The 281,829-nt window shown below is 45.7% G+C and overlaps 12 protein-coding genes, 3 long non-coding RNA genes and 1 pseudogene across 49 annotated transcripts; 8 read left to right on the top strand and 8 right to left on the bottom strand.

Moving 5' to 3' along the window:
- Positions 1-3,679: 3,679 nt before the first annotated feature.
- LOC307207776 (telomeric repeat-binding factor 2-like) lies at positions 3,680-9,041 on the bottom strand (the record flags this gene model as incomplete). Its single annotated transcript, XM_079961837.1, has 4 exons — positions 3,680-6,064; positions 6,901-6,953; positions 8,319-8,437; positions 9,037-9,041. The coding sequence occupies 4 exons, from the start codon at positions 9,039-9,041 to the stop codon at positions 5,882-5,884; spliced, it is 360 nt and encodes a 119-aa protein (XP_079817963.1). The 3' UTR covers positions 3,680-5,881.
- A 9-nt stretch (positions 9,042-9,050) lies between these two features.
- Positions 9,051-13,355, bottom strand: LOC307208130. Its single transcript, XR_013835004.1, has 4 exons — positions 11,734-13,355; positions 11,045-11,131; positions 10,528-10,674; positions 9,051-9,307 (listed from the first exon to the last, which is right to left on the bottom strand). It is a non-coding gene; the product is annotated as an uncharacterized lncRNA (long non-coding RNA).
- Positions 13,356-40,055: 26,700 nt separating this feature from the next.
- On the top strand, positions 40,056-79,776 carry ADAMTS13 (ADAM metallopeptidase with thrombospondin type 1 motif 13). Of its 9 annotated transcripts, none has more exons than XM_079962529.1 (32): positions 40,061-40,249; positions 44,348-44,414; positions 44,856-45,148; positions 45,891-46,032; positions 46,548-46,687; positions 47,837-47,920; positions 49,308-49,432; positions 50,176-50,322; positions 52,108-52,242; positions 54,304-54,454; positions 54,993-55,097; positions 55,388-55,539; positions 56,054-56,117; positions 59,694-59,823; positions 59,938-60,086; positions 62,368-62,488; positions 63,409-63,489; positions 64,913-65,094; positions 65,246-65,381; positions 66,135-66,264; positions 67,663-67,812; positions 68,397-68,586; positions 70,248-70,365; positions 71,832-71,961; positions 72,230-72,409; positions 72,600-72,782; positions 73,481-73,685; positions 74,617-74,953; positions 75,620-75,766; positions 76,696-76,872; positions 77,625-77,809; positions 79,242-79,776. In XM_079962529.1, the coding sequence occupies exons 1-32, from the start codon at positions 40,175-40,177 to the stop codon at positions 79,392-79,394; spliced, it is 4,764 nt and encodes a 1,587-aa protein (XP_079818655.1). In that variant the 5' UTR covers positions 40,061-40,174; the 3' UTR covers positions 79,395-79,776. The 9 variants fall into 9 exon arrangements, 7 of the variants coding, with proteins under 7 accessions (XP_079818657.1, XP_079818655.1, XP_079818653.1 ...); XM_079962527.1 differs by having other exon boundaries at positions 67,633-67,812; positions 70,251-70,365; XM_079962528.1 differs by having other exon boundaries at positions 40,062-40,249; positions 44,865-45,148; positions 67,633-67,812.
- A 2,411-nt stretch (positions 79,777-82,187) lies between these two features.
- CACFD1 (calcium channel flower domain containing 1) lies at positions 82,188-96,358 on the top strand. Its single transcript, XM_079962593.1, has 5 exons — positions 82,188-82,483; positions 86,951-87,023; positions 90,098-90,223; positions 92,517-92,624; positions 92,750-96,358. The coding sequence occupies exons 1-5, from the start codon at positions 82,348-82,350 to the stop codon at positions 92,844-92,846; spliced, it is 540 nt and encodes a 179-aa protein (XP_079818719.1). The 5' UTR covers positions 82,188-82,347; the 3' UTR covers positions 92,847-96,358.
- LOC307208163 lies at positions 85,663-86,937 on the bottom strand. The gene is made up of 3 exons (XR_013835027.1): positions 86,762-86,937; positions 86,066-86,414; positions 85,663-85,838 (listed from the first exon to the last, which is right to left on the bottom strand). It is a non-coding gene; the product is annotated as an uncharacterized lncRNA (long non-coding RNA).
- A 1,788-nt stretch (positions 96,359-98,146) lies between the features above and the next one.
- SLC2A6 (solute carrier family 2 member 6) lies at positions 98,147-114,621 on the bottom strand. The gene is made up of 10 exons (XM_079962499.1): positions 114,326-114,621; positions 112,636-112,798; positions 109,047-109,253; positions 107,438-107,537; positions 105,095-105,306; positions 102,918-103,070; positions 101,752-101,860; positions 100,897-101,070; positions 100,013-100,158; positions 98,147-98,597 (listed from the first exon to the last, which is right to left on the bottom strand). The coding sequence occupies exons 3-10, from the start codon at positions 109,209-109,211 to the stop codon at positions 98,457-98,459; spliced, it is 1,200 nt and encodes a 399-aa protein (XP_079818625.1). The 5' UTR covers positions 109,212-109,253; positions 112,636-112,798; positions 114,326-114,621; the 3' UTR covers positions 98,147-98,456.
- A 3,429-nt stretch (positions 114,622-118,050) lies between these two features.
- LOC307208375 (uncharacterized protein) lies at positions 118,051-123,072 on the top strand. 3 transcript variants are annotated; one of them, XM_079963025.1, is made up of 3 exons: positions 118,051-118,123; positions 120,855-120,957; positions 121,684-123,072. In XM_079963025.1, the coding sequence occupies exons 2-3, from the start codon at positions 120,888-120,890 to the stop codon at positions 122,589-122,591; spliced, it is 978 nt and encodes a 325-aa protein (XP_079819151.1). In that variant the 5' UTR covers positions 118,051-118,123; positions 120,855-120,887; the 3' UTR covers positions 122,592-123,072. The 3 variants fall into 3 exon arrangements, with proteins under 3 accessions (XP_079819151.1, XP_079819149.1, XP_079819150.1); XM_079963023.1 differs by having other exon boundaries at positions 121,681-123,072; XM_079963024.1 differs by lacking the exon at positions 118,051-118,123 and adding an exon at positions 120,507-120,564 and having other exon boundaries at positions 121,681-123,072.
- Positions 123,073-124,188: 1,116 nt separating this feature from the next.
- Positions 124,189-127,715, top strand: RNF183 (ring finger protein 183). Its single transcript, XM_079962591.1, has 2 exons — positions 124,189-125,505; positions 126,105-127,715. Exon 2 carries the CDS (start codon positions 126,149-126,151, stop codon positions 126,737-126,739), a length of 591 nt encoding a protein of 196 aa, XP_079818717.1. The 5' UTR covers positions 124,189-125,505; positions 126,105-126,148; the 3' UTR covers positions 126,740-127,715.
- Positions 127,716-128,423: 708 nt separating this feature from the next.
- Positions 128,424-140,989, bottom strand: PRPF4 (pre-mRNA splicing tri-snRNP complex factor PRPF4). 2 transcript variants are annotated; one of them, XM_079962572.1, is made up of 14 exons: positions 140,856-140,989; positions 139,512-139,689; positions 137,810-137,996; positions 137,620-137,707; positions 137,329-137,408; positions 137,014-137,107; positions 136,469-136,563; positions 135,931-135,989; positions 134,908-135,031; positions 132,742-132,831; positions 131,480-131,602; positions 129,945-130,052; positions 129,421-129,539; positions 128,424-129,020 (listed from the first exon to the last, which is right to left on the bottom strand). In XM_079962572.1, the coding sequence occupies exons 1-14, from the start codon at positions 140,886-140,888 to the stop codon at positions 128,827-128,829; spliced, it is 1,572 nt and encodes a 523-aa protein (XP_079818698.1). In that variant the 5' UTR covers positions 140,889-140,989; the 3' UTR covers positions 128,424-128,826. The 2 variants fall into 2 exon arrangements, with proteins under 2 accessions (XP_079818698.1, XP_079818699.1); XM_079962573.1 differs by having other exon boundaries at positions 140,865-140,964.
- An 87-nt stretch (positions 140,990-141,076) lies between these two features.
- On the top strand, positions 141,077-143,308 carry CDC26 (cell division cycle 26). Its single transcript, XM_079962596.1, has 2 exons — positions 141,077-141,317; positions 142,878-143,308. Exons 1-2 carry the CDS (start codon positions 141,237-141,239, stop codon positions 143,049-143,051), a joined length of 255 nt encoding a protein of 84 aa, XP_079818722.1. The 5' UTR covers positions 141,077-141,236; the 3' UTR covers positions 143,052-143,308.
- Positions 143,309-143,864: 556 nt separating this feature from the next.
- Positions 143,865-145,347, bottom strand: LOC307208152 (barrier-to-autointegration factor pseudogene; annotated as a pseudogene). Its single transcript has one exon. The product of its transcript is annotated as a barrier-to-autointegration factor pseudogene (transcript).
- Positions 145,348-149,878: 4,531 nt separating this feature from the next.
- On the bottom strand, positions 149,879-222,520 carry SLC31A1 (solute carrier family 31 member 1). Of its 8 annotated transcripts, none has more exons than XM_079962584.1 (6): positions 222,460-222,520; positions 172,615-172,785; positions 154,448-154,625; positions 153,544-153,616; positions 152,897-153,065; positions 149,879-151,086 (listed from the first exon to the last, which is right to left on the bottom strand). In XM_079962584.1, exons 3-6 carry the CDS (start codon positions 154,580-154,582, stop codon positions 150,885-150,887), a joined length of 579 nt encoding a protein of 192 aa, XP_079818710.1. In that variant the 5' UTR covers positions 154,583-154,625; positions 172,615-172,785; positions 222,460-222,520; the 3' UTR covers positions 149,879-150,884. The 8 variants fall into 8 exon arrangements, with proteins under 8 accessions (XP_079818710.1, XP_079818711.1, XP_079818712.1 ...); XM_079962585.1 differs by lacking the exon at positions 222,460-222,520 and adding an exon at positions 176,364-176,483; XM_079962586.1 differs by lacking the exon at positions 222,460-222,520 and adding an exon at positions 176,180-176,325.
- LOC307208138 (FK506-binding protein 15-like) lies at positions 176,606-214,342 on the top strand. Of its 10 annotated transcripts, none has more exons than XM_079962542.1 (27): positions 176,609-176,862; positions 186,244-186,353; positions 186,719-186,857; positions 187,611-187,680; positions 188,982-189,056; positions 190,083-190,181; positions 190,474-190,623; positions 191,452-191,520; positions 192,266-192,409; positions 192,559-192,701; positions 193,276-193,324; positions 198,108-198,227; positions 198,792-198,873; positions 199,492-199,577; positions 200,380-200,470; positions 201,540-201,667; positions 202,649-202,756; positions 204,310-204,404; positions 204,793-204,895; positions 206,099-206,131; positions 206,978-207,149; positions 208,501-208,637; positions 209,232-209,315; positions 210,091-210,198; positions 211,324-211,919; positions 212,915-213,081; positions 213,430-213,801. In XM_079962542.1, exons 1-27 carry the CDS (start codon positions 176,720-176,722, stop codon positions 213,456-213,458), a joined length of 3,330 nt encoding a protein of 1,109 aa, XP_079818668.1. In that variant the 5' UTR covers positions 176,609-176,719; the 3' UTR covers positions 213,459-213,801. The 10 variants fall into 10 exon arrangements, with proteins under 10 accessions (XP_079818676.1, XP_079818668.1, XP_079818673.1 ...); XM_079962547.1 differs by having other exon boundaries at positions 176,610-176,862; positions 201,561-201,667; XM_079962546.1 differs by having other exon boundaries at positions 176,610-176,862; positions 201,558-201,667; positions 213,430-213,800.
- Positions 222,521-222,675: 155 nt separating the features above from the next.
- On the top strand, positions 222,676-276,834 carry LOC307208139 (FK506-binding protein 15-like). Of its 7 annotated transcripts, none has more exons than XM_079962553.1 (24): positions 222,676-222,952; positions 227,290-227,399; positions 227,746-227,866; positions 228,946-229,015; positions 230,309-230,383; positions 233,242-233,340; positions 233,620-233,769; positions 234,536-234,604; positions 235,467-235,610; positions 235,760-235,893; positions 236,473-236,521; positions 237,036-237,155; positions 237,719-237,800; positions 238,873-238,958; positions 240,426-240,516; positions 241,604-241,710; positions 242,708-242,815; positions 244,369-244,463; positions 270,353-270,455; positions 271,417-271,449; positions 272,313-272,484; positions 273,377-273,510; positions 274,219-274,320; positions 275,800-276,834. In XM_079962553.1, exons 1-24 carry the CDS (start codon positions 222,810-222,812, stop codon positions 276,469-276,471), a joined length of 3,069 nt encoding a protein of 1,022 aa, XP_079818679.1. In that variant the 5' UTR covers positions 222,676-222,809; the 3' UTR covers positions 276,472-276,834. The 7 variants fall into 7 exon arrangements, with proteins under 7 accessions (XP_079818679.1, XP_079818678.1, XP_079818681.1 ...); XM_079962552.1 differs by having other exon boundaries at positions 241,601-241,710; XM_079962555.1 differs by lacking the exon at positions 237,036-237,155 and having other exon boundaries at positions 241,601-241,710.
- LOC307208162 lies at positions 229,151-253,150 on the bottom strand. The gene is made up of 3 exons (XR_013835026.1): positions 252,968-253,150; positions 230,199-230,403; positions 229,151-230,107 (listed from the first exon to the last, which is right to left on the bottom strand). It is a non-coding gene; the product is annotated as an uncharacterized lncRNA (long non-coding RNA).
- LOC307208148 (FK506-binding protein 15-like) lies at positions 253,164-266,599 on the top strand. Its single transcript, XM_079962592.1, has 5 exons — positions 253,164-253,460; positions 262,010-262,119; positions 263,717-263,837; positions 264,787-264,856; positions 266,157-266,599. Exons 1-5 carry the CDS (start codon positions 253,318-253,320, stop codon positions 266,274-266,276), a joined length of 564 nt encoding a protein of 187 aa, XP_079818718.1. The 5' UTR covers positions 253,164-253,317; the 3' UTR covers positions 266,277-266,599.
- Positions 276,835-281,829: the final 4,995 nt, after the last annotated feature.

Below are 281,829 nucleotides of genomic sequence, written 5' to 3'. Positions count from 1 at the left end.
CGGTTGGTAATAGTGTCATGTCCATCTTAATCGCATTGTGGTCGGAGCAGGTCTTTGGGCAGATTTCCACCTTTCTGGCCTTCGGTGCCAGACCTCTAGATATCCATATTTGGTCGATTCTTGTCCAAGTCAGTTGGGCTTCAGAGAAAAATGTTCCTTCTCTTCCCAAGGGGTTCTTTGTCCTCCAGATATCAATCAAATCCATATTGTCTGTCATTTCAAAAAAAGTCTGGTTGGTCTCTGTTATTTTCTCCTACCGATAGAGAACCTACAAAAGGACTCTATATGGGCTCTTGGGTACCCCATAAGGGGGAAAGGAGCAGTTTTATTACTTATAACAGCTATGATAGCAATTTAAACAGTCATGGCTTTTCCTAAAGAATTTTGAGAGCTGTAGTTTCCTACAGGTGCTGAGAGTCATTAGGAGGCCGCTATTCCTCTCACAGAGCTACAGTTCTCAGAGTTCCCTGGGAAGAAGGATTGATTGTTTATACCACTCTGAGACTGTAACTCTCGGAGGGCAATTAAGGCTCTCCTAACAACTCACAGCACATGTAAAAAAAACTAGAGCTCCCATAATTATTTGGGGGAAGACATGACTGTTTAATGTAATAATAATAAACATAATAAAAACAAGGAAAAAACCAAAGCAAACCTCTAAGCCTCACTCCCACAAGCATATTTAAAGGGACATGGAATGTTAATCCACCAAGGCCCCTTGAGATTAATCTACTGTAACAGCGGGGTCAAGATCCTGGTGAATGCAAGCAATTTTATCCTCAAAATGCCTTGCAAACAAGTCACAGCAAGCTGCCATTGGTTCTCCCACCTCCTTCGGGCCAGACTGTAGCAGGCTCCATACTACCTGGAAAAGCTCTGCTGGACAGCACAATGAGGATGCAAAAGAGGCAGCAGAGTAAAGCTTCTTTGCTGTCTTCACTGCCACTAGGTAGGCTCAATGATGAGCCCTCACCAGTATTCAATTGCATACAACCAGAGTTTTCCCCCACTTGCGTTCAAGCCGTCTTCCAGCCTGTTTTCTCATTCTAAGCTCTAGAGTATAGCAGGGAGCCAGCATGGATGTTGAAGTCCCTCAAAACCAGCATTCTGGGATTCCTCAACACAGCCCCTGAGACCATCTCTGTCAGCTCAGGCAGGAGAGTGCTGGGCAGCAGGTAGGTGGGTGATTAACTGGTGAGTGCCTATTTTGTCAGGGAGATAAAAGAGCCAGGTATTGCTGAAGAATGTTAAATTGGGAGGTTTCTCTACCCTTCCTCAAAGTGAACATCTCTGTAGAACACCCATTGGTGTGTGGGCCTGTTATAGAAAAAAATAGGGTTGGGTTTTGCTGCCCAACTCCCCAAGGAACTGAGTCCCCCAAGTCCGTGATCCGTTACATGAATGGATGGAGGAGACAAGATCCATAGAAAGCAAGGCAGATCTTTATTTTCTGTTGCAACAGTTTCCTACCCTCCTTCCATGGAGGTAGGAAAGACTCAGAACAATGCTGCGCAAGCCCCTATAAAGACTTTTGAAATTGCCCACCCTGTAGCCCAATACCACCCCCAAAACATCATACAAAAGTACAAAGAACATGCATTACCTTATATTACACAACATCTTTTGTTTTTGCAGAGTCCTCATTAACTTTACACTTCTTTGCTGGCTGTGATGATGAAAAATAGTAATTTTCCTACTCATATTGAAATACTGCCCCTTAGTTTTAAAATTTTAAGTTTTTTCTCCCGTTAGATTCATGCATACTCCTTTGTCCCCCCAGAAAGAAGCACTGGGTACATTTAAACAAGGCTTATCAACTCCCCAGATGTTCAGTGTCCAGAGCTTCAGTGTCTGGCACCCACAAACTCATAACATTTCACTTCCTTGCAGCCTAAGGAGGCCTAAAGGTGAAGTCATAATACTGAACAGATTACTACAGGGTGTTGAGAGGGGTTATTTTTAACTATTAAGTGAGAAACAGCAGGCGTAATCTAGGCCAGAAGTATTTTCCCTTGGTGACCCCACCATGTTGAAAAGTGTGTATGTGTGGTGTTTCCTGTCCTTTCCAGAAATGCACCGTGCTGGATGGAGCCAGCTCTAGATCTTTTCTCAATAAATGAAATAAGACTGCTTAACCTACTGAAAGATATATCTGAAAAATAAATATTATGGGGAACAATGCCCATTGTTAAGCAAGGTAGCTAAAGTAACGGTGTCATGTCCTCTATTGTGACACGTCCCTCTGCTGAGTGACTTTGGGATGAGGACTTCGGGAAGAGCAACTATTTGAGGATAGTTCAGGCGAGAAGAGGTAGTTTGTGAGTAAGCAAAAATGTTTTCTAACGCAAAGAAGAGACACTCTTCATCTAAAGTGTAAGTAGGATTCCTAATTCTTTCTGCATTCTGCTTCTTTTGCTATCCCTCAAGATTTAGAAACATAGGGAACCTTGTCATGGTTAGATTAATTTTTAAAGATTGTCCTCAGGGCCACCTTAGATGCTTTGAGGGAAATGGCTTACCTTCTCCTTTGTGGGCATCATCACAAGAAGGGCATCTCCCAGTTTTGGAGGGTTTTTGACATTGCCACCCCACCCCCGTGGGACGCTCGCCCCACCCCCAGGTGCACAGCAGCTAGCTCCGCCTTTGGCCAGTCCCACTAGCTAAAAAAGGAACAGGAAAAACAGTGGTGATAGGAACAGTCTGTCCTAAAGGGAGAACAACTAGCAAAAGAAAGCAATTTACATAAACAATTACCTTAAATATGCACCTTAAATATGGCACTTTCACTCATGACTAAAATCAGATTAGCAATATGTTTATGGAGTTTTATAAATATGTTTATAGAGTTTTATATAACCAAAATAACCCTTTACCTAAAATAATAATAATAATAATAATAATAATAATAATAATAGTGAAAAGATGTGGTATCAAACCTTTAACAAAGAAAGCACAACAAAAGATAACATTCTGCAGAAGAATTGATCAAGCTCTTAACAAACTGAAGTACTGTATAATAAGAGCCATTGACCCGATGGGCTTGGCAACTCATTTTACGCCTAGGGGTGCCCAAAGAGGGCCAGATTTCATGGTGTAAACATGTGTGAGGGCCGACCAGTTGCAGTTTTGCAGTTGTTGAGCTTTTTTATTTTACCCCCAAGTTGTTGAGCATTTTTAGAATTGAGGTTGTTGAGCTTTTAGGATTTTACCCCAGGAGATAGACTGCCACAGGGGCAGGATTAAACCAGAAGACCGTTTGTTGAATGTGATTCACAGTGCCTCACCAAACCATTCTTCTTGGCTTTCTGTTCCTTAGGCGCTCCTGTATACCCCTGTATATCCCCATCATTCTGTCCAGACACTGAGGTCCAGCTCTGAGGGCCTTCTGGCAGTTCCCTCACTGCGAGAAGCAAAGTTACAGGGAACAGACAGAGGGCTTTCTCGGTAGTGGCACCCGCCCTGTAGAACGCCCTCCCACCAAATGTCAAAGAGAACAACAACTACCAGACTTTTAGAAGACATTTGAAGGCAGCCCTGTTTAGGGAAGTTTTTAATATCTGATGAATTATTGTATTTTAATGTTTTGTTGGAAGCCGCCCAGAGTGGGCGCCCAGCTAGTTGGGCGGGGTATAAATAATATATTATAAATTATTATTATTATTATTATTATTACTACTACAAAGCCTTTGATGGTCTGGAATTCTGTTATCTCTTAACATTTTGCAGACATGCCAACTAGGCAATCACCTTATTACAGCAATAGCTAAACTCTATTCAAATAATTCAGCTGCCCTAACAATAACAGACTCCTCAGCAATTGCAATCTGGAGGGGGACAAAACAAGGTTGTCCCTTGTCCCCACTGCTCCTCACCTTCTCTCTTGAACCATTCACTAATATCTGTCTTAATCCAAATGTAAAAGGATATTCGAGAGAGGGCAAAGATCATCTGTTGACAATGTATGCAGATATTGTTGTGATGATGAAAGGCCCTAAGGGGTCAGCCAGTGCATTAAAGGAAGAATTAACATCTTTTTCTGAAGTGGCAGGTTTAAAAGTAAACATTGGAAAATCAATGCTGATATTTTTCAGTCTTCCACCACTGATTCAAATACACACTTGTCATATTCTTAATACACCTATATGCTGCTCTGCATTTAGAGACTTGGGTGTGCCAATTCTAAAAATCATGAACCATGAATCTAAACTGAGTTATCCCATTATTTTAAAAATGAACATGGACTTTTAAAAGTGGAACAAATTTAACGTTTCCATTTTAGGCTCTATTGCAGCAGTACATATCATGTTAATTCCTTGTTTTCTGTTCCTCTTTCGGGTCCTCCCTACTTTTTTCCAACTTCCAAATGGCAAACTAAAATTGTTTCATATTTCAAGTTAAGTCTTCAAGGTTGCCCATGAAATCTTTATTATTATTATTATTATTTATTTTTAATGAAGGTGGTTGAGGTTTACCAAACCCCTCGGTATACCATGATGCATTCCAATAGACACAGCTAGGTTTTATGATTATGAAGGATGGTAAGAAATGGATCAGTTTGAAGAAAAAGAAAGAGGCCTAGGTCTGCTATGTGCTTTATCTTTCAAAAACCTTAATCCTTAAAATTACTGCCCAAATGAATAACCCATATTTACAAACTAAATTGAGGATATGGAAAAATGAAAGTGGAATCTCCCCAGGTTGTTCACTGCTCACTGCTCTGCAGGCATTTGCCAGTCTGAAAGATTATACTTTAAAAGCTAAAATAAGGAACAGGGTAAAATTGGGTTATTTCAGACTGTGATTTTTTTACAGGAGTAAGACCAGTAACTTTAAGTGTACTAAAAATGGGAATTAACTTTAAACATGCTTCAAATTCTACAAATTAAACATTTACTAAACGATCTGATAAGCTAAACTACATGCAACTTCTTTTGAATGATCCAAGGTGCCACTAGGTAATGGGGATACCCAGGAAATAGTATCAAAAATTTATGGTCACTTAATACAGAACCAATTTGGGGATTCGTCTAGCCTAAAATCAATATGGGAATATGATCTAAAAGTAACAACGGAAGACTCAATTTGTAAAGGCATATGGACGAACAAACCCTTCAAGTCAGTGTCTGCAAAAATTAAAGAACTTTCACTCAGAATCTTCCACAGATGGTATAGGACTCCATCCCAACATCACATCAATTATAAGCCCCTAATATTGGTGTGGATATGACGCTAAGGGGACAAATATACATTTATGGTGGACTTGTTCCTTTATACAGGTTGTTTGGTCCCTGGTTCACATACAGCTAACAGCAATAATAAAGAACACAACTGACTTCACTCCAGATCTTTTTATTTTAACAGTATTCCAAGATACAAAAAAACCCAAAAAACATAGACTCTAAAGAACTCATTACTTTCTTACCAATCGTAGCAAGGCGGTCCATTGTCCAACACTGGAAATATTTTGATAACTATACAATTCTATAGTTTGTGTGCAACACAAACACAATTGCAACACAAAATATGAAATACTGCAGTTTCAGTAAAAATAATATTTAGTTTTAAATTAACTCAAGGCAATGCATCATCTTTGGATTTTGGTGCAGTGTGGTATGTTGTTAATAGTAATTGAAGTAAGTTGATTCCAAAAGTAAATAAGAATGTTTGCCTATCCTGAGAATATAAGATGATGTTGTCCTGTTTGTGGATAGAATATATCTTATTCAAGTTCTGTTGGCTGAATCTGTATTTTCAGGGAGGGGCAGATCCTATGTGACAAAGCAGAGGGATGCTAAGAGATTGCAGTGACCAGCATGCTGGCCCAATGCAATACACTGCAAACGTATTTCTGGCCCACCCTATGTCCACATAGCGTTGAAGCTCAGCCACTTGCTTCCAGGTCATTCCCCAAGAGCCCCTGATTCTTCATCGACCGCCATCGGTCCTTGATCGCCACAGGCGTCCGGTTCTTAAAGGGGAATGCCTGGCAGATGGCTTTCCACCTCCCTTCCCCAAACTTCTTCACACCTTCCTTAATCCACTGAGGCTCCTCTGGGGTCCAGATCTAGAAAGAAGAGGGCACAGGCTCTCATGAGCAACCAACAAGTGCTGCAAGACTTGCCCCCTGCCCCCATGACAGAACGACAGATACCCCACCCTCTGGAGATGGCTCCATGGCTGTTGCTAACAGAGGATTACCGCTGACATGGGCTGTAGCCCAGTGACTCACAGCAGGCAAATATCTGGCCCATATTTTGAGAGATTAAACCCAACTTGATGGCACGCTCTCCACACTTAGTTCTCCTTCTGCAAAATGTGGGTAATAAAATTCAGCCACCTTACAGTGTGGTTCAAGAGGCTATCAAAGATAGTAGATATGGCGTGCTGAGATTGCCCAGGCTTCTTGGAAACATCTGGGTATCCAAGACTCTTGATCGGTGATGGCCAAACTTGGCCCTCCGACTGTTTTGGGACTACAACTCCCATTATCCCTAGCTAACAGGACCAGTGGTCAGGGATGGTGGGAATTGTATCCCAAAACAGCTGGAGGGCCAAGTTTGGCCATCACTGCCCTTGATTAATTAACTAGGAGATGTCCCTTAGTCCAGTGGTTGAACACGCAGAAGATCCCAGCTTCAAACCTGTGACATATCCAGGTAGAGCTGTGAAAGAGACACCTTGCCTGAAAGCCTGTAGCACAGACAATACTGAGCTAGACGGACCAGGATTCAGCATATGGCAGCTTCCTATGTTCCCATTAATAGGGATTTCATCAGTTACTTCATTTGGGAGAGGGGGTCCTCATCAACTGGCCTCCATTTAGAGGGGTCTTATCAAGGCAGACCTATCTGTCCTCCTCGCTGGTATGCTCAGCTCCAGACTGGGTGTAGGCCTGGTTACCTTCTTTTTAGAACCCAAGAGGGAAGTGCTGCTGCTGCTTTTTCCCTTTGATTCTGAAACACAAATTCATTTACAAACTTTACAGGATGCATGGAACCACTCAGTAAGCTGGTTATTGCTACTGGCTCAGTAATTGGGAGGTTTTACCACTACTGTCCCCTCATCAGAAATCCAGGGTAGTGGTCAATTTCTACCCAGCCTTGGCAGCATGATGCATAGGCAGCCAACTACTGATGAAACTATGTTGGGGTTGCCATACGTCTGGGACATGTCCTCTTTTATTACCATATATACTCGAGTATATGCCGACCCAAATATAAGCCGAGGCACCTAAAAAACTGGGAAAACTTATTGACTCGAGTATAAGCCAGTTCACCACACAACAAACCTGGTGGTGGCGGCAGTGGTGGAAGAAGAACAAGCAGCCTGAAAGGGCTGCTTTCGGGCTGCTTGTTCCTCCGCCGCCAACAGCAGCGGCAAAGGCAGAGGAGGAGGAAAGAGCAGCCTGAAAGGGCTCTTTTCGGGCCGCTCATCCCTCCACCGCCACCGCACTCGAGTATAAGCTGAGGGGGGCTTTTTCAGCATAAACCATGTGCTGAAAAAGTCGGATTATACTCGAGTATATACGGTAAATGAAAGCTTGGCCGACTCTATACACCGCTGCTGCTGCCAGCCCAAGCTGGGAAAAGAGGCACGTGGGTGCACTTCTTTCCCTGACTCAGGCTGTCCTCTTTTTTGCTCTTCAAGATATGGCAACTCTAAACTATGTGGCAAACGGCCATCCATGTTCACTCACAGGTGCCACCCCATTCTAGCATGGTTCACAAAATTGATCACTTTGCTTTGTAAGATGTTTACCAGGTTTTGAGAGTTTTGCCTTAGCCAGCCTGTGCATAGCCTAAGCAAGCCTCCTGAAGGATCGCACTTAACAGTTGTCTTTGCCTGCCATGCTGGCGATGTTTCCCCCCATGTCATTGTGATGTCACTGGGTAATGCAATGTGGGAAGCCATCAAAACTGCACAGGTGCTTTAATGCATGGAGCCATGGTTGAGCATCCTGCAGAACAAGAAGCCAGTCTGAGGCAAAAGGCAATGATTTTGTCGGTGCTGCTGCTGTGCACTTGGAGCAGGCAGTCCAAGTATTTTACTTTTTTGAGCCAAGAGCTGTACCTCAAAACCCCTCTGCTTACTGTGTACAGGATACTAGCTGCTTCACCAGGTTCCAAATCTATGGAGCAGACAATGGGAACTCAAAGCTTCTGGCCTGACATTCTGAGGAGAGCCTCAGCTGCTTGGCCGCTTTGCTATTTGGAGAGTAGCTTTGCTATATTTCTGCAATAGCAGCCTTGGGGCAAAGAAACCTTGATCATGCTGAGCACCCAAAACCAGGCAAGCAGATTCAAACAGCTGCTGCTTACCCAGGTGTCGGGGGTCTCTGGGGGTCTCAGGCCAGTCCCGGTCCCTATGAACCTCTTCACCACCTGGGAGATCCTCTTCTTCATTCTCATCTGAACAAATTTGTCTCCTCTTAGCTAATCTGAATGGAACAGAGAAACACAAGTGAGGAAAACTTACCCCACAAGGAGATGGGACAGGACTGAGCTGCATCAGTTAATGTCACACATAACCAAAATTATGGAGACGCTGAGTTTAAGTATCAGACAAGGAATGAGGTTAATTTGTCACAGCAAACACACTACTGCAGAGACCTATAACAGTTTAAATATGAGCAAATAGCTGGTGGCAGAAACCTAAACTCTTGTCCTTGAAACTGACGGAAGGAGGGGGCCGGGAGAGAAATAACAATTTCTACCTTTTGTCTGGCAACTGAAGCTAAAATTCCAGGCATCTGACAAAGCAGAGTCTGGCACAGGTGCTTCTGCCACAATAAATTTGTTGAGCAGTCTTTAATGGGGCCAGAGACCGTATTGTCAATTCTGCTATCTTTGCAATCTGAGTAATAAAGATTAAGACAAGTTATGTGAACCTGATTCTCTCGCCACCTGATTCTACTAGCTGGGGGAGAAGATGCACAGCAATGCAACCCTACCACTGCAAACCACCTTTAGAGCTTCTGGGCTGAGGCCTAAGGCCTTCTAATGGATTCCTTGCAAAGGGGAAAGTGGCACCAAATGCTTCATGCTATTGGGAGGTATCATCAGGCTGGGTGGGTATTTGAGGCTGCGCAGGCTGGACATCCAAAGTTGCTGCAGGCCTCTTGGATGAAACTTGGCAGGAAGTTGGGGGGTTCCCGCTCTCTGACCCCATAACCAGTGTGCTTATGGACACTGAGCATTTACTAGGGTGTGGCCTGGAGGCAGCATGATTCTCCTCCTCCCTTTGGCACTTGGCTGCGTGGAAATCAGAAGCCAAACATGGATGGGAGCCCATCCTCTTAGGCGAGCATCTGCAAAATAAAGAAACATCAGCAGGTTGCTCCACAAGTTTTGCCAGTTTATGTTGTTGACCTCACCCCAAAGACCTTGCTCCCCTGGCAGCAGGTGCAATTTGAGTTTGAGTGCTGAGAGCCAGAAGTTGTATGGCAAAACAGCTGCCCAGCATGGCAAAGGAGTCAAAACTGGAAGAGGCCATAGGCTGCTAACCTGTCAGTGTCACTGGAAGCTGCTGAGACAGTGGCATCAGCAACTATAGCAGGCTCTGCAGCTCCACTGGTTTCTTCTTCTGGCTTTGAACCTGCCTGGCATTCATCAACCACTTTAGCAACTTCCAAAACAGCTCCCTTTGCCTCCATCAAAAGCCTTGCAACTGTCTCACGGCCTCCCTCCAGAGACTTTGGCTATTCTTCCGCTGTATTGCTAAGCCCTCCCTCAGGCCTGGGCTCTTCCAAAGTCTCATCAGATCTTCCCACAGATTCAGGATTATCTGCTGCTGCCAACTCTGAGGTTTCTTTCACCATTTCCTCCTTGCTGGCCATTTCCAAAGGATTGAGCCCGGACTCTATCTGATCAAATCCTTTTTTGCCATCTTAAACAGAGAGTGTGAACACAGTTACTAGACAACACTTCTCTACTTTCTTTTTCTTTTTCTACTTCTATACAGCAGCCATGCCCAAGCTGGTGCCCTGAAGATGCTTTACCTACAACTCCCCTAAGTCCCAGGCAGCACAGCCTCATGATGCTGGAGCTGTTGGGTATTGCTAGTCCAAAACATTGTCAGGTTACAAGCTTGATATATGTCAAATGTGACATTGCAGCCCTGTTCTGTTCTGCAGTGGGGCACTTTGCTCTTCACAAAAATATTTCCCAAACACATAATAGTTTGTTCAGTGAGAAGGCTTCTGTCTTAAGCCTCAGGTGTTCAATGTGCTTTTTTGATCACAGTGCTTAGACGGCAAGAGCTCTGCTGTGGCAATGTGGGTGATATTCAAGTGCTCCAGCAACACACAGGAACATAGGAAGAAAAAAAGCTGGCTCACATAGTTTTCTATCACCACACATTGAGTGACAGTGGCTCTCCAGGGTTTCAAACAGGGGACATTCCCAGTCCTAGCTAGAGATGTCAGGGATTGAACTTGGGATCCTCTGCATGCAAAGCAGATGCTCAGCTACGGAGCTATAGTCCTCCCACTACTACAACAATCAAACAACACCCCATACCCTTGCTTACCTCTAAGAGAAAGGGCTCAGGGACACTCCAGCAGCTTTCTAAAGACAGAAGTATTCTCTGCTGGAAAACTTTATAGGAGAAGTTCAAGATGGCTGGATGAGTTAAGATTTTTCTTCGGATGATTCTCTGCAACATTGACTTCATTTTCTAAGAAAAGGGAAATGTTTTTCAGAACTTGCAAGCAAATTGCAGCACAGGGCAGAGATAAAAGCAATTTTTCCAGTCATTAAACGTTTAAACAAAACAAGCCAAACCACAAGAGCAGTCTAGGTAATGTCACTAATGCATGAACGTAATGATGACAAGAGCACAATCTGTAGCAACATGTGCTGCTTGCGGATATAATTTTTCTCATTGCGTAAGGAGGAAAATAAACTCCTAAGTATTTAAGACACTCACTGAATTGGAGAAGTGGGAAGGACAAACCATGACTCTGCTTTGTAGTGAAATGACCCTACAAGAGGCACATTTCAACAACAACAATTGCAACATGAACTCATACCTGCTGAAAGCTCACCTTCGAACTTGGGTCCTTTGTCATGTGTTTATTCAAGATCATTCTGGCTTGTGCATATTTTTTGTTTTTAATGCAGGTTATGACAGCCTGAAGAAGAAAGACAAAATAATGGTTTGCAAGGAAGACTTTGGGGGAATGTTCCTAATCTAAGAAGATACTGTTTGGGAGCAACCCCCCGGCAGTTTTCTAGATCTGCTTTACATTTTCAACTCAGTGGGTCTTCATTGTGTAATATTAGATCACTTATTAAAGAAAATTATTTTTAAATTCAAGTAAAGCAAGCTACTTAAATATCTGTAGGCTAACAACATTGGAATAATGGATGCCTTAGGAGAGTCAGTCAAGAAGCCAATTTTTCCTGGATTACCCTGGATTTCCCGAAGAAGGAAAACATGCTGAGTTCCAATAAACTCAGGCACCTTTGAGCATACATTTCTCTCTCATTTCATCCCACCATATAGGAATCTTGCCTCCTTGCTTCTACTAACTTTTGTGAACTTATTGAAAAACTTAATTTAAGCAAGAAGAAAAATAGGCAAGAGTTAATCTTGGCATTGAATTAGAACCTTCATTAAACCCTTTCTGAAATATACTGCATTTTGAAACTTAAAGACAGCTGTCCTCATACTTTCTAACTAGGCTGAGAAACAGTCATCAGTGCCTACAGAAGAGGAAATGCTAACACTTACCGCTTCCTTTATTTTTTTTCTTATTTCTTCTGCTACCTCAATGTTTAAGTCCAATTCATCCTTCATCTTATCCAAAATAACAAGGGCATCTTCAAGAGGCATTAACTTGGTCTTGGGATCAATGGTCCAATCTTCATCAGTCTTAGACAGAAACTGCACAATCTGCAGCTGAATGCCAATACATTTCTCTTGCGCTAGGGGCCGTGCAAGCACAGCTGGAGAAGAACAAGACAGTCAAAACAGTCACTGAGCAAAATCAGATAGTTAAGCAAATCAGGTGTAATGAGGCTTGGGCCAGGGCACCAAAGCCCTGCCCCATACCTTATACCCCTGACCATATACAGACAGCCAACTTCATCCCAACATGCCCTTTGGCCCAGGAGTCACTGCGCATTTGCTTGCTTTTTGTGTGTAATCTACAATATCCTTAGTATCCCTATATACACAAACACATCGCTTTTTAGTGTCTTCATCTTTGTGGTCAGATATTTTGTTGGGGCTCCTGTTTTGTAGGGCAGAAATGCAGTATGTGCAGATTTTATTTACAGACATACAGAAATAATGACTGTAAGAAAATGGGTGGTAAAGTAGTTGAGCTTCTTAAAACTCTACTCCAAAGGTGCTAGGCCATTCCTAGCGGTTGGCTTCTGGAAACCATCAGACTCAACTACGGGCTATACCCAAAACTCATTAAACTCATTCTCTTAATATACGCATCAACATTCTCCAATTTGAAATAGATTTCAAGAGGGCGCTGAAGTTTTCAGGTACAGTGGTACCTGGGTTTAAGAACAGTCCTGTTTGAGAACGATTTGGTTTACGAACTCCACAAAACTGGAAATAGTGTCCCAGTTTGAGAACTTTACCTCAGTCTAAGAACGAAATACGAACGGTGGAAGGGCACCGGAGGTGGGAGGTCTCATTAGGGAAGGTGCACCTCGGTTTAAGAACCATTTCGGTTTAAGAACAGACTTCCAGAATGGATTAAGTTCATAAATCAAGGTACCACTGTACTTAGGAGGCTAAGTGTAGGTGGGGTGATCCTAACCCTTCTCGTGACTATCTGTGATGGGCTTTAGGAGGCATTCATTTAAGGGGGCATGTATCCTAACCATCTTGCTGAGAATCACAACTGGCTGTTTTCAGACCTTCCTTTTGGGTTCTGTGCTGTTGGTTAGTTTTACGTTGTGCCTTTTCTTTTAAAATAGGTTCCCTTAATTTCTAAAGGCAAATGACAATCATTCCAGGGACATAGATTGTATTATATTTTAAGTTGCTTTAGGTTCACTTTTTCTTAAATGAAAACACCTAATGACTATTAAATGTGATATATAAATGTAAATACGTAATGGTGACATAAGTGGAACTGGGGCTATTAGGCAATATATTTTAATGTTTGATGTTTTAGTATGTTCTGATATACTGTATGCTGTGAGCCCTCCAGAGCGGCTGAGGAAACCCAGCCAGATGGGCGGGGTATAAATGATAAAATTATTATTATTATTATTATTATTATTATTATTTATTTACATTCACGTTCCTCAGCAGGAAGTACAGTGGTACCTCGGGTTAAATACGCTTCAGGTTACAGACTCAGCTAACCCAGAAATAGTGCTTCAGGTTAAGAACTTTGCTTCAGGATGAGAACAGAAATGGTGTTCCGGCGCCGCGGCAGCAGCAGGAGGCCCCATTAGCTCAAGTGGTGCTTCAGGTTAAGAACAGTTTCAGGTCAAGTACGGACCTCCGGAACGAATTAAGTACCCGAGGTACCACTGTACCTTGAGAAATATTGAACCCAGCGCCAATGTTCCCCAAATGCCCCTTTCGTCAAACTAACTGGGCCGGCCCGGAAAGCCTGAAGGGCCTGGTGGACGTAGAAGGGGCCGGTCCAGCGGCTCACCGCCTCCTCTAGGGCCTTTTCGCGAGCCTCCGTGGCTCCTTCGGACGCTCCGCAGCCACCCTCCTCCATCTTCCCTCCTACCGTGCGCCAACACGCCGGGAAGGGGGCGTAGCGCAAGTTGCGCCCTTTAAGGATTCCTGCCCCTGACGTGGTCGGTGGGCGAGGCAGGAGGGCGACGGGGGGACCGCCGAGAGCATCGCTGGCTCAGAGCCCGGGACCCTGTAGTCTCAGCGGCGTCCCGGTCCCAGCGGGGCTCTTTGCTCGCTCCTCTGCCTGGAGGCCCACAAAGCGCAGAGGGTAGAAGGGAAGGCGATGGGCAGCGCGCTGTTTGCCCTGGGAAATCCTACACGTGGTGATTTGAGCCCTTAAAGGAAATGAATTCCTTCCTCCATGTCCAGGTCTTCCAACAGTGTTCCCCATCTTAAATTTGGGCATCCAGTTAGTCCTGTACTGAGAATCATCTTCCCTGTCTCTTCCACTTTGTCTACAGAAACGTCACACCCTGGAGATTTGGTTTGTGTGGTTTGCTATTCTGCCCTTTCTCTTCCTGAGAGTCTGGAGTGGAGTTTCAAGACAGCCCTGTGAAGTACGTTAGGGCAAGGCTTGCCTGAGGCTACCCAATAAAGGTTGCCCGCCCCTCCACATTGATTTTCCAAATACTCTTTCCTCCACTGGAGGAGCAAATCCTGCATTTCAAAGGGTTGGACCTGATGATCCTTGAGGAGCCCTTGCAACTCTACAAGTCTATTAAATCAAGGGGGCAGCCGGGCAGGTTCCCACAGACATCGGGCAGAGAAATCAGACTTGGGGAGGATAGAGGACGGTGCATAGCTGTCCACTTTCAGATTTGAAAATAAGGGATGAGCAGCCTCGAAAATAAGGGATCAGCAGCATAGCTGTCAACTTTCGGATTTGAAAATAAGGGATCAGCAGCCTCACCTGTCCCGGGAACAGTCTACGGGATATCGAACAATCCGAGATAGCAGCGGGAAGCAGCGGGAAACGGCGCTGAAATAAGGGAATTTCCCGCAAAAAAGGGAAGGTTGACAGCTATGCGGACGGAGCACGAGGGCACTGGCTAAGGAAGGGGATGCGGCGCGCCCCCGGTGTCATCCCTGAGGTGGGGGTGACATCGCCGCCGCGCCCCCCCGACACTCGCCGTGGGTGGCACCGCCCCCGTGGGACTGTCGCGGCAGGCGGTTCCGCCCCCATGCTCGGCACTCCGCCCCTATGGGACGATCGCCCCATCCCCGGGTGCACAGCATGTGCACTGCTCTGGGTACCAGAGCAGCTAGCCCCGCCTCTGCACTCATATATCCCCAGTGGAACCACACCTCCATGCCCCTGATATTTAGCTGAAGGTAGGTAACGCTGTTGGTCTGCCATAGTCGAAAGAAAATAAAAATATTCCTTCCAGTAGCACCTTAGAGACCAACTAACTTTTTTATTGGTACGAGCTTTAGTGTGCATGCACACTTCTTCAGGTTCATTCAATACAGTGGTACCTCGGGTTACAGACGCTTCAGGTTACAGACGCTTCACGTTACAGACTCCACTAACCCAGAAATAGTACCTCGGGTTAAGAACTTTGCTTCAGGATGAGAACAGAAATCGTGCTCTGGCGGCGCAGCAGCAGCAGGAGGCCCCATTAGCTAAAGTGGCGCTTCAGGTTAAGAACAGTTTCAGGTTAAGAACGGACCTCTGGAACGAATTAAGTTCTTAACCCGAGGTACCACTGTATTTAGATAACATTATTTATAATATTTAGATAACATTAGGTTAGGAACAACTTTTACAAGGGATAGAAACATTACAGAGAGGTTTTCCTAGCTGACCAAGATGGAATACTGTTAATCCTTGGGATGGGGAGGAAACAGGCAATCCATTTTTATCTACCCCTTTACTGCTGATTCTTGGTCAGGCATTTTTCCTTCCATACCTTTTGATCCATATGTTTTTTTCCAGACTCCAGATTGTTTCAGATTTGATTGTAGTTTATTACTACTTTAATTAATTAATTAATTTTTTAAATACAGCCTTTCATCCAAAGATCACATGATGATTCAAGACATAAAAGTTTTTCGGGTCCCTTTGGGGTTTGGACATTTGACAGAGGACTCCTGTTACTGGACTCTTGGCACCTCCAAATCTTCCTGTTGGATATTTGTTGGCAAAGGGTTGCTCTAGCAGATTGAATTCATACATTGGTCATTGAAAGAAAGGAAGGAAAAAACAGAAGGACTATATGAGGACAACCCCAACCCCTAATCCTGCTCACCATTTCTAGTTTGCTTGGACAGAGCATAAACCAATTATATATTATGTATGATATCTCAACATTAGGTAAGAATAGGATGGCGTTCACCTTACTCAGGTCCTCGCTGTTTGCTCCAACTGAGTGCTAGAGAGCGGTTTTCGGGGGGGCGGGGCGAGGAGTAGTGGGAAAAGAGGAAATATAGATATGCATCAAGAGTAAAGCAGCCCAAGAGCGCGACTGCCATGTGCGGATTTTCACACACACACACACACACACACACACACACACACACACACACACAGACAGACACACACGAGAGATACGAAAATAGCGACTAGGGGGATGTTTTAGGAAAGGCAAAAAATGCTGTGCCCTGCCGCTACCTTTCCTCCCGAGACTCCTCCCTCCAGGCTAGATCTCCGCTGTGCCAGGAAGCCTGGCTCTCTGGGAACGCAGTGCCAGCTGGGGCTGCGTCAAAATCGTAGGATCCCTTAGGCAGCCTTGTCAAAATCAGGCAGGCTTTGGGAAGGTGGTCGGGAAGGAGTTCCTAGTCCACAGGCAAAGGTGTTTACACAGAAGGGGCAAGGCGTGGGTGGCTTAAGGTGTTTCTGGGCATTGTGCAAAAAAATCGTAAGTGTCTCTTAGTACAGTACTACTGTCGTATGTTTATTTTTGCGTTTCCGCTAATAAAATGCTCAACAACTTTCGTGTCCTGATTTTTACCTTTCGAAATATAGCAACCCTGTCCAAGAGCTACAAACCAAGAAGGCCCAACATACTGGTATCAAAATAGATTCAACAGAGTACAGATCTAGATCTGTGTTAATTATTTGTTGGGAAATCTGGAGACTTATGTTAATTCAGACTAGAGGGATATCTGTGGATTGGCCAGCATCTACTGATGTATTGGTAGAGTTCCTACTCCTGAAATAAATGAATCAAGAGGGAATGATGGTTCTACAATAAAGGAAGTCATTTCACTGCCTGGACATCTGGAATGAAGACTCGAAGAGACAGGGCTTTAGTAAAAAAGAAAAGAAAAAAAAGGTAAAGGACCCATGATAGTTAAGTCCAGTCGCAGACAACTCTGGGATTGCGGCGCTCATCTCGCTTTACAGGCCGAGGGAGCCGGTTCTATTTATTCAATTGTAATTTGACTATCTACAACAAACAGTTGCGAACTATTATTTTATTAAAAATAATAATTTTTAAATGATTTTCAAAATGTATAAACAAAACAGTAAGTTTTTCTCATTCTCCATCCTCCCACCCCTGAACAGAAGACTTACTGTACATATATAAGATTTTGCCATAAGTCCATGTGTGTGGTCGGTGGCTGCCTGTCATCAGGATGTTCATTTGAATATTTTATGATGAGATACCAAATAAAATGTCTGCATCAGCTGTACTGTTCAGTGCATGTACCCTCTTCAGTAGTTTTTAAGTTAGGGTAATTGTTCTTACATTCTCTCTCCATTGTGTGATTTGCAGATGTTTCTTCCAATTCTATGCTATAAGTAATAGTGTTGCCACCAGAAGGAAAATAATGATCCTTATATAACAAAGCAAGTTGGTCTTCCTTAAAAATTGTTAATAACCCAAACTTTGATTACACAGCACTTTCTGATTTCTAATATTGCTTCAGTGAATAGGTAAAGGTAAAGGGACCCCTGAGCATTAGGTCCCGTTGTGACCGACTCTGGGGTTGCGGCGCTCATATCACTTTACTGGCCAAGGAAGCCGGTGTACAGCTTCCGGGTCATGCAATCAGCATGACTAAGCTGCTTCTGGCGAACCAGAGCAGCACACGGAAACACTGTTTACCTTCCCGCCGGAGTGGTGCCTATTTATCTACTTGCACTTTGACGTGCTTTCAAACTGCTAGGTTGGCAGGAGGCTTCAGTGAATATTCCTCCCCATAATGTCCACCTTATAGGGAATGTTGTACCAGTTGCTCTGCATCTCTCCAGTATGCTGGCTAATACGTTTTGTCTATGTAAATGTCTTAAGGGTGTTTAGATGCCATCTGCCATCTGTGAATTAACTTGACTGAGTTTTCTCTAAGCCTTTTTCTTTACATTTCACAGTTAGATTTCTTTCTTTCTTTTAAATAATGTTTTCATTTATTTTTCATGGTACAGAAGATACGTTTTGAGAAAACAATTTCCAACAGTAAACAACAAATAACTTGTCCTGATAAAATTACAGACTTTCGTCATGCTATGTAATAAAGTTGCATTTGATTGCTCCAAAAAATCACGCCACATTTTCCCATGAGTGTTGGTTGGATTGCTGCCACAGTCAGAACAATTTATATGTTCAATAAACATTTGCCATATGTTAAGAAAGGAATAGGAATTGTGTTTGCCACTTGGCCCTGACATGTTGTTTCTCTGCCAATGTGACTGAAGGAGTGTTTCCACCCCCATCATTCATCCTGGACACTGAGGTCCACCTCCTAGGGTCTTTAGGCAGTTTCCTCACTGTGAGAAGTGAAGTTACAGGGAACCTGGCAAAGAGCCTTCTCAGCGGTAGCACCCTCCCTGTGGAATGCCCTCCCTTCAGATGTAAAGGAGATAAAGAACTACACAATTTTTAGAAGACCTCTGAAGGCAGTCCTGTATTGGGAAGTTTTTTTATTTGATGATTTTTATGCTTTTATATCCTGCTGGAAGCCTCCCAGAGTGGCTGGGGAAACCCAGCCAAATGGGCATGTCCTATTATTATTATTATTATTATTATTATTAACCATACTCTGGTACACCAAGAATCAGTGTTCATCCCAAGACCAGTTTTCCAACATCTGGCTATCTCCATATAGCCAGCTGTCAACAGAATGGCTAATTATGGTGGTACCTCGGGTTACAGACGCTTCAGGTTACAGACACTTCAGATTACAGACTCCGCTAGTCCAGAAATAGTACCTTGGTTTAAGAACTTTGCTTCAGGATGAGAACAGAAATTGCATGGCGGTGGTATGGCGGCAATGGGAGGCCCCATTAGCTAAAGTGGTACCTCAGGTTAAGAACAGTTTCAGGTTAAGAACGGACCTCCAGAACGAATTAAGTTCTTAACCTGAGGTACCACTGTATTAGGGTAGTCTTGAGTGGGTGGGATCATAAGCCCAAGTAGTGCTAGTGCAGGAGACATTTCAATTGTTTTGTTATATATAATTCCTCCCTCATTTTGGCCAGGACCTGCCATATTTACACCAGCTTTACAATTTCCCTCGCAAGATTCAACGTCTTACCACCTGCAGTTTTGCAAGGTAGATTTTAGAAAATCCCCTACTCTGAAAGATACAGTACTGCCCTTTTGGCACAAAACAGGTCAAATCCATCACACACGTTTTGTTTTATTTCCCATTCTATGCAAAAATATATGATAAGAATTTGGCCCCCTTATTGAAGGAGGGGATTTATTGCACTGATTCTTCCAGGGTGTCTTATCTGCTGAACAATTGTAGATTGTGGATAATGTGGAAATATTTTTGAGTGATACTATGAACCTCACAATGTCTGGACAGGTTTGTCCTAAACTATCTTCTACTATGTTTCGTTAACTGTAATGTGTTCTGATCCATGTATATGATGCACTTTTTCTATGCCAATAAAGGAGATTGGTTGATTTAATTGTTTTGTTATATAACAAGCTATTTCTTTGAAGACACAACTCCGAAAAGGTTTGGTGATGTCACAAAACCACCACATATGGAAATATGTAGCTTTGACTGTGCAACCCCTCCGAAAATTAGGATAAGCTTCCTTAAATATTCTGGATAGCATGACCAGTGTATAGTGCCACCTAAGCAGAAGTTTTAATGAGGATTCCCTGATTTATGCAGAAACTGATTTCAATGGTCTCCTGGACCACAAAGTCATCCCACAAAGATATGCTTTTTATACCGGATCTGATATTTCTATATCTGCCCTTTGGTCTGTGAATCAAATGGATTAGTTGAAAGGCATTGTAATAAGTTTGGAGGTGTGAGATTTAAACTCATCATTTTGAACACTTCTATAAATAATTTCGGAGCCTAGTACAGTAGTGTGTCCTCCCCCTCGTGTTTTGTTTTGTTTTGTTAGTTGAGGTGCATGCAATATTTATTCAGAATAAATACAATTATAAGGTGGGGGAGGAGGGGTGGAGAGATAGATTGGGAGGGGGAAAGAAGGAGGTAGTAAACTTTAATTCATTTACATAGTGTATGTGTGAGGGTTTCTGTGTCAGCGTCTATACAGCATCAAAGTCCCACACTGAATATAAATTATCTATAAAAAGAACTTTATGATCTGAAAACAGAAAGAGGAAAGAGGCCTTTTTGTTCTTTATATATTTTTTAACTGGGCAAGCAATTACAGTGGTACCTCGGGTTACATACACTTCAGGTTACAGACTCCACTAACCTAGAAATAGTACCTCGGGTTAAGAACTTTGCTTCAGGATGAGAACAGAAATCGTGCTCTGGCGGCGTGGCAGCAGCAGGAGGCCCCATTAGCTAAAGTGGTGCTTTGGGTTAACCAGAGGTACCACTGTACTAGACTTCCGGCTTTGGGGAGGCAGTGCCAGGGCTCTCTGCTGCCCTCCAACAGCCAGTCAAAATGGACAGGCATGAATCACACCCAGTGTGAGACCAATATTTGGTGCCCTCAAGTGGATCTTCTCAATTGTGTGATACCTCTGATTTTTGGATGACTGAAATAGCATAGCCCTATCTAAAAAGGAGAACAAGAATGATGAACTGAAAACTGTTAACTGTTAAGTACTTCCAGAGGAACATACCCTAAACAAAAGCAGGTGCTACATGGAATGCTACTACTTAGAGGTCTAAAACTTATAGAAATTTACTTATCTTTAACATATTGTTACAACTCTTAATTTACAGTACAGATAATTTTTTAATTAGCACATTTTCTCTAAAATAAAAGCTGTAGAAGTCATTAGTAACATAGGTATCAAAGGTAATGTGAGAGAATTTTTTATAACAGACAGGAGGAAGACACAGACACACCAGCACATACAGAAGGGGAGTTGGGAGGAAAGAGGCTTAAACAAAAGGACCAAAGTAAATAGAGAGCAGAGGAAATCCATTCTCCTTTTATTTATTCCCACGCACACACTTGTTCAATACTGCAGTCACATACCCTTTATTTACATGGTGTTAGGGGTTCCAACAGCATCCCAGAACCTTTGTGCCACCCCTCCAAAAGCAGACAAAATTGATCTTTTCATTTTGGTGCAACCTTGGGAATGAAACACTAGGGCTCTGGCAGGGTCCTAGAGCCATTCACTCCTCCCCAAAGATGGGCAATAACTTTCTAGACTTCCGGCTTTAGAAAGGCGGCGCAGGCTCTGTGCCACCCTCCAACAGCCACACAAAATGGACGCACTTTGTAATCTTTCCTAAAATGGCGGGCTATGTTAGACCAATATTTTTGGTGCCCCCAAGTGGATCTTCTAAATTTTGCAGCACCTCAGATCTTGAATAACTGCTATAGCATAGCACTATGTAAAAGTACCTCCAGAGGAATATACCCTACAACGAATGCAGGTCCTACGTGTAACAGGTCCTGTTTGCAATGCATTATATCATATATGAGGTTCTGCTATTTGAAAAGGCAGGAAGATTGAGAGACTAAAATGAGCATCCTGCATAAATGGAGGTCAGAAAGGAAAGGGGCTGCAATGTGGGCTGGGCGATGTCTGCTTTTCAACATCGTGATATGTCACCGGCTAAACATTGCGATATATTGATATAACAGCATGTCTGAAATAAGGATGGAAACAGTGCATTCTTTCTGGAAAAATAGGTGGGGGAACTCACCACCAAGTTTGTCTACTGCAGTGCCACCACGCAGCACCCTCAGTGGCTAAATGTAAGATGGGATTAATAAACACAAGCGGACAATGATCTGGATTGGAAATGGCCACATATTTTTTGATTACAGATACAGGTGGATTTTTGAATCAGGCATTGGGTGTATATCCATTCCAACCCCACCCTGCCCGACAAAAAAAAAATTAATTTAAAAAAGGCAGCAAAACTGAATTTCCTCAAGTTCCTACTCAAAACCCCTGGATAGAGCTATATAGAGGCAAACAGGGAAGCAGGTGCAGTTCGGCAAGGTCCGTGGTTCAAAAGCATATCAGGGCAAGTAGATAAATATATGGAGGCGAACCCCATAGTCAATAATGACAGGACATAACCATCCAGGGGTCCTTTGCCTTTACCTTTTACCTACTACCTGGGGGTGTAAAACTTACAAATTATTTACCCTTAAAATATTGTTACAACTGTTATTTTATCGTACAGATAATTTTTTTTAATAGTACCTTTTCCCTAAGGGAAAAAAAAAGCTGTGAAAGTAATTACTGGCATAGATACCAAAGGTAAGGTGAAAGAATGTTCCATAAAAGACAGGAGGGAGACACAGAAATACAAGCAAACACCCCACTGGCACTGATCTGGCTCTGGGAAGGAAACTGCAGGGCTCTGGCAGTGTCCTTGAACAGCTCCCTCCTCCGCAATGCTGCACAAACAAGTACTAGACTTCCGCTTTGGGAAGGCAGTGACAGCATGTCTGAAATAAGGATAGAACCAGAGCATTTTTTGGGGAGGGGGAAACTGGGGGAACTCGTCTTTTTGTTTATTTATTGCAGACTCAGTTGCATTGGCACCCCCTGCACCCATGTATAAATGAAGATGTGATTAATAAATTCAACCAAACGATCTGGATTGGAAATGGCCACAACATTATTGATTACAGATACAGGTGGATGTTTGGCTCAGGCGTTGGGTGTATATCCATTACAGCCCCCCCCCCGGCAATATATATATATATTTAATTTTAAAAAGGTAGGGGAGCTAAGCTGTTTCCCGAGTTCCTGCTGGAAATGATGTAGAGTTCAACAGAGTGCTGTGCTAGCAACTGCTGCTACTTAAGAATCTAAGACTTCTACATTTTTACTTACCCTTAAGATTTTCTTACAACTGTTATTTTTGAGTTTAATAGAGTTTATTAGTACAGTGGTGCCTCGCAAGACGAAAAGAATCCGTTCCGTGAGTCTCTTCATCTTGTGGTTTTTTCGTCTTGCGAAGCAACCCTATTAGCGGTTTAGCGGATTAGCGCTATTAGTGGCTTAGCGGCTATTAGTGGCTTAGCGGCAAAGCGGCTATTAGCGGCTTAGCGGCTTAGAAAAAGGGGGGGACGAAAAAAAAATCGCAAGACTCGCAAGACGTTTTCGTCTTGCGAAGCAAGCCCATAGGGAAATTCGTCTTGCGGGACTTCCGGTCGGCGCCAGCGCTGAATGGCCGCTCTCTCCCCGAGCTCCGGAGAGAGGGCTACTTCACGAGTTCGGGTCTGACCGCTACGGCGAAGTGGGGACCCCTAAAATCACAGGCGCGGAAGCCTGTGAACAAGGAGACTCGGCGGGCACCATTTGCGCCCCCCTTTACTGCAAAAGAGCCTTTTTAAAGGCTCCGGAGGAGCATCGGGGGATCGTGCGGTGCTGAGAGTCGCTACCCAGCCCGTGGAGAGAAGCCGCGTCGCCATCAGCGGAGAGCGCCGATTCCTTCCTGAAATTTGGACTGAAATTGAACACCCGTAAGTAGGATTGGAAAACTTATCGGGACTTTAAAATAATTGAAAGTTGGCTGAAAGTGGGGACGGTAAATAAAGGAAGTCTGCCTCCCCCGGACTGCATGAACTCTTAAAGCAACGGCATGAGAAGCTGCAATTGAAGGAAAAGTAACTTTGAACTATTTGAACTGTTTAACCTAGACATTGAATTTGAACTACCCCCCCAGCAAGCAGGAGCAGGGGGGGATGAAAAGGGAATTAATTTTAACCTGCATGAGAGGAAAAATTAAGTGAAAATTCCTGCTGTCTCTGACTCTGGGAACGGACTGCCTGGGTGAAGCACTTTGACAGGGAACTGTCAGACTGTCAGACAAGAACTGCTGCAAAGCGGTGACTTTATTGGATACAGTTTTCTTGGACTTTATAGAAAAAACATTGTTGCAACTTAAAGATTGAGAGACTGCTGTTAAAAACTTCTCCCCTCTGAGGGTTTTGGGTTTCTTTGTTGCGCTTGCTTATTGGATACAATGATGCTCCCTCTAGAGGGCTGAAAGGTAACAGCTGTAACATAGACTGTTAAAAAACAAGTCACTGGATTTTTCCACTTAAGTTGTTCCTGTGGGAACGACCTTGGGATATGAGTGGCCCTGTAGAAGAGATAGTAACAAGATCTAAGGTCAAAGCACAAAAGAAAAGGGCCTCAATAACAGGTTTACTGTCAATAGGCGCAGCTGGACAGGAGAAGGGAATAAACGCATTTATGGATTCAGTGACACAAGCATTGCTTAAAATAAATGAATCTTTAGAAAATTTGACAAAGCAGACCACAGAGAATAACAACTGGAAGAATTTTAAACAAAATTGGACTTGAACACTAAGAGCATTACATCTAATACAGAGACTATAAACAAATTGGCCCAAGAAAACGCTACAATTCGAAAAATAGCGGAAGATGCTAAACTAACTGCAGAAACCACACAGGAAAGTCTAATACCAGTGTGTAAGAAGCTTGACCAGCATGAGGCGGCCTTGTCTTTATGGGAGATGCAACAGAAAGAGAATAATTTAAGATTTAGGTTGGTCCCTGAAAGTGAAGGGGACAGCCTAGTGGATTTTCTCCCAAAAGAACTTTCAGATTTTTGGCAGGTAAACTTAGAGGAAGAAGAATTCAAGATAACAACTGCCTTCAGATTGGGCAGAAGGCAAGGTAGGAAGATCCCAAGGGATTGCCTGATAACTGTGAGATCTAAAGAGGAAAGAGACAAAATACTAAACTTGCATTACCAGAGAACTCTTCAGATTCAAAATGTTTCTGTGCAGATTTACAAGGACATCCCTAAATATATTTTGGAGGTAAGAACACACTTTAAGAATCTGGTTGACCTGCTGAAGAGGAACAACATACCTTTTAGGTGGGAATTTCCACAAGGCTTGTCTTTCAACTTCAAAGGAAAGAAAGTCAAAATAAGAACAGTGCAAGACAAAGAACAATTCCTGGACAGAAACGAGGAGGACCTTTTGAAAGGAGTGTTAGAATCAACGTCTGAAACAGATCTTGGAAACTTGACTTTTGGACTCAAGTCACCATTGGAAGAAGACCAGCCGCAGGGAGCGGCTGGAGGTAACTAAACAATAATGTCTCTGCAATTTCTAACCTGGAACTGTAATGGACTGAACCTTCCCAGAAAAAGGTGTGAGGTATTTCATATCCTGAAAAGAGAACAATTGGATTTGATATGCTTACAAGAAACCCACGTGACAAGGGTACACAGAAGATTGCTTATAAACAAGAGTTTAGGACAGGAATTTATTTCGTCGGATAAAGTTAAGAAAAGAGGAGTGGTGATTTATGCAAAGGAGAAATTGGCCCCAAAATTGATTTTTAAAGATGAACATGGAAGAATTTTGGCAATTGAGATACAAATCCAAGGAGAAAAATTTTTGACAGTTGGCATTTATGCTCCAAACGAAGGGAAGGCAGAATTCTACAAGAAACTGCATGAGACATTAATGGACTATTTGGATTACAAGGTGATCCTGTTAGGAGATATGAACGGCGTTGTCTCTACCAACATGGATAAAGCACAAAGACAGGTGGTTTCTAAAGATGGGAGACTACCTAAGACCTTCTTTGAAATGACTGAAAATATGGACTTGATTGATATCTGGAGAACAAGAAACCCTCTTGAGAGAGAGGGAACATTCTTTTCGGAGGCACAGATGACATGGACAAGAATAGATCAAATATGGACTACTAGTGGAATAGCTCCAAGGATAAAAAAAGTGGAAATCTGCCCAAAAACATGCTCTGACCATAACGCAGTGAAGATGGAAATGAAACTGACAACAGCTGGTTCCTTCAGATGGAGAATGAATGACACCCTATTCAGAGATGTTGAGATTTACAAAAAGGCCCAAAAAACTTTGAAGGACTATTTTGAGATAAATCTGAGGACAGAGGTTGAGAAAAGAGTGATTTGGGACGCAAGCAAGGCCGTGATGCGAGGTTTCCTAATACAACAGAATTCTTTAAAGCGGAAGAAACAAAATGAGAAGAAAGATAAGATTTTGGAAAAAATAAAAGAAGGAGAAAAGAAATTGAGGTCTAAACCAAAGTCTCATGAGATTTTGAGAGAAATTAAGTTTCATCAGATGCAGTACATGGAATTGATGAACCAGGAGATAGAATGGAAAATTAAGCAAATGAGACAGAGGACATTTGAATCAGCGGACAAATGTGGGAAACTTTTAGCATGGCAACTGAAGAAGAGACAGAAATTGAACAAACTTGGAGGTGGATGGAAAGAACATTTCTAAACCAAATGAGATCAGCAACTGTTTCCAGAGCTATTTCAGAAGATTATATGCACAGGGGCCGGAAGACGAAGGAGATATAGAAGATTTTCTTAAGAAATATGGATTACAAAAAAATTTGCAACAAAGTATGTTGGTTTTAAATGAGAAAATAACAGATCAAGAAATAGAGGGTGCCATTCAAAATATGCAACTAGGGAAATCTCCAGGACCAGATGGACTAACCTCCAGATACTACAAAGCATTGAAGGAATGGTTAATACAGCCGCTTAAGGAGGTTTGCAATGAAATATTAGAGGGGAAAAAGGCACCTGAATCGTGGAAAGAAGCTTTTATTACACTTATACCAAAGACTGAAACTGAAAAAAATCAGATCAAGAACTACCGCCCTATATCATTACTTAATGTGGATTACAAAATATTTGCTGACATTTTAGCAAAAAGACTGAAGAGGGTGTTGGTGGAGGAGATTCACAAGGACCAGGCAGGCTTTCTCCCAGGAAGACATTTATCAGATAATGTAAGGAATATAATTGACATTATGGAATTGCTGACTGTAAATATTAACACAAAGGCAGTTTTAATTTTTGTGGACGCGGAGAAAGCCTTTGATAATATTTCTTGGAACTTTATGAAGAAGAATTTCCATGGGATGGGGGTAGGCCAAAGGTTTGAAAATGGTATAGGTGCAATATATTCTGAACAAAAGGCAAAGTTAATCGTAAATAATGTGGTTACTGATGAACTTTCTATAGAAAAAGGGACACGGCAGGGGTGCCCAATATCCCCATTACTTTTTATATCAGTCCTGGAGGTTTTGTTGAATATGATCAGGGGGGAGCAGCTGGTAAAAGGAGTACAGGTCGGAGCCAAACATTACAAATTGAAGGCATTTGCAGATGACCTAGTATTGACCTTACAAGAGCCAGACACTAGTACAAAAAGAGTTTTAGAGTTAATTCAAGTTTTTGGTCAGGTGGCAGGATTTAAGTTGAACAAACAAAAAAACCAAAGTTTTGGAAAAAAAATTTAACAAATGTTGAAAGAGAGAGTTTTCAAAATGAAACTGGGTTAACGGTGGCAAAGAAAGTAAAATATTTGGGGATTAACATGACATCTAAAAATGTGAATTTATTTAAAGACAATTATGACAAATGCTGGACAGAGGTAAAGAAAGATCTAGAGATATGGTCGAATTTGAAGCTTTCCTTGTTAGGCCGAATTGCAGTGATCAAAATGAATGTATTGCCTAGAATGTTATTTTTGTTTCAGACATTACAAATTGTGGATAAACTAGATTGCTTCAAGAAGTGGCAGAAAGATATATCTAAATTTGTCTGGCAGGGCAAAAAGCCCAGAATAAAATTTAAGATACTCACTGATGCAAAAGAAAGAGGGGGGTTTGCCCTGCCGGACCTAAGATTGTATTATGAATCAGCAGCTTTTTGCTGGTTGAAAGATTGGCTACTTCTTGAGAACGCAGACATTCTAGATTTGGAAGGATTTGATAATAGGTTTGGTTGGCATGCATATTTATGGTACGACAAGGTTAAAATTCATAAGGGATTCAAAAACCATATTGTTAAGAAAGCATTACACAATGTTTGGATTCGATATAAGGATTTGTTGGAAAATAAAACCCCTAGGTGGTTATCACCTATGGAAGCCAAAGAGGTGAAGAAACTCAACATGGAATCTAAATGGCCAAAATATTTTGAAATTTTAGAAGAAGAAAGTGGTAAATTTAAACTACAGAGTTATGAGAAAATAAAGTCTAAAGTACGAGATTGGCTCCATTATTATCAAATAATGGAGACTTTTAAACAAGACAGGAAAATTGGATTCCAGGTGGAGAAATCGAAACTAGAAACAGAATTGTTAGAACCCAATACTAAGAATTTATCAAGAATGTATAACCTGTTGCTGAAGTGGAATACAGTAGATGAAACTGTTAAGCCAGCTATGATCAAATGGGCACAGGACATAGGTCATGACATTATGTTTGCTGACTGGGAACAGTTATGGACCACCGGTATTAAATTCACGGCATGTAATGCCTTAAAAGAAAATATTATGAAAATGATTTATAGGTGGTACATGACCCCAGTCAAGCTTGCGAAGATTTATCATTTGCCCAATAATAAATGTTGGAAATGTAATGAAGCTGAAGGTACCTTCTTTCTCCTTTGGTGGACCTGCCCAAGGATTAAGGCCTTCTGGGAAATGATTTATAATGAAATTAAGAAGGTACTTAAGTGTACTTTTCACAAGAAACCGGAGGCATTTCTCCTGGGCATGGTCGGCCAATTGGTGTTAAGGAGGGATAAGACTTTTTTTATGTACGCCACTACAGCAGCAAGGATCCTTTTAGCAAAGTATTGGAAGACACAAGAACTACCCACACTGGAAGAATGGCAGACGAAAGTGATTGACTTTATGGGACTGGCAGAAATGACCGGCAGAATCTGCGACCAAGAGAAAGAGACAGTGGAGGAAGATTGGAAGAAGTTTAAAGTATATCTTAAGAACTGTTGTAAAATAGAAGAGTGATAAAATGTCAAGGGGAAGGGAGATGCAGAATTGCAGCTAAAACTGTTTGATGATTTAAGGTAAAATTGAGAATGATAATGAGCTTAAATTTAATTGGCAAAAAGAGTTGTTGAAAAACTGTAAAATAAGGATGCAAAAAGGGTGAGGTATGGGGAAGTCCGAGAAAAGAGGCTTATGAAAATGAGGTTAAGAAATGATATCTTTGTATGTGTTTGTATTTGTTGATGTTTGTGTGTTGTTGTTGTTGTTGTTGTTGTTGTTGTTGTTGTTGTTTTGTGTTAAAAATTGGAAAATTAATAAAAATTATTATAAAAAAAGGAAATTCGTCTTGCGAAGCGCCTCGAAAAACGGAAAACCCTTTCGTCTAGCGGGTTTTTCGTCTTGCGAGGCATTCGTCTTGCGGGGCACCACTGTATTAGTAACACAGATATCAAATGTAAGATGAGAGAATGTTCCCTAACAGACAGGAGGAAGACACAGAGACATGCACACACAGAGGGGCAGAGGGGAGGAAAGAGCACAAAGTTTATTTTCTTTTAATAACCCCAGTTTATAACCAGGGGTTCAAATTCCACTCTCCATTCATTTATCCCCCCCCCCCACTTGCAAAGTTGCAATCTCATAAGGTTTAGTTGTGTCAGGGGCTCCGGCAGCACCCCAGAACCCTTGTGCCACCCTTCAAAAGGCAGACAATATGGATCTTCTCAATTTTGTGCCACCTTGGCTGGGCGACCTGAGCAGCGCTCTGGTTCTGGGTAGGGAAGTCCAAGGCTCTGGCAGTGTCCTAGAGCCCTTCTCTCCTGCCCAAACCTGGGCAAGCAAGTACAGTGGTACCTCAGGTTACAAACGCTTCAGGTTACAGACTCCGCTAACCCAGAAATATTACCTCAGGTTAAGAACTTTGCTTCAGGATGAGAACAGAAATGGTGCTCCGGCGGTGCGGCAGCAGCAGGAGGCCCCATTAGCTCAAGTAGTGCTTCAGGTTAAGAACAGTTTCAGGTCAAGTACGGACCTCCAGAACGAATTAAGTACCCGAGGTACCACTGTACCTTGAGAATTATTGAACCCAGCGCCAATGTTCCCCAAATGAACAGTTTCAGGTTAAGTACGGACCTCCGGAACAAATTAAGTACTTAACCCGAGGTACCACTGTACTAGATTTCACACTTGGGGAAGGTGGTGCCAGGGCTCTGTCATGCTATTCACCTCCAACAGCCACACAAAATGGATGCACTTTGTAATCTTTCCTAAAGTGGCAGCCTCTGGGAGGCCAATTTTTGGCACCCTCAAGTGGATCTTCTCACCTTTGTGTGGGCAAGCCCTTACAAGGCTTCCAGCTTCAGGAAGGCAATGCCAGGATTTTGGCAGCATCCCAGAATCTTTCCTGAAATGGCTGCCCCCAAGTGGAACTTCCTAATTTTGCAACTAGGGCTGAGCAATTTCAACATAATGATATGTCACTAGTTAAACATGGCAATATACTGATGCAACACACTGCCCATGGACTGCAAGAAGATCAAACCTATCCATTCTTAAGGAAATCAGCCCTGAGTGCTCACTGGAAGGACAGATCCTGAAACTGAGGCTCTAATACTTTGACCACCTCATGAGAAGACTCCCTGGAAAAGACCCTGATGTTGGGAAAGATGGAGGGCACAAGGAGAAGGGGACGACAGAGGATGAGATGGTTGGACAGTGTTCTCAAAGCTACCAACATGGGTTTGACCAAATTGCAGGAGGCAGTGGAAGACAGGAGTGCCTGGCGTGCTCTGGTCCATGGGGTCACGAAGAGTCGGACACGACTAAACAACAACAAAACACTGGTTAAAATAAGGATGGGACTATGCAGAGGCGAATGGAAGGGATGATGTGCTGGGAACTGCTATTACTTAGGGATCTAAAATTTATAAAATCGTACTTACCTTTAACATATTGTTACAACCTTTATTTTATGGTACAGATAATTTTAAAATTCAGAATTTTTCTCTAAAATCAAACCTGTGAAAGTAATTAGTAGCCTGGATTTCAAAGTTAAAGTGGGAGAATATTTCCTAAGAGACACAAGGGAGACACACAGAAGGAAGGGGATGAGGGAGGAATGAGGCTTAAAAAACCAGGCAAGGGTTATTTTTTGAAATAACCCCAGTTTAGGGAAGTAAATAAATAAAGCGTGCTCACACACACAAACACACACACACACAGATTTCCAAAGTTTTCATGTCTGGGACACACTTTTTAGACATACATCATTTTGAGACACAGTAGCAAACGACAGGTTAAATGAATCCCTTTCCACCCCCCAGGAAAAAGGGGGGGCGAGTGTTCAGGTGACAGGACACACTTACACATTGCGACACACAGTTTGGAAAGCTCTGCACTACAGCAAAGCTGCAATCGCATTTGTTTTACTCAGCTGTGGGAAGGTGCTGTTCGGGCTCTGGCAGTTTCCCAGAGTCCTTGTGTTGCCCTTCCAAGGGCAGATAAAAAGGATCCTTAAAATTTTGTGCCACCTCTGCTGGGCACCCTGTGCAGAAAAACTGCCCATACTGCTCTGGCTCTGGGAAGGAAACTCCAGGGCTCTGGCAGCACCCTAGAGCCCTTCCCTCCTTCCCACAGCTAGGCAAGCACTTACTGGACTTTCCGCAGCCTCCAAAAGCCCTAGCACCGCATTCCAAAAGCCACACAAAATGGATGCACTTTGTAATCTTTCCTAAAATGGCTGCAGTCTATGGGAAGCTTTGCCGCCCCAAGTGGATATTCTCAAGTATGCATCTTCCCACCTTTGTGTGGGCAAGCCCTTAATAGGCTTCCGGCTTCAATATGGCGGTGCCAGGCCCTTGGAAGCACCTCAAGCGCCACCCTCTTCCAACAGCCACACAAAATGGACCCAGTTCTTAATCTTTCCTAAAATGGCGGCCAATTTGGCGCCCCCAAGAGGATCTTCTCAATTTTGCAAGGAGGGCTGAGCGATATCTTGCTTTTCAACATTGTGATATGTCATCGCGATATATACTGATACAGCACCATGTCCGTGTCTGAAATATGAACAGAGATATGTAGAGACGAACAGGGTTACGTGCCAGCAACTCATACTACTTAGGGGTCTAAAACTTATTCATTTTAAGTTACGCTTAAGAAATTGTTACAACTGTGATTTTATATTACCAATAATTTTTAAAATAATACATTCTCTCTAAAATAAAAGCTGTAGAAGAAATTATCAGCGTAGATGTCAAAGGTAAGGTGAGAGAAAGTTCCCTAACAGAGATAAGGGAGACACAGATGGGGGGGGGCAACAGGAAGAAAGAGGCTTAAATAGGGCAAGAATTATTTTTATTGTTTTAAACTCAGCATTAAATAACTCCAGTTTATTCTTCTACCAGAGTAGTGGAGGCTGCCAAGCGAGCCACAGTAACATGCCAGGCTTTGGGGAGGGGAGGCAGAAAAGGCTTCCTACTCTTGCAAGAGCCCCAAATTTTGTGCCACCTAGGCAGGGTGACTCTTGCTTAAAAACTGGAGGCTCCGATTTGGCTCTGGGAAGAAAACTGGAGGGCTCTGGCAGCACCCTAGAGCCCTTCCCTGCTTCCCAAAACTGGCCAAGCAGTTACTAGACTTCCAGCTTCAGGAAGGCAGTGCCAGGGCTGCAGCAGCCTCCAAGAGCCCTAGCATCGCATTCCAACAGCCACACAAAATGGATGCACCTTGTAATCTTTCCTAAAATGGCTGCAGTCTATGGGAAGCTTTGCCGCCCCAAGTGGATATTCTCAAGTATGCATCTTCCCACCTTTGTGTGGGCTTCCGGCTTCAATATGGCGGTGCCAGGCCCTTGGAAGCACCTCAAGCGCCGCCCTCTTCCAACAGCCACACAAAATGGACCCAGTTCTTAATCTTTCCTAAAATGGCGGCCAATTTGGCGCCCCCAAGAGGATCTTCTCAATTTTGCAAGGAGGGCTGAGCGATGTCTTGCTTTTCAACATTGTGATATGTCATCACGATATATATACCGATACAGCACCATGTCCGTATCTGAAATATGAACGGAGATATGTAGAACGAACAGAATTACGTGCCGGCAACTCATATTAGTTAGGGGTCTAAAACGTATTTATTTTTACTTACACTTAAGAAATTATTACAACTGTGATTTCATATTACCAATATTTCTTAAATCTGCACCTTTTCTCTAAAATAAAATCTGTGGAAGAAATCAGCAGCACAGATGTCAAAGATAAGATGAGAGAATGTTCCCTAACAGAGATGAGATAGACACAGATGGGGGGGGGAGGCAAAGGGAGGAAAGAGGTTTAAACTCACAATTAAATAACCCCCTGTTTATTTTTCCATCAGAGTAGTGAAGGCTGCCATGCAAGCCACAGCAACATGCCAGGCTTTGGGGAGGGGAGGCAGAAAAGGCTTCCTCCTCTTGCAAGAGCCACCAAATTTTGTGTCACCTTGACAGGGTGCCTTTTGCATAAAAACTGCAGGCTGCAGTCTGGCTCTGGGAAGGAAACTGCAGGGCTCTGGCAACCTCCTAGAGCCCTTCGCTTCTTCTCAAAACTGCGCAAGCAGTTACTAGACTTCCAGCTTCAGGAAGGCAGTGCCAGGGCTGCAGCAGCCTCCAAAAGCCCTAGCACCGCATTCCAACAGCCACACAAAATGGATGCACTTTGTAATCTTTCCTAATATGGCTGCGGCCTGTGGGAAGCTAGGATTTGGCGTCCCCAAGTGGATCTTCTCAAGTATGCATCTTCTCACCTTTGTGTGGGCAAGCCCTTACTAGGCTTCCGGCTTCAATATGGCAGTGCCAGGCCTTTGGAAGCACCCCTAGCGCCGCCCTCTTCCAACAGCCACACAAAATGGACCCAGTTCTTAATCTTTCCTAAAATGGCAGCCAGTGGGAGACCAGTATTTGGCTCCCCCAAGAGGATCCACTCAATTTTGCAAGGAGGGCTGAGCGATGTCTTGCTTTTCAACATTGTGATATGTCATCGCGATATATACTGATACAGCACCATGTCCGTGTCTGAAATATGAACAGAGATATGTAGAACAAACAGGGTTACGTGCCAGCAACTCATACTACTTAGGGGTCTAAAACTTATACATTTAAACTGACACTTAAGAAATTGTTACAACTGTGATTTTATATTACCAATAATTTTAAAAATAATACCTTTTTAAAAAAAAGCTGTAGTAGAAATCAGCAGCATAGATGTGAAAGGTAAGGTGACAGAAAGTTCCCTAACAGAGATGAGGGAGACGCAGATTGTTTGTGTGGCAACAGGAGGAAAAAGGCTTAAACAGAGCAAGATTTATTTTTATTGTTTTAAACTCAGCATTAAATAACTCCAGTTTATTTTTCTACCAGAGTAGTGGAGGCTGCCATGCGAGCCACAGTAACATGCCGGGCATTGGGGAGGGGAGGCAGAAATGGCTTCCTACTCTTGCAAAAGCCCCAAATTTCGTGCCACCTAAGCTGGGCTTGCTGTGATGAAAACTGCAGGCACTGATCTGGTTCTGGGAAGGAAACTGCAGGGCTCTGGCAGTGCACCTCTCTTCTCCGCAATGCTGCACAAACAAGTACTAGACTTCCCGTTTTGGGAAGGAGGGGCCACCCTAGCGCCACCCTCCCAAAAGCTATACAAAATGAATACACTTTAATATTTCCTAACATGGCACCCTCTGGGGTGCCCCCAAGTAGATCTTCTCAAGTATGCCTCTTCTCACTTTTGTGTGGGCAAGTCCTTACTAAATTCTGGCTTCAGGAAAGCAGTGCCAGGGCTGCAGCAGCAGCATAGGTCAGAACAGAAAAGGGCAGTGCAATGTTTGCTTTTGAACAGCATGATATGTCATCAGTTAAACATCACTATATACCACCAATATAACACCATGTCTGAAATAAGGATGGAACTATGTAGAGCCAAACAGGGTGATCTGTTGGCAACTGCTATTGCATAGGGGTCTAACCTTTATATATAAAAAATTCTTACCTTTAATATATTGTTACAACTGTTATCTTATAATGCAGATAATCCTAAAATTATCATCTCTTCTCTAAAATTTAACCTGTAAAAGTTATTAGTACCATAGGTATCAAAGCTAAGATACGAGAAGGTTCCCTAACAGCCAGGAAGGAGACACAGAGACACATGCCCCCAAAGAAGGGGAGAAGGGAGGAAAGAACCTCAAACAACTGAGGTAGGTTAATTTTTTTTTAATAACCCCAGTTTTGGGAAGTAAATAAATAGAAAGCAGAGGAATCCCACCCTCCATTTATCTATTTTCTCCCCACCCCCACCCCACACAAGTGCAAAGCTGTAATCTCATGAGGTTTACTTGGTGTCAGAGGCTCTGGCAGTATCCCAGAGCCCTCGTGCCACGCTTTCAAAGGTAGAGCCTGAGTGCCCTGGGCAGAAAAACTGCCAGGGATACTGCCACAACTCTGGCTCTGGGAAGGAAACTGCAGTGTCCTTGAGCAGCTCCCTCCTCCGCAATGCTGCACAAGCAAGTACTAGATTTCCGGCTTTGGGAAGGTGATGCCAGGGCTCTGGCATCCCAGAGCCCTAGCGCCGCCCTTCCAAAGGCTACACAAAATGGATGCACTTTGTAATCTTTCCTAAAATGGTGATACAATGAGGCTGGGCGATGTCTGCTTTTCAACATCGTGATATGTCACTACCTAAACATTGCGATATACCAATACAACAGCATGTCTGAAATAAGGATAGAACCAGAGCATTTTTTCTAGAATAAAGTGGAGGAACTCACCATGAAACGTTTTGTTTGTTTATTGCAGCCCTAGTCGGATTGCCACCTTCCCTGCCCAGTACCTAAAAGTAAGGTCTGGTTAATAAATTCAAGCAGACAATGATCTGAATGATCAAGCATTGTGCGTATATCCATTATAGTCCTCCCAGACAAAAAAAATTAATAAAAAAAAGGTAAGGGAATTCAGCTGTTCCCCAAGTCCCTACTTAAATACCGCCCCCAATGGATCTATGTAGATGTGAACAGGGTCCTGTGTTGGCAACTGCTACTACTGAGGGGACTAAAACTTGTAAATGTTTTCTTACCCTTTAAATATTGTTACAACTGTTATTTTATATTACAGTACATGAAAATTTAATATTATCACCTTTTCCCTAAAAATTAAAAAAAAAATCTGTAGAAAAAATCTGTAGAAAAAATCTGTAGAAAGGATTTGCAGCATAGATATCAAAGGTAAGATGAGATAATATTCCCTAACAAACATGAGGGGAGAAGGGAGGAAAGAGGCTTAAACAACTGGGACAAGTTTTTTTTTTTTACATAACCCCAGTTTAGGGAAGTAAATAAATAGAGGAATTCCACTCTCCATTTATTTACCTCCTCCCCCACTGCAATCTCATAAGGTTTAGTGGTTTAGTGGCAGCACCCCAGAGCCCTTGTGCCACCCTTCCAAAGGCAGACAATATGGATCTTCTCAATTTTGTGCCACCTTGACTGAGCGACCTGAGCAGCGCTCTGGTTCTGGGTAGGGAAGTCCAAGGCTCTGGCAGTGTCCTAGAGCCCTTCTCTCCTGCCCAAACCTGGGCAAGCAAGTACTCTGGCAGCATGCTAGAGTCCTGGCACTGCCCTCCATGGATGCACTTTGAAATCTTTGAAATCTTTCCTAAAAAGGGTGCCTCTGAGGTTTTAGAGAAAAATTTAACTGTGAATGAGAGAGAAAAGTTTCAGGAGGAGACAGGATTAACATTGGTTAAGAAAGTGAAATATTTAGGGGTTAATATGACAAAAATGTGAATTTATATAAGGATAATTATGAAAAATGTTGGACTGAAGTGAAAAAGGATTTAGAAATATGGACAAATTTGAAGTTATCATTGTTAGGCTGAATTGCTGTGATAAAAATGAATGTGCTGCCAAGGATGTTGTTTTTGTTTCAAACATTGCAAATTTTGGATAAGATGGATTGTTTCAAGAAGTGGCAGAAAGATATTTCTACATTTGTTTGGCAGGGCAAGAAGCCTCGAATAAAATTTAAGATATTAACTGATGCTAAAGAAAGAGGTGGATTTGCCCTGCCAGACCTTAAACTATATTATGAATCAGCTGCTTTTTGCTGGCTGAGAGAATGGCTGCTTCTTGAAAACACTGACGTGTTGAATTTAGAAGGTTTTAATAATGTATTTGGTTGGCATGGATATTTGTGGTATGATAAGGTAAAAGCACATAAAGCGTTTAAAAATCACATTGTTAGAAAGGCATTGTTTAATGTTTGGATAAGATATAAGGATTTGTTAGAAAAGAAAACCCCAAGATGGTTGTCACCAATGGAAGCAAAGGCACAGAAAAAACTCAATATGGAGGCCAAATGGCCGAAATATTGGGAAATTTTGGAACAAGATGGAGACAGAATAAAATTGCAGAGCTTTGAAAAATTGAAAAATAAAGTGCAAGATTGGCTTCATTATTACCAAATAATGGAGGCATATAATTCGGACAAAAAAGTTGGCTTCCAGGTGGAAAAATCAAAATTGGAAACAGAATTGTTTGATCCAAAAACTAAGCATTTGTCAAGAATGTATAACTTGTTACTGAGATGGAACACTCAGGATGAAATGGTGAAATCAGTTATGATTAAATGGGCACAAGATGTTGGACATAACATAATGATGGCTGACTGGGAACAGTTATGGACCACAGGTATGAAATTTACGGCATGTAATGCCCTAAGAGAAAACTTAATGAAAATGATTTACAGGTGGTACATGACACCAGTCAAGCTTGCAAAAATTTACCATTTGCCCGATAATAAATGTTGGAAATGTAATGAGATTGAAGGTACATTCTTTCACCTTTGGTGGACATGCCCAAGGATTAAGACATTCTGGGAGATGATTTAAAATGAAATGAAAAAGGTATTCAAATATACCTTCCTGAAGAAACCAGAGGCCTTTCTCCTGGGCATGGTCGGCCAATTGGTGCCAAAGAAGGATAGAACTTTTTTTATGTATGCAACAACAGCAGCAAGAATACTCATCGCAAAATATTGGAAGACACAAGATTTACCCACCCAGGAAGAATGGCAGATGAAGTTGATGGACTACATGCAATTGGCGGAAATGACTGGCAGAATCTGAGACCAGGGAGAAGAGTCGGTGGAAGAAGACTGGAAAAAGTTTAAAAACTATTTATGGAAATACTGTAAAATTAATGAATGTTAGGAAAATGTTGGAATGAAGTTATATGGCTTTAGTAGAAATGTTATAAGGAATTAAGGATAAATAGATTAATAGAGTATTAAAGGGAAAATAAGGTTAGAATGTGTTAAGATAATTATAGGATTAAAAATAGAGGAAGATGGAAAGGAATTGCTGGAAAAATTAATAGAAGTGGAATACAAAAAGGGAGGTGTGAGGAGGTCGCGGAAATAAGTGAATGAAAGATAAGATATTGAAAATATTTGATGTGTTTTAAACTGTGTTTGTTTTGTTTTGATAGTTTAATGTTAATGTTTTGTTAGTGTAATGTAGTGTTTGTTTGTATTGTATTGTATTGTTTTTATTTTTTGTAGTGTTTAAACTGTTGGAAAAGGTAATATATTTTTTTTAAAAAAGGCTGCCTCTGGAAGGCCAGTATTTGGCACCCCCAAGTGGATCTTCTGAATTTTGGAACACCTCAGATTTTTGGCTGACTGAAATAGCATAGCACTATGTATAAAGCGGGACACAGGTGGCGCTGTGGGTTAAAGCCTCAGCGCCTAGGGCTTGCCGATCGAAAGGTCGGCGGTTCGAATCCCTGCGGCGGGGTGCGCTCCCGCTGCTCGGTCCCAGCGCCTGCCAACCTAGCAGTTCGAAAGCACCTCCGGGTGCAAGTAGATAAATAGGGACCGCTTCCCAGCGGGAAGGTAAACGGCATTTCCGTGTGCGGCTCTGGCTCTGGCCAGAGCAGCGATGTCACACTGGCCACGTGACCCGGAAGTGTCTCCGGACAGCGCTGGCCCCTGGCCTCTTAAGTGAGATGGGCGCACAACCCCAGAGTCTGTCAAGACTGGCCCGTACGGGCAGGGGTACCTTTACTTTATGTATAAAGCAGAACTGGAATGATGGACTGGAAACAGTTAAGAACCTCCGGAGGAACATACCTAAAACAAAAGCAAGTCCTACATGCAATATATTATGTCACAAATGAGGTACTGATACTTGAAAAGGCAGGAAGATTGACAGACTGAAATGAGCATCCTACATAAACATAGGTGATAAAGGAAAAGTGCTGCATCCAGGGCGGGGAGATGTCTGCTTTTCAACATTGTGATATGTCACCAGCTAAACATCATGATATACTGCTATAACAGCAAGTCTGAAATAGGCATGGAGCTATGTAGAGGTGGATTGACACATAATTCTTAAATTAGCAGCTTTTATCTAAAATAAAAGCTGTAGAACTAATGAGTAGCATAGATATCAAAGGTAAGGTGATGGAATGTTCCCTAAAAGAGAGGAGTGGGCACAGAAACACACACACAGGAGGGGAGAAGAGAGGAAAGAGGCTTAGAAAACAAGACAAGTTTATTTATTTTTAACTCAGTAAATAACACCAGTTTACTTTTTCATTGGAATAGTGGTGGCTGCCAAGCAAGTCTCAGCAACATGGGAGAGGGGGAGGTGAGGCAGAAAGGGCTTCTTGCTGTTGCATGGGCTTAAGCAGAAGTCTGGTGTTAGGAGGTGTGGGGGAAGTAAATAAATAGAGAGCAGAAGAAACCTACTCTCCCTTTATTTACTGCCACCACACAAATACACCTGATTAAAGCCTTGATCGCATAAGGTTTATCCTCCCCAAGAAGGATAAAATGTGCAGACTTTGGTAATCTTTTGAAGCCAATATTTGGCGCCTCTCAATATTTGGAGAACTTGATTAAAGATTGGAAAAATGAGAAACTGAAATGACCAAAATTGACAAGAGCCTTCCATCCCTGGTTGTCACAAACCGGGAATCTGCTTGAAAGTAGAACAAATGCCTCTTCCATCCCCCTGCACTCCTGGGTTTCTCTTTTCTGTCTTGTTTTGCTGTGTGTGCATTTTCAAAATAACCCATCCCAAAGCTCCTATTTCCATCACTGATTGTTTGGCTGAGGCCAGTCTGTGCAAACATTGCACAAGCCTTCCTCCGCCCTTCAGCTCCTTTGGCAGAGCCCCCAGCTGCAGCAGAAAAATACCCTTTCCCCTGAAATGCCCCACCTCACTTGTTTAAACTCTCTGCCGTTTGTTGATTCTGCTCCATGACACGAAAAGGCCAAAAGGAAGCCCAGAGTTTCTCACTTGTTCCAAGGTGTACATTGTAGATCCTGCTGGTATCATCATGACCCTAAATACCTGGGTGGTATTTTGTGCAGTGTTCCCCTTGGGAGTTTGCTGGCTGTCAAGAACCCAACAGGTAAGTTTGACCTTTAGAAAAACAGGGCTGCAAGGGGAAGAGTTCGTTTCCTCCTGCAAAAGAAATACTTGATGGAGTTGATCCAGCTCTTTATATGAGACTGTGGGGTAGTTCAGTGGTAAACCTCCATTAATTTGCCCTCCTCAACTTTGAGCCTGCTCCCTGCTCCCACATCTCTATGAATGGCACCATCTAGTCAGCAGTTTTTGCGTGGCTAGTTTCACGCATGGAAAGAAGCACTCAGTCAGATACTAGGTTGAAAAAATATATAAGCCCACATCATTGCAGTGGGTGAAGGGGGAATGTATTGCTGTAGTGTTATCTCTGAACAAGACATTTAAAATTTATTTATTATGGCACTTGGACTTCTTTAACCAGAGACTTGTCAGAGCAGCTTACAAAGATAAACACTAAGATGGCCCCAGCCCTCAAGTATCACAATCTAAAAACACACACAGCACACAAGGAAAAAACAAGAGGGAGGGAGGAGTAGAAAGTTCAAGCACAAGTCCTTTCAACTGCAGTTTTTATTTACAGCCAATGTCAGCGGAGGTTCTGGCATGCTCTCCAATACTCCTCAGATGAAAATAGGGACATTTCTCGAGACTTCCGGGTTAGCGCCTCCGGCAATGGCGGAATTCCTCTGATCGGGAGGAACTTGCTCTGTGGAATTCAGGGTCTGGCCGCCACGGCGAAGGCGGAGACCCACTAAAAATCGCAGGTGGGAGAAGCCTGTGAACGTGGGATTCGGCTGGCACCTTTTGCGCCTCCCCTACTCGCGGGGAGACCCGGTTTCGGGGATCCGGAGCGATGTGGGGTAAGAGGCGTGGTGCTTCGAATTGACTGCTTCTTTCACGGAGGGAAGCCGCATTGCTGTTGCCGGAGAGCGCTGACTTTTTCCTGTAGACAACTTGATTCTAAACAACTACCCGTGAGTAGAACGGAAAATTGGATTTTTAAACGTCTTAATTTGGCACTGAAACGGGGATGTTTCAAACAGGAAGTCCGCCTTCCCCTTTTGTAAATAGATTGAAGCAAAGAATTTGCAAGCTAAAGTCTTAGAAAGTCCTATGTAAAGGATTAAACTTCCATTGGCTAAAATCATTAAACCCCCCTTGGAGGCAGGAGAAGAGGGGGGAAATTTTGGATCGCGTAAGCCTGCAGGAGAGAGTGAAGAAAGTTGGATCACCACCGCTCTGAACCTGGAAATGGACTGCTAGTAAGACTGACATTTTTGGGAAAGTTCATTGACTGTGACAGTTAGTTAAATAAGAGAAATACATTGCTTTCATTGTCTCCTTCTGCGTTTAAAAAGGAGTAAAAGCAGCTGAAAATTGAAACTAATTTTACTGCTTGAACTGTGCTTAAAAGGATTGATACAAACAGAAATTGTTTCCCTCTAGAGGGAGCCTTTGAAATTGTTACAAGAGTTGGGCTGGTGAAATCTCCATCTGCAAGAGAAAACCGTGAGATTGACCTTGGATTGCTTGAGAATGTCGACAGAAGAAGCCTTAGTGATTGCACTATGCAAGATAAGTAAGTCATTGGAACAGCTCCACAAGAAGACGGATATGATGAATATTAAAATTGATATTTTGGGACAAAAAGTGACTACAGTGGTGCCCCACAAGACGAACGCCTCGCAAGACGGAAAACCCGCTAGACGAAAGGGTTTTCTGTTTTGGAGGCGCTTCGCAAAACGAATTTCCCTATGGGCTTGCTTCGCAAGATGAAAATGTCTTGCGAGTTCCTGCGGGTTTCCCCCCCTTTTTTCCCCCTTTTCCTAAGCTGCTAAGCCGCTTATCAGCTGATCCGCTAATAAGCCGCTTAACAGCTGATCGCTAAAAGCCGCTAAACCGCTAATAGCGCTAATTCGCTAAGCTGTCAATGGGCTTGCTTCGCAAGACGAAAAAACCGCTATACGAAGAGCCTCACGGAACGGATTAATTTCGTCTTGCGAGGCACCACTGTAATTTGGGACAAAAACTGAACATCTACACAGAAACTATTCAGGAACCGATACAGGAATCTACTTTGACATGCCAAATGGTGGAGAAAGCGAGGGAGAAAGTTGTGGTTGTTGAACCTAAAGTAATACAAGTGGAGAGGGAGAGAGCTCCAGCCTTACAGAGGCAATTTGATGATTACAAGTTGTTGCCCTCTATGATTGAATTCAGAGAAAGTCAAATTGGAACACTGCTTGGACTGGAGAAGGAAAGTTGGATAGATCACCTCATGCAGGGATTTACTGACCTTTGGGATCTGGACCTGGGTCAGGAGGAAATTGGAGTTGTGGGGACCTGCAGATTTGGAGAGACTTTGAAACACGTCCTGAAATATCTTTTGGATTTTAGTTTTAACCACGGAGATGTGGATGACATGTCGAGAAGGAATAAAAACATTGTTAGGTTGGAGCTCCCCCGAGACCTACTCTTCAGCATCAAAGAAAGGAAATTAAGAACAAGATCAGCAGACGACAAAGTAAAGTGTATGTATAAATACGAAGAAGATTTGCAGAAGGAACCTGGAAAAGAGTTAAGAGCCTCGGACAGAAGATCACCAGGTTGATGGACTATATGGAATTGACGGAAATGACTGGCAGAATCCGAGACCAGGGAGAAGAGACGGTGGAAGAAGATTGGAAAAGTTTAAAGTTTATTTATGGAAATAGGGTAAAATTAATGAGTGTTAGAAAAATGTTGGAATGAAATTATATGGCCTTAGTAGAAGTATTATAAGGAGTTAAGCATAAATATAGTATTAATGGAAATAAGGTTAAAATAAGTTAAGATATTTATATGACAGAAAATAGTGAAAGATGGAAAGGATTTGCTGAAACAATTAATAGAAGTGGAATACAAAAAGGGAGGTGAGAGGAAGTCGATGAAACAAGGGAGTGAAAGATAAGATATTGAAAATATTTGATGTGTTTTAAACTGTGTTTGTTTTGTTTTGATAGTTTAATGTTAGTGTTTTGTTAGTGTAATGTAGTGTTTGTTTGTTTGTTGAAATGGTATGATGTATGTTTTTAAATTGTTTTTGTTCTGTTTTGTTTAGTTTAATGTGTTAATGTTGTGTGGTGTATTGTTTATATATTGTATTGTATTGGGTTTTTTTCCTTTTGTTTTTTTCTTCTTTTTTCTCCTTTTCTTTTTCTTCTTGTTTGTAAGGTTTAAAAGTAATAAATATTATTTTTAAAAAAAGAAAGAAAGAAAATAGGGACATTTCTCCCCACCTCCCAAGTGACTCTCCTCAAATCCCCATTCCACACCCCCCCCCTGCATTTCCTATCAGAAGAAGGGTGGGTGCCATACCACTTCACCAATGGGACACAGCACACACGCCTTCCGCCTTCCTGGAAAAAAACACCTTAATCTTGATTTGATTTTATTCTTTGGTAGATTTACAAAAAGAAAAATACACCAAAAATATCACAGATTTGCAAGGGATTATGAGGAGGGAAAACAAACCTTTTACAAGCGACACAAACTTACATAGAATGCTAGGGGTGCCTTTTGGGGTAAGGGCTCCTGACACTTGGCTCCTTTTAGAGCTGGGCTATTTTTTTGTTAAGGGTCCTGGCTATTTAGTTTCTATGTCAACACGGTATCTGTATTTGACCTCTTTAGTTACACAAAGGCCTGTTCACAAAGGTAGCCCCTAAGGAGACAACTGTCAGATAATATAGGGACATGCCAGACCAGTCCCTATTCTCTTGACAACTATGGGTTCCCAAGTCCTGCTTTAAAATCATGATCAATGACACGCAAACTAGCCATCTCTTAAGCAACACACACACATCTTTCATTCCAAATATGTGACTACACTTTCTTGCTTTTAAAAATGGCCCTCAAATACACCCAACTTAGGAGGGTGGGTAGGGATTGGGACCCTCTGTATTGCAGTTTCGTCAGGCAGGCTGTCATCTCAAGAAGGCCCCTCTGGTTTACCCCTCATAGTACCCAGGTTCCCTGTCTGCATTGGAGGGGCTGCTCTATCATCCAACCCCACTTCTTCAAAGGGCATCCCATCAAGCCAAGAGTCAGGTCCACACATTCATAGTTTCTGACTCTCTCCCTGCCCTCTCACCCCTTGCAGACGTTTCTGGATTCTTTGGAAACTCATGACACTTCCTCATATTTTGGCACCAATTCAGTATTTGAAGGTAAGAAGTTAGCTACTACCCTGCTTTTGCATTAGCAAGCCCAGTCTGGGTTCAAATGGGTCGTCTGCTCTGCAATTGCAGGGGGGAAGCCTTCCATTTGCTACCAACTTTGTAACCTGGGTTTGGAGGGAGGAGGAGACGCTGAGTGTGTGTGTGTGTGTGTGTGTGTGTGTGTGTGCGTGCATGTGTATGATTATTAAAATTTGTATACCACCCTATACACACTGTTCTCAGGACAGTTCACAGGATAAAATCACAACAAAATACACAATCAAAATGAAACAAAAACAACCAAATAGCACCCCCCCCTCACACACACACATTTTAAAAGAACATTTGAATGTCAATCAGCCAAAGACCTGGTTAAAGAATCACTGCACTTGTTTGAATTCTTCATCAATATCTATTTTTTTTATTAACACCAGGTGTTTCCACTCCCAATTTCCACAGTGCCAGAGTTCAAAGTGGTTTACCTGACTTGCTCCTGTGAAGAGGGCCATGATGGATGGACATCTTGCAAAGCCCAACTTTGCTCATTCAGAGCCTCAGGGGAAGTCTTTGCCTTCAAATTCCCAGAGGACCAAGCCCTCTTTCCCACTTCCTTTGTGAGCAACCGAAGGCTGAGCTCATCCAACAGTTTGCTACGCCGTTTCTGGGGCAACTGTTTTGCTGGGGTACAGGTCCTCAGTCCTCCAGGTGCAGAAGGCCGAATGACATATTGTGAAGGGCAGCTGGTGAGTTTAGTCTCAGAATGTTTTAAGAAGCAAAGATCCCCCACGAGGCAGGCAAATATCACATTTCTGCAATTATCTAAATACATCAGCTTGAGCTCCAAGATTGGCAGGGGAGGCCCTGTTGGTGATGTTGCCTTTGGGGGTTACCAAGTTGGTGCTGACCTGGGACAGGGCCTTCTCAGTGGTGGTTCTCCATTTGTGAAATGCATCTGGCTAATAGATACTCTTTCTGGCAACTTTGAAATTATTAGCTGTGAGGATATGTGATTGTTTCTATACATTTTACAATTTTTAAAAACGTCATTAAGTGAGAGGTATTACTTTTTGGGGTGGGGGTGGATGGGTTTTTGGTTTGCCAGCCTGGGCTTCTTTGACAGCAAGGGAAGAATAAAATTCTAATGTTATAATCATAAACATATCACATAGTTAAACTATGGAACTCATTCCCAGGGTAGGCAGTGATGGCTACCAATTCGGATGGTTTAAAAGAGGACTGGAGAAACTCACAGAGGATAAGGCTTTCAGTGGCTACCAGCCATGATGGCTAGGCTCTGCCTCCACAGCTGAGGCAACAATACTTCTGAATACCAGTTGCTAGAGACTGCCCCAAGGGAGAGTGTTTTTGTGCTCAGGCCTGCTTGTGAGTTTCCTGCAGGCCACTGTCAGAGGCGGGTGCTGGACTAGATGGGCCTTTGGCCTGATCCAGGAGATTCATCTTTCTTATGTTTTTACCTCCTCCTAGCAAGGATTTGTCATTGTCCATGGTGCTAAAATTCACATTAAGCCAGTTAGAAGACAAGACCAAGGGCTGCTGATGAGCCCACTCCTTCCCAAACCTCACGTCATCTTAAGGACTCAACAGAACTACAAAACAACACAGACAGGTAGGCATTTTTGTCAGAATCTTGTCAAGAACCAGGGGGTCTGGTCTGCATGTCAGTCTATGTTGTTCAGAGTAGGAGTGGGGAAGAAATTCAGTACAGCAAAGGCGAACCTACCTGTCCTCTGAAACAATATGCAAATCAAAATGCAGACACCCCCTGAAATTCGCAATGCAGGTCTCCAGCCAGTAATACTTTTAAAAACGCTTATAGTATGTATGAAATACATTAGCGATAATGACATCCATAGATCTGAAGGCATCCCTGTTTAGGGAAGCTTTTAATATTTGATGAATTATTGTATTTTAATATTTTGCTGGAAGCCTCCCAGAGTGGCTGGGGAAACCCAGCCAGATGGGTGGGTGGATTATATCAGAGAAAACTGTGTAAACAATGTGTATATTAGGAGAACAAAGGAAGCAGCCTCATATCGGCTCTGAGCACAGGTCCAAATAGCTCAGTACTATTTACTGGCTTGGCAGAAGCTCTCGAGGGATTCAGTCTGTGTGCTATTGCAGGGCGGAAGTTCCCGTCCCGATACCGCAGAGGGGCTGAAGGGGACGTGAAACACTTGGAGCTTTTGGTTGTGGTGGGCCCAGATGTCTTTCAATTCCACAAAGAAGATACCGAGAGGTACATCCTCACCAACGTGAACATTGTGAGTTGCTCTCTGGCTCTATGCAGGTGTTGTTTTCTCTCTCCCCCTTCTTTTCCTGATCCTGTGGCAGTTTCTATCTTTTATGTGATGCTACACTAAAAATGCTTAAAAGGTCCTGCAGGATCAGGCGAAAAGCTTATCTAAGAGAAGGATTCTCAGATCCCAAGGGCCAGCCTGATGCCCTAACAAGACGTTTGCAAGCAGGGCATGAACGCACTAGTAGCTAGAGCACAAAAAATAGGTGTGACGCAACAATATCTATACACCAGCAACATCTAGCAAACTCTGCCAACATCCTGATAGCGCTGGAGGTTTGCTTCCTCCCCTCCACCCACAGTAAAACCCCTGCTTCATCAGACCAAACGTTTGTTTTATTTTAGCACTCTGTTTCACTTCCATGGTGGCCAGCCATGGGCTTCCAAAAAGCCAAGCCTCCTCCTTTGCTCTTCCTCCTTTCCCCCCAGCAACTGGAATCCAGAGATAGTCTGCCCCTGGATCTGGAGGTTCCATTCAGTTAAGCATTTGTTATGTATTGGGTTTAACACATTTTATGTTACAAGGCGCATTCTAACCAATCATATAAGCGCTGGTAGACGAACGTTCTAATGGCAAGTAAGCACATGCACTTTCAACTGTCAACTGTCAACGGTCAACGGTCAACGGTCAACGGTCAGTTCATGCTTGGCATTATTATCGTCCAGTCAGTTTGGTTCTTGTGTTCCTATGAGTGAGCTGTTGTCACTGACAAATGTTGAATAAACTTAGTTGAGGAACTTATACTGCCTTGGGCTTCTGACTTTTTCCGAGCATTTAACAGCGTTTCTGAGACTGTTTCAGCTCTCACATTTATTGCAACAGAGAATGCAAAAAACCAGTGTTTAAATGTGGCCCTTTCCTTCCAAAGCTTCACAGAAGAAGTTGAAATGGCTTGTGTTCTGCACTGTAATTCATCTACAGCTGTTGATATGCTCATAGCTTTGTCTTAAACCAGGGACTTGTATCCCACCATGTAAAGTTAGATTAAAACTCCTTCCATCTATGACGGTTGGCTATTCTGGCTGGGGCTGATGGGAGCTGTAGTCCTACAACATCTAAGAGAGCCACATGTTCCCCACCTTTGCCTTAAGCTTTCTTTCTTTTTCTCAACAGGGGGCAGAGCTTCTTCGAGATGCTTCACTGGGAGCACAGTTCAGGGTTCATCTAGTCCAAATGATTGTCCTCACTGAACCTGAGGTATAAATAAATAAATAAATAAAGACTGTGTCGGCTCTAGGCATGGGCGATGTATTGATTCATCCCCCGACAATGGTTTTGAAACCTGCATCACAGTGACAAATTCACGATTTTAGGCAAGGCAATATACTGTGAAAGCCAGCAGGTGTCACCAGTGTTTCATGCATGGCCTCCTCAGTCCTCAGCTCTCCTCAGAGAGCCATGCAAGGCCACCTGAGGCCCACTCCCTCCCTCCCTCCCTCCACTGCCCAGCCATGCCCTAAGATACTGGAGTGGTCCTGATGGCAGCAGCCGTGTCTGCACCTACCTCTTGAGTCCTGCACTGGCTCACTCGCTCGCCCACCTGCCCGCTTGCCTGCCAGCGCCATCCCTCCTCCAGCCAAACAAGTGGGATGCCTCCTCCCTTCTGGCTCACATTTGGCGCTGGGAAGCGGAGGCATGGCCGAGTCCTTTGAGCCCCTGAGGAGGCAGCACGCAGGGAGCAGCGGCAAGAGCAGTGCTAGCTCCTCTTCCTCACCTCCAGGCCTTCATGGTGGTAGTGGCCGTCCCCAATTCTCCCCTCAAGCGGCTGCCCGCAAGATGGAGGTTGTGGGACTGGTTGTGGCGCTGGCACCATGAGGTGCAGCATGAAGCAGTGAAGTTCATGGGGTAGACTAGAAGGGAACAAGTGCGTCTGCTTGGGGGCAGTGAGAGGCGCTGAGGCGAGGTGATACTGTCGGTATATGCTGTCCCATCAGTGCAGATAGAAACTACAATGTGGTACAAAGGAGGAATGGCTGCGGAGGGCTGGCTACTGTACTGAGATAGTTCAAACCGCTTTGAAGTTCTCCTTCCTCTTCATTTTCAGACATCATTATATATCACTATATCACAATGTTTAGCTGGTGATACATCACAGTGTTGAAAAGCAGATATCACCCAGCCCTAGTCAGCTCCAGGTTTTAGTTGGCCCTGGCTCATGACACCCTCAGGTTCTAGGGACTTTTGTCAGTAGAGTGCCCTACTGGAAACCTCCAGGCCTAGTAAGCTCATATGGATCTGTGTGCACTCAGATCCAGAACCCTCCTCAGGCAGGAACAAACTAGCACTTAGATTAAAATATTAAAGGGAGCCATGAGCCAAGCTAGGATCAATAACTCATGAACGGTAAATGAAATGAATCCAATCATGAATGACGTCCCTAATTGGGTGGTTGTTGGCCATTGGGATGGGTAGGGGGAGGCAAAGAGCCCAAACAGTAGATGGAGCCCCAGTCCATGGCAAGCAGAGCCATAGCCATTGAGAACCAGAGACAACTAATTCTCGTTTGTGCTCATCCTACTCCCTGCTGAGTTTTACAAGGGCACCGCTGAGACTAAAGTGGTCTCAGTGAACACCCTCTCTCTAGGAAGGCATCGACATCTCTACCAACATCACTTCCTCAATCATCAGCATTTGCAAATGGGCTGGGAAAGTCAACCCTGAGAATGATTCGGATCCTCACCATGCAGATCTAGTTCTGTACGTGACCAGGTAAATTAAGCTCTCTCTCTCTCTCTCTCTCTCTCCTTTCTTTGAGTGATGTGTAATGGAAGGTGGACCATAGGCCCAGTGTGTTCCAAGTTTTGCTTGCCTGAACCTCTCCCATGAGCACATGGTCCCTACATGGATGGTGTGAGAGCACCCAGTGCTGGAACTTAGCAGCTCAGTAGGTCTTGCAATGCCATAGAACTGCAAAGCAGCTCTTGATAGCCTTGTCCAGGGTCAGGAAAAACTGTGGCCCTCCAGAGTCTTAAGTCCCATCAGCCCCAGCCAATACAGCTAGTGGAAAGGGGATAATGGGAATTGTAGTCCAACAGCATGGGGAGAGCCACTGGTTTCCTATCTCTCCATCTGCCTGGGCTCCTCGAGACAACATATTTACTGAGCAATTGCCATGATCTGCTTGCACAAAACTTACACAGAGGTTAGACAATGCCTGTCTTTATTGAACATCCAGCTTGATTTGCTTGCAGGAAGTTTATATGTCTTTCCATTAGTCATTTCTTAATGCTGCACTTTTCAATGCGTTTCCCCACCACTTTCCTAACTTCAAAAAAGTCAAGCTTTGTTTTAAAGTAGATTTGTTGCACTAGGACAACAGTGTTCTTTAATCCCACTTTAATTGTACACACCTAAATTTTCCAGTATGCACTTGCACTCCCACAAAATACATTCTGGAGGAGCTCCCCATCCCATTGCTCTAGTGTTCTTCCTCTTTACATGTTTTGCTTTAGATTTGACCTGGAATTACCTGATGGAAACAAGCAAGTGCGTGGTGTCACTCAGCTGGGCGGGGCCTGTTCCAGTTCCTGGAGCTGCGTCATCACCGAGGACACTGGATTTGGTCTGGGAGTTACCATTGCCCACGAGATCGGTCACAGGTCAGTGGGCAAGGAATTAATCTCATCATTGTTATTTATTGAATTTGTATACAACCCTTCGTCCGAAGATCACAGGGCAGTTCACAACATTAAAAATACCAAATGAAAACACAAAATGCATGATCAAAAACAAATCAATACCCCCCCTTTCATAATTGCATTGAAAAGGTCATAGAATGTTTAATCAGCCAAAGGCCTGGTTTTAGAGAAATGTTTTTGTCTGGCGCCTAAAGATATGTAATGAAGGCTGGAAGGCCTCTTGTGTTTTGAGGGAACATACAAAGCTAAGGGCAGATCCACAGCACACATTTAAAGTGCATCTAAAACACATGACTTTGCTCAAAGAATCCTGCGAACTGTAGTTTGCTGAGGGTGCTGGGAAATGAAGCTCTTTTTTAAATTCAAATTTATTTACGGCTATTAGCCCATAAAATATGTACAAACATAAAAGCACAGAAGCATAAAAAACCAATACATCTAACAACAGAAGGGGAACACCACGATGCAAGGGTGGGTCATTGAGCAGTGACAAATAACAGCTTGGGGCCCGGAAAGATCCAAGGGACGGTTCACAGAAAAAGGAAAACTGGAGACGAGATCCATCATGCACTCTCATCATAACTGTCCGATTAGTTTTTGTTGTTGTTGTTGTTTTTTGGTGGTTTTTGTGTGTGAGATAACCGCATTCAGGAATCTCGCCACCTGCAGAGTTACAGAAGGATCTGTATCCTGCAAAAGCAGTGCGGCATGTGACTCAACAGGCCTGCCAACCAAGCACAGTAAAGCAGGACCCAGGAATTTAGTCCTAGCTATGCTATGTAAAGGACGCAGGTGGCGCTGTGGGTTAAAGCCTCAGCGCCTAGGGCTTGCCGATCGAAAGGTCGGCGGTTCGAATCCCTGCGGCGGGATGCGCTCCCGTTGCTCGGTCCCAGCGCCTGCCAACCTAGCAGTTCGAAAGCACCTCCGGGTGCAAGTAGATAAATAGGGACCGCTTACCAGCGGGAAGGTAAACGGCGTTTCCGTGTGCGGCTCTGGCTTGCCAGAGCAGCGATGTCACGCTGGCCACGTGACCCGGAAGTGTCTCCGGACAGCGCTGGCCCCTGGCCTCTTAAGTGAGATGGGCGCACAACCCCAGAGTCTGTCAAGACTGGCCCGTACGGGCAGGGGTACCTTTACCTTTACCTTTTTATGCTATGTAAGGGACAGTTGAACATTATATGTGGAAGGAATGTAGCTCTGCAAGGTCTGCTTTGTGCTTTGTATACAGCCTCTAATATTTTTTCTTTGTGACTTCTGGTTGGTTTTATTGCACTTTTCTAATTTAAAACCATGCAATACAATTCAAACAGCAAAGAACGAACACTCTATTTTAGTATATGGTGTGAATACAGCCAGAGTGCATGATCTGTCTTCAAGCTGGAAAAACTGGAGGTTGGCGGGGGGGGGGGGGTTACAAGCATCTGTCTGTACCCACATCCATATCCAGCACTCACATGTATTCATACACACATTACAGAGAGGTTTGGGATCTTTTGCTGGAGTTATAACTTGATTCCCTTGTGCTGACCTTTACGAGGTGTGAGGAGCTCAGGATGTCTTCCTGACTGGCTTTCAGAATATGTTTGTGATAAGGCTGGTACCAGGGTCAAGCAAGGTTCATGCCATGATTTGCAGAAATAAACCACAGAATTTAAGTTCAGATTCATCCCCCCCTCCTCCCCCCCCATTCACACTTCCTCCCTCCCTTCCTTTCTTTCATTCCTTCCCTTTTAATTTTCATTGCAGCTTTGGGATCCAGCATGATGGAGAAGGGAACCGATGTGCAGGCGACGGGCACATCATGGGCTCTGAAGGTGGCCACAACAGTGTGGATTTGACCTGGTCCGCCTGTAGCAGAGAGCAGTTCTTAACATTTTTCAGGTAAAAGGGCCAAGGGGCACTTCAGACCATGTATTTTGCAACCTCTTGGGCAGTGGTGGATTGGTGTTCCTTGAGACTGGTAGGGCAGAAGGTAAGGAGCACAATAGTAGTGTGAGCCAACCAACATCAGAGCCAACTAAATTTTGTTTTTCCTCCATCATCCACCCTGCTGAGTGCTCCCACCCCCTGGAATGGTTGTAAGTAAGAAGGCAGCCAGGTGGGGGTATGCCGGGGGGGGGAGAGACTGAGATTGGCAGGGTTGCGCCCTTCTCACCTCCTAATGGACCATCCTTCACTTGGTCCTGGGCACACAGTTAATGGGAACAAAACACCAGGCAAGAGAAGCCACATACACTTTTTATAGATCATTTTAACAATGGGATTCTGGGATCACATCAGTCTATATACAGGAAGACCACCAGTAGCACTGTGGTCTAAACCATTAAGCCTCTTGGGCTTGCCGATCAGAAGGTTGGCAGTTTGAATCTGCATGACGGGGTGAGCTCCCGTTGCTTTGTCCCAGCTTCTGCCAACCTAGAAGTTCAAAAGCATACCAGCGCAAGTAGATAAATAGGTACCACTGTGGCAAGAAGATAAATGGCGTTTCTGTGTGCTCTGGCACTTGTCATGGTGTTCCGTTGTGCCAGAAGCAGTTTAGTCATGCTGGCCACATGACCCGGAAAGCTGTCAGTGTATAAACACTGGTTCCCTCTGCCTGAAGCGAGATGAGTGCTGCAACCCCATAGTCGTCTTTGACTGGACTTAACTTTCTAGGGGTCCTTTACCTATAGACATGGAGAAGTTACAGTGGTACCTCTGGTTACGTACTTAATTCGTTCCGGAGGTCCGTTCTTAACCTGAAACTGTTCTTAACCTGAAGCACCACTTAAGCTAATGGGGCCTCCCACTGCCGCCGCACCGCTGGAGCACAATTTCTGTTCTCATACTGAAGCAAAGTTCTTAACCCGAGGTACTGCTTCTGGGTTAGCAGAGTCTGTAACCTGAAGTGTATGTAACTTGAAGCATATGTAACCCGAGGTACCGCTGTATTTCAGGATCTGTTCTCCACAGGGTGTGGGGAAATAAAACTGGGTAAATATCTCCTGCTTAAGGGACTCTTCCTTTTCCATCCTCTTTTTTTATTATTATAATATTAATATAATCTTATTAACTCATCAGTAGCAAAGCCCCGGGGCAAGTTAATGATTCATATAGAAGCAGTGCCGGAGCTTCATGCTCCGGCACGGGGGGGGCGGGGGGCGGAGAGCAGGCGAGGACGGGGCTGGCACGCATCCTGGGGGTGGGGCGCACAGCCTACAGGGGCAGGGCATCCAGCGCTGGCGGGGGGGGGGGGCAACCGCAATGGCACCCTGCGGGGATCGCGCTGCAGGGGGCAGTGTGCTCCCCCCACACGCCTCTTCCTTCGCCAGTGTATAGAAGTCAGTGGAAGCCACTGAGAGCTGAGTCAGCCTTCAATTTCATAGCCCCACTTCCTTCATTTGAAAATACTAAACTGCAGTCCCTGAGAGCTCAGCCAGCTCCTATCTGAATAGCCCATCCCACTTCATCTGCATATTATAAACAGCTCCACCGGGTGGCTTCGCTCAGCCCCATAGAACTCAATGACAGCCCCATCTCCTTCATCTGAGAGTTGAGTAATCTCCTAGCTACGTGACCCCGCCCAGAGTGGCTCGACCATTAAGCAGACTGAGGTGGTTGAAGACCCCAAAGGCAATATCCCAGTTTGATTTCAGCAAGATTCATGCAAATTGGTGCAGATGCAGGGACCGCTTTTTCGCCAGTGGTCGAGGTAGCAGGGCGGGCAGAGAAGCAGGTACAGCAGCAACCAGGCAACACTTTCCATTCTGCTTCAAGCAGCAAAACGGGCCACACCACTCCTGACTCCACCTCTTCCCTCTCCATAGCCCTGCCCTAGCATTTGGACTATGATGGAGCCCATTGGTTTTTTTAAGAGATCACTGGTGGGCTATGCATTTAATAAGAGTTGGCACTCCTTGAAGCTAATCCACAAGCAGTTTTTCTGTCTTGGTTTTTCCCCAGTACAGGCCAAGCAAGCTGCACAAATGACTTGCCAGACCTCAAGGACAATATCCCTGGAGGGAAGCCAGGCCTTTATTATGGGGTGGATGAGCAGTGCAAAACGGCCTTTGGGGGCGGAGCTACAGCTTGCACTTTCTCCAGGCACGACATTGTATGTATTACATTTATCTGCTGGGTCATGCTGATATTACATGCAAATAGTCATAATCATAGCATTTCCAATTCAGTTACGTATTACATTTTTATCTCATATTTTCTTCAAAAAGCTCAAGGTGTCATACATTTCACTCCTCCCTTCGCACCTGTCGCCTCCCCCCATATTTTATCCTTGCAACAGTTCTGTGCTGTAGGACAGACTGAGAGATGGTAAGTGGCCCATGATCAGCCAGTGAGCTTTGTGGCTGAGAAGGGGATTTGAACTCTGGTCTTCCAGATCCTAATCTGACACACCACCACACTGGCTCTCAGATTCACTTTGCGTTTTAGCATGTTCAAAGCATATCATGTACATTATCTTTGTCATATTGGACAACACCCCAGTAAGGTAGGCCAGTGTTATGGCAGTGTGCTGAAGCTGTGGGAGTGGTTTCCCTTACACTCCCCACTCCCATGTTTTCCCTAAGTCAAATAAATAATAACCAATAAGGCAGCAGGTCACCTATCTTCCTCCCCGCTTCTCCTATTTCTAGGATATGTGCAAAGTTCTTTCTTGCCACACTAATCCAGCTGACCAATCCAGCTGCACTCGGATCCTCATTCCCCTCCTGGATGGTACTGAATGTGGAATCAACAAGGTAAATGGGTCTTCTGATATGAAACAGCAGTAGAATGGGAATGAGGACATTGTGTCCCTCTAGATGTCTAGCTCCCTGAATGTCGGCCAGGCTGCCTTGAACTGATGGGAGTCCCATCAGTCTAAGGAACCTGTAGTCCTTCAGATGTTGTGGTCATGGGTGATGGGAGTTGAGAGTCCAGCTACATGCATTTTGCTTAGCTTCTCTGTGGCCCTTCTGGGTTCACACCTCCATGGCCTTAGTTGTGCTGATGTCCTGGTGCTTGATGGCCGTGCTGTTCTCACTTCCAGTGGTGCTCCAAAGGCCGCTGTAGATCTTTGGAAGAACTGATTCCTATTGCAGCTGTCCATGGGAAGTGGTCTACTTGGACTGCCTTTACTGCCTGCTCCCGGAGCTGTGGTGGGGGAGTCGTGGCCAGACGGCGACAGTGCAACAACCCCAGGTGAGCAAGTCCTTGTTAGAGCAGTGTTTTTTTGGGGGGACTGTGTTCAAAGGGAGCCATAGAACCTGGGAGAGAGTTGGATGCAAGGGGACTGAGGATGGTGGGGCAAAGCTCCATTCACCCCAGTGGGACAGCCTCTGCGGGACTTAATTGAAACGAGATGTGTAAATGTCTGCTTAGTAGCGCAGTGCGTATTCATAGGTCCTTCCGTGACTCCTGGGCAAAGCTGCTTGATGGCCAGGTGTGTCCCGGGTCTGTGCTGACCAGCATCTTGTTTATGCTCAGAGAGCAGCTTTGCTTCAGAAACTGGGATCTGATGGGTCACACACCATGCATTTAAAGCATATTTCACTCACCCAATGCAAAGAATCCCCATGGAGCTACAATTCCCAGCACCCTTAAGAAACTACAGTTCCCAGGATTGGGGTCAGGACTTGCTTTAAATGTACAGTGTGGGTGTGATTAAGATCCTCTCTCCTCCTGCCACACATACAAAGGTGTCCTTTCCTTCCAGACCTGCTTTTGGTGGACGTCAGTGTGAGGGAGAAGACTTGCAAGCAGAGATGTGTAATGAACAGGTAGGAGGGCAGCCATTTTTGCTTCTGTCCTCTGTTTAGAAAGCCCTGGCAGCTTTTCCTTTTGTAAATCTCAGGACAGTCTTCATATACATATAGCTCTGTGTTGTCTTCCATGATTCCTTACATGTGGAATGTACCAGTTATGCCAGTTTCTGGAAAATCACAGGAGGGGAGAATGCTGTTGCACTTAGATCCCACTAGCATGCTTCCCATAGGCATCTAGTTGGCCGCTGTGGAGAACAGGATGCTGGACTAAATAAGCAACTGGTCTGATCCAGCAGGCTCTTCTTACATTGGTGAGGAGTCTAGTTCAGCATCCACAGATGTGGACCTCTAATTCCTAGCTTTGTGTCAAGTTTCTAGTCCTCAAGCTATAGAGAAAATCTCAGGTGCATAGAAAGCTGCCTGATACCGAGTCAGACCATTGGTCCAACTAACTCATTATTGTCCATACACTGTTTGGTAGCAACTCTCCAGGGTTTCAGGAAAAAGCCTTTCCCAGCTCTACATGACTGTTCACCCCTGAGCTATACAGCTCTTCCCAATGGAGCATGTATAGAGGTTGCAATAATAATAATAATAATAATAATAATAATAATAATAATAATAATATAATATACCCCGCCCATCTGGCTGGGTTTCCCCAGCCACTCTGGGCGGCTTCCAACAAAATATTAAAATAAAATATTTTATTAAACATTAAAAGCTTCCCTAAACAGAGAAAGAACATGCTCCAGATAGTTATGGATGGTCTTAGGGTAGAACAAGGCTACATAAAGGAATTGCATGGATGTGGTCCCTTGCATATGGGACACGGGTGGCACTGTGGTGTAAACCACTGAGCCTAGGGCTTGCCGATCGGAAGGTCAGCAGTTCGAATCCCCACGTCGGGGTGAGCTCCTGTTGCTCAGTCCCAGCTCCTGCCAACCTAGCAGTCCAAAAGCACGTCAAAGTGCAAGTAGATAAATAGGTACTCCTCCGGCGGGAAGGTAAATGGTGTTTCCATGCGCTGATCTGATTTCACCAGAAGCGGCTTAGTCATGCTGGCCACATGACCCGGAAGCTGTCTGTGGACAAACGCTGGCTCCCTTGGCCTGTAAAGCCGCAACCCCAGATTCGTTTGCGACTGGACTTAACTGTCAGGGTTCCTTGCATAAGAGTATTGTTGTTGTTGTTGTTTAGTCGTTTAGTCGTGTCCGACTCTTCGTGACCCCATGGACCAGAGAACGCCAGGCACTCCTGTCCTCCACTGCCCCCCGCAGCTTGGTCAGACTCATGCTGGTAACCTCGAAAACACTATCCAACCATCTCGTCCTCTGTCGCCCCCTTCTCCTTGTGCCCTCCATCTTTCCCAACATCAGGGTCTTCTCCAGGGAGTCTTCTCTTCTCATGAGGTGGCCAAAGTACTGGAGCCTCAGCTTCACAATCTGTCCTTCCAGTGAGCACTCAGGGCTGATTTCCTTCAGAATGGAGAGGTTTGATCTTCTTGCAGTCCATGGGACTCTCAAGAGTCTCCTCCAGCACCATAATTCAAAAGCATCAATTCTTCGGCGATCAGCCTTCTTTATGGTCCAGCTCTCACTTCCATACATCACTACTGGGAAAACCATAGCTTTAACTATACGGACCTTTGTTGGCAAGGTGATGTCTCTACTTCTCAAGATGCTGTCTAGGCCTGTCATTGCCCTTCTCCCAAGAAGCAGGCGTCTTTTAATTTCGTGGCTGCTGTCGCCATCTGCAGTGATCATTGAGCCCAAGAAAGTAAAATCTCTCACTGCCTCCATTTCTTCCCCTTCTATTTGCCAGGAGGTGATGGGACCAGTAGCCATGATCTTCGTTTTTTTGATGTTGAGCTTCAGACCATATTTTGCACTCTCCTCTTTCACCCTCAATAAAAGGTTCTTTAATTCCTCCTCACTTTCTGCCATCAAGGTTGTGTCATCTGCATATCTGAGGTTGTTGATATTTCTTCCGGCAATCTTAATTCCGGCTAGGGATTCATCCAGCCCAGCCTTTCGCATGATGAATTCTGCATATAAGTTAAATAAGCAGGGAGACAAAATGCAGCCTTGTTGTACTCCTTTCCCAATTTTGAACCAGTCAGTTGTTCCATATCCAGTTCTAACTGTAGCTTCTTGTCCCACATAGAGATTTCTCAGGAGACAGATGAGGTGATCAGGCACTCCCATTTCTTTAAGAACTTGCCATAGTTTGCCATGGTCGACACAGTCAAAGGCTTTTGCATAGTCAATGAAGCAGAAGTAAATGTCTTTCTGGAACTCTCTAGCTTTCTCCATAATCCAGCGCATGTTTGCAATTTGGTCTCTGGTTCCTCTGCCTCTTCTAAATCCAGCTTGCACTTCTGGGAGTTCTCGGTCCACATACTGCTTGAGCCTTCCTTGTAGAATTTTAAGCATAACCTTGCTAGCGTGAGAAATTAGTGCAATTGTGCGATAGTTGGAGCATTCTTTGGCACTGCCCTTCTTTGGGATTGGGATGTAGACTGATCTTCTCCAATCGTCTGGCCACTGCTGAGTTTTCCAAACTTGCTGACATATTGAGTGTAGCACCTTAACAGCATCATCTTTTAAAATTTTAAATAGTTCAGCTGGAATACCATCACTTTCGCTGGCCTTGTTATTTGCAGTGCTTTCTAAGGCCCATTTGACTTCACTCTCCAGGATGTCTGGCTCAAGGTCAGCAACTACACTACCTGGGGTATATGAGACATCCGTTTCTTTCTGATATAATTCCTCTGTGTATTCTTGCCACCTCTTCTTGATGTCTTCTGCTTCTGTTAGGTCCTTTCCACTTTTGTCCTTTATTATGGAAATCTTTGTACGAAATGTTCCTTTCATATCTCCAATTTTCTTGAACAGATCTCTGGTTCTTCCCATTCTATTGCTTTCCTCTATTTCTTTGCATTGCTTGTTTAAGAAGGCCTTCTTGTCTCTCCTTGCTATTCTTTGGAAATCTGCATTCAATTTCCTGTATGTTTCACGATCTCCCTTGCATTTTGCTTGCCTTCTCTCCCCCGCTATTTGTAAGGCCTCATTGGACAGCCACTTTGCTTTCTTGCATTTCCTTTTCATTGGGATGGTTTTCGTTGCTGCCTCCTGTATAATGTTACGAGCCTCCATCCATAGTTCTTCAGGCACTCTGTCCACCAAATCTAAATCCTTAAACCTGTTCCTCACTTCCACTGTGTATTCATAAGGGTATTAGCAACTAGAATTAGAATATGTGTGTACTTGCTTAAATTGAGGGAATAGGTGGTGGACACAGGAAGGGTTAAGTACCCCATCTTCCCGCCTGACAATCCATCTCTAAAAGCACTGCCTCTCCTTTGATGCTATCTCCACAAATTCAGGTTTGGGACATGATATTCATCCCTTAAAAGCCCCTACTTGGAATTAAGCTCCATTTAAATCAGCAGGACTTGCCTCCAACTCCAACTTGTGGTTAGAAGAATGGGCCATTTACTTGTTCCCCCAAAGCAAAGGGCAGCCCAGCTGTTATGGTGGTATAAAATGGCATGTTTGATCTCAGCCATTTGATCTGTCTCCTCTTCCATAGCCCTGCCCAACGACAACCCAGGTGGGTTTCATGGATGAACAATGTGCTTTGACGGATATGAAACCACTTTACCTCAGCCTTGAGTTCCCATCCTTCTATAAGTGGGTGTCGGCTGTTGGCTACACCAAAGGTAATCCAGATTTGGGAGTTTTATGAAAAGGGGGTGGGGAGTTCTAACATTTCCTCAATACTATTTAAATTCATTGTCACACTAAAACTCTTAAGCACTTTCTACCCATCACAGGAGATGCCATGTGCAAACACATGTGCAGGGCATCTGGGAAGAATTTCATGGTGAGCCGAGGGGATCGATTCACAGATGGAACAAGGTGTGAGCTAAGCAGCCCTGCAGAAGAGACAGCGGTTGGCCTGTGTGTGATGGGCAGCTGCAGGGTAAGAACAATAGCCATGCAGAGGTGTGCCAGAGAACATCTGGCACTTCATTAAGGCAGGCAGGTCCTGGAGTTGTTGCTTTTTTAATCCTGTGCCTTTTTAATAATAATAATAATAATAATAATAATAATAATAATTTTTTATTAATACCCCGCCCTCCCCAGCCAAGGCCGGGCTCAGAGCGGCTTACAAGCAATAATAAAAACAAGATGAATGATTACAACTTAAAAACAAAAATAAAATACATTAAAATAATGGAACATTAAAATATTAAAATGTAGCCTCATCGCAGGAGGAGAAGGAAAAGAAAAAAAAGAGAGAGGGAGGGAGGGAATCAAATTGGCTCCAAGCCAAAGGCCAGGCGGAACAACTCTGTCTTACAGGCCCTGCGGAAAGAAATCAGATCCTGCAGGGCCCTGGTCTCATGAGGCAGAGCGTTCCACCAGGCCGGAGCCAGAGTTGAAAAGGCCCTGGCTCTGGTCGAAGCCAATCTAACTTCCTTAGGGCCTGGGACCACTAGGGTGTTGTTATTTATGGACCTTGAGGCTCTCCGTGGAGCATACCAGGAGAGGCGGTCCCGTAGGTACGAGGGTCCTAGGCCGTGAAGGGCTTTAAAGGTCAAAAGCAGCACCTTAAACCTGACCCTGTACTCCACCCATTCTTAGTTCGTCTCCTCAGTGACTCAGCCCAGTGAAGCTTTCCCTATAATGTATCTCCAGGACAGGAAAAGCTTTGCTTGTGCATTTATGTAATTATTATGATTCATTTGACATTAATTGCTCCCTGCATAAAAATATGCTTTCAAAAGATTAAGAGCTGAAGGCATAACATAAAATCAAAAAACAAGGCTTTGTTATTGAACATAAGAATTTAAGAATAGCCCGGCTGGATTGTGCCATTGACTCATCCGGTCCAGCATCTTCTTCTTTCAGATGCCCCAGTGGGAATCCCACGAGGAGGAATTGAGCAATAACCCGTTAAAAGAAATAACCTGTTAAACACACTCGGGTTAGTTTTCCTGGCTGCTGTTAAAGGCACAGGAGCAAGGCTGAAAGGAAAAGGTGGCAACCCTTAATAATGCCTCCCTGTAAACAGCCTTACTAGAAAAATTAACCAATAAACTGAAACTGACACGGGGACAAACAGAAGAAGATACCTTTACCCCGGTATGGCTCCCCTTTATCACATACACAACCCAACAAGACAATGACAATAATCCACCAACAGCATATAAATCAATATGGCTAACCTGATCCAAAACACCCACCCACCCCACTCACACATGAAAACAAAGACCACCACAGCCAATCACAAACAAACAACCACACCCTAGGCCAACCCCAACCTCTCTCACCACCAAAGGAACACAAGTGAACAGCACAAGCAGTGCTGACACCAAACCCTACATACATTAAGTAAAATAGAAACATTGCCACACGACCCCACCTCACCCATCTTCCCCCCTCCCCCTCCCCCTTTTCTTCCTAATGTCTCAACAAATGAAACTGATTTGTAAAAATGTTACATGGAAAGAAATACGAGAGAGAGAGATTACACATACTTCTGTAAATCAATAAAATCTTTAATAAAAATACATTTAAAAAATTATGCCTCCCTGTTTCCCCCGTCATCCAGTTGCACAGAAGAGAAAGGGACCTTAGGAACACAGGAAGCTGCCTTATTCCATGTCAACCCCTTTGTCCATCCAGCTTAGTATTGTCTACACTGACTGGTAGCACTCTCCAGGATTTCAGACCAAGTTCTCCCCCACCTTTACCTGGAAATGCCAGAGATTGAACCTAAGACCTTCAGCGTGCAAAGCAGAAGCCCTGCCACTGTAGTGGTTCTTCCACTGGCCACTGTGAGAACAGGACGTTGGACTAGATAGACCTTTCACCTGATCCAGTAGAACTCTTCTTATATAGTAAACTGCAATGGGCTGCACAGAATATCCATTTCTTGGGGGAGGGGAAAAGCAATGCTTAGAACACCCCCAAAAAAGATCCCCCAAAACCTGAAACTCCCCCAATAAGTAAAAATATATTTTAAAAACAGGCAGGCAACTTCCCCGCAATAGACAACACTCCCCAAAGTCCAAACAACTCATTTAGTGGGAGGGAGAGGGAGGGGCAGAAACTAAGGGGTGGTGGATTGAGGGCCCTATGGTGTCCATGGGCACCATGCTGGGGACCTTAATCATATCCTATCACTGCATTAGGCCAGTTGTGGCTCCGTCATTCCCTGGGCGCAACTGAAGCAGCTTTCTTTCTTTCTTGCCCAGATGTTTGGTTGTGACGGTAGGATGGATTCCATGAAGAGGATGGATATGTGCCGAGTATGTGGTGGAGACAACACTACCTGTTTCGGTGTGAAGGACTCCTACGCAGAAGGAAAATCCAGAGGTATAGCACTGCTCCTTCTCTTTTTCTTTTCTAAATGTTACATTTTCATTATTCTTTTTCCTCCAAGAATGGAGCGCACTGTTTTCTTCATTATATTCAGAACAAGCCTGGAAGGTAGGTTAAGCCAAAATATAGTGAGTGGCTCCTGGTAGGGATGGGGAAGAAATCGGGTTATCTCAAAACAATTTGCAAACTGAAATTTTGCTTGGATCTAAGTTTAGTTCAGTGATTAAAAGTAAAAAAATTAAAACCAATTTTTGCACTGGGATGCTGAAATCTTTTGGCATAGCTTTGGCATAGCTTTGAATGTCACATGGCTGGGGCTGTAAAAAAGCAGCAACTTCCATTCTGAGCTGTTCTTATCCCAACCAGCACTGTTTCCTTGCCCCTGCAGTTCGGTTTCCAACAGATAATATATTTGCCTTGCTTTCTGCTATTTCATGTAAGTTAAATAATTTCCATATAACTGCCCAGACTGACTGGGGAAACTCAGCCAGATGGGCAGGGTATAAATAATAAATTATTACATTATTATTATCATATCACATGATTACAAATTTAACGCAATGAATGACATAATAATTTCCTCATTATTCATTTAAATACAAAGGAAGCACAATTTAAACTGAGGGCGCATGAGAGGAAGTAATCAATTACACATCCTTTGCAGAGTGAAAACACCACCAATTACCAATTGGTATTTGCTGGATTGATTTACATTCCAAACACAAGCCAAGCAAATAAGCACCAGCAATTTCTGCTTCTATTTTAAAATGGAATTTTCCACTTTGCCTGGTTGTGCCTCAATTCTACACATTTTTAGCTGCAGACATCTTCTCCTGCCTCTCATTTTCCCTTTCTTGGATCTTCTTTGGTATAAATGTACCCCGTTCCTCCTTTCTCTTTTGTCCCCCTTCCAGAGTATGTTACATTTTTAAGGCTCCCTCCTAACACCACCATGGTCCATGTGGTCAACCGGAACCCACTGTTCACGCATTTGGGTGAGTTTAGTAATGCAGCTTTTTTAAAAAAAAACAACAACTGAAATCCTTTAAACATATAAGACAAAGCTAAAGATAGTAAAGTTGCTTTAAGATTGCCACAACCAACCTCAATAATTTCTAACACAAACCCATACAAGATTGCCTCGAGAATGCAAACATTTTGCAGGGGGAAATCAATCACAAACCAGACATATCCATTTGCATAATTAAAGTGGATTAAAGTGTTCTGTCGCTCTAGCACAACAAATTCACTTTTTAAAAGAAAAATATGACTTTTTGTGGTAATGAAAGTGACAGGGAAATGCATTAAAAAGTGGAATAAATGAATAAACACCACACAAGAAAATCAGGATGCATGCTCTTATTTGATGTATAACCTCCCCGCAAACAATTCTGAACAACAGCTCAGTTAATAGGGTACATTGTCTGGCCTCTGCATACACTTTGCCCAAGGAAATCAGGATGAATGCTCAACAAACCCATCATTTTGTGAGAACCCCAATATTCCAATGTAGCAACCACCCCAGTTTCCTGGAACCAAAAACCAATCGAAAAACAAATGTCTTGGGAGTGTGCCTACTAAGCCATGCTTTCGCAAAGCTCAATTTTTAATATGCTTATATTCACAGCAAAAGCTGTACCAATTAGATGTGGAGAATAGGGCTGGGCAAACATCGCCCGAAGCTGGGTTTGAAACGGGTCATAGCGGTGACAATTTCAGTTTTAAGGTAGGCAATATACAATGAAGGCCAGCAGGTGTCGCCAGCGTTTCATGCATAGCCTCCTCAGTCCTCAGCTCTCCTCAGACTGGGGAGGGAGGGAGGGAGGGGAGGCTCTCTCGCCTGTCAGTGCCATCGCTTCTCCAGCCAAGCAAGCAAGTTGCCTCCTTCCTTCTGCCTCACACTGAGTGCTGGGAAGCGAAGGCAGGGCTGTATCCTTTGAGTCCCTGTGGTGGGAGCACATGGGGAGCAGCGCTGGCTCCTCTTCCTCACCTCCGGGCCTTCATGGTGGCTTGGCAGTGGCACCAGTTTCCCCTCAATCTGCTGCCCGCAAGATGGAGGTAGTGGGGCTGGCTGGGGCATTGGCAATGTCAGGTGCTCCGTGAGGTGCAGCAAGGCCCACGGGGTTGGCTAGGAGGGAGCTGGTGCACCTGCTTCAGAGCGGCGAGAGGTGCTGAGGCGAGGCGATGCTGTCGGTATATGCTGTGCCATCAGCGCAGCAAAGGAGGAATGACTATGGAGGGCTGGCTGGCTACTGTACTGAGTCAATTCATTCTGCTTTGAAGTCTTCCTTCCTCCTCATTTTCAGACATCATGATATATTACTCTACTGCTATGTTTTGCTGGTGATAACATCACAATGTTGAAAAGCAGGCATCTCCCATCCCTTGTGGTGACACATTGCTGTTGCCTCCTTCTAGGTGTGAAGGTACAAGGGCAGTATGTAGTGGCAGGGAAAGGCAGAATCTCTTTCAACATCACGTACCCCTCAGCCCTGGAAGACAATCGGATAGAATACAAGGTCTTTCTCACTGTGGAGAACCTGCCAAGCTTGGAGGAGATTCACGTGAATGGGCCAACGCAGGAGGACATAGACATACAGGTAACATGGTACAGCCTGATAGAGAGGGCTGGCAGGCCATTTGGCCTGTAGGCCTGAGTTTTCCCACTCCCTGCTTAAACCTATTGAAATCAGCCAAGCCATTGGTTGATCTCTGGATGCCATTCAAACCCTAGTTCCTTTTCCCTTCTAGGTTTATAGGAAATATGGGAAGGAGTATGGGGCTGCCACTAGCCCAGACATTGCCTTCAGCTACTTCAGACCAAGTGAGAAAGAGGTACATTCATGGGTACCCCAGCTTGGCCCCTGCTCCGTGAGCTGTGGGGAAGGTGAGGCACATTGTTTTCTGGCTCCACACTCAATTGTGAATGGGACATTTCTGTGATTAAGTTATTTGAGCGCAGAGGTGGGATTGCTCTCCAGGGTGCTGACTTAATAAAGGTGCACTGGGACAAGTGGAACACTGTCTCACCAACCTCAGTCTACCTTCTTACTTAAATATAGTCCACAGGCCCCGCCTGTCAGTTTCTTCCTTAGTTGCAAGGGTTATTGTCGTTGGCTATGGCTCCACCTCCTCTTGGTCTTCTTGCACACCCCACCGCTCCCAATTGACACCACTGGTGACACCACGCCTCAGGTTTCCTGCAAGGGCTTGGATGAGGATGATTGAGAATTTCATTTGGTCCAGAGTTCTAAGTGGACTAACCTGATCCACCCTACTCAGGGCTAAAAGGCATTAACTTTCCAGTTTTGCCACTCTCAAATTCCTTGAGTCCAAAAAAAGAGAAAAAGTGGCAATATGTGTGCTTGGGGTTGAGATGTGCACAAAAATGAGCTTTTTTGGATTAAATTTGTACAAAGATTCATACTTCACACGGCAAAGTATATACTGAAAAGCAATTAGTTGTATCCAGCTAAGTTCTACTTAGAGTAGACCCATAGAAAATAACTCACCTGTTAGTTGTGGCCATCTGTTTTAATATTGTCTGTCTTGTCACCTATAGCTGTTCTGTCCAATCAGCACTGACTCCCCTCTTTCCTTCTGGCAAATCCTGATCTCCTTTACACTTCATATTTTGCAGGTGCTCTGAAGGTCAGTTACTCCTGCTTTGACAAGGCAAGGAATGAAATGACGGATGACCTACATTGTCTGAAGACCCCAAGGCCCCTTGCCAGGCAAGAGCCTTGTGCTGTGGCCCCCTGCCAGCCCCAGTGAGTAAAGGTTCTGCTAGTTCTCTTCGTGGGAAAGGAAGAGCCCAGGTGACCCATGTTCATCTTCAAAAGCCTCTGCATAGCCTGTCGCTGCCATCACTGAAAAGGCTAAAGTAGGGTATCAGTGGTAGAACATCTGCTTTGCATACAGAAGGTTCCAAGTTCAATCCTATTAGGGCTGGGGATGTTCCCTGCCTGAAATCCCAAGAGAACCACTGCCAGCATGCGCAGAGAATATTGAGCTAGGTGGTTGTAGCTCATGGTTTCCATGCAGATGGTTCCAGATTTAGTTTCCAGCATCTTCAGGTTGGGCTGAAAAGAATCCTCTGAAACTCCAAAGAACTGTCAGTGTAGACAGTGGGCTGGGTAACCAACAGTCTGGGTCAATATAGGACAGCTTCCTATGTTAGTTATGTCCTAACAGTAAATATAGGTTAATTTAGGAGTCAATATAGAACAGCTTTCTATGTTAGCTTATGTCCTAACAGTAAATATAGGTTAATTTAGGAGATGTGTACATATTGAAGCTATCTCAGAAGACCAACTCTGCATGAATCCACTAGTCCTAATATTCCAGTTTGGTTGCTAGAATTGGCTAGGCAAGTGTGGTGCAATGGTCTTACTAGGTGGCACAGAGTCCCAGGAAGAGCATCTTCCTTGCATGCAGAAGGTCCCAGGTTCATCCCCCAGCATCTTCAGCTTGGGCTGGGAGAGACTCTCTGCCTGAAATGCTGGAGAGTCACTACTGAGCTAGATAAACCAGTAGTCTGACTCATACAAGGCAGCTTCCAACATTCTTTTTTATTTCATCCCCTGTACTCAGAACCACAAGGACTAGAATATTGCTTTCTTTTCAAGTAAACTGCAGCAGCCCAGCATCTGCTTTGCTTGCAAGAGATTCCAGGTTCAGTCCCCAGTGGCATCTCCAGGTGGGGCTGGAAGAGACCCGTCTGAAACCCTGGAGAGCCACTGCCAGTCACTGAAGACATTACTGTGCTATTCGAGTCAATGTTCTGAACAGGGCTGGGAGATATCTGGTTTTCAACTTTGCGATATATCACCAGTTAAACATCATGATATACCAATACATCCCAATGACTGAAATAAGGATGAAGCTTTGTAGAGGCATTGGTTGGCTTTCCCCACATTGTGATTTTTGTATAGCACATAAACACGCACACATCATGATTCGTGATATATTGCCAGGTCAAGAATTATGAAACCGATATGATACGGACTTCAAACCAGTTCTGAGTATATGGGCCACCCCTAGCTCTTACTCTGTTATAAGGCAGCTTCCTGTGTTCCTGATGCCACTTCCTGCATGACTGTGGGTGGGTGTGACAGGCCCTTCCTGTTTTCTCCAAGATGGGTAGCAGAGTACTTTGGGCCCTGCAGCGTCCCCTGTGGCGGTGGTGTGATGGAGCGACTGGTTTACTGTGCAAAGGAAGAAAGAGGATTGAATGTGACCCTGCCTGATTCAGAATGTGTGGATGCTCCCAAACCACCAGCTGTCGAGTCCTGCAACACTGAGATGTGTCTTCCAAGGTAAGTAAAGATATAAGTCACCCATAAGGGACAATGGGTTGTCCAATGTCTTGGCCTCCTGTGATTCTGCGAAAGAGCAAGGAAGAACTGCAGAAATATGCAGTGATTGGTGAAGATGGGTGGTGGCACACACATACACCTGGAACCATGAGTCTTTTCATTGGCTCACAAAAGTACATTGAGGGGTTTTTTCTAATCTTGCCCAACTACACCAGGAAAACTTTGATTATTTCTAAGTTAATCCAAGGAGAACATAGGAAGAGCCTGGCTGCTGGATCAGACCAAAAAAATTAGTTCAGCATCCTGTTTTCATAGTGGCCAACCTGACTCCTCCAATGCCAAGTCCGCAAGCAGGACCTGAGTTCAACATCAACTCTTCCCTCTTGCAGACACAGGCTGCCTCAGACAATGAAGGGGAAATGGAACCGTTGGGTTAGAAGCCATTGATAGCATTATATTCCATGAAAGATTTGGAAAGCTTATCCATCTCTCCACCCACAAACACACAGTGAATACAGAATCTGTTGCAGAGAAATCCAGAAGTGGCCAAGGCCATTCTGTAATGGCTGTTACTTCCTATCCAGGTGGAAGGAATCAGAGCCAGGCCAGTGCTCTGCGATTTGTGGCTTGGGGGTTGCCCCAGTGAATTTGACTTGCGTTCAGCTCTGGGATGGGGTGGAAAGTACTGTAGATGCCAGCCTGTGCCCAGCGGATGAGAAGCCCCTGGCCTTTGTGTCTTGCATGGTGAACATCTGCCCTTTGGGATGGAACACGGTACGTAGAATATAGGAGGAGCTCTGTTGGACTAGACTAAAGACCAGTCTAATTAGGGTTACAGGGAAAGTCCAGTTTAGTTCGCATCTGAAGAGAAATCTACCTAATTTGCCATTTCAAAACAATATACAAACTAAAACGCATCCATGGTTCAAAATTTGCACTTCTCCGAGTTTGACAATGCAGTTCTCCACGTATACCAAAATATGCATGTACTAAAGTATGTATAAAAATGCATATAATAGTGGAAAGAACATACAAAGTGCATTATATAAGGGAAAATAGAAATATTGGGGGAGATACAATTGCAGTTGAATGTAGCCACTGTATGCTAACAGCTCAAGCCATGCCTGATACATTTATTCAACTTTTCTCTCCATCGACTCCTGAGTAATATAGCTCTGCAACTACTGACAGAAACCCCACCATATTTATAACATGAAATTACAACTTACCAGAGTTTAATACTCTCAAATTGTGGAGCCCTGATAAAGTTCGGGAATGGATCTTTGAAAAAGACGCCTCTTTGGACTCCACCAAGATAAAAAACTCTGGGTTTTCCTACTGGTTCCCACGAGTAAAAGCAGTCAAAATCTGTGCCAGCTACTTGGTGGAGATCACTGATCCCACCCTTCGGAGAGCTTTCACCATGGCACAGTTTCAAACATTGCCAACTGCTTATCTGACCAGTAGATACACAAAACCCCCAGTTGAACATCATTTATGTCCTTGCCTTATGAAAACTAAAGAGGATCTTACACATTATTTCCTCTATTGCCCCATTTACTCAGGCTTTAGAGACGCATTGCTGCAAATTATACCCATCTCTATAACCAGTCCTGAAGATAGAGTAAAATTTTTGTTAGTTGATGCAAACCCACGCATTACCCATGTGGTAGCGGTCTTTGTGATGAAGGCCATGAAAGCCAGGGAAAGATTTATGAACGACAATGTAAAGACCCCTTCATCGTCTGCTTAACTCGCTGTTCGTTTTCCCTCCTTTTCTACTTTGTGGGAAGAAGGTTTTGTTGGCATAGTATGTAATGAATTTTAATATTTTTAACTACTGATTTTAGTGTTGATTTTTGTGCACAGGCATGGTCCTCACAATAAACGGATTTGATTGATATAACATGAAATGGTTTTCTGGAGGAGACCGTGTTGACATTGTAGCCTAAAATAAGTTGGTCAAGTACATGGGTAGGCAAACTAAGGCCTGGGGGCTGGATCCAGCCCAATTGCCTTCTAAATCCAGCCCATGGATGGTCCGGGAATCAGCATGTTTTTACATGAGTAGAATGTGTCCTTTTATTTCAAATGGATCTCTGGGTTATTTGTGGGGCATAGAAATTCGTTCATTCCCTCCCCCCCAAAAAATAGTCCGAGCCCCCCCACAAGGTCTGAGGGACAGTGGACTGGCTCCCTGCTGAAAAAGTTTGCTGACCCCTGGTCAAGTATGTAGCATAGATGCTTCCTCAAACTGGATGCATCAATGCTACATACTTCATCACTCTGGGAGCTGTAGTACGATGAAGCTGCTGAGAAGCTCCCTGTGCCAAAACTGGAGTCCCCTGGGTTCCCTAAAGGGGAGCCTTGACAGATATGTTACATTCCACATCCTAACTTGTTTCCCTGCCATGAGATATTGTGCTCTTCTGCAGCAGGAAGAGATGCCCCACTCAGAGCTCTTGGTCCCGTTTTGGCCTCCTAAGACTGGAAATCGCTCAGTCTATGTCTGGAGCCCTTTGGCTGGAGCATGCCCTGTCACCTGCGGGGGAGGTAAGGTGGTTTCCTAGGTGCTTCTTGTGCATTAATGAGCTCATCAAAGACTATTTTGTGTATTATCATTTTTCAGAAGGGAGCTTTGTCTTGACAACACTATTTGTTGTTGTTGTTTAGTCGTTTAGTCATGTCCGACTCTTCGTGACCCCATGGACCAGAGCACGCCAGGCACTCCTGTCTTCCACTGTCTCCCACAGTTTGGTCAGACTCATGTTTGTAGCTTGGAGAACACTGTCCAACCATCTTGTCCTCTGTCGTCCCCTTCTCCTTGTGCCCTCCATCTTTCCCAACATCAGGGTCTTTTCCAGGGAGTCTTCTCTTCTCATGAGGTGGCCAAAGTATTGCAGCCTAAGCTTCACGATCTTCCTTCCAGTGAGCACTCAGGGCTGATTTCCTTAAGAATGGATAGGTTTGATCTTCTTGCAGTCCATGGGACTCTCAAGAGTCTCCTCCAGCACCATAATTCAAAAGCATCAATTCTTCGGCGACCAGCCTTCTTTATGGTCCAGCTCTCACTTCCATACATCACTACTGGGAAAACCATGGCTTTAACTATACGGACCTTTGTTGGCAAGGTCCAACAACACTATTATCCTACACTAATTGTTTGTTTGACTTCAAAGCATTTTCATTCTGCTCTTCAACCAAAACAGCTCCCAGAGTGGCTTACATATGATCAATAAAGTGATGTGACAATAGAGTGATGTGACATGAAAGAAAATAGGGATGAGGAGGGAAGAGGAAAAAGCAAGCTCAGGGACTGGTTCTTAATGTTAGATAATAGCCTGATGGAATGCAAAGGCCATGGATAGATGGCAGTTGAAGGCTGGAGAAGCCCAGTGGAATTGGTCTCTCAGCAGAGCTGATGTAGTCCCAACCCTCACTCTGCTGCAGCCTGATGGGATGGCTGCTGCCCAGCTGAGAGTTGAGATGAAGCCAAATGCAACTGATCTCTTAGTAGAGCCAGTAGAATAGCTCTGTTTACATTCTCTTTTTCTGCTGCAGTCCAATGGAATGATCACTACTAGTTGTATGGGAGCCAAAGATGACTGGTAGAGTAGCTCTGCTTCTTGTTTCTTTCCCACTCCTCTGCATAGCTGTCAACTTTTTCCTTTTCTCGCAAGGAATCCTATTCAGGAAAAGGGAATTTCCCTTTAAAAAATGGAAACATTGATAGCTATTCTCCTCTGCAGCCTGACTGGATGGTGGCTACTAGGTGACAGTTGAGGGAGAACCAAAATCAATTGGTCTTTCAGTAGAGCCAGTGGAATAGCACTGCTTCCCTTCTGTGCTTCTGGCTTCACAGCCAGATGGAATGGCTGCTGCCAGGCTGAGAGCTGGAAAGAGGGAAGATCCAGTGTCCCTGCGAGAAGGAATTAAAAGAAATTGGAGCTCATCAAGTGGGCTCCTGGGGGGAAACAAAGGAGTTTTACATAATCCATTCTGGCCACTTCTCTTTCCAGGCTTGATGTGGCTGAGCTATGTCTGCCTGGTCTTTGACACCAGAGAGGAAGCAGAGGAGGAACGTTGTAACCAGGCACCAAAGCCAGCGAGTCAGCTGGAACTGTGTAACCCCACGCCATGTCCAGCAAGGTAAAAGTGCATAGCATAAGTATGAATAAATCTTGCAGATCTAGCCTGTATTCCTGTCACAGGCCCTTGAGGCACATTCACAGCCCAGAAGAAAGAAAAAAGAATCCACTCACTCATGTGTTTACAAACGATTCCTTGCCTGATGGTCACCTGGAGATTATTCCTGCTTGCCACCAGTGGCTGGATCTGTATTTTTGTCACAAGCCTGAGGAAGTTGATGGAATAAATTGATTTGTGTCTGTCTCCTCCTTTCCTGCTCTCTCTCCAGCTGGGAAGTGAAGGAACTCGCTCCATGCCCTGTGACCTGTGGTGGAGGAAAGATACCCCTCTCAGTCCGCTGTGTCCGGCGAGACAGGAACACAACCCGGACTCTTCCTCACTCGAAATGTAGCTGGATACACAGGCCAGCCAGCAGCAGAGAATGTGCTATGGAGCCATGCCCAGCCAGGTAAGTGCCAATCGTTTTGAGGGCAGTGGCCAAGGAGAGCCTTCTTTGTCTTTTATGATGAATTCATAATCTCTAGAGCCAGGTCTGGGATTGGCCTGTTAACAGTGGGTGGAACTAAGAGTGGGAGTCACATGTTAGCCCCCAAGTGCTTTTGATTCAACAACTGGGTTCTGTCGTTTCCACCTGCCAGGTGGTCCTACAAAATGGGCACGTGTAGCACCAGTTGTGGTAGAGGTGTGATGCGCAAGGTCCTCTACTGTGCACGGGCAACAGGGGAGAAGGCGGAGGAAGAGATTCTACCAGATATGGTCTGTGAGAGTTTGCCTCGCCCTGAAGAGCAGGAAGCGTGCAACCTGGAACCATGTCCCCCAAGGTCATTCATTAGTTGTGCATTCATTTAACTGGAGTCTTTTCCTCATCACCACAAATATTATTTTGTTATTATTTAGCCAATTTATAGACTGCTTATCTATCTGTACTATATATCTAGGAAAGTTGTTTTTTCAGTGTGCATTTGAATTTTGCAACCATATTTAGCATGATGGTTCCTGAGGCGAAGGAGCAAGTTTTTGTCTATACTGGAATACAGTTGAAAGCAATTTTGAATTAAGATGATGGACTGAACCTTTCAAATCTTCAACGATTTTCTTTTGTTTGTTAGAATTCCCAAGGCATGCCAGCTATGAGGCTGCTAGTTATGCATAAATTATATTCAAATGGTTCAGACTGAGACGAAGACACTAGAACAACAACAACAAAATGCCAAGGGCTCCAAAACATGCAACAGCTCTTTACACATAAACAGATAACTTTAAAATGCTACATATAATTTTCTTATTACCTTGATGTTTTAGATTGAATTTGAATGTGGTGTGTAAATTGCTCTGGGCTGTATTTATGAAGAGCAGTATAGACAGATATAGATAATCTGATATTCCCAAATGTTTTGTGCAAAGTGGAATGATAGGAGGGCCCTGTTAAAATCTGGGGATGGTGCGGAGGGCAGTTGTGTGTGTTCCCTTGACTCACTGATCAACTCTCTTCTCTCTCTCTCTCTCTTTCTCTGAGAAGGTGGAAAGTGACTAGAATGGGTCCGTGTTCCTCCTCCTGTGGACTTGGGGTAGCCACCCAGTTGGTGACCTGCATGCAGCTTTCTGGGGGACAAGAGATTGAGCTGGCTAAGAGCCAGTGCCGAGAAGCAGAGAAGCCCCCCTTCAGTGTGCCTTGTGTGATCCGGGTCTGCCCTTATGAATGGAGGGTCACCAAATGGACACAGGTAAACCTTTCAGTCAGGGGTGGGGAACTAAAGCCTTGGGGTCACCTGGCCTCTCTATCTGGCCAGCAAAACTCTTCCCAGGCCACACACCCCATTGGCCTTGCTTCATATCTCAAGTGCTTTAGCCTGGCAAGAATGTGTCCCTGAAGTCTGATAATGCATCTTGCTTGGATGGAAGATGGAGACAGGGTAGGGTGAATCTGCAAAATTTCTATCCATTGCTCTTCCTACTTATGCCTCTGGCCCCAACATGGAATGTGGCCTTCAGAGGGCTGCCTAGAAGGGCAGGCTCTCAGGCTCTCAGGCTAAAAATGGTTTCCCACCCCTGGTTCAGGCTTCAATACCATTCAGAGATGTATTGGAATTAGGACAGAGCTGGGTTGCTCTCAAGAACCCCCCTTGGCACTTGCCAAGGTCCCCTGCCCCTCTCATTTTTTACTTTGAGGACTTGTTCTAGGGGCATTGCCTGCTTTTTTGTCAGTCTTTGTTTTTTGGGAAAGTGGTTAAATGTTTTGCCTGTTTAGAGAGGCAGATTCAGTATCACCAGCTTTTCTTCTGTGAAATGGGCATTTTGTGGTGCCCACCACAGTTTTCTTAGATTTCCAAATGTTACCTCCAGCCCAAACTGGTTGTGGGGAGCCCTGGGTTAGACTCTTCGACTAGAGCTAGATCAGCCTAGCTTCACATCCCAAATGCGACCCTTGTGGGAGTCATTCTTTCCCAGCCCACCCTTCTCACACAAAACAGGGAAAGCCATCTGTACTGCCTTGTGGTCTCTGAGGAAAAGGCAGCATAGAAGTGTCATAAGCCAATGATGGGGCAGTTGGGGGTGATGTATAAAAGTGTTTCCTGCCCATATTATTCCAGGGCTCCTCTCATCCGAGAATGCTTACTGTGCATTTAAAAATAGCTTCTGGGTTTCTTCCTCCAGTGTTCTGCCTCTTGTGGGAATGGTATTCAGACACGACAGGATTTCTGCATCAATCCCGAAAATGGATCACGGGTGAACCCCACCTTTTGCATGCACTCCCCTAAGCCTGTGATGCTGCGAAGTTGCTCCGTCTCTCCCTGCCTTGAACAGGCCACAGCAGGTCCGGTCTCCAGGACAGATCTCAGGACTTTGCCGCCTCCTACGGAGCAACTGATGGCTGCGGTGACCATTGGCCCTGAAAAGCCACACCATAAAGCTTTGGACCTTCCACAGCCTGATCGACCAGCTCCTTCCATGAAACGATTTGAGGATATACCATGGGACGCTGATGAGTACAGTTGCGCAGCTTGTATTTACTTATGTGTGATTATCACTAGACTTCGCCTTTTAACAGGGGCTGCCAACCCTTTTTAGGCCAGGAAGTACATTTGTGAGGAAGTGCAATTGGTGGGGCATATTTGAGAGACCTACAGACTCTCTTGGGTGTTAATATCAAACGAACTTTCAAAAGTTCAGGGGTGGTGGTTGCCTGGAAGAGAACATTCTCTGTGGCAGCCCCTAAGTTTTGGAATTCCCTCTCCACAGAGGTCCATCTGGCTTCTTAACTATACAGCTTCCAGAGAAAGCTGTACAGATGTACTTTTTTACCCTGGCCGTTGACACCTGAGTTGTGTGTGGTTTTGGACCCACAGTGTACCTATGATTGCTAAGTGTTCTTAGTAATAAATTCCAAATTGTTGTAACCCACCTTAGGATCTGCAGGAGAAAGGCAGGTAATAATTTAATAATAATAAATTCATAAAATGGCTGTTGCAGTGCATGGCATAATGACTTCAATGTAAGAGAAGCTGGTGCTCTGGTACTGAGCTATGCCCTCTTAAGAACATAAGAAGAGGCTACCGGATCAGTCCAAGGGCCCAGCTAGTCCTCTTCTCACAATTGCTGATCAGATGCACTAATGGGAATGGCATTCAGAAGCATTGCTGCCTTTCTTCCTTTGCAGGTCCCTGTGGGCAGCTGCTCCTAAATTCCACTGGGTTCATCAACATGACTGGTGTGCAAGCCAGCGACTGCATTGTTGCCATTGGCCGCCCCTTAGGAGAGGTCCTAAGGGTCCAAGTGCTGGAGAGCTCCCTGAACTGCAGTGCAGGTGAGTGTTTGGTTCATAGCACTGGAGGACATGAGAGCTGGGAAGCCACCAGTTCAAATCTTAACTCAACCAGGAGATGCTAGGCTGAAATAACTTCTCCACACTATTCTGTGGCCTGAATTGAGATTACAGGTGCCTGCATAGTTATGTATGTCCCCGACAGCTCAGGATTGGAGAGAAATCCAACTGGATTTGCACTGAAAGACAAACTTATCATAATTCACATTTTCTGAAACAATGTATGACCCGAAGCACAGCCCTCCTTCAAAATTTGTGCAGTGCAGTTCTCCAGCCTCGAGTAATGCATGCAGGAAAACATGCTTTTGGGTAAAGTGCACATATAAATAAATATAGGTATATATATTAGTGAAAATAGCATACAAAAATGCATTACATTAGGGGAAAGTGCTGTGCCAAAATATATGTATATTAAGCAAAATTGTGGAATACTCTGCCAATAGAGATTCAGCAGGTGCCTTGTGCTTCAGCACCTGCTGGAAAATTTTCTATTCTGTCAGGCTTATACAGACGATTAAGAAAACATATTTCTAGAATAGTTAGCTGATTCTGATGTTAACTTTATACAAGGTTTCTATTGTATTGTTTCACGTATAGTAGTTTTTGAAAAATGAATAGTGGTTTATAAATATTTTTACAATTAAGATTACAAACAAGCATGTGCATATAAAGATAAAATAGCAGATTATAAGAAATAGCAGCTAAATGTTCATGAGGACCTTTTTAAAAATTACACACTGATGCAGAAATGCAGTGAACACAAAACTGGAAAAATTAAGAACTGAGAGGAACCAAAATGGACAGAATTAGTTGCCGTTCCCTACTATCAGCAGGCAGTCTCATTTTTTTATAAAATGGTTGTGGATGATCAGTCTGACATGTTCCCCAGCATCCCTTGTCTTTTGCTCCAGGTGACGTGATGTTGTTTTCTACACGGATGATGTGGCGGACAGGCTGTAAGAAGCTGGTGCATTCCACCATAAACACCAGGACCAACACGCTGGTGGTGAGACAGCGCCGCCTGTGTCCTGGGAATGGAGTTTCCCTTTGGTACAGCAGCAAAGTGGCAGCTAAGAAATACCATCAAGGTAGGTTTGGTTGCTGCCATACTGAGCTGGCTCCACTGGAAGTGAAAAAGGGAGCTCTAAGAAGGGCTTAGGGTTCCATGAGAGACATGAGGTCTGTGGCTGGATCCTCTGGTGTAAAAATAGGTTGGTACACGGGCCACCCAGACCAGGCACTTGTGTTAGGGGTCGGGCGCACCACTGGGCAGTGCACTCACTCACGGGAGCCTGCCACTCCCCTTGCTTTTAATGTTTTGTTCTTGTAATGCAACTACAGTCTGTTTTCACTGCTACTTTGTCTCTGCCTTGCTCTGAGGAAGGGAAAGCGGGTCCTTTCACAGAGTGAGGCGTTTGGGGAGGGATAGTCTAGTACATGGGTAGGTAAACTAAGGCCCGGGGGCTGGATCTGGCCCAATCGCCTTCTAAATCTGGCCCGCGGACAGTCTAGGAATCAATGTGTTTTTACATGAGTAGAATACGTGCTTTTATTTAAAATGCATCTCTGGATTATTTGTGGGGCATAGGAATTCGTTCATTTATTCCCCCCAAAAAATATAGTCCGGCCCCCCACAAGGTCTGAGGGACTGTGGACTGGCCCCCTGCTGAAAAAGTCTGCTGACCCCTGGTCTAGGAGAGTTCCTGGATTGCTTTCATTTTTCCAGGGCAGCTAGGAATTCTCTTTCGAAAACATTTTAAAAGTTTTAAAGCACAAGTAAAACTCTACCACAAATCCCTGGACTCATTGCTCTCTTCTGCATCCATTTCCTTAACCACAGATTGCGACGTGCAGCTGTTCGGTCCCAGTGGGAGAATAGTGACCCCTATACCTTTGGCAGGCTGGGAACAACAAGGGGCTTGCAGGACATTTGTTGACGTGGCTCCAAGGCATCGCATTGCCATTCACGCTGCATATGTGGACCCAATAGCTGACTCCAACCAAACACACTCCAGTTACATCTCGGTGAGAAAAGTGCACAGAGTAAGGGTCCAGGTGTCACACACTAGGAGAAGAAAAGCAAAACATTAATCAGATGCAAGGGTGGGGAACCTGATCAGCACTCAATTTACAGCGGTGTGGGTGGTTCCTTCTGCACAGGACGCTAAGCCAAGGGGGTGAAAAACAACAACAACAACAACAACAACCTATATTCATATGGGTACCTACTGAGAATATCCACTGTACCAAAAGGAATTATTGTGAAAATAAAAGATATGGGAGGTGGGAAGGGCAAGCCAGATTTTGTTCTCACTCAGGGTGACGTATTACCAAAGTCCGCCACTGACCTATTGGCTGCATTCCTTCCTGGACAACTTTCTGGAGCCATTTACTCATGGTGAGCAGAGCCAGAGGCAAAAGTGTGTGGAACAATGAGTGCAAATGTTACAGGAGGCTATTTTCTAACATGCACTCAGATTTTGTTGTTGTCTTCTGCTTTTTCTCTCTCCCCCCACCCGCTCCTTTTCCATCAAAATGCTGCTTCTACCCTGGACATTTATGGTGGAAGAGCCACTCATGGGACCCCTCCAGAGTCCATACTAGGTTTGGGTTGTTGTTGTTTTTTCCTGAAATCATGTAACTTTCCACACCACAAATGTTCTGGTTTATTTTTTATCCCACATTTGTTGCCCTGTAGCAGAAATGTTACCCTTCCAGGTCGTAATAGTGTGGTTCAGTTTTGGGGAAGCATTGCAGAACAAACAATAAAGCAGAATAATGTGTGAACAGTCCAGGATAAACCCACCACCAATGCAACAAATGTAGGACAAAAAATAAAATAAACCAGAACGTTTGTGGTGTGAAAAGTTACATGATTTCAGCAGGAATTTTATGGAACATGTGCTGACTGAAAATGGAGCAGTAAGTCCACCTCAAAACATCTGCAGGTACAAAAGTGTGGTCATGTATAACCCTCCCAATACCATCATAAGCACAAATCAAAATGAACGTAAAGTAAAACTGGAGAAATGAAGGAATCCTTAGGCACTGTGAACATAAGAACATAAAGAAAGCCTGTTGTATCAGGCCAGTGGCCCACCTAGTCCAGCATCCTGTTCTCACAGTGACCAACCAGGTATCTGTGGGAAACCCGAAAACAGAACCCGAGCACAAGAGCACTCTCCCCTCCTGTGGTTTCCAGCAAATGATGTTCAGAAGCATTGCTGCCTCCAACTGTGGAGTCAGAGCATAAGGCAACATGGCTAGTAGCCATTGATAGCCCTCTCTGTTCCATTAAATTTGTCTACTTCTTTTCTAAAGCTGCTCAAGTTGATGGCCATCACTGCCTACTGTGGGAGTGAGTTCCATGGTTTAACTCTGCACTGCAAAGTATAGTTTAACTGTTGTGGATGTCACGTTTCTGGGTCTTTGGCTGACCTGACCTTCCATTCTTCAGATCCGAGATGTCAATGCCATGAAGACCGCAGTTTTCCATGGAAACCAGCCATTCTACTGGGAGTCAGTTGGGAGCAGGGCCGAAATTGAATTCAGCAAAGACTTTGCCAGCGTCGGTTTCCAAGCAGAATACTGGGTAATTTTGCCCAAATAAACACAGCCTCAAGTTGTTTCAAGGGCAACTGTTCATCCAAGGGTTATATAGCCAGGGGGAGTTAGTAAACAGAGTTTGTCTTGTAAGAGGGATGAAAAGTGATATCCACTGAAAAACTCTTAAGAGGTTGCAGGAGCCCTTCTCTTTTTTTGCACCTGTTCCCATTGCTGTGGAAGGGAGGGGCTTCTCATGCCTGAACTCACCCTGGCTCTGCCACTGTCTCAGGTGGGGATCTCCACCGATTCAATTATTTTTCCTTCAAATGCTGCTGCTCTTGTTTTCAAGCAGAGTTAGTCCTGCTCCTCTCATGTGCTAAAGTCAACATACACATACCTCTTGGAGATCTGCCAATAAAGTCTTTATATGGGTGTGAACCTGAAAACTTATTAGCCTGAAATTAATAATCCCTGCACCTGTGTACTGTATCAGTAAGCCTGAGTTGGTCAATCTCTGCTGTCCTCTACCTAGAAATTATTATTCCAAATGCCTCTGATTTTTAGGTGAGGTGTATACAGTATATTGAAAAATGCAGTGTGTTCAAATATGTTTGCAGTTGTGTGTGTTATACATCTACACTCACTACAGAAGTTTGTACATCTTTTTTATTATTTTTTCTTTTGTGATCAATCTAAAGAGGAGCGGAGCAGAAAATAGGACATTGAATTACTCCCCCCCCCTCTTTTTTTGCGGATTGTTGGAGTGGAGCGACTGAAATTTATCCTGGAATTCCTCTTTTTCCTTGTCTCATTCATCTTCTTTTTTACATACTATTTGAATCTCCTATTTTTTGCGATGCGCTTCTCCTTTTGCCCTATGCTTTGGATTGGTGGATTATAATCGGAGCATGAGTGGCAAATGCAGGTGTTCCAACTCTTGAATGTGAGGCAAATAGTGTTGGAGTTTGGTATATATCTTCCTCTACTGTATACCTAAAAATCAAAAGCTGTCATCCTACAACTCCCATTGGGGGATTTGTAGTGCCACATCACACTTCTGGATTTGCCTGGTCAGGGTGGGGGAAGGGAGCAGAAGAGAAAGGAAGTTTTAATATGGTGGTTTTAAACAGTAGGAATTGAATGAAGCAGGGATGGAGAGACACTGGAGCTGTGAGAGGGTGGAGGGGCAGGCAGGCGGTAGGAGGGATTAGCGAGCAACACTAGCAGTGGCAACAGCCTTGAGTGTATGTGTGTACACAGCAGAGTGCAGGAATAAATAGTTTGATAATGCTGCAACTTATTGCAAGTTTGCTTTACTCCCAACACCCCTTCTGAACAAAATGTGTTCAAGTCCACAAGTCCGGTAGTCTCTGGGAAGTGGCTTAGTGAGACTGTCTGAAAACTATTCTTAAGACTGAGGTGGCATGGGTGTAGCAGGGGGTGGGGGGAGCAGACCCCCTAAACCAAGTAAACAAATAAAAATGCTCAACTAACTGACCAATTGCATTGCAGACAACTTGGTTCTGCCCACCCCCCATATAAAGCCTGGCTGTACCCATGTGAGGTGGTGTACATCGTTCTCTTTTTTCCGTTATCCTCACAACCAGTCCTTTTTATCTAGAAAAAGAGGCGCAGGTACAGAGTACCCTTGAGTACCCCTGGAAAAAAACATTGCTCACAACCACCCTGTGAGGTAGAGGTTAGGTTAAGAGAATTAACTGCCCCAAAGGTCACCCAGTGAGCTTCATGGCTGAATGGGTATTTGAAAACTCTTCCATATCCTAGTCCAACACTCTAACCCAGAGCTTTCCAAGCTTTTCATGTTGGTGACACACTTTTTAGAAATGCATCATTTCGTGACACAGTAATTCTGTTTCACTAGCAAACCAGAGGTTAAACTAATCATTTTCCAGCCCCTAGAGCAGCGTGAGGGGAGCGTTCGCATTGACACACTTACACACTGCAGCCGACACACTAAAGTGTCACGACACACAGTTTGGAAAGCTCTGCTCTAACCATCGCACCGCACTAGCATCTCCTTCCATTTGCACTGGCAAGCAAGATTTTAACATGTTTCAAAATTCAGCTTCATGTGAAAATTCAGCATCACATCTTAGAAAGAGCATAGAGTCGTTATGCATTTGCTGCTATTCCTCCCCTTTCTATTTCCTTTTTTTTAAGGGGGTGTGAGATATCTCAGCTACCAGTTTCCTATAGCATACCCTCCAGCATTTCTGCGATGAAAATAGGGATATCCCATTCCATAATGATATAGACACATACTCCACACATCTGACTGGGTTGCGCCAGCCACTCTGGGCTGCTTTTATATATATATATATATATATATATATATATATATATATATACACACACACACACACACACATACATACATCGGTGTGTGTGTACAAACGCACACACACACACAAATAAAACATTAAACAAAAACCACCCCTATACAGGATTGCCTTCAGACGGCTCGGAGGTCTCATAACTCCATACCCTCCAACATTTCTCCAATGAAAATACAGATATCCTAAGCAAAAGTGGAACATTCTGGGATCAAGTCAGAAACCGGGGCAGCTACTTTAAATCAGGGACACCCCTGGAAAATAGGAACACTTGGTGCCAGTTTTATTACGTGGCTTCAAAATTAACAAGGGAGTTGCAGCCCTTAACAAACAAAGGTCAGTCTACTTTTCCCTCCTTAAGTCTACGGATGAGAGATGCAGACAGCCCCTCCCATTTCATCCTCTTGCAAAGGGGGAGGGGACCCAGAATGCAATACAAAGGGAGAAGCTTGGGGGGGGACAGCTGGTTGGGGTGGGCGGGGCTGTCTCCATTGTCAGCTGGAGCTGCTTTTAAAGGGACAGTGGGTGGGCAGTGGGTGTACAGCGATGCACTGAGGACTAGGATCCTGCCCAGTGCTGGGGGCGGGGGAGAAATTACAGTGGCAAGCAGCAGAGGAGAAAGGTGGATTTACCTGTCGTTTAACACACATACCCAAAGGCAGGATGAATTCCCATGAAGAGCAGCCTCAGTCAGATGCAGCTACTGCTGCTGCTACCCCGTCTTCCGCCGATGATGATGATGGGATGACCTGGTGGTACAAGTGGTTATGCAGACTGGCTGGCATCATTGGGGGCATCTGTGAGTATTTCCTTTACTCCTCCCACCCCACAGTTTTTTCCTCCAGTGATTCCTCTATCCCTGCACCTCCAGAACAAAGTCCCAAGACCCAATTTGCCTCCTATGGTGGGGGCTTGCTTTGCACCGACTGGCTGATTTTGTGTCTTTGGGGATTTTTTGCTTTAATTTTCTCTCCTGTATGGGGCGGGGGAATAGCACTGCAAACTTTTTGTACACATGTTTTTGGGGTGGGTTTTTTTAAAAAAACAACAACAAAAAATGTTTTGTCACTCTTCTGTTGTGAGCTGTCAAGAGGACTAAGCTCTTGACTGCCTTCATTTAAATATAGTTAGTATTTAACTATAGGTAAATAAATACCTACATCAGGGTGTGCAATATGCAAAACAGATCAAAAGTGCAACAGGGTAGTGCCTATTTTGCATTAGCAAATGTTTGTATTTCTGCATTGCATTTTGGTGTTTGAGTTACTCAGAGTCACTTCATTGTTGTTTTTTTAAAATATCCCACCTTTTCTCAAAGGAGCTCAAGGCTCTCCTCCTCCCCATTTTATCCTCGCAAGAACCCTGTGAGGTATGTGAGGCTGGGAGGCAACAACTAGTCCAAGCTCAGCCAGTGGTCTCTCTCATGTCTCAGTCTACAGTGGTGTCATGTGGGGAACACCCACTGAATCAGATCAAAGGTCCAGCCAGCCAGATGCCACCAGGAAACCAGTAAGAAGGGTACCATGATATTAGCCATTCCATATTCTTCACCTCCAGGATCTGATATTCACTGGGTACTCTGCTTCCGACCATGGAGGCTCCACTATCTTATCAGGGCCAGTCGATGTTGACTCAGGCCACATCTGCACTACACATTTAAAGCAATAACATACAACTTTAAACAACCATGCCTTCCCACAAAGAATCCTGGGACCTGTAGTTTGCTAAGGGTGCTGAGAGATGTTAGAAGACCTCCTATTCCCTTCACAGAGTTACAGTTCCCCGAGTTCCCTGTGAAGAGGGATCAACTATTAAATCACACTGGAATTGTAGCTCTGTGAGGCAGGGGCATGAGAACTGGGACCTTATTGGTGGTGACTCCATGCTTGTGACACACCCTTTCAAGTTATTTGCATATGTCTGCCATCAGCGCAGCTGGACTTTTTATATAAAAACCACACGTTTCCAGGGTCTTTTTCCTTGAATGATTTAATAGGGCAGCTGGCCTGAAACTTTTGTTTTAGTTTTGTGTTGTTTCTGGCTTTTTTCTAATATTAAGTTTGTTTTCATTCACTACAATGGCCCTTTGCTAGCCTGTGGGTTAGTTAAGGGACTTGGTTTGACTGGTTCTTGATTTGTTTTTGTTTTTAATTGAAATGTAATATTGCATTTTGTGTTTGCCATAAGCTGCCTTGCAAGGGTGTTGCTCTAAAAGGTGGCCTGGAAACATTCAAATAAATAAAAGCAGATAGATAGAATGAAGCTCTTTTCAAAAAGTGCACCCTCTCTCATTCAGGAATGGAATGCAGGGCATGGCTGCCCAGCCGACTGGGTACAGGAGCACTCCGTGCTGTACCATTTTGTTGCAGAGCCCATTTGTATAGTTGATTTGCTCGTTCTCTGGTATTTTGCATTTCTAAGCAGAGTTTACTCTTGCAGAAGTCAGTGTTTTTAAAAAGTGTTTTGCAAAGGCTGATTAAGTTGGGGACTGTGCCTGAGACACTTGCTTACGACTTGAAAGAACTTCTCCTTTGCTACACCCAGCCATGGATACCTGTTCCCAATTGCTTCTCTGTAATGTGATTTCTTCCTCATGGTTTAGGGCACACCTGATAGCGGGGTTGAACTTTGTTCCTGCTGTACTTTGCTCCCTATGTTTAAACTTGTTGTGTAATATTTTGTCAACCTGGTATTCCTCAGCCCCAGGCCACTCTTTCTGTTCCTTGGATCCCTCTTCACACCACACCCCTCACCAGCCAAGTGTTGACCCCTCCTTGAGCAGAGGCTCCAGGTTGCCCCCAAGATTGAGGGGGCCCAGCAGATGTGGCGCGTGACATCACAGGCACGATGCATGTGCAACTTCTGTCCTCAGAAGGAGGCCGAGCACTCTGGCGGAGGCTGGGTGCTGAAACTGCAGCACACACAGGGTTCCCTTCAAACAAATATCGAGAAGATTTCCCCCCCTTGAACTCTGATAATGCTTCCTGCATGTCTACATGGAGGTTAGAGAGGGGTGTGTGAGGCTGTAGAATCTGGCCTACTGTACAAAAATTCACATTCATTGTCCCAGCCACTATTCTCCTTGCATCATGGGCGAGCTGGCTCTGGCTATAGTAGAATTTGGCTGGGTTCCACTCTCTGCTTATCCTACCCACTTGTTAGGGAAAGTTTCACCTGCTAAAATTCTCAGACTTTGGCTGCTTTTAAAGACAGCACTTCCCCCTGCCCCTCCCCACCCACAAAAAAGCAACTATGCCCTGAACAGTCCGAAAATAAGCCTTGGAACCACCTGGGATTTGGTCCTCATTAAACTTGCAGCAAGGTTCTCTGCATCCGATACAACATCAGACCCCTTTCGCGGTCGTCAGCAGGTAACTTAATCCCAGTATTATGCGACACTGCTCATGAAAAAACAAGGGCCAGCAGAGCTGAGTTGACAAGAAATAATGGCACAAAGAAAACAGATGCACACAGATGCACTCAATTCTCCCACCCACCCCAAAAAAACCCTACAAAAATTAGCTTTGGAAACATTGTCAGAGTTTGTAGAGAACAAATGTCCAGTTCTCAAAGCTCTTGGAACCCAGTCTGGTTACGTCCAGGAGAATCACATCAAAGTTTTTCCTCTGCTATGAAAGCAGAGCGTGACCTTAGGCCGGTGACCAGCCCTCAGCGTCAGAACCTGTCCTCAGAATGGCCACAAAATTTTGTCATCTTCATCATGTGATGTCATTTTGCAGCTTCACTTCTCACAGTCCATGGTTGAACTGTGGAACTCACTCCCACAAGATGTAGTGATAACAACCAACCTGGATGGCTTTAAAAGAAGATTCGTAGCCAAAATCATGGAGGACAAGGGTATGGATCTCAATGTCCACTGTTGGAAGCGGTGAATACCATTGTTAGTGTGCCTCTTGGAGTGAAGTCAAACTGCTGTGATCTTCTGTGGTGTGCAAGCCTGGGCAGTATTTGGAGCAATATGTTTGGCACCAGCTTGGCTGCAGGATTTGCTGGAAGGGGGACAGCAAGGTGCCATCCATCCATCTTAGGGACTCCAAATTTGTGTGATTTACTCCTTAGCCTTCCCCGTCCCCTGAAGATATCCCACAAGGCAGTGGAGGTTTAGGATCACAGTTTTTCTTCAGCTAGATGGGCTACCTTCCTAGAAGAGTTTGGATTTGATATCCCGCTTTAACACTACCCTAAGGAGTCTCAAAGCTGCTAACATTCTCCTTTCCCTTCCTCCCCCACAACAAACACTCTGTGAGGTGAGTGGGGCTGAGAGACTTCAGAGAAGTGTGACTGGCCCAAGGTCACCCAGCAGCTGCATGCGGAGGTTCTCCAGATTACGAGTCTACTGCTCTTAACCACTGCACCACACTGGCTCTCCTAGGTTGATGAGCCCCATCTGCCCCTCACTTCCCTCTACAACATGAATGCAAAACGCCTTCTTCACTGTTGGACCCACTATTGGTCTCATCCACTCAATCCACCAGAGCCTGTTTTCACATGCAGGAGTAGTCCCTGACTCTGCAAGGGTTTGAGACCCATCAGCTATCCTTACCTGGTTAGCCGGCCAGTTGAAGCTGCTCCTGGGTTGTGGCCACTGTCACATCCTGGCAACTTCTAGGAGTCACAGGTGAGAGCTGGTGGGGGGGAGGTGGTGGACAAGCTACCCCAGAAGTAGCATGTTATGTCCCCTGCCAGATGTACTACCCCTCCCCTAACACCTCATAGGTAAAGGTAAAGGGTCCCCTGACCATTAGGTCCAGTCGCGGGGTTGCGGCGCTCATCTCGCTTTATTGGCCAAGGGAGCTTCCGGGTCATGTGGCCAGCATGACTAAGCCACTTCTGGCGAACCAGAGCAGCGCACGGAAATGCCGTTTACCTTCCCGCCAGAGCGGTACCTATTTATCTGCTTGCACTTTGACGCGCTTTCGAACTGCTAGGTTGGCAGGAGCTGGGACTGAGCAACGGGAGCTCACCCCGTCACGGGGATTCGAACCGCCGACCTTCTGATCAACAAGTCCTAGGCTCTGTGGTTTAGACCACAGCGCCACCTGCATCCCTCTAACACCTCATACACCCCAGTATATACCAGTGTAGACAGACCAGTTGCTGGGAAATGCAAGTGGACAGAGTGTGCTGTTGCACTCAAGACCTTCTTGGGAGCCTCCCAGAGGAATCAGGTCAGTCACTGTGAGAACAGGATGCCTTGACCCACCAGGGCTGATCTTAACATTTTCTACCTGCTTTGTCCTTTCAGCGTGTGCCTTTGCTGGCCTCTTTAACTGTGTGACCATCCACCCTCTCAACATCGCAGCTGGCGTTTGGATGATGTAAGTAAACTTGACTTCCTTTGCGGTGACTATTTGTTTCGAGTACCAGGGTGCTGCAAGTCAACGGCAAGTCAACTGAGATGGAAGTCTGTTGCAAATGCAGAGGCAGGCAATGAATGATTTGTCCTGGTGGGATGTGTGGCCTTTGCACTGCCCACTCAGCACAGTCTCTGGCCTTCCTACCAGTTCCATCCCCTCCAGGCTGAATCTACACAGATATAAAAAAACTCTGTGAAAGTGCTTTTTTTAAAAAAATTAAAAAGTAGTAAAGTATATATGGAATTTGCCACTAGCTCATCAGTGCCACCTAGTGGCACATTTGTTTAATACACTTAAAATGCACTTAAAACTTTATACAGTGGTACCTCTGGTTGCGAATGGGATCCATTCCAGAGGCCCATTTGCAAAATGAGCAGAACGCAACCCGCACCTGCGTGTCTGCATGTGCGCGGGTCGCGATTCACCGCTTCTGCGCATGCGTGTGATGTCATTTTGCACACCTGTGCATGCGCGAGTGGCGAAACCCGGAAGTAACCCTTTCCAGTACTTCCGGGTCGCCACAGGACGCAACCTGAAAATGCTCAACCTGAAGCAAACGTAAGATGAGGTATGACTGTATTTGCAGCTGAGTCCCTGTGGCTCCGAAAATAGAAAACCGTTCAGAGTGGCTTTGGGAGAGGGCCACAGCTTACTGGTAGAGCAAGGCTTAATCCCTGGCATCTCCAGGAGAGCCACTGTCAATCAATGCAGAGCTAGATGGTTCTGAGCTAGATGGACATGGGGTCTTACTGAGTACTAGGCAATTCCATGTGTCAACGGGCTGTTTGTTCAGAACCACGAGGACTAGAATCTTACCTTATTTCTAGGGAAAGAGCCATAGCTCGGTGCTAGAGCATCTGCTCTGGATGCAGAAGGTCCCAGGTCCAATTCCCGACATCTCTAGGTGTGGCTGGGAAGTCTCTTGCTCTTAAATCCCAGAGAGCTGCTGCCAGTTTATTTTATGCAATTTTAATTGAAAATATTTTAAAGCCACATTTCTGAGTAAATGCCCCAGGGCAAGCAAGGTGGAAGATTTAAAACAACAACACAGTACAAACTGGAAAACTTTTAAAACACTACAAAATTTAAAATACTTAAAATTAGAAGTAAAATAAAACACAGATCCCAAGACAGCATACCGTAATTGAGTCAGACCAAGCTAACAATCACCATACCTGGAGGGTTGGCTGCATTTAAAGGCACACCAACCACACCCACACTTTCTGAAACAACGAGAACTGAAACACAGCCAAATATTGAAATTTGTGCTTCTCTGGATTTTGCAGTGCAGTTCTCCAGCCAGCTCATATGTCCAAATTTGCATAGATGAAGGTAAAGTGTGCCTATCAGTACATAGATCAGTGAAAGTAACATATAAAAATGCTTTATATATGGGGAAATTGCCGTCTTGGCTGTCTCTTAGTGCAGCCCCAGGTCACTGAGCCTGAGCTTCCACAACCACTGCCTGCCATGAACCATAGCTGTCAATGTTTTCCCTTTTTTTAAGGGAAATTCCCTTATTCCGAATAGGATTCCTTGAAAGAAAAGGGAAAAGTTGACAGCTATGCCATGAACCACCAATGGCAGGATTGGTAGCAGCAGCAGATATGTTCTGTGCTTAAGGTAATGTTTTATTCTCTTGCTAGTTGTGCTGTTTTAAATGTGCATTTTATATTTGACATTATTAATGTTTTCTTTTGAAATGTTTAAGATAATTTGTTTGTTAACATTGCTGCATTAAATGCGCATTCTGTAGTTGGCCTCTTTTGCAATGTTCTGTTTTGAAATCTTTAAGATAATATTTTAGTTTCCTGTTAAATATCTTTGTTTGAATGTATACTTGAATTTCTTTAGTAATGTTTTATTCTGGATTGTTTTATTTGATGTTTCAATGTCGGTTCTAAGCTGCTTTGAGATTTTTTAATTAAGAATATAAAGCAGTAGAGAAATGAATAATAACAGGCAAAAATTCATAACAAAATGTGCACATAGGAAAAAGTTTGGGGTGGTTTTTCATGTGGACTTTTTTTTTTACAAAGGAAAATATTGCACATTTGTAGAAACATAGAGAACTGAACTTAAAATCAGAAAAATGAGAAACTGAGAGAAACCAAAACTGGCAGATTTGCCCATTCCAATTACAGTGGATCTGAAATGCCTTGGCTCCCGAACAAATCAATTCCCGAACGATTGAAACCCAAAAGTGAGTGTTCCGGTTTTCAAACAATTTTTGGAAGCTGAACGTTCGGCGCAGCTTCCGCAGCTTCTGATTGGCTGCAGGACGCTCCTACAGCCAATCGGAAGCCACGCCTTGGTTTTCGAATGGTTCTGAGTTGAACGGACTTCCGGAACGCATTCTGTTCGAGAACCAAGGTACGACTGTACTAGCTAAATAGCCCTCTGGCCGCAGTAAGGTTATAAAAGCTTAGAACCTAAAGCAGTCTAAGAGTTTCACTGGCTGTGGTGTCTAGGACTTTTGAGAAAAGGCAAGCAAGGGTTGACATGGTAGAAGTTCATAAAATTATGCATGGCATGAAGAAAATGGGTAGAAAAAAGTTTAAATCCCTCTCTTATAATGCTAGAACTCATGGGCATCCAACATGGCTGAAAGTCAAATAATTTAGGACAGACGAAAGGGTGGACTTCTTCTCTTAGTGTAGAGAAGAACTTGCTCCCACAGGAGGTAGTGATGGCCACCAACTTTAAGACGCCTTTAAGAGAAGATTAGGTAAATTCATGGAGGAGAAGGCTATCCATGATTTCTAAGCTATGATGGCTCTACCCTGTCTCCACACTTCAAAGCAGCAATGCTTCTGAATGCTGGAAACAACAGGAGAAGACAGAGCTCTTGTCCTTGGCTTCTGCTTGTGGGTTTCCTATTGGGGCAACTGGTTGGCCACTGTGAGAACAGGATGCTGGACTAGATGGGCCATTGGCCTGATCCAGCAAAAAATTCATGCGTTCACGGGATGGGTCCTTTCATTATGGATGGGGTGGATTCTCTCTGGTTTTGAGTGTGACTTCTTGCCCCAAAGGTTGAATGCCTTCGTCCTTTTCCTGTGCGAGGCCCCCTTCTGCTGCCAGTTCATCGAGTTTGCAAACGCTGTGTCAGCAAGGGCAGACAAACTGCGTCCATGGCAGAAAGGTGCCTTCTACTGCGGGTAAGTGTGTCTTAGGGTAGGGAGTGACTCTGGATTGCCAATATTGTGCCAGAGGGATTCAAGTGCATACCAGAGCTCTAAATTTGCACAGTTAAAGTGCTCTGGCATAACAAATCCACAGTAAACACAACAAAGCATACTCTTTGTGGTTTGGAAGGGGACGATGACTAATGAGAAGAATCACAGAATCATAGAATAGTTACAGGTAGGTAGCTGTGTTGATCTGCCGTAGTCGAAACAAAATAAAAAAGTTACTTTCAGTAGCACCTTAGAGACCAACTAAGTTTGTTATTGATATGAGCTTTTGTGTGCATGCTCCCTTCTTCAGATACACTGAAACAGGAGTCACCAGACCCTTATATATTGTGAGAGGGTGGGGAGGGGTATTACTCAGAAGGGTGGTGGGAATGGGTGATTGGCTGATAGGTGTGGTAAACCTGTTGACGACTGTTAACGACTGCAATTGGTCTTACAGTAAAAAGCAAGGGGTGAGATGGCTAAAAATAGCTTTATCATGTATAATGAGATAAGAATCCAATGTCTCTATTCAGACCAGGTCTCTCCATGGTTTTAATTTTGGTAATAAGTTGCAATTCAGCAACTTCTCTTTCCAGTCTATTTCTGAAATCATAGAATTGTAGAGTTGAAAGGGACCATGAGGACCATCTAGTCCAAACCCCTGCAATGCAGGGATCTTTTATAATAATAATAATAATAATAATAATAATAATAATAATAATTTATTATTTATACCCCGCCCATCTGGCTGGGCCTCCCCAGCCACTCTGGGCGGCTTCCATAGAAACCAAAAATACAGTAAAATATCACACGTTAAAAACTTCCCTGAACAGGGCTGCCTTAAGATGTCTTCTGAATGTCAGGTAGTTGTTTATCGCTTTGACATCTGCTGGAAGGGCGTTCCACAGGGTGGGCACCACTACCGAGAAGGCCCTCTGCCTGGTTCCCTGTAACTTTGCTTCTCGCAATGAGGGAACCGCCAGAAGGCCCTCGGCTCTGGCCCACAGCGTCTGGGCAGAACGATGGGGGTGGAGACGCTCCTTCAGGTATACTGGACCGAGGCCGTTTAGGGCTTTAAAGGTCAGCACCAACACTTTGAATTGTGCTCGGAAACGTACTTTTACCCAACATGGGGCTCAAACCCTGAAATTAAAAGTCTCATGCTCTACCAACTGAGCTATCCCAGAGTTCATATATATATATATATATATATATATATATATATATATATAGCATTTGTACCCTACTCTTCAGCCAAAAAGGTTCCTAGAGCAGCTTGCAATACAACAAAACAAGACAGTTCCTACCCACAAGCTTACAATCTAACAAGAACCCACATGACACGCAAGGGGGAAAGGACACGGAGGGTAGAGGAAAACAAAAAACACAGGCACAGATTTCTAGACAGTTGTTCCTGTATTGACCATCTGGTCCTGTATAGGGTCAGGAGGTGCCTGATGAAGCTGGGCCTCAAGTAAAGCTGATGAAATGAGCCTGGCTTCCTGGGGTGGAATGGCTGCCCTCAAGTAACAGTTAAGGAAGAAGAGGCCTGGTGGAGGCTGGCCTACTCCCTGGGAAGAGGGGTTGATAATTAAACAACTCTGGGAATTGTAGTTCTGTGAGGGGAATGGGGTTTTCTAAAAGTTCTCAGCTAACTACAATTCTCAGGATTCTTTTTTTGAGGGGAAGCCATGACTGTTTAAAACTTATCTAATAAAGCTTTAAATGCACGGTGCAGATGTGGCGAAAATCTTTTAATTTTTTTTTAAAAAAGGTTAATGAGTGTTGCCTGGCGTATGCTTCCTAGAAAAGTTTTTAATGGGCAATTTCTCATATTTGGAGTAGACCTGTTCAGTCATTTGTCCAGTAACTTTCAGTGAATCTACTCTGACACTGATCTGTTGGATATCACTCAGTATGTTTAAAATACAAATTGTTCTAAACTTTCCCCCCTTGAATGAGTTTGGTTCTTGAAGCTGGGTATGTTTTCCCTCTCCGCAGACCCCTTTCCAATATCTGATTTGTATGTACCCTAAATCTGGTTGTGTGATTAAAACACATTGTAATTCATGGGCATGCATGCCTAACTTGGGTTCATTCATTTCAATAGGTCATTTCAGTGACCATTTGGAAGCGAAAAATCTGAGGTCACAAATCCTGCACCAGCAAACGCTTGGTCCACATTTGGGTCCTTGTTTTGCTAGGCATCCTGTGTTGAAGTGGATTGCAGCACGACACTGCCCTAACTTCACAAGTTTCCTCTCTTTCCCCCCAGGATGGCTATATTCCCAGTTATACTGAGTCTGACTCTGACAACTTTATTAGGCAATGCCATTGCCTTTGCGACGGGAGTGCTCTATGGACTTTCAGCATTAGGCAAAAAGTAAGAGAGAAGAGTTTTCCCTCCCTCCCTGTTTCAGCCAGTGGATTGCTGGTCTTTCTTGGGTGCTGTGCTTGTCAAAACCACCACTCATTCCAAGCTCCTATGCTGTCTTTTGCCTTTTGTAGGGGAGACGCCATCACGTATGCAAGGATGCAGCAGTTGCAACGGACACAAACAAACGAAGAAGGGGTGACAGGAAGTGTCGAACCGCAGGCCGTGTGACATCGCCATTCTTTTGAGGCCAGTCATTCCCATCTCATTGAAAAGCAAAGCTTGGGAATTCACTCCAGCCTTAGAAACTGGCCTTGGAATCCTGTGCTGTGAAACTCTTTCAAAACTTCTAATTTCAAGCCGGAGAGTGCAGAATGAAAACATACCTTCTCTTTTGTCCCCAGAACATTTTTTAAAAAAACAAAAACACATTTATGCAACACTGTGAATCTTATATGCTGCAGCTTTAAGGGGGCAGGATTTAATGTGGGGGTCCTCCCTTCTCCCACCCTGCTCCTTTCTCAGGTTGGTGTGGAACCAAATAGGGTGAACAAGCCCCATTTGTCACATCACTGTGGTGGACTCTTAGTCGCCTGTGTTGCAACAGCCTTTTGATACAGTTTTAGCAGCTCAATACGGTACTTCTGAGATCATCAGAAGCTACATTCTGGGCCTTGATTTTATTTTGACATTTGGGGTGATGGGGAAGCTATTTTGGGAGCTGGAAAATGTGGTACCAAATGAATTCTAGGACCTCAGTTTTGAATATCTGAGCCACCAACCCAGTCTCTGATTTGGTGTTCTCTCTTAGAGTTACAAACTTTGGGGGCTTGATGGACCTTGCTGTCTTCCTAATTTAGAGTCTTATTTTCCCACCTCTGCATTGCAAAGAATTATTCCCCTGATGAATTTTTAGACCCATTTCTTTAGTAATTTTAGAACTGAGCAAACTGTGTGTTGATTTGTGAGATGCATTTTCTTAAGGAGAGAAATTACTTGAAAACCTTTAGTTTGTTTGCATTTGGTATTTTTCCTTTTAGGATTATCAAACGGGGGGGGGGGGGAGGAATAGCTTTTGCTGTGGGGGAAAAGGATAACTTTTTGGAGTGATCCTGGCTTCCAAGGGTGGAAAGGGCAGCCATTGTTGCATCCCAAAGTCTAGCAAAGGACCCCCTGCTTCCTTGGGAGAACTGGCACTCTCACTTTGCAGCAAATATGGCCAGAGGTGGCATGAGAGAATTATTGGTTTACAATACCTCAAAGCATTTCAAGTTAAGGGCCTCAATAAGCCCCTTCCCCATCTCCCATAAAAAACACTTGAGCTGCAATTATAGGCATTTTTTGTACATGTAAAAAGCACAAATCTTAGGTTCCATAATGCAATACTGTAAAATTGTTCAAGCAGTTGGCCAGTTTTGTTTCTGGTCACTGCTTTTTATAACTGGAAAAAAACTTCCTTGCCCTGAAATGCTATGCAGTTGCAATCTTCTTTGCTACTGCTTAACCTGTTTTACTACTTGATAATTCCACTTTCCGTATTTATACCCTGTAGCTATAAATTTAATTTATTATTCCTTTTCCTTGTAATTTGCTTTGGAAAGCATAAAAAATGTATTATTATTATTTATTTGGAGTTCCTCGAACTGTTCCGGTGAGGGATCTGTTCTCTTGGGGTATAGAACATGAGTCAGGTGCTTTCATTTGTTGGGAAACAATTTCTGTCTACTAGTGTTAGGTCACTGTCTTTTTAGGAAGAGGAAGATGGGGCTAGTTGGGAACTGAGTAGGGCACAGAAATAGTGTGAATAATTAATTAAGTCTATAGATGTAGTTGATAGAAGGGTGTGTGAGAATCTTACCTGCCAGATGCAATGTTGTGTCCCACCGCTAAGGGTCAGTATTTTCAAATGCATTATCAACAAGAAGTGATGGTATTATAGGCTTCCTTTAGGAGGAAATGCTTTGCTAGAGATTCTAGTTTCTTGTTGAAAGATAAGGTTTCAGAGGAAGGGACCTTTGTCAAAAAGCTCACCCCATCTCTGAAGATTGAACAAAGCTGGATCACTGCCATTTTGAAAGAGCATAAAAGAATAAGGCAGTCTCTTCTTAGGCGTAGTTAATTTTTGTGAATAATTATTGGAGACTCTGGATTCTACATTGTAAGAATTTCTTTTTCTTTTACTGTGCTGTATAAGAGATAACATTTTCTTGTTTCTAGGATGAGTATTGCACAGTATTGTCTGATTTTTCCCTTCAGGATTTTTTTTTTTTTTAAGCATGCAACAAACATACCACTTGTATTCACCAACACCATCTTTCAAGCAGATGGAAATGCAATGATTTAATTCTAGGATCCCTTCTGAAATTTATTTATCTTGTAATTCATGGCGGAATGAAAAGCTATTGTTTGAAAGACAGTGCATGCACCCTAGTGCAGGGGCACAGAACCCTTGTCAGCCTGAGGGCCATATCCCCTTTTTGACAACCTTTGGGGGCCACATACCAGAGGCAAAAGTGGGCCAAACGACATTTGTACAGTAGACGAGTTTCAGCACACATTCACACACGCCTTGCTTTCCTCCATCCTGGCAAGCAAGCAAGAGGCACCTTCAGGGTCCTAGGACACATTTCAGCCTGGCAAAACCACTTGAGGATGTGATGCAGGGCTGCTGAAGGGTGTGGTTTGGGGAGCTTTCTGAAGGCCAGTTAGAGAGGCCTGGAGGGCCACAGCTGGCCCCTGAACCTGAGGTTCCCCACCCCTGCTATTAAGGGGCCTCAGCAAGAGCTGTGCTGGATCAGACCAAAGGCCCATCTACTTCAGCATCTTGGTCTTATAGTGGACAACCAGATGCCTGTGGAAAGCTCACAAGACAAACCCAAGCACAACAGCACTCTCCTCACTTGTGATTTCCAGCAACTGGCACATAGAGGCAAGATGTAAACCACCTAGAGAGCTGCAGGTATAGGGTGGTATATAAATTCAATTAACAACAACAACAACAACATCATAGCAGCTGTGGCCAATAGACTTATTACCCTTCACAAATTTGTCCTAACCCATTTTAAAGCCATCTTTGCTTGGTGCCCCTCATGGAACAGCTCTCTGGAGTAAAATCCATAGCTCAACTACGTGCTGTGTGAAGAAGTCCTTACGCCTGTCTCGTGAATTATATGATGCACTAGTGGAGGGATATTGCGTAGAGTATGTCCCCTAGATGTTCATGGACTACAATTCCCATCAGCCCCAGCCAACATGGCCAATGGCCAGGGATTCTGGAAGTAAGATTCTGGAAGGCAACTGGCTGGTCATCTCTGGCCTACAGGATAAGCAACCATGAGCAGATGGCCTCCTCCTTTTCAAGGATGTGAATCTTTAGGGCCCATGAGGCAGATGAAGCAGCCCAGCTTAGGCAGTGGAATCCCATGGGTTAGTGCTGGGGTTGTGCAGCTGTGGCTTCCAGGGGGATTTTGCTGGAAGTCACCATACAACTCCAGTAAGTGAGGCTTTGAGGGGGCGCTGCTACAAGGGTGCACTTTCCTGTTTCTCCTCAGTTGGCAAAATGGGATGGGCCACTTCTGTGAAGCTGAGACTGTTGGCTGGCATCACTGGTCTACAGGGGAAAGGGTTGATCTGAGTAAACCAGTTTTTATTCTGTGCAGAATCCCTTGACAACCACCAGTTTACTGAACCTGCCTGTCACCGATCCTCTTTTTGTGTATGCAGTGAATAAAAAGACCATTCTACCTCTGGTAATAAGTTCTTCAGTTTCAAAAGCTACTTACTACAGTGGAATGTGTGTGTGTTTGTGTATGTATGTGCTTCCTGCTGCTAAAGAATGTGCTCTGGAAACAGAAAAGGCAGGATGCATTCTATAGAGCCAATTCCTGTGGATTAAAGAGCTTCTGACCCTTTTGATCTTTTCAGAGCTATTTCAGACTTAGAGGAGCTACTTCCTATCTTATGAAAATTGCACGTGTTTCACTTTTTCTGAAAGTTCCCCAGTACAGAATTGGGTGCTTTGCATGGCTTTACTTTTTAATCACTCCAAGTTCTAACCATCGTGATTCCAGAAGATAGCTTGAAAGTATGCTGACGTGGATGATGAATGTTCAAAAGACCAAAAGTGAGGGGGAGATATCCAGCAAATGAGGGTTGTGGGGAGTCTTGGTACTATTGAAAAGCTCCTACTTCTTCTGTAGTTGTTGAGCTTAACCTAGTCCAGGCATGTCCAAAGTCAATTTTGGGTGCTTAATCCAGCCCACTGGTCAGTTTAATCCTGCCCCTGTGGCAATTTATTTCCTGGGGTAAAATCCTAAAAAACCCTCAACAACTTCAATCCTAAAAAAAGGTTAACAACTTTGGTCGGCCCTTTGGTCGGCCCTCACGACCCTTCACGTCATCAAATCTGGCCCTCTTTGAAAAAAGTTTGGACACCACTGAACTAGTCCATAAAGCCCTCCCCCTTTTCTCCATTCCCCTCTTGCACTGTCTTCTTTGCCAAGCAATTATTCATTATTTGAAAAATGGCACTATTAAAGCAAATATGTGTGCTTGAGCTGCAAATACAAGAACAGAATGCAATGCCATTTGCTGACATTTTAAATACATAAACATTTTCCATCTAGTTCAATAAATAGTTGGGGCTTCCTCTTCTCCTTAGAATGAGTATGAAACCAATATGCAGTTTTAAAAGCTAAAGCTGCCTATGGTTAATACACATAATGCATTCTGATGTTTGGCGTTGGATTCCATGGTGTGGTCGTTGGGGCTGCCAACTTTTTCAGCTGGTTTCTGCAGCTGTGCCTCTCACTGCAGTTTTCTGAGCAGATGACTTTGCTGACTTTGCTCTCCATGATATGAAAAGAAACCCTTGTTTATTTCTGTTCATCAAGCCCAGGAGTTAGGTGGTAATGATGATAATGATATTGGTCAGGTCACTTGGTAATGGCAGCAACAGTTGTGCTGAATGTGATCAGAGCTGCCAGTGGAATCTGAGTCCTTGACAGACTTCTTGAATGCTATTGGCTAAACGTCTTATAGACCGGGGCCCATAGCAATCTAGTGTTCTTTTCCATTTCCATTGTCTCTCATGGACCAGGAAAATAGGTGTGGTGATTGTCAGGTAATCTGCTAGACCCAAGCTGAGCACATGGGGAAATGACAAATGGTGCCTCTAGCCAATATTTTGTAGGAGGGATTTCAAACACAAACTGAAATGTCAGATTTGCTTAAATAAAGCACTCAGTTGCTCTAGTTCAAATAAATCCATTTTTTAAAAGGGGGGAAATGGACTGTGTGGTTTGGATAGTGATGGAGAAGTCCATTGAAATGCCCGGGATGAACAAATGATTAATTGCACCCATGGCACTTTCTCAAAATTCCAGATATGCTCACTGGCTCACAGATGTTGGCGGCCCTTGGTTCACAATGTTCAAAATGCTTCACACACATCCTAATAGCAGACCTTGCAAGGTAGGTCAGATCATTGTTTTCATATTGCAGATGGAGGGAGCTAATAAAGAGAGAGTGGCTTGCCTTCAACCATTTAATGAGTTTGTGACTGAGGCAAGGTTCCAACTGAGAACTTTCTGGTGTGTGTTGCAACCTCTTAGCTGCCATGGCACCTGTCAGTTTTAAGGAAATTAATAAATGCATATGAGCAATAATATCTCACTATATCCGCCCCACCTCCCATCCCAATTTAAGGACTGGAGGAGCTTGGATAATAAGTTATCACAGTGGTCCACCTGTCATGGCCTGAAAAGTCTCTCATTTGCTCATATTGTAAGGACTTGAATTGATGTTGAAAGTTCATTTAAGGCAGTGGAAAGATTCCATAAATTATTTCTGCCCAGTCCGGAAGTATGATTCAATCTGCTCCAAGGACCTTCCTTTGGTTTCGGGAATGAAAAACGTGAAGATAAGGTTCACTATGCAGATGGCCCCAAAGAAGAAGAAAGGAACCTCCAGACCATACTGTGCCTGGAAAAGAAAAAGAAATTATCCTTTGGATAAGCAGAGAAAGAGGACATGGGGCAGAGTGAAAAGTACTTATTTATGCATTAAATCTATTTCCTAGATGCTCCTCCCACTTTTGACTGTGGCCTTGCCCACTAGTCATATGTGGCCCCTGTGGTAAAAAAACAACATTCCCCAACCCTGCTCTAGACCCTGGTGAGGGTACTGAGACTTTGGCTTCATTCACACCACTATGCACTATGGTGGCGCTATGATGCCACTTTAAACAGTCATAGTTTCCTCCAAAGGATTCTGTGGGTTGTACAGTGGTACCTCGGGTTACATACGCTTCAGGTTACGTACGCTTCAGGTTACAGACTCCGCTAACCCAGAAATAGTGCTTCAGGTTAAGAACTTTGCTTCAGGGTAAGAACAGAAATCGTGCTCCGGCGGCACGGCGGCAGCAGGAGGCCCCATTAGCTAAAGTGGTGCTTCAGGTTAAGAACAGTTTCAGGTTAAGAACAGACCTCCGGAACGAATTAAGTACTTAACCCAAGGTACCACTGTAGTTTGTTAAGGGTGCTAAAGGTTCCCAGGATCAGGGGTCAGACTGTTAAAGCAGGTTAGGGCTGTGTAAATGTTACCAGCTTAAAACGCCGCTAGGTCCTTTTTCTCAGTTTCACCTGAAACTGGGTTTGTGGGGAAAACACATCAAAACATAATATTCCATAAGAAATGACACGATAGATACAGATTGTGGTGGGGCTGCACTGAAGGTGAATGGGGGTGTGTACATAGCCCCTTTCTGTGGCATATCTTGCAACATGTATGAAGTCTCTTCTTCAGGGCCGTCTTAATCATATGCGGCGCTGGGGTGCAAAGATCCGCCTGGCGCGCCCCCCAAGTCGACCTTTTTTAGGGGGGGACTGCAAAGTTGTTGACATTTTTTTAGGGCGAGCCAGCAAGGTGCACACAGCAGAGCTGGCTGGGCTGGCCATCTCAGCAGCAACAGAGGAGCCTGAGGCGGCGGCGGCAGCAGTGGGGGCAGAGCAAGGCTGGGGCCAGGCGCCCGGGGGGGGGGGGGCAAGAAGAGCCCAGCACAACAGTCGAGCCCGAGGTGGCGGTGACTGAGTGAAGCCAGGCGCCTTGTGTGAGCAGCGTGCTCTGGGCGGGCCTCTCGACGGCCCGCCAATCCCAGGCATGCAGGAGAGTGGAGTCAGCCGGCTGCCTCAGCACCTCGCTTGCCTGCAGCAGAACTGCTGCTGCGTTCTGACAGGCTCTGCTCTGCTCGGCAGCGGCTGTCGGCTCTTCCCAATCCCGGACTCCAAATCTCGGCCCAGACTCTCAGCCTGGCACCCCTGAGAGCCCGGCGCCTGAGTCCCCCGCACCCCTTGCACCTATGGGTAAGGCGACCCTGCTCCTCTTCTTCTACTACTTACCTTAACCAACAGAAAGACTTTTGTCAAGACAAAGGCAGTCAACCAGCTCACAAGAACACACAACCCAGACACTGTCCCTCGGGCCTTCAGTGGGAGAATCTCAGCCATCAGCAGCCAGGTGATGGGACCCCAACCGATGGCATAACCTAGAGACAGGAAAGAGGAGCCACTCTGAAAAACCTGGAAGAGGTGAGGCCTCAGGCAAAGCTGAATGACTAGTCCTTCCTCAAACATGTTAGTGTGGCAAACAAAACAGCTATAAGTGTCAATTTTGATTTAGTTCTGTTCTATAACAGCAGGTGTAGGGAAGCTTTGGCATAAGGAGAGCACTGCTGGCTCAGAGCAAAGGCCCATCTATTTCAGTATCCTGTTGTTATAGTGGCCAACCACATACCCCAAAGGGAAACCAACAAACAAGTTCTGAGCACAACAGCATTCTCCCAACTCATGGTCCCCAGTGACAGGTACTGGAGGTAATACACTTCCATCATGACTGGTAGTCATTGACAGGCTCCTCTTCCTCCATGAATTTGTACAGTACTCTTTTAAAATCATCCAAGCTGGTGGTCATCATTGCCTCTTGTGAATTCCATAGTTAAACTATGTGCTGTGTGAAGAAGGTCTTTCTCTGATCTGTCCTGCATCTTCCAACATTCGGCTTCACTGGATGTCCGTGAATTCCAGCATTATGACAGACAAGAGAAAAGTTCTTGTCTTCCCACATTCTCCACACCTTGCATAATTTTATACTATAAATGCCCTGTGATCCTCAGTTAAAGGATGGTATATAACTTTAATTTGCAATAATCATAAGCCACATCAAGCTACTGCTTAAAACATTCAGAGGGTATCTGGGTGGCTTCCTGTTCTTGACAATAACATACCTACAATGAAGACCATGGTGGCGATCAGAGGGATGACAGTGAGGCCACTTATCCAGCTGGTAGCCAGGCCCTCATGGCTACTACTGTTAACCATAATTGCTGAATTATGGGAATATTGAGGTATGAAGTGGATGTAGAAGCCCAAAGTCAAGTTTGAGGCAAGCATAATGATGGCTGTCAAAAAAGAACAACAACAGTGTGAGATGTGAGGTTTATTTATGTCTGGGAATTTCCTCAACCTGCTCATTATTTGAGCAGCTTGGATCCTGGCATTCTCTGGATCCTGACATTCTAGGGAGATGGCCCTGTGGCTAAGAACCTACTGGGTTTCCCCCCCTGTAAAGTGCTTGGGGTAGGAGAACTTTGGCCTACCTCGTGGATGTTGCTGAACTACACCTACCATCCCTAGTGTAGTTTAATGACCAATCTCTCTTCAGAAGGAACTCCAGAATTGTAGCTCTGTGAAGGCCATAAGGGGTTTCCTTAACAGCTTTCAGTACCCTTAACTACAGCTCCCAGAATTCTTGTGTGGAAACCAGGGCTGTTTAAAGTGGTATCATAGTGGTTTAAATGTGTGGTGTGAATGTGGCCTAGGCTGGCAAAGGCAAATGTTGCAAAGCACCAGCGGCCCATTTCACTTTATCGGGTATCTGGTTTGGGGGGTGATGGGGAGAGAATGCCCACCCGCACCCCACATGTTCAGTGCTTTCAATTCAATACTTTCTCTCTCCCCTATCTCTCTCCCTAATACCCCAATGATTGAGCCAAACAATTCCCCAAAGCTGGTTTTGACTCTGCAAAATTGATCTATAGATGCACCAGGTGGGGTGTGATAAGAGTGGACAAAACCTGCACCTGAGATATACAGAAGAACCTTCCTTCCGACTTTGTCCATTGAGAAGGTGGCAACTGCTACTGATGCTAAGCGTATGGCCCCCACGATAACAGCATCATATTGCGGCTCCTGCAAAGGTAAAAGGAGAAAACATTTAGCGTGTCTGAGGCTCCTTCTTCCCTAAGTCAGCATTTTCTTAAAACAGACACACACAGCGAACAGGAGGTAACTGGCCAAACTGGACATGATAATAAATCCATTTCCCCTTTCTCTCGTGTCTTTTTAGGCTGTAAGCCTGAGGAAAATGAGAGTTTTATTTTTTTCTGTTACGAGAACGAATTTAATAAACTAAGAATGATATTATATTTTTTCTTAATCAATAGCGGATGTGGATGAGGAGCAATTTTTAATGGTGATTCCAAATGCCACATTTAGCTTCATGTCTAGTTTGGTGCTGGGGTGTGGGGAATGTACAGGTTATAAAGGTATTTTATTTTATTTATCACCTCTATATGCCACCTATTCTCAAGGCGGTGTACATCGTTTCCCTCCTCCCCAGTTCATCCTCACAAAAATCCTGTGAGGTAGATTAGGCAGAGATATGGTGACTGGCGCAAGGTCACTCAAGCAGCTTCATGGCTGAGTCAGGATTCGAACCCTGGTCTCCCAGGTCCTGGTCCAACACCCTAACCATTGTGCCACAATGGTAGAATGAAACACACAGTGAACAAGCAGCGCCCTCACTTCTGTAGGCTGATTTGGTATTTGATTCCCTCGATGCTGTTAAATTAGAACTCCCATCAGCCCATCAGCATAGGCAATGGTCGGCGGAGTTGTGGGGCAGGGGCTGTCTGTATAATGAAAAACTGTAATAAAAACATGGGAAAACCCCTTCCCTTGGGCAGTGATACTGATGTAGAACAGAATGTCTCTCCTTTCATCTGAGGAACGTTGGAAGGCATGCTGTAAAGACTAAATTACATCTGCTCCAAACATTTAAATCACTCTCTTACCACTTTAAACAGTCATGGCTTCCCCCAAAGCATCCTGAGAACTGTCGTTAGAAGGCCCCTTCACAAATGAGAGTTTGCAGGATACTTCAATGGAAGCCAAAAAAGGAAGGCAGTGGGTGGAATGGGGGTGGGGACAGGTCCTGAGGAGAATTTCGAATAAGTGGCTAGCTTACCAATATGACCTCTGTGCTGCTAAATATCACCTGCAAGTATACAAGAATGGGGGTAACCCCTGAGAGCTGCTGCAGGAACCTCATCAACAAGGTGATAGCCAGCGGTTTCCAGATGTAGGGCTGCTTGATCTCTTTCCAAGAAATTGGTCTGTTCTAAGGAAATATGGATACAAACGGCTCAGACAGATCCATTTCACACACACCCAGGAACAAGATCAGGATTTCGTGGAATGGCCTCCAAGGAATGGAATGACGCCTTCCCTTTTGCTTGGCTCTCCCTTTTGATAGACAATTGCTCCTATGTGTAGGAGTCTTTGGCCTTCCGGAAAGTGCTGAAGTACCATTCTCCCCAGGGAATTGTAGTTCAGCAGCACCTGAAGGGCCAATGGCTCCTCACACCTGTTCTATATCAAGAAGAAGACAGAATCACATCACACTTGAGGATTTGTTGCCTTCCAGATGAATGGAGGAGAAATTCTTGTGGGAAACTATTTCCATTCAGGGGTATATTCTAGATTTGGCCAACCTCGTGCCCTCTAGATGTTTTGAACTACAATTCCCACCAGCCCCAGCAAGCATAGGCAACTAGGCAGGCTATTTCAAAAGCTTCAAAGGTGGGGAAGACAGTGCGGGGGAGCCAGGGCCCTCTTAAGCATATCTGGCACCATGGTGCAAGGATCCCTCTGCCGCCCCCCCCCACCCCCACATTTCCTTCTGGGCAGGCAGTGGCTGCAGGGCAGCTCCTCCGGCGGGGCAGAGGCTCCGGGTGCGGCGCGGCATGGCAGAGGCGGGCGAGGGCGGCGAGCTGATGCCAGGACGCGCCGCATCCAGCCTCTGCCTCTTCCCTGGCGCCCTCCAGAACTTGGTGCCATGGCTCCCCGTGCCACTAGCCTCTATGGCTAAGACGCCCCTGGGGTGTGTGTGCAATACTCAGACTACAGTGTTAAGTAACTGTAGCTTTAAAACTCCAGGGCACTTTGCAAAGGAATCTGCCAGACTGCAGATTCCGAAATGGGCCACTGACCTGCCCCTGGTCATAATCCTCTTGGGTTGGATTAAGTACTGTACTTTTCCATGTATAGGACTATGTTTTTTACTGAAAAATTATGTTTAAAAATAGTGGGTTGTCTTACAAATGGGTAGTGCCTAGCGGGGACGTGGGGTTTTCTTAATTTTTAGTCCCCCAAAATAGGGGGCATCTTATACACGGGGGGGGGGGGTGTTATACACGGAAAAGTACAGTAAGTGGGATTTAGAATCTGAGTAAAGGCAGATTCCTCCTCCAGCCCTACTTTTGAGACACAAAAATGTAATTTGGGAGCAGGGGGCACACAAGGAGATCAGAAAATTGGGGTGGTGCCACTTTAGAGTTCTCCTAGTTAACTGCAAACTGCGAGTCCGTTTTTATATTACATATATTATATATATATGGAAGTCTGTTCCAGTGGCGTAGCGTGGGTTGTCAGCACCCGGGGCAAGGCAAGTAATTTGCGCCCCCTAACCCATGGATTTGCGCCCCCTAACCCGTGGATTTGCGCCCCTAACCCCCAGATGTTGCGCCCGGTACGGCTGGCCCCCCTGCACCCCCCACGCTATGCCACTGGTCTGTTCTTAAACCGAAACTGTTCTTAAACCGAGGTGCTCTCTCCCTAATGAGGCCTCCTGCAGCTGGTGCCCTTCCACTGTTCGGCTTCCATTCTTAGACCGAGGTAAATTTCGCAAACTGGGACACTACTTCCAGTTTTGCGGAGTAGTTCGTAAACAGGACTGTTCTTAAACTGAGGTACCACTGTACAAACTAAAACACAGCCCTCCTTCAAAATTCACACTTTGCCAAATTTTGTAGTGCTGCACTTCAGGCAAGTAAGGTGTACAAAAATGAAAATGCTAGGCAAAGCATCCATAAAAATGCATATATGGGTGAAAATTGGTTGAAAAATGCATTGAATTAGAGAAAAGTGGCCTTGCCAAAAAAAAAAGTGGAGGGACATTAGGCAACATCTCATTAAAAAATGTGTACAGTAAGAGTAATTCACACAAAAATGCTGACAAATTTTCACAGGAGCTTTTTTTTTTTTTTGTAAGTTGCAAAAGGATGTGAAAATCTGGAGAACTGAATTTACGACTGGAACAAAGGAACTGAAATTGATATGTTCGCCCATCCTTCCATAACACACCTGCTCACTGAAGCTTTCCTTGATTCGCTCGTATTCCCACCAGTACTCTGCATTTGCTCCTCTCAGCCATACCAGGGCATCCAGGGCCTTATCCTCCCTCCCCTTGGAGACCAGAAAACGAGGTGAGTCAGGCATGAAAGACAGCAATACGATCATGAGTAGGACGGGCACCTGTCCAGCCACTGCCATCCAGCGCCAGGGAACAACGAGGCCTGCAGTGGGAAGAGGACAGAGCAAGAGGTGAGTGAAGGACTGTCTCCAACAAGCTGCAACAGTAATAAACAACCATACCCCTCTACTCCCCATGTTCAGAGCTGGTGTAGTCCACACTTGGGGAACCTTTGGGCCTCCAGATGTTGCTGAATTACAGCTCCCATCATCCCTGGCTGTTGGCCATGCTGACTGGGGCTGATATAGTTCATGAGTATCTGGAGAGCCAAAGATTACCCATACCTGTTGTAGTCCAATATCAGCTGGAAGATACCATGGTGACTGCCCCAGCTTTGGGCACAACAGCTTAAATGTACAGTAATTCCAGTCCTTTTTGTCATCTTGGGAAGGCCTACAACATTACTGCTGGATCCCCTTTCTCTCTCCATTCCTTTACCAGCCAGGCTGTTTCAAAAACCTTACATGTTCTGAGTTAATTGGCAGGTGCCCTGAGCGACTGCATTATCTCTACCCAATCTGTTGTTTCGATCTCAGGTTTTGCAATCAAGAGCCTGACTGTGACATTATCGGCTCCCCAATCCTGTCCAGTGTGTTTGGTCTTCCGTGGGCACTTCCTGGCTCTTGCGTTACACAGTCCTTGCCTCTTGAATGTCAACCTGAACATTTACAGAAAAGGTTGCCTGGCCCCTGAAAGAGTAACCTGAAGAGCCAGTGTGGTGCAATGGTTGGAGAGTTGGACTACGACCTGGGAGGCCAGGGTTCAAATCTATCTGATTCCAACAGGAAGTAGCTTTCGTGACTCCAATCATTGGTTCATCTAGCTCAGTAATGCCTGCACCGGATGGCAACAGACCTCGAAAGGTTTCAGATGCGGGTCTCTCCCAGCCTTAACTGGAGAAGCTGGGGAATGAACATGGCACGCAAAGCATATGCTCTGTTATGGTGCTATGGCCCTTTCCAGGAATATAAGAAACCACCTTATGTTGAGTCAGCCCATTGGTCCATCTAGCTCAGCGGTTCTCAACCTGTGGGTCCCCAGATGTTGTTGGACTACAACTCCCATCAACCCTGAGCTCTGGCCTTGCTAGCTAGGGGTGATGGGAGTTGTAGTTCAACAACATTTGGGGACCCACAGGTTGAGAAAGGCTGATCTAGCTCATTACTGTCTGTACTGACTGGCAGCAGTTCTCCAAGAGTTTCAGACAAGGAATAAGAGCCTGCTGGATCAGGCCAATGGCCCTTCTAGTCCAGCATACTGTTCTCACAGTTGCCAACCTGATGCCCCAATGGGTAGCCCACCAGCAGCACCCAAGATCCAGGGCACTCTCCACTCCTCTGGAGTCTTTCACAGCCCTACCTGGAGCTGCTGGCTATTAAACCTAGGACATTTCTACATGCAAAGCAGAAGCTCTGCCACTGATCTGAAGCCCACGCCCCAGACATTGGCTAAGCTCTGATAACCAATGTGTATTTCTGCCATCATCATCATCATCATCATCATCATTTATTTATACCCCGCCCATCTGGCTGGGTTTCCCCAGCCACTCTGGGCGGCTTCCAACAAAGTATTAAAATACAGTGGTCTGTTAAACATTAAAAGCTTCCCTAAACAGGGCTGCCTTCAGATGTCTTCTAAAAGTCTGGTAGTTGTTCTTCTCTTTGACATCTGGTGGGAGGGCGTTCCACAGGGCGGGTGCCACTACCGAGAAGGCCCTCTGCCTGGTTCCCTGTAACTTGGCTTCTTGCAGTGAGGGAACCACCAGAAGACGCTCGGAGCTGGACCTCAGTGTCAAAGGTCTGAGAAAGGGTTAAACGCAGAATGACTTCAAAAGATCAGATAAATAGCTTGTGAAATTTCCAGTGTTTCTCCAAACAAATAAACAAGGAGTCACTGGGTTGGAAACCCTGCAATTTGGGGAGGTCCTGAGCTGGTCTTACTTGTCCAGCCAGAAGACTAGGCCCATGTATTGGAAGAGGGGATGCAAGACTCTGGCAGGGGGAGGAGAAGGATACCTTAATCCTTCCAGAACAAACAAAGCATTCCAATCATCTCTGAAGCCCAGTTCTCCTGTCTGAAGACACCACTGATCTAAGGACCACCAGCCGCCCTACGTTTAAGCCAAATAGTCTGACGCTGATCCGTTCCTCCACAGTTCACATCCAATTACTTGCCTAAAGCATAGAGGAAAAGGGCACCCAAGACGGCCATGATCTGAGGGCAGGAGCCCAAAGCTCCCCGGACTCCAGGGTGAGAGATCTCAGAGATGTACACCTGGAGGGACAGAAAAGGAAGGTAAGTTGCCAGAATTTAATCAGCAGAACATGGGTGTGTGTGTCCAAGTAGGCTTTGCACAGAGTAGACCCAGTGAAATTAATGGACCTAAGTTAATGGATGTAGCCACAATTAGGGATGGATGAATCTATCAGTTTCAGCTTCTCTCAGTTTCTTGTTTTAACAAGCATAACATCAGTCATCCATGTTTGTACATCAGCCTGTGATTTTTTTTTTATAAATAACTTGTCCTCGAAAAAAATTCATCAACATTTTTTGTGCGAATGTCTCCTACTCTACGTGTTATTTCTGAGCAGTTTTGCACTTCTGTAGGTTATTTTCACTGATATATGCATTGATGCACTTTACCTTAGCACATACATTTTTTGAGACATTGCGTGGCTGGAAAACTGTAGTGCAAAATCCAGATGAGTGGGTATTTTGTAGAATGGCTGTGTTTTGGTTCAAATATTGTGTTGGGAATTGCATTTTTTAAAAGTTTACATTTGAATGAGAACTTAATTTCTCCCCTGTTCCTTGCCACATACTGTCGGATGCAATATGCCTCTGAATTCCAGTTGCTGGGATTCATAGGTGTAGAGAACTCTGTCGCACTCAGGGCCCTACAAAGGTAGGTTAGTATGAAAATCAAATAGCTCATGATTCTCAACACTGATTGGCAGTGACTTTCCAAGATTTTAGGCGGGGAAATTTTCCCAGCCCCATCTGGAGATGACAGGGACCTTCCACATAAAAAGCAGATGCTCTACCACTGAGCTACGACTGTTCCCCTAAAATTAAATTAAGCTTTCCAGTCCTTATGGTTCCGAATAATGGTCTGGTTTAAATGGAAAAACTTGGGAAGCTGCCTTCTACTGAGTCAGACGCACTGCTCCACTATTGTTGACTCTGTTAGTGGCTCTCCAAGGTTTCAGACTGGGGATATTCCCAGCCCTACCTGAAGATGCCAGGGGTTAAATGTGGGGCCTTCTGTACGCAAGGCAGATGCTCTCCCATTGTACTATGGTCCTTCCCCTAATATTCCTGTGGTCCTTTCAGGAGACAGAAAGGGGGAACTACAACTCAGGACACCACTACCTCCAACTTCACTATTTTAAATATTGCTCAGCCAGTAAATGGAAGAGGAAGGGTGTGGCAGAGACAATTATCACTTTACCATCCAGGCTCTTGGGCACATGCACAAAAGTAGCTGCAGAGGCAAGAAAATCTCTATGACCCATCCAAGTTCCAGTGCGGGCTTGGCAATTCCTGGATGTTTTCTGGGAAGAGGGGCTGGTTATTACACCACTCTCAGAATGGTGGTTTTGGGAGGTGAACAGGAGTCTCCTAATGACTCTTGGCACCCTGAACAAACTACACTTCCCAGGATTCTTTGGGAGGGAGCCATGACTGTTTAAAGTGGCCTCAAAGTGCTTTCAACGTATGGTACTCAGTTTGAGTTTGCTGGAATGAGATTGAACCTCAAGGAAAAGAACATGGTTGACTTACTGGGATGGAAGCAGAAGTCACTCCCCCAGCAAATCCTGTTAACAGCCTGCCCACCAGCAGCATCCAGGTCCCTTGGGCGCTGGTCATAAAGAGATATCCGATGACAGATGGGACAGCAGAGAACATGATGCTCAGCTTGCGGCCCAGGTAGTCGTTGAAATACATGGTGCCCAAACCACCTGCTGCGACTCCAAGGGTGAACACAGACTGCCAGACACACAAAGAAACAGGGGCAATATGTTAGGAAAGCAAATATGATCATGATGGTGGCCTGAAACCATAGAAATAGGAGTGCAACTAGTAGGCTTTGAATTCAGCACCCTGAGAAATCTGGCCTGGGGGAAAAATAAATTTTCCATGATGAAGGAAAGACTTGAGGGAGCTGGGTATGTATAGCATGGAGAAGAGCATTCTGGGAGCTAATATAAGGTAGGCTGCCATACACCTGGCAAACAGAATATGACGGTATTGGTTGTCTGAGATTTTGGGGGAAAAAACCTCAACAACTTTTGTGTTTGAATTGCATCCGAAATATGGCAACCCTAATATAATGGCCGAAGTGCTGTCACATGGAAGATGGAGCCTCTTGTTTTCTGTTGCTCCAGAGGGCAGGATCTGAACCAATAAATTCAAATGATTAAAAAGAAGATTCCGACTAAACATAAGGAAGACATTTCTGACAGTAAGAGCTGTTTGAGAACAGTAGAATGGACTCTCTCAGAAGGTGATGGACTCTCCTTCATTGGAGCTTTCTGAACAAATGCCAGGTGGCCATCAGTTGGGGATTCTTTAGCTACATTGCAGGGGGTTGGACTAGATGACCCTTATGGTCCCTTCCAGTGGCAGAGCTTCATGCTCTGGCACCGGGGGCAGAGATCAGGCGTGGGCGTGGCTGGCGCACGTCCTGGAGGCATGGCACACCGCCTGCGGGGTCGTGGTGCCCAGCGCGAGCAGACGGGCAGCTGTGATGGTGCCCCACCAGGATCGTGCTGCCGGGGTGGTACGCTCCCCCTGCCCCCCTCTTCCTCTGCCAGTGGTCCCTTCCAGCTCTCAGCGTGAATAGAGTGTCCTATATAGAACTATGAGTATTTTGCCCAGGAAGGAAGCATCACAAGCAAGTCTAGTGGGTTGTATAGTCTGTTCATTAAAGTTATGTTTGTCTTTGGAGTCGGTAATGACACCTGAACAATTACTCTCACTAGAATGAAGATTACAGGCTAGGGGGGGCTGGGATAGGTTGTGGAAAATAGGCAGAGCTGACATGCCTCTTAAACCCACCCATCAACTATATTTAAGTATATTTGCATATTGTTAAAGCCTCAGTGTAGGCAATGTTAAGAGAAAAAAGGGAAACATGTGACATTATGGTTTAATCAACAAAAAACTCCCACATTGTCAGACAGGAAGGCCACTTTTAACACAGCCTTCTCTGCTAGAGCGACACACTGGAGCCAAAGCAGCAGCACCCAGTGGATGTATTTATCTCTCTGCCCTACTGGTTAAAATTAGCATCCGTTGACTAATCTGATGGATTTGCAGATCGCTCCCCAGATTAAAATTCTTAGGCCTAATCATCTCTGCAAAATCCACTTGTTTAATTTTGCAGAATCCTAGAGTTGGGCCATCTTCTAATTCGGGTCCCTGGAAAATCTTCCCAGGCCACAACCCTCACAGCCCTGCTTTGCATACTCCTTGAGTGGTTGAAATGAGGTGGATGAAGGCAAAATACCTCAAGGAATTGCTTCTTTCCATATGAAGCAACTTGGACCCTGAGATCATCTTCTGAGGCCCTTTTTTGTGTGCCTTCTCCACGAGAGATCCGGAAGATGGCAACACGAGAACAGGCCTTTTCGGCAGCGGCTCCCTGTCTGTGGAATGCTCTCCCCAGGGAGGTTCATCTGGTGCCTTCATTATACACCTTTAGGCACCAGGCAAAAACATTCTTCTTTAACCCAAGCCTTTGGCTGACTGACATCCACTATCCTTTTAAAATGTGTTGGGGAGGAGGGGATTATTGGATTGTTTTTGTTTTTATTATTTATTCTCTGTTTTTACACTGTTGTAACTGCCCTGAGACCTGCAGGTATATATATTCATTCATTCATTCATTCATTCATTCATTCATTCATTCACCCTGCCCACTCTGGGAGGCTTGCAACACATATAAAACAACAGAAAAACATCAACCATTAAAAGATTCCTTATACAGGTTGCCTTCAGATGTCTTCTAAAAGTCGTGTAGTTAATAATATTTGCATTGTAGTTCCACCCACTTTTGCCTCTAGCCCCTCCCACAACTGCTATGCAGCCCTTGGAAATTTATCCAGGGGGGAATGTGGCCCTTGATTTATAATAATATAATAATAATATTATTATTATTATTATTATTTATACCCTGCACATCTGACTGGCCACTCTGTGCTTGGAAACGTACTGGGAGCCAGTGTAGGTTTTTGAAAAAAAGTTCCCCACCCCTATGCTAATCCAGCCATGAGGTCATAGAAGAAGGCTCATCAGGTTCCAGTTGAAGACTTCCAAAGCAGAGGAGTCTACTCCTCCTCTTGGTAATTGGTTTGTTGCTAAACCTCTCTTACTGACAATATAATTTTCCTAACGTTCCATCTAAACCTACCCTCCTGTACCTGAAACCTATGAGATCCACTTCTGCCCTCTGGAGCAGCAGAGAACCGTTTTGTGCCCTTAGGGATTTGAAAAATGCAATCATGTCCTTTCAACAACCCTGCAAGCGAGGAAGAGTCAACTAATCCAAGATACAGCAACTTGCCCAGAAATAGAAGTCATATCCTTGCTTCAGCCTCAGCCCCTCACTCAGCTTGGGTTCTTCCTTTGCCAAGGTTGAAGCAGATTCTGGGGGCCAACAATCTTTTGGTTGAGCCCAGGGCTTCTGGGTCTCCTAAGGCTCACATGATGGCATATAGACCAGGGGGTGGAGCCTAACAGGATGGGGTGGGGCTTGGTCAACATGGAATGGGTGCTAGCAGCAGGGCTGGTCCTATACATTTTGGCACTTGAGCCAAACCACAAAAAGGCACACACACCCCATCACTATAATCAGGGAAGGAGTGAGTGAAGATCTACATCAGGAACAAGGGGGATGGTGGGGGGGGGGGATAAGGATATTCTTTGGGAACAAGGATGGGAGGAGACTAGCAGCACTTCCTGTTTAGCAAAAGGCCGCTGTAGAAGTGGCATGGGGGTGCTGCCAAGGAAGTGGCAGATCTGGCCTCCAAGAAGCATGCTGCAGCTGTCGCTTCAGCCACTGGGTAGAAGCGATAAATTTATTGGAGGGTAGATCTGTTTCCCCTCTGGGTCCTTCCACCCTTGTGAATCCTGCTTCATAGGTGGATCAGCCTGGCTAGCAGCAAAAGTTCCCAAGCAGAAACTAGACCACCCCATCAGTCTTAGATTTTAATATTTCCCATGGAGACCCAGAGAAAGAGGCTAAAACCCTTCAGCTTTGGGTCATATTTTGAGACCTGGCACCCCTTGGGAACACTGCAATCCAATCAATGGCATGCACCTCTTAGGTCTATTTCTCCCGCCTTTCTTGCTGGCTGGCCACTCTTACCCCAAACCAGGATGCCGTTGCCTCTGTTAGTCTTAAGTTGCGGACCAGAGATTTTTCCAAAACAGGGATGACCGGGGAGGTGTAGACTAAAGCAAAACCAAAACTAAAGTTCCCAAGCACAGCAGCAAAGGTGGCAAGGAAGAGCCGATGGTTTTTAAGAGTCCTGGAAAGGAAAGGGAGAGAGAAGAGAACAATTATGGAATGACCAATGTGGTCCATCACGGATGTTGATGCCAAGAGGGTTCCTGTATTTTTATGAGTTTGGTGGAACATAGGAAGAGCCCGGCTGGAATAGGTCAAAATTGGGTGGCCAAGGCAGCCATTGGCAGCATGCCCCTGCCAGGCTGTCAGGCTCCTAGCAACTTGCCCAGGGTTGCCAGGTACTGGTTCTATCATTGAGTGGAGCCTTCCTCTTTTGCAGCTCCATCTTATCGTCCTAAACTCCATGCACCTGCCCTCCATGCAGGCTGAATCCAACCCTCCAAGTCTCTCTGTATGGCCCCCTGAACTTTCTCCAGGCCTCGCACCACTCCTAATCCACACCCTCTTTTAGTGCTTTTTCTTGGCTGAAATGTGTCCTTGAACTCTTATGTGTTAAGTATACTTCTTTAATTGACACTGAAATGGTGAATGCCTGTATGTATATTACTAAGGGTTGAACTGGAAATTTCCAAAACTAAAGAAGAGCAACAGGAGCTTTCTGCTCTCTAGCAGGTTGATGATTAACTGTTGATGTCTTCTGGTTTGTCTCGTGACTGACATAGATCACATGAAAGAGATAGACTGATCTTTTATGCATATGTTAATCTGTGGGGGTCTCTGTTTTGTGTGAGTTGTTCTCAAGCAGCCAGTAACAAAGGATGTGATAATGAGGTCTCTCCTAAAGGGAAAACAGCTCCAGGCTGTAAAGGAGGTTGTGGAGAGACAGACCCTTGGTTTCATATTTTATAAGAAGCCCAACCTGTGTTGGGACATGCACATGACTGTAAGGAATTGTTTTGGATGTATCATTAATGTTTTGGTACCTGTTTTGAAAGAAGATCTGGTTAGTAAAGCTTTGAACAATACTTATGGGTCTGGGCAGAGTTTTATTCCAAGAGGAGTTAGTTTTAATGCATCCAATTGCTTCAAGCTGCACAATATTAATATCTGCAATATTATCATGCTTCTTGCTTTACGTGTGTTACTTCACCCGCTTTTCCCTCTGGCAAATCTGGCCATTGCTGGCATGTAACCCTTGCCAGAACTGAATGCCTTGCCTCAGGCTGAAAATGTTTTCTCCCACTCCTGGGTCACAGAAACACAAACAATACATTATCAAAGTACATGATGTTTTGTACAGGAACTGTAAGCTAAACTGTCAGCTCCCTAGCCACCACCACCAAGAATCCTGGGACCTGTAGTTTTTCCTCCACAGAGGCACAATTCCCAACACCCTTACAAACTACAGTACCCAGGATTCTTTGGGGGAGGGTGAGCCATGTGTTTTAAACATGCGTTAGATATGCTTTAAAAGTATGGTGTGGATCTGGTGCAGGATGAGGACTAGCACCTTAAGCCAAAAGTATTCCAGGAAAGTGGGATTTAAGGGGGAAGAGTTATAAGCAAGAAAGGTGTACCTCTAGGCATAAGAAGGGGAAAAAGGGAGATGAAATTAGCAGAGCTGTCTTAAGAGAGGCAGAAACTTTACCTGTAATATTCATTCTCCGCCTGCTGAGCATCTTTCTCCTTCAAGCTTTGATAATCTTCTCTAGGCTCCCTGCAGAGGAGCGGCTCTTTGATGTGGGGATCCAGGGTGGCTCAAGGTGTGCCTTTCCCTCTCAGAGAGAGATGGAGATGCAGCTGGGGGGCAGAGAGCTGTTTGCCCAGTTGTTCCCACTCCCTCTGCACCAGGAGATGCTGTTTGCCTTCCAGCAAACCTTCCTTCCCCAAATGGGCAAGGAAAAAGCAGAAAAGGCAAAAATAATAGCAACTGTAGAAGAAACACCAAACGAAGTGTGCTATTGGGGAGGAAATCTCTGTTCTGGTTGGTCTAGCAGCAGACCAAAAAGAGGAAGTCAGGGAGGATGAGCAAACAGGGTGTAGAAATAAGATAACAGAGGAGATATCATGCTTGAGCTGGGTGACAAAGATAGGCAAATCAGGTGGGTGGGATACAAATAATAAAACCATTATTATTGTCATTATTATCCTTAAAACAAAATAAAAAAATTCCTTCCAGTAGCACCTTAAAGACCAACTAAGTTAGTTCTTGGTATGAGCTTTCGTGTGCATGCACACTTCTTCAGATACACTGAAACAGAAGTCACCAGACCCTTCTATATAGTGAGAAGGTGGGGAGGGGTATTACTCAGAAGGGTCTGGTGACTTCTGTTTCAGTGTATCTGAAGAAGTGTGCATGCACACGAAAGCTCATACCAAGAACTAACTTAGTTGGTCTTTAAGGTGCTACTGGAAGGAATTTTTTTATTTTGTTTTGACTGGCAGACCAACACGGCTACCTATCTGTAACTGTCATTATCCTTGTTATGTTAGAAGAGAATCTAGCTCCCTTGGGCTGTGTACTGTACATGCCATACATTTAAAACACACATCTCCAAAGGATCCTGGCAATTCCAGTTGACTCCTCACAGAGCAACTAATTCCCAGCAGCCATAACAATGGTGGGGGGATGTGATGCATGCTGTGTATGCAGTGTTTGTCTTCTCTATCCCCAATAGGTCTCTCCCCCAAGGTCAACTGGGGGAGGCTGCACCCTGCAGCTAAGCCCCTCCCACCATCTTCCCTCAGTTCCACCCACCCACCCTGTTCTACCCTAACCTATGGGCATTCCAGTATCTGTGGCAAAAATCTTATCACATGCTGGATCCCTGACAGGAATTTTCCCAAGTCCAAGACCCCTTAAAGATTCCCTCCCAGATGCTGCCTAAACAATTTCGCCAAAGAAGAGCCCATGACCCTTCCCAAGGAAGGTCTATTCTACTATCAAGCAGCTCCTTCTGTTAGGAAGTCTCTCCTAAGGTTCATTGTGAATGAGCAAAGCTTGACATAGGTCTGAACCCAGTTTGTTCCACAACTAATTTATGCCCATAATTTTAAGTGGGTCCACTCTGTGTAGGACTAGTATTGAATACAACCCAATGCTTTTTTAATGGTGGAAATGTAGGACCTATTCCATATCTGCTATTGGGTTGGCCCTACAGCACAACAGGCTTTCATTCAGTAGGTGGTGTATCTGTTTTTTACTAACCCACTGGTGGTCTCCCCCACTCAATTGCCACAAGGCCTTGAAGGAGGGTGAAAGCTGTCCACAGGATCAGCCCAGCCATTTGACTGCAGCATCTATATCTTCCTGGGATTGGGAGACCTGTGGCCCTCCAGATGTTGGTGGGCTCCAGTTCCCATCATCCCTGATCTTCAGCGATGCTGGCTGGGGCTAATGGGAACTGGAGTTCAACAGCTATACACAGGGAAACTGAGGTTCTCCATTCCTCACAGATACACTGCAGCCACGTGGGATCACACCACATGAAAACAGCAAGCCATGTGTATGTGAGAGACTAAGAAGTCTCGGGGGCATTAGAACAGCCAACTTTTTCTTACAAGCTTTACTCTTGTGCTATCTTTTTAACTGGGCAAAAGCACTGGGTCTTCCTGAACTGCTGTGTGCTGGAAGTGGCTGCGTTTCCCCCACCTCTCCATGGAAATAGCTCAACCTGTTGAATTTTTGCTTGGTGTGCAGGTGTTGCAGGCGATTGACTTAAAACAGGGCATAGGGCACCCTTAAGGGTGGTTCATTCTGGGAATCTCCACTTTCAGTGGAAACAGCCAGCTTGCTTTTGCTTTCCAAAAGAAGCAGCGCAAACATTATTGCATAGTTACTGGTTAGGACTTGCCAAACCTTTGCTAATTTGTGTGGCTTGCCTGGCTGCTTCACTACATATTTTTAGGCACCAGGCAAAAGCTTTCTTTTTAGCCAGGCTGATTAACATTCCATGTTCTTTTAAATGTGTTTGGTTGAATGGGGTTATTGGCTTGTTTGTTTGTTTTTTCGTTCTTGCTTTTATTATGTGAACTGCCCTGTGATCTTTGGATGAAGGGTGATATGGAAATTTAATAAATATCAATATTTATAATAGTTCAGCTACTGTGCTGTCTTTGAATCCTATCCACTGCACTTTTTTTTTGGGGGGGGGCTTTAACACAACAGCATGGGAAACCTGTGGCCTTAGAGAGGTTGATGGACTACAGTTCCCATCTCCCTCAGCCAGCATAACCTGTGACTAGGGCTGGGGGAGAAGTTAGTTTCTGCTCACATTTAAAGACGAATCTATCTGATTTGAACTTTCCAAAACCATGTGCAGATCGAAACGCAGCCTCCCTTCTCGGAATTTTGCAAGCCAGATCTCCAGTCATGTATTGTGTACAGAATTCTATATATTGGCTTGAAGTGTGCATAAAGATGTCTATATTAATGGGAACAAGATACAAAGATGTTGGGGAAATTCCTTTGCAAAAATGTGTGTATCAGGCAAAATTGCATAGCAAACTGTTTGTATTAGGAATAATTTACATCAAAAGGCTGCTGAATTTCCAGGAGAACTTAAAAATAAATAAATCACAAACCAATGTGGAGAGGGAGACTTAAAATGGAGGGGGGGATGAGAAACAAAAATTGATAGGTTTGCCCATCCATTACTGCTAGTAACAATTGGTGGAGGGAGGTTTTTGAGCATGTCCAGAGTGCATCTCTCAATCCACAGAGCAGCAGGAATTTGCCATTAGGATTGCTGGTTCCTCTTTTCTAAATGGCAGCATCATATATTGTATATGCAGGAGGCTTTGTTGTCATGCTGGGAAATGTTTCATGCCCTTATTTTTTGTTTATAACACATTTAATTTTTTTTGCACTGGAGCACAGTAGTGGGGGGGACACACAGTGTATAATAGGTTGCATGTAGGGACTTAGCTGTAGTGTATTCGGTTGCATGTATCTTAGTAACAGAGTACATGTCTCACATTTGAAAAGGTGCTAGGTTAAATCCTCAGCATCTCCAGGTCGGGATAAGAGAGATTCCTGCTCAAAACCCAGGAGAATCTCTGCTAATCAGTGTGGATCTAGATGGAACAATAGGCCTGAATTACTGTAAGGCAGCTTCTGATGTTGCTGTGATGAGATCAAGCCAAGTGTGACTTCTCTGCAGAACCTATACAAATGAATTACCGTAAGCCCTGGCTTGTATGCACTCATTATGTGTTACGCCCAAAACTAAGACATACTAGCTTTAGGACCTGGGGAAAACTGTGCCTTGGAGGGAGGAGATCTTCTGTTGCATACCTGTGATAACATCTACCTGTATACAGATGAGAGGTGTCTGCAGGGAAGTTGGTGGTGCCAAGTTGAAAGAGGAGTGGGCAACTTGAAATGCAATAAGGGGACCTGTTCGTGGGGGAGTGGAGTGTATCCCATTTGTATGTGGAAAAGGTGGTAAGTATTTGCTCCTTTTCAAGACTTGTTCTCCTTGGTTCTATAATAACTTTTTTGGGGAGAGGTGGTGGGGAACAAACCATTTTATGTTTCTTGCAAATCTAGAAAGTGCCAGGAATCTGAGAACTTTTGCCAACTTTTGCGCATACAGCAAAGCATGAAGTAAAGGTGAGTCTAAACATCTCAAGAATGAAGACAAGAGGCGATCCCAAATATTTTCAGTAAATAAAACCAGACATCATTTTTGGGGTGGTGGGCAGATAAGGTTATCAGGTTTTGCACAAGCGCCTGTAGCTATGCTTTTAATAGGCATTGTCTGAGCTGCAGCCAGAGGAACATCAGAAGCTGCCTCAGTCCAAGCCAGATAATTGGTTTATCTAGCTTGCCTTGTCTACTCTGACCAGCAGAAGCTCTCCAGAGCCTCACTTGGGGGGGGGGGTCCTCTCAGCTCTACCTGGAGATGCCATTGGAGATTGAACCTGGCACCTTCCACATGCAAATCAGATGCTCTACCACTGAGCTATGGCACTTTCCAGGAACACAGGATACCTGCTTTAGCCCAAGTACTGATCGGCAGCAGCAATCCAGAATTTTAGGCGGGGGTGTCTCCCAGCCATACCTGAGGTCCCGGGGACTGAACCTGGGGCTTCCTACATGGAAAATGGTGATGCTCTTCTACTAAGCTACAGCCCCTCCCAATAAGATGGCTGAATGAATTTTGTTAAGAGTTTGGTCAGGGGAAGATCCCCGCCTAAACCCAAGAAATTAATTAATCCAACTAATGTCTGGAATAGGAATGGGAAATGCAGGCTACAGAACTGTGTCAGAAAAGGAATCCATGGGCCAGAATTTTATGTGGAGGGTGCGGGTGTGTGTAGAGGTCAGAACCACTTTGGCACTGGCTGGAGGAGGCTGCACCAGGAGACCACGAGCCATGATTCGCTGCTGTTTTGGACCCAAGTTTGCTGAAGATATGAGAGGGGCAATGAGAAACACACCTAGGGTATTATGTTCAGCAACCCCTCCATGGCAGATATCCAGGTGTAAATATGTGTTAATAAGCCATATTTCTTAAAGATACTAGTCTCTGCTGTGCCTCAATCTTCCCAACGGAGACACAACCTGGGTAAACACTTGGAGCCCCAGGAATCTCTTACAGCTCATGGGTATTGGAGTGGCATGTAGCACTGGTGTTAGATGTGGGATCTGTTTGCCCGAGAGCAAAAGTGAATGGTAGTGTGCATGCAGCTGAAGAACTATTGCCTTTAAAGTGATTGAATATACACTAGTGAAAACTCAGCAGAGAGCTCTTCATTTTTCTCCCTCTTTAAAACTTTGCCTTTAGCCTACTTTGTCCCACCTCACTGGAGTGGCCAATGTTTATTGATCACTTTGTAGACAAAATGGCACCATTCTCTGAGATCATCCTATAAAAACTGCCAGGCCTTTTTTTAATTTTTTATGGCTCATAACAGATCATAAGAGTTTATTAGCATTTCAGTGCTAACATTCCCTTTATTGCCAAAGTTCAGAGTCAAGTGCCGATCCTTATATAGCCACATGACAACACCCAGACACAAGAAAGCAGAAGTTGTATCCCCAAACAAGTTCGGAGGAACCCCATTGTTTGCAGAAATACAAAAATATGGGGGGGGGCAGAAATGCTAAATTGAGGGAGCTCCCTGCCCCCCAATACTTCCCAGTTAGGACTGAGTGTACTCACTGATCAGCCTCCTTGGAGGGTTAGTAGAGGCTGGTCCATTGGACATGTAGAGCACTGCCTCCACCAATCTCACCATGCCCTCAGCCAGCCCCCAACCTATCTGCCTTCTTACTTGCTGTCAGTCTATGCCAGGGAAAGAGGGAAGTTTTTAAACTCACAAGTGTATATATAAAGGTCTAACAGCCTATAATTTCATGCTTTACTTTGCTGCATGTGCTGTGATTTTTAAATCTCTGCTGGGGTTCTGTCACCAAAGAGTACAATTTATTTTTGCTCCTGTGGGAGCAGAAGGTAAAGGTAAAGGGACCCCTGACCATTAGGTCGAGTCGTGACAGACTCTGGGTTTGCGGCGCTCATCTCACTTTACTGGCTGAGGGAGCCAGTGTACAGCTTCCAGGTCATGTGGCCAGCATGACTAAGCCGCTTCTGGCGAACCAGAGCAGCGCACAGAAACGCCGTTTACCTTCCCACCGGGGCGGTACCTATTTATCTACTTGCATTTTGACATGCTTTCGAACTGCTAGGTTGGCAGGAGCAGGGACTGAGCAATGGGAGCTCACCCCATCGCGGGGATTCGAACCGCTGACCTTCTGACCGGCAAGCCCTAGGCTCAGTGGTTTAACCCACAGCGCCACCCAGAGAAAGGAGGAGAAAGGTGGAGCCAAATTACTCCCCCACTTTCCCATGTCTCTCTCTCTCTCATTACCAGCATCTCCAGGTAAAGATTGGGAGAAACCCTTGCCTAAAACCCTGGAGAGCCATTGCCAGTCAGAGTAGACAAGACTGGACTATATGCATCAGCCGTCTGATTTGGGATTAGGCAGTTACCTAAATTTCAGTCTCGGCAGCCTACTTTGTGTATCTGACAAACTGGGCTCTTGTCTATGCAAATGTTTGCCACAGAGAATGTGTTGGTCTCTTAAGGGGTCTCAGGAGTCTTGGCTGTTTTTGCTACAAGAGGCTAATTTAACTGGGCCACTCTCCTCTTTTCCTTCTCTCCATACTCAGTAGGTGCCAGATGTAAGAGAGATGTACCTATAGATGAAGATTTGTGGGAAACGACCCTCTATCCAGAGAATGGCTCAAGACATGTCTGCACTCCAAGCTGAAAGTAAGTCGCTGGTGTAGGTGTGGCAACTTCTTGGCATTGTCTTTTGCATGTGATGTGCAATAAACCTTTGGAACTCACAACCACAAGGTGTTGCGATGTCCGCTACCAAATAAGGCTTTTAGGTAGAGGCAAATAGCTCTGTCTAATGATAAACCTGCATGCTTGGACATAGGCACTTGCAACATAATTTATTTTACTTATTTATCCAGGGAGGTCAAGGTGGCATACACATTTCTCCTCCTGTTGCTTTTATTCTCACAACAACCCTGTGTGGTAGGTAAGGCTAAGAGTGTGTGACTGGGCCCAAGGTGACCCAGCGGGCTTCATGACTGAGTGAAGAAATGAACTCTGGTCTCCCATGTCCTAGTTTAGCATTCTAACCACTACATCATACTGGCTCTCAAAGAAGGGGTAGAGTTTTAAGGGGACCAAAACTGGAGACAAGGGCAGCCACTGGGGTGATTATTAATGCTTCTCTGTATTAAAATCAATCCATCAATCCAGACCCCACAAATAAAAAGTTAGCACAGCAGGCAGAGAAGTTCCAGCTATGTTGGATTTGGACCTGCAGGGAACATTCCAAAATGTGACCCTCTTCCTTCAGAGTGAAATGGTACAGCCATACTATTTCAGGTCTCTACCACCTTGTTCAGTGCTATGCTTACGTGTGTGTGTTGTTTTTAAGCCCCTGCTTATGAGCTTTCCTTTCCTTCTCTGTTCTAGAAGACCAAGACATGCAAGGGATGTGGAAAGATGTTGATGATGAGGAGACCTATTTGTTTGACTGTAGAAACTTCCCTGAAGAACCGTGTTGTGAACCCTGGAAGCGTGCAGAGATGGAGGCCAGAGGAAGATCAGCTCCTTCTGCTTCTACCGAAACCTCTGCACCAGACTTGCAAGACTCTGATTTCCTCCCTTCTGTTTCCCTTGCTGCCTTTTTGGCCCTCGTGTTTGTCTTTGTTTCCATGATCCTGCTCCATCATGGTAACAGCCACTTATCCTTGGATGACTACAGGGCTGCGAGCCCCACCAAGAATCAATTGCCCCAAAGCCGGCTTGGACTCCTTCGCCTTCTCTTCCCAAACCAGCCAGAAACTACGTGGCAGATTCTGCAGCAATACATATGTGGCCAGCTGGGAGGGACAAATCCTGACAAACCTTGGGTCCTGGTCACCGCTGGGCTGGGTGATGCAAGAAGCACACTTCTGTGCCTCACCAAAGCAACTCTTTCCCTCCTGACGGAGGAGAGTGCTGTGAAACTTCGATATCTCGAGCAAAGTAGTGTCTGGCTTCCCTGGAGGGGCATCCTGGAAAATGGGACCTGTGATATCTCTGCTGCAGAGATTTATGTGGGGCAAAGTCTTGTACCTTACGGCATAATGGTGTCCACACTGAGCTCTGTGGATGGAAAACGGTTGGCCACCAAGATCAACCTTGCTGTTCTGCTGAATGGTATCAAACGAGCACGGGAAGAGTTCCTCCTCCAAGTCTTCACTCCCAGACTGGTGTCTGACATTTTGAATACTGTTCTCTTTGCTGATAGGGCAGTGGATAAATTGGTGGCTTCTAATGGGAGCTTCCTTGTCCTCCTGGTAAGGTCTGAACAGTATTTGGAAAGTGGTTTTGTTTGCTGAGGAGCAGGTGTCTGGAACGCCAACACTCTCAGAAGAGGACACCTTCCTGTCGATGTCTAGTGTGGCTGCAGAATAACAAGAGAGTCTGGATAGCATGCATTAAAAAACAGAAGCCACTGTTCCTTGGGTTTTGAAGATTATATGGCTTAAGACACTTTCAACCTGAATTGTGACATCAGGAGCACTACCCTGGTTCCAGTCAGCTGTATTCCTGGAAATAAACACACCCAGTATTGTCTACACTGACTGGCAGCAGTCCAGATTTTAGGCTGGGTTCTCTCCCAGTCCTATGTGGAGATGTTGCAGGAGACGGATCCTGGCATCTTCTGCATACAAAACAGATACTCTGCCATTGAGCTGCAGCCAGCAAGCCTGGAGGATTAAATGCATCCTGTTTGTCCAAATCACTGGCTGGCCACTCACACACCTATGGAAAGCCCAGAAGCAGGACCTGAGTGCAACAGCACTCTTCAATTTCTAATTCTCAACAACTAGTATTCATAGCCATACTGCCTCTGACAGTGCAGTGTGTTATAAAGCACATTTTTTTTGGCAACTGAAACAATGCACAGAGGTAATAAGACCAAGGACTACAGTTACCCAGCTGCACCACTAAACTGATAGTCTGAGGTATACTGCCTCTGAAACTGGAAGTTCCATTACAGTATATTATGGCCAATAAGCCAATAAAGGATGGTACCTCTGGAATTTGGGAAGGGAGGGAAGGATTTTAGTGGTTTGCCAAATGGCTTTGCCCATCCCAATGAGGGTGATTGGTTGTGGGGTGGGCTTGCTCCATGTTGAGACACCAGAGAGGATGGGAAAGGGGAGGGGGGCAGGATGTGTATTAGCCTGGCTTCCAAATGAGAAGCAGAATGATGGGAGTTTCGTGTGTGATGAGAACATGAAGGCAGTTCACAAACACATATCCAGAGTAATCAGAGGATATTTAGTATTTTGCCAGTCTCTTCAAGCAGCACTGGGCAATGTGCTTCCAACACTTCTTGTAAATCTTGCTTAGCCAGCTAATTTTTATGACCCCCACAACATGACCTTTCTGAAGATAAATTTGAGGAGCAGTATGCTTTTACTTGGGATGCGGGTGGTGCTGTGGGTTAAACCACAGAGCCTAGGGCTTGCCGATCAGAAGGTTGGCAGTTCAAATCCCCGTGATGGGGTGAGCTCTTGTTGTTCGGTCCTAGCTCCTGCCAAACCTAGCAATTTGAAAGCACATCAAAGTGCAAGTATAGTGGTACCTCGGGTTACATACGCTTCAGGTTACATACGCTTCAGGTTACACACTCCATTAGCCCAGAAATAGTGCTTCAGGTTAAAAACTTTGCTTCAGGATAAGAACAGAAATCAGGCTCTGGCGGTGCGGCAGCAGCAGGAGGCCCCATTAGCTAAAATGGTGCTTCAGGTTAAGAACAGACCTCTGGAACGAATTAAGTACTTAACCCGAGGTACCACTGTAGATAAATAGGTACCGCTCCAGCGGGAAGGTAAACAGCGTTTTCGAGAGCTGCTCTGGTTCACCAGAAGCGGCTTAGTCATGTTGGCCACACGACCTGGAAGCTATATGCAACTGGACCTAATGGTCAGGGGTCCCTTTACCTTTTATGCTTTTACTTAGCAGTCGTTCAACTATAAATTAGCCCCTTACATATAGGAGATGCTGGATCAGGCCGCCATTAGGCTTCTTGGCAAGCCATGCCCCTTCACCATTTTATATTGCTTTGATTGATTCATTGTATTTTATTGTGTGTTTTCTTTCATATTAATATTCTCTTCATTGCTTGGGGGGGGGCTCTGCACACACAAAAGTAAAGAAACAATAATATCATTTACAAATGCAGGATATTTTTATTATTATTGTGGGATCACCTTATCTCATATGTGCCCACTTGCGCCCTGTTACTGGTTCCACAGAATACTTGTTCCACACTTGCAAAAAGTCAAACTTTTACTGTGGCAGCACATAAACTTTGGAACTCCTTGCCAATTGAAATCAAGTGGGAAACCTTTGTGGTATTCTTTTTGGTGCCTCCTAAAAACATTTTTCTGTTGGAAAGCTGATATGGGCATGTCGATGTTAACATGTTTTAATCTCTTGACTATTAGTTTCAATTATCTTCAAATGCTTTTGTTTTTAACTTTTAAAAAAATGGGGGGGGAGTATTGTTTAGAGGTTTTAGCACAATCAAGCAGTATATTAATGATGTTAAATAATACATTTATACCTGTTTCCACCATCAATGGACATGGTCCATTGCAATGTATAAGGGGGAAAGTTTTTGCCCTCCCACCAGGGTTTCGAAGCTACAATTCAGTACTAGAAGGAGAGAGTGGAAGGTGTTGAGAGAAAAAATGTCCTACTGCTTTTGAGAATTGTGCTGGGCTTTTAGGGCAAATGCTGCTGTGTCTCTTGGAGCGTGCCTTATTGTTCTCCCATGCTCCTAAACCAAGGTACCTCAAATCAATGGCAGCAGTGCTGAAAAATAGGTCAGCTTGGGGCTTCCAGGAGGCTTTCCCTGCCGGCCTTCCACCAGTTCTCTCACCTTGGCTGCCAGGCCCTGGTAGTAAACAACAGCTGCTTACCAACCTGACAGAGGAGAATGCCAAGCTCTGCCTAAGGGACAAAGTCCCCTGAGAATGGGAGGAGGAGAGCGAGCACCTTTGGTTTAGCAGCACCAGCAAAGGAAGCATCTTCCTGCCTAGGCTCTCTCTCTCTTCATTTCGGACCAGTTCAGATCCCGCTGCAAACCCACACTTGCTCGCCAATCTTAAGAAAGAATAAGGAAGCAGAAGGAGAATGCATCAGACTTCTGGCAGGTGTGAAAAGCAACATTGTTCCTGGATGGAATTGAGTTAGGATGAGGCCACACTGTCCACATCTCCTGCTTTTCAAGGCAAGGTAGGTTTTGGGTATTGTTTTTTTGCAGGGGTGGGTGGGTGTAGGACACAGGCAGCTGCCTTTATGCTATAGAGTCAGAGCATTGATCCTTCGACTGGCAGGGGCTCTACCACTACAGCACAAGCCTCTATGTGCTTCCTCTGATAAGGCAATCAATGGCTACTAGCCATGACACCTATGCTCTGTGCGCAAGGTTTCCCATGTATTTCTGGTTGGCTGCTGTGAGAAGAGGATGTTGGTCTAGATTGCCATTGGCCTGATCCAGCAGGCTGCTCTGATGTGGATGTTTATCTTCCCATCCTTGCCTTATCAATTGCTTTGCAAGAGAAGGGCTCGCTTCCACTCTTAAACTTCATACTGCAAACTCCCTTGGGTGGAGGACCTCTCTCTTTGCATTTGCTGATGCTGTAAAAACCAGATGTTGGGGACCTTTGTCCCCCCCACCCCCACCAATGCTGAAGAACTACAACTCCCATCAGCCTCAGCAAGCACAGCCCTATGGCAAGCCAATCGTTGCATCTTGTGGGCCAAAGGTTCCACTGCATTGATGCTGCTGTATGATTACTGTCACTGAGCTTCCACCTGCCCTTGTTTTTTAGTCTCCTAGGTAGCAAAGAAGGCTGTGTTGCTGACGGATCTCCCCATGGCTGAGAAGGAGGTCCAGGGGCTGGAGGCCGAATGCCCCATCTGCTGGAACCCTTACGACAACACTTTCCGCACCCCCAAGGTCCTTCAGTGCCAACATTCCTTCTGCATTGAGTGCCTGGCTCATCTCAGCTTGGTGTCCCTGGCCCAGAACCGCTTGCAGTGCCCACTCTGCCGCCACCCTACTGTCCTCCCCTCTGACCAGCCCGTCACTGAGCTGCCCACCAACGAGGCCATCCTGCGCCTGCTGCGCCTGGAGCCCAACCACATCATCCTGGAGGGCCGGCAGCTGTGCTTGAAGGAGCAGCGCAAGAGCAGGTACTTCCTCCGCCAGCCCAGGGTCTACACCTTGGACCTGGGCCCAGTGACAGATCCCAGCATTGGCAGCTACCGTGAGCAAAGCCGCCCGGCCAGCACTACCACTGCCGCCACAACCCTGCCCAACCACCATCGCTCCCCAATGTGGGCGTGTGCCTGCAACCCCCAGCTCCGGATTTTCACCTACCTGATGGCTGTCATCTTAAGTGTGACTTTACTACTCATCTTCTCTATCTTTTGGACCAGGCAGTTCTTTTGGGGGTGGGGGTGACAGGGACCAGCAGCCTCCTCAGGCGGAAGATGCTGGGAGCAGGGTAGAGGTGGTTGGCAAGCAGCAGCAAAGTGTTGGGAGGACTAGCTTGTGTGTGCTACACAATCTGCCTTGAGTTCTCTAAGTCAGCTCAAGTGTGCTGGAAGACATTGCCCAGAGTTATGATTTAAGACTCAAAGCTCTGTCAGATTCTGCCTATCAAACAAGAGAGAGGCTGCCAATTGTCCTTCGCCCCAGACAGCAAAGTGGTTTGGACTGCCACTGGATCCCAGGATTTGACCTTGAGGGTTACTTGTGAGCTTTAAAATAGGGATGGGGATGAGGACATGGCAGGGCAGTGGGAGCATTTCAACGAACAATCTCACTGCTTCCTAAGTTGGCTAAAGTGGGTAAGAGGGTGAAAATGGATAATGGGAACATAGCAGGTGTGGAGAGGAGAGCTTTTCTCATTCCAGGTGTTGCTGAACTACAATTCCCATCATCTCTGGTCATGATGGGAGCTGTAACGCAACCACGTCTGGAGGGCCCAAGCTTCCCCATACTTGGAGCAAAGGGACATTAGTCAGGCCATTGGTCCATCTAGCTCCATACTGTCTACACTGAGTGGCAGCTCTCCAGGGTTTCAGGCAGTGGTCTCTCTTATTGCTACCTGGAGATTCTGGGGGTTGAACCTGGAAGACTCTACCACTGAGCTATGCCGACCCTCCAAACCAGACTCTTCCCCTGTGCCAAATGCCTCTGCTGCAGCCAATGAAGAGTTCCCAACATCCAGAGAACACTGACTGCACTGCTGAATGCGGAACCACCAAGGCTGCAGATCTTAACTGTTCTCTGTCCAGGGTTGGAGATGGTCCGCTGTGTACTCAAGTCATGCAGGTATGAAAATGAAGGCAGATGCTCAACGTTTTTTTACTCCTGGTGTATGCACTAATGGTTAGAGGGCCAAACGGCAGTGACATAAAAAGTTTTGTATCTACGCTGCAGTGTTTTGTTTCAAATTGCATCAGCTTGTAAGAGTGGGGGTTGATAATAGGATCAAAGCAATCTTTTGGATCTTGCAAGGAGGTAGGTTTAGCAAAGACAGGGTGGTTTGGGAAAGGGACACACAAAATGAACATTAGTGGGGTGGCTGCAGAGCCTTTCCCTACAAGGAAATGACAATTCAGGGGTGGAAGATCTTTTTCCCCAACCTAATTACCTCATTCTGTTCTGGGCAACCTTCTGAGCACCACATGCCGGTGGTAGGTGGGGTGAGGCAAAAGTGAGTGGGGCAGCTAATGTAAATGTTACCTCTGTGCAGCAGGCCAGTTTCCATATACACAAACGCCCTTCCATCTCCTCCATCTAGGCAAGCAAGAAGTATTATCAGAGTGAAAGGACACATTCCTGCTAGGCAAAAATTCTCAGGGAGGATGTGAAACATGGTTTGCGGGGGGTTGTGGCCGGGGGAGAGTCCTGAGGGCCAGGCAGGGAAGCCTGGAGGGCCACATCTGGCTTAGGGGGCCTGTGGTTTCACCATTCCCGGGCTAATGATCTTTAAGGTCCCTACCAACTTGATGAGTCCATGAATGCAGGAGTGATAATAGGAAAGCAGAGCACTGAGGGGTGGGGCAGGGGAGGCACCCCATCACCAGAGGCTGTTTGGCTCAAGAAACAATGTGTCAAAAACACAACCCACACAGGCTTCACCATTTTCAAGCAGCCACTCTGCTTTAATGTTAGGGTGTCGTTTTTCAAGAAAAGTCTGTCCAAGTGAGAAGAAGCTGTGACCCCACTCCCAAATAACAACCAGAACAACCCACCCTACCAGCTCTGTTAGCACCATGGGTATTCCTAAAGGTTGGTGGTGTTAGATCAATGCAAGCCTGTTCCACAGGGAAGGGAGGGGAGAGTACACAACTACAGCAAAATGCAATAGGAAAGGCGTTCTCAAACTCAGCGTGGCCTGACCAGAGGGTGTGCAGGTGTGAGGAGGAGGCAGTATCCCAGAAGCGCATCAAGCCATGCCCTGATCTGTGGCGGAGGCCCAGGGAGTCACAGCAGGCTGCCTTCCTTGGCTGTGGATCCGGCAGAAATGCTCCTTCCCCCTACTCTGCCATCCAAAGCTTGAAAGTCCTGTCATAAGAGCATGTGGCGATCAGCTGTCCGTCCAGGGAGATGTCCAAGCCCATGACTTTGCCCTCGTGTCCTGCCAAGGTTTTCAGCGGGGATGAGCCTGGGTGCGTCCAGACCTTGGCTGTGTTGTCGTAAGCTCCAGTAAGCAGGAAGTTGCCATGATTTGCTGGGTGGCGGGAAAGAGAAAAATAACAGGAAGTGAGGAGGAGGACTAAGGAGGCAATATTCACCACTTACAGCAGGGGTGAGGAACTACAACTCCCATCGTCCATGACCATTAGCTATGCTGGCTGGGGCTGATGGAGTTGGGAGTCCAACTACTTCCAGAGTGCTACCAGTTTCCCCAAAACCTTACCCAGAAGCCAACCATAAGCAGGGAACAGGGGGGATGCAGGAAGAGGGAGGGCGAGTGACAGAGCATACAGGTTATTCCAAAGAGCCAGGGTATTTGGGGAGGATGGGGAGCGGTATATATCCATGTCTTGGAAACCATAGAAAAGGTACTTTTCAGCCCATTATATATCCTCAGTTTCTGGGGAAAGGCCATAGCAGCTGCAGAGACTTACGTTCAAACTTCACTCCGGTCACCAGGTTCTGATGAGCAGGGATGGTGTAGATGCACTTTCTCTGGCGGAGATCCCACACTTTACAGGTGTTGTCACCGCTGCCAGTGGCAATGTGGTACCTATGAGAAATACGGGAGAGGAGGAATTTGGGTTTGCGTGCAAGGGGGTTGTTCCCAGCTTCAGCCCTATTCATAATCCTACATGATTATGAAAAAGCTTTAATAAAATATATTGAGGGAGGGGGGAAGGCTATGCACCCATCATACATTTAAAGCACATGGCTTTTGCCAAAGAATCCTGGGAACTGTAGTTTACTAAGGGTATAGGGAATTATAAGCTCTGTGAGGGGAAAACTAAAGTTCCCAGGATGATTTGGGGTGAGAAATGTGCTTTGAATGTATAGTGTGCATGCAGACTAAATTAGTTCCATTAATTTCAATTAATGTACTCTGAGCAGAAGTTAGTTGTCTGTGTGTCAATATTAAGACCTGCACCCCAAGAGGGGATGGCAAATTGGTTCTTACCCGTTAGGGGAAAAGTTGATCCCATAGATCTCCTTGAGATGACCCTCCAAAAACATGATACAACGCCCCGTGCGCAGATCCCACACGCGGCCAAATGCATCAAGGCCACTGAAAGGAAGAGGAAAATGTCAAACAATATTTTTCTCACACAAACCCCTTCCCGTGCTTCCACTTTGAATAAGTGGCTTCACTTAAAGCCATCTTCGGATCTTCTTTCCTCTTTAGTTGTCACCTAGGCTGGATGCCTCTTAACATCACTAAACAGGAGCCAAAGGAGCTTCTGTGAACCAGAGTTGTTAAACTGGAGCAAAGCCTTTCTGCAATGCAGCTCGGATTGCCTCCCATGTTACTATCACCTCCTGTCTGCAGATCCAAGGTTCTACAAGCAGAACCCAGATCTGACCTACCTGGCAAATCACATGTAGCAAAGTCTAATTAGCACACTTTGTTTGTATAGATTTAGAATATTTATAATGCACTTAAATCAAAAAGTTATCTAAGAGGAGTACGAAAACTGTAGGTGAAACATAGCTAAAATCTGCAAAACAATTAAAAAGAAAAAATATACATAAAAGCCATTGGCATTATAAACACGCATAAAAATAAGTAGAACTTTAAAAACAAAGTAACTAAATTATGCACCTGGGTAGGCTTGTCAAAAAAAAAAAAAAAAGGATCCAGCAGGTGCCTAGAACTATAAACAGTGGTACCTCAGGTTACATATGCTTCAGGTTACATACGCTTCAGGTTACAGACTCCGCTAACCCAGAAATAGTACCTCAGGTTAAGAACTTTGCTTCAGGATGAGAACAGAAATTGTGCGGCGGCGGCGCAGCGGCAGCGGGAGGCCCCATTAGCTAAAGTGGTGCTTCAGGTTAAGAACAGTTTCAGGTTAAGAACGGACCTCCGGAACGAATTAAGTACTTAACCCGAGGTACCACTGTAGCTTGCTTAATGTCAATAGGCAGGGAGTTCCAAAGTATAGTTATATGGCAATGAACGATCGACTCAATTACAAACAAGCTAAAGCAAGAGCTGCCCAGATCAGAATTTGCAGATTTGGAACAATGATGGGGCAAATGTTAATATTACCCTAAACAGTTGAAACTTTTATTTTAATGAGGAGTATAAACTCAGGAATACAGTCAAGCTATTAGGAACAAAGGAAGTTTCCTTGAAATGAGTCAAAACATTGGTCCATCTAATTCAGTAGTGTCTACACTGACTGGCAGCTGCTCTCCAGGATTATAGACAGGGAGATAACTATTGGGGATTGAAGCTGTGACTTTCTCTACGCAGAGCAGACACTCTTATTGAAGCTATGGCCCCTCCCTCATTAGAATTTCCACCCTGTGACTTTTTAGCTGCAGGAGTGAAGACTTGAGTGGAATCTTCTGAAGGTAGAATCCCAACCAGTTCTCTCTCTTTTCTGGCATTTTAGAACTAGCAAGAATGAGCAACATTACTGACTGGTTGATACTCGTTCAGTGACACCCCCAAGGAGGGTTAGGACTTGCACTTGCATGTAGATTTACCCAGTGGCAGAAAGGGAGCCGTCAATATGGAAGGCGATGTCGTAAACTCCTTTGCTGTGCCCCTCCTGGTGCAAGATCTCCTCCTGAGCCTCCAGGTCCCACAGGCGCCAAGAGTGGTCATAGCTGCAGGGGGTGGGGAGGTGGAGAAGAGACAAAGACCCACGTGAATATCTCACAAGGCCCCAACAGGTCCCCTCCCTGAAGTTCAAGCAGGTGGCTGGATTGTCTATCCTATCTCCACTCCAAGCTGAGACCATGGAATTAATCTAATCTGCCCCTGGCCCCCACAAACTTAGACGATCAGCCAACTGATACAGGGATATGTGTAGCATTTAGGACACATAATTCAATTCCCTGCTCAGTTGCCAATCTCACTGAGGAAGTATTGGGATCTTCAACTGCAGCTCCCTCCCATTCTGACCTCTCACTTTCCATCTTGTGTAATGAGTGATGGGCTGAGTAGAAAGAAGTAACGTATCACAAGGGGATGATAACAACTGTTTTTCTATCAAAGGCAGAATTCTTTCGAAGGTAACCAATGGCGGTGGCATTGCCAGTGGTGGCGAGACTACTAACAATGGAAGGCACTCCCTTTTCTTCCTTTCTGCCGTTCTCTGCTCTTCCTCCCTCTCCATCACATCATTTCCCTATTTATTCTCCTCCTTGCTTGTTGTTGTTTAGTCGTTTAGTCGTGTCCGACTCTTCGTGACCCCATGGACCAGAGAACGCCAGGCACTCCTGTCCTCCACTGCCCCCCGCAGCTTGGTCAGACTCATGCTGGTAACCTCGAAAACACTATCCAACCATCTCGTCCTCTGTCGCCCCCTTCTCCTTGTGCCCTCCATCTTTCCCAACATCAGGGTCTTCTCCAGGGAGTCTTCTCTTCTCATGAGGTGGCCAAAGTACTGGAGCCTCAGCTTCAGGATCTGTCCTTCCAGTGAGCACTCAGGGCTGATTTCCTTCAGAATGGAGAGGTTTGATCTTCTTGCAGTCCATGGGACTCTCAAGAGTCTCCTCCAGCACCATAATTCAAAAGCATCAATTTTTCGGCGATCAGCCTTCTTTATGGTCCAGCTCTCACTTCCATACATCACTACTGGGAAAACCATAGCTTTAACTATACGGACCTTTGTTGGCAAGGTGATGTCTCTACTTCTCAAGAAGTTGGCAAGGTGATGTCTCTACTTCTCCTTGCTACCCACAAGAAATTAGACCAGGTGCCACGTGTGGCCCTTTGGGCTGCACCCCTTCCTCTGACTTACCAGGTGGTGCCCAGAAACCTGCCAGAGGGATGCCATGCCACCCGGGCTACTCTCACTGTGTGTCCCTCGATGTCAGCCACTGGTTCATCACTGAAAGAAACACAACATCTCATGGCAAATTCTTGATGGTGCTGGCTGTCCCATAAGTGAGACTAAAATAAAGAGGCAGTTTGGAAAACACAAGAAGTACCAACAGTGGAAGATTGGCAGATGAAGATGATGGACTTTTCGGAGCTAGCAGACCTGACTGGAAGAGTCCGTGACCAGAAGGAGGAGGAATACCAGGAGGAATGGACAAAATTTAAATACTATTTAGTTAAATATGTTAACTTAATTGGAAAAACTTGCAAATATCAGATAGGCTTAGGATTTAAATATGTAATGTGATGAATCAATATGTTTAATGCCGAACTGGGAAGAAAGAAAGATGCTAAGTGATTAAGTTAATTTTATAAGAATATTGGATTTGGAAAACCGTTAAAATGATATACACTGAAATTCAACCAGGGGGATCAAAGGGCGGTCAAAACAGAAGGGAAAACCCTGACTGCTCAAGCAGAGCAGTTGTGGCTCAGTGCTAGACAAACTCTGCAGGCAAAAGAATCCCAGATTCAATCCCTGGGGTCTCAAAGTACAGCTGGGAAATCCTCCCACCTGAAACTGTGGAGAGCCACTGCCTGTCAGAGCAGACAACAGTGGTCTTGAGAGGCAATTAGTCTGGCTTGCTATAAAGCAGCTTCCTATGGGGTTGTATTCAATTAAGTTCATTTCAGAGCAGACCCAGTGAAATTACTGAACCTAGGTTAACCATCTCCATGCATTTCAATGGGTCTACAATCCTGTGTTCCAAAAGAAAGCGACCGGATAGTGAAACAGTGACCTCATTGGCAGGGGGGAATCTTAATACTTCCTCAAGTATCAGAGTTGCTAGACCAGCTCCACTTACTGTAGCTGCTATCTTCAGTTTGATTGAGCCCCCTCGCTGCTGGAATGATCCAGTCCTGAACACGCAACCCTGACTTTCTTAAATAAAAGGTGAAGGAACTCAGGGAACTCCAGAAGGAAGCCTAACCCAGTGGGGTTTGAATTTGACATCAATATAACAAGCCACAGAGTGGTCCCAGAACAACACATTTTAAAACTTGTCCCTTTTGTGGCCGTGTCTTTACCTGCCCCATATTATACAAGATGTCAGGGGTGGGGCAGTTGCGGCTTGGCAAAAATGGCCCTATGGGCCATATCAGGTTCCCTGCCAGGCCCATGGGCCACAGGTCCCTCACTGTTGCAAAAGAGGGTCTCGAGTTCAACAGGTGGGAAAAATCTATCACTAAATATGAGTTTGAGCAAAAGATTCCTGCACTGCAGGGGGTTGGATTCAATGACCCTCGTGGTCCCCTCCAACTTGACAATTATATGATTCTATGACCTCACAGGCACCCAAGACTGACAGAAGGAGTGTGAATTTACCGCCACTGATGCTTCTGCCCACAGCAACAGTATCTGGCAGAAATAAACCTCTTCCCTGAGGCCCAATTAAAGAATCTGCTCTCTCTCTCTCTGTTTCCTTGGATAAGGCACTGACAAAATCAACGGCCTTCCCCAAGAGTCACAGTGCCTTGACTGTTGGAACAAACCCAGCTTGTCTGGGTGCTACTAACAGGGGACATAGCAAGACAAGAGGTGTAAAATGTAAGACAAGTATGACATGGGGGAGAAGTGGGAAACCACTGCACCACCACACAGTTTGGGCTGGGGGCACAACCAATAAGCCAAGCAAACTCGTGTCTCTATAAAGCTTTAGAAACAGTAACACAGAAAAGAAGCCTTATTATAAGGAGAGAGGAGCACTGCTGGATCAGGCCCCAAAAAGCACCCATGGCAAAATAACTCTGGGAACTATAGTTCACCCACACAGGACTATAATTCCCAGCACTTGTAACAAACTACAGCTCCCAGGATTCTTTGGGGGGGGGGGAGCCACGTGCTTTAAAAGTATGGTGTGGTCATGCCCCTGCCTCAGTCACTTGTGTTAGCTTTTTGTTTGTTGCAGAAGGAAGTTAAACAGGAAGCCATTCTCTGGGCTGCTTTAATATTTTTCTCTACCACCCGCAGCAGCCAATAAAATAAGGAAGGGAAGGCAACTGATTTTCCTGGGCCCAGGCGTACCTTTCAAGACTCCAGAGTTTGACAGAGCCATCCGCTGCGCATGAAGCCAGGTTAACGTCCTTCTTGTCCAGGGAGATGGTTGCCTTGGGGTGAAAGACAATGGCTCCAACGTTGGTGTTGTGCCCTTGGGAACAGACAAGACAGACAGACAGTTTGAGAGCCAGCCAATTTAAAACTTGCTTCCTCTGTCTGGGCCTCTTCCTATTGCTCCGAAGAGACTCTTTGGGCATCACTCCAAATTTAGTTTTTGTGCTAAAGCAGGGGTGGGGAAGCTTGGCCCTGTAAGCCAAACGTGGCTCTCAAGGCCTTCCACTTTGGTCCCTTGGCACTCTCGCCACACTAATTCACTCTTTCCCCTCAGGCCACACACTTCACTGTCCCTGCTTCACGCCCTTCTTGAGTGTCTTCTGCCAGCCTGGATTGCATCCTTGAATTCTGAAAATGACTCTGGCTGGCCTGAATGGAGGATGGCTGCATGCCAATAGTGGGAGGGGCCAAAAGCAAAAGAAGATGGAGCAACAAATGCAGCTTTCCCCTTTGTACAGTAGGTTACCTGCCTTCACACTCCCATTTCTAGTCTCCTTCCAGGCCTGATCAGAATTCAAGGACACATTCCACCCAAGTAAAAACACTAAAGGAGGGTGCCAAGCAGGGTTGGTGCAGTTGAAGAGAGTCCCAAGGGCCAGAGAGGCTGTGAGGGCCACATGTGGCTCACAGGCCTGACGTTCCCAAGCCCTGAATTAGTCAGCAGCTAAGCAGTGGGCCTACAGGATATGACTCCCAACACTGATTATTAGAGTCCAGGCTGTCTTCGAGAAAGGAATGCCATCTCACCCAAGCCCAAGGTGGAAAAGAAGAAGAAGAAGAAGAGGTTTGCACAGCACCACTCTCAAAATTCATAGCCTCCCACCCATGTAGCCTTATGCTCCTAATCAGCCATATAATTGCTTCAGTCATTTGAGGGAAGATAAGAGAAAAGAAGGTTGCTTTGGCAATGGGTGCGGTGGGAAACAGATACGATACCTCGCAAAGTGTGAATGAGATTACAATCCGGCACTGACCACAGCTTACAGAGGCCGCTCCTGGAAGAGGAAAGGCAGAAGGAAAACTGACTGGCATTTTATTTTATCTTAAAATGTTTTCAATCCCTTGTCTTTCTGTTTTACAAACAAAACCAACCAAACAAAACCAATCAAGGAAGCTAAGAGTAAAAAAAAAAATCAAAAACATATAAACACCACGCAAAATTCAATAGCAACACACACGCCAGTTGCAAGATAACAAGTCTAAAAACAAAACAGAAGATAGCAAGTCTAAAAACAACCTTCAACAAAATGATAAAATGCACCCACAGCACTATCACTTTCTAAATACTCCCATAATAGCCTTCCAGAGCTTGCTAATTGCCGGCCTTGAACAATATTACTTTCGGGATCTCTTCCAGCGCTACAATTTTATGAGTCTATGACTGCTCTCAACGGCTCAGGCAGCCTCTCCTGTGCACTATAGGAGAACTTAGCAGGATTGGGAGGGAAATAATGAAAAGCAGAATAAAGTTTACCAGCAAGCTGTAGCCAGGAGCTTGGAGTTGGGGCTGAAGTTGCAATAGGAGATAGGGCGGTCATCCCCAATTTGGCTGCAGAAATTATTCAAAGACTGAAAGAAAAACAAAAAACAAAAGATAATATTTTGCCACCAGAGGAACTGACGGGCTCACTAAAATGAGATGGCCCTGAGATGGTAAAGAAAAGAGATGACGTTTCCTGCCCAGGCTGCTCCCCCACCTCACCCCCAGTAGTGTTTTCTACTAAGCTGAATTGTTGGGCCCATTTAGTGCAATGTTACGTGCTCTCAACTGGCAGCTGAATTCCAAGCAACCAGCAGAAATCTTTCCTTGTCCAGATGTCCTTGGAGATGGAGATGCCAGGGAGTCAACCTGGGATCATCCACATTCAAAGCATTTACCATTGAACTACGCTGAGGAGGAGCAGAGGCACAGAAGCCTTCCTCAAGCTCATTTGAACATCTGCATCTCGGGGGCCTTCTGAGCTGCAGCAGCCCAGTGCCCAGAACTTTTAAGTCATAGCAGAGATGGGTCCCACTTACCCTTAGAGATTTGTGCAGCTCCTGTTTCTGGGATGTCCGTGTGGCCTCAGGGACCTCCTTGAGCAGCCGGGCTTCCTCCAATCGCTTCATTGCCCTGTGAAGGGGACAAAAATTAATGTAATCAGGTCTTGCCCATATTCAACCCTTGCAGAAGCCTGCAAGTTGTGATGGTGACAATTCTTCTGTCATGTGCAGAAGGTGGGTGGGTTTGAAATCCCCCATTTCTCAACCATCACCACCACTCTAGTTAGGGACAACAGATATACAAGGCCTCATCAATGTATGCATTAGCATTTCTCAATCCCAGCCCCTTACCGAGGGAGAGAGTAGTTGGCGATCCACAGTCTGGCTGTCTTCAAAGTATTTGGTCCTTCGTGGTACCAGGTTTGCTGATACTAAGACAAAGGAAACATTAAAGGGGTGGGAATCTCTTGTGAGACTTGGCTAGTATAGTGGGCACACATTTATAGCTAAGGGGAAAGGGGAAAGGTCAGAGCCCAGTGGGAAAGTGTGAGCTGTGCATACAAAAGGTCCTAGGGTTTGTGAAGACTCCCATTTGAAACCCCAGAGCTGCTGTCACTCATAACACACTTTAAAATTTATTACCTCCTCTTTTGATTTCTTGGACTTCTCATCATCTTTTTTGGTCTTCTTCAATGCGTCCGTGCCAACCACAGACAGAATATTACGTAGCCTGTTGAGAAATAAAGTAAAAATTAAATTGCCTTTGTTTATATGAGTCACATCAATGAACCGGAAAAGGAAGTGAGAGCAAGTCAATTTCATCCTCTCTCACCTCTCCCTCCTTTCTGCAGGGCCCTCTCCAAAAAGTGTGATGGGCTCCCCGAGGGCTCGTAAGCAGGCCTTGACCTCAGAGTCATCTGTGGAAACATTGATTTGCCTGGCCCGCTTCCGGCGCTCAAACTCTGCCAGGACCTCTGCCTGGCGCTCGCTGATGTGCTCTTCCAAGTCAAAAACTTCTCCTGATCATAGTAGAAAGCCAAAAGTTATAGGAAATACAACCCCAACAGGACCCTACAAAGCCTCAACACTTGACCCTCATTTCGTAAGTTTGCTTCATTCCAATGAAGCCACAAGCAAAGAGCAACAATATGTGTCATATGTTGTGTCACCTCTCTGTGCTCCTTGAGTGTCCAGGTCAAAGCTTATGTTATCAGTGAGGCCTGTGGCTTAAGACTTTGATCTACACCCCTCTTTTAAGCCAAAAGTGGCTCCCCAAATGGCTTAAAATCAAAATTCATACAAAGGCACAATGTAATTAAGGTATTGCTTGGAGGGGGGGCGGTTAAGAGAGCACAATCTCTTATGGCCACTGGCAATACACATTTTTATATCCAGAGGGAACAAAAAGGACCCGTAGGTGGGCAGCAGCTAGCCAACAACCATTTCCTCCCCTGAAATGAAACCTAAGCAGAGTGTACCCACATTGATCTGCTGCGACCTGTGACACTCCTTCTCACCTAGTGTTTTGCTCCTTGCCACACCTATCTAGACTTAGATTATAAAGACCTCAGGGCAGGGATTTGTCTCTTGCTTGCTTTCTCCTGTAAAGAACTACAGTGGTACCTTGTGTTGCGAACCGTCCCCCTTACGAATTCTTTGGGTTATGCACTCCACTAACCCGGAAGTAGGTGCCCCTCGCTGCGAACTTTGCCCCAGGATGCGAGCAGAAATCACGCTCTGCTGGTGCGGCAGCAGCAGCGGGAGGCGCCATTAGCGGAAGCGCGCCTCATGTTACGAGCGGTTTCCGGTTACTAACGGACCTCCGGAACAGGTTAAGTTTGTAACCAGAGGTACCACTGTATGTATAACAGATAGCATCCCTGGTATAAAGATAGCCTGGTCACATTTATCCATGGACTGATTACTATAATGCACTGTACTTGGGGCTGTCTTTGAAGATTGCTTGGAAACTACAGTTAAAGCAAATAAATGGGACTGGTCATGTAGAACCTATTTTGCCTGTCCTAAAGAGATACACTGGATTAAAGTTCATTGCCAAGCTCAAGCCAAAGTGCAGATTTTGACCTACAAAGCCCCAGATGGGTTGGGGCCAGGCTAGTTGACAGATTACCTGTTCCCGCATGAACCCACCCAAACATTAATATCTATTCTAGGTCCTACCACCCTTGGAAGTATGGTGGACAATGACACAGGCTTCTTAGTTGTGGCATTCTGTCAGCACCAGGTGAATGCCTTCTTTGCTTGCACAGACTTTTAAGATGTTCTACTGCAGCACATGGTTTTATGTCAGCATCTCGTTTAATCTCCATTATGCTGTGTAATGTTTTAGTGTGATTTGTTTTAAAGGACTTCCTGATTTAATTGTAATTTTAGTATTGAACTGTGAGCTCTGAGAGCATTTGCTGAAAACGACCTGCTTACAAGCTTTCTAAACAAATTATCAGCCCCACTTAGCAGTTCTTCCCTCCATCCTTTTCCTTCCATCTCCCAGTCAGCTCATTACTATCTCTTACCACTGGTGATATTGATGTTGCCAGCCTCAATAGCTGCTTTGACCGCATCTTTGCCCATCATCCCAGATTCCCCTTTGAGAAGACGCTCTCGCTCTTTCTCCTCCAAGCTCCCATAGAAAATCGGGGCTTTCTTGGCTGGAGGAGCATCCCCTTCATCTGAAGCCTTTGTTTTTGAACCCTGCAAGAAGGAAACACAGCAGTAGCCTACATGGAGAAGTAAGAGAGCAAATGTGTGTTTTCCCCCACCTGCTGTCATAGGCTGGCTTGATGTAGAGAACTGGGGAAGAAGGTTCAGAGCCAGGGGGACAGTGATGCATGGTCAGAGGGAGAAGAGGCAACAGGCTTTAGTGAGCAGGAAGAGACTTGGGGCAGAGAGCAGTCCAGAGTGAGGCAGAAAAGGAGGCTGAAAAGGAATAGGGCCAAAAGGCAGCAACCAGCTCCCCTCCCCCTATACTCCTGACTCATGACATCTGCCCACATCTGACAGCCCCCACCCCATCAAACAGTACATGAGACAATTTTGTTTTGAATCCCAGCATACTGTCAATCATTAAGGCTAAAACCCTAAGCCCACCTCTGTGGGAGTCAGCCCTACTGAACTGAATAGGACTTTCTTCTGAGCTGACATGGTTAAGGATTATACTGTTTGGTAATATATTTATTACAGTGACTAACATAAAATATTCCACAGGAACAGTCATATTAGTCCATGAGTATCATGCTACTTTAAAAGCAAAGGACTGTACCCATATCTTGCTCTGAGTGGGCCCAGTAAAACTAAGGGGCTTGAACTGGTTATGTCTATTCATTTCAGTGGGTCTGCTCTGTGTAGAGATAGCACTGGATACAATCCTAACACACACACACACAAAAACACATATTCTGCCATAATCTTCATGGACTACAAGTCCACTCTAATAGGTGGTTTTGCAACAACAACGTTTGTTAGACTTTAAGGTGGCAAAGAATGCCTTGTTATTTTAATGCAGCAGAAATATTAGAAATCTTAAAGCATAACATTCTGCCTTTTGTGGCAGAAGCCGAAGCGTTGAGTTGCACCCAACTCAGCTCCACTGAAAGAGTAGAACCACTGAAATTAACAGCCGCAAGCGAGTCATATTCATTAATTCAAATGAGTCCAACCTTGAATTGAGCTTTAGTTGGATACAATCCGTTACGCTTTAAAAACTTTTACTACCGACGTGAGGTTACGTTAGTCACTGCAGTAAATAAGTAGACACTGGCGTCTATTTCAAACAGATTTTTCATTTTATCATTGCTATGAAAAGATACACATTTTTTAAACTAAGAAACCACATTATATCCCAGTTTCAAGCTCCCTGCCTTATTCACCACGGCGATCCGCGAGGCAGCCATGGCGCTTTCCCAACCCCTACTCTCAGACCGGGGCTCTGTAGTGGGGGAATCGCACACAACGGGCTCCCCACAAACACTTCCGGCACAGCGGCTTCCCCCGCCCTCGAGGAGCGCCACAGCCAATGATGCCTTTCCATTCCATCCTGGAGAGCGGGTCGCTCTAGCCTGCCTGGGAACTCTATGGTTATGCGGAGCGAGACCTTCCGGGTTGCTGGCCGGCGACGTGGGGCATGGTGGGATCGAACCTCTGGCGTTGGCGTCTGAACTAGTGGTGCAGGTGAAGAAAAGAGCGGGTTGCTGCTGCGCACGCGCGGGAGAGCCGCCGGGGGGGAAAGGTGTACTTGCAAGATGCTGCGGCGGAAACCGACGCGGCTTGAACTGAAGCTGGACGACATCGAGGAGTTCGACGGCGCCCGCAAGGAACTCGAGGTGGGTGGGTGAGTGGGTGGTTGGTTGCGGGACGGCGAGGCGCTCCTTGCCCACCTTTCTTCGGTCGTGGTGTTGTTGTTTGCGCACTCTGCACATGCTTTGTTGTTGTTTAGTCATTTAGTCGTGTCCGCCTCTTCTTGACCCCATGGACGAGAGCGGGCCAGGCACTCTTGTCTCCACTGCCACCCGCAGTTTGGTCAAACTCATGCTGGTAGCTCCGAGAACACTATCCAACCATCTTGTCCTCTGTCGCCCCCTTCTCTTTGTGCCCTCCATCTTTCCCAACATCAGGGTCTTTTCCAGGGAGTCTTCTCTTCTCATGAGGTGGCCAAAGTACTGGAGCCTCAGCTTCACAATCTGTCCTTCCAGTGAGCACTCAGGGCTGATTTCCTTCAGAATGGAGAGGTTTGATCTTCTTGCAGTCCATGGGACTCTCAAGAGTCTCCTCCAGCACCACAACTCAAAAGCATCAATTCTTCGGCGATCAGCCTTCTTTATGGTCCAGCTCTCACTTCCATACATCACTACTGGGAAAACCATAGCTTTAACTATACGGACCTTTGTTGGCAAGGTGATGTCTTAGAGATTCTCTTGTCCTTGCTCTTTTCTTTTTTAAAAAGCTGTTTCTCCTCACAAGGGGAGTAGCCATCCTGTTTGTTATTGAGCTGCCCGGCCCAGGCTGCTCTGTCCCCCTCAGGAGGGTGCTGAGTATAGTAAACAGGCGGTGATGTAGAGCCACCCGCTGGGGTTGGATGCAATTCCCCCCTCCTACTGTTCTTACTTGGGTGGAACTTGCAGAACAAAGCTTATAAAATTATTCACAGTATGGAGAAAGAACACTGGCTCCTCAGGGCTGCTATTAGCTTGTTTTAATATAAGGTTGTTGGCTGGGGAAAGGTCGCAGCTCAGTGGCAAAGGGTTTTCTTTGCATTGAACAGGTCCCAGGTTCAATTGTGAGTACTGTATCCCCAAGTAAGTCTGAAAGAGCCTTCCTGCCTGAAACTGTGGAGAAGTGCTGCCAAACAGGGTGGATAATACTGAGCTAAGTGGATCCAATGGTCTGACTCGGTAAAAGGCAGCTTCCTGTGTTCTATGTTAGTTGATCATAAGCTCAGCTGTAAAGAATTTCCTTTGCATGCAGAAGCTCCCAAGTTCAGTCTCCCAGGTAGGGCTGGGAGACTCCCTGCATGAAATCCTGCAATATTGTTGTTGGAGTAGACAATACTGAGCAAGATGAAACAATGGTCCAATTTGGTATAAAACTGCTACCTGTATTCCTGTGCAAGAAGGTGTGTTTGTGCGTGCACAGTAGCAGATCTAAATGCCAAATGATTCTTGAGGTTGCCTTCATGTTAGCCCCCTGCACTCACAAGTAAAGGTCTTTGGCCCCTTTCTGTGGCAGAACCTTTTGACAGCTTGCAGTGTCTTAAATCTGAAAGCAAAGAATCTGATACATTGCAGCTATATTTGAAAAAGAAAACATGTCATGGGTGGAGGAGGCACATATGTGATTGTCCTGGAGTAGTTTTCTTTAATCATGCTTCCCATTTGTTTCCACAGAGTCGTAGGAAGCGTGAGGAGGTGGATGTGGTGGGAGGCAGCGATGGTGAGGGTGCGCTGGGACTCAGCAGTGATCATAAGAGCCGGGAGCAGATGATACATGACCGGATTGGCTACAAACCCCAGCCCAAACCAAACAACCGTTCATCTCAGTTTGGGAACTTTGAGTTCTAGAGCCCAAAGGGTGGACAGTGGCAGTGCCTGGTACCTGTGAGCTTCGGAAGAAAGCAGGAATTTGTTTCAGAAGCCCAACAAACTCTGTTTAGAAATAGCAGAAGAGACTGAGCTTCTCTCCTCTAGGTTTTAAATGGGAGTTCCTCCTCCAAGCAGAGCAAGTCTTGCTTTCCCTACAAAGATGGGATCTCTTACTTGATGGTTTCTTTTGTGCAACCTTGCTAGGCTGCCATGCTTAATAAAATGTTTGTTTTTAACTTTGCATGCTTCATTGTATAAACATAGATGGGCATTTTTACTTGTGAAAGAGACCTTGAGCCTTGCTGACGGGTGCCGTAACAGAAGTGAAATTGAGCAATTATTATTTTTTTACTTTGAGGTGGTTTTAGAGTGGGTTTATTTACAACTGAGAGGCCCTAGATTATTAGCGGAAGAGCACAGACTGGATATGCAGAAGGTCCCAGGCTGAACTGCTGACGTTGCCAGTTAAAAATGCTTCTGAGTTGCCAGCCTGGGAAATGACCATTTCCTGCCTGTATCCCTGGAGTAGACAAGGAGTGCGGAAGCTGTGGTCCTCCAGACGGTGCTGAATCATAGCTCTCATCCTCCCTGACCATTGAAATAGGCTGGCTGACATTGATAGGAATTAGGAGTTCACCATTGTCTGGTGGACAGTGGCAGAATTTTGCCTGCTTTAGAGTGGACTGAACTGAGTTAGGTGGATGAAAAGTCTGACTTTGAAGCAAAATTGATTTGGGGGGCAATCACACTACATTCCTCGTCTTTCTCACACAAAGATGGAGTTGACCACGGTTATGATCAATATGCTTTTATTTGTGGGGTGAAACAAGGTACCAAGATCTACTTGTTACAGAGATGCTCCAAAGGTGCAGGAGATGTTAGTATTTGAGAATCTCCCTCTCCCCCTTTTGTCTTGGGAAGAAGGCATTCTCTCTAAAGCTGCTGCATACTGACAAATTAATCTTCCTGCAAAACAGTATGCCACAAGAGGCTGCCTTATAAGTCCATGGGTTGCAATAAAATCTGCTCCTGCCTTTTTTGCTTGAATTCTGTGTGATCCATTCATAAGCAGTAGGCTATAGCCAATGCTAGTCCTACTCAGAGTAGATCCACTGAAATTAATGAACGAGACTAACTTGGGTCCATTAGTTTAATTGGGTTTACTGATTAGAACAAGTGATAGCTGCTAATGGTTTTCTGCAAAGAATTCTGGGAGCTGCAGTTTGTTAAGGGTGCTGAGAGTTGTTTTAGTAAACACAGCTGATTTTTGATTCTTGCCAATAAACTGAGTAGCATAAAAATTATAGCAGGGATCAAATACTGGAGAGAAATCACAAAAATAATAATCCTAATAACATCTTTTGTCTTCAGAATTGACGGGTAAATCTCAGTCTAACTGGAGCTCAAACAAAGGGAGCAGGGAAACTTCTATTATTGTTAGCAGGCAGGTCTGGTTCTGGAGTTGGGTGGCCTAACAGTGAGGGGGGTTTCTATTAAAGCCACGTAAAAAACAACGACCTACTTGATGTTTAGAACATTTGATGTTTCTCAGTCCTCTCCCTGGAGGAAGAAAGATTCAGTTACATTAAAAGGCAACCATGGCTCCCCCCCACCCCACCCCAGTGTTGGGAGCAATAGCCCTCAGCAACCTGTGTAGATGCTGGAAGGTTTATAAGAAGTAGGTGCTGAGAGAGATGGGGAGAAACAATCTCTATTCAACTACAAAAGCCCTCACAGCATCCACCAGGCTTTGGCCAACAGTCACAAGAAAGCATCACACCATTCCTTCAGGCAGCCATAACAGTCTCTGGATTGCTTGGCGTTGGCAATGCACATGTTCTTCAGCCACTCACGGAAGAGGTCCTTGTCCTTCAGCACTAAGAACTGTCCCAGAACCACATACGCCTTGTCAAAGTTTTTGTCTTCCAGCTTCCTGCCAAGTACATCTTCAATGCCAACTAAAGTACCAAGAGACTTGTCCCCTATGGGCTCTGCCACGAAGTCCTGATGCTTCTGACTGGTGGTCATGTTGCCTGGAGCTCTGCCTGCTCTCTTGCCTCAACCACTGCTCCCGCCAAAGGGTGCTGAGAGTTGTTAGAAGACCCACTAGTCTCACAGCTACAATTTCCAGAGTTCCCTGGGATTGATAAACCGCTCTGGAAGCAGAAAAGGGGTTCTCAGCCCTCTTAGCAAATCAGTTCTCAGGATTCTTTGAGGGAAGCCATGACTATTTAAAACAATAGTGTTTTAAATGTGTTTTGTGAATGTGGCCAGTATATATAAGGAGGCATCATCAAAATCTATCTCCTGCACATGGTTCAAAAAATGTTTTGACACTGAAATGCATGAAAGATGCTGGCCTAAAAAAAAAAAAAAAGACACTAGCTTCGTGGTACCGCTAGGTGCTTTGAAACATTCCACACACATCCATAATTTCTATACAATACATTCTGCTTTATTAGTTACATACACAGACTGTTCATCTGTACTTATATAATGATATCAGATGGGCAATCTCAAACTGGATTTAATGTACATCTGCCATAGAATATTTTGCTAGAAGAGAGAGACAAGTCTGAAAATACATTGAAAGGCACCATTGTTTATTGGGCACAGTGGGGTATACAGCACCAGCGACACAATTCTTTAGCAAGTAAAATGAGGCCCCAACTGCGCCATATGTTTAAAGCAATATCGCATTGCTTTAAGCATTCATGATTTCCCCAAAGAATCTTGGGAACTTCAATTTGTTATGGGTGCTGCAGTTGTTAGGAAACCCCTAGTCCTCTGATAGCTACAATTCCCTGAGTGGTTTAACAGTCAATCCTTTTAGCATGGGAACTTTGGGAGTTGTAACTCTGTGAGGTGAAAAGGGGGTCTCCTAGCAACTCTCAGTACCCTTAACTGAGGTTCACAGGATTTTTTGAGAAGCCATGACTGTTCAAAGGGGGCAACTGGCAAGTTGAAGGCTCGGAGGTAGGAGGAAGCTGGAGGCCTCAAGTACACCCATGAAAAGCCTTTCTTGCAACTTCTCATGAGAACGTTGCAGATCTTCACTCTCAGAGCTACCACACTTCCACCAAAGGCACCCCACTCACAGAACATGCCAAGCAGTACTTGCCTGGGCAGAAATGGGTTTGTGGACCAATGGCGGGAAGCAAGTAGAGAAACAGAAGCAGGCAGAAGAAAAAGGCTGGAATGTAGCTGCCGCCAAGCACATATTGCTGAAATCACATGTTAAATGCACATAAGATTCAAATTGTCTGTTTTGTTTTACTTCCAGTTATACATAAGATATAAGCCAAGATTAGGCACACTAGAAGAGACTGGTTTCCTCCCATCTATATAAAATAGGTCTCCTAAAGCTGGGAGCACACTGATACTATCATTAGGGCAGAGGTGGGGAAATCTGTGGCCTTGCAGATGTTGGGACTCCAGCTCCCATCAGCCCTAACCAGCACAGCCCCTGGTCAGAAATGATGGGAACTTTTGTGCAGCAGTACCTGGTGGGCCCAAAGGTTTCCCATCCCTGTACTCTTACACATACCTCAGTTACCTACCATCTACTATAGACTTTCACCTTTTCAAATGACTTAGTGTATAGTGAAATGTTAAAAACACATAAAACACAACATAGACCTGGGGAAGCCATTTGACTGTGACATTTAAACTAGGACACAGTTTGTTTGCTTCATGCTAAAGACAGACTGCATGCAGAAATTCTGTAATAACCTTACATCTCACTTTATAAAGTTACTAACTTTACTTACACAGTATTATTCATTTGGGGCACGTAGTGATCTTGGATGAAAAGAACCACCCACACTCAAAGCAATTTACAAAAAAAAAAAAGACCACTTGAAGCAAATGGCTATCTAAATTCTACTCTTTTGTTGCCTCCAAAGTCAATTTTTGCAGAAGTCTAAAGCAGAAAAGTGGGTATTATTTTTATATGCAGGGACTGAAAGCCAAGCCTGCTCAAGAAGGGTTGCACATGCCTTCTAAAGAAATTATGCCAAAGAAATCAGTCCAAAATATTTCCCTTACTGGTAATGGAGGTATAGACTTTCAGTCTTAAGTGTTCCCCTACAGAGGAGCTGTTTCATTTCAATTAGGACCACGAATGTGGTTGCAGGGAAGAGTTTAGGCAAATTATTTAAATAAAGCCTCTCTTATTATATGCTCAGCAACATAACAACATATTGAATGACCAAGAGTTAAATGATACACTGCTTTCATTTTTAGCTTCCAATAAACTTGCCCAAAGGGCTTCTGTAGACAGGGGTAGCCAAATGGTGACCCTCTGTGGGTGTTGTGAAATCCCAACGGCCCTAGCCAGCATGGCCAATGACCAGGGATGCTGGCAGCTGTAGTTCCAACAAGAAGTATGTACAGGGACCCTCATCTGCTATGCAATGCTTTACTACATCAATGGCAACAGATTCAAGACATACCGAAAACAACGAACATCTAAATTAGTTTATGGAATTCACTGACACAGGATTTGGCAACGACCACTGGTTTGATGCCTTTAAAGGGAGATTGGTCAAATTTATAGCCAATAAAGTAATTGGTGGCTGTTAGCTAGATAACCTCTAGATAAAGGTAAAGGGACCCCTGACCATTAAGTCCAGTTGCGGACGACTCTGGAGTTGCAGCACTCATCTCATTTTACTGGCCAAGGGAGCCAGCATTTGTCTGCAGACAGCTTCTGGGTCCTGTGGCCAGCATGAGGAACCAGAGCAGCACATGGAAACGCCGTTTACCTTCCAACCGGAGCAGTACCTATTTATCTACTTGTGCTTTCAAACTGCTAAGTTGGTAGGAGCAGGGACCAAGCAATGGGAGTTGACGCTGTTGTGGGGATTCGAACTGCCGACCTTCTGATCAGCAAGCCCTAGGCTCTGTGGTTTAGACCACAGCGCCACCCACATCCCTAACCTACAGAGGTAGAAATGCCTATGTGAATACCTGCTGCAGGGGAATGAGGTAGTGAGAGGAGCCTGTTTGCTACATACCTTTTAATGGAGGACAAACTAATGCTGGTTAAAGTCCTATTCTGCTTCTGTGTCAGTTATTTCAGTTTGATGCTGTTTGGCACTTCCAGCTACACCTATGGCCTTCCAGAAGTTCCTGAACTACAACGCCCATCAGCCTCAGCAAGCATGGTCAACAGCCGGGAATGATGGGAGTTGTAGTTCAGCAACATCTGGAGGGCCAAAGGTACTCTACATCAAACTTAAAGTACTGTTTGTTGTATTGAAGGGAAAACTGGCCCAGTCCCTCATAAGATGTTTTTCTTGCAGACTTCCTTGTTCCTTGTGAATAAACCCACCGAGGCCCTACTGGCTGTGTATTAATCAGCACAGAAAAAAGAGATACATCCTTCATTAGCTCTAGTTGTATTTGTGTGGTCTGCTACAAGGCAGCTTTTGAATCTGTATATTAAGGGTCATCAAGTGAGCAGTGGCATGCAACATAGGCCACTGATTTCCCAACTGCAGCCTCCAGGTCGTCCTTCCTACCTAAGAAAGCAGCCTCTTGCATGACATTAAAACAGATAATTGATTCTTCACATTTGTTCCTTTTGGGGAAGGTAGGTATGCCCTGAATGACATCAACAGAGCCCTGTAACCCTTCCAGGAAAGATTTCTTACATTGTACTGCTGATGGGCTTAGGGCAGGTGTGGGGGAACCTTTGGCCCTCCAGATGTCTTGAAATACAACTCTCATCAGTCCAGGCAACGAGCATTGCTAACAGCTAACAGCCAGAGATGAGAGATGTAGTTCAGCAACATCTGGCAGGCCAAAGTTTCTCCACACCTGACTTTGGGGCAGACACACAGCTCTATTGGTTGCTGAATTCTTTGTTTGCTCCAGGACTGATCAAAACACAAGTGGGACAACTCTACAATTCTATGACATAGTGGACTTTTTGGGATGGGGTTATGGTATTTCTACTGGGATTTTTGGGTATATAAAGCAGTTCACAATTATAAAATTTCATTTTGGATAGCCCTGTGCTAATAGTGTAAGGTACCACTTTTCCAGAAAACAACACACAGGTGGTCTTCACCATCTTTCTTAAATAAATTAGGTTATGCCCTAAACCTACATTAGAAAAGAAGTGCAAGAAAGGCAAAAGTCACAGGGTTGCTTTGAAAATAAAAAATATATTTTTTCAGCATCCTGAGACATGCACTATTATTTTGGGGCTAGATCTAGAACATACCAGGAATCACCGGCACAACCTGCACTTTCTTCTGGGATAGTGTTACTTCAGGGAAAACCAGTAGTGTTCTTAGGAGGGAAACTAAGTTTCTTGTGATGATTTAGACAGTCAAGGACATTGATCCCTAGCTAGCTTGCTGCTTGAAACTGCAAACTGAGATGCCTACCTGTAAATGAATTAACACAGGTGTGGGGAACCTTTGGCCCTTCAGTTGCTGCTAAACTCTAACACCCATCAGCCAATGGCTAGGGAGGATGATGGAAGTTGTAGTTCAGTATCTTCTGGAGTGGGTAATAGGTTTGTGTGTGCTCCCTGGCAACTCCTGTGCTGGTTTTTATCTTAAAGGGGCTGGGAAATAGACAAAAGCCATTGCAGAAATGTACCAGGAAGAGAGAAACCCACCCACCACTCCTTCCTCAAAAAAGAACAACAGATAGATCGCTGGAGCAGAAACTGCCTAAAGATTTCCCAACTCCAGCCTGGTCTGAGGGAGTTCCAATCTTGTGGATCAATATGCAAACCGTTTGCATAAGACAGACACTCTTCCTACCCAAAAGTCGAAACGAAGCCAGTGTTTTGTTCCATCAGTTTATTTAAAATAGAACTTGCTACTTTGAAAACTGGTTTCATTTGCATTCATTTTTGCACATCCCATCGTTAAATCAGCAGGTCCCAGTTGCACATGAGCTATGTGTTGTTCTTAGCAGTTGGCCTATTACCCTTGGCTGATGTGTAGAGGCCCACTGCTGTTCTGAAAAGCAGGTGCTGCAGCAGTTCCTGGACCAGAGGCAACAGGCTGCCCAAAACCAGGGGGGCATAAACTGCTTGGCTTGGGGGTTTGGGAGAAGAGCACAATACTAGACTCAAACATTGAGGAAACAAGTGATCAAGAGCCTCCAAGCAATAGGCACAGGCCTCTATTATATTACCAGAAAGAAGTACTGGCACAATGACTGAAGCTCTCTGTACATTTCTGCTACCACTGATATGAGTAAAAAAATAACAATAGGGCATATGCTACTTAAAAGTATTATTAAAAGAACGTGGAATAATTTTCCTGTCAGCTTGCCAGCTATTTTCAATCATGGTACAGTCTAAAAACAAAAAAGTACAATCAAGCACACTAATTGTATCTAGCATATAAAGCCAACCATCCTAAGCAGGCTATCTTAGCTGGCGATCAGCACTCTTTCCACCAGTCAGGAGCATAGCTGTCAACTTTCAGATTTGAAAATACGGGATCAGCAGCCTCGACAATAAAAGATCAGCAGCCTCACCTGTCCCGGGGACAATCTACGGGATATCTAACAATCCGGGATAGCAGCGGGAAGCGGCGCTGGAATAAGGGAATTTCCCGCAAAAAAGGGGAAGGTTGACAGCTATGGTCAGGAGCCCATGTTTATTGGGAAGGAGGGGGAAATGGGGGGAGGGGGGAGTGAGAGGCACAGGTTTCATCCCCAGAGAGTTTGGGGGGGGGGAGCATCACATGGGATGTTCTTGGCCTGGTTTCCAGTAAGACTGGGGCCGCACCTGGTCCCTGCCAGAGGCTGTAGGGAAAGGCCTGGACCCGTTGCCTGGTGTTAATGGCAATGCTCCGTGATATCCACCACCACAGCCTTCTTCCAGCTGAAGAGGAAGTAGCCTGTCCCAGCGCCTGCTGCCACGGCAATGCAGAGGTAGCCATTGTAGGTCATGAAGATAAGCATAAGGAAGTAGCTGACCACCACCTGGACGATGTGCAGCGCAGTCTGGAAAAGGTGAGGGAAGCTCAGCATCTGTTGCCTGACCAATTAGAAAGAAAAAGAGAGAGAGAAAGGAAACATTCAGTACATGCTGGGTGGATGGACAAGGACTGACTACGAATGGCAGACTTTGGAGCCAGAAAGGGTTAAGATCTATTAAAGACCTACGAACTGAAGCAACAAGGTGTAATAAGAAAGAATTAAATTGACACTTCTCTCACACATCTAGCATAGAATGGCTCCCGGCCCCTCTGCTAGAGCAGGAGTAGCCCACTTTAGTTCCTGACACAACAAGGCTGAAACCAGCAGGGTGGAAGTTCAGCAGGAATAAATGTGAAGTCCTGCATTTTGGGAAACACACAAAATATGGTTGCAAGCATAGCATGTGGGAGACTGGTGTGGCTGCAGCATACGTGAAAAGGATCTAGGTAACTTGGTGGATCACAAGCTAAACTTGAAGGGTGGTATAGAAACAACAACAACACTAGAGTAACACAATCTTAGGCTGCAAAGCATCCAGAACATGAAAAATAGCAGCTCATTCTATTCTGCATTGGTCAAACCTTGTTCTGGGTTCCACATTTTAAGACACACATTGACAAACTGGAGCATGCCCATAGGAGGGCAGCCAGGATGGTAAGGTGTCTAGAAACCAAGCCTTATGAGGAATGGTTGAAAGAACTGGGAATGTTCAGCCTAAATGTGAGAAGATTAAGGAGAGGCATCATAGCCAACTTCAAATACAGTGGTGCCCCGCAAGACAAACGCCTCGCAAGATGGAAAACCCACTAGACGAAAGGGTTTTCCGTTTTGGAGGCGCTTCGCAAAACGAATTTCCCTATGGGCTTGCCTCACAAGATGAAAATGTCTTGCAAGTTCCTGCGGGGTTTCCCCCCCCCCTTTTCCTAAGCCCTAAGCCGCTTATCAGCTGATCTGCTGATAAGCCGCTTATCAGCTGATCCGCAAGACGAAAAAACCGCTATACGAAGAGCCTCACGGAACGGATTAATTTCGTCTTGCGAGGCACCACTGTATCTGAAGTGCTGTCACACAAAAGATGGAGTGGGCTTGATTCCTATTGCGCCAGAGGACAGGATGAGAACAAGAGTGGATTGGGAAACAGAGTGTAAGACTTGAGTTTGGGAGACCAGGGGTTCAAATCCTCACTTAGTCACAAAGCTAACTAGGTGACCTTGGGTCAGTCCCTGTCTCTCAGGGTTGTTGTGGGGAGGGAGAAGACCATGTATGTCAAACCTTGAGCTCTTTGGAAGAAAAGGCAATAAATAAATGTAGCAAACAAGAATTAGTGGGCAGGAAGCAGGTTTTGGGGTAAACGTTTGAGAGGGGTTGTATCCAATTAGGTTATACCCAAAGGAGACCCACTGAAATTAATGAGCCTAAGTTAGATGCGTCCATCAGTTTCAACGGGTGCTCTGAGTCGGACGGCTAACATTGGATATAACCTGGTGGAATAGTCTGCCTCAAGAGGTGGTGGACTTTTCTTTGTGGAAGGTATTTAAAACCATCTGCCATGGATGCTGAAGCTGCATCCTGCACCGTGGATCCTGCTTTCTTTCATCTCTGATTCTACAGCAGCCTTCCCCAACCTAGTATCCTCTACAGATAATTTTGGACTCCTGACTCCTGTCAGACCCAGGCAGCACAACCCCAGTGGTCAGGGCTGATGGGAGATGTAGTCCAAAGCATATGGAGGGCACCAGGCTGAGAAAAGTTGCTTTGTGAGATACCACAAGTACTGTGAGTTAGGTCAGAAAGGACCATGAACTGGCTATGCCCCAGTTGGGTTTCCCATGTTAAAGTCCCCTGTAGATAGAAAGAGTTGTGCGTACCCAACTGTTTTGTGTGTTTCCATCAAGACTGTGCCATTTGGTCCAGGAACTGGCATGGAGTTGTAGCGGATGCTGACTTGCGACTTCCGGAGGAGGCTCTCTCGGGCAATCTTCAGGCCTTCGTAGAACATGGCCAGGAGGAAAATGGCCACAAATGCACCAGCCATTTCTAGCAGAGTGAGAAGGAGGAAAGTTCCTGGATCTATTCCATGCTGGGATATCAGCACTCCAGTTAAGGCAGGTAAAGCACTCAAGTGACACTACAATCTGATTGGCTGAGGTTGTTACTCAGCTACATTGATTCCAGCATTAAGTTATTCAGAAGGACCACATGTGATAAACCACTGAGCTATGGCCCACCCCCATTGTTAACATTTCCAAGGAGGTCTGGATAATGGAACAAGTCTTGAAGTTGATCTACCACACATAAATCAGTAAATCTAACAGTTCCCAAACTCTCTCCCCCATCTCCCCTGCCTAAGAACCACTTGAAAATTGCTGAGGGTCTTAGCAGATTATTTGATGTTTTTTCCTGCCTGTTGCTGTACTGTATTCAGTCCAACATCCCCCACTCCTCCACCAGACTGTGGTTTGGGCAACAGACACTTTGACCCATCTTAGTGGCACCTAGTAAATCACTCACTCACCTCCAGCAGTGTTGATGACAAGCCCGGAAAACAGCAAAGGCACATTGTTATAACTAAAGTGGAAGGTCATATCCTGCACAAGAAACAAGGAATCCATTTAATGCCACAGTGGAGCTTTGTGAGTGGCAGGGTCTTTGGGCATCACAGTTTCAAACAGGCTGCATGGGACTAGAACCACAGAGACTGCAAATTCATTGGAGTGGCACCCTACTCACCCAGCCCCACCCCACTGCCTCTCTCTTTACCAGCATGATCCAAGGGTAGTGAATGTGTGCATGTGAGAAAAGAGAGTGGTCAACATTTGCTCTCTCCAGTCACCATTTGCAGTCAGCAGCTGAATTCCCAATTCATGAGATGGAAGGAGGCTCATCTCAGAAACACTTGCAGTTCCACTAAGGTTTGAAGACCCTCTGAAATTACCGGTACCTGTCAATCATTCAACATCACCCTGTTGTCAGGTGACCCAACTTCAAAGCTGACTTTTGTGTGGCTTGCTGCGCCAATCAGCAAGCCCTGCTTCAGGCAGGGATCACCTTCACCAAAAAGTCACTGATCAGGATGCCACAGGGCTTGCTGTTGGTGTTGATCAGCACCTTGCTTAAAGTTTGGTGGGGCCACAAACAGGCCATGTGACTGGGAGTTGGCGCCCACAGAGTTGAAGAGTCCAAGTGGGATGTGCTTCTCTCTGTCTTTCTGGATCTGGACAGATTTTTAGTAGATCTGGTGACGTTGCTGATATACCCTACCATTCAGAAAGCAGGAGTCAAATCCTATTTCTGCAAGGTTCAGGTGCACAAGCAGGACACCTCTGCCTGCCCTACACCTGACATCCAATGTGGAGGCCTGGCAGACCAAATTTGTCACACAGCTTCTGCACCAGAGGTATTGTTTGAGCTCTACTCACCATCATCATCATCATCCCTCCATCATGTATATGCCCCGATGTTGTCATGGCATGATGGTGTGCATGAGGATCTGGGGTGGGCGTTGTTGAGCTATTCATATCATGGCCCATGTGCGCCATGTGATGGTTGGACATTTTGACCCCCAAGGAAATAGAGGGCAGGGGATGCTGTAGAAGCCTGGAAGACACACACAAAATAGAAGAAATTAAGAAGAAAGTACCTCTAGAGGAAGAGGCATGCCTGTAGCTAATCTTAAGAAACTTGGCCCTTAGACCAAGCCTATGGATATTCTACATAAACACTGGAATGTTCATTACTCTTTTAGTTTTTTTCGGAAAATCAAGTTTCCAGACCTCATAAGGATATGGAAATCAGTTCTGGAAGATTGCGCAATGCAATAACAGCTAACATGTATATACAGAAGTGCATTCATTAAAAGTGCTTTTTATTTATATTCCATCATTTTCCCCCTCTGCTCCACTGTATCTCACAACCACAATTTCCAAGGCTGCCATAGACATAGTAGAGCAAACATGGGACTGCCCCACCAAACTCAGTCTACCCTCTGCCAGCCCCAGACTCCTCCTCTTAGTCTCAGTGTTGCCCTTGTAGAACTCAGCAGGTGGGAGAACGCTGGACTAAAATTCACTCTGCCTGTCAGTGATTCAGGCTCCACCTACTGATGTTCTTCATAACATTGGCCCACCAGGCCCAATGAGCACCATCCTACACTGCACAGACACACAGAGGACCAAAGGGAACCTGGTCACCTTGTAGCCAGACCCACAATTCTATGACACAGCAGGGAGCAGGAATAAGCAAAAATGAACATGCTTTTTATCAAATATCTGCTTGGGAACTGCAGGAGCTATCCACAAACATCTACAAAGATAACTTTGTTGTCATAGGTTTAATTGTGCTACAGCCCTATTTTAAATTACATCAACTCAAAAGTCAAATGCATGGAAACTTTCCCCTCTAATTGGCAACTGGACGTTTTTATGGGGAACAGATCTCTACAGTCACATTAGGTGAAGGTGTTGTCCAGCAGCAGAAAAGGACATCGGCTGCCCCCAGCCATCTAGTCCTTGTTGTCAGAGCAACAGCCTCCCCCATGTCTTCATAATTGAATGAAGCGGGAGATGGTTAAGTGCACAGAAGGCTGGATTGAAATCTTTTTAATCTCATTGCCATGGATAATCAAATAGTCTCCAGGGAAAGAGAGAGAAAATGTGGCTGCCCACCATTCAAGGTGTAGCTGTTTCCACAGGAGGAAAAGTGGTAAGAAATCCAAGGAAGGAGATGTTTAAACGTTTACCATATAATGATCCAAACCATATAGTAGTTTGGAACTGTAAAGAAGGTACTTTACATGTACTGTAAGGAAGCTAGTAATGATGAACACTGGACACAAACTCCTGCCCCCCCCCCTTTTCTCAGAGTCAGGAAAACTCAGCTAGATAAGGGGGATTTATGGTTTATAATGGCATGGCACTTCCAAGGAGTAACATATTTGGGGAGAGGGGCAGGAAGAGAGCCATGTCCTTTCTCAAAGGAGCTCACAGCCTAAATTTCAACAGAGAGGGAGGAAGGAAGAGTCAAGAATAACAAGGAACGAATATTATCAAACTCTACCACATGTAGGCTTTGTTTCAATTGGGGATGAGGACTTTCAGGGAATAAAGCAGAAGATTGACTCCAAGGAAAGTTATGAAGGAAGAAATGGATTGGTGGTGCCAGCGATTTTATATGTGTAAACCAGGAATGGGGAACCAGATAGTGGGCACCCCACTATCTTCCTGAGTTTTCCTCTTGAGATATGTTGTGAACTGCTCTGAGACCTCCGGGTATAGGACGGTGTATAAGTTGAATAAATAATAAAAATAATAATATGTCAGGCACCTGCCACCTGTACTTTCCAGAAACAATTGAAGACTGTTTGTTTTCATCTTTGTTTCAACAAGAGGAAAAGGTCTCTGCCTAGGTGTTCATCCTGTGTTGTTCTACTGCTTTTAAAATTATTTAAACCGGTTTTAAGAATGTGTCCACAAATCACCTTGCAACGTTAATCCACAGATTAATAAATAAATACTTACCTGCGGCCCTCTAGATGCTGTTGGACTACAGCTCTTACCATCCCTGTCTATTAAGTTGATGGGGAGTCCAATAACATCAGGAGGGCCAAAGAATCCCTATGCATGGGGCAAACCAAGCAGTCTCCCAAGTAGGGCAAAAACAAAGGCGGAAGCTATGGTAAAAGGTTGGAATGTTACAGGATCCAACCCAGCTCTGAATGACTTTCGATATGGTGATGGCAGCAGCAGTAGTAGTGAGGCCCTCGGTCCCACCACCCTCACAGGCATGCTTGGTACAAACGTGGGAAACGGCATCCTCGGTGTCTGCTCCCAGACTTTGGAACTCCCTCCCTAGAGAAGCTGGACTGGCTCTCTCCTTGCTGTCCTTCTGCCAGCAGGTCATGACCTTCTTGTTCCAACAGGCTTGGGGGAACTGACTGCTTTTAATGAAGGTCTGGTGCTGTGCTGTTTTTATTGCAAATATTGATATGGTTTTAATAGATTTTATATATGTATACATTTTTTATTTTATTGTTTAGTTGTTTTTAATTACGGTCTTTTCTATGTTTTTAACCCTTCTTGTTATTTATCTGTAAGTTGCCTTGCGTAACGTCAGGCAAAAAGGTGGGTATCAAAGAAGAATATACAATAATAATAGTAAGTAACTTAAGCTGATGTGTGGCGAGAAGCTCTTTCCTGCCCCACAAACATGCCAAGGCCCACACCTTACACAGCAATACCAGATGCTCAGAGATTTTCCAGCCACTGCAAAAGGAGATCCCTGCACAACATAGCCAGTCAAGTGCAACAGCAGAGCTGCAGCCCCCAAAGCAAAGTGTGCAGTTCTTTGACAGGAAGCCAGTGGCTCAGCCTGAAAGCACCTTATTGTCTGCCCCAGGCAGGACTCCCGAGCAGCCTGGGCAACCCAAGTGAATCCTGGCAGCTGAATCTCAGGGCAGGGAGGGGCTCCACCTCTCGGCACTGTGTCTGCTCTGAACATTAGCATAAATGATGAAAAAGCATGAAGAGCAAGAGCTGAATGTGTTCCAGTGCTAGGCAACCTCCTCCGCTACAAGCGCACATCATGTACTCACATGCATATTAAAGGGCTGTGTATAGCTCCAAGTTTGCAACTTTAAATATAGAAACTGGTTCTTGAAAGGCTGTAGCCTGGTGCAGAGCACACACTTTACATGCAAAGGATCTCATAGAGCCATTGAGCTTGAAGGAATCTCTAGTCTAACACTTCGTAAATGTAGTACTACATACAGGGAGTCTGATAGATGTCCATCAAACCTCCGCTTACAGTCTGTCTCACTGCCCAACAGATTGTAACATCAGGGTTTTTCCTAGTGTTTATGTCAGAGACGGGAAACTAGTCTACAGCTGTTATTGGACTACAATGCTCATCATCCCTGGTTACTGTCTGGGCTGGCAGGGGCTGGTGGGAACTGGAGACCAACACTACCCAGAGTGCCAGAGGTTTCCCATCCCCAGTCTAAATAATTTTTCTTCCAATTTGAACCCACTGGTTCAGGTTTATTCTCTCTGAATTTTGTCAACATATAAGTGGTATTTTGCAGCCAATGTAGGTATGTTTAACATGTCCCACTGAACTTTTTTTGTAAAAAGAAAGAAAGAACCAAATTGGAGGTTCTGCTCCTTGTCCCATTTGGGAAAATCAGCTACAAAGGTACCCATGACAGAGCCTTTTCTTTCATTTATTGAAAACTTTGTTTCAATGGTGCTTTGGCTGTCGCTACATGACTTTTAACTTCTTTTTTAGATTCAGTTTTACCTGCCTGAGTCTTAAAATATTCCTATTTTATGAAGATTATTTATGCTTTTACAACACAAATCCCAGGCACGTAAGCCCTAGGAGGCACAAGATTGCAGCCTTAATATCTTTTTTTTCTTCATTTTGTAGCATGATTTTTGCATGTGCACACAAACAAAGGGGGGGGAGTGTGGGGTAAATATTATCATTAATTGCATTTATTCATTACGTTCTACAAAAAATGTATCAGAAGCAACTTACAAAAATATAAAAATATCCAACAGGTCATAAATCATTTAAAACAATGGGTTGCACTCGATTAAGTTGGGTAGACCCGCTGAGATTAATAAACCTAAGTTAGGCATCTCCATTAATTTCAATTGGTCTACTCTGGATGGTGCCCTGCACGCCTCCCTTCTGGTAACTCCTGCAGCCAAGCTGGTGCCAAACGTATTACCGTATTTTTCGCCCCATAGGACGCACCGCCCTATAGGACGCACCTAGTTTTTTTTTTTTGGGGGGGGGGAATAAAGAAAAAAATTTATTTCCCCCCCAGGCACGGGGCTGGTGCAGGGGAAGCCCGAGCTTCCCCCGACCCCAGCCCCCAGAAGAGCCTGCTATCCGCAAGCCTAGGGAGCCGCGCAGGTCTCCCCAGGATTGCGGACAGCTGTGCGAAGCCCGGGCACGCTGAGGCTTCCTAATGCAGGCAGCTCTGCGCAACCCTCCGGAGCCCGGCGCAGCTTGGCGCCAGGCTCCGGAGGGTCGCGCAGAGCTGCGCGGACCTGGGAGGGCAGGCAGCTCTGCACGACCCTTCAGAGGCCGGCGCGGCTTGGCGCCGGGCTGCGGAGGGATGCGCAGAGCTGCACAGAGCCTGGGAGGGCAGGCAGCTCTGTGCGACCCTCCGGAGGCCGGCGTGGCTTGGCACGGGCTCCGGAGGGTCGCGCAGAGCTGCACGGAGCCCGGGAGCACAGGCAGCTCTGCGCGACCCTCCGGAGGCTGGCATGGCTTGGTGCTGGCCTCCGGAGGGTCGTGACCCTCTGGAGGCCGACGCGGCTTGGCGCCGGGCTCCGGAGGGATGTGCAGAGCTGCACGGAGCCCGGGAGGGCAGGCAGCTTTGCGCGACCCTCCGGAGGCCGACGCGGCTTCGCGCCGGGCTCCAGAGGGTTGTGCAGAGCTTCCTGAAGCCTGGAGAGCAAGAGCCTCTCGCTCCCCAGGCTTCAGCAAAAGCCTGTATTCGCCCCATAGGACGCACCCACATTTCCCCTTCATTTTTGGAGGGGAAAAAGTGCGTCCTATAGGGCGAAAAATACGGTACTTTGCGTTCCTTTGGACAACATCAGCAAGGCTGAGAGGTGATTCTTATTGTCTGGGCAGCCCAGGATCTCCATATACACTGCCCGGGCTTACACCGTGGAGAGGTCACTTTGGTGCTGCTAACACCGCAGTTTGACTTTACCCCCAGAGATGAACTCAGTTGTCTCTTGAGATAGACAGATACCAACAACAACAACTGGCAGATCTTGGAGAGCTTGTAGCTCGAGTGAATTGGACTGAAATAGTCACAGTGTCTGGAGTTCAAAGATTTTATTAATGCAAAAGCAGGTTTATCTCGGCAGGACCAGTTTACAGGACCAGTAGAGGAGAGAGAATAGCAAATATCTTGCCTCAACAAGTTGGGAGAGAGAAAACAAAATGGCTCCGCTTGTAGGGGGCAGAATTAACTTAGAGAGGATACAGGCAAGTGCTGGCTAGATTGCTGGACAAACAGTGCCCTCGTGTAACAAAGGACCTAGAACCTCAGAATAATTAAATGTATTTGCTTTTTTCCAATAGGCCAAACATTGGATACAACCTTATATACACAGAATAAGAATACAGTAAAAAAAATGCCTATAGGTGTCCATCCAACAAAAATAAAAACAACAAATCCTACCCCACCCCACTAGAAGATGAACACAAAAAAATCCCAGATTATAAATTGATCTAAGTGTGATCTAAATTAAAACCAAAAACTTGAGCAAACAGGCTCAGCGCCCCAAAGCTGACAATGTTGGCACCAGGCCAAAACCAATCAAATATCCAGTGGACAAAGTGTCCTGCTCAGATCTCACTCCTTCCTCAGGACCAGCAGAATCAGAACAAGTTTTTTTAAAAAAAATAAAATAAATTTTGCTTATCTTATACAGGACATGTAAACCACCTAAAGCACCCCCCCACACACACTTCAATAGCAAAACTGCAGGGGAGTTAGAAAACCTATTTTACAACACAGCCCATCAGCTGTTCAAACGGGAAAAGTCCTACTGGGTCTAAGGAAACACTTGGGCGAGTCTAAGTAGGGCTTTGGATTTCAGCCGACAATGTGCAGCTGTAAAAATAGATTTGAACCAAAACCCTTAAGATAAAAAAATAATAACTGAGTGGCTAACAAGCTTTACTGCAATGGTTAATCCAATGGTTAACAGCAAAATCTCTTAAATCAAAACACTACACTGCTAAGGAGATTATAGCACCAGGAAGCTTCCCTCCTCCAACATGTACATGTTCAAGGAAGCACAAATCAAAATGACTTTCCCTCTCACCCAACACTTACAGATGCAGAGCACTTACAATATATTTTTTTAATTCAACACACACATATATATCCCTCTGCCCTTTAATCACTGCCCTCAGGTCTTCCCAGAAGAACAAGAGTTAAACATCACACTTCTTGGGTTTCCATTGTGACCAGGTTGTTCAACACACACATAACCTTTTCCCTCCCCACCAGATCCCAGATTTGGAAAAATAGCAGCCGTCCAATGAGGCAGATAACAAATGGTTTGCCACACTGGGATGTTCCCATCTTGCAGCAATTCCACACGAGCAGACAATGCTTGTTAGGAACGCTCTCCAGATTGTAGTGAGATACAGCCACTATTTCTGGTGCTCTGATCCATCCCATAAGCAGACAGCAGATAGTCCACAGCTCAGGCATACATATGTAAATTATTCCCCTTCTATCTCCCAGGACAAATGATATAAACTTCAAACAAATGCTGGGGAGCATCTAATTAGCCCTGTCTCCTTGTTAACCGGAAAAGATTCCCTGCTACGCATGCAGAGTTAGAAATAACAGCCAATACATACAGGTGAGGCAGAAGCTGGCAGGTAAACACAGTGTTAGGGATTCTTACCTCTGAGCCAAGCTCTTTTCAGACTAACCTTTTGCCCGCTAAAGGGAGATGAGGGACCCCAGAGCTGTTTATTCACACACTCTCTTGCCAACTGCAATGGATACTCTTAATCTCAACATCATAAGACCAGAATGCTGCTCCCAGTTTATTCAATTTCCTGACATCCTTTTGCAAATATTAACCACTTCCTCTCCAAAGTAAATACTACCACATTTCAAGCCCTGAACCTCAGCAGTTTGCAAAAAGGAGTTGTTGAGGGGAAGAATATTTATGGAAAGAGTCACAACAGGATTCAATCCAAGTGTTTGCCCACACTTCCACAAATATTCAGAGAAATGGCGAGCAAAGAGCTGTTGAATTTTATATCCAGACACACACAACTCATACGTTCAGTCTCCTCCTCTTCTCCTTTTAAAAACAAACAAACAAACAAACAACCTCATTATCTAGCTCCTTCCTTCCCCTTATCACTGCCTCTGTTTGGTTGTAAACCTTTGCTCTCTGTGCTTACGCTGCTCTTCCCTGCCCCCTCCCTGAGTTGCATTATTTTTCAAATTTGGGTTGCAAACCAGGCTCATTTGACACACAGGCTGATTTATGGCTTATGATTTACTGGGTCTGTGACTGAATAATAAAATATGTATTGGTGGCTTATGACAAACTATGTACACCATGTCCATTGCCCAGGGTGGTGGCAGGCTGTATTACTAGGAGAACACATATGGAGAGATGATGGAGCAGCCATATTTATTTATTCACAGGACTGCAATGTTCATGGGTAAAATGGAAGAATGGGAGGGTCTGCTTTGCTCCCTCAAAGGAGTTCACGGCTAAAGGGAAGCTGAATCTTGTCTCACCTTCCGTCCTATCCTGACTGAAAACTATAATCAAGCTAGGCTGGGGAGAGAAGTGGCAGGGTACATGAAAGGTCAGAATAGGGAGAGGTTTGGAAGGGAGATGCAGGTCTGGGCTTGAGCCAAATTTTTCTTGGGGGATATATTTGGTGCAGAATTTCAGGATGCTCAAGTGTCATGGAATATGGGGAGAGGGGAGACATCTCACCAAGATATTCTCCAAGAGACCTCTCTAAACCCTTTTTTCACATTATTTCACTTCCTCTTTTCACTGCCGCCTTGGCACTTTTTGGCTAGGGAAAAATTATCTCACTGGCTATGTCATCCAGGCAATCAACGATCATATAACCAATATGACAACAACATCATGGCAACAGATTTGGTTCTGCAATAGCATCATTAAACCAAATCAAAGTGAGGCCAATGCTTCCCACCCTCAAACCAAATGGAGGAAATTTTTGCCCTATATTCCAGTGCCCCCACCTCAAATACTTATTGCTGCATTTGTGAATGTGAGTATATACAGTACCGTATTTTTCCGTGTATTGGACGAGGTTTTTTGACTCAAAAATAACGTCAACAAACTGGGGTTGTCCAATACATGGATAGTGGATTGGGGGGGGGGGGAGAAGTGGCGTGCCGCCAGCCAGCTTGTTGGCGGGAGCGCAGCTTCCCCCGATGCCACAGCAAGCAGGGAGCGACCTGGGGGTGTTTCCTGCCTGCAGCTACATGGGGGCCGGAGAAGCTGTGCACCACCAGCCAGCTCGTTGGAGGGAGTGCAACTTCCCCCGCTGCCGTTGCATGCGGTGGGTACTCCCTGGATTGTTTCCCCCAATGCCACTGCGTGCGGCGGGCGCTCCCTGGATTGTTTCCCACAAGCAGCAGCACTGGAGCACAATGGCTGATGGGAGTGCAAATTCCCCCCCCCCCCCTTGCTGGGCGCATGGGAAACTAGGAAGTGTTTCCTGCCCCCAGCTGCGTGGGGGAGAGGCTCAACAACTTTGGGCCATCTCCCCTCATTTTCCTAAAATTGAGTCCCCTAAAATATACGGGGGTGTCCTATAGACGGAAAAATATGGTAGCATTCACAAGGGGTGATTGTTTCCCATGAAATATGCTTTTCCATTTCAGCTCAGCCCTAGTCCTGTGTATTAGATGTGGACTAATAGGACAGTACAGAGGCATGACCTTGTGAGTAATTTCTTATAGCGGCACACTACTTCTATTTGGCCTTTTGTATGTGTGCATGCACATTTATGCAGCTAGAGACCAAGTTCCATGGGCAGGAAATTGAAGCTTGCCACCCTGAATTTGGCTATTCTAAAAGCTTGAAATCAGCTGCAAGCCCAGAAAGTATTTATGATGGGCCAATTATCACAGCAACAACATACTTGACAGGCAAGTCACACCCAACTGCATTGAGACAATCTAGAGGTCTACATTCACCGGAGGTACAGGTTTTACAACTTATCCTGCCAATGAGGTTATCTTTAAGCTTTAAAAAGAAGTTAATACTATTAGGTTCATGTTTCTGCATGTTTATAATCATGAAGTTGATAAGGATTTTGCCCAGTTATGTTTGTTTTGTTTAATGTCTCTCCCACACTCCAATCCCACACTTGACAATTTTGCTATTTTTAGTGCAGATTCAAGTATTTGGAGAGCACTGCCTCTACTCCTGTGAACCTGAGGTCAGGGGTCAGAACACAGAAGCTCATGAGAGTTCAGAGGTGGCTTATAGCTTCTCTAATGTGTGATGCAGCTCAGATTCAATTCTGGAGATAGTCTCCCACACAAGTGTTTTTCTCACTTAATCCTATAACTGAGATGAGGGACCTGTGGTCCAACAATATGGGATGATCATGGGAGTTATGGTGCAATACGTGGAGAACCAGAGGTTCTTTCACCTCTGCTCTGGAAAATTGGAGTTTCCCCTTGAGATCAGATCAAGGTCCACCTAGTTCAGACCTCCTCATCTAACAGTATTCCAAAGAAGATCACAAGTAGTGACTGGAGACAACAACTTATCCCCAAATCCCCTTTTTATTCTCCATATAATGCTATCCTGGCAATGTGGCACACAACCTTAAAAAGACAACAAAGACTGAACTGGCCACAGTCCCAATATTAACCCCTAATTTCTTCCAAACCTCAAAGGCAACTGGTCTGTATATTTTGCTTCATAGCTGCAATTAGCTCATTGTCAGCAAATAATTCCTCTTCCTCTCCCAGGTGGATGAGAATTAGTACATCCTACAGCAAAGTGTTCCCCAGACAGCAAAAAATACTGTTGTGTTTTCTTCCGATCTAAGACACTGCTAATCTAAGACACAGCAGAAGCTCCTCCTCCTCCTCTGCTCACATCGGAAGAGGTAGCGGATTCAGACATTATAGTGCAGCACCACATACTCTACTCTCCAAACAATAAGCGAGCACTGCAGCAATCTTTCCTTCCTAGCCCAGGGGATCATTGAGGGTAGGATGCTGCATTCACTCTTCCCATTCGGAAAGAATAAGCACAAACCAGGCAGGAAGAAAGAGGACAAAAAAGAACAATATCTGACTTCTTGAAACCAAAAAAGGCCAGGCTTTTCAGGCCACACACCAAGATGTTCAGCGCCAAAGAGTGTGCTTAACATTTGAGAGAAACATAGGATACTTTCTTATACAAAGTCAGAACATGCAGAAGCTCCCCAGACTTTTGGACTGAGGTCTCTCTGAGCCCTACCTGAAGATGCCTGCTACTGAGCTACAGCCCTTCCTCAGACAGTCTCCTCCCAGAGAGGAGCCTGTGTAATGTGCAAGGTGGACCCAGGTAAGCAATAAAGCCATGCGAACCACACCAAAGGGCACAGAGCAATATTGTAAGAGATTCAAACCCCTCTTCCCTCAGCAGATCATCACTATTATTTCCTGGGAGAACTTAAAGAGGCACAGGCTGGTACACTAATGACCATATCAAGGCAAGAATCTAGGTTACAGGAAGAAAAGCACCAGGGAAACTGGCTCCTGCTGAAGGAGCAATTTTATTTCCTGAAACCCCACAGATATTTTGCAAACTCAATACTGTTGTTCATGAGGTGACAAGAGAATGGACATTGTGCCCTTGCACAATGTAAGACTTACCGTACTAGGGGAAACAATACCTCTGTACCTCTCCTCTGACTAAGCCTATAGATTAGAATGTCATTGTAAAGGAATTGCTGCCACTATTATTTACAGCTATTGCAACAGGCTGTAATGATCCAATTGGCAAGCTCCATCCTCAAGTCCATTGCCCGTGCCTGACCCCAAAAAAGATGGTAAACCTGCTTACAGTGGGGTTCTGCCAAAAGTCACTGCAGCATCAAAAGAAAACAGGAGCAATGGTTTTGGTCCCATGCCCCCCATCCTCCAAAGAAGCACTGCAACCCTTTGGCTACAGGCAACTGTTGTGCAACTTTGAACTCTAGAACAGCACCCAACTTTGTCTTGGCATGATAAGGCCAGAGGGCTGGCAGATTAGAGCCTTTGACGCAAGTCCATTGCTTGCTGGGGCAGGTATCTGTGGGGGCCAACAGCCAGGAGCAGTGAATAGTAGGTACCTCCTATGAACCATCACTATTGCCAGTGAAATCTGGATGGAGGACCACATAACGGAAGATAGTGTGTTCTGACAGTTTACAGAAAAGTCAGAAACATAAGGAGGACAGATGGGGCAAGGTGGGAGAAATGAGGCATGAAGTTCCATTCAGAGTTGAATGGCAAAGTACCCCCACAACATCTTATACACTTTGTACAGCAACAACATAGGATTGAACCAGACCATTGGTCCATCTAACTCAATACTGTCTACCCTGACTGGCAGTGGATCTCTAGGGGTTTAGGCAGAGCTCTCTCCTAACCTTAACTTGGAGGTACTGCTAGAGATTGAACCTGGGATTTTCTGCATGCAAAACCAATGCTTTCCCACTCAGCTATGACCCTATCCTGTGCTGTAAAGACTCAACATTAAACACAGCCAAATGTATGTAAACCCATTATTTTAGTATAGCACATAGCAATTGTAGGGATCATCAGGTTTCAAAACCAGGAAGGACCTCAGCCAAATGGAACAATGAGCAGTTCGGTTTGTGTTAGGAAGGTCCTTCTCACCCCCTAGAGAGAACAGCAGGCAGGCAGACTCTGTATTTTGGCAGATTATTCAATCTGCCAAAATACACATTAAAGTTGTGGGTATGGAGCTCTGGGATGGGAGGGGGGGGATGTAACCAAAGCAAGAAAAAATTGTTTCTGCAATGGATGGTGTCAAGCTGGTGGTATATTTTTGCTGCCTTGCTAAAGAAGCCTCTCAAGACTGCTCCTTCTTCAGAAGCCTTCCTTGAATTCAAATGTTATCGCCTTTGAATATTACCCTCTATCTAATTGTCAGGTGAGCAGCTGATTGGAGGAGGGCTGTGCGGGGAGGGAAGATATAGTGGTAGCTAGGCCATGTTGTGACAACATGCCGTGCATTTGGTCATAAGAAAGATATTGAAGTGGTCAAAGATAAAGATTTGCATATATGGTCCGGCCAGTAGGAAATGCAGCTCGCCTTTCCCACTAGCAATCCAAGCTATGTGGTGCCCAGAGGACTCATAGTTCAATGTAAGAGCTGATTTTTCGCATGCAGGAATTCCCAGGTTAAGAGGGATGTCAGGTAGCTGGGACAGACCACTACCTGAGGTCTTGGGAGAGCCTGCTGCCAATCAGCACAGGGAAAGAGTGAACTCCTGTTTGGCATCAGAACAATAAAGGTTGGCAAGTTCCAATAATCTAGCTTCCTGGCTTTCTTAAAAACGTAATGCTTTTCAAGAAATCCTGAATAGGCCAACAAGGGTTGGGGGCTTCCTTTCTCCCCATCTGCTTCCCCATTTCACAGCTGGCAGGAGACCAGCTTTCCGCCCTTGCCAACAATCCCTCAGCAGATCAAAGTTTCCACACAGCAGCTTTCAATGGCACTGACATGCAGCATCCAGACCCACTGTGTATACCTGGAGGGTAATTATTAACTCTCCAAAGCTGCTTCAGCTTCACAGTCTCTCTTCTTCCAAGCCATCACCCCCAGGGAGGTTTGAGACTTGAGCTCATTCTAATAGAGATATTTGGGGAGAGGGCAACAGAAGCAAAAAGAGGGGGTGCAACTAACCAAAACCAAGTCAGCCTGCTTCCTCAATGTACCACTATTTCTAGCAATTAAAGATTCTGTATGACCTGTGATTAAGCACTGCTAGCCTAGAAAGTCACATGACCCAAACCTAAATGCCCCGCCAAATAACTCCACAGACTACTCTAGATTAAGAAAAAAATAGTTTTCTGTTTGGAAGCCTCCATACAGGCATGGGTAAATGACACTGACAAAGGACAAGAAGAGATTAACTTTAAGGCACATGAATATAGGCATGTGATGCACATTTGTGAGTGACTCTTTGTATGGGTTCCTTGTGGGTTTTGCAACTGTTTTCTAGCTGTGGACCCTATGTTCAAGTAACACCCACTCTGAGGAGAGCTGGCAAGATTTTACAATGAGAAGAGAATCATTCCTGTGGAGTTAAGGCAAGCCTTTTCGCATTATCACTGTGTACTCTCAAGGCTTTCTCCCACCCTACTGCCATGTAGAGTAACTACAGAACAGACTAGGGGCGGTAAGAAGGTGGATTGGAATCTACTGGTAGATCTCTGAGTGACTTGCAGCTGATCGACTAGGTGTTTTTTGTTTTGTTTTGTTTGTTTAATAAACAACTATTCTTTCCATATGAATAATATGCTGAAATGAAAAAAGCTGAAGGCTAACTGGGAGGACTGTGAGCTTAGTTCAGTTCTTGTACTGAGAACAAATCCCTAGGCTCAAAATGCACTTAGACACATGCCCTTTAAATCTTGTGTATCTTTTGCATCTGACTCTGGTTGATAGATCCTGAGATTCTAGAAAAAAAGAAAAGAAAGAAAAAACCAAGGGCATTCACCTAAGTTTTACTCAGAACAGACCCACTGAAATTAATGAAATTAGGTCCATTAATTTTAATAGCTCTACTCTGAGTTTAATTACTCTGAGTTAAAGTTTAACTTTAATTAACACCACCCAATCCAACAAACATGAAGTCTATTCTGGGGTAAGCAGACAAGTCAGCACAAATGAGACTCTCCCTTCTTATCAAAAACAGGCCTGCTTTGGATGCCACTGCAAGAAAATTAAAATGTTTAAGAAGCAAAAAGCAGAAGCACCTAGGCTAGTTACCATGGTTTATCCTCTATGAAGCTGTACATGGTCTGGGACCAGAGTATTTCATAGAATCATAGAATTGTACAGTTGGAAGGGACCTCAAGGGTCATCTAGTCCAACCCCTTGCAATGCAAGAATCTCAACTAAAGTAGGGCTGCCATATGTCCAGGAATTGTTCAGAAAATGGTGTCTGGGTGATTCTTTGCTGAATCAGCAAAATGTCTGGGAAAACCTGAAAGTATGGCAAGTTGGGCTATTTTTTAAAAATTCTAAAAAATCTAAGAAAAGCCCCCCAAAAGAGAGATGTTCCCAAAAAAAGCTCAGCAACTTTGATCCAAAGAAAAACAACAACTCAACAACTCTGTCCAGATTTTCACCATTGGGAATATGGCAACTCTAACTAAAACATCTGACATCCATGACAGATGGCCATCCAACCTACGCTTAAAAATTTCCAAGGAAGGAGAGTCCACAACCTCCCAAGAGTCTCTGTTCCACTGTTGAACAGTTCCTACAGTCAGAAAGTTATTCCTGAAGTCCGCAGGGAGGTGGGACCGATTCGGATGGTCCGCCCCCGCCACTTAATGGATCCAATTGGCTTCCAGAGAGTGGTAGGGGATGCTTTATCCCAAGTTGATGGCCTTTCAGCTGATTCCCTGGTGGCACGCTGGAATGCGGAGTTAACCAGAGCTATTGACTGTCTGGCTCCGAAGCGCCCTCTCCGATTGCATGGAGCCCGGACAGCCCCGTGGTTCTCCCCGGAGCTGAGGGTGATGAAACAATCGTTGAGACGGCTAGAGCGCCGGTGGCGGAAAACTCATTCTGAATCAGACCGGACACGGGTTAGAGCTCAACGTCGAGCCTACCAAGTGGCAATGGCGACGGCGAAGAGGGCCTTTTTCGCCGCCTCCATTGCATCTGCAGAAAACAGCAGCAGGAGACTTTTTCAGGTGGTTCGCAGTTTATCGGAACCACCTGTACCACCGGGGCCTGGTAGGGACCCCAAGATCTCCTGCAATGCTTTTGCAAAGTTTTTTGCAGATAAAATCGCTCAGATTCAGAAGGAAGTAGACTCCACAGTGGGAGCAGGGCCAGGGCGGGAGAGTGCTAGAGTTCTGTCTGGTCCTGTTATATGGGATCAATTCCAATCTGTTACCTCCGAGGATGTGGACAGGCTGCTTGGACGAGTGAAACCGACCACCTGTCTTCTTGATCCTTGCCCATCCTGGCTGATAAAAGCGAGCCGGGAAGGGCTGGGCGATGGGCTTTGCGGGGTGGTGAATGCTTCCCTCTGTGAGGGAGCCTTCCCAGACCCGCTGAAAGAGGCGGTCATTAAACCGCTTCTTAAAAAAACATCTTTAGACCCGGCCAATTTGGCCAACTATCGCCCAGTCTCAAATCTTCCATTCTTGGGCAAGGTGATTGAGCGGGTGGTTGCTGAACAACTCCAAGCACGCCTGGAGGAAACGGACCATTTGGATCCCTTCCAATCGGGATTCAGGCCTCACCATGGGACTGAAACTGCCTTGGTCGCGCTGGTTGATGATCTCCGGCGGGCTAGGGACAAAGGTGAGAGCTGTTTCCTAGTTCTGCTGGATCTCTCAGCGGCCTTTGACACCATCGACCATAACATCCTTCTGGACCGTCTAGAGGGGCTGGGAGCTGGGGGCACTGTTATACAGTGGTTCTGCTCCTTCCTCCTGGGCCGTGCTCAGAAAGTGGTGGTGGGGGATGAGTGTTCAGACCCTTGGGCCCTCACTTGTGGGGTACCTCAGGGTTCCGTCCTCTCCCCCATGCTTTTTAACATCTATATGAAGCCGCTGGGAGAGATCATCAGGGGGTTTGGACTGGGTGTTCATCAGTATGCAGATGACACCCAGCTCTACCTCTCCTTTAAATCAGAACCAGTGAAGGCGGTGAAGGTCCTGTGTGAGTGCCTGGGGGCGGTTGGAGGTTGGATGGCGGCTAACAGATTGAGGTTGAATCCTGACAAGACAGAAGTACTGTTTTTGGGGGACAGGAGGCGGGCAGGTGTGGAGGATTCCCTGGTCCTGAATGGGGTAACTGTGCCCCTGAAGGACCAGGTGCGCAGCCTGGGAGTCATTTTGGACTCACAGCTGTCCATGGAGGCGCAGGTTAACTCTGTGTCCAGGGCAGCTGTCTACCAGCTCCACCTGGTACGCAGGCTAAGACCCTACCTCCCCGCGGACTGTCTCGCCAGAGTGGTGCATGCTCTGGTTATCTCACGCTTGGACTACTGCAACGCGCTCTACGTGGGGCTACCTTTGAAGGTGACCCGGAAACTGCAATTAATCCAGAATGCGGCAGCTAGACAGGTGACTGGGAGTGGCCGCCGGGACCACATAACACCGGTTCTGAGAGATCTGCACTGGCTCCCAGTACGTTTCCGAGCACGATTCAAAGTGTTGGTGCTGACCTTTAAACCCCTAAACAGCCTCGGTCCTGTATACCTGAAGGAGCATCTCCACCCCCATCGTTCAGCCCGGACACTGAGATCCAGCGCCGAGGGCCTTCTGGCGGTTCCCTCATTGCGAGAAGTGAGGCTACAGGGAACCAGGCAGAGGGCCTTCTCGGTAGTGGCGCCCACCCTGTGGAACGCCCTCCCATCAGATGTCAAAGAGATAAAGAATTACCTGACATTCAGAAGACATCTTAAGGCAGCCCTGTTCAGGGAAGTTTTTAATATGTAATGCTGTATTGTTTTTAACACTGATTGGGAGCCGCCCAGAGTGGCTGGGGAAACTCAGCCAGATGGGCGGGGTATAAATAATAAATTATTATTATTTATTATTATAGTTGGAATCTCCTTTCTTGTAACTGGAAGCCATTGATTCGAGTCCTACCCTCCAGACCATAAAACAAGCTTGCTCCATCTTCCATGTGACAGCCCTTGGGATATTTGAATATGGCTATCACATCTCCTCTTAGTTTCCTCTTTTCCAAGCTAAATATACCCAGCTCCTTCCAACTGTTCCCGTGAAGTCTTTATTTCCAGACCCTTGATCATCTTGGTTCCTTCCTCTGCACATGTTCCAGCTTGTCAATATATTGGCTATCATCTGACTAAGGTAGAATAGAGTGGTGTTGTTATTTCCCTTGGTCTGGACACTATACTTCTGTTGATGCAGGCTAGAATTGCATTAGCTTTCTTGCTGCTGCATCACACTGTTGACTTATGTTAAGCTTGTGGTCCACTAAGACCCCTAGGTCCTTTTCACAAGGGTCTCTGATCTTATATTTGTGAATCTGGTTCTTCCTGCCTAAGTGCAGAACCCTACATTTGCCCATATTGAAATTTATTTTGTTAGTTTGGGTCCAGTTCTCCAATCTGTTACGGTCATCTTGAATCCATTAGCTACCTGTCCTATTTGGTGTTATCTGCCAATTTAATGAGCATCCCTATCAATTCCTTCATCCAAGTAATTTTTAAAGACATTGAATAACAACGGACCCAGGAGAGAACCCTGTGGTACCCCACTTGTCACTTTTTTCCAGGATGATGATTAGTGAGCACTCTTTGGGTTTGGTCAGTGAACCAGTCAACAGTTACCTCATCCAGTCTACATTTTACCACCTACTTTGCAAGAATATCATGGGGAACTGTCAAAAGCCTTACTGAACTCGACTTCTAAGGAGGAATGATGGGAGACTAGTTATCAGCTGCTGACACTCCTGTCCGCAGAGATCATTATGCCGTGATTAAAGGCAACCAAGGCATATTGACAAAACTCCCTTTTGAGATAAGGGGGTCAGGGATAAGATAAACCTCTCATACGACATAGAAGTTTTGGGAGGTGGAGAACTGTCTTGAGCAAGGAACATTAATGAAGTCCACCCACTGTATAATAGTTCTTAAATTAGGGCACTAGGTCGGCAATATCTCCTTCTTTTAACTATTCACGAAACTAGAAGAACTATTTGGATTCTCTATCTGCCATCTAATTAGTGTCCACAAAATAAATGAACTGCTGGAAGATAAACAAGCATTAATTAACAAGCTAAAAATAGACCAAAAAGCTTACCTTAACTACGGATGACTTCAAAAGTTTACAAATGAAGAGATAGCTCTTATCCTGTGTAAAATTTGCAATCTATATCATCTGTAATTCTCTGTTGTTTGTGTGCTCAGCTCTGCTCCTGAACACCTAAGCCTAAACTCCAACTCCTGGCAGCAGACTGATGATTTCTGTACACTGCCAAGAAAGAAAAAAATGGACAGTTTAGTCAATAGGAATACAGTACCACCTTTAAGAACCCCAGGGACATGGGCAGGTACACAGTAAAAGGAGGAAAGTTGCCCTCAGGTTGATTTTTATTTTGTGCCCTCTTCTTATGAAAACACTCTCGATCTGGCAAATACACAGTCCAAGGTCAGATGGATAGCACAGTGACTGGAATCAAACAGCTAGAACAGGGCAATGTGGTTTCTGGGGATTTCTTTTTAAAACTGTGTACATGCTCTAACGAAAGTGTGAAGAACCTTCCCCCTCCCACCGAGGTTGCTGAAGTACAACTCCAATTATTATTGTCCATTGTGCATGACTGCTAGGGCTGATGGGAGTGTAGCAACATCTGGAGGAACAAAGGTTCCCCTGCCCCTGCATCTGGGATGTGCTTGCTCCCTTCATCAGGGCAAGGAGTCAGACGTGCTGTTGCGAGTGGGTCAAGTCTGAGGGCTTCTTCTGACATTAGAGCTGCAGAGGGGTAGAAATTACTCCCTCCGCCATCCCAAACATGGTTAGAAGCCTATAGCTTGCTTTAGTTCTGCACTTGCTGGGTGTGAATACAGAGCCAAAACAAACCTCTGTCTTACCTTTCTGGCTCTGAGCTGGAGGAAGATGATGCAGGTGCAGAGATAAGGAAAGATACCACACCCTTGCATCTTTGTCCTTCATCTTACACCATGTTCCAGTGGTGCAGCAGGCTTTTTGTAGCAAGAGCATGTTCGGGTGACCACAAATTTTGAATTGGCTACCCAGGCCACACAAGCTTTACAAGCTTGTTATAAGACACTGTAGAAAAATCAGCAATGCTTCTGTTCACTGATTCCTGGAACTTTCTTGAAATGTAGGCTTCAGCTGCAAACATTACTAGAGCAGTGTGTGGGAATGAAAGGCACACCACTTGTTCAGTGCAAGAATTAACCTCAAGAGATGATCCCAGAGTTGGATTATTTTCTATGACATGTCATGGGTGTTTAGAGTAAGATGCATCACCAAACCTCTTAAATCCCACATTATTGGCTACACCAGCTCAGTTTCCTCTTCAGCTATTTGTCCGATCTAACCAACATCTGTTAGGATTTGAATGAGTACAAAGAATTTGAATCTGCTGTTTCTGGTGATGCAGTTTTCAAAGACACAATTGACAGGGAAAATACAGCTGGCTTCTAAACTCTCAAGTTTCAAATCACATTTTGAGAGAGACTCTTATTACAGAAAAGTTTGTTTTTTGTTTTTGTTTTTACAGAGTTAATCTCCAACAGTGTAAAAGCCTTTTTAAAATCAGTTCTTAATTCTTCTGGGAGACGTGCCTAGCCAACTCTCCAGACAAAGGCATTCTAAACCAGGAGATCCTGGACAACAGCCCAGAAATGGAACCTGAGGCACAGAAGATAACAGAAGAAGGGTGCATTTCTGGGCAGAATGAATTAGACTACACCTGCAAAAAGATTTCCTACTCCTCAGTAGTCAGCACCAATCATGATAGTTCAAGCCTGAGAAGTTCTAGGTGCCACCTTTACACTTATTGGAGCCTGGGAAACCAGATGCCTAGAATACTTATCCACCTACTCCTGTCCGCCAATCTAGGAAGTGACCTACAACACTGCCACCTACAAAGCAAGGGTGGAAAAAAAACATTTCACACAAGCCACTCCTATACAATATAGATTTATTGATTTATTTGTATTTTGGGCCTGTTTGTCTTCCAAATCAGCAAACACTTCTTCACCAGCTTGGAAACTTAGATTCTTTCTAGCTCAGTCTTGAAAAACCCAAAAAGAAAAATCCCTCAAAGAAACTGTTTGGACATAAAAGAACTAGAGAGTTAGGAAGGCAAGTTACATTGCTTCCTAGAATGGCACTTTGGAAGACCTGCTGGTCATAAATACACACCTCCCCATTTCCCTATAACATTAAACTCTACTAGTCCAGCCAGCTGATCATTCTCTACCACCACTCTCCTTTCTCATGCGGCCTCTGTCTCTTGCCTATCATTCACTCTCATGTTCTTTCCCTTAACCCACCTCTTCATCCTGTCACCCATTCCATTCAGTCCCCTACACTTTACAAATCTCATTTCAATTCAACACTCAGGTCCCATCCTTCTCACCTTTCCACACACACCTTCACTCACAGGGGCTTTAAGAGGCTACCAACAGCTACTAGCCATGATGCCTATGTCTTCCCTCCGCTGTTGGAGGCAGTCGGCGTCTGAATATGAGCTGCTAGGGAGCACTGTAGTTGCACTCAGCTCCTCCCTGTGGGCTTTCCATGAGGACATCCATCTGGTTGGCCTCAGTCAGGACCGAAAGCTGGATTAGATAGGCTTTGGCTTGTTCCTGCAACAGAGTTCTTCTGCCCATCTTCTGCTTTCACGGATCCTTACTCTTCTTCACTCAATTCATTTTATTTTTATTTATTATTTTACAATTATTAGTGACATTTTTGCATTCAGGTACCTCAAAGCGACTTACACAGTAAAACAACTGAGGCTGTAAAAACACTACATTGTTAAAACACACAATTCCCCCTCACGACAAAAGAATGTTGGGAACTGTAGTCTGTTAAGGGTTTGGGGAACTTGAAGGGGGGAAATGTAATTTAAATGTATGTTGCATATGCAACCAGGTTGCACACATGCCACAAATTTAAAGCACATTCCCCACAAAGTACCCTGGACACATTAGTTTATGGGTGCTTGGAACTGTAGCCTAGTGAGGGGTACACTACGATTTCCAGGATTCTTTGGGGGGGGGGAGACGCATGCTTTAAACGTATGATGTGTATGCTGCCAGCCAGGGAACTTAAGTTTAAGGGTGCTGGGAAATGTAGCTCCACGATGAACAAACTACAACTCCCAGGATCCTTTGGGGAAGTCAAGCATGTGTTTTGAATGTGACTGAAGTGTACTGTGTGGCACATGCACCCAAAGGTATTGAAATCAGACGACAGCAATAATAAACAAGAACTAAAATGCCACATCGGAATACAACGGCACTTCCCACCTCCCGAGCTCCAGCCACCCGCCTTTTCCGCCCTGGTCCCTCCTGCCCTCTGCCTCACCCTCGGAATCCTGCCCTTCTTCACCCCCGTTTCATTCCTCCTTTTCACCCTCAGGCCCCCAGCGTTCCCGTTGCTCCTCTGTCATTTAGGATTTATTCATTATTCTTGAGGTAACGATCATATTCATTTTATTATTTTTCAAGATTACCATATAGATATATGAACACATATAAAAACGGAACTGTTTCCAGTTATCTTCGTTCCCTGCCTCCTCGTCCACCTCCCTCAGCCATAGCTGTCAACTTTCAGATTTGAAAATAAGGGATCAGCAGCCTCGAAAATAAGGGATCAGCAGCCTCACCTGTCCCGGGGACAGTCTACGGGATCTCTAACAATCCGGGACAGCAGCGGGAAACGGCGCTGGAATAAGGGGATTTGCCGCAAAAAAAGGGAAGGTTGACAGCTATGCCCTCAGCCTCCCCCCGCCCCCCCGTGAGGCGCTGGCACCGGAACCCTCGCACTCGCTCCCTCTGCTCGCCGCCTACCTGCGCCTTCCTCGCCTTCTGCTCCTTGCCTCGACCTCCTCAGACGTGTCCCTTCTTCGCCCGGCGAGCGGAGGCGCCACCTCACTGGCCAGCATCGAGCGAGCGTCACCCGCCCTCCCGCCTCCCTCTACCAGAAACCAGCTTCCTATTGGTCCCCCTCCCTTTCCGTCAAACATAAGAGCCCCGGCGCTAAAATCACGGCAGCGGCAGCGGCTCGCTAGCGCCCCCGTGGACGCGTTTCTTTCTTCCGCCTGGAAGTTTGGGCCGCTTGGTGACCGGTAAATGCTTGGCCGTGATCACGTGCCGCCGGCCGCTTTGGCTTGCTAGTTTCGCTTCCGCAGCCCAGCGCTTGCGCCATGGCCGAGAAGTTGCAGCCGCGCACTTTGCGGCTCTCGCCTCCCGGCTTGGGCTTAGCCGAGGGGCGCGGGGAGCGAGGGGCCGCCAGGATGTTGGGGGACATGGATGAAGAAGACGACGCCTTCCAGCTTCCGACGGGAGGGTGAGAATGCGGCGCCTCTCTGCGTGGGGGGGAGATGCGGGGTGTGCGGGTGTCTTTGGGTCCGCGTGAGGGGGCGGGGCTGGGTGAGGGGACTAGAGCTGTATGTGGGTCTGGGGCAGCATGTGGAGCTGGGGCTGCATGTGGGGCTTGGGGCTGCATGTGAGGCTGGGGCTGCATGTGGGGCTGGGACTGCATGTGGGGCTGGGGCAGCATGTGCGGCTTGGGGCAGCATGTGGGGCTTGGGGCTGTATGTGGGGCTGGGGTGGGTTTGGGGCTGCGACTGTATGGGTCTGGGGCAGCATGTGGGTCTGGGGCTGTATGTGGGGCTGGGGCAGCATGTGGGGCTTGGGGCAGCATGTGGGGCTGGGGCAGCATGTGGGGCTGGGGCTGCATGTGGAGCTGGGGTGGGTTTGGGGCTGCGACTGTATGTGGTTCTGGGGCTGCATGGGGTTCTGGGGCTGTATGTGGGTCTGGGGTGGGGGGTGCAGGCTTGCGAAGGGTGATTCCGAACACATGCAGAGGGGTTTGTCTGCAAATACGTGCTGTTAGGCGTTGAGAGAGAGGCGAAGTTTAGCAGAGCTAGGCGTCTTTGAGCCAGCTGGTGAGGATGAAATGGGCGGGGTTTCGTCCAGCTAAGGATGAAATGGGAGGCACTGGCTTGCATCCGACTAAGCTATGCGTTGATTATGCCCGCCCATTTCAGTGGACCTACTCTGAGCTGAAACCGAAGTGCCTTGTGTTTTCCCTGTTTCTTACATGCTTAGCTTTGGAGCATGCAGTGGCTAAAAAGTTTGTCTCTCATGATGATTGGGTGTGGGAGGCAGGGACCCTGCTGCAGATATAGTAACCTTCGCAACCCCAGATCACTACACCACTGGAGATGAGAGTGCACTTGCGCTACAATCCAGAGGGCCAAAGGAACCTTTTGTAGAGTGAGGGAATACATTATGTTTTAGTAGTGGTTTGGGACTAGGAAGTTCGGCCCAAGGGTTAATGGGGAAAGGAGGATTATTCTTAAAAAGCAAGACTTATTGGGGAGTAGACTCCACTGAATTCAACTGAACTTCCCCATGAATGTACATAGGGTTGATTTGCATACAAATGCCTGTTGTCTGTGCTGTGGTGAAATATTTTCCCATTTCCTCATTCTAAATTTCTGTTTCCACTTCTTCTGTGCTGATGTTACACTGAGAGAGAGTCACAAAGTGAGCTTCATCTCCAAGTGGGGTTCTGCACCCTGATCTCCCATGTCACAATTTGGCATTCTAACTCCTGCCCTAAAGCGGGTGCCAGTAGCAGGACTGAATGGAGGTGTTTTGTGGTCTTAGATTCCTTCTATAAAAGGGACCCTAAGAAAGATTTCTAGTGCCCTTACACTGTGACATTTTAGGTGTTCAAAATAAGGGCACTGCACTGTTGTTTTTGGCAACACTGGCAGTGAGCAAAGGTCAGAGTGACATATAGCCACCTGAATAAAGTGGCCACTGAACCCTAACTGCCCCATGAGAGGACGACTCATCTGGAGGGTAACGTAGGTCTGCAGCTTGGTCAGCTAGGATTCACTCTTCCTAACACTTGTAGCTGATTAATTTGCTTCAGGAACTAGTGTGATAATTAGTAAGCAAGAGAAAAATGCATCACTTGGAAAGTCCCCAATTCAGTACATACATTATTTAAGTGAATCTGCTCTTTCGGGCTTTGGTCACTACTTCCTATAGGATTGGGAATACTATACTGGTCTACATCACAGACTTGTAAGGGCTAAGGTCATAAGGAGAACCCTGCTGAATCATGCCCAGAGCCCATGTAGCTAAGTGCTCTGTTCCTGCAGGGCCCAACCTCTGCAACCCACACTTTCCAACACTGGCATTACAGGGTGGTGAAGTATCTTCTTTGCATGTAGAAGGTCCTGGGTTCAATGCCCAGCATCTGCAGGTAAGGCTGGGAAAAACTTCCTGATCTCATCTTCACTTTACATTAAAGCAGTAACATACAGCTTTCAATAGTTTTTGCATCCACACACAATTCTCAGAGTGACTGCAATCCCTCTTCCCAGGGAACTCTGGGAATGGTAAGTCTGTGAGGGGAACAGGGGGTCTCCTAACAACTCACAGCAGCCTTAACATACTACCGTTCCCAGGATTCTTTGTAGGAGAAGCCATGAGGGCATAAAGAGTATAATAGTGCTTCCAATGTATAGTGCAGATGAGGTCCCTGTCTGGGACCCTGGAGAGCTGTTGCTATAGGTGAAATTGAACTAGATGGAACAAGGACGTGACTCAATGTAAGGCCACTTCTTATGTTCCTAGGAAGAAGACATCCAACCACACACACAGGAATGGCCTTCAAGCTGGGCTGGGGTGCTTGTGAGGCATCTAATCATAGCCTGCATTTTACTTAGGCTTATATTTTTTATCAGGGCCTGCATTTTAAAATGAGCTTAAAAATTCACAAATGTTTCATGCCAGGCAGAAGACCAGCTGCCTAAGAACCTTGGCAAGATGTTTATCCTCCTGGACAAGGGGGCCCCCTGATTTATAGCAGAAAACAATTCTCAAAGTCGTAAAAAGGGAATTACAGGCTGAGAGCAAGGTTACACTGACCCTACATATTACAGAATATAAAAAAAGCAGAGAAAAACATAATTAAGAGTGGGTAAATAGTAAAATAAAACCATGCCTCCCATTAAACTTGAGCCATATTTTCCTAAGGTTAAAAGGCCAAGAGCATCTGGCTGGCAGAAAGGGAGGGAGTATTTTGGGAAGTCTTTTTCTAAAGTTGTTTCTTTCTTAAACTGAGATCCTTTTAAGATTTCTTTTCCTTTTAAAAGGTTATTTAGGTTATGTATTAAATATATTGGCTTAAATGTAATTATGCAAAGGAATTAGAAACTAAGAAATGTTAAATCCTTATGCTAGATTCTTATTTCATATAGTTGGAAGAGACCACAGGGGCCATCAGCCCAGCCCCCCCTGCCAAGCAGGAAACATCATTAGAGCACACATATGGTTGTCAGGCCTTTGTTTAAAGACCTCCAAAAGAAGGAGATCTTTCAATGATGATGTGAACTCAAGATCCTTGACATCTGTTTAAGATAAAAATTTAAGATTAATCCATCTGTTTTGGAGGGCAATAGGGCAAGGAGGGAGGGACGCAGGTGGCGCTGTGGGTTAAAGCCTCAGTGCCTAGGACTTGCCGATCGAAAGGTCGGCGGTTCGAATCCCTGCGGCGGGGTGCGCTCCCGCTGCTCGGTCCCAGCGCCTGCCAACCTAGCAGTTCGAAAGCACCTCCGGGTGCAAGTAGATAAATAGGGACCGCTTACCAGCGGGAAGGTAAACGGCGTTTCCGTGTGCGGCTCTGGCTCTGGCCAGAGCAGCGATGTCACGCTGGCCACGTGACCCGGAAGTGTCTCTGGACAGCGCTGGCCCCCGGCCTCTTGAGTGAGATGGGCGCACAACCCCAGAGTCTGTCAAGACTGGCCCGTATGGGCAGGGGTACCTTTACCTTTACCTTTAGGGCAAGGAGGACAAGAGGTGAGCTGGTAATTAAGGTTTCTTGTTGAGACAAATGTATAAGATATATGACTACTTATTTGTCATTTATAGATAGAAGAATATATAGCTTTTTGTTTCCCATAAAAGGCAAAAAGGAAATGGGTGTATCTTTTGTGATTGGTTCTAGCAAACAGCCAATAGGAATTTTAACCAGGCTGATTGGACAGAGGCAGCCACAGGAGGAGCAAGGGGGCTGGATTAAGGAAATATAAGTGCTGGCCATAATGGCAGGAGGCCAGGCCAGAGCTTGGTAACCATATACCACTGTGCCTCTCATTTATTTGTCTGACAAATAAATTATTATTTTAATTTCTCTATTGCTGCGTTGAATATTTCATTCCAGCTAAGCGTTAACCACAAGCAGGGTGCTACACTTGGGCAAGTTGAGGAGGTTTTAAAAAAAATCTCCCCCCCCCTCAAATTATTATGGAACCACAGAGACAAGTAAGCTAACAAAAATTAAATGTTTTATCCAACTAAAGGCAGGGTATACAAAACCTAAACATACTAAATTGTCTTCCACCTCACATTTCTCTGGCAAAGCAATGAGAATACTTTGCAAGGGCATTCAGCTTGACTTGAGGGATGTCTGTCAGTCTCCTTGGGAACCTAAATCAGGGCAGCGCCTCTTGCAGCTCAACTTAGCTTGTTTTTCCTACTGCAAAAGACATTTCTCCAAGCTGCAGCTTCCCCCCGCCCCAAGGCTGAAGGTAAAGTCCTTTGATTAGCTGAGTTGATTCTTTTGGAATGCTTTGGGAACAAAATTTAGTGTCTGCTTTGCATGCAGAAGGTCCTAAGTTCAATCCCTGGTATCTCCAAGTAGGGCTGGGAATGCCCCCTGATTGAAACCCAGGAAAGCTACGGCCATTCAGTAGACAGTACTGAGCTAGATAGACAAAGGGTCTCGTTTGATAGAAGGCGGCTTCTTATGTTCCTGATCTTTTTCCTTTCAGGCATGACATTTTCAATTGGGTGTTCACCTCTCGTGTCTTATGGTGGTTGGTGGGGAGAAGGCTCTGCCTTGTTTCCATAACTACCTCCTCCTAAATCTGTGCCTCCAAAGGAGAGATTGCCCCACAGTAGAACATTCTTCCAGAGCAAGGGGGCTAGAGCTCTTATCAAGGAATTATTATGTCAGAGGGCCACAAGGAGGGCATAAGGCAGAGATGAGGAACCTATGGCTGGTCTCCAGCTTCTGTCAGTCCTTGCCAGCATGGCTGAAGGCCAGGGACAGTGGGAGTTGTAGTCCAGTAATTTCAGGAGAACTGCTGGTGCCCCCCCCCCCAATATCATGAGCGGACATGATGGTGTTGGAGAGTGTCGTCGTTGCCTTGGAACTCTTAAGGGTGGCAATGGGGGAGGTTAACTGTCTGGACCCCGAGTGAATGTTGCAAGAATTCAGTGAGATAAGCAAGCTGTGAATACTGATTGCACAAAAGGAACAAGTGCAGTTGGGTTTAGCAAGGTTAGGGTGCCATTCATTGACTTGTTGGCTGTTCCTGTGGTAGTGGATTCCTGGATGGGGAGGCATGTAAAAATGAACCCTGATCCAGCAAGGAACATTGCATCATCATCATTGGCAATACATTGAGGAATAGGAAAGATCATTGGAGTTAGTTTCCAGTTCAGGAAGGATTATCAGAAAAAATAGGAATCTAAAAGAATTCAGAAGGGCAAACACTGAGGAAATGCTGGTGTAGGAACTTGGTGAATTCCTCAATTGCACCACTACTGCGCTCAGAGCCTAGTTCTTGGCATAGAACTGAGAAATACTGTACTGGGAATAGATTCAGGTAGGTAGCCATGTTTGTCTGACGCAGTCAAAATATATAAATTTTTTTATCCGAGACCAGGGAGAAGAGTCGGTGGAGGAAGATTGGAGGAAATTTAAAGACTATTTACAGAAACACTGTAAAATTAATATCTGTTAGAAGGATGTTGGAACAATATTATATGATTTTAGCAGGAAGGATATAAAGGATTTGGGAATAACTGACTGTTAATTGGTGAAAGGAGGAAAAGTAAAGCTACATTATATTAAGACAATTTACAGGACAAAAATTTTAAAAGAGGGAAAGGATTTGCTGAAATAGATAACAGACCTAGAATACATAAAAGGGAGGTGTGAGGAGGTCAAGGAAATAAGCTAATGAAAGAATGGTAATGAGGAGATCTGATGCATTTTCTTTTTTGCGTTTTTGTTTTTGTTTAATGGGTTTTATTTCTCTGGTTTTTTGTTTTTGTTTTTGTCCCCCCCCCCCCTTTTAATATTGTGGTGTGTTGTTTTGTTTTTGTTTAATGCAGTATCTTTATTTTTTCTTTCTGTAATTGTTGAAACTTTAATAAATATTATTTTTTTTAAAAGAAATATATAATTTTTTTTTAAAAAAAATGTCCAGTAGCAGTTTAGAGAACAACTAGGTGTGTATCTGAAGAAGTGTGCGTGTACATGAAAGCTTATACCAAGGTCTCTAAGGTGCTACTGGACAATTTTTTAATTAATATATTTGCATTGGGAATCTTGGCTTTCATTTATGAGAGTTTTCACCTAAGGTTGTGCCTTTATAAAATTATTATCCTTCTAGCCTTGAATGATATGAAGAGAAGCTTGAAAACGTGATTAATGCCTGGTAGAAAGTTGATGCCAATTTTTAAGGGGGAAAGAACTGCTCTTTTGAGTGCTTTCGGTGTGCAAGTAGGAAAAATGTCATGATTCTGAGTAACAGCGTCAAACTTTTAAGCCCTTGGGAAGCCATCAGAGGCTGCTGTTTTAGGGCATATGGGACACTGCCCCATCAACTTCAGTCTGCCCTTAGCCAACTCCAACCTGCGTCCCTTCTTGTCTATGCCCACCAGTCCAAGGGGTGGCCCTAGTTTTCCCATTGTAGAATTCACCAGGAAGGAAGAGGATGGGGACAACACCACCAGACTTTCCTGGCTCTGCCTCCTCCTACTGTTGGGCTCCCAGCCTTCCACCCCACCAGTCCCAATGGAAACCAGTTATCACCAGTTCAGTTAATGTACAAATGTGGTAGCAGAGAGATCCTTTGGAATTCAGTTCTTCAGGCCTTTACCAAGGTGATGCCCACTCCCTGGTTCACTCTTCTGACTGGCCCTGCCCTGCGCACACCTCAGGAGCTTTTGCTTGTGTGGAATGTTTTCTTGAACTGTGATAGTGCCTCTTGCTTCCCTAGATGGAGAAAATAGAGAGAGGGGTGTGTGGAAATCTCTGACTTTTGCATGGACGGGATGTAGCCTCATGTGCAGAGTCAAATTTCAGATGTATTAATAAGGCAACCAAATATAGGTTGCAGCATAAATTATGCATAAAGATTGAACATAAAAATAAAAAGTTGACCTGTGCAGAAGGTAAGAGTCGCACTTTGGCCCCTGATCCCACCCACAACTAGTATGTGGCCCCTGAAAGGTTGCCCACAGGGGAATGAGGTCCTTTGTCTGAAAAAGTTTCTCATCCCCTACTTTAGTTTAGAGGGGCCATGGGAAGAGAGCCTGTGAGATACAGGAAAATCCTATCTTGGCACTGCTGAAGTCCCAGATTACTTAAGGCATTTCCGTACTCCATGCAGTACTTGTCAGTTTAATTCCTTTCGACCTGTGGAACTTGCACTTCGGCAAGGGCCATTCGTGTACCACCTCTCACTAGGGAGTCATTTCTTTTAGTGTGGCAGGACCCAAACTGTGGAACTCCCTGCCTGTTGACATTAGGCAGGCACTATCACTGCTCTTCTAGATGCCTGCTGAAAACTCTTCTGTTTTAACAAGCCTCTCCAGGCACATGATTGGATTCCTGTTCTTAAATTGGTTTTAGATGCTTTGTTATGCTTTTAGATGTTTTTAACAGTTTCTCTATTTTTATTTAAGTTTTAATTGTATTTTATATATATATCACACACTTGTTTGCTGCTATGGCAAGGGGTGTGTGGTGTATAAAGAAATAAATACTTTGAGGGTCCTGTCAACTCCAATTCCTGTTTTACTTCCTCTTCTTTAGTTTGCTCTCCCTGCCTCCAAGTGGAACTGAGTAGGCACGTAAGTGGGGTGAGCTGGATCTATGTCTTCCCAGAATGTCACTCTCCCCAGAAGGAGAAGCCAAGCTCACAATCTCTGTTCCGCTCGCTTCTTTTGGGAGCCCCTCTAACATGCATGTTGCCACTCATGGTTTTTCTCCAGCTGGAATCCTATAAGAACTGCTTAGGGATGATACGGGATAGATTTTCGTATCTCTCACAAGGTCATGCAGCCATTCCAGAGGATTGCTGTTGTGCAAACGCAGAATTGCCTTTGGAAACCTTAGCTGTTTAATTCACCCCCCACTGCCCGTGCCTTACTTTGCTGATGCTTCAGGATGGAAAAGAGAGGGGAGGGGTAATGACACGAGAAAACAGCAGCCAACATTGAATGGGTGGGAGCTGGAGAACCCACTGGGGCAGCGATGTCGGACCTACGGCGAACAGAGTACCTTTGGCAGGCAGTCCACGGGTTTGTTTCATCTGGACCAGCTGTTTGGGGTGCTGTCCGGCATTTAAAATGGGCACTTCACCCCTTGGATATTTTTGCTTGCTGTTCAGTATAGCATGGAATTTGGGGCTAAGTCTGGAAATTTAATGTTTGAAGATACTTGGCCTTAGTGTTTGTTCGTTTGTTTTAATCTGCAAGTTTCTAGCTCTCAGAAGTGTAGGGAAGTGGGCTAGGATGTGGGGTAACTGGTAAGTTTCAGCTCCCAGAACAACCCTGAGATGACATACTTCTGAATGTCTGTAGGGAAAACTACTTCTGTTCAGCAAGATTTATTCCCTCTCCCCACCTTCCTGACAGTGAATTGTCCCGTGTGGGGAAGGGTAAACCGCAAGGGCAGGGCTTGTATCTATTTTCAATAATGGATTCCTTTACAATTTTTCTTTTGTTTACTAGGTTCTATAAAAGCCTGGGTGTACTAATTTGGCAGCAGTCTTTTCAGTTTTAGGGACTTTTTAGTTTAGACAAAAAGCAAGTAAGAGATAATATGATAAGTTTATCAAATTAGGCATGGCATGGAGAAAGTGGATAGGGAACAGTTTCTCTCCCTCTTGTGAACATCCGATGAAGCTGAATGTTGGAAGACCTTCAGGAAAGGCAAAAGAAAGTACTTTCTCACACCATGCACAGTTAAACTACAGAACTCTCCCGCAGGAGGCAGGAATGGCCACCAACTTGGGTGACTTTAAAAGAGGATTAGAAAAATTCAGGGAGGAGAAGGCTAGCGATGTTTAGTCACCGTGACTGTGCTCACCAAGTTGGTGGCAGCAGGGCTTCTGAATAACTGTTGCTGGAGACCACAGGAGGGGAGAGGCCTCTTGTGCTTGGGTTCTGTTGGCTACTGTAAGAACAGAATGCTGGACTCGCTGGGCCTTTGGCCAGATCCTGCAGGCTTTTCTTTTGTTCTTAAGAGAGGTTATAGAAACTAATAGGAAAAGGAAGGGATTGTCTCCAACTAAGTTCTGCTTAGAGAAGACCCACAATGTGTCTACGTTTTTAGTTGTGTGCATTGATTTCTTACAACAGCTCTCCCAGGCTGGTTACCCCAAGAGAGACTGGGCAAAGCTCCCCTCGGCAAGCATTATGACCCAGTGGGGTGGCCAACATCCTAATCACTGACAGGATTCTAGTTTTTGAATCCATTACCCTCTGGTCTTTGGGGAAGGCTGCAACAAAATCACCAACTTGCAGTGAAACATGAGCATCTTTGTGCTTGCAGATACATGTCTTGTTCCCACCCGCTTGCCTCTCTCTGTGAATGAAGTGAATGGTTACTTTTCTCTCTGCCCAGGACCAGGCTGGCCTCTCTCTTTGGACAGGATCAGACAACAACAGAATCTGGAAATGTGCTCTTCCAGTACATGCCACCCAAGCAGCCTAAAAAAGGTCAACCACCTACCGGTATGTAAACTGTTCACAATGCCTAGGAACATAAGACGATCCCTTGTGGACCAGGCCAGTGGCCCATCTAGTCCAACCTTTGGCTCTGAAGCCCCACAGAATCAACTGGGTTGGTCTGTGGCAACTCCCGAGTAGTGCTGGGGAGAGACCCCTGACCTGGGGCTCCAGAAAGGTGACAGTCTTCTGCATTCACCACACTGAGGTAGATGGACCCAGTGGTTTGACGCCATACAAGGCAACTTCCTGTTTTTCATTAATGTGAGCAACTGGCTTGGTCCCAAGACAAGGGAGCTAACTTGGCCTGATGTTTGCAAGCAATGCTCTGTTTGTAACAGAGCACTTACCCTTCTCATGTGCTGCTCCAGCTGCAGGTCTGTCTACCCAGAAGCATCCTCCTGCAGCTGCTGCTGCTGCACCCACTGCTGTGCCCGCTGCTGCTGCTCCTGCGCCCACTGCAGCAGTGCATTCAGTCTTCTTTGCTACAGCTGTTCATGCATATTTGTTGTGAGTACTACAGTAGAGGGGATGAGCTGCAGTGTGTTCTTGCTACCCAAGTCCTGTGCTCACATCTTTTGCAATCATCTCTCCATCTTGCCTGGCTTCTTTGGAAAGAGGTGGAACTGAACAACAGTGGGGGGTGGTCGATTAGGGCGAATGGGGCACTGCCAACTCAACCTCAGCCTGCCCCCACCTGCCTGTTGTTGTTTTACTTCCAGCCAATCAGGCTGTGGATATCATTGACTCTGGCTCGATGTGCTGTTGATTTCCTTGCCTTATGCCACACCAGTGAAAGCAGGTCCAGTAGGAAGGTGCCCCCTCATTCTGCCCTCAGCTGGCTCCCACCTGCCTGCCTTCTTACGTCAAACCGATCCAGAGGGCAGGACTTCCTGTCAGCTTCCTCATCCCCCTCAGTCTCCGTGCTGCCATGGTAGAACACAGCAAAGAGGAGGATGGGGACAGCCCTAGACTTAGATGGCCCTTCTTGTCGTTGGCTCTGATGCCACCTACAGTTGGGCTCCCTGCATTCACCCCAATGAGGCACCAGCCAACACTGAACTGAAATGAGGATAGAGACCTCCTGGGATGGGGAGCTTGTGGGCTGATAATATGTTGCTGGGCTGCTACTGCCCGCCCCCCACATCGCCCCTCACCGTTGGCCAGATGGTCTGAGCTGGGAAGTCTTTGTAAAGAGCTGCTAAATATAACTGATGGGGTTGGCATAGTGGGAAGCTAAGAGGTGTTCTCTTCTCATTCCAGTACCAATGGGAAATATGTGAAACATGGCAAGTATGGAGCAGCTGTAGTGGGCAGCAATGCAACCAAGGAGGTAAGAGGAGGAGGTGTGGTGTCTTGAAGTAGCCTGGCTTTCTGCCAACCTGCTGTCCTCCAGATGTTTGGGACTACAGCTGCTGTCGGTCCTAAACATCTGGAGGATACCGGGTTGATGTAGGTTGGGCTAAGGAAATGCTTCCCTTTGTCTGAATCCTGGTTTCCTGATGGTGTCTTACTCTGGAAAAAGCAAAGGTGCTGTTTTGGCTCCTGTCTCTTTCTGCCCAATCAGCTCACAAGGCTTATAGTTCCCATTTTTCTTATTCTGACCTCACTTCTCTACAAAAAGTATTCTCAGCAGGGAAGGGGCTGTCACTCAGTAACACAGCATCCACTTTGCAGACAGAAGCTCCCAAATCCAATCGCTAGCTCCTCTGGGTAGGGCTGGGAACACTGCTGCCGGTCAGAGTAGGCAGTCCTGAGCTAGAGAGACTAGTGGTTTTAATCAGTCCAAGGCCCTGTGCTCTTATTTAACTAGAACCATGTGGACTAGCATCTTGACAAAAGAAGGGCCTAGGGGGTATTGTGTGCGGAGTGGATAGAGGGAGGTGGGACAGTAACTTTGTTGTGGCTTAAAAAAATCAATAAACGTTCTCTGCCTCACTCAGAAAAGAAAGGGGGTTTCAGCAGCTTATGTTGGAAAAGGGATTCAGTTTTTCCAGCCTCTGTCCATTTCAGCCCAGTCAGCCAGCTCTTCAGTGGTTTGTTCTGCCCCACTTTGCTGAGAAAGGATTCACAGGTGTTTTACAATAAACAGATAAAATACACCAGGAAACATATGCGTTTGTTCCAGGAAGACTCTGGTATGATTGCCTTGTCCTACTGTGCCGTTGCAGGTGAGGGTGGTGGGGACAGGATAAAACACTGGGATGTCATTCCCGTTTAGCTGATTGGGCAGAAAAGGACAGATCTCACCCCTTGGTTTCTCCAGGTGTAGGGAGCCTTTGGTCCTCCAGATGTCGCTGAACGACAGCTCCCATCATCCCTCTCCACTGGCCATGCTGGCAAGAGCCAATGGGTGTTGAAGCTCAGCACCAAAGGCTCCCCACGCCTGCTCCATTGTAACGAAGTCACTCCACATGTAACTAAGGCAGGCACCTGCAACCAAAGCAATTCCTACGATGAACACCTCTGATGTATTTATATCTTAATATGTCATTTGGCTGTTGGGGTGCTGTGGAAATGCTACCTGATATAAGAAGAGCTCCAGGTGCTTTTGAAAACAGCCAGCCCTGTAGTTTTTGATTCCTCACTTTTGCTCCTGTTTTCTTCTATCCTTCTATCTCTTGTGGAATCCAGTACAGAGTGCTTCTTTACATCAGCAAGCAGCAGCAGATTGCGACCGCCAGCATCCATGCTTGCTTTGTATTCACGGTAAGCTTTGGTGTTAAGACCTGCAAGGACCACGGCATAGGCTGAGGTTACACAATGCAACGCATCTTGCTGAATCTAAGGAGGTATGGAGCTGGTTGGCTCCTGGACAGCAGACCTTCTAGGAACCCTGTGGGGCTGCCTTGAGATCTCTCATGTAGTAATAGAAATCACTCGGCATAAGCCAGGTATTGTGCATCCAGAAGGTCAGCAAAAATAATTGATGCAAAAAAATCCTGGAAACCTAATGGTCTGCCTTTTTGCTTATTTTTTTGCATTTCTATGCCTCCTTTTTCTCAAGGTGGTATGTGTGGTTCTCTTTTTGCCTCATTTAATCCCCACAAACACCCTGTGGGGGGAGGTGAGGCTGAGAAGCAGTGACTGGCCCAAGGTCACACCCAGCGATCTTCATGTTTCAACGGTCAGTCCCTCTTCGTACAGAACTGGGGGGGGGGGGATTGTAGCCCTGTGGTGAGGGGAGTAGGGGCGTCTCCCAACAACATTTCAGCATCTTTGCAAACTGCAATTCTCAGGATTCTTTGGTGGTATGATATTGTTTGAAATGCACATTGCATATGAGGTCTCAGCTGTGGTCAATTAATTTCGGTGGGTCTGCTTTGAGTAGGGCTAATGCTTGTTGCAACCCATTAGATTTGAGTAGTGTTGGATCCAAGGGGCCCCTCTATGGTTAAAACGCTTACCTAGAGGTAACAAGTAGATGACATTCTGCCCTCTGTCCTACTGTAGCTAACATCCCTTGGGGTAGCCCTCCACCCCGAAATCCTATAGCATTTTTCCATTTCTAAACATGACACACTACAGACGTTGATGTTTGTGTGTGTGTGCTCAGAGTAGACTCACTGAAATTAATGCACCAAAGTTCATCATGTCCATCAATTTTCATGGGTCTGCTCTCAGTAGGGCTAACATTGGGACACAACCCAAAGTCTTTAGCAAGACCCATCAGGAAGAAAGTTGTTTTGAGCAGAGTCTGTCTGCTGCTCAGAATTCCACTTTCTCTTTCCGCAGGTGCAGCCCAACAACTACTGCACATTTTATGATGATCAGAGGCAGAATTGGTCCATCATGTTTGAATCAGAAATGGCAGCTGTGGACTTCAGCAAACAGGTGCCAGAGGCGTGCATTGCATTTTGGGGTGGGGGGGTTGCTGACCTGCAGACACTGAACTAGTGTTCGTGGGAGCTCAGCTCTCTTGCATCAGTCGCCAGACGCTTTCTCTGCCAACCACTAAGAAGCATCCAGGGGCCCGGCAGGGAGGGCAAGGAATGGTGGTGTAGCCAGCTGGTGCCTTTTCAGGCCCCTGGGGTCTTCAGCCAGTGCTGCACTGGGGCCAGATTCCATAGGTGCAGATGGCATTGCAGGCTAATAACACAAAGGGCTTGGTTCTTCTTCTTCACAGCTGTGCATTGCCAAGTATAACAGCATCCGTTCTCCTGACTCAGTGCTGTGCCAGGATCTTGTTCTCGGAGACGGCCAAGGTGTGGAGACTGGAGATGCCCTGGAGATCACTTTTACAGGCTGGCTGTTCCAGAATGGTAGTCTTGGGCAGGTGAGACCTGGCAGAGGGGTTGGCTGATACTGTTTTTATACTGCGTATGGGGCACTTCTGTGGCATCCTCCAGGCGCTGGGGATGATGGGAGTTGAAGTCTCTAGCAGCACTTCTTGGCCACAGCTTTCCCACTCCTGGTTTATAGTTTGCATACAGCCCTTTTCTCCCACAACCCCGTCTTTTTGCCTTTCAATAACATTGCAAGGAAATTCCTCCTGAAACAGGAGAGGGACTTGATGCGACTCACCCAGCTTGCTTCACAGCTCAATGTGCATTTGACCCCAACCCCAATGAGCTCTAGCCAGTGCTTTTCCATGGGGCTTGCATTGGTTGCTCTCCAGAGGTGGGGCCTTGCCCAGCCTTGCCGCCCTTTCTCAACTGGGGATGCCAGGGAGGGAACCCAGGACCTTCTTCCTGGGAAGCACATGCTGTTAGGCCCTAAGCTACACCTGTCACCAAGGACCAGATCCTATTTCTCGGCCTCATTTTACCCAATCTGCAACATGGGAGGCACTGCTAGGTAGGGGATTCAACATAGAAAGCTGCTTTGCACTGCATCAGGCCACTGGTCTAGGTTGGCATCGCCCACATTGATTGGCAGTAGCTCTCCAGGCTTTCAAGCAAAAGCCTTTCCCTGACCTTACTTGGAGACGCCAGTTTTGAACCTGGAACCGCCTGCCTGCAAAACAGGTGCTGTGTCCCTGAGCTGTGCCCCGTCCTTCAATACTCATTGCTGTTGGCTCAGCAACTGGAGTAGCAGAACGTGAACCTATTACCTTCCGCATTAAAAGTAATTTCACCCCATTGACCTTCCACTTTTGGAACAGGTTTTTGACTCGAATGTAAATAAAGAGAAGTTGCTCCGGCTGAAGCTAGGCTCTGGCAAAGTCATCAAGGTAAGATGGCGCTACCTTCCCACTGCAGTGCAAGGATTCTTGCCTCCAGTTCCACATCTAAGCAGAGTTCAGCAGCCCGGGCTGTGTGGAAGGCTGAATAGCAGTGATGTTTTTTGAGCTCAAACCCTGATCAAATGGCTTTCTCAAGAACCGCAGGCAGGTAGCTGTCCCAGCTTGTCTACGCTTGCCAGGATCTGCTGGAGTGGGAGGCCCAGACAGGGTCCCTCGATCCCTGCAGAATTTCTGATCCTGCCCTACTGGTCAGTCAGGCTTGCCCTTTCCTTACAGGAGGGGTGGGGACCTTCAGGCCCAGAGACAGAGGGGGGAGTGTGAGTGGGTGTCTAAAGTAGCCTATTGTACAAAGGTAAAAATTACATTCATTGCCCTCCCACTTTCCCCTCTAGCCCCGCCCACTCCTGGCATGCTCCTCCCCACCAAGAAGCTTGCCCCGGAGGGAATGGTTTTCATCCCTGCTTTAAACTACAGTACTGTCCTCAAGAGTGCAAGAGAACTGTCAGTATTCCTGTGCCCTGCTCTCGACCAGCCTTTACCAGCCTGACAAACACACACACAGATGCTGTGGACTCCAACTCCCATCAGTCCCAGCCAGTGCCTGCTGATTGGAGTTGGAGTCCAAGGTATCTGGACGACGTCAGGTTGGCGAAGGCTGTGTGGTTCTGGCACTTAGCTAAGGCAGTCACCCAAACTTGTTTTCTGCTTGGTTCTCCATTTCTGGAACTTGAAGGGCTGGGAAGATGGGATGATTGGCATGAAGAGAGGAGGCAGGCGGTTCCTCCTCATCCCGCCAGCATTGGCTTACGGGTCTTCGGGAGAAGCTGAACGCATTCCTCCGGACTCAACCCTGGCCTTTGAGGTGGAAGTCAAACGGGTGAGTGTGTCTTCCTCCCAACGTGTTAGCAACCAAGAGAACCTCAGAAGGTTGTTGGGTGGTCAGTCTACTGCCTGGATAAGGTTCTACAAATGGAGGCAGTGGTTGCCTTGACCAGACTCCATGATGCCTCTTTTTTGCTCCCTTAGGTGAGGTTTGCAAAGGGCGCTGACTCCGCCGGACACAGCCTGGGGCCCAGGGACTCCCTCACACCTTCACCAGCGCCACAATCAGAAAGTCCCGCTACAGACCCAGCCTGGCTGACTCCTCCTCCTCCCGCTCCAAAGCCAGGGTGAGAAATAAATTGAGGGTGCCCTTAGCTTTTAAGCCTTCCATTCTCCCAGGTGTCACATCCTAACTCTGCATAACCTCAGCTGCATAACTCAGACCCCATCTGCACTGTACCACCTTGAGATCTACGGATGAAGTCCGGTATGCAAATTCAATAAATCATAGAAAATCATACGTTCCACATAGCGCCATGCCACTTTCAACAGCCGTGGCTTCTTCCAAAGAATCCTGAGGCCACCTTGTCTCATAGGCAACCTGGCAGGGGCCACAGGGCTGGGCTGGGGCTCCAGTGGACAGAGCAACAGATGCTGCTCCTGCCTTCTGTGCAGCCAGAAAATACACCATGTGGGGCTTCTTTCTGCACACACCTCTCCCTGTCCAGGGAAGCAAGGTGCACTGTCACAGTTCAAGGACACATTCCAGCCAGGCTAAAGCTCTCTTGGGGAGGTCATGAGGGGGGGTTGGTGAGGGCCTTGGCCGAGGCAGAGTCCCAAAGGCCAGTTGAGTATCCTACCCCTTAACAGACTCTTTCTACTGTGCTCAGGTTTGTTAAGTCCCTTCCTTCCATACTGCAGGGAGCCAGCTGTGCGTGCCAAATCAAGCTCTATTAGCGAACAACTAGCGGTAAGTCCTCATTGGAGCCAAATCTGCCTATTGATTGTATAGTTCCTGTTGAATGTGACCAAAGCAATGAGAAGTAACTTGGTCCTCTCACAGAGCTCGGATCCTTATTGGTGAGCATTTTTTGAGAAACTCAGGTTACATTTCCCTGTTGATCCTGTGATATATTTTTTAAAATAAAAGCTCCCACGTAATAAAGATACAGTATTTTTCCGTCTATAAGACGCTCCCATGTATAAGACGCCCCCTATTTTTATGGACTTAGATTTAAGACAATGGGGGAAGATGTATCTGTGTATAAGATCCCCCCTAATTTTTGACATTAGTTTTAAGAGAAAAAACCTAGTCTTATACACGGAAAAATACAGCGTGTCACAGGAAAAGCATATAATCTGTGACTACAAGTAATTAACATTTGATATTGTGTTTGCATAGACTTCTGAGATGGGTTTCTAAATGGGTTTTCAATAATAATAATAATAATAATAATAATAATAATAATGCAGTTTTAAGGTTCTTTCATTAATAGTTTTAGAGTGAAAATGTAGCAAGGAAATGGTGCGTTCATGAGGATCCCCCCCCCCCCCACATTGGAAGGTTCTATAAATGTAAGCCCCCCCCCCCCATATGGGTGTTCATGTTTACAACATCTTAGTTGATTATCTGTGTATTTCATTCCCGTTTCCTATCAGAGGGCATGCTGGCTGGGGGCTGATGGGAGTTGTAGTCCATTACACCTATAGGGCCCCAGGTTGGTGAAGGTTGCTGTGCCTTTTCCTATAATAAATTTTATAAAGTTTTCTATTTTACATTTCAAAATAAACATTTTACAAACTGTAAAATATCCAGTCATTTAGCTTCTTTTCCTTTCATGGTTCTTTTTATATATTATACATTCTGGCATATTTTAGTATACCATTCAAATAAGTTTTGCACTTTTACACGCATCAAAAATTATTTACTCTGTTGAATTTATCTCAGTTCTGCCGTCATTTTCAACTGATTGATATGCCCTTAACTAAGGCCTAAGTACTGAGCATCTGACATGCATTGTTAGGCACACAAAGGAAGCCACGGGGGGGGGGGGGGGAGAGAAGGACAAACCAGCTGCTTTCTCTTAGGGGATCTGGTCCCCTTGGCTTAATCCTGCCCAGGGGTTGTGACAGCCCTCACCACCATTTTGAAATCCCACTGTTAGGCTTTGAAAGGGTATGAGAGGTTGTTTTACTGGATGCATCCCATGATATGGGAAGAGCAATCTCTCTCTTTTTTTAAGAAACCATGATGATATCTAATGCAGGAAGATTGGAAATCTAAATGCAATATAAGCTGTTGTATGAGCTTGTAAACCACTTTTATTTTCCTTAGGTGGGCAATAAGGTCACTTTGGCTTGGGGAGTTGTAGCCGACAACATCTAGATGGAAGGTCCCCTCAATCACCCTCCCTGTTTTATAGCCTGATGTCATATTCTGACAAACAATAACTTTGTTGTTGTTGTTTAGTCGTTTAGTCGTGTCCGACTCTTCGTGACCCCATGGACCAGAGAACGCCAGGCACTCCTGTCCTCCACTGCCCCCCGCAGCTTGGTCAGACTCCTGCTGGTAACCTCGAAAACACTATCCAACCATCTCGTCCTCTGTCGCCCCCTTCTCCTTGTGCCCTCCATCTTTCCCAACATCAGGGTCTTCTCCAGGGAGTCTTCTCTTCTCATGAGGTGGCCAAAGTACTGGAGCCTCAGCTTCACAATCTGTCCTTCCAGTGAGCACTCAGGGCTGATTTCCTTCAGAATGGAGAGGTTTGATCTTCTTGCAGTCCATGGGACTCTCAAGAGTCTCCTCCAGCACCATAATTCAAAAGCATCAATTCTTCGGCGATCAGCCTTCTTTATGGTCCAGCTCTCACTTCCATACATCACTACTGGGAAAACCATAGCTTTAACTATACTGACCTTTGTTGGCAAGGTGATGTCTCTACTTCTCAAGATGCTATCTAGGCCTGTCATTGCCCTTCTCCCAAGAAGCAGGCGTCTTTTAATTTCGTGGCTGCTGTCACCATCTGCAGTGATCATGGAGCCCAAGAAAGTAAAATCTCTCACTGCCTCCATTTCTTCCCCTTCTATTTGCCAGGAGGTGATGGGACCAGTAGCCATGATCTTCGTTTTTTTGATGTTGAGCTTCAGACCATATTTTGCACTCTCCTCTTTCACCCTCAATAAAAGGTTCTTTAATTCCTCCTCACTTTCTGCCATCAAGGTTGTGTCATCTGCATATCTGAGGTTGTTGATATTTCTTCCGGCAATCTTAATTCCGGCTAGGGATTCATCCAGCCCAGCCTTTCGCATGATGAATTCTGCATATAAGTTAAATAAGCAGGGAGACAAAATGCAGCCTTGTCGTACTCCTTTCCCAATTTTGAACCAGTCAGTTGTTCCATATCCAGTTTTAACTGTAGCTTCTTGTCCCACATAGAGATTTCTCAGGAGACAGATGAGGTGATCAGGCACTCCCATTTCTTTAAGAACTTGCCATAGTTTGCCATGGTCGACACAGTCAAAGGCTTTTGCATAGTCAATGAAGCAGAAGTAAATGTCTTTCTGGAACTCTCTAGCTTTCTCCATAATCCAGCGCATGTTTGCAATTTGGTCTCTGGTTCCTCTGCCTCTTCTAAATCCAGCTTGCACTTCTGGGAGTTCTCGGTCCACATACTGCTTGAGCCTTCCTTGTAGAATTTTAAGCATAACCTTGCTAGCGTGAGAAATTAGTGCAATTGTGCGATAGTTGGAGCATTCTTTGGCACTGCCCTTCTTTGGGATTGGGATGTAGACTGATCTTCTCCAATCTTCTGGCCACTGCTGAGTTTTCCAAACTTGCTGGCATATTGAGTGTAGCACCTTAACAGCATCATCTTTTAAAATTTTAAATAGTTCAGCTGGAATACCATCACTTCCACTGGCCTTGTTATTTGCAGTGCTTTCTAAGGCCCATTTGACTTCACTCTCCAGGATGTCTGGCTCAAGGTCAGCAACCACACTACCTGGGGTATATGAGACATCCGTTTCTTTCTGGTATAATTCCTCTGTGTATTCTTGCCACCTCTTCTTGATGTCTTCTGCTTCTGTTAGGTCCTTTCCACTTTTGTCCTTTATTATGGAAATCTTTGTACGAAATGTTCCTTTCATATCTCCAATTTTCTTGAACAGATCTCTGGTTCTTCCCATTCTATTGCTTTCCTCTATTTCTTTGCATTGCTTGTTTAAGAAGGTCTTCTTGTCTCTCCTTGCTATTCTTTGGAAATCTGCATTCAATTTCCTGTATGTTTCACGATCTCCCTTGCATTTTGCTTGCCTTCTCTCCCCCGCTATTTGTAAGGCCTCATTGGACAGCCACTTTGCTTTCTTGCATTTCCTTTTCATTGGGATGGTTTTCGTTGCTGCCTCCTGTATAATGTTACGAGCCTCCATCCATAGTTCTTCAGGCAGTCTGTCCACCAAATCTAAATCCTTAAACCTGTTCCTCACTTCCACTGTGTATTCATAAGGGATTTGACTTAGATTGTATCTTATCGGCCCAGTGGTTTTTCCTACTTTCTTCAGTTTAAGCTTGAATTTTGCTATAAGAAGCTGATGATCTGAGCCACAGTCAGCTCCAGGTCTTGTTTTTGCTGACTGTATAGAGCTTCTCCATCTTTGGCTGCAGAGAATATAATCAATCTGATTTCGATGCTGCCCATCTGGTGATGTCTTGTGTTGTTGGAAAAGCGTGTTTGTGATGACCAGCTTGTTCTCTTGACAGAACTCTATTAGCCTTTGCCCTGCTTTGTTTTGATCTCCAAGGCCAAACTTGCCAGTTGTTCCTTTTATCTCTTGACTCCCTACTTTAGCATTCCAATCCCCTATAATGAGAAGAACATCCTTCTTTGGTGTCACTTCTATAAGGTGTTGTAAGTCTTCATAGAATTGGTCAATTTCAGTTTCTTCAGCACCAGTAGTTGGTGCATAAACTTGGATTACTGTGATGTTAAAAGGTCTGCCTTGGATTCGTATCGAGATCATTCTATCATTTTTGAGATTGCATCCCAGTACAGCTTTTGCCACTCTTTTATTGACTATGAGGGCCACTCCATTTCTTTTACGGGTTTCTTGCCCACAGTAGTAGATATGATGGTCATCCGAACTGAATTCACCCATTCCCGTCCATTTTAGTTCACTGATGCCCAGGATGTCAATATTTATTCTTGCCATCTCATTTTTGACCACCTCCAACTTACCCATGTTCATGGTTCTTACATTCCAGGTTCCTATGCAATATTTTTCTTTACAGCATTGGACTTTCCTTTCGCTTCCTGGCATATCCGCAACTGAGCGTCCTTTCGGCTTTGGCCCAGCCGCTTCATCAGCTCTGGATCTACTTGTACTTGCCCTCCGCTCTTCCCCAGTAGCATGTTGGACGCCTTCCGACCTGAGGGGCTCATCTTCCAGCGTCATAACTTTTATATGCCTGTTGTCTTTGTCCATGGAGTTTTCTTGGCAGGGATACTGGAGTGGCTTGCCGGTTCCTCCTCCAGGTGGATCACGTTTGATCAAAACTCTCCACTATGACCTGTTCATCTTGGGTGCCCTGCTCGGCATAGTTCATAGCTTCTCTGAGTTCTTCAAGCCCCTTCGCCACGGCAAGGCAGTGATCCATGAAGGGGAAACAATAACTACCTTTCTGAAAAGCCTGGATGGCCAATTATAACACCAATTTCTCTTCCCTTCTCTTCTCACCCCCCCACTTCCCCGGACAGAATCCTGATGTAACAAAAGTGAAACTCATTTCCCGTATGGCGAAGATGGGTCAGCCTATGCTACCTGTCCCTTCCAGCACATTTGCACCCCAGCAAGACTCAGCTGACAAGGAGGTAGAGGTGTGTTAGCTTCAATTCTCAGGTTTTTTTCAGTGGGGTTTGTATGTGTTGGCTGTTGCTGAAATTCAGGTAGGTTGGCAAGATGATGGTTGACGAACATAGCAAGCTGCCTTATACCAAGTGTGACTGCTCATTCACCTAGCTCCCTACTGTCTACACTGACTGGCAGTGAAGGGGGGGAGGGCCCTTTTTTTTACTTAATTACAAACCTACCTGGTTCTCCAGGGTTTCAGACAGGGGGCATTCCCTGCCTACCGGGTATCAAACCTGGGGCCTTTTGCATGAAACTGAGAGTCATGCCCTCCCTAGATCTAGTAGTCACCCCAAACTGGTTTTGGGTCTGAATCTTAATTTGAGGGAAAGCCTTGAAAGGATCATCAATCATTTTATTTGTATGTCGCTTTTCCCAAGTTAAAACAATGCTCAAAGCAGCTTACAACGTATTAAAAAAACCCCATAGCTACATATGTTCTGGCATGCCTCTCTCTCGTTAATGTGGGATTTGAAGCCTCTAGGGTCCCTTTCCACTTCCCAGGAGGGTTAATTGTGCATTGTCTTCTTCAGGAGCCACATTCCATTCAAGAATTTTCAACCTTCTGTCCGAACGACTACCATCCAATGGCGCCTCCTCAGTGGGCAACGCAAGGTAAAAAGTGTGTTCCTTTGTTGTGCCTTGGTGATGGTCACCAACTAGGGTGGCTTCAAAAGAGGGTTAGGCAAGTTCATGGAGGAAAGGGCTGTCAATGGCCACCGGCACTGTGGCTGCGCCCTCCCTCCACGGCTGGAGGAAAGAATGTTTCTGAATGCCAGTGGCTGGAAACTGCAGGAGGGGAGAGGGCTGTTTGCAGGCTTCCCATGGAGGCACCTGGTTGGTCACTGTGAGAAGAGGGTGCCAGACTAGATGGGCAACTGGCCTGATCTGGCAGGGTTCTTATTGAGTGCAGTGGCTCTACTCAGTAGAATTTAGTTGGACACAACCCAGAAGCCAGCATGATGATTGTGCATGGAAAGCGGAGGAAATCTGGATGTGTGGGGATGGGGGGAGCAGTGTCCTTCATTTGCTGCTGATCAGCTTGAGCAGAGTCTGCATCTGTCACTGGCATTGTGTTTAGATGCTTGAATTGATCTGTTTGTGTGCTGACTCCTCTGGGTTCCTTTGGGTGGAAATAGAGACAAACATGTTGATGATGATGATGATGATGACGACGATGATGGGCTGCTTGTATTGAGATTGGCAATGCTGATGCCTCTGCTTTCTTCCTAGCTCCTCATCCAGCTGTCTCGGGGCTCCAGGTACCTGCTGCCCCCCAGCCACAGCCACCCCTTCCAAGAACCCCTCAAAACTGTCAGGTAAGGAGTCCTTTGTAGGCAGGGAAAGGTTCTTTCATAGGTTGCCAGGTGAGCCACAACATCATGCTCTGTTCCCTGGTTTGCTCAAGACAGGGGCATGTGACTAGCAGGCTTGACTAAGTTTCTTCATCCTTTTCTGTCAGTGTCAGGTCTTCATTTGCAAAATAGGGAGGGTGAAGCATAACCATGAAGGTAATAGCCCTTCGGTGCAAATCCCAAAAGCGCTAGATTAAGAGCTAGCAGCATTCATAGCCTTGGGTTGGAGGGAAGCAGTTTGTTACCTCAGCAGAGGTAGTTTCCACCAAATCCAGCAGGGATCTTCTATATATTGGGTGATCTTTAGAAGAATGTAAGAAGAACCTCTGCTGGATGAGGCCAACGGCCTATCTCGCCCAGCATCCTGTTCACATGGGGGCACCTGTTCTCAGTGGCTACCTGGATGCCCCAGTGCAAAGTGCACAAACAGTGCCTGCGTGCAAGAGCTCTTTCCCCTCCCCCAGTTTCCAGCAACTGGCATTCAGAAGCATTCCTCCTTCCAGCCATTAGCTGTCGAGGCCAGTAGCCATCAATAGGCGCCTCCCCCATGGATCTGCCCAATCCTCTTTTAAAGCTGTCCAAATGGTTGTCCATCGTTGCCTTTTGCAGGAGAAGATCCCTTGCAGTCCTTGGCCTTTGGGTCATCTAGCCCTTGAGAGCAGGCTTAAGCAATCCTGCTGTTTTAATGTGGGACCTTTTTGCCTTCTGTTTGGTCAGTGTGACAAGTCACCTGACTCTCCTTTCCCTCCCCCACCTGTGTTCTCAGCCTTATGCAGGGATGCCATATGCTTACCCACAAGTGAGTGCCGCAGTTTCCCAGCTCCAGCCTGTTGGGTTGTGCCCAGCTCCTTTCCAAGGTATGTTCAAACTGTGCACTATGTAGCTTTGGGAGCTGCTTTCAAACATTAACTTTTTTAAAAAAGCAAACCCCTTTATTAACATTGTTGACAACCCAAAAGTCTGGTAGCAGGCTTGCCGTATATGAAGAAAGCAAACAGAAAATAATAAGAGAAAAAATGGTGACACACCAGTATTAATTAAGACACCCATATTTCCCAAACTAGTACGGATAGTGAATGTTGAGCATCTACCTCTATAGCTCAGGAAATGAAATCCTACCTGTTGAGCATTAACTCAGTGAAAGTTAGAAATTCCCCCGTTCAGAGCATCACAGCCTACTGGATCAGGCCAGTGACCCATGTAGTCCAGCATTTTCTTCTTACAGTGGCCAGCCAGATGCCTGCAGGAAACCCACAAGCAGGATCTTAGCACCTTTCCCTTCCTGTGCTTTTCAGCAGCTGGTATTCAGAAACATTTATTGCCCCCAATTGTGAAGTCGGAACATGGACATCATGGCTGGTTGCCATCAATAGCCTTCTCCTCCTCCGTGAATTTGTCCAATCCTCTTTTAAAGCCATCCAAGTTGCTGGCCATCACTGCCTCCCGAAGTCTGCACGGTGTGAAGAAGCATTTCCTTTTGCCTTATTCCAGCCGTTTAAAAGCTGGGAATTAGGCAGCTAAGTTGCCTTAAAGTCCCCCACCCTAGAAGATTCACGGCTGCTTGTTAAGATGCTCAAGGACAACTGTGTTCTTTTCTCCCTGCCCTTTCTTATTGGTGTGACCCCTCTCTTCCCACCCTGTCCACATCTACAGTGGTACCTCGGGTTAAGTACTTAATTCGTTCTGGAGGTCCGTTCTTAACCTGAAAATGTTCTTAACCTGAAACATCACTTTAGCTAATGGGGCCTCCCGCTGCTGCCACGCTGCTGCTGCGCAATTTCTCTTCTCTTCCTGAAGCAAAGTTCTTAACCCGAGGTACTATTTCTGGGTTAGCGGAGTCTGTAACCTGAACCCAAGGTACCACTGCATTTGCTTCTGCTGGCAGTCTCGTTTTGAAACAACAATAACAAACACAACCTTGCAAAGTTTTCTTTCCTGTCACAGCAGCTGGAGACCTTGGTTCATTCCTGCTGACAGAGACCCGGCAGCAGAACACAGAGATCCGCCTGGCCGTTGGGAAGGTGGCTGACAAGATGGACCAGCTGTCAGTCAAGGTAATACAGAACTTTCAGGATAGGAAGCTGCTTAAGAACTGCCTTGCTAGGACTTTCCAGAAACAATAGGAAGGTGTTTTTCTTGCAACAGGCTTTTCCAGTGGGCTGAAAAGCTCCGTCCCCTGAGGTGTTGGTTTTGTATTGTTGATTATTTTATTTCATTAAAAAACTCAAAGCACTTTACAAAAAGAATAAAACAATAGAATTATTAGTAAAAACAATTTAAATATTTAAAAAATTAAAACCAGCGATAAACTAGAAACCTATCAGCATTCTAGAGATCTAAAGAAGCATGTGCCAAAAAGGGAAAGGCAGTTCCCCATTTACATGGGGTTTGCGTTCTGAGGCACTATGCATGTCAGCCTCCCCCGCACCCCCGAGGGCCAAAACTGGTGCGCCCACAGATGGGGAGTTGTCTGTACAGTGAAGGTGCCTGCCTGATATTGATTGTTGTTCAACTGTTTTAAGGCTTTTAAACAATTTTGGTGTTTTATGTTCATTGTATAATACATATATCAGGCAGTATATGCATTTTCTGAAATAATAAATCAATCTACCTTCAGGTTTTGCTTCTGTTTTATAGTGTTGGAGAACTGTATCTAGCTGCTTTTATAGTAGGCTTGTGAATTGTCTTTTTAATCTCTGAGGGGGGGGGGAGGTTTGGGACTAGGGAAGTTGCTTCAGCTAGGTGGTGGAGCACCTCTTTGCATGCAGAAGGTTCCATGTTAGCTCCCTGATGTTTCCAGGTAGGACTGTAAACCCAGGGAGATGCTGCCCGCCAGTGTTGACAGCACTGAGCTAGATGGACCCAGTGGTCTGATACTGAGCCAGATTCCTGTGCTCCCAGCAGTTTCTCTCCTTGGCAAACAAGTGAGCAGCTCAAAGGGCCCAGGCCTGATCTGGCTTCTTCTCTCCCATGTGCTGATGCTTCAAGCTGCACCTCCTTTTTGTTTTTCCTTTCTCTCCCCACACCCCTTGCAGCTGGAGGAACTGCGGAAGCAAAACTCTGGCCCCGGTTTGCTGCCAGGCATCTCTTCTGTTTCCATGGAAACCTCTATGATCATGAGTAACATCCAGCGTATCCTGCAGGTAAAGAGCCTGTCTACTTGAGAGCATGAAGACTTTTACCTTGCTTTTACCTTCAGGTGAAGGGTCACAGCTAAGTGGCAGAGCATGTGATTCGCAGGCAACAGGTCCTGGGTACAGTCCCCAATGGTGTCTCCTGGCAGGGCTGAGAGAGACCCCGTGCCTGAAACCCTGGAGGAGACGCTGCCAGTCAGTGGGGAGCCTTGGGCACAAATGCTGCCCTGTCCTTCCCTGTTCCTGCTCTGCACCTTCCTTGAGTTCTTTTGGCCAGCTGGAAGTGTCTTTGTTGCTAGCCTGGATGTGGAGCAATCGGTGTAGAGACTTCTTGTCTCCTGTATTATAGCCACATCTGCTGTTCCACCCACTTTTGTCCCACACCTGGACAGTTGATCCAGAGGCAAGGCAGCCTTTGGACTGGCAGAGGTTCTTTGCCCCTGTTGTAGGCTGCACTGAGCTAGATACACGCAACACTTATACAATGAGGACTGTACGCATGCGCGAGGACAGGTGCTGCGGTGATATCAGAGATAGGAATAGGAAGAGTTACACATTCCATTAGTTTGGAACGGGCGTTTCCAGGCTCTCTTTGGATAAAAGCATTCTTCAATATCTCACGTTTAGAGGTGAGATATCTACATGGAGAAATCCTTGATTTTAGCCTAGTTGTGCCCCGCTTCTCCCAGAAGAAAAAGGGATGCCGTTACCAAGATTCGGTTGGCCTTTACTAGTGGCCAAGCCATGTTATAGGTCCTGCCCCGCGAAACACCCTGCGACTAGACCTTTGGCAGGAACCGTCCCTCTTTTGAGAACTGTATTCGCGCACTCCTCTGCAGAGATTGAAGTAGCCGCTAGTTTAACAATGCACTGCCTGAAAGGAGGGTTTAATCTCCGGGTCGTGCATTGCAGCGGGTTGGACTAGATGATCCTCCTGGTCCCTTCCAACCATACAAATCTATGATCTGTGAACTATCTGGCTTGAGCTAAGAGAGCTTCCTCTGTTCCAGTTCCTCTAAGGCTGCACTAGCTATTGGGCTTTTAGTATTGCAGCTCCAGACATCCAGAATGAGTTTCCAGCCCAAATCAGACCAGGGCCTAGTGTGACGCTGTTCAGATGCCTCTTGAAAGCATGCTTGCTTTGGAGGGCTTTCCATCCTGAGATGTCACTTATGAAGATCAAGTTTTATACCTGCTGAAATGGTGTTGTTTTTTAAGGCTTATTGTATCAGAGTTTGTGAAACTGATTTTATTCATTCTCAGAGCTTGGATTTCTGTGTTGTTGTTTGCTTTTACCATGTATCTTGCTTCCATGGCTTCATGCTGTACAGCTGTCTCGCAATTTGCTTACTAAATAAAGTTTACCTAGGAGGCTTGCAAAAAGGGAGCAGCTCCAAACTGCCCATGTTCTGTCCATGACCATGGCGGAAAACCACAACGATTTCTCTCCTCAAATCTGAGTCCCCGAGAGAGGTTGGGGAAGAGATTGTGGCTGGAGATTGTGAGAGTTGTAGAGGCCAGGACTGACTCTGACACATTCCGTTTTGCTCTTTGTGCCACAGGAAAATGAGAGGTTGAAACAGGAGATCGTTGAAAAGAGCAGCCGCATTGAGGAGCAGAACAAGAAGATTGGTGAACTGATTGACCGCAACCAACGGTGAGGGAGAGCCTTGCTCACTTTGAATGCTCTATGAGAAACAGCTGGTATTTGTGGCTGAAGCCTAAAGCTCAGGTGGCCTGGCTCAGTCCCCAGGCACCCCAAGGCTGCTGCCAGTCAAAGTGGACACTACTGGTCTGGATGGACAAATAGAGGAATACAGGAATATAGCCAGTGTGGGGTAGCAGTTAAGAGGGTCGGTCAGAGTAAGATCTGGGAGACCAGGGTTCCAATCTGATATAAAGGATAGAAGCTCTCCTAGGATGGCTTTTGAAAAGTGAGCTCTACATATGATACTGCCTTGATTTTTTATTTTTTTTACATGAGAGGGTGGAAAGTATCAAATCATGCAAACATTCACATGTGTAAAAAACAATTCTTCCCCCAGCTATGTGGAGCAAAGCAACCTGTTATCTGAGCAGAGCAACAGCTCATTGCAGAGGACCATGAAGCACACCCAGGCAAGGGTCCTACATGCTGAACAGGAGAAGGTAAGCCCTGGCAGTGTGACAGCCACAACAGGAAGGCCAAGTGACTGAGGCTGTGGGGAGGGCAAGTGCTATCCCAGGATCCGGTCCTTGAGTTCACAATCGCTAGTGCAGGTCACTATTCCCCTTTGCCTGCAGGCCAGAAAGAAGTTACGTTTCTGAGCAGCAGCAATAACAAAATACAGTGCTACCTTGGGTTAAATACACTTCAAGTTACACGCACTTCAGGTTACAGACTCCGCTAACCCAGAAATATTACCTCGGGTTAAGAACACAGGATGAGAACACAAATCGTGCAGTAGCGGCGCAGCGGCAGCAGCAGGAGGCCCCATTAGCTAAAGTGATTCTTCAGGTTAAGAACAGTTTTAGGTTAAGAGCAGACCTCATGAACAAATTAAGTACTTAACCCAAGGTACCACTGTAGAAGAAACGACTGTCTAGGTATACATGCATGTACAGGTAAAAGATTCATAAGCTTCAGGTAATCCTTTGAAAAGCACCTCAGATTGAATATGAGAGAACAACAGAATATCCCTTTAACATCGAACAGAGTGGTTAAGGAAAAAAATGCACCACATTGGTCTACAGTAAGATCTCATTGGCTGCATTCACATGCCATGGTAAACTGTGGGTTGGCATGACGTGAGCAAGCACAGTGAACATCGCCCTCACCTCCTCCTATGCAGCCAAGAAGAAGGGTGTGAGAGTTTCCACTTCTAGGTAACTGGTGCTTCCTCTGTTGTCTGGACTGAGAACAGCCATTAATGTTAAGTAGAATTAGTTTCTGAAGTTACCTTATTGAATCAAACATTTGAAGTTGGTGTGTTTGATATTAACCATAGTTGATGTTAGCTGCAGCTCGTTGTCCCAGGCAACACAGCAAACCATGGCTAGGCATAAGTGTCAGGGTTCCTGGGCGCATGAGAGGAGAAGATGTAAGGGGAGAGCACGCAGGTCCAGGTTTGCTGTGGCCTGCTCTTGCTTGGGCATCAGCGTGCAAACCCTGCCATTAAGGGATCTTCCATGCATCTTACCGTCAGGCCGCTGGGACTTTGAGTGATATAATCAGTCCTTGGACCACAGAATAAGCAGAGTGCGCTTAACCCAGAATGCCATTGCCTCTGTTGATAAAACTTTCTCCCCTCTTGCTGTTCTTGCTTCTGGTGGTGTTAACTCTCCTCTCCTTGTTGCCGCTTTTCTCTCTAGCACATGCCGCCACTGGATCAGGGGTGGGACCAGGTGAGGCATTGTCCTTGGGTGTCCTGATTACCTGAGCACTTCCTTACTCCCTTCATACTTTCCAGGTCACCATTTCATACTTTTAGGAGGCGAAAACCCCACGCCTTCTGCAGGTGTCTCTCGTTGCGAAGCCTCTCTGTGCTTTGGCATCCCAGCTTCAGGGACAAGGGGTTTTCCTAAATCAGTTGTGGGGGGACTCCAGGACCCTGGACCAAAGGCCACCTTCCAGGCCTATGTGTCTGGCCCTCAAAACTCTTTCCAAGCCACGCACCCTCACCAGTCCTACATTGCACCCTCCTTGAGTGCTTTTGCCTGGCTGGATCAGGCCCAAAGCCCGTCTTATTCTCACAACCAGATGTCCCAAAAGGGAATTCTACAAGCAGGATCTGCGCTCACCCCACTTGCAATTCCCAGGAACAGAATGCTGCCTCCAACGGTGGCGGGAGACCTTGTGGCTGCTGGCTGTGGATAGCTTTTCCTGCCCCATTGCTAAAGCCATCCCACTTGGTGGCCTTCATTCCATCTTGTGGGAGAGAGCTCTGCTGTGTGAAGATGTCCTTTCTTTTGTCTGTCCTGAATTTTCTGGGGAAATCTTTTCTGCTCTCCATTTTATGCACCTTTGGCATGCATGCTTTCTCCTGAACTAACTAAAAAGCCCAAGGCTTCTGCCTCCCCCCGCTCCTCATAGCCTTGCCAGTAGACCAGTTCTGCAGGGTGTTTCCTGGGAGACTCATTCTTAGCATTTGGGAGCCTCCAAAAGCACAGCTCTTGCATCCTCCCAGGAAAGGTCTTGTGACTCTCCTTCCCCATATGTTCTCCTGTCTCTTCTGCTCCTTTGTGTTGCAGGTCAGGGTCACCAAGGAGCTAGCGGAAGCCACGGCGCAGATCTCCCAGCTCCAACTGGAGCTGACCCGTCATCAGAAGCAGGAGATGAATCTCCACTCCCAACTGAATGAAGCCCTGACAGAGTTGGAGAGGCAGAAAGCCCAGGTCAGCCGACTCCGTGCACAGCTGGCAGGTAAGGGAAGCTGAGAGGAGGCACTGAAATGGCAGAAGAGCACAATCCAAGCACATGCAGAGTAGTTTTATCATCCTAGGAAATTCTTTAGCTTGCTGGTAGGGAGCCTGTGGCCCTTCAAGTATTACTGGCCTCCACCTCCCATGAGCCCCAGCAAGCATAGCCAGGGATGATGGGCATTGGAGTCCAGCAACCTCTGGAGGTCCTGCTCCTTAGGGCCTCCTGCAGTGTAGCTGTTAAAGACTCAGACCCAGTGTCTCCAAAAAGACTCTTGACTTTAATTCCATCTGTTTAAAAAAGGCAAGCTTCTGATCTCTACAAACTTGATTGATTGTATTTCTATGCTGCTTTTTGTTGAAATGAATCTCCAGCTTACAAACAATAAGTAACATTAACCTAATGTAACATAATAGAAAATGGGTTTGTGCATATTCTGCACCTTCCTTGCCCTGCATGCAAGAGCAGAGCAGTGTAAGAGTGAGAAGAAACATGTGATCATCACAATTATAACAAATAAAGGCTTGACATATCTCGCTTTGCATGTCATTAGTTATCTCATATATTAGTTTCACCTTTTAAGTTGAATTACAGTGGTGCCTCGCAAGACGAAAAGAATCCGTTCCGCGAGTCTCTTCGTCTTGCGGTTTTTTCGTCTTGCGAAGCAACCCTATTAGCGGCTTAGTGGATTAGCGCTATTAGCGGCTTAGCGGCAAAGCAGCTTTAGCAGCTTAGCGACTTAGAAAAGGGGGGGGGAATCGAAAAAAAATCGCAAGACTCGCAAGTCGTTTTCGTTTTGCGAAGCAAGCCCATAGGGAAATTCGTCTTGCGAAGCGCCTCGAAAAACGGAAAACACTTTCGTCTAGTGGGTTTTTTTGTCTTGCGAGGCATTCGTCTTGCGGGGCACCACTGTACTGAAATAAATAAACTTTTCCATGATATTCTAATTTTTCAAGTTTCACCTGTATGTCTTTAAAGTTACACGGAGGCCCCATCCACACTATACAGCGTTATCATGCCACTGCAGTCAGTCATGGCTTTCTCCCAAGGAATCCTGGGAAGTGTGGTTTGTTCCAGCTGCCAATAGTTGTGTTGAAGTAGAGAGCCCTGCTTAAGTGGCCATTTCCAGCATAGTTTAACAGCCTGGGAATTGTAGCTGGGGGTGGTGGCAGACCGGGGGTTCCACCACCTCTCAGCACCCTTAAGAGAATGTTCTCAATTCCCAGAATGTTTTGTGGGAAGCTGTGAGTGTTTGACGCATATAGTGCAGATGGCGCTGTACTTAGGCTTAGCTACAGCAGTGGATGGAAACAAGGGCATGCACTGTAACCGGCTTTGTGCCCCACCTCCACAGAACTTCAGAAATCGTCTGACGACATGAAAAGCAGATACCAGGAGGAGAAGCTGGGTGGGAAGAAGTTGGATGAGAAGGTGGCAGCCCTGGAAGAAGAGCTGGCTGATATCCGCATTAAGAAGGAGAATCTGGAGAAGGTAGTGCCCAGGGGTGGCAAAAGTCATCACCCGAGGCCAGAAGTGGCTCCCTGGAAAACTCTCTCTGACCCTTAGGATTCTCCCAGTGCCACACCCCTCCCCCAGCTTTGCACCCTTGACTGTTCTTTGCCTCCCTGGAAGATCTAATAATAATAAATGTGATGATAATGATGAAATAATCTATATCCCACCCATCTGGCTGGGCTTCTTTCATTCTTAAATGGAGGATTGAAAGGGACAAGTGGGCACATTAATGTGTGTTGCTCCACCTACTTTTACTCTTAGCAGGCAGCCCCCAAGAGGTCAGTCAGTGGAGTCTAGTCTATTAGGCAAACAGGGCACTGCCCACACCCAGCCACCACTTGCTTGCCTTCTTCCTTACAGCCAATCAGGATGTGGCTCTGCCTGTCATTGGGCTCCTTGCCTTCTGCCCCACCCACCTCAATGGGCAGGAGCCACCTGTCCTTGGAACACCTCTGCTCACTCTGCTGGGTTCTCATGTCTGCCGTAGGTCTCTCTGCTTACTGTTTATTACAGGGGCTCCTGAACTGTGGTCTGCGGACCACCACTTAGTTAATGCTGGTTTCCTTCTAGCTTTCCCTGCTTAAAACCACAAGAAGCTCAGAGAACGAGAAGCTGTCACCACAGCAGGAACAGCCAGAGCCTGTGAAAGGCAAGGTCAGTGGGGCTCTCTTAAAATGTCTTGATGGAGGGTCTGCGGTTCTAACGTGTCCCACAGGCTTGTTACACATCTGTGCTGTGAGCCAGTGTGATGCTGTGTAGTAATGCAGAGACTGAACTGCATTACTGTATATAGAGCTTAGCATTAGCTGAAAAAGCAACTCATAAATTACATGTTGTCAAAGGCTGGAGGACCCTGAAAAATTCTATACAGGCAGCTGGGTGGGATTTTACCTTGTATACAATCTGTAGAGAGAGAGACTGGACTTCCTGTCCATAGTACAGTGTGAAATGTGGCTTGCCTAATTGGTCCCAAACTTTTGGAAGGGCACCAGGTTGGCAGAGGCAACAGCAGTTAACAATAGCTTAAAACAGTTTACAGTCTCACAAATAAGGTATCTCCTAAAAATATACACAGATGTGTTCCTCTCTCTGTAACAGACTCTGAAGTGCTCTTGAAATAAGAAGTGTTAAGGAAAGCGGTGGGGGGCAAGCAGTAGAGAGAAATCTTAGTCACATTCAGCAAAAGCAATGGCAAACCACACTTCTGTAACTTCAGTCGGGAGTTCTTACCTGTTAGTCTGAACAGCACAATTCAATGTCATCCATCGCTTGGCACGTGGATGGTATCCAGATAATGTATTTTCCTTGTAAAATAAATGAATAAATGAAATCATCACCACATTTGGCTGTCCAGAAGATCTTGAAAGCCCACTGTCCTTGCTGGTGTTGCTTCCCTGCCTTCTGACTCTTTGGCATCATCCTGCCCCAGGTGAAGAAGATCATGAACGAGGTCTTCCAGTGCCTGCGGGGCCAGTTCAACTTAGAGGAGTCCTATACTGGCCAGGAGGTCCTGGGTATCGTCCTGAACGCCATCAAGGTACAGCCCAGGGCAGATGGATCCTGACACCTGAATAAGATGCAGATTGAGTGAACTGGTCTATCATTTCTCTTCCTTTTTGTATGGTTCCAAATGTCATGAGTTTGGGTGCCAGAGTTTTGGGTGCAAGATGCCCATAACTATTGGGTTTAATAAGTGTTAGAATTTAATCACTGCTTGGAGAGTGAAACTGAAAGTCAGACGCTTAACAGCTGGACTCAGCTTCCTGTGTTGAGGAGATTGCTTGAGAGGTGGGCCATTAGAGAACTAATAATGAAGATGATGATGATGATGATTTTGTTTATACCCAGCCACTCTGGGTGGCTTCCAACACATATATAAAACATGGCCAAATATTAAACATCTTTAAAAAATGGAACACTTCACCAATTTTCAGAGGCCATGCTAACTTCTTTATCAATCCAATTTTAGTATACAGTATGTGTTGCAGACAGAAAGATGGGCAATCAGCAAGACAGACACTCTACCAGCCAGCAGATGGGTGAAGCCCCACCCAGAGCTTTGAGATAGTGAGTTTGAAGAGAGTGCCAATGTTTTGCTTAGGAGGAAGTTTTAGGATTTCAGTTGGCTATGGTGTGATCAAAAGAAAAAAGGCTTTCAGTCTGTTAAATGCAGCAAGCTGGAGAGGCAGTATCACAACACAATGCAGACTGACAGTTTGAATTAGAGGTTGCAGCAATGGGAAAAATTGGACTTTCTTGGAGTGTATGCTGGGGGCCCCCTCCATTACAGGCTCAGGCGTAAATAAACTATATATCATTATGACACCACAGTCTACACTGTGCCTCATTTCCAAAGGAAACACAGACTTAAGTCCCTAGACCCCTGGAATCTTGCACCGGTCAGAGACTGGGGTGGCATTTAGCCCCATATTACTAATCATGGGAGCAGCAAAGAGGGTGAAGCCCAACTCTCTAGAAATAACGGGTTGTATCTAAGGTACTACAAAGTGAAAGTCACTTAGCTGTGCCTGTGTGGCTGAGTAGGGATTCAAACCCTGGTCTCCTGAGTCCTGGTTAGAGACCAACCATTACACAGTACTTTCATCAGGGGCTGCAGTCTTTTTTGTGGCAAATAATCCCCCCTCCCCTCTACTTGTTCCAGACAACAACTCTGCAGCTGCTGGAGAGTCAGGAGGAGCAAAGGGGGAGCAGCAGCACCGAGGAGGAAGAACCTGCGGAAAGGAAGCAGCCAAGTGCCACACCCCTTTATGGGGATCCCCACAGCAACTCTCTCCGAGAACCAGCACCAGTGGCATCCCCCGCTCCTTTGGCTAATCTGAAGGAAAGCTCAAGCAGTCCTCCATTCACCGCTCTCAAAGGAGCCCAAGACAGCCTGCTTTTTGCAGCTCCTGAGGCTCATTCTTCGGAAGCACCGGTTGAACAAACTCGTACAGCCTCTGCTCAAACTGCAAGGCCGCCTCTCAGGCTCTCCGCCAGAATTGAGAAGGAGAGGCCAAGCACTCAGGGTGAAATGGACACAATAGACACCGCCGTTCTGGCACCTCCAAATCCAGCGGCGGGTGAGATGGCCCCTGCAATGGAGGGGCCCACAACGGGTCCAGAAGGCAAGGAGGAGAGTGGGGCAAGTCAGCACACCGCTGGCCCCACCTCTCAAGCTGCTCTAGCCGACAAGCAGCAGGACTTGGCTGGAGCCTCACAGCCAAGACCAGCGTCCAGCCCCATGGAAGCGGATTCCAGGTCTGTGCCAGGGTGGGAGGGGGACAGAAACTGTACCCATTATGAGTCTCTTGCCTTTCCGTGCCTTCCCCCCACCCCCTAATAGCATGGGGTTTCAGGCACAAAGGAAGAGCCTGGCTCCCCCTTGTTGGGTGATAACGCCGAGGCCTGTTGCCTCCCCCCAACTGCAGCGTCGCCTGGGATTCATTCCTCGTGTCTCCCATCACACTGATGTGGCCCATATCCAGGGACATGAGCACACAGTGAGCAGAATTCAAAACAGAGGCTCAGCCTTCAGTAGTAACATCTAAACTTAAGTTACAGGTAGGTAGCCGTGTTGGTCTGCCATAGTCAAAACAAAATAAAAAAATTCCTTCCAGTAGCACCTTAAAAACCAACTAAGTTAGTTCTTGGTATGAGCTTTCGTGTGCATGCACACTTCTTCAGATACACTGAAACAGAAGTTCTTCTGTTCAGAAGACTTCTGTTTCAGTGTATCTGAAGAAGTGTGCATGCACACGAAAGCTCATACCAAGAACTAACTTAGTTGGTCTTTAAGGTGCTACTGAAAGGATCTAAACTTAATTTATTGCAAATTAAATCAAACAGAACAGAACAAATAAAACATGGCTCCTCTCTCTGTCTTTATTCCTCGGAGAGAGAGCGGCAAAAAACAAAAGCTATACAGAGCGGAAACAGCATATCTCAACTTCCTCTCACAAGACTCCCACAATCAGTGCTGGAATGTAAACAGACATGTGACATGTAACAATCCCACACACATCTGCAGTACGGGAGGAATGGAATTCTCAACACCCCTCTGCTCCATTCATTGACATCAGTGCTAGTACTCTCCCACTCCCTCATTTAACCCCCACATCAACCCTATAAGGTAGGCACTACCCAATGAGCTTCAGGACTGAGAAGAGATTTGAACTCTGGTCTCCCAGGGTTCTGGTCCGTTAACCACTGCATCACTCCCACTCTCCTTTTCCTTCTGTCTTTTTCTCTTGCAGTCTTCTTGAGGACAAGGGTGGTTTCTTCAAAGTTGCCACTCCCAAGCCATCTGCACTGGGAACTCTGTTGGTAGAAGACGACGACGACGAGGAAGAGGTGGTAAGAGTTTTGAGGGGGTGCAGTGGTGTATGGTGCCATTTGGGATGGCTTAAGGTGGAAGGCATAGGTAAAGGTATAGGGACCCCTGACCATTAGGTCCAGTCGTGGCCGACTCGGGTTGCGGCACTCATCTCGCTTTATTGGCCGAGGGAGCCGGCGTACAGCTTCCGGGTCATGTGGCCAGCATGACTAAGCTGCTTCTGGCAAACCAGAGCAGCGCACGGAAACGCCGTTTACCTTCCCGCCAGAGCGGTACCTATTTATCTACTTGCATTTTGACATGCTTTCAAACTGCTAGGTTGGCTGGAGCAGGGACCGAGCAACGGGAGCTCACCTCATGGTGGGGATTCGAACCGCCAACCTTCTGATTGGCAAGCCCTAGGCTCTGTGGTTTAACCCACAGCGCCACCCGTAGAGGCCCTCAATAGGTGTTTGATAAACTAAAGTGGTGGTGTTTTGTTACCAGGGCACCACCAATCTTTCCTCTGGCTGTTAGGGGCGCTATATTGTTACGGTTTTGTGGCATGTTCACTTTATTAGGGTCAATGTCCACTATTCAAAACTAACAATAGCTGGAGCCATAGCCACTGACAGGCAGCAGAGCCAACTACTTCCAGTTTTGTCCTCTTCCTCCCTGCTGAGTCCCACAAGGGGCAACCCTGCGACTTACTAGGAGAAAGCTAGAGGCCACATCCTTGTCTTCCTTTTCCCGCTTGCCTTGCTGATGGTCCTGTTCAGCTGGCCACCTGCTTTGCCAAGCAGCGGTGACCTATCCCTGCCTTTCTTTCTCTCGGTTTCAGAGCCTTAAAGGTCGGCCTCCCCCCACCCCACTCTTTGATGATGATGACGACGACGACAACGATGACCTGTACCTGCTGGGATGAGCGGCCTGGCAAATGCCATGGCAATACTTTCTTCTCTCAAGAGCTTCAGTGATTGCTGATCTGCGGCTGAGATGGATGGAGCTGGGTTTTTTCCTGTGGGCCTCCCCAGATTGCTCATTTGGGCTTTGGTGGCCTTAACTTGTGGTTTTTGAGGCTGCTGGTGGGAAGAGGGGTGACTCTCTCTCTCTCTCTCTCGGTAGCAAATGTCAATTTGGGACTTTGTCTGGCTTCAAAGTCCTGACTGTTTAATTCACTACTGCCAAACACACCTGTACCCTACACGCTTTTGACCCAGCTGCTGCTGGGAGTAGCGGTGGGTATCACCTTGAACAGCTCCTCCCTGTGGAAACCAAACTTAACCTATTGCCATAGCTCACCTCCAGTTCTGAACCTTGGCAAAACCAGATCTTGAAGAAAATAATAATAAAGTGCAATTAAAATAAATTAACCCTGTTGTCTCAGTTCTTTCACTTTAGCAAGGCAAGAAGGGGAGGGGTATTTGTGTGATTAAACCCACTCACCATTTATATGGCACCTTAGGTGCTTCACGTACATACACCTGATATGGTAAGAATTAACACCAGTCCTGTGAGGGAGGCCAGTATTAGTAATCTCTTCGTATTTCAGGTTGGGAGACTGAAACAGAGAGTGGCTTGCCCAAAGGTTGAATGGTGAACTCGGGATATGCAGAAGGTGATACCTTGGTCCTCATCTCTGATACAAAACTACAAAGTATATACAAAAGTAACAAATGTGGTGACAGTAATAATAATGCAGCAAAACACCACCACCACAAACTTGTAACCATTCAAGCAACAAATATACTAAGGTGCCATGTGCAAAACAAAGCCTGGAGATACTGTAAACATGGAGTGGATAAATGTACAACTGAATCTTAACAAGTTGCATGTGCAATAAACGTTATACAAACTGGATAAGTGAACCGTTCAACAAGTAGCGTAAGTCCAATAACAGAATGGCAACCCTGTGCCGCCACAATGGCAAGGGTAGCTCATTGGAGAACATGAAAAAGTTTTTGAAAGCTGTTCTTCAAAGATTGAACTGGATGAGATGTTCTTCAATAGGTCTTGAGTTGGAAACACAAAGCCGTTTGCATGGATCAATCACAGGAAGGCAAATCAAAGCCACCACCCTGGTGAGAATAACGCAAGTGGGCAAAAGGAGACCTGTTCTCCGGATATATTACAGGTTTCGCTACACGCTTCATCAGTCCGAAAAGGCAGTCATAGAAAACGGTTTGCTCAGGATAAAGAAAGTATTCACAGGCACAGTGTGTTGTGAAACGCCTCGCTCTTCCCCATTTCCCGTTTACAGTGACTGGGCATGCTCCACTGATGCAGAGCACTTTCCCTCGACCCACCACTGAGTGCACCACGCCGGAAGTCTCATATATAAAAACATAAAACATTACTTTTTAAAAAAACTTCCCTATACAGGATTGCCTTCAGATGGCTCAGGGGACGGATAACTACATACCCTCCAACCTTTCTCCATTGAAAATAGGGACATCCTAAGGAAAAGTGGGACACTCCAAGATCAAATCATAAACCAGGATGGCATCTTTAAATCAGGAACATCCCTGGTAAATATGGACACTTGGAGGGTCTGCAACCAGTGCCATTTTTCTAGAAAAAGATGTGCCAGAACTCACCGTGAACACCTCCCTCATTCTCTTAGAATGGCAATGGTACCCAGAGCTAATGCTGTGCACTCTGGGGCAGGGCTGGCTGCCCGTAGGGGTGGGGTTAGCCACCTGCAGGGACAAGGTGTCCCCGGGGGTGGCGGCGAGCGTCCCAGGAAGGCATGGCGAGTGTCCCATGGAAGCGGCGCAGTGATGTTCCCCCACAGGGATGACACCCGGGGCAGCCCGCACCCACATACCCCTTCCTCTGCCAGTGATCGCGCCCACCTGAGATGTGCTAGAACTGAGTTCCAGCAAGTTCCAGCTGAAAAAAGCCCTGCTTCCAACATTATAATTATCGTACCAAAGAGCTTCGTAGCTTCTCTCTCTTTCACACACCCCACCTGTCACACACTCCAAACTTACATAACAGTAAAGGCTATTCAGCAGGGTTGCCAGTTCAGACCCTTCCATTTCAGGTGTAACAGGGAGTCCTTGGAGCACCCCACAATCACCTAACCTTGATTCCCATAGGTTCAGGTTGAGCGTCACAAGCAAGAGGCTTTAGCCAGGTGATAGAAACAAAACAGCAGCCAGTAGGCCTGATCTTTCTTGTTGCAACAAGACCAAAGCAGCCAGAAGCCCCCATCAATGGTTACATCCGTATTTTAAAGTTTCCCATAATACATCTCAGGATGCATCATCAAGACATCATAGATCTGTCACAGAAAAGGTGTGGTCTCGGGTAGAACCTGAGATCCAGGCATACCCCTGTCACGCAAATATAGTCTTTGACACTTATTCCCATCCCAGTACAAAGGAAAGTATTTACAGCTCCTTGGTCCCTGAGTCAAATCAAATACACCCCTCTGTCTTGTCCGGCTTCATCCCACTATAGGATGGATAGGCATTGTGATTGAGGTGGTTGGATATCACTGGCCCATGACTCCATGGGAAGGCCCTGCAGAGGTGTCTGTACATCTCGGGGATTATGGTGGGCTCACTCACCCCTCCCCTTATACCTCACTTCCCTGGGTCCTAAATGCCATTGGAACGGAGAAGATTGATACAATGAGTGATTTCCGAGGAATTTCTAAAGTCTTGCCATTGAGCCAGTGCATAAATACATTTATCAGTGAATCGTTCCCAACCCCTTCTTTCCTGCTCCCAAGAGCTGGGACTCATGATTTTTCAGCTTTTAATTGGAATTATGTATTGAGAAGACACTGGCTTTTTCTGCCATCTATTAATTCCAACTCTGGGGAGTCCAACTCTCCCTCCCACCCCACCCCCACACTTTTTCTATGTCATGCTGGAGGAATATGTTGACCTGACTGATATTTTGGGAAATGGTTTGCCCATTTGCCCTCTATGCAATTGGGCACCTCGCCATCCATAATACCAAACTTGGCATGAGGGTTCCCAGGGTGGGGTGGCAGACCTTATTGCTGTTTGTAGGTTGGGTGCCATTTTGAATCAAGATGGCAGACTGAAATTTCAGTTTGGCATGACTTTGCCTGTTTTGTGGCATATGTTCAGCCACAAGTAGAGATATGGTCGCTAGATTCAGCTCAAGAGTGCTCAAGGTGTGTGTGTGGGGGTCTTCATTGATGTTTGGATGTTGGGTGCCATTGTGAATCCTGGACAGTGCCTGTGTGTGTGATATTAGTGTGGGGGGTGTTAGAGGAGAGGTAGTACTTTGGTGGAGGACACACCATGCTCCTTCTGTGGTAGTTGGTTCTCAGCGAGCCAGCCAGCAAGAAATCATATGGATTAAGAGACGTTAACTCTTTATTAGAAGAAAAAAGGCCTGCTTGCTTCCTTCAACAGGGCAAGGAGTCAGATGTGCTCTTGTGAGGGAGGTCTGAGGCCTTCTTTTGACATTAGAGCCGCTGAGGGATAGAAATAATTACGCTCTCCACAGTCCCAAACATGGTTAGAAGCCTACAGCTTGCTTTAATTCTGCACTTGCTGGGTGTGAACAGAGAGCCAAAACAAACCTCTGTCTTACCTTTCTGGCTCTGAGCTGGAGGAAGATGATGCAGGTGCAGAGACAGGGAAAGATACCACACCCTTGCATCTTTGTCCTTCATCTTACACCATCTTCCACTGGTGCAGCAGGCTCTTTGTAGCAAGGGCATGTTCGGGTGACCACAAATTTTGAATTGGCTACCCAGGCCACACAAGCTTTACAAGCTCGTTATAAGACATTGTAGAAAAATCAGCAATGCTTCTGTTCACTGATTCCTGGAACTTTCTTGAAATGTAGGCTTCAGCTGCAAACATTACTGGAGCAGTGTGTGGGAATGAAAGGCACACACCACTTGTTCAGTGCAAGAATTAACCTCAAGAAATGATCCCAGAGTTGGACTCTTTTTTCTTTTTTTTTGTCAATACTTTTTATTCAAACTTTGCAAATACACAAACCCATATAAATGTACACTGTACAATTTATCATATCACTAAACATAACAATATACATATAAATAAATTATAGTTGATATAAGTAAATTATAATTGATTTACATAATATAATTATCCCTTCCCCTATTTATAGGGGGGGGGGACAAACAAACAAACAAAAAACCTCTTGATATTTGAGCTCTTATTGAGTCTTGGACTCCCCTCCATCCTATTGGTAAGTATCAAATAATCCTACCGTCACGTATTTTATCTTAAATATTAAACATTCTCTGTTGGAGTTATTCCAATACCGCCAGTGCCCTCTACAATTTATTATCAATGTACTTCCAATATTTACTCCAATTTTTATGAAATTTTTGTTCTTCTTGGTCTCGTATTCTATCCGTTAATCTAGCAAGTTCGGCATATTCCACCATTTTAATCTGCCAGTCAGTTATACTAGGTATAGTTTCTGTTTTCCAGTTTTGTGCCAGCAAAATTCTTGCGGCTGTGGTGGCGTAAAGGAATATTAACTTATTTTCTTTTTTAATCTCTTTTCCCAGCATTCCCAGCAGAAAGGCTTCAGGTTTTTTAGGAAAAGTATATTTAAGAATCTTTTTAAGTTCATTATAAATTAATTCCCAAAATCCTTTCACTTTATTACATAGCCACCACATGTGATAGAAATCGCCTTCTGCCTCGCCACATTTCCAGCATTTTCTGTTCTTTAACCTGTAAATTTTAGCTAGTTTCACCGGTGTAAGATACCACCTGTATATCATCTTCCACATATTTTCCCTCAATGCCGTACATGCCGTGAACTTTATATTATTATTCCATAATTCTAGCCACCTTTCAAAATCAATATTGTAACCCACATCCATCGCCCACTTTGTCATTGCCTCCTTCACCTCCTCATCTTTGGTGTACCACTCCAGTAAAAAGGTAAAGGTAAAGGTACCCCTGCCCATACGGGCCAGTCTTGACAGACTCTGGGGTTGTGCGCCCATCTCACTCAAGAGGCCAGGGGCCAGCGCTGTCCGAAGACACTTCCGGGTCACGTGGCCAGCGTGACATCGCTGCTCTGGCGAGCCAGAGCCGCACACGGAAACGCCGTTTACCTTCCCGCTGGTAAGCGGTCCCTATTTATCTACTTGCACCCGGAGGTGCTTTCGAACTGCTAGGTTGGCAGGCGCTGGGACCGAGCAGCGGGAGCGCACCCCGCCGCAGGGATTCGAACCGCCGACCTTTCGATCGGCAAGTCCTAGGCGCTGAGGCTTTAACCCACAGCGCCACCTGCGTCCCCACCACTCCAGTAATATATCATAAATCTTAGATAATGTTTTACTCTTTCCCTCTACCACCTCCACGTTAAACCTAGATTTTTTATCTTCAAATCCTGATTTCTTTTTGTCTTCAATTAACAAACCATTCACCTGGTGGTATTGCAACCAGCTAGTAAATAAATTCTTTGTTTCCTCGTATGGTCTGAGTTTAAAGCCTTGTTCTGATTTGATTATGAGTTCTTCATAAGTATGGTTCTTTTCTTCCATATTAGTCCTCTTAATATTTAACACCTCTATTGGTGAAACCCACCAAGGGGTCTTTCTTTCCAAAAGATTTTTATTCCTCTCCCATACCTGGAAGATTGGACCCCTAAAAATATGATTCAGGAAGCCCCTATGTGCCTTCACCTTTTCGTACCACAGGTACGAGTGCCACCTGAACCTGTTGTCGAAGCCCTCCAAATCTAATAGTTCTCTGTTTTCCAATCTTATCCAATCTTTTAACCACAGTAGACATGCCGCTTCATAATACAGACTCAGGTCCAGTAGGGAAAAAAACCCTCTTTCCTTTCTATCTACCAGTATTTTCATTTTAATTCGCGGTCTTTTTCCCTGCCAGATGTATTTCGCCAGGGTTCTCTGCCACTCTTTGCATTGCTTTAAACCTTTGATTATGGGGATAGTTTGAAATAAAAACAACATTCTTGGTAAAACATTCATTTTTACGGCTGCTATCCTTCCTAAGAAGGATAATTTCATTCTATCCCAGATTTCCAAATCTTTCTTGATATTTTTCCAAGTGGCCTCATAGTTGTCTTTAAACAAGTTAATGTTTTTAGCCGTAATCCATACCCCCAGGTATTTTACCTTCTTAACCGCCTCAATTCCTACCCTTTGCTCTAAATCTACCATTTCTTCTTTGGATAAATTTTTAACCAGCATTTTAGTTTTGTTCTTATTAACCTTGAGTCCTGATACGGCACCGAATTCTTCAAAATTTTTGAGGGCTTCTTTTACACTATGTTTTGGATCTTGTAGGGTTAGTACAATATCGTCAGCAAAGGCTTTAATTTTGTATTCATTCAGTCCTACTTTAATTCCTTTTTTTTTTTTTTTTTATAATGATTTTTATTAATTTTCCACGCATAAAATAAAGAACAATGTAACACAGTATAACTTCATAATCATCGGTTCATAACCTTTTTTCTCTGACTTCCCCATACCTCCCTATCCCTGCATCCTTGTTTAAAATTCTTTAGCAACCCTTAAGTCCATTGTCTTAGTTCTTTTTCATAAATATTTCTTAAGTTTTTTTTTGTTTACTGCTGCAATTCTTTACTTCTTACCCCCTGACATCTTAACATTCCTCAATTTTACAGTTATTTTTAAGATATATCTTGAAATTCTTCCAGTCCTCTTCCACTGTCTCTTTCCCCTGGTCCCGGATTCTGCCCGTCATCTCAGCCAGTCCCATAAAGTCAATCACCTTTGTTTGCCATTCTTCCAGAGTAGGTAGTTCTTGCGTCTTCCAATACTTTGCCAGTAGAATTCTTGCTGCTGTAGTGGCATACATAAAGAATGTCCTATCCTTCCTTAACACCACTTGGCCCACCATACCCAAGAGGAAAGCCTCTGGTTTCTTAGGAAAAGTCCACTTAAGGACCTTCTTAATTTCATTATAGATCATTTCCCAGAAAGCTTTAACCTTTGGGCAGGTCCACCAAAGGTGGTAGAAAGTGCCTTCAGTCTCATTACATTTCCAACACTTATTATTAGGCAAATGATAAATTTTTGCAAGCTTGACTGGGGTCATGTACCACCGGTAGATCATTTTCATAATATTTTCTTTTAAAGCATTACATGCAGTAAATTTGATACCGGTGGTCCATAACTGTTCCCAGTCAGCAAACATAACATCATGACCTATGTCTTGTGCCCATTTAATCATAGCTGATTTCACCGTTTCATCCTGTGTATTCCATTTTAACAGCAAGTTATACATTCTTGATAAATTCTTAGTATTGGGTTCCAACAATTCTGTTTCTAATTTTGACTTCTCTTTCTGAAATCCTATTTTCCTGTCCTGTTTAAACGTCTCATTTATCTGGTAGTAATGCAACCAATCTCGAACCTTAGGTTTTAGTTTCTCATAACTCTGAAGTTTCACCCTTTCACCATCGTATTCTATAATCTCATGATATTTTGGCCATTTAGAATCCATATTAAGCTTTTTTACTTCCCTAGCTTCCATTGGTGACACCCACCTAGGGGTTTTGCTTTCCAACAGATCTTTGTATCTAATCCAAACATTATACAATGCTTTCCTTACAATATGGTTTTTAAAACTTTTGTACACCTTTACCTTGTCGTACCATAAATATGCACAGTCCTACTTTAATTCCTTTAACTTCATTTGTTTCCCTCAATCTCTTATTCAATATTTCCAACACTGTTATAAATAATAAAGGGGATAAAGGGCAACCTTGTCTAGTTCCTTTGTGTATATTAAAAAATTCTTATGTTGTATTGTTTATCACAAGCTTTGCCTTTTGTTCCTGGTAAATAGCTTCTATACCTTTTCTAAATTTTTCTCCCATCCCCATCCTGGGATGGCAGAGTTGGATTATTTTCTATGACATGTCATGGGTGTTTAGAGTAAGATGCATCACCAAACCTCTTAAATCCGACATTATTTTTGCATTCAGGTACGTCAAAGCGACTTACACAGGAAAGCAACCAGGGTGTGAACACACTACATTGTCAAAGCACACAATTCCCCCTCACCACAAAAACCTCTTAAATCCCACATTATTGGCTACAGCAGCTCAGTTTCCTCTTCAGCTGTTTGTCCGATCTAACCAACATCTGCTAGGATTTGGATGAGTACAAAGAATTTGAATCTACTGTTTCTGGTAACAGTGATACCATCCCCGCAAAAACGGACTGGCAAGCGAAAATGATAGAAGATCTACAACTTGCCAGAACAACAGGGAGAATAGGAGGAAATCCAATACCAAAAGTTAATCGAGATCGGATAACATTTAAGGAAGATCTTAAAAATTAGTGCCGACGTTAATCTCCTGACAGACCTAGAATGAATCTTGGAATATGGAGAATGTACATAGTAAAAGTTCGTGGATATAACACGAGAACGCTAAATTAGAAGAAAGAAATGTGTTTTGCCAGACAAAGTGTAAATAGCACAATGAGAAGACTCGGAAGTTAGCTACCTGCGCCTTCCTCGCCTTCTCCTCCTTCCCTCGATCTCCTCAGACGCGTCCCTTCTTCGCCCGGCGAGCGGAGGCGCCACCTCATTGGCCAGCCTCGAGCGAGCGTCACCCGTCCTCCCGCCTCCCTCTCCCAGAAACCAGCTTCCCATTGGTCCAGCCCTGTCCCCCTCCCTTTCCGTCAAACTTAAGAGTCCCGCCGCCAAATTCACGGCTGCGGCAGCAGCTGATCGCTCGTGTTGCCCTGGACGCGTTTCTTCCCTCCGCGTGCAAGTTTGGCCCGTCTGGGGTCCGCGAATGCCGCCGGCCGCTTTGGCTTGCTAGTTTCGCTTCCGCAGCCCAGCGCTTGCGCCATGGCCGAGAAGTTGCAGCCGCGCACTTTGCGGCTCTCGCCTCCCGGCTTGGGCTTAGCCGAGGGGCGCGGGGAGCGAGGGGCCGCCAGGATGTTGGGGGACATGGATGAAGAAGACGACGCCTTCCAGCTTCCGACGGGAGGGTGAGAATGCGGCGCCTCTCTGCGTGGGGGGAGATGCGGGGTGTGCGGGTGTCTTTGGGTCCGCGTGAGGGGGCGGGGCTGGGTGAGGGGACTAGAGCTGCATGTGGGGCTGGGGCTGCATGTGGGGCTGGGACTGTATGTGGGTCTGGGGCTACATGTGGGGCTGGGGCAGTATGGGGTTCTGGCACTGTATGTGGGGCTGGGGTGGGTGTGGTTCTGGGGCTGCATGTGGGGCTGGGGCAGCATGTGGGGCTGGGGTGGGTTTGGGGCTGCGACTGTATGTGGGTCTGGGGCAGCATGTGGGTCTGGGGCAGCATGTGGGTCTGGGGCTGCATGTGGGGCTGGGGCAGCATGTGGGGCTTGGGGCTGCATGTGAGGCTGGGCTGTATGTGGGGCTTGGGGCTGTATGTGAGGCTGGGCTGTATGTGGGGCTTGGGGCTGCATGTGAGGCTGGGCTGTATGTGGGGCTTGGGGCTGTATGTGGGGCTGGGGTGGGTTTGGGGCTGCGACTGTATGTGGTTCTGGGGCTGCATGGGGTTCTGGGGCTGTATGTGGGTCTGGGGTGGGGGGTGCAGGCTTGCGAAGGGTGATTCCGAGCACATGCAGAGGGCTTTGTCTGCAAATACGCGCTGTTAGGCGTTGAGAGAGAGGCGAAGTTTAGCAGAGCTAGGCGTCTTTGAGCCAGCAAGGTTCCTTTTCTCTCTCTCTCTCTCTCTTTTTCTTTCTTTCGCTCTCTCTCTGCCTCACAGCGTTCCTGGTGAGGATGAAATGGGCGGGGTTTCATCCACCTAAGGATGAAATGGGAGGCGCTGGGTTGCATCCGATTAAGCTACGCGTTGGTTATGCCCGCCCATTTCAGTGGACCTACTCTGAGCTGAAACCGAAGTGCCTTGTCTTTTCACTGTTTCTTACATGCTTAGCTTTGGAGCATGCAGTGGCTAAAAAGTTTGTCTCTCATGATGATTGGGTGTGGGAGGCAGGGACCCTGCTGCAGATATAGTAACCTCCGCAACCCCAGACCCCTACACCACTGGTGATGGGAGTACGCTTGCGCTACAATCCAGAGGGCCAAAGGAACCTTTTGTAGAGTGAGGGAATGCATTATGTTTTAGTAGTGGTTTGGGACTAGGAAGTTCGGCCCAAGGGTTAATGGGGAAAGGAGGATTATTCTTAAAAAGCAAGACTTATTGGGGAGTAGACTCCACTGAATTCAACTGAACTTCCCCATGAATGTACATAGGGTTGATTTGCATACAAATGCCTGTTGCCTGTGCTGTGGTGAAATATTTTCCCTTTTCCTAATTCTAGCTTTCTGTTTCCACTTCTTCTGTGCTGATGTTACACTGAGAGAGAGTCACAAAGTGAGCTTCATCTCCAAGTGGGGGTCTGCACCCTGATCTCCCATGTCACAATTTGGCATTCTAACTCCTGCCCTAAAGTGGGTGCCAGTAGCAGGACTGAATGGAGGTGTTTTGTGGTCTTAGATTCCTTCTATAAAAGGGACCCTAAGAAAAAATTCTAGTGCCCTTTACACTGTGACATTTTAGGTGTTCAAAATAAGGGCACTGCACTGTTGCTTTTGGCAACACTGGCAGTGAGCAAAGGTCAGAGTAACATATAGTCACCCGAAATCTACAGTGGGAGTTGTAGTTCAGAAATTTATGGAGAACTGCACATGCCTCCCCCAATATTCAAAATATAGTCCGGCCCCCCACAAGGTTTGGGGGAAATTGGACTGCCCCCCTGCTTAAAAATTTTGCTGACCCCTGATCTATGTCTTCCCAGAATGTCACTCTCCCCAGAAGGAGAAGCCAAGCTCACAATCTCTGTTCCGCTCGCTTCTTTTGGGAGCCCCTCAAACATGCATGTTGCCACTTGTGGTTTTTCTCTAGCTGTTAGGGGTGCTGTCGGGCATTTAAAATGGGCACTTCACCCCTTGGATATTTTTGCTTGCTGTTCAGTAGAGTATGGAGTTTGGGGCTAAGGCTGGAGATTTAATGTTTGAAGATACTTGGCCTTAGTATGTGTGTATTGTTTGTTTGTTTGTTTCTTTGTTTGTTTGTTTAAATCTGCAAGTTTCTGGCTCTCAGGAGTGCGGGGAACTGGGCTAAGATGTGTGGTAACTGGTAAGTTTCTGCTTCCAGAACAACCTTGAGATGAGATACTGCTGAATGTTTGTAGGGAAAACCACTTGTGTTCAGCCAGGTTTATTCCCCCTCCTCACCTTCCTGGCAGTGAATCTCCGTATGTGGGGAAAGTAAACCACAAGGGCAGGGCTGTATCTTTGCAATACAATAGTACCTCGGGTTACATACGCTTCAGGTTACAGATTCCACTAACCCAGAAATAGTACCTCAGATTGAGAACAGAAATCGTGCTCCGGTGGCACGGCGGCAGCAGAAGGCCCCATTAGCTAAAGTGGTGCTTCAGCTTAAGAACAGTTTCAGGTTAAGAACGGACCTCTTCAACAAATTAAGTACTTAACCCGAGGTACCACTGTAATGGATACCTTTTAAATTTTTGTTTTGTTTACAGTGTCTTCCGGACATCTGTTCCAAAACCAAAGCATTCCAAAACCAAGGCGTACTTTCCTTTAGAAAGTAATGCAAAATGGATTAATCTGTTCCAGACAATTAAAAATTAAAAACAACTCCCAGAATAGCATTTTAGCATGAAAATGACTATCTAATTAGACTATTGATCCATAAAATGAAAGCAATAGACCAGGCTGCTATCTGCTACCCAGTATTAAAAACTGGCAGTGATTTACCCATTGCCATTGGAGGGATGAGTGCACAGGGTGTGTGATGGGGGAGTTCCAGTGGCGGGGGGGGGATGGAAAGGAAGGCAAAAGTCATCTCTCAGAGGAGCCAGTTGGCTTCTCTCCCTCCCCCCATGCCAGCCTTTCTGGATCCCTGCCCCCACCCACCCACCCCGCCACTTGGGTGTGTGAAGAACTCTTAGTGCAATGGTGGCACCAGCATCCTGTGACGGCAGTCACTTCTGGGCCTGGATTAGTGGCAGCGAAAGCAGAGAAGGCGAAGTCGCTACATCATCAACGACACCCTTCTCTGCTTCCAGATTTCACTGCCGGCACCAACTGAGGGAAGGCCGTGCCGAGCAGGCAGGGGGTGTCGCTGCCACCCTCTGGGTCCCTCTGCCACCACTGTCCTTGCAGCATCAGCCACCCCCTCCTCCGCTTTTGGGTGTCGCCAGTGGCTGGTGCAGCTGGCACTGAATAAGGGGGAAGCCCAGGTCAGGCAACAAGCAAGCAGGCAATGGAATTGTGGCACTCAAAACAAAAGTGCAACCCCACCAACGAAGTACGTTCAGATGCCAAAAAAAGTTTGAAAACCTGAAAACTCATTTCCGGGTTTGAAGCGTTCGGGTTCCAAGTAGTTTGTGAACTAAGCTGTTCAAAAACCAAGGTACCACTGTACTAGGTTCTATAAACGCTTGGGTGCAATAATTGGGCAACGGCCTTTTCAGTTTTAGGGACTTTGTAGTTTAGACAAAAAGCAAGTAAGAGATAATATGATAGAAGTTTATCAAATTAGGCATGGCATGGAGAAAGTGGATAGGGAACAGTTTCTCTCCGTCTTGTGAACATCCGATGAAGCTGAATGTTGGAAGACCTTCAGGAAAGGCAAAAGTACTTTCTCACACCATGCACAGTTAAACTACAGAACTCTCCCGCAGGAGGCAGGAATGGCAACCAACTTGGGTGACTTTAAAAGAGGATTAGAAAAATTCAGGGAGGAGAAGGCTAGCGATGTTTAGTCACTGTGACTGTGCTCACCAAGTTGGTGGCAGCAGGGCTTCTGAATAACTGTTGCTGGAGACCACAGGAGGGGAGAGGCCTCTTGTGCTTGGGTTCTGTTGGCTACTGTAAGAACAGAATGCTGGACTCACTGGGCCTTTGGCCAGATCCTGCAGGCTTTTCTTTTGTTCTTAAGAGAGGTTATAGAAACTTGATAGGAAAAAGAAGGGATTGTCTCCAACTAAGTTCTGCTTAGAGAAGACCCACAATGTGTCTACGTTTTTAGTTGTGTGCATTGATTTCTTACAACAGCTCTTCCAGGCTGGTTACCCCAAGAGAGACTGGGCAAAGCTCCCCTTGGCAAGCATTATGACCCAGTGGGGTGGCCAACATCCTAATCACTGACTGGATTCTAGTTTTTGAATCCATTACCCTCTGGTCTTTGGGGAAGGCTGCAACAAAATCGCCAACCTGCAGTGAAACATGAGCATCTTTGTGCTTGCAGATACATGTCTTGTTCCCACCCACTTGCCTCTCTCTGTAAATGAAGTGAATGGTTACTTTTCTCTCTGCCCAGGACCAGGCTGGCCTCTCTCTTTGGACAGGATCAGACAGCTACAGAATCTGGAAATGTGCTCTTCCAATACATGTCACCCAAGCAGCCTAAAAAAGGTCAACTAGCTACCAGTAAGTAAACTGTTCACAATGCCTAGGAACATAAGATGAGCCCTTGTGGACCATCTAGTCCAACCTTTGGTTCTGAAGCCCCACAGAATCAACTGGGTTGGTCAACTCCTGAGTAGTGCTGGGGAGAGACCCCTGACCTGGGGCCCCAGAAAGGTGCTGGTGGTCTGTATTCGCCACACTGGGATAGATGGACCCAGTGGTTTGACGCCATACAAGGCAACTTCCTGTTTTTCATTAATGTGAGCAACTGGCTTGGTCCCAAGACAAGGGAGCTAACTTGGCCTGATGTTTGCAAGCAATGTTCTGTTTGCAACAGAGCACTTACCCTTCTCATGTGCTGCTCCAGCTGCAGGTCTGTCTACCCAGAAGCATCCTCCTGCAGCTGCTCCTGCGGCCGCTGCTGCTCCTGCGCCCACTGCAGCAGTTCAGTCAGTCTTCTTCACTACAGTTGTTCATGCATATTTGTTGTGAGTACTACAGTAGAGGGGATGAGCTGCAGTGTGTTCTTGCTACCTAAGTCCTGTGCTCACATCTTTTGCAATCATCTCTCGATGTTGCCTGGCTTGTTCGGAAAGAGGTGCAGCTGAATAGTAATAATAATAATTTATTTTTTATACCCCATCCACTCTGGGCAGCTTCCAACCAAATATTAAAAACAGTACAGCATCAGACATTAAAAACTTCCCTAAACAGGACAACCTTCAGTTGTCTTTTAAAAGTATAATAGTTGCTCATTGCCTTATTGCCTTGACATCTGCTGGGAGGGCGTTCCACAGGGCAGGTGCCACTACCGAGAAGGCCCTCTGTCTGGTTCCCTTGTAACCTCACTTCTCACAGGGAGGGTACTACCAGAAGGGCCTTGGGGCTGGACCTCAGTGTCTGGGCTGGACGATGGAGGTGGAGAAACAGTGGGGGGGGGGGTTCAATTGGGGCAAATGGGGCACCGCCTCCCCAACTTCAGCCTGCCCCCACCTGCCTGTTGTTGTTGTTTTACTTCCAGCCAATCAGGCTGTGGATATCATTGACTCTGGCTCGATGTGCTGTTAATTTCCTTGCCTTATGCCACACCAGTGAAAGCAGGTCCAGTAGCAAGACGCCCCCTCATTCTGCCCTCAGCTGGCTCCCACCTGCCTGCCTTCTTACGTCAAACCGATCCTCTTCCCCCTCAGTCTCCATGCTGCCATGGTAGAACAAAGCAGGGAGGAGGATGGGGATAGCTGTAGACTTAGCTGGCCCTACCTGTCGTTGGCTCTGGTGCCACCTAGAGTTGGGTTCCCTGCATTCACCCCAATGAGGACCAGCCAACACTGAACTGAACTGAGGGTAGAGACCTCCTGGGATGGGGAACTTGTGGGCTGATAAAATGTTGCTGGGCTGCTACCACTCACCCCCCACATCGCCCCTCACCGCTGGCCAGATGGCCTAGGCTGATGGGAGTCAAACAACCCCTGGGAAGTCTTTGTAAAGAGCTGCTTAATATAACCCATGGGGTTGGCATGGTGGCAACAATTGTGGGAAGCTAAGAGGTGTTCTCTTCTCATTCCAGTACCAATGGGAAATATGTGAAACATGGCAAGTATGGAGCAGCTGTAGTGGGCAGCAATGCAACCAAGGAGGTAAGAGGAGGAGGTGTGGTGTCTTGAAGTAGCCTGGCTTTCTGCCAACCTGCTGTCCTCCAGATGTTTGGGACTACAGCTGCTGTCGGTACTAAACATCTGGAGGATTGATGTAGGTTGGGCTAAGAAAATGCTTCCCTTTCTCTGAATCCTGGTTTCCTGATGGTGTCTTACTCTGGAAAAAGCAAAGGTGCTGTTTTGGCTCCTGTCTCTTTCTGCCTAATCAGCTCACAAGGCTTATAGCTCCCATTTTTCTTATTCTGACCTCACTTCTCTACAAAAAGTATTCGCAGCAGGGAAGGGGCTGTCACTCAGTAACACAGCATCCACTTTGCAGACAGAAGCTCCCAAATCCAATCGCTAGCTCCTCTGGGTAGGGCTGGGGACACTGCTGCCGGTCAGAGTAGGCAGTCCTAAACTAGAGAGACTAGTGGTTTTAATCAGTCCAAGGCCCTGTGCTCTTATTTAACTAGAACCATGTGGACTAGCATCTTGACAAAAGAAGGGCCTAGGGGGTATTGTGTGCAGAGTGGATAGAGGGAGGTGAGACTGTAACTTTGTCATGGCTTAAAAAAATCAATAAACGTTCCCCACCACACTCAAAAAAGGAAGGGTGTTTCAGCAGTTTATGTTGGAAAAGGGATTCAGTTTTTCCAGCCTCTGTCCGTTTCAGCTCAGTCAGTAGCTCTTCAGTGGTTTGTTCTGCCCCACTTTGCTATGAAAGGATTCACAGGTGTTTTACAAGCAATGGATAAAATACGTCAGGAAACATATGCATTTATTCCAGGAAGACTCTGGTATGATTGCCTTGTCCTACTGCGCCGTTGCAGGTGAGGGTGGTGGGGACAGGATAAAACACTGGGATGTCATTCCCATTTAGCTGATTGGGCAGAAAAGGACAGATCTCACCCCTTGGTTTTTCCAGGTGTAGGGAGCCTTTGGTCCTCCAGATGTCGCTGAACGACAGCTCCCATCATCCCTCTCCACTGGCCATGCTGGCAAGAGCCAGTGAGTGTTGAAGCTCAGCACCAAAGGCTCCCCACGCCTGCTCCATTGTAACGAAGGCACTCCACATGTAACTAAGGCAGGCACCTGCAACCAAAGCAATTCCTATGATGAACAACTCTGATGTATTTATATGTTAATGTGTCATTTTGCTGTTGGGATGCTGTGGAAATTCTACATGGTATAAGAAGAGCTCCAGGTGCTTTTGAAAACAGCCAGCCCCGTAATTTTTGATTCCTCATTTTTGCTCTTGTTTTCTTCTGTCCTTCCGTCTCTTGTGGAATCCAGTACAAAGTGCTTCTTTATATCAGCCAGCTGCAGCAGATTGTGACCGCCAGCATCCATGCTTGCTTTGTATTCACGGTAAGCTTTGGTGTTAAGACCTGCAAGGACCATGGCATAGGCGGAAGCTAAGCAGAATTCTTTGGTGGTTTGAAATGCACATTGCATATGAGGTCTCAGCTGTGGTCAATAAATTTCAGTGGGTCTGCTTTGAGTAGGGCTAATGTTTGTTGCAACCTATCAGATTTGAGTAGTGTTAGAACCAAGGGGCCACTCTATGGTTAAAATGCTTACCTAGAGGTAACAAGTAGATGACATTCTGTTGTTTTTTTTTTTTTAATGATATTTATTAAAGTTTAACAATAAAAACATACACAAACAAAAAACAAAAAGAAACAAGTATAATTTCCATCCTTATTTTCTTAAACCTAATTTCCCTGACCTCCTCACACCTCCCCCTTCTGTATTCCAATTTCATTATCTAATCAGCAAATCCATTCCCTTACTTCCCATATTTTTTAATAATTTTATTCTTTTTCCATAATCAACACCCCTGAAAACCACATAATTTTTAAACCCATGTCAATTCTAACATTCATTAATTTTATAATATTTATTAAGATAGTCTTTAAATTTCTTCCAATCTTCTTCCACTGTCTCTTTCTCCTGGTCTCGGATTCTGCCAGTCATCTCTGCCAGTCCCATGTAGTCTGTCATCTTCATCTGCCATTCTTCCAGAGTGGGTAGATCTGGTGTCTTCTAATACTTTGCGATGAGTATCCTTGCTGCTGTTGTAGCATACATAAAAAACGTTCTGTCCTTCTTTAGCACCACATGGCTAACCATACCCAGGAGAAAGGCCTCTGGTTTCTTCAAGAAGGTATATTTAAATACCTTATCATTTCATTATATATCATTTCCCAGAAAGCCTTAATCCTTGGGCATGTCCACCAGAGGTGAAAGAATGTACCTTCATTTTCTTTACATTTCCAACATTTATTGTCTGATAAGTGGTAAATTTTTGCAAGCTTGACTGGGGTCATGTACCACCTATAGATCATTTTCATAATATTCTCTCTCAAGGCGTTACACGCCGTAAATTTCATACCGGTGGTCCACAACCTTTCCCAGTCAGCAAACATAATGTTATGCCCAACATCTTGTGCCCACTTAATCATAGCTGATTTAACCGTTTCATCCTGTGTATTCCATTTCAGCAGCAAGTTATACATTTTTGACAAGCTCTTAGTTTTGGATTCTAACAGCTCTGTTTCCAATTTTGACCTTTCCACCTGAAAACCAATTTTCCTGTCCAACTTATAAACCTCCATTATTTGATAATAATGAAGCCAATCTCGCACTTTATCTTTTAGATTCTCAAAACTCTGCAGTTTCCACTTGTTATCCTGTTCCAAGATTTCACAATATTTTGGCCATTTAGACTCCATATTAAGCTTTTTCAATGCCTTTGCCTCCATTGGTGACAGCCACCTTGGAGTTTTGTTCTCCAATCTTTGTATTTAATCCAAACATTATACAATGCTTTCCTAACAATATGGTTTTTAAAACCTTTATGAGCCTTAACTTTGTCGTACCACAGATATGCATGCCACCCAAAAAAGTTATTAAAACCTTCCAAATATAAAATGTCTGTGTTCTCAAGAAGCAGCCAATCTTTTAACCAGCAGAAAGCTGCTGATTCATAATAAAGTTTCAAATCTGGCAGGGCGAATCCCCCCCTTTCCTTTGCATCAGTTAAAATGTTAAATTTTATTCTGGGCTTTTTGCCCTGCCAGATAAACTTAGAAATGTCTTGCTGCCAACCCTTGAAACATTCCATCTTGTCCACAATTTGCAATGTTTGGAACAAAAACAACATTCTAGGCAATACATTCATCTTTATAACTGCTATTCGACCAGACAAAGAAAGCTTCAAATTTGACCAAATTTCTAAAAAAAATTTCACTTGTTTCCAGCATTTCTCATAGTTATCTTTAAATAAATTCATATTTTTAGCTGTCATATTAATCCCCAAGTATTTTACACTCTTAACCACAGTTAAACCTGTCTCATTCTGAAACCTCTTTCTCAATAACTGTTAAATTTTTCTCTAATACCTTAGTTTTTGACTTGTTCAGTTTAAATCCTGCCACTTGACCAAATTCTTGAATTAATTCCAAAACCCTTTTAGAACTAGATTCTGGCTCTTGTAATGTAAGTACCAAATCATCTGCAAATGCTCTCGGTTTATAGTGTTTCGCTCCGACCTGAACCCCTTTAACCAGCTGGTCCTTTCTTATCATGTTCAGCAAAACCTCCAGGACCGAGGAGACATTTATCAGATAATGTAAGGAACATAATAGACATTTTGGAAATGTTAGAAGTTAATATAAATACAAAAGCTGTTTTGATATTTGTTGACGCGGAGAAAGCCTTTGACAATATTTATTGGACTTTTATGAAGAAGAATCTCCAGGGGATGGGGGTAGGCCAAGGGTTTGAAAACGGTATAGGCTAAACTTATTGTGAACAATGTGATTACGGAAGAACTTAAGATAGAAAAAGGGACATGTCAGGGGTGCCCAATTTCCCCATTACTTTTTATACTTTTTATCAAGTAGATGACATTCTTCCCTCTGTCCTACTATAGCTAACATCCCTTGGGCTAGCCCTCCACCCCGAAATCCTATAGCATTTTTCCATTTCTAAACATGACACACTACAGACGTTGATGTTTATGTGTGTGTGCTCAGAGTAGACTCACTGAAATTAATGCACCAAAGTTCATCATGTCCATCAATTTTCATGGGTCTGCTCTCAGTAGGGCTAACATTGGGACACAACCCAAAGTCTTTAGCAAAACCCATCAGGAAGAAAGTTGCTTTGAGCAGAGGCTGCCTGCTGCTCAGAATTCCACTTTCTCCTTTCTATTTCCGCAGGTGCATCCCAACAACTACTGCACATTTTATGATGATCAGAGGCAGAATTGGTCCATCATGTTTGAATCAGAAAAGGCAGCTGTGGACTTCAGCAAACAGGTGCCAGAGGCGTGCATTGCATTTTGGGGTGGGGGGTTGCTGACCTGCAGACACTGAACTAGTGTTGGCGGGAGCTCAGCTCTCTTGCATCAGTCACCAGAAGCTTTCTCTGCCAACTACTAAGAAGTATCCAGGGAGGGCAAGGAATGGTGGTGTAGCCAGTTGGGGCCTTTTCAGGCCCTTGGGGTCTTCAGCCAGTGCTACGCTGGGCCAGATTCCATAGGTGCAGATGACAATGCAGGCTAATAACACAAAGTGCTTGGTTCTTCTTCTTCACAGCTGTGCATTGCCAAGTATAACAGCATCCGTTCTCCTGACACAGTGTTGTATCAGGATCTTGTTCTCGGAGACGGCCAAGGTGTGGAGACTGGTGATGCCCTGGAGATCACTTTTACAGGCTGGCTGTTCCAGAATGGTCGTCTTGGGCAGGTGAGACCTGGCAGAGGGGGTGTCTGGGGATGATGGGGGTTGAAGTCTCTAGCAGCACTGCATGGCCACAGCTTTCCCACTCCTGGTTTATAGATTGCATACAGCCCTTTTCTTCCACAACCCTGTCTTTTTGCCTTTCAATAACATTGCAAGGAAATGAAACAGGAGAGGGACTTGGTGAGGCTCACCCAGCTTGCTTCACAGCTCTGTGTGCATTTGACCCCAACCCCAATGAGCTCTAGCCAGTGCTTTTCCATGGGGCTTGCATTGGTTGCTCTCCAGAGGTGGGGCCTTGCCCAGCCTTGCCGCCCTTTCTCAACTGGGGATGCCAGGGAGGGAACCCAGGACCTTCTTCCTGGGAAGCACATGCTGTTAGGCCCTAAGCTACACCTGTCTCCAAGGTGTAGATCCTATTTCTCAACCTCATTTTACCCAATCTGCAACATGGGAGGCACCGCTAGGTAGGGGATTCAACATAGAAAGCTGCCTTGCACTGCATCAGGCCACTGGTCTAGGTTGGCATCGCCCACATTGATTGGCAGTAGCTCTCCAGGCTTCCAAGCAAAAGCCTTTCCCTGACCTTCCTTGGAGATGCCAGGGTTGAACCTGGAACCCTCTGCCTGCAAAACAGGTGCTGTGCCCGAGTTGCACCCCGTCCTTCAATACTCATTGCTGTTGGCTCAGCAGTGGGAGTAGCGGAACGTGAACCTATTACCTTCCGCGTTAAAAGTAATTTCACCCCATCAACCTTCCACTTTTGGAACAGGTTTTTGACTCGAATGTAAATAAAGAGAAGTTGCTCCGGCTGAAGCTAGGCTCTGGCAAAGTCATCAAGGTAAGATGGCGCTACCTTCCCACCGCAGTGCAAGGATTCTTTCTTCCACTTCCACATCTAAGCAGAGTTCAGCAGCCCGGGCTGTGTGGAAGGCTGAATAGCAGTGATGTTTTTTGAGCTCAAACCCTGATCAAATGGCTTCCTCAAGAACCGCAGGCAAGTAGCTGTCCCAGCGTGTCTACACTTGCCAGGATCTGCTGGAGTGGGAGGCCCAGACAGGGTCCCTTGATCCCTGCAAAATTCCTGATCCTGCCCTACTGGTCAGTCAGGCTTGTTCTTTCCTTACAGGAGGGGTGGGGAACCTCAGGCCCAGCAGGGACTGAAACTGGCCCTCAGGATTCACCCCAGGCCATGCCCCTCGCCAAGCCTGCTCTGTGGGCTGGACCAAAACAGTCCTGGACCTCTAATGTTGCCTCTTGCTGTCCTGGATGAGAGACAGAGAGGGGGAGTGTGAGTGGGTGTCTAAAGTAGCCTATTGTACAAAGGTAAATATTACATTCATTGCCCCTCCCACTTTCCCCTCTAGCCCCGCCCACTTTTGGCATGCTCCTCCCCACCAAGAAGGTTGCCCCGGAGGGAATGGTTTTCATCAATGCTTTCAACTACTTTCCTCAAGAGTGCAAGAGAACTGTCAGTATTCCTGTGCCCTGCTCTCGACCAGCCTTTACCAGCCTGACAAACACACACACAGATGCTGTGGACTCCAACTCCCATCATCCCCAGCCAGCGCCTGCTGATTGGAGTTGGAGTCCAAGGTATCTGGACGACGTCAGGTTGGCAAAGGCTGTGTGGTTCTGGCACTTAGCTAAGGCAGTCACCCAAACTTGTTTTCTGCTTGGTTCCCCGTTTCTTGAACTTGAAGGGCTGGGAAGATGGAATGATTGGCATGAAGAGAGGAGGCAGGCGGTTCCTCCTTGTCCCGCCAGCATTGGCTTACGGGCCTTTGGCAGAAGCTGAACGCATTCCTCCGGACTCAACCCTGGCCTTTGAGGTGGAAGTCAAACGGGTGAGTGTGTCTTCCTCCCAACGGGTTAGCAACCAAGAGAACCTCAGAAGGTTGTTGGGTGGTCAGTCTACTGCCTGGATAAGGTTCTACAAATGGAGGCACTGGTTGCCTTGACCAGACTCCATGATGCCTCTTTTTTGCTCCCTTAGGTGAGGTTTGCAAAGGGCGCTGACTCCGCCGGACACAGCCTGGCCCCCACCTTCACACCTTCACCAGTGCCACAATCAGAAAGCCCCGCTACAGACCCAGCCTGGCTGACTCCTCCTCCCGCTCCAAAGCCAGGGTGAGAAATAAATTGAGGGTGCCCTTAGCTTTTAAGCCTTCCATTCTCTCAGGTGTCACATCCTAACTCTGCATAACCTCAGCTGCATAACTCAGACCCCATCTGCACTGTACCACCTTGGGATCTACGGATGAAGTCCGGTATACAAATTCAATAAATCATAGAAAATCATATGTTCCAAATAGCGCCATGCCACTTTCAACAGCCGTGGCTTCTTCCAAAGAATCCTGAGGCCACCTTGTCTCATAGGCAACCTGGCAGGGGCCACATTCCAGGGCTGGGCTGGGGCTCCAGTGGACAGAGCAACAGATGCTGCTCCAGCCTTCTGTGCAGCCAGAAAATACACCATGTGGGGCTTCTTTCTGCACACACCTCTCCCTGTCCAGGGAAGCAAGATGCACTGTCACAGTTCAAGGACACATTCCAGCCAGGCTAAAGCTCCCTTGGGGAGGTCATGAGGTGGGGTTGGTGAGGGGCTTGGCCGAGGCAGAGTCCCAAAGGCCAGTTGAGTATCCTACCCCTTAATAGACTCTTCCTACTATGCTCAGGTTTGTTAACTCCCTTCCTTCCATACTGCAGGGAGCCAGCTGTGCGTGCCAAATCAAGCTCTATTAGCAAACAGCTAGCGGTAAGTCCCCATTGGAGCCAAATCTTCCTATTGATTGTATAGTTCCTGTTGAATGTGACCAAAGCAATGAGAAGTAACTTGGTCCTCCCATAGAGAGTAGGATCCTTATTGGTGAGCATTTTTTGAGAAACTCAAAAGCTCCCACATAATAAAGGTACCGTATTTTTTGGTCTATAAGACACCCATTATTTGGGGGGACTTAGATTTAAGAAAATGGGGGGAAATGTATCCGTGTATAAGATCCCCCCTAATTTTTGACATTATTTTTAAGAGAAAAAGCCTAGTGTTATACACGGAAAAATACGGTGTGTCACAGGAAAAGCATATCATCTGTAACTACGAGTAATTAACATTTGATATTGTGCTTGCATAGACTACTGAAATGGGTTTCTAAGTGGTTTTTAAAAAAATATATGCAGTTTTAAAGTTCTTTCATTAATAGTTTTAGAGTGAAAATGTAGCAAGGAAATGGTCTGTTCATGAGGACCCCCCCCCTTTCTCTTTCCCTGGACAGAATCCTGATGTAACAAAAGTGAAACTCATTTCCCGTATGGCGAAGATGGGTCAGCCTATGCTACCTGTCCCTTCCAGCACATTTGCACCCCAGCAAGACTCAGCTGACAAGGAGGTAGAGGTGTGTTAGCTTCAATTCTCAGGTTTTTTTCAGTGGGGTTTGTGTGTGTTGGCTGTTGCTGAAATTCAGGTAGGTTGGCAGGATAACGGTTGACGAACATAGCAAGCTGCCTTATACCGAGTGAGACTGCTCATTCACCTAGCTCCCTACTGTCTACACTGACTGGCAGTGAAGGAGGGGAGGGCCCTTTTTTTTACTTAATTACAAACCTACCTGGTTCTCCAGGGTTTCAGACAGGGGGCATTCCCTGCCTACCAGGTATAAAACCTGGGGCCCTTTGCATGAAACTGAGGGTCTTGTCCTCCCTAGATCTAGTAGTCACCCCAAACTGGTTTTGGGTCTGAATCTTAATTTGAGGGAAAGCCTTGTAAGGATCATCAGTCATTTTATTTGTATGTTGCCTTTCCCAAGTTAAAACAATGCTCAAAGCAGCTTACAACGTATTAAAAAACCCCATAGCTACAAATGTTCTGGCATGCCTCTCTCTCGTTAATGTGGGATTTGAAGCCTCTAGGGTCCCTTTCCACTTCCCAGGAGGGTTAATTGTGCATTGTCTTCTTCAGGTGCCGCATGCCATTCAAGAATTTTTAACCTTCTGTCCGAACGACTACCGTCCAATGGCCCCTCTTCAGTGGGCAATGCAAGGTAAAAAGTGTGTTCCTTTGTTGTGCCTTGGTGATGGTCACCAACTAGGGTGGCTTCAAAAGAGGGTTAGGCAAGTTCATGGAGGAGAGGGTTGTCAGTGGCTGGAAACCACAGGAGGGGAGAGGGCTCTTGCGCTCAGGTGCTTTTTGCAGGCTTCCCATGGGGGCACCAGCATCTTAAAAAGCAGAGACATCACCTTACCAACAAAGGTCCGTATAGTTAAAGCCATGGTTTTCCCAGTAGTGATGTATGGAAGTGATAGCGGAACCATCAAGAAGGCTGATCGCCGAAGAATTGATGCTTTTGAATTATGGTGCTGGAGGAGACTCTTGAGAGTCCCATGGACTGCAAGAAGATCAAACGTATCCATTCTTCATGAAATCAGCCCTGAGTGCTCCCTGGAAGGACAGATTGTGAAGTTGAGGCTCCAGTACTTTGGCCACCTCATGAGAAGAGAAGACTCCCTGGAAAAGACCCTGACGTTGGGAAAGATGGAGGGCACAAGGAGAAGGGGACGACAGAGGACGAGATGGTTGGACAGTGTTCTCAAAGCTGAAAACATGAGCCTGACCAAACTGCGGGAGGCGGTGGAAGAAAGGAGTGCCTGGCGTGCTCTGGTCCATGGGGTCACGAAGAGTCGGACATGACTAAATGACTAAACAACAACAACATGGGGGCACCTGGTTGGCCACTGTGAGAAGAGGGTGCCGGACTAGATGGGCCACTTGCCTGATCTGGTAGGGTTCTTATTGAGTGCAGTGGCTCTACTCAGTAGAATTTAGTTGGACACAACCCAGAAGCCAGCATGATGATTGTGCATGGAAAGCGGAGGAAATCTGGATGTGTGGGGATGGGGGAGCAGTGTCCTTCATTTGCTGCAGATCAGCTTGAGCAGAGTCTGCATCTGTCACTGGCATTGTGTTTAGATGCTTGAATTGATCTGTTTGTGTGCTGACTCCTCTGGGCTCCTTTGGGTGGAAATAGAGACAAACATGTTGATGATGATGACGACGACGATGATGGGCTGCTTGTATTGAGATTGGCAATGCTAATGCCTCTGCTTTCTTCCTAGCTCCTCATCCAGCTGTCTCGGGGCTCCAGGCACCTGGTACCCCCCAGCCACAGCCACCCCTTCCAAGAGCCCCTCAAAACTGTCAGGTAAGGAGTCCTTTGTAGGCAGGGAAAGGTTCTTTCATAGGTTGCCAGGTGAGCCACAACATCATGCTCTGTTCCCTGGTTTGCTCAAGACAGGGGCATGTGACTAGCAGGCTTGACTAAGTTTCTTCATCCTTTTCTGTCAGTGTCAGGTCTTCATTTGCAAAATAGGGAGGGTGCAGCATAACCATGTAGCCTTATTGGAGTTCACCGATTGGGTCTGCATTGCTCTGGGACAGGAGGAAGGAAGTCAAAATGACACCAAGGTTGGTTCAAAGAAAGAGTTTATTCTGCTCTCTGGATAGCAGAAGGCACTTGCGTGATTAGTCCCCAGCAAGCCCAAAGAAATGACAAGTTTCATGCAGTATATATATCCTCCAGGCACCCTCTCCCTCCTTCCAACCATATCAGCCTATGTATGCAGGTTGACATCACATATGTTCCTGCTCTGGTACTCTCAACCATAAAAGGATCTTCCTTCCTGTACTTCTGACCATAAAAGGGATCTTCCTCTTCCTACTCTTATCTGGGAAGAGGTAATCATCTCCGGGAACATGCTCTGGCGTTTGTTCCCGGACCTGGGTTTGTGTGTCAGAGTGTGTCCAGGACGTAAGATAAAGCACAGACGTGTCTTCTCTCTGTTCTGTTCTACTACTGGTATAGTGAAGGCCATAGTTGCCGTCACAACTGATAAAGGAGAGGGCTCTGAGCACTTGTCTATACAGCCGGGCTTTTGTTTATGCATTGAGCTCAGAGCTCAAGTTAATGGATTTTAGCTAAGGAAAAATAGGGATTTTGGTGCAGTTTCAAACTGCACAGTCAGTTTTGGGTTTTGGAAACCCATTCCTTTAACCATGAAGGTAATAGCCCTTCGGTGCAAATCCCAAAAGCGCTAGATTAAGAGCTAGCAGCATTCATAGCCTAGGGTTGGAGGGAAGCAGTTTGTTACCTCAGCAGAGGTAGTTTCCACCAAATCCAGCAGGGATCTTCTATATATTGGGTGATCTTTAGAAGAATGTAAGAAGAACCTCTGCTGGATGAGGCCAACGGCCTATCTCGCCCAGCATCCTGTTCACATGGGGGCACCTGTTCTCAGTGGCTACCTGGATGCCCCAGTGCAAAGTGCACAAACAGTGCCTGCGTGCAAGAGCTCTTTCCCCTCCCCCAGTTTCCAGCAACTGGCATTCAGAAGCATTCCTCCTTCCAGCCATTAGCTGTCGAGGCCAGTAGCCATCAATAGGCGCTTCCCCCATGGATCTGCCCAATCCTCTTTTAAAGCTGTCCAAATGGTTGTCCATCGTTGCCTTTTGCAGGAGAAGATCCCTTGCAGTCCTTGGCCTTTGGGTCATCTAGCCCTTGAGAGCAGGCTTAAGCAATCCTGCTGTTTTAATGTGGGACCTTTTTGCCTTCTGTTTGGTCAGTGTGACAAGTCACCTGACTCTCCTTTCCCTCCCCCACCTGTGTTCTCAGCCTTATGCAGGGATGCCATATGCTTACCCACAAGCGAGTGCCGCAGTTTCCCAGCTCCAGCCTGTTGGGTTGTGCCCAGCTCCTTTCCAAGGTATGTTCAAACTGTGCACTATGTAGCTTTGGGAGCTGCTTTCAAACATTAACTTTTTTAAAAAAGCAAACCCCTTTATTAACATTGTTGACAACCCAAAAGTCTGGTAGCAGGCTTGCCGTATATGAAGAAAGCAAACAGAAAATAATAAGAGAAAAAATGGTGACACACCAGTATTAATTAAGACACCCATATTTCCCAAACTAGTACGAATAGTGAATGTTGAGCATCTACCTCTGTAGCTCAGGAAATGAAATCCTACCTGTTGAGCATTAACTCAGTGAAAGTTAGAAATTCCCCCGTTCAGAGCATCACAGCCTACTGGATCAGGCCAGTAACCCATGTAGTCCAGCATTTTCTTCTTACAGTGGCCAGCCAGATGCCTGCGGGAAACCCACAAGCAGGATCTTAGCACCTTTCCCTTCCTGTGCTTTTCAGCAGCTGGTATTCAGAAACATTTATTGCCCCCAATTGTGAAGTCGGAACATGGACATCATGGCTGGTTGCCATCAATAGCCTTCTCCTCCTCCGTGAATTTGTCCAATCCTCTTTTAAAGCCATCCAAGTTGGTGGCCATCACTGCCTCCCGAAGTCTGCACAGTGTGAAGAAGCATTTCCTTTTGCCTTATTCCAGCCGTTTAAAAGCTGGGAATTAGGCAGCTAAGTTGCCTTAAAGTCCCCCACCCTAGAAGATTCACGGCTGCTTGTTAAGATGCTCAAGGACTGTGTTCTTTTCTCCCTGCCCTTTCTTATTGGTGTGACCCCTCTCTTCCCACCCTGTCCACATCTACAGTGGTACCTCGGGTTAAGTACTTAATTCGTTCTGGAGGTCCGTTCTTAACCTGAAAATGTTCTTAACCTGAAACATCACTTTAGCTAATGGGGCCTCCTGCTGCTGCCACGCTGCTGCTGCGCAATTTCTCTTCTCTTCCTGAAGCAAAGTTCTTAACCCGAGGTACTATTTCTGGGTTAGCGGAGTCTGTAACCTGAACCCAAGGTACCACTGCATTTGCTTCTGCTGGCAGTCTCGTTTTGAAACAACAATAACAAACACAACCTTGCAAAGTTTTCTTTCCTGTCACAGCAGCTGGAGACCTTGGTTCATTCCTGCTGACAGAGACCCGGCAGCAGAACACAGAGATCCGCCTGGCCGTTGGGAAGGTGGCTGACAAGATGGACCAGCTGTCAGTCAAGGTAATACAGAACTTTCAGGATAGCAAGCTGCTTAAGAACTGCCTTGCTAGGACTTTCCAGAAACAATAGGAAGGTGTTTTTCTTGCAACAGGCTTTTCCAGTGGGCTGAAAAGCTCCGTCCCCTGAGGTGTTGGTTTTGTATTGTTGATTATTTTATTTCATAAAAAAACTCAAAGCACTTTACAAAAAGAATAAAACAATAGAATTATTAGTAAAAACAATTTAAATATTTAAAAAATTAAAACCAGTGATAAACTAGAAACCTATCAGCATTCTAGAGATCTAAAGAAGCATGTGCCAAAAAGGGAAAGGCAGTTCCCCATTTACATGGGGTTTGCGTTCTGAGGCACTATGCATGTCAGCCTCCCCCGCACCCCCGAGGGCCAAAACTGGTGCGCCCACAGATGGGGAGTTGTCTGTACAGGGAAGGTGCCTGCCTGATATTGATCGTTGTTCAACTGTTTTAAGGCTTTTAAACAATTTTGGTGTTTTATGTTCATTGTATAATACATATATCAGGCAGTATATGCATTTGCTGAAATAATAAATCAATCTACCTTCAGGTTTTGCTTCTGTTTCATAGTGTTGGAGAACTGTATTTAGCTGCTTTTATAGTAGGCTTGTGAATTGTCTTTTTAATCTCTGAGGGGGGGGGAGGTTTGGGACTAGGGAAGTTGCTTCAGCTAGGTGGTGGAGCACCTCTTTGCATGCAGAAGGTTCCATGTTAGCTCCCTGATGTTTCCAGGTAGGACTGGGCAACTCCCCAGTCTGTAAACCCAGGGAGATGCTGCCCGCCAGTGTTGACAGCACTGAGCTAGATGGACCCAGTGGTCTGATGCTGAGCCAGATTCCTGTGCTCCCAGCAGTTTCTCTCCTTGGCAAACAAGTGAGCAGCTCAAAGGGCCCAGGCCTGATCTGGCTTCTTCCCTCCCATGTGCTGATGCTTCAAGCTGCACCTCCTTTTTGTTTTTCCTTTCTCTCCCCACACCCCTTGCAGCTGGAGGAACTGCGGAAGCAAAACTCTGGCCCCGGTTTGCTGCCAGGCATCTCTTCTGTTTCCATGGAAACCTCTATGATCATGAGTAACATCCAGCGTATCCTGCAGGTAAAGAGCCTGTCTACTTGAGAGCATGAAGACTTTTACCTTGCTTTTACCTTCAGGTGAAGGGTCACAGCTAAGTGGCAGAGCATGTGATTCGCAGGCAACAGGTCCTGGGTACAGTCCCCAATGGTGTCTCCTGGCAGGGCTGAGAGAGACCCCGTGCCTGAAACCCTGGAGGAGACGCTGCCAGTCAGTGGGGAGCCTTGGGCACAAATGCTGCCCTGTCCTTCCCTGTTCCTGCTCTGCACCTTCCTTGAGTTCTTTTGGCCAGCTGGAAGTGTCTTTGTTGCTAGCCTGGATGTGGAGCAATCGGTGTAGAGACTTCTTGTCTCCTGTATTATAGCCACATCTGCTGTTCCACCCACTTTTGTCCCACACCTGGACAGTTGATCCAGAGGCAAGGCAGTCTTTGGACTGGCAGAGGTTCTTTGCCCCTGTTGTAGGCTGCACTGAGCTAGATACACGCAACGCTTATACAATGAGGACTGTACGCATGCGCGAGGACAGGTGCTGCGGTGATATCAGAGATAGGAATAGGAAGAGTTACACATTCCATTAGTTTGGAACGGGCGTTTCCGGGCTCTCTTTGGATAAAAGCATTCTTCAATATCTCACGTTTAGAGGTGAGATATCTACATGGAGAAATCCTTGATTTTAGCCTAGTTGTGCCCCGCTTCTCCCAGAAGAAAAAGGGATGCCGTTACCAAGATTCGGTTGGCCTTTACTAGTGGCCAAGCCATGTTATAGGTCCTGCCCCGCGAAACACCCTGCGACTAGACCTTTGGCAGGAACCGTCCCTCTTTTGAGAACTGTATTCGCGCACTCCTCTGCAGAGATTGAAGTAGCCGCTAGTTTAACAATGCACTGCCTGAAAGGAGGGTTTAATCTCCGGGTCGTGCATTGCAGCGGGTTGGACTAGATGATCCTCCTGGTCCCTTCCAACCATACAAATCTATGATCTGTGAACTATCTGGCTTGAGCTAAGAGAGCTTCCTCTGTTCCAGTTCCTCTAAGGCTGCACTAGCTATTGGGCTTTTAGTATTGCAGCTCCAGACATCCAGAATGAGTTTCCAGCCCAAATCAGACCAGGGCCTAGTGTGACGCTGTTCAGATGCCTCTTGAAAGCATGCTTGCTTTGGAGGGCTTTCCATCCTGAAATGTCACTTATGAAGATCAAGTTTTATACCTGCTGAAATGGTGTTGTTTTTTAAGGCTTATTGTATCAGAGTTTGTGAAACTGATTTTATTCATTCTCAGAGCTTGGATTTCTGTGTTGTTGTTTGCTTTTACCATGTATCTTGCTTCCATGGCTTCATGCTGTACAGCTGTCTCGCAATTTGCTTACTAAATAAAGTTTACCTAGGAGGCTTGCAAAAGGGGAGCAGCTCCAAACTGCCCATGTTCTGTCCATGACCATGGCGGAAAACCACAACGATTTCTCTCCTCAAATCTGAGTCCCCGAGAGAGGTTGGGGAAGAGATTGTGGCTGGAGATTGTGAGAGTTGTAGAGGCCAGGACTGACTCTGACACATTCCGTTTTGCTCTTTGTGCCACAGGAAAATGAGAGGTTGAAACAGGAGATCATTGAAAAGAGCAGCCGCATTGAGGAGCAGAACAAGAAGATTGGTGAACTGATTGGCCGCAACCAACGGTGAGGGAGAGCCTTGCTCACTTTAAATGCTCTATGAGAAACAGCTGGTATTTGTGGCTGAAGCCTAAAGCTCAGGTGGCCTGGCTCAGTCCCCAGGCACCCCAAGGCTGCTGCCAGTCAAAGTGGACACTACTGGTCTGGATGGACAAATAGAGGAATACAGGAATATAGCCAGTGTGGGGTAGCAGTTAAGAGGGTCGGTCAGAGTAAGATCTGGGAGACCAGGGTTCCAATCCCCACTCTGCCATGAAGGTGACCTTGGGCCAGTCACTCTCTCTCATTCTAAGCTACCTCACAGGGTTGTTGTGAAGATAAAAAAGGGAGGAAAACTATATACCAGTATTTGAGCTCCTTGGAGGAAAGATGGAACATAAAATAAGAACTATTATGATTCTGATATAAAGGATAGAAGCTCTCCTAGGGTGGCTTTTGAAAAGTGAGCTCTACATATGATACTGCCTTGATTTCTTTTTTTACATGAGAGGATGGAAAGTATCAAATCATGCAAACATTCACGTGTGTAAAAAACAATTCTTCCCTCAGCTATGTGGAGCAGAGCAACCTGATATTTGAACAGAGCAATATCTCACTGCAGAGGACCATGAAGCACACCCAGGCAAGGGTCCTACATGCTGAACAGGAGAAGGTAAGCCCTGGCAGTGTGATAGCAACAACAGGAAGGCCAAGTGACTGAGGCTGTGGGGAGGGCAAGTGCTATCCCAGAATCCCGTCCTTGAGTTCACAATCGCTAGTGCAGGTCACTATTCCCCTTTGCCTGCAGGCCAGAAAGAAGTTACGTTTCTGAGCAGCAGCAATAACAAAATACAGTGCTACCTTGGGTTAAAAACACAGGATGAGAACACAAATCGTGCAGTAGCGGCGCGGCGACAGCAGCAGGAGGCCCCATTAGCTAAAGTGATTCTTCAGGTTAAGAACAGTTTTAGGTTAAGAGCAGACCTCATGAACAAATTAAGTACTTAACCCAAGGTACCACTGTAGAAGAAACGACTGTCTAGGTATACATGCATGTACAGGTAAAAGATTCATAAGCTTCAGGTAATCCTTTGAAAAGCACCTCAGATTGAATATGAGAGAACAACAGAATATCCCTTTAACATCGAACACAGTGACTAAAAAAAAAATGCACCACATTGGTCTACAGTAAGATCTCATTGGCTGCATTCACATGCCATGGTAAACTGTGGGTTGGCATGACGTGAGCAAGCACAGTGAACGTCCCCCTCACTTCCTCCTATGCAGCCAAGAAGAAGGGTGTGAGAGTTTCCACTTCTAGGTAACTGCTGCTTCCTCTGTTGTCTGGACTGAGAACAGCCATTAATGTTAAGCAGAATTAGTTTCTGAAGTTAGCTTATTGAAACAAACATTTGAAGTTGGTGTGTTTAAGATTAACCATAGTTGATGTTAGCTGCAGCTCGTTGTCCCAGGCAGCACAGCAAACCATGGCTAGGCATAAGTGTCAGGGTTCCTGGGCGCATGAGAGGAGGAGATGTAAGGGGAGAGCATGCAAGTCCAGGTTTGCTGTGGCCTGTTCTTGCTTGAGCATCAGCGTGCAAACCCTGCCATTAAGGGATCTTCCATGCATCTTACCCTCAGGCCGCTGGGATTTTGAGTGATATAATCAGCCCTTGGACCACAGAATAAGCAGAGTGTGCTTAACCCAGAATGCCATTGCCTCTTTTGATAAAACTTTCTCCCCTCTTGCTGTTCTTGCTTCTGGTGGTGTTAACTCTCCTCTCCTTGTCGCCGCCTTTCTCTCTAGCACATGCTGCCACTGGATCACTTGCAATTCCCAGGAACAGCATGCTGTCTCCAACAGTGGAGGGAAACCCTAGCCCTCGTGGCTGTTGGCTGTGTATAGCTTTTCCTGCCCCATTGTTTTGTCTAATCCGCTGCTAAAGACATCTAACTGTTTGGCCTTCATTTTATCTTGTTGGAGAGAGCTCTGCTGTGTGAAGATGTCCTTTCTTTTGTCTGTCCTGAATTTTCTGGGGAAATCTTTTCTGCTCTCCATTTTATGCACCTTTGGCATGCATGCTTTCTCCTGAACTAATTAAAAAGCCCAAGGCATCTGCCTCCCCCCGCTCCTCATAGCCTTGCCAGTAGACCAGTTCTGCAGGGTGTTTCCTGGGAGACTCATTCTTAGCATTTGGGAGCCTCCAAAAGCACAGCTCTTGCATCCTCCCAGGAAAGGTCTTGTGACTCTCCTTCCCCATATGTTCTCCTGTCTCTTCTGCTCCTTTGCGTTGCAGGTCAGAATCAACAAGAAGCTAGCAGAAGCCACGGCGCAGATCACCCAGCTCCAGCTGGAGCTGGCCCGTCATCAGAAGCAGGAGATGAATCTCCACTCCCAACTGAATGAAGCCCTGACGGAGTCGGAGAGGCAGAAAGCCCAGGTCAGCCGACTCCGTGCACAGCTGGCAGGTAAGGGAAACTGAGAGGAGGCACTGAAATGGCAGAAGAGCACAATCCAAGCACATGCAGAGTAGTTTTATCATCCTAGGAAATTCTTTAGCTTGCTGGTAGGGAGCCTGTGGCCCTCAAAGTATTACTGGCTTTCACCTCTCATGAGCCCCAGGAAGCATAGCCAGGGATGATGGGCGTTGGAGTCCAGCAACCTCTGGATGTCCTGCTCCTTAGGGCCTCCTGCAGTGTAGCTGTTAAAAACTCAGACACACAATCTCCAAAAAGACTCTTGACTTTAATTCCATCTGTTTAAAAAAGGCAAGCTTCTGATCTCTACAAACTTGATTGATTGTATTTCTATGCTGCTTTTTGTTGAAATGAATCTCCAGCTTACAAACAATAAGTAACATTAACCTAATGTAACATAATAGAAAATGGGTTTGTGCAGATTCTGCACCTTCCTTGCCCTGCATGCAAGAGTGAGAAGAAACATGTGATATGTCTTTAAAGTTACACGTAGGCCCCATCCACACTATACAGCATTATCATGCCACTGCAGTCAGGCATCTCTTTCTCCCAAGGAATCCTGGGAAGTGTGATTTTTTTCCAGCTGCCAATACAGTGGTACCTCGAGTTACAGACGCTTCAGGTTACAGACGCTTCAGATTACAGACTCCACTAACCCAGAAATAGTACCTCGGGTTAAGAATTTTGTTTCAGGATGAGAACAGAAATCGTGCTCCGGTGGTAAAGTGGTACCTTAGGTTAAGTTTCAGATTAAGAACGGACCTCCAGAACGAAATAAGTACTTAACCCGAGGTACCACTGTAGTTGTGTAGAAGTGGAGAGCCCTGTTTAAGCAGCCATTTCCAGCATAGTTTAACAGTTTGGGAATTGTAGATGGGGGTTTGTGGCAGACTGGGGTTTCCCACCACCTCTCAGCTCCCTTAACAGAATGTTCTCAGTTCCCAGAATGTCTTGTGGGAAGCTATGAGTGTTTAAAGCATATAGTGCAGATGGCACTGTACTTAGGCTTAGCTACAGCAATGTATGGAAACAGGGACATGCACTGTGGCACAGACTTCGTCTGTCACTGGCTATGTGCCCCACCTCCACAGAACTTGAGAAGTTGTCTGACGACATGAAAAGCAGATACCAGGAGGTGAACCTGATTGGGAATAAGTTGGATGAGAAGGTGGTAGCCCTGGAAGAGGAGCTGGCTGATCTCCACGTTCAGAAGGAGAATCTGGAGAAGGTAGTGTCCAGGGGTGGCAAAAGTCATCACCCGAGGCCAGAGGTGGCTCCCTAGAAAACTCTCTCTGACCCTTAGGATTCTCCCAGTGCCACCCCTCCCCCCAGCTTTGCACCCTTGACTGTTCTTTGCCTCCCTGGACTGTTCTTTGCCTCCCTGGAAGATGCCCTTGAACTCTGATCATGCGTCTTCTTTCATTTTTAAATGGAGGATTGAAAGGGACAAGTGGACAAATTAACGTGTGTTGCTCCACTACCATCATCCCTCTTATATCATCTGGATTATGACACTGCCCTTGAATCCTTGAGGCAAAGGCTTTGGGACATCTCACATAGGGACCTGCGATCCCAATCTTATGTAATTTGTAGCCTGGTCGCAGCTTGAATCCAATACGGGTATGACTATCAAATATCCTCATACCTTAGGAATATGTCTGTACCTACCTATCGGCGTTTATTTACCAAAGCCAGACTAAATGTATTTCCCTTGGAAGTTCTAAATGACAGGCTGAGAGGCATCCTCTATCAGAATAGGCTTTGTTTATGTTCTGCAAACATCGATTGCATGAACACGCAAGGGACCAACTGATCAATCCCCTACTGGCAAATTTTCCAGGAAAATCTGAAGCCTCCCATATTAAATACCTTTTGGAAGACAGGTCAAATGATATTACACTGGCCGTGGCAAAGTTTCTTTCGGAGGTTGTAAGAAACAAATATATTTAGCCCTAGATAAAACAAATGACTGCCTTGATTTCTTCCATCTGTCTGTCTGGTTGTTTTAACTGTATCTAGTTTAGAAATTGTTTTGTGGATCTTTGGACCACAATAAAGTATTGATAGATAGATATCATTATGACACCAGAGTCTACACTGTGCCTCATTTCCCAAGGAAACACAGACTAAGTACCTAGACCCCTGGAATCTTGCACCAGTCAGAGACTGGGGTGGCATTTAGCCCCATATTACTAATCATGGGAGCAGCAAAGAGGGTGAAGCCCAGCTCTCTAGAAATAACAGGTTGTATCTAAGGTACTACAAAGTGAAAGTCACTTAGCTGTGCCTGTGTGGCTGAGTAGGGATTCAAACCCTGGTCTCCTGAGTCCTGGTTAGAGACCAACCATTACACAGTACTTTCATCAGGGGCTGCAGTCTTTTTTGTGGCAAATAATCCCCCCTCCCCTCTACTTGTTCCAGACAACAACTCTGCAGCTGCTGGAGAGTCAGGAGGAGCAAAGGGGGAGCAGCAGCACCGAGGAGGAAGAACCTGCGGAAAGGAAGCAGCCAAGTGCCACACCCCTTTATGGGGATCCCCACAGCAACTCTCTCCGAGAACCAGCACCAGTGGCATCCCCTGCTCCTTTGGGTAATCTGAAGGAAAGCTCAAGCAGTCCTCCATTCACCGCTCTCAAAGGAGCCCAAGACAGCCTGCTTTTTGCAGCTCCTGAGGCTCATTCTTCGGAAGCACCGGTTGAACAAACTCGTGCAGCCTCTGCTTAAACTGCAAGGCCGCCTCTCAGGCTCTCCGCCAGAATTGAGAAGGAGAGGCCAAGCACTCAGGGTGAAATGGACACAATAGAAATAATTTTGAAATAATTTCTTCTTTTTTCTTGCATTTTCATTTTTTGGGTCTTTGGCTAATGTTTTCTCATTTGCTTCTATTTCCTTTCTAATTTGATCGAATTTTTCCTCTCGAATTCTTTTTTGTATCGCATCATGTTGTATATAAAATCCTCTTATGAAAGCTTTGCTTGCATCCCATTTCACTCTGATGTATGTTTCTTGTGCCATGTTTATTTGAAAAAATTCCTTCAGAAGTTCTTGTGCTTTGTTCATTATCTTTTCATTGTTTAAGATTTTTTCCTTCATTCTCCATCTTCGGTTACAAATGGGATCTGTTCTGGAGCCTGGCCACATCCCAAAAACTTTGTAACTGGAGACGCCCTTCTGTGCATGCGCACAGCTCAATTGAGCACTTCTGTGCATGACCACGCAGTGAAACATTTCCAGGTTTGCAACCCAAGGATTAAACGTTACCCAAAGGTAACATAACCCAAGGGTCAACTGTATTTTTCTGTTGTTTCTTAACTCCATCATAATTGAATTATGGTCTGTTATTGATTTAGGTTGTATTTCTACCTTTTTGATTTTCCAAATTAAATTGTTTGTTATCCAAATTCCAGCTATTCTTCCTGCCTATTGCTTGGCCTCAGAATAATTTGTGTATTATTTTTTCATTTGGGTATCTATGTCTCCATGCGTCTTTTCAATTTAAATTTTCTGCCATTTGAAAAAATGAATATGGTAATCTCCCTTCTTTTGATTTCCCCCCTCTCTCTGTTCTAATTCTATTGAGGTAATGCCTGAGAACCTGAGATCCAGGCATACCCCTGTCACGCAAATATAGTCTTTGACACTTATTCCCATCCCAGTACAAAGGAAAGTATTTACAGCTCCTTGGTCCCTGAGTCAAATCAAATACACCCCTCTGTCTTGTCCGGCTTCATCCCACTATAGGATGGATAGGCATTGTGATTGAGGTGGTTGGATATCACTGGCCCATGACTCCTTGGGAAGGCCCTGCAGAGGTGTCTGTACATCTCGGGGATTATGGTGGGCTCACTCACCCCTCCCCTTATACCTCACTTAGAATCATAGAATCATAGAGTTGGAAGAGACCACAAGGGCCATCGAGTCCAACCCCCTGCCAAGCAGGAAACACCATCAGAGCACTCCTGACATATGGTTGCCAAGCCTCTGCTTAAAGACCTCCAAAGAAGGAGACTCCACCACACTCATTGGCAGCAAATTCTACTGTCGAACAGCTCTTACTGTCAGGAAGTTCTTCCTAATGTTTAGGTGGAATCTTCTTTCTTGTAGTTTGGAACCATTGCTCTGTGTCCACTTCCCTGGAGCAGCAGAAAACAACCTTTCTCCCTCCTCTATGTGACATCCTTTTATATATTTGAACATGGCTATCATATCACCCCTTAACCTCCTCTTCTCCAGGCTAAACAAAACAGGCTGAACTTCCCTGGGTCCTAAATGCCATTGGAACGGAGAAGATTGATACAATGAGTGATTTCCGAGGAATTTCTAAAGTTTTGCCATTGAGCCAGTGCATAAATACATTTATCAGTGAATCGTTCCCAACCCCTTCTTTCCTGCTCCCAAGAGCTGGGACTCATGATTTTTCAGCTTTTAATTGGAATTATGTATTGACAAGACACTGGCTTTTTCTGCCATCTATTAATTCCAACTCTGGGGAGTCCAACTCTCCCTCCCACCCCACCCCCACACTTTTTCTATGTCATGCTGGAGGAATATGTTGACCTGACTGATATTTTGGGAAATGGTTTGCCCATTTGCCCTCTATGCAATTGGGCACCTCACCATCCATAATACCAAACTTGGCATGAGGGTTCCCAGGGTGGGGTGGCAGACCTTATTGCTGTTTGTAGGTTGGGTGCCATTTTGAATCAAGATGGCAGACTGAAATTTCAGTTTGGCATGACTTTGCCCGTTTTGTGGCATATGTTCAGCCACAAGTAGAGATATGGTCGCTAGATTCAGCTCAAGAGTGCTCAAGGTGTGTGTGTGGGGGGGTCTTCATTGATGTTTGGATGTTGGGTGCCATTGTGAATCCTGGACAGTGCCTGTGTGTGTGATATTAGTGTGGGGGGTGTTAGAGGAGAGGTAGTACTTTGGTGGAGGACACACCATGCTCCTTCTGTGGTAGTTGGTTCTCAGCGAGCCAGCCAGCAAGAAATCATATGGATTAAGAGACGTTAACTCTTTATTAGAAGAAAAAAGGCCTGCTTGCTTCCTTCAACAGGGCAAGGAGTCAGATGTGCTCTTGTGAGAGAGGTCTGAGGCCTTCTTTTGACATTAGAGCCGCTGAGGGATAGAAATAATTACGCTCTCCACAGTCCCAAACATGGTTAGAAGCCTACAGCTTGCTTTAATTCTGCACTTGCTGGGTGTGAACAGAGAGCCAAAACAAACCTCTGTCTTACCTTTCTGGCTCTGAGCTGGAGGAAGATGATGCAGGTGCAGAGACAGGGAAAGATACCACACCCTTGCATCTTTGTCCTTCATCTTACACCATCTTCCACTGGTGCAGCAGGCTCTTTGTAGCAAGGGCATGTTCTGGTGACCACAAATTTTGAATTGGCTACCCAGGCCACACAAGCTTTACAAGCTCGTTATAAGACATTGTAGAAAAATCAGCAATGCTTCTGTTCACTGATTCCTGGAACTTTCTTGAAATGTAGGCTTCAGCTGCAAACATTACTAGAGCAGTGTGTGGGAATGAAAGGCACACCACTTGTTCAGTGCAAGAATTAACCTCAAGAAATGATCCCAGAGTTGGATTATTTTCTATGACATGTCATGGGTGTTTAGAGTAAGATGCATCACCAAACCTCTTAAATCCGACATTATTTTTGCATTCAGGTACGTCAAAGCGACTTACACAGGAAAGCACAAAGAATTTGAATCTACTGTTTCTGGTAACAGTGATACCATCCCCGCAAAAACGGACTGGCAAGCGAAAATGATAGAAGATCTACAACTTGCCAGAACAACAGGGAGAATAGGAGGAAATCCAATACCAAAAGTTAATCGAGATCGGATAACATTTAAGGAAGATCTTAAAAATTAGTGCCGACGTTAATCTCCTGACAGACCTAGAATGAATCTTGGAATATGGAGAATGTACATAGTAAAAGTTCATGGATATAACACGAGAACGCTAAATTAGAAGAAAGAAATGTGTTTTGCCAGACAAAGTGTAAATAGCACAATGAGAAGACTCGGAAGTTAGCTACCTGCGCCTTCCTCGCCTTCTGCTCCTTCCCTCGATCTCCTCAGACGCGTCCCTTCTTCGCCCGGCGAGCGGAGGCGCCACCTCATTGGCCAGCCTCGAGCGAGCGTCACCCGCCCTCCCGCCTCCCTCTCCCAGAAACCAGCTTCCCATTGGTCCAGCCCTGTCCCCCTCCCTTTCCGTCAAACTTAAGAGTCCCGCCGCCAAATTCACGGCTGCGGCAGCAGCTGATCGCTCGTGTTGCCCTGGACGCGTTTCTTCCCTCCGCGTGCAAGTTTGGCCCGTCTGGGGTCCGCGAATGCCGCCGGCCGCTTTGGCTTGCTAGTTTCGCTTCCGCAGCCCAGCGCTTGCGCCATGGCCGAGAAGTTGCAGCCGCGCACTTTGCGGCTCTCGCCTCCCGGCTTGGGCTTAGCCGAGGGGCGCGGGGAGCGAGGGGCCGCCAGGATGTTGGGGGACATGGATGAAGAAGACGACGCCTTCCAGCTTCCGACGGGAGGGTGAGAATGCGGCGCCTCTCTGCGTGGGGGGAGATGCGGGGTGTGCGGGTGTCTTTGGGTCCGCGTGAGGGGGCGGGGCTGGGTGAGGGGACTAGAGCTGTATGTGGGGCTGGGACTGTATGTGGGTCTGGGGCAGCATGTGGAGCTGGGGCTGCATGTGGGGCTTGGGGCTGCATGTGAGGCTGGGGCTGTATGTGGGGCTGGGACTGCATGTGGGGCTGGGGCTGCATGTGGGGCTGGGGCTGCATGTGGGGCTGGGGTGGGTTTGGGGCTGCGACTGTATGTGGGTCTGGGGCAGCATGTGGGTCTGGGGCTGCATGTGGAGCTGGGGCAGCATGTGGAGCTGGGGCAGCATGTGGGGCTTGGGGCAGCATGTGGGGCTTGGGGCTGTATGTGGGGCTGGGGTGGGTTTGGGGCTGCGACTGTATGTGGTTCTGGGGCTGTATGTGGGTCTGGGGTGGGGGGTGCAGGCTTGCGAAGGGTGATTCCGAGCACATGCAGAGGGCTTTGTCTGCAAATACGCGCTGTTAGGCGTTGAGAGAGAGGCGAAGTTCAGCTGAGCTAGGCGTCTTTGAGCCAGCACGGTTCCTTTTCTCTCTGTCTCTCTTTTTCTTTCTTTCGCTCTCTCTCTGCCTCACAGCGTTCCTGGTGAGGATGAAATGGGCGGGGTTTCGTCCAGCTAAGGATGAAATGGGAGGCGCTGGGTTGCATCCGATTAAGCTATGCGTTGGTTATGCCCGCCCATTTCAGTGGACCTACTCTGAGCTGAAACCGAAGTGCCTTGTCTTTTCACTGTTTCTTACATGCTTAGCTTTGGAGCATGCAGTGGCTAAAAAGTTTGTCTCTCATGATGATTGGGTGCAGGAGGCAGGGACCCTGCTGCAGAAATGGTAACCTCCGCAACCCCAGACCCCTACACCACTGGTGATGGGAGTACGCTTGCGCTACAATCCAGAGGGCCTAGGGAACCCCACACCTTTTGTAGAGTGAGGGAATACATTATGTTTTAGTAGTGGTTTGGGACTAGGAAGTTCGGCCCAAGGGTTAATGGGGAAAGGAGGATTATTCTTAAAAAGCAAGACTTATTGGGGAGTAGACTCCACTGAATTCAACTGAACTTCCCCATGAATGTACATAGGGTTGATTTGCATACAAATGCCTGTTGCCTGTGCTGTGGTGAAATATTTTCCCTTTTCCTAATTCTAGCTTTCTGTTTCCACTTCTTCTGTGCTGATGTTACACTGAGAGAGAGTCACAAAGTGAGCTTCATCTCCAAGTGGGGGTCTGCACCCTGATCTCCCAGGTCACAATTTGGCATTCTAACTCCTGCCCTAAAGTGGGTGCCAGTAACAGGACTGAATGGAGGTGTTTTGTGGTCTTAGATTCCTTCTATAAAAGGGACCCTAAGAAAAAATTCTAGTGCCCTTTACACTGTGACATTTTAGGTGTTCAAAATAAGGGCACTGCACTGTTGCTTTTGGCAACACTGGCAGTGAGCAAAGGTCAGAGTAACATATAGTCACCCGAAATCTACAGTGGGAGTTGTAGTTCAGAAATTTATGGAGAACTGCACATGCCTCCCCCAATATTCAAAATATAGTCCGGCCCCCCACAAGGTTTGGGGGAAATTGGACTGCCCCCCTGCTTAAAAATTTGGCTGACCCCTGATCTATGTCTTCCCAGAATGTCACTCTCCCCAGTAGGAGAAGCCAAGCTCACAATCTCTGTTCCGCTCGCTTCTTTTGGGAGCCCCTTAAACATGCATGTTGCCACTTGTGGTTTTTCTCTAGCTGGAATCCTGTAAGAACTGCTTAGGGATGATACGGGATAGATTTTCATATCTCTCACAAGGTCATGCAGCCATTCCAGAGGATTGCTGTTGTGCAAACACAGAATTGCCTTTGGAAACCTTAGCTGTTTAATTCACCCCCCACTGCCCGTGCCTTACTTTGCTGATGCTTCAGGATGGAAAAGAGAGGGGAGGGGTAATGACACGAGAAAACAGCAGCCAACATTGAATGGGTGGGAGCTGGAGAACCCACTGGGGCACTTGAACCCACGGCGAACAGAGTACCTTTGGCAGGCAGTCCACGGGTTTGTTTCATCTGGACCAGCTGTTTGGGGTGCTGTCAGGCATTTAAAATGGGCACTTCACCCCTTGGATATTTTTGCTTGCTGTTCAGTATAGCATGGAGTTTGGGGCTAAGTCTGGAAATTTAATGTTTGAAGATACTTGGCCTTAGTGTTTGTTCGTTTGTTTTAATCTGCAAGTTTCTAGCTCTCAGAAGTGCAGGGAAATGGGCTAGGATGTGGGGTAACTGGTAAGTTTCTTTTTTTTTATAATAATTTTTATTAATTTTCCAATTTTTAACACAAAACAACAACAACACACAAACATCAACAAATACAAACACATACAGAGATATCATTTCTTAACCTCATTTTCATAAGCCTCCTTTCTCGGACTTCCCCATACCTCACCCTTTTTGCATCCTTATTTTAGAGTTTTTCAACAACCCTTTTTGCCAATTAAGTTTAAGCTCATTGTCATTCTCAATTTTGCCTTAAATCATCAAACAGTTTTAGCTGCAATTCTGCATCTTCCTTCCCCTTGACATTTTATCACTCTTCTATTTTACAACAGTTCTTAAGATATACTTTAAACTTCTTCCAATCTTCCTCCACTGTCTCTTTCTCTTGGTCGCGGATTCTGCCGGTCATTTCTGCCAGTCCCATAAAGTCGATCACTTTCGTCTGCCATTCTTCCAGTGTGGGGAGTTCTTGTGTCTTCCAATACTTTGCTAGAAGGATCCTTGCTGCTGTAGTGGCGTACATAAAAAAAGTCCTATCCTTCCTTGACACCAATTGGCCGACCATGCCCAAGAGAAATGCCTCTGGTTTCTTGTGAAAAGTACATTTAAGTACCTTCTTAATTTCATTATAAATCATTTCCCAGAAGGCTTTAATCTTTGGGCAGGTCCACCAAAGGTGAAAGAAGGTACCTTCAGTTTCATTACATTTCCAACATTTGTTATTGGGCAGATGATAAATCTTCGCAAGCTTAACTGGGGTCATGTACCACCTATAAATCATTTTCATAATATTTTCTCTTAGGGCATTACATGCCGTGAATTTAATACCGGTGGTCCATAACTGTTCACAGTCAGCAAACATAATGTCATGGCCTATGTCCTGTGCCCATTTAATCATAGCTGGCTTAACAGTTTCATCTATTGTATTCCACTTCAGCAACAGGTTATACATTCTTGATAAATTCTTAGTATTGGGTTCTAACAATTCTGTTTCTAGTTTCGATTTCTCCACCTGGAATCCAATTTTCCTGTCTTGTTTAAAAGTCTCCATTATTTGATAATAATGGAGCCAGTCTCGTACTTTAGACTTTATTTTCTCATAGCTCTGTAGTTTAAATTTACCACTTTCTTGTTCTAGAATTTCAAAATATTTTGGCCATTTAGATTCCATGTTGAGTTTCTTCACCTCCTTGGCTTCCATAGGTGATAACCACCTAGGAGTTTTATTTTCCAGCAAATCCTTATATCGAATCCAGACATTGTATAATGCTTTCCTAACAATATGGTTTTTGAATCCCTTATGAATTTTAACTTTGTCGTACCATAAATATGTATGCCAACCAAACCTATTATCAAATCCTTCTAAATCCAGAATGTCTGCATTCTCAAGAAGTAGCCAATCTTTCAGCCAGCAAAAAGCTGCTGATTCATAATACAATCTTAGGTCCGGCAGGGCAAACCCCCCTCTTTCTTTTGCATCAGTAAGTATTTTAAATTTTATTCTGGGCTTTTTGCCCTGCCAGACAAATTTAGATATATCTTTCTGCCACTTCTTGAAGCAATCTAATTTATCCACAATTTGTAATGTCTGAAACAAAAATAACATTCTAGGCAATACATTCATTTTGATCACTGCAATTCGACCTAACAAGGAAAGCTTCAAATTCGACCATATCTCTAGATCTTTCTTAACCTCTGTCCAACATTTATCATAATTATCTTTAAATAAATTCACATTTTTAGATGTCATGTTAATCCCCAAATATTTTACTTTCTTTGCCACCACTAGCCCAGTTTCATTTTGAAACTTCTCTCTTTCAACATTTGTTAAATTCTTTTCCAAAACTTTAGTTTTTTGTTTATTCAGCTTAAATCCTGCCACCTGACCAAAGATTTGGATCAACTCTAAAACTCTTTTTGTACTAGTGTCCGGCTCTTGTAAAGTCAATACTAAGTCATCTGCAAATGCCTTCAATTTGTACTGTCTGGCTCCGACCTGAACTCCTTTTACCAGCTGGTCCCCCCTAATCATATTCAACAGAACCTCCAGGACTGATATAAAAAGTAACGGGGATATTGGGCACCCTTGCCGTGTCCCTTTTTCTATAGAAAGTTCATCAGTAACCATATTGTTTACAATTAACTTTGCCTTTTGTTCAGAATATATTGCACCTATACCATTTTCAAACCTTTGGCCTACCCCCATCCCATGGAGATTCTTTTTCATAAAGTTCCAAGAAATATTGTCAAAGGCTTTCTCCGCATCCACAAAAATCAACACTGCTTTTGTATTAATATTTACAGTTAGCAGCTCCATAATGTCAATTATATTCCTTACATTCTCTGATAAATGTCTTCCTGGGAGAAAGCCTGCCTGGTCTTTGTGAATCTCCTCCACTAAAACCCTCTTCAATCTTTTTGCCAAAATATCAGCAAATATTTTGTAATCCACATTAAGTAATGATATAGGGCGGTAGTTCTTAATCTGATTTTTTTCAGTTTCAGTCTTTGGTATAAGTGTAATAAAAGCTTCTTTCCACGATTCAGGTGCCTTTTTCCCCTCTAATATTTCGTTACAAACCTCCTTAAGCGGCTGTATTAGCCATTCCTTCAATGCTTTATAGTATCTGGAGGTTAGTCCATCTGGCCCTGGAGATTTCCCTAGTTGCATATTTTGAATGGCATCCTCTATTTCTTTATCTGTTATTTTCTCGTTTAAGATCAACATACTTTGTTGTGAAATTTTTTGTAATCCATATTTCTTAAGAAAATCTTCTATATCTCCTTCATTTTCTGGCCCTTGTGCATATAATCTTCTGAAATAACTCTGAAAACAATTGCCGATCTCATTTGGTTTAAAAATGTTCTTTCCATCCACCTCCAAACTTGTGACTGTATTTAATTTCTGTCTCTTCTTCAATTGCCATGCTAGAAGTTTCCCACATTTGTCCGCTGATTCAAATGACTTCTGTCTCATTTGCTTAATTTTCCATTCTATCTCCTGATTCATCAATTCCATATATTGCATCTGATAAAACTTAATTTCTCTCAGAATCTCATGAGACTTTGGTTTAGACCTCAATTTCTTTTCTCCTTCTTTTATTTTTTCCAAAATCTTATCTTTCTTCTCATTTTGTTTCTTTCTCTTTAAAGAATTCTGTTGTATAAGGAAACCTCGCATCACGGCTTTGCTTGCGTCCCAAATCACTCTTTTCTCAACCTCTGTCCTCAGATTAATCTCAAAATAGTCCTTCAAAGCTTTTCGGGCCTTTTTGTAAATCTCAACATCTTTAAATAGGGTGTCATTCATTCTCCATCTGAAGGAACCAGCTGTTGTCAGTTTCATTTCCATCTTCACTGCGTTATGGTCGGAGCATGTTTTTGGGCAGATTTCCACTTTTTTTATCCTTGGAGCCATTCCACTAGTAATCCATATTTGATCTATTCTTGTCCATGTCATCTGTGCCTCTGAAAAGAATGTCCCCTCTCTCTCAAGAGGGTTTCTTGTTCTCCAGATATCAATCAAGTCCATATTTTCAGTCATTTCAAAGAAGGTCTTAGGTAGTCTCCCATCTTTAGAAACCACCTGTCTTTGTGCTTTATCCATGTTGGTAGAGACAACGCCGTTCATATCTCCTAACAAGATCACCTTGTCCATTAGTGTCTCATGCAATTTCTTGTAGAATTCTGCCTTCCCTTCGTTTGGAGCATAAATGCCAACTGTCAAAAAATTTTCTCCTTGGATTTGTATCTCAATTGCCAAAATTCTTCCATGTTCATCTTTAAAGATCAATTTTGGGGCCAATTTCTCCTTTGCATAAATCACCACTCCTCTTTTCTTAACTTTATCTGACGAAATAAATTCCTGTCCTAATCTTTTGTTTATAAGCAATCTTCTGTGTACCCTTGTCACGTGGGTTTCTTGTAGACATATCAAATCCAATTGTTCTCTTTTCAAAATATGAAATACCTCACGCCTTTTCCTGGGAAGGTTCAGTCCATTAGGTAACTGGTAAGTTTCAGCTCCCAGAACAACCCTGAGATGAGATACTTCTGAATGTCTGTAGGGAAAACCACTTGTGTTCAGCCAGGTTTATTCCCTCTCCCCACCTTCCTGACAGTGAATTGTCCCATGTGGGGAAGGGTAAACCACAAGGGCAGGGCTTGTATCTTTTCAATAATGGATTCCTTTACAATTTTATTTTTATTTACAGTGGTACCTTGGTTCTCAAACTTAATCAGTTCCGGACGTCTGTTCCAAAAGCAAAGTGTTCCAAAACCAAGGTGTGCTTTCCCATAACTAGACTATTAAAAACTGGCAGTGATTTACCCATTGCCATTGGAGGGATGAGGGTGCGTGATGGGGGAGTTCCAGTGGGGGATGGGGGATGGAAAGGAAGGCGACTATTCTGGACAACAGCCACACGAGAAATATGTAAAATAACTAAGGAAGTATTAGACATCACCCCAGAATTGGCCCTACTAAACATCTTCCAAGACAACAATGCCCATTTACACCACAAAGAACTCATAACCCACCTATTTTCAGAAGCCAGAAACACCATAACCAGACACTGGAGAGACCTGTCAGGAGTAAGCATGGACCAATGGTACCAAATAGTATGGGAAACAGCCCTACTGGAAAAATTAACCAATAAACTGAAACTGACACGGGGACAAACAGAAGACACCTTTACCCCGGTATGGCTCCCCTTTATCACGTACACAGCCCCACAAGACAATGACAATAATCCACCAACAGCATATAAATCAATATGGCTAACCTGATCTAAAACACCCACCCACCCCACTCACACATAAAAACAAAGATCACCACAGCCAATCACAAACAACCACACCCTAAGCCAACCCCAACCTCTCTCACCACCAAAGGAACACAAGTGAACAGCACAAGCAACGCTGACACCAAACCCTACATACATTAAGCATAATAGAAACATCGCCACCTGACCACACCCCTACCCATCTTCCCCCCCTCCACCCTTTTTTTTCCCTCCCCCTAATGTCTCAACAAATGAAATGGATTTGTAAAAATGTTACATGGAAAAAATACAAGAGACATTACACATACTTCTGTAAAACAAGAAAATATTTAATTAAAAAAAAATAAAAAAAATAAGGGAAGCCCAGGTCAGGCAACAAGCGAGAGAGCATTGGAAGTGTGGCACTCAAAACGAAAATGCCCCCCCCCCCAACGAAGTACGTTCAGATTCCAAAAAAAGTTTGAAAACCTGAACACTTATTTCTGGGTTTGAAGCGTTCGGGTTCCAAGTAGTTTGTGAACTAAGATGTTCAAAAACCAAGGTACCACTGTACTAGGTTCTATAAAAGCTTGGGTGCAATAATTGGGCAACGGCCTTTTCAGTATTAGGGACTTTGTAGTTTAGACAAAAAGCAAGTAAGAGATAATATGATAGAAGTTTATCAAATTAGGCATGGCATGGAGAAAGTGGATAGGGAACAGTTTCTCTCCGTCTTGTGAACATCCGATGAAGCTGAATGTTGGAAGACCTTCAGGAAAGGCAAAAGAAAGTACTTTCTCACACCATGCACAGTTAAACTACAGAACTCTCCCGCAGGAGGCAGGAATGGCCACCAACTTGGGTGACTTTAAAAGAGGATTAGAAAAATTCAGGGAGGAGAAGGCTAGCGATGTTTAGTCACCGTGACTGTGCTCACCAAGTTGGTGGCAGCAGGGCTTCTGAACAACTGTTGCTGGAGACCACAGGAGGGGAGAGTCCTCTTGTGCTTGGGTTCTGTTGGCTACTGTAAAAACAGAATGCTGGACTCGCTGGGCCTTTGGCCAGATCCTGCAGGCTTTTCTTTTGTTCTTAAGAGAGGTTATAGAAACTAATAGGAAAAGGAAGGGATTGTCTCCAACTAAGTTCTGCTTAGAGAAGACCCACAATGTGTCTACGTTTTTAGTTGTGTGCATTGATTTCTTACAACAGCTCTCCCAGGCTGGTTACCCCAAGAGAGACTGGGCAAAGCTCCCCTTGGCAAGCATTATGACCCAGTGGGGTGGCCAACATCCTAATCACTGACAGGATTCTAGTTTTTGAATCCATTACCCTCTGGTCTTTGGGGAAGGCTGCAACAAAATCGCCAACCTGCAGTGAAACATGAGCATCTTTGTGCTTGCAGATACATGTATTGTTCCCACCCGCTTGCCTCTCTCTGTGAATGAAGTGAATGGTTACTTTTCTCTCTGCCCAGGACCAGGCTGGCCTCTCTCTTTGGACAGGATCAGACAACTACAGAATCTGGAAATGTGCTCTTCCAATACATGTCACCCAAGCAGCCTAAAAAAGGTCAACCAGCTACCGGTAAGTAAACTGTTCACAATGCCAAGGAACATAAGACGAGCCCTTGTGGACCATCTAGTCCAACCTTTGGTTCTGAAGCCCCACAGAATCAACTGGGTTGGTCAACTCCTGAGTAGTGCTGGGGAGAGACCCCCTGACCTGGGGCCCCAGAAAGGTCCTGGTGGTCTGTATTTACCACACTGAGGTAGATGGACCCAGTGGTTTGACGCCATACAAGGCAACTTCCTGTTCTTAAATCATATTGTGAGAAGGGCATTATATGAAGTATGGGGGAGAAGTAAAAAATCAGTAGTGACCAAAACACCATGGTGGCTGTCACCAATGGAATCTATGACAGTTCATAGGAAAAATATGAACAGTGATTGGTTAACATACAAGGATTTAGTAGAGGAAATAAGTAGCAACCCGAAAATAAAGGACCTAAGAGAACTGAAACAGAAATAACCTGGCTGGAATATTATCAACTAAAAGCCGCCAAACTATTTTTGAATTGGCAAAGGAGGAGGATATCAAAGAAATTACAGTAAAATGGGAGAGGGACCTGGGACATATGATCAAACCCAGTATTTGGATTGAATAATGGACTAAAAAATCATGGCTTGCTTCCTTATAAGGGAAAATCTTATGAAAATGTACTATAGATGGTTCTTGACCCCCGTAAAACTAGCAAAAATAAATAAATCATATAATAACAAGTGCAGGAGGTGTAAAGAACAGTTAGGAATATACTACCATATGTGATGGTCCTGTCTAGAGATATAAAGCTTTTGGAATATGATTTATGAAGAGATAAAGAGATTGATAAAAACTACATTTAGCAATAATCCGGAAGAATTTTTACTAGGAATGGTTTCAGATAATATTCCCAAAAACAAAACCAGGTTATTTATGTATGCAATGTCAGCAGCAAGGGTTATAGTGGCAAAACACTGGAAAGATAAAAATACACCCACTAAAGATGAATGGGGAGTCAAATTGTGTGAGTACTTGTAGCTCGTGAAGCTGACAGATGCAATAAGAGATAAACCTAAAAAGATGGCGAAAGAAGAATGGGAATGTTTAAATAATTATCTAGGGGATAAGGGAACATCAATAAAGACCTGGTTATGTTTAGAATGATACCACATAGGGAAATGTTCCCTGATACCAAGATGAGGGATTCTATGGAATGCAGATAGAGAGAATTGATAAGAATAATGATCTGTTGTGATCTTGATGGAAGCGTACAATGGATGAGCCTTCTTGTGTTTTGGCTCATTCCCCCCCACTTTTTTCTTTTTCCCCCTCCTCCTCCTTTCCTCTTTTTTCTTCTTCCCCATAATGGCTTATGTTCTATGCCATGTATGTTGATATTTTCTGTAGTTTTTTAGCTTTTTCCATTATTGTTATTAATAATTTTTCTTTTGTAATTTTTGTTGTTTATATTTATCTGTATTTGTTTAAAGCAAGATAAAAGTATTAAAAGAAGAAAAAGTCAACTTCCTGTTTTCCATTAATCTGAGCAACTGGCTCAGACAAGGGAGCTAACTTGGCCTGATGTTTGCAAGCAATGTTCTGTTTGCAACAGAGCACTTACCCTTCTCATGTGCTGCTCCAGCTGCAGGTCTGTCTACCCAGAAGCATCCTCCTGCAGCTGCTCCTGTAGCCGCTGCTGCTCCTGCGCCCACTGCAGCAGTGGAGTCAGTCTTCTTCACTACAGTTGTTCATGCATATTTGTTGTGAGTACTACAGTAGAGGGGATGAGCTGCAGTGTGTTCTTGCTACACAAGTCCTGTGCTCACATCTTTTGCAATCATCTCTCCATCTTGCCTGGCTTCTTCGGAAAGAGGTGGAACTGAACAACAGTGGGGGGTGGTCGATTAGGGCGAATGGGGCACTGCCAACTCAACCTCAGCCTGCCCCCAACTGCCTGTTGTTGTTGTTTTACTTCCAGCCAATCAGGCTGTGGATATCATTGACTCTGGCTCAATGTGCTGTTGATTTCCTTGCCTTATGCCACACCAGTGAAAGCAGGTCCAGTAGGAAGGTGCCCCCTCATTCTGCCCTCAGCTGGCTCCCACCTGACTGCCTTCTTACCTCGAACTGATCCAGAGGGCAGGACTGCCTGTCAGCTTCCTCTTCCCCCTCAGTCTCCATGCTGCCATGGTAGAACACAGCAGGGAGGAGGATGGGGACAGCCCTAGACTTAGCTGGCCCTTCTTGTCGTTGGCTCTGGTGCCACCTAGAGTTGGGCTCCCTGCATTCACCCCAATGAGGCACCAGCCAACACTGAACTGACATGAGGATAGAGACCTCCTGGGATGGGGAGCTTGTGGGCTGATAAAATGTTGCTGGGCTGCTACCGCCCACCCCCCACATCACCCCTCACCGTTGGCCAGATGGCCTAGGCTGATGGGAGTCAAACAACCCCGGGAAGTCTTTGTAAAGAGCTGCTTAATATAACCCATGGGGAAAGGGGAGGTATGAGGAGGTCGGGAAAGTAAGTTATAAGAAAAAAAGAGATTGAAATTATACTTGTTTTTGTTTGTGTTGTATTCTTGTTTTGTTTATGTGAAAAACTTAAAATTTTAATAAATATTACTTTTTTAACAAAAGGAATATAACCCATGGGGTTGGCATGGTGGCAACAATTGTGGGAAGCTAAGAGGTGTTCTCTTCTCATTCCAGTACCAATGGGAAATATGTGAAACATGGCAAGTATGGAGCAGCTGTAGTGGGCAGCAATGCAACCAAGGAGGTAAGAGGAGGAGGTGTGGTGTCTTGAAGTAGCCTGGCTTTCTGCCAACCTGCTGTCCTCCAGATGTTTGGGACTACAGCTGCTGTCGGTCCTAAACATCTGGAGGATACCGGGTTGATGTAGGTTGGGCTAAGAAAATGCTTCCCTTTCTCTGAATCCTGGTTTCCTGATGGTGTCTTACTCTGGAAAAAGCAAAGGTGCTGTTTTGGCTCCTGTCTCTTTCTGCCTAATCAGCTCACAAGGCTTATAGCTCCCATTTTTCTTATTCTGACCTCACTTCTCTACAAAAAGTATTCGCAGCAGGGAAGGGGCTGTCACTCAGTAACACAGCATCCACTTTGCAGACAGAAGCTCCCAAATCCAATCGCTAGCTCCTCTGGGTAGGGCTGGGGACACTGCTGCCGGTCAGAGTAGGCAGTCCTGAGCTAGAGAGACCAGTGGTTTGATTCAGTCCAAGGCCCTGTGCTCTTATTTAACTAGAACCATGTGGACTAGCATCTTGACAAAAGAAGGGCCTAGGGGGTATTGTGTGCAGAGTGGGTAGAGGGAGGTGAGACTGTAACTTTGTCATGGCTTAAAAAAATCAATAAACGTTCCCCACCACACTCAAAAAAGGAAGGGTGTTTCAGCAGTTTATGTTGGAAAAGGGATTCAGTTTTTCCAGCCTCTGTCCGTTTCAGCTCAGTCAGTAGCTCTTCAGTGGTTTGTTCTGCCCCACTTTGCTATGAAAGGATTCACAGGTGTTTTACAATAAACAGATAAAATATGTCAGGAAACATATGCATTTATTCCAGGAAGACTCTGGTATGATTGCCTTGTCCTACTGTGCCGTTGCAGGTGAGGGTGGTGGGGACAGGATAAAACACTGGGCTGTCATTCCCGTTTAGCTGATTGGGCAGAAAAGGACAGATCTCACCCCTTGGTTTCTCCAGGTGTAGGGAGCCTTTGGTCCTCCAGATGTCGCTGAACGACAGCTCCCATCACCCCTCTCCACTGGCCATGCTGGCAAGAGCCAGTGAGTGTTGAAGCTCAGCACCAAAGGCTCCCCACGCCTGCTCCATTGTAACGAAGGCACTCCACATGTAACTAAGGCAGGCACCTGCAACCAAAGCAATTCCTACGATGAACAACTCTGATGTATTTATATCTTAATATGTCATTTGGCTGTTGGGGTGCTGTGGAAATGCTACCTGGTATAAGAAGAGCTCCAGGTGCTTTTGAAAACAGCCAGCCCTGTAGTTTTTGATTCCTCATTTTTGCTCTTGTTTTCTTCTGTCCTTCCGTCTCTTGTGGAATCCAGTACAAAGTGCTTCTTTATATCAGCCAGCTGCAGCAGATTGCGACCGCCAGCATCCATGCTTGCTTTGTATTCACGGTAAGCTTTGGTGTTAAGACCTGCAAGGACCATGCCATGGGCTGAAGCTAAGCAGAATTCTTTGGTGGTTTGAAATGCACATTGCATATGAGGTCTCAGCTGTGGTCAATAAATTTCAGTGGGTCTGCTTTCAGTAGGGCTAATGCTTGTTGCAACCCATTAGATTTGAGTAGTGTTAGATCCAAGGGGCCCCTCTATGGTTAAAACGCTTATCTAGAGGTAATAAAGTAAAGTAGATGACATTCTGTCCTACTGTAGCTTACATCCCTTGGGGTAGCCCTCCACCCCGAAATCCTATAGCATTTTTCCATTTCTAATCATGACACACTACATATGTTGATGTTTGTGTGTGTGCTCAGAGTAGACGCACTGAAATTAATGCACCAAAGTTCATCATGTCCATCAATTTTCATGGGTCTGTTCTCAGTTGGGCTAACATTGGGACACAACCCAAAGTCTTTAGCAAGACCCATCAGGAAGAAAGTTGCTTTGAGCAGAGGCTGTCTGCTGCTCAGAATTCCACTTTCTCTTTCTGCAGGTGCATCCCAACAACTACTGCACATTTTATGATGATCAGAGGCAGATTTGGTCCATCATGTTTGAATCAGAAAAGGCAGCTGTGGACTTCAGCAAACAGGTGCCAGAGGCGTGCATTGCCTTTTGGGTTGGGGGTTGGCTGTCCTGCAGACACTGAAGTAGTATTCGAGGGAGCTCAGCTCTCTTGCATCAGTCACCAGAAGCTATCTCTGCCAACTACTAAGTAGTATCCAGGGAGGGCAAGGAATGGTGGTGTAGCCAGCTGGGGCCTTTTCAGGCCCCTGGGGTCTTCAGCCAGTGCTGTGCTGGGCCAGATTGCATAGGTGCAGATGACAATGCAGGCTAATAACACAAATGGCTTGGTTCTTCCTCCTTGCAGCTGTGCATTGCCAAGTATAACAGCATCCGTTCTCCTGACTCAGTGCTGTGCCAGGATCTTGTTCTCGGAGACGGCCAAGGTGTGGCAACTAGAGATGTCCTGGAGATCACTTTTACAGGCTGGCTGTTCCAGAACGGTAGTCTTGGGCAGGTGAGACCTGGCAGAGGGGGTGTCTGGGGATGATGGGGGTTGAAGTCTCTAGCAGCACTGCATGGCCACAGCTTTCCCACTCCTGGTTTATAGATTGCATACAGCTCTTTTCTTCCACAACCCCATCCTTTTGCCTTTCAATAACATTGCAAGGAAATGAAACAGGAGAGGGACTTGATGAGACTCACCCAGCTTGCTTCACAGCTCAATGTGCATTTGACCCCAACCCCAATGAGCTCTAGCCATTGCTTTTCCAGGGGCTTGCATTGGTTGCTCTCCAGAGGTGGGGCCTTTCCCAACCTTGCCGCCCTTTCTCAACTGGGGATGCCAGGGAGGGAACCCAGGACCTTCTTCCTGGGAAGCACATGCTGTTAGGCCCTGAGCTTCACCTGTCTCCAAGGTGTAGATCCTATTTCTCAACCTCATTTTACCCAATCTGCAACATGGGAGGCACCGCTGGGTAGGGGATTCAACATGGAAAGCTGCCTTGCACTGCATCAGGCCACCGATCTAGGTTGGCATCGCCCACATTGACTGGCAGTAGCTCTCCAGGCTTCCAAGCAAAAGCCTTTCCCTGACCTTCCTTGGAGATGCCAGGGTTGAACCTGGAACCTTTTGCCTGCAAAACAGGTGCTGTGTCCCTGAGCTGTGCCCCGTCCTTCAATACTCATTGCTGTTGGCTCAGCAGTGGGAGTAGCAGAACGTGAACCTATTACCTTCCGCATTAAAAGTAATTTCACCCCATCAACCTTCCACTTATGGAACAGGTTTTCGCCTCGAATGTAAATAAAGAGAAGTTGCTTCGGCTGAAGCTAGGCTCTGGCAAAGTCATCAAGGTAAGATGGCGCTACCTTCCCACCGCAGTGCAACGATACTTTCTTCCACTTCCACATCTAAGCAGAGTTCAGCAGCTCGGGCTGTGTGGAAGGTTGTATAGCAGTGATGTTTTTTGAGCTCAAACCCTGATCAAATGGCTTCCTCAAGAACCACAGGCAGGTAGCTGTCCCATGGCAGCTACGCCTGCCATGATCCTCCTCTGTGGCCTGGAAGAAAAATGTCCTGGACCTCGAATGTTGCCACTTGCTGTCCTGGATGAGAGACAGAGGGGGGAGTGTGAGTGGGTGTCTAAAGTAGCCTATTGTACAAAGGTAAAAATTACATTCATTGCCCCTCCCACTTTCCCCTCTAGCCCCGCCCACTTTTGGCATGCTCCTCCCCACCAAGAAGGTTGCGCCGGAGGGAATGGTTTTCATCAACTACTTTCCTCAAGAGTGCAAGAGAACTGTCAGTATTCCTGTGCCCTGCTCTCGACCAGCCTTTACCAGCCTGACAAACACACACACAGATGCTGTGGACTCCAACTCCCATCAGTCCCAGCCAGCGCCTGCTGATTGGAGTTGGAGTCCAAGGTATCTGGACGACGTCAGGTTGGCGAAGGCTGTGTGGTTCTGGCCCTTAGCGAAGGCGGTCACCCAAACTTGTTTTCTGCTTGGTTCTCCATTTCTGGAACTTGAAGGCCTGGGAAGATGGAATGATTGGCATGAAGAGAGGAGGCAGGCGGTTCCTCCTCATCCCGCCAGCATTGGCATACAGGCCTTTGGCAAAAGCTGAACGCATTCCTCCGGACTCAACTCTGGCCTTTGAGGTGGAAGTCAAACGGGTGAGTGTGTCTTCCTCCTAACATGTTAGCGACCAAGAGAACCTCAGAAGGTTGTTGGGTGGTCAGTCTACTGCCTGGATAAGGTTCTACAAATGGAGGCAGTGGTTGCCTTGACCAGACTCCATGATGCCCCTCTTTTGCTCCCTTAGGTGTGGTTTGCAAAGGGCGCTGACTCCGCCGGACAGAGCCTGGACCCCAGGTACTCCTTCACACCTTCACCAGCGCCACAATCAGAAAGCCCAGCTACAGACCCAGCCTGGCTGACTCCTCCTACACCTGCTCCAAAGCCAGGGAGAGAGATAAATTGAGGGTGCCCTTAGCTTTTAAGCCTTCCATTCTCCCAGGTTTCACATCCTAACTCTGCAGTAAACACGTTGCCACCTCTGTGTTTGAGGCTTTCGGCCTTCACCTCAACTGCATAACTCAGACCCCATCTGCACTGTACCACCTTGGGATCTACGGATGAAGTCCGGTATACAAATTCAATAAATCATAGAAAATCATATGTTCCAAATAGCGCCATGCCACTTTCAACAGCCGTGGCTTCTTCCAAAGAATCCTGAGGCCACCTTGTCTCATAGGCAACCTGGCAGGGGCCACATTCCAGGGCTGGGCTGGGGCTCCAGTGGACAGAGCAACAGATGCTGCTCCTGCCTTCTGTGCAGCCAGAAAATACACCATGTGGGGCTTCTTTCTGCACACACCTCTCCCTGTCCAGGGAAGCAAGATGCACTGTCACAGTTCAAGGACACATTCCAGCCAGGCTAAAGCTCCCTTGGGGAGGTCATGAGGTGGGGTTGGTGAGGGCCTTGGCCGAGGCAGAGTCCCAAAGGCCAGTTGAGTATCCTACCCCTTAACAGACTCTTTCTACTGTGCTCAGGTTTGTTAAGTCCCTTCCTTCCATACTGCAGGGAGCCTAAAGCTCAGGTGGCCTGGCTCAGTCCCCAGGCACCCCAAGGCTGCTGCCAGTCAAAGTGAACAGTACTGGGCTGGATGGACAAATAGAGGAATACAGGAATATAGCCAGTGTGGGGTAGCAGTTAAGAGGGTTGGTCAGAGTAAGATCTGGGAGACCAGGGTTCCAATCCCCACTCTGCCATGAAGGTGACCTTGGGCCAGTCACTCTCTCTCAGCCTAAGCTACCTCACAGGGTTGTTGTGAAGATAAAAAAGGGAGGAAAACTATATACCAGTATTTGAGCTCCTTGGAGGAAAGATGGAACATAAAATAAGAACTATTATGATTCTGATATAAAGGATAGAAGCTCTTCTAGGGTGGCTTTTGAAAAGTGAGCTCTACATATGATACTGTCTTGATTTCTTTTTTTACATGAGAGGATGGAAAGTATCAAATCATGCAAACATTCACGTGTGTAAAAAACAATTCTTCCCTCAGCTATGTGGAGCAGAGCAACCTGATATTTGAGCAGAGCAACAGCTCATTGCAGAGGACCATGAAGCACACCCAGGCAAGGGTCCTACATGCTGAACAGGAGAAGGTAAGCCCTGGCAGTGTGACAGCCACAACAGGAAGGCCAAGTGACTGAGGCTGTGGGGAGGGCAAGTGCTATCCCAGGATCCCGTCCTTGAGTTCACAATCGCTAGTGCAGGTCACTATTCCCCTTTGCCTGCAGGCCAGAAAGAAGTTACATTTCTGAGCAGCAGCAGCAACAAAATAGAACAAATGACTGGCTAGGTATACATGCACATACAGGTAAAAGATTCATAAGCTTCAGGTAATCCTTTGCAAAGCACCTCAGGTTGAATTTGAGAGAACAACAGAATGTCCCTTTAAAATTTAACACAGTGACTAAAAAAAAAATGCACCACATTGGTCTACAGTAAGATCTCATTAGCTGCATTCCCATGCCATGCTAAACTGTGGGTTGGCATGACGTGAGCAAGCACAGTGAACGTCCCCCTCACTTCCTCCTATGCAGCCAAGAAGAAGGGTGTGAGAGTTTCCACTTCTAGGTAACTGCTGCTTCCTCTGTTGTCTGGACTGAGAACAGCCATTAATGTTAAGCAGAATTAGTTTCTGAAGTTAGCTTATTGAAACAAACATTTGAAGTTGGTGTGTTTAAGATTAACCATAGTTGATGTTAGCTGCAGCTCGTTGTCCCAGGCAACACAGCAAACCATGGCTAGGCATAAGTGTCAGGGTTCCTGGGCGCATGAGAGGAGGAGATGTAAGGGGAGAGCATGCAAGTCCAGGTTTGCTGTGGCCTGTTCTTGCTTGAGCATCAGCGTGCAAACCCTGCCATTAAGGGATCTTCCATGCATCTTACCCTGAGGCCACTGGGACTTTGAGTGATATAATCAGCCCTTGGACCACAGAACAAGCAGAGTGTGCTTAACCCAGAATGCCATTGCCTCTTTTGATAAAACTTTCTCCCCTCTTGCTGTTCTTGCTTCTGGTGGTGTTAACTCTCCTCTCCTTGTTGCCGCTTTTCTCTCTAGCACATGCCGCCACTGGATCAGGGGTGGGACCAGGTGAGGCATTGTCCTTGGGTGTCCTGATTACCTGAGCACTTCCTTACTCCCTTCATACTTTCCAGGTCACCATTTCATACTTTTAGGAGGCGAAAACCCCACGCCTTCTGCAGGTGTCTCTCGTTGCGAGGCCTCTCTGTGCTTTGGCATCCTAGCTTCAGGGACAAGGGGTTTTCCTAAATCAGTTGTGGGGGGACTCCAGGACCCTGGACCAAAGGCCACCTTCCAGGCCTATGTGTCCGGCCCTCAAAACTCCTTCCAAGCCACGCACCCTCACCAGTCCTACATTGCACCCTCCTTGAGTGCTTTTGCCTGGCTGGATCAGGCCCAAAGGCTGTCTTATTCTCACAACCAGATGTCCCAAAAGGGAATTCTACAAGCAGGATCTGCGCTCACCCCACTTGCAGTTCCCAGGAACAGCATGCTGCCTCCAAAGGTGGAGGGAGACCTTGTGGCTGCTGGCTGTAGATAGCTTTTCCTGCCCCATTGTTTTGTCTAATCTGCTGCTAAAGCCATCCCACTTGGTGGCCTTCATTCCATCTTGTGGGAGAGAGCTCTGCTGTGTGAAGATGTCCTTTCTTTTGTCTGTCCTGAATTTTCTGGGGAAATCTTTTCTGCTCTCCATTTTATGCACCTTTGGCGTGCATGCTTTCTCCTGAACTAACTAAAAAGCCCAAGGCTTCTGCCTCCCCCCGCTCCTCATAGCCTTGCCAGTAGACCAGTTCTGCAGGGTGTTTCCTGGGAGACTCATTCTTAGCATTTGGGAGCCTCCAAAAGCACAGCTCTTGCATCCTCCCAGGAAAGGTCTTGTGACTCTCCTTCCCCATATGTTCTCCTGTCTCTTCTGCTCCTTTGTGTTGCAGGTCAGGGTCACCAAGGAGCTAGCGGAAGCCACGGCGCAGATCTCCCAGCTCCAACTGGAGCTGACCCGTCATCAGAAGCAGGAGATGAATCTCCACTCCCAACTGAATGAAGCCCTGACAGAGTTGGAGAGGCAGAAAGCCCAGGTCAGCCGACTCCGTGCACAGCTGGCAGGTAAGGGAAGCTGAGAGGAGGCACTGAAATGGCAGAAGAGCACAATCCAAGCACATGCAGAGTAGTTTTATCATCCTAGGAAATTCTTTAGCTTGCTGGTAGGGAGCCTGTGGCCCTTCAAGTATTACTGGCCTCCACCTCCCATGAGCCCCAGCAAGCATAGCCAGGGATGATGGGCATTGGAGTCCAGCAACCTCTGGAGGTCCTGCTCCTTAGGGCCTCCTGCAGTGTAGCTGTTAAAGACTCAGACACAGTGTCTCCAAAAAGACTCTTGACTTTAATTCTATCTGTTTAAAAAAGGCAAGCTTCTGATCTCTACAAACTTGATTGATTGTATTTCTATGCTGTTTTTTGTTGAAATGAATCTCCAGCTTACAAACAATAACATAATGTAACATAATAGAAAATGGGTTTGTGCATATTCTGCACCTTCCTTGCCCTGCATGCAAGAGCAGAGCGGTGTAAGAGTGAGAAGAAACATGTGATATGTCTTTAAAGTTACACGGAGGCCCCATCCACACTATAAGGCATTATCATGCCACTGCAGTCAGTCATAGCTTTCTCCCAAGGAATCCTGGGAAGTGTGGTTTTTTCCAGCTGCCAATAGTTGTGTTGAAGTGGAGAGCCCTGCTTAAGCGGCCATTTCCAGCATAGTTTAACAGCCTGGGAATTGTAGCTGGGGGTGGTGGCAGACCGGGGGTCCCACCACCTCTCAGCACCCTTAAGAGAATGTTCTCAGTTCCCAGAATGTTTTGTGGGAAGCTGTGAGTCTTTAAAGCATATAGTTCAGATGGTGCTGTACTTAGGCTTAGCTACAGCAGTGGATGGAAACAGGGACATGCACTGTGGCGCAGGCTTCATCTGTCACTAGCTCTCTGCCCCACCTCCACAGAACTTGAGGAGTTGTCTGACTTGAAACGCAGATACCACGAGGTGAACCTGATTGCGATGCAGTTGGAGGAGAAGGTGGCAGGCCTGGACGTAGAGCTGGCTTATCACCGTGTTCAAATTGAGAAGCTGGATAAGGTAGTGCCCAGGGGTGACAAAAGTCATCACCAAGGCCAGAAGTGGCTTCCTGGAAAACTCTCTGAGATCCTTAAGATTATCCCAGTGCCCCCACACACACACCCAGCTTTGCACCCTTGACTGTTCTTTGCCTCCCTAGAAGATGCCCTTGAACCTGATCATGCTTCTTCTTTCATTCTTAAATGGAGGATTGAAAGGGACAAGTGGGGAAATTAACGTATGTTGCTCCACCTACTTTTACTCTTAGCAGGCGGCCCCCAAGAGGTCAGTCAGTGGAGTCTAGTCTATTAGGCAAACAGGGCACTGCCCACACCCAGCCACCACTTGCTTGCCTTCTTCCTTACAGCCAATCAGGATGTGGCTCTGCCTGTCATTGGGCTCCTTGCCTTCTGCCCCACCCACCTCAATGGGCAGGAGCCACCTGTCCTTGGAACACCTCTGCTCACTCTGCTGGGTTCTCATGTCTGCTGTAGGTCTCTCTGCTTACTGTTTATTACAGGGGCTCCTGAACTGTGGTCACACAATGCAATGCCATCCATCTCTTGGCACATGGATGCTATCCAGATAATGTATGTTCGTTGTAAAATAAATGAATAAATGAAATCATCACCACATTTAGCTGTCCAGAAGCTCTTGAAAGCTCACTGTCCTTTCTGGTGTTGCTTCCCTGCCTTCTGTCTCTTTGCCATCATCCTGCCCCATGTGAAGAAGATCATGAACAAGGTCTTCCAGTCCCTGCAGGGCCAGTTCAACTTGGAGGAGTCCTATACTGGCCAGGAGGTCCTGGGTATCGTCCTGAACACCATCAAGGTACAGCCCAGGGCAGATGGATCCTGACACCTGAATAAGATGCAGATTGAGTGAACTGGTCTATCATTTCTCTTCCTTTTTGTATGGTTCCAAATGTCATGAGTTTGGGTGCCAGAATTTTGGGTGCAAGATGCCCATAACTACTGGGTTTAGTAAGTGTTAGAATTTAATCACTGCTTGGAGAGTGAAACTGAAAGTCAGACGCTTAACAGCTGGACTCAGCTTCCTGTGTTGAGGAGATCGCTTGAGAGGTGGGCCATTAGAGAACTAATAATGAAGATGATGATGATGATGATTATTATTTTGTTTATACCCAGCCACTCTGGGTGGCTTCCAACACATATATAAAACATGGCCAAACATTAAACATCTTTAAAAAATGGAACACTTCACCAATTTTCAGAGGCCATGCTAACTTCTTTATCAATCCAATTTTAGTATACAGTATGTGCTGCAGAGTGGGACGCAGGTGGCGCTGTGGGTTAAAGCCTCAGCGCCTAGGGCTTGCCGATCGAAAGGTTGGCGGTTCGAATCCCTGCGGCGGGGTGCGCTCCCGCTGCTCGGTCCCAGCGCCTGCCAACCTAGCAGTTCGAAAGCACCTCCGGGTGCAAGTAGATAAATAGGGACCGCTTACCAGCGGGAAGGTAAACGGCGTTTCCGTGTGCGGCTCTGGCTCGCCAGAGCAGCGATGTCACGCTGGCCACGTGACCCGGAAGTGTCTCCAGACAGCGCTGGCCCCTGGCCTCTTAAGTGAGATGGGCGCACAACCCCAGAGTCTGTCAAGACTGGCCCGTACGGGCAGGGGTACCTTTACCTTTACCTTTATGTGCTGCAGACAGAAAGATGGGCCATCAGCAAGACAGACACTCTACCAGCCAGCAGATGGGTGAAGCCCCACCCGGAGCTTTGAGATAGTGAGTTTGAAGAGAGTGCCAATGTTTTGGTTAGGAGGAAGTTTTAGGATTTCAGTTGGCTATGGTGTGATCAAAAGAAAAAAGGCTTTCAGTCTGTTAAATGCAGCAAGCTGGAGAGGCAGGATCACAGCAAAATGCAGACTGACAGTTTGAATTAGAGGTTGCAGCAATGGGAAAAACGGAACTCTCTTGAAGTGTATGCTGGGGGCCCCATGGATTACAGGCTCAGGTGTAAATAAACTATATATCATTATGACACCACAGTCTACACTGTGCCTCATTTCCAAAGGAATCTTGCACCGGTCAGAGACTGGGGTGGCATTTAGCCCCATATTACTAATCATGGGAGCAGCAAAGAGGGTGAAGCCCAGCTCTCTAGAAATAACAGGTTGTATCTAAGGTACTACAAAGTGAAAGTCACATAGCTGTGCCTGTGTGGCTGAGTAGGGATTCAAACCCTGGTCTCCTGAGTCCTGGTTAGAGACCAACCATTACACAGTACTTTCATCAGGGGCTGCAGTCTTTTTTGTGGCAAATAATCCCCCCTCCCCTCTACTTGTTCCAGACAACAACTCTGCAGCTGCTGGAGAGTCAGGAGGAGCAAAGGGGGAGCAGCAGCACCGAGGAGGAAGAACCTGCGGAAAGGAAGCAGCCAAGTGCCACACCCCTTTATGGGGATCCCCACAGCAACTCTCTCCGAGAACCAGCACCAGTGGCATCCCCCGCTCCTTTGGCTAATCTGAAGGAAAGCTCAAGCAGTCCTCCATTCACCGCTCTCAAAGGAGCCCAAGACAGTCTGCTTTTTGCAGCTCCTGAGGCTCATTCTTCGGAAGCACCGGTTGAACAAACTCGTGCAGCCTCTGCTCAAACTGCAAGGCCGCCTCTCAGGCTCTCCGCCAGAATTGAGAAGGAGAGGCCAAGCACTCAGGGTGAAATGGACACAATAGACACCGCCGTTCTGGCACCTCCAAATCCAGCGGCGGGTGAAATGGCCCCTGCAATGGAGGGGCCCACAACGGGTCCAGAGGGCAAGGAGGAGAGTGGGGCAAGTCAGCACACCGCTGGCCCCACCTCTCAAGCTGCTCTAGCCGACAAGCAGCAGGACTTGGCTGGAGCCTCACAGCCAAGACCAGCGTCCAGCCCCATGGAAGCGGATTCCAGGTCTGTGCCAGGGCGGGAGGGAGACGGGAGCTGTACCTATGATGGGTCTTATGGTACTCAGTGCCTTGTGTTCTGATCTGGGGCTGATCTGGATTGAGATGGGGTTTTTCTGTGAGCCTCCCCAGATTGCTCATTTGGGCTGAGGTCGTCTTGACTTGTGGTTTTTGAGGCTGCTGGCAGGAAGAGGGGTGACACACTCTATCTCTCTCTCGGTAGCAAATGTCAATTTGGGACTTTGTCTGGCTTCAAAGAACTGACTATTTAATTCACCACTGCCAAACACACCTGCACCCTACACACTTTAGCGGTGGGTATCACCTTGAACAGCTCCTCCCTGTGGAAACCAAACTTAACCTATTGCCATAGCTCACCTCCAGTTTTGAACCTTGACAAAACTGGATCTTGAAAATAATAATAAAGTGCAATTAAAATAAATTAACCCTGTTGCCTCAGTTCTTTCACTTTAGCAAGGCAAGAAGGGGAGAGGTATTTGCGTGATTATGTATGCCAAAAACCCACTCACCATTTATAGGGCACCTTAGGTGCTTCACATACATACACCTTATATGGTAAGAATTAACACCAGTCCTGTGAGGGAGACCAGTATTAGTAATCTCTAATTAGTAATTGCAGATGGGGAGGCTGAAACAGAGAGTGGCTTGCCTAAAGGTTGAATGGTGAACTCAGGATAGGCACAAGGCGGTGCCTTGGTCCTCATCTCGACTTGGAGGCCGTCAGTGTAGCACCTGCAATGCAGGAAGTCATGGCCACTGCAATCTCCCCCACAATCCAGCCTCTGCCTAAAGATTTCCTGGGAAGGACAGCCCACCCCATCCTGAGGCAGGTAGTCCCACCACTGAACAGCTAATACAACTTGAAGATTCTCCCAGTTGAGCTGTAAGCTGTCTGCTACCTCTGATCGCTGGCTCTAGTCTTTCCTACTAGAACAACCAGAACCAATCTGCTGCAGCTTCTGTGATTGAAGGGGAAGCTCTGGCTCCCAGGGGCCACCTGCAGCCCTCCTTCTGATCCCCTTGAATCTCCTCAGTACACCCCCCTCACTGGCTCTACTTCATACATTCACTGAGCTGGGATTTTGTTTGCCAGCCTGGAATGAGGCCTGATGTTTAGATAGATTCCACAAAGTAGTTTTACAGCATGTGAAAGATTACATAAAATGCAAAAGTGAACACTTTTTATTTATTACATTACAGTTCTATCCCACCTTCCAAAGGAGCCCAGTACAGCAGACAACAAGGCAATAAACTGACACACAAAAATTTAGAACACTTAAAAACATTTTTTGTATTAGCCACCTCTCAAGATATCAACAGGAGTGTTTCAGTACCTCCTGGAATGCTGATGATCAGGGAGGCAGGCAAACCTCACACTGGGGATAGAGCAATTTTGTGGAGCCCCTTTCCTGAAATTAAGGAGTCCGTAAGAACTGGCCTGACACACCCCTGTAGTCACAACCTGCATTTAAAGCACTCTGATGCAGCAACAGTTATTTCTGGGAACTGTAGGAGACCCGTTGTTCTGTTCACAGTGCAACAGTGGGCAGAGTTCCCTGTGAAAAAAGGGTTTGTTGCAAAACAGCCAGGCAATTGAAGCTCTTTCAGGGATCTCCTAACTGCTTCCTGTGGGAATGGGTACCATAGTTTAAGGATGTACTGTGTAAAGTAGTACTTTCTTTTGTATGTCTTGAATCTGTTGATATTTGGCTGTATTGGGTGCCTATGACTTCTAGTATTATGAGACAGGGAGAAAAATTTTGTCACCTCTTACTTGCCTTTTCCCTACATGAAAAACTTGCAAATGCTGCAACTTTTAATGGCAGTTTCCAGTTCCTGCCTTCAGCTGTTCATTAGGGCTTGCAAACCCTGGTACCATACATATACGGTACCTAGACAGATGGTCAGATAGCTATAGGTCAAGAGATCATGGCAGGGTTGAAATGGCCTCTCCTATCAAATGCTGCCATAGGCTACACTCAACCTGGGCTTGTCACATCACCAAAACACCAAGCCTGGGCAGGAGTTGCTTGATTACAAAGCCGGTTCCCTCTCCTGCTGCTTAGAATCTGGACCCAGATCACCTTTTCTTGTTCGCTATGCTGTATCTTGGAATTGGGGCCAGCCCAAGACATTTTGGCATCTGAAGCGAACCACAAATAGTGCCACCCCCTGGCAAGGGGTGAGTGAAGTTCTGCATCAGGAATAAGAAGTGGAATAAAGATCTACCTTTGGGACAAGTGAGGGAATCAAAGCAATCTTACCCAACTGCTGAAGCAGGACTCAAAGGCCATCATGGGCAGGAAAGGGACACTTTCTGAATCACGTTGGCTGGGTGCAGAGTGCAGGAGACCCCAGAGAGCAGGAAGGAGTGAGCCATAACTGTTGCTCTCACCACAGCAGCAGCAGTGGGAGATGCATTCCTTGAAGGTTGAATCTGCTGCCTCTGTGGATCCTGATGCTCTAAGCGGTTGCCTCACTTTGCCTCCTAAGCAAACCAGCACTGTTTGGAATGTCCAGGATTATGATGCTGCCGATTCACTCAATATTTTCCCTCAATAGCTGTCTGTCTTTGCTTCTTGGTAGATGAAAGCAAAGCACTTTGGAAGCCAGCTGGGCTCTTTACAATATGCCTTGTGTGACCCATGCAGCTAGATCGAAGCTGGGTTTGCTGGCAGCACCTTGCTGCCATTGCAAAGAAAGTCTGCAATCCTAAGTGTACTGTCAGCACCTAATGCATGGTAAACCAACAGGGCTTGTTTTAAGTAAAACCATTAGGGATGGGGCTGCTGGATAAAACTTCTCTAAACCCCCAAGTAAGTCTAAACCACAATCCTGAGAAAGCATTGGATTAAAAAAAAGAAATGTTGCTGGAAAGCTGCATACAGATGCCTAAATTACTATTATTTTTATTAATTAAATGTATCCCTCTCCTTTTGGCAACTCAGAGCAGCTTAGAGAATGACTTGCATAAAAACACTATACGTATGTTAAAACCAGGGGGAAAAGAAAAATACAGTACATTAAACCATCAAGCCATTGATAGTTAAAAGCCAAAGGCCTGGTTAAAAAGGAACGTTTTTGCCTGGCACCTGAAGAGATGTAAATATGGTACCATGCAGGCATCTCTGGGGAGAATTGTCTCTGTGTACCAAGACCCACAAAGTGCCTCTTCCTCTTGGCAGAGAACATGTCTTCCCCAGGCTGCCTTCCCAGCCTCCCTACTTGAAGAAGACCAGCGCAAAGAAGACTGAGACAATGAGGAGAATGATGGTCACGGCGAAGCAAAGCCTCAAGTTCTCCACAGACGCAGGAGCCTCAGAGTCTCGGGAGGAGGCTCTGTGGGGAAGTTCTACCAAGACAGGGTTCTGCACTTCCTGCACATGGAACCAACTCTGGAAGCCCGGCACTGAATGGAAACCCGCTGCTGGATACACCGGCACAATGCCACTGACAGTGAAGATAGGAGAGCCGGTCCGGTAGTTTAACTCCATGTCCAGAGTCAGGACTGAGTCACTGAGAGGCAGGTCCAAGGCACCCGGGGAGTCTTTGCTGTCTCCCAGATCCTCTCTGTCCTCCAACTTCCACTCTCTCTGAGGAGCTATCTCACGCAGAAGGGCTTCATCGTTCCTCAAGGCCTGGAGCCCCGCTTCCGGCACAAGGGTCACCATGCGGCAAAATGGGCAGACCACGAAGGAGAAGGCCGTGTTCTGGCAAACCAGTTTCCTCAGGCAGGCTAGGCAGAGCGAGTGGCAGCACCACAGCAACTTCGGCACTTGCCCACTCGAAGCCTCCTTGTAGGCCTCGTAGCAAATCCCACATTCTACCATACGTGCTTCTGGCCGCAAATCAATGGCAGGAAGCAAAAGCGCCATCTCCTCTCTTTTCTACTGCCTTTGAGATGGTTTCTTTGCCAGCTCCCCTGCTTCAGGATTCTGACTGAGAACCCCAAGACCACAAAGCCAGAGACCCCTGAGACTCAGGAGCCCTCTGCCTGTCTATCAGCTCAAATAGTTCGGAAACCAGGGACAGACTCCTTCCAGGTGGCTTTCAAAGACTTCTGACCCAGCTAAATACCAAGGGCAGTGCCCCAGTGTGCTAATTGAGGGCTGCTGGCTGGCAGATAAGGGCGGGATCTTTGTATTCCAAAGCGACACCAAGGCTGAACTTTAATCCTTAATTGATGACTTGTTAACAGAAACCGGCTTGTTTTGTTTGTGAAGGGATCTCTCTCCATGGAGCTGGGGTGGGGTCAGTGCTGGGAACTGGCTGTGAGGCATGCCAGCCTAGGAATATAATTCATTGCTGTTGTAAACAAAAATTGCCCTTTTCCCTTATGGGGTGTCCAAGAGTCCATATAGAGTCCTTACATAGGTTCCCTATTGGTAGGAGAAAATAACAGAGGCCAAGCAGAGAATATTGAGAAGCAAAGCAGCTAGTAAACTTGATCTTTATTGATTTGTTGCAACAGGGTGCTCCCCTCACACGCAAGAAAGGAGGAGGAACCCAGAACAATGGCGCGCAAGGCCTTATAAAGACTTTTGAAATTGCCACCCTGTAGATCCAGACCACCCCAAAAAACATCATACATACATCACAGAAGGGGTGTAACCTAAGACCACCCCTCAGATACATCATACCTACATCACAAAAAAGGTGGTCTAAAACAGAAAATTTGAATGTTGTTTTTCTCCTGTCCTTGTTTATCTCCTGTCTGGCAGGTTACTTGATTGGATTGCCTGGGAGCCTGGCCATTCTTTTGTAGTGATAAATACTTACCGGTAGTTCCTGGGCCATGCCACAGGCTCACACCCTATTCATATCTTAAATGTGCCCTTAAGACAGGATTTGTGAGGAAAGAGACAATGGGGAGGTTTCCCACTTTGACCTTGTAAAGAAAACATTTACTCAGTTTAGGAATCAAAATGGTTCCAGGTGGTCTTCCTGTGCTGATCTATGTACATGCTTGGTTGGTACACTTATGAACATTACCATATATCTAAGACCATAAAATTCCTATCACATTGCTTCACAGATTAAAAAAAAAACAAGAGCATGCTACTTCCTTCAACCACATGCCTTCCAACATTTCTCCGATGAAAATAGGGACTTCCCATTCCATAATGATAATTTTACTATTTATACTCCACACATCTTACTGGGTTGCCCCAGCCAATCTGAACAGCTTCCAACATATATAAAAGCATCATAAAACATTAAACAAACTTCCCTATACAGGATTGCCTTCAGATGGCTCAGGGGACGGATAACTCCATACCCTCCAACCTTTCTCCATTGAAAATAGGGACATCCTAAGGAAAAGTGGGACACTCCAAGATCAAATCATAAACCAGGATGGCATCTTTAAATCAGGAACATCCCTGGTAAATATGGACACTTGGAGGGTCTGCAACCAGTGC

Source organism: Podarcis cretensis (assembly GCF_951804945.1).
Source record: "Podarcis cretensis genome assembly, chromosome: Z".
Classification (NCBI taxonomy): Eukaryota; Metazoa; Chordata; class Lepidosauria; order Squamata; family Lacertidae; genus Podarcis; species Podarcis cretensis.
This window is presented reverse-complemented; position numbering and strand designations above follow the sequence as displayed.

Bases quoted from the DNA above. Each gene is read 5' to 3' on its own strand.
- LOC307208375 (XM_079963023.1), top strand. From the start codon at position 120,888: ATGAAGATTTGTGGGAAACGACCCTCTATCCAGAGAATGGCTCAAGAC. The intron at 120,958-121,680 runs GTAAGTCGCTGG...TCTCTGTTCTAG, and splicing joins GTCTGCACTCCAAGCTGAAA to AAGACCAAGACATGCAAGGG.
- SLC2A6 (XM_079962499.1), bottom strand. From the start codon at position 109,211: ATGTATTTCAACGACTACCTGGGCCGCAAGCTGAGCATCATGTTCTCT. The intron at 100,159-100,896 runs GTATGTTATTGT...TCCTGTCTCTAG, and splicing joins CACCATGGTCTTCATTGTAG to GTTATGCCATCGGTTGGGGT. The intron at 98,598-100,012 runs GTAAGTAGTAGA...TTTCTTTTCCAG, and splicing joins AAGTCTTTCTGTTGGTTAAG to GCACAGTATGGTCTGGAGGT.
- CACFD1 (XM_079962593.1), top strand. From the start codon at position 82,348: ATGAATTCCCATGAAGAGCAGCCTCAGTCAGATGCAGCTACTGCTGCT. The intron at 82,484-86,950 runs GTGAGTATTTCC...TTGTCCTTTCAG, and splicing joins TGGCATCATTGGGGGCATCT to CGTGTGCCTTTGCTGGCCTC. The intron at 90,224-92,516 runs GTAAGTGTGTCT...CTTTCCCCCCAG, and splicing joins AAAGGTGCCTTCTACTGCGG to GATGGCTATATTCCCAGTTA.
- LOC307208139 (XM_079962552.1), top strand. From the start codon at position 222,810: ATGGCCGAGAAGTTGCAGCCGCGCACTTTGCGGCTCTCGCCTCCCGGC. The intron at 222,953-227,289 runs GTGAGAATGCGG...CTCTCTGCCCAG, and splicing joins TTCCAGCTTCCGACGGGAGG to GACCAGGCTGGCCTCTCTCT. The intron at 240,517-241,600 runs GTATGTTCAAAC...TTCCTGTCACAG, and splicing joins GTGCCCAGCTCCTTTCCAAG to CAGCTGGAGACCTTGGTTCA.
- PRPF4 (XM_079962572.1), bottom strand. From the start codon at position 140,888: ATGGCTGCCTCGCGGATCGCCGTGGTGAATAAG. The intron at 137,108-137,328 runs GTAAGGGGCTGG...TCCCCTTCACAG, and splicing joins GCCAACTACTCTCTCCCTCG to GGCAATGAAGCGATTGGAGG. The intron at 136,564-137,013 runs GTAAGTGGGACC...TTTTTCTTTCAG, and splicing joins AGCTGCACAAATCTCTAAGG to TCTTTGAATAATTTCTGCAG.
- RNF183 (XM_079962591.1), top strand. From the start codon at position 126,149: ATGGCTGAGAAGGAGGTCCAGGGGCTGGAGGCCGAATGCCCCATCTGC.
- LOC307208148 (XM_079962592.1), top strand. From the start codon at position 253,318: ATGGCCGAGAAGTTGCAGCCGCGCACTTTGCGGCTCTCGCCTCCCGGC. The intron at 253,461-262,009 runs GTGAGAATGCGG...CTCTCTGCCCAG, and splicing joins TTCCAGCTTCCGACGGGAGG to GACCAGGCTGGCCTCTCTCT. The intron at 263,838-264,786 runs GTGAGTACTACA...TTCTCATTCCAG, and splicing joins GTTGTTCATGCATATTTGTT to TACCAATGGGAAATATGTGA.
- ADAMTS13 (XM_079962526.1), top strand. From the start codon at position 40,175: ATGACCCTAAATACCTGGGTGGTATTTTGTGCAGTGTTCCCCTTGGGA. The intron at 44,415-44,855 runs GTAAGAAGTTAG...TTCCACTCCCAA, and splicing joins CACCAATTCAGTATTTGAAG to TTTCCACAGTGCCAGAGTTC. The intron at 73,686-74,616 runs GTAAACCTTTCA...TTCTTCCTCCAG, and splicing joins GGGTCACCAAATGGACACAG to TGTTCTGCCTCTTGTGGGAA.
- LOC307208138 (XM_079962542.1), top strand. From the start codon at position 176,720: ATGGCCGAGAAGTTGCAGCCGCGCACTTTGCGGCTCTCGCCTCCCGGC. The intron at 191,521-192,265 runs GTAAGATGGCGC...TGGAACTTGAAG, and splicing joins GCTCTGGCAAAGTCATCAAG to GGCTGGGAAGATGGGATGAT. The intron at 213,082-213,429 runs GTAAAGGTATAG...CGCCACCCGTAG, and splicing joins GCTTAAGGTGGAAGGCATAG to AGGCCCTCAATAGGTGTTTG.
- SLC31A1 (XM_079962583.1), bottom strand. From the start codon at position 176,458: ATGCTGGCCAGTGAGGTGGCGCCTCCGCTCGCCGGGCGAAGAAGGGAC. The intron at 153,617-154,447 runs GTGAGTAGAGCT...TTTCTTGTGCAG, and splicing joins GAGGGATGATGATGATGATG to GATATGACCTTCCACTTTAG. The intron at 151,087-152,896 runs GTACGCACAACT...CTAATTGGTCAG, and splicing joins GAAACACACAAAACAGTTGG to GCAACAGATGCTGAGCTTCC.
- CDC26 (XM_079962596.1), top strand. From the start codon at position 141,237: ATGCTGCGGCGGAAACCGACGCGGCTTGAACTGAAGCTGGACGACATC. The intron at 141,318-142,877 runs GTGGGTGGGTGA...TTGTTTCCACAG, and splicing joins GCGCCCGCAAGGAACTCGAG to AGTCGTAGGAAGCGTGAGGA.